At 45.3% G+C, this 288,358-nt stretch overlaps 4 protein-coding genes across 10 annotated transcripts in view; 2 read left to right on the top strand and 2 right to left on the bottom strand.

Annotated features, from left to right (window-relative positions):
- Positions 1-7,887, bottom strand: part of mst1rb (macrophage stimulating 1 receptor b) — a 152,224-nt gene extending 144,337 nt beyond the window's left edge. The window contains exon 1 of the mRNA XM_086000006.1: positions 6,396-7,887. Coding sequence (XP_085856132.1) covers positions 6,396-7,595 — 1,200 coding nt within the window. The 5' untranslated portion in view covers positions 7,596-7,887. The remainder of the gene's footprint in view (positions 1-6,395) is intronic.
- Positions 7,888-72,818: 64,931 nt separating this feature from the next.
- Positions 72,819-140,404, bottom strand: mon1a (MON1 secretory trafficking family member A). Of its 2 annotated transcripts, XM_086001994.1 has the most exons (7): positions 140,290-140,404; positions 125,178-125,289; positions 92,457-92,602; positions 84,858-85,301; positions 82,676-83,441; positions 77,257-77,404; positions 72,819-74,935 (listed from the first exon to the last, which is right to left on the bottom strand). In XM_086001994.1, exons 2-7 carry the CDS (start codon positions 125,249-125,251, stop codon positions 74,795-74,797), a joined length of 1,719 nt encoding a protein of 572 aa, XP_085858120.1. In that variant the 5' UTR covers positions 125,252-125,289; positions 140,290-140,404; the 3' UTR covers positions 72,819-74,794. The 2 variants fall into 2 exon arrangements, with proteins under 2 accessions (XP_085858120.1, XP_085858121.1); XM_086001995.1 differs by lacking the exons at positions 125,178-125,289; positions 140,290-140,404 and adding an exon at positions 108,066-108,383.
- Positions 140,405-140,474: 70 nt separating this feature from the next.
- On the top strand, positions 140,475-191,948 carry LOC147111259 (RNA-binding protein 5-like). 4 transcript variants are annotated; one of them, XM_086001991.1, is made up of 25 exons: positions 140,475-140,642; positions 145,749-145,823; positions 147,189-147,402; positions 151,404-151,559; positions 153,703-153,775; positions 158,812-158,885; positions 160,457-160,534; positions 162,768-162,828; positions 164,350-164,412; positions 165,599-165,759; positions 166,431-166,528; positions 167,411-167,498; positions 172,311-172,391; positions 173,042-173,135; positions 175,028-175,101; positions 177,559-177,637; positions 177,741-177,832; positions 179,172-179,342; positions 179,693-179,839; positions 182,067-182,153; positions 183,284-183,475; positions 184,181-184,255; positions 185,507-185,604; positions 188,243-188,372; positions 190,223-191,948. In XM_086001991.1, the coding sequence occupies exons 2-25, from the start codon at positions 145,798-145,800 to the stop codon at positions 190,346-190,348; spliced, it is 2,538 nt and encodes an 845-aa protein (XP_085858117.1). In that variant the 5' UTR covers positions 140,475-140,642; positions 145,749-145,797; the 3' UTR covers positions 190,349-191,948. The 4 variants fall into 4 exon arrangements, with proteins under 4 accessions (XP_085858117.1, XP_085858116.1, XP_085858119.1 ...); XM_086001990.1 differs by having other exon boundaries at positions 160,454-160,534; XM_086001993.1 differs by lacking the exons at positions 153,703-153,775; positions 158,812-158,885.
- Positions 191,949-202,431: 10,483 nt separating this feature from the next.
- Positions 202,432-255,998, top strand: LOC147111258 (RNA-binding protein 5-like). Of its 3 annotated transcripts, none has more exons than XM_086001987.1 (25): positions 202,432-202,535; positions 208,797-208,870; positions 211,616-211,784; positions 218,064-218,216; positions 223,425-223,497; positions 224,325-224,398; positions 229,067-229,153; positions 229,646-229,706; positions 232,664-232,729; positions 236,293-236,453; positions 238,764-238,861; positions 239,804-239,891; positions 240,760-240,846; positions 243,561-243,651; positions 245,245-245,333; positions 247,389-247,467; positions 247,654-247,745; positions 248,634-248,798; positions 250,558-250,707; positions 250,818-250,904; positions 253,064-253,258; positions 253,379-253,453; positions 253,546-253,643; positions 254,356-254,485; positions 255,496-255,998. In XM_086001987.1, the coding sequence occupies exons 2-25, from the start codon at positions 208,854-208,856 to the stop codon at positions 255,619-255,621; spliced, it is 2,511 nt and encodes an 836-aa protein (XP_085858113.1). In that variant the 5' UTR covers positions 202,432-202,535; positions 208,797-208,853; the 3' UTR covers positions 255,622-255,998. The 3 variants fall into 3 exon arrangements, with proteins under 3 accessions (XP_085858113.1, XP_085858112.1, XP_085858115.1); XM_086001986.1 differs by having other exon boundaries at positions 211,607-211,784; XM_086001989.1 differs by lacking the exons at positions 238,764-238,861; positions 239,804-239,891 and having other exon boundaries at positions 211,607-211,784.
- The last annotated feature ends 32,360 nt before the right edge of the window (positions 255,999-288,358 follow it).

Below are 288,358 nucleotides of genomic sequence, written 5' to 3'. Positions count from 1 at the left end.
AGCCGGCATTCTGAGCATATTTTCTTTACATCTCCAGTGGAAAAAGGGAGATTCCGTGATCGTACGAAATGTAGCATGCGCGTAACGCCAGGATGACACAAACCATTGTGGACATCCATGAGAGTGGAGGATGACATAGTGGAGCAGAATGCCCGTGTGAGGGTGTCCGGGGCCACATTCTCCTTGCCAGGCCGATAGAGAATGGTATAACCAAAAGAGGCCAGTTCCATCCTCCAAAGTTGTATTTTATTATTCTTAATTTTGGTTCGTTTTCGATTATCGAGCATGAAGGCGACTGATCGTTGGTCCGTGATCAATGTAAAGTGCTGGCGAGCTAGAAAATGGTTCCACTTCCGTACTGCCTCTATGATGGCTGTGGCTTCTTTCTCAACCGGAGGATAATGTAGCTCGGCACCTTGTAAGGTCCTGGACATAAATGCTACAGGACGACCTTCCTGATTCAGAGTAGCCGAGATCGCCACCTCCGAGGCATCACATTCAACCACGAAAGGGAGATTCTCATCGATGGAGTGAAGAGCCGCTTTCTCCAACTGTTTTTTGAGAAGGTTAAAGGCTGCAACAGCCGCTGTTCCCAGTGGAAATGATCTAGCATGCAGCAAGGGTTGGATTTTGTCCGAAAAATGAGGAATCCATTTAGCGTAGTATGCAAACAGACCGAGAGCCCGACGTAAAGAAGCCGGATTCTTAGGTGACGGGAGCTCTTGGAGCGGGCGAAGTCTTTCTGGGTCTGGCTTAATGATACCATTGCCTACGCAGTAGCCAAGGATGTTGATGGTCGGTTGCGACTCAACAGATTTGGATTCATTCAGGGTCAAATTACGGCGATGGAGGGCATCCCGAAATTTTTGGAGGTTGGAGTCGTGTTCCTGTTGATCGTGACCTGCAATGGTAATGTTATCAAGATAGGGAAAAGTGTCCCTTAGGTTTTCCTGCTTAACCAGGCCATCCATTGCCCGTTGAAAGACAGCCACTCCATTAGTAACCCCGAATGGGAGGCGACGAAATTGGTACAGCCGTCCATTAGCCTCAAAGGCTGTGTACTGCTTATCTGAGACCTTCAAGGGTAACTGATGATAGGCACTTTTTAAATCGTAAGTTGAGAACACTTTGTATTCGGCCAGTTTATTAACCATATCATCAATGCGTGGCAATGGGTAGGCGTCCAAGTCGGTATATTGATTGATGGTTTGCGAATAATCGATGCATAGTCGCTGTTTGTGAGGTTTTAGAGGGTTCTTGACAATGACGACTTGAGCCCGCCAGGGCGACGAACATGGTTCAATGATATCCTCTGCTAGAAGTCGAGAGATTTCAGCCGCAATAAAAGATTGGTCTTCCTGATTAAAGCGCCGCGATTTCGTTATTATCGGTTGGCATTGAGGCGGAATACTGGCAAATAATGAGGGTTCATCAAGTGAAGCTGCTGATAATGCACAAAAAGGTAATTTAGATGGTATATTAGAAATAGTAAGTCCGGGTTTGGATCCACCAAACTCAATGGTGAGTTTCTTATGCTGTTTTTGGAAGTCCAGCCCTAAGAGGAGATCACTACATAAGTCTTTGAGCACCGAAAGTCGGGTGGAGGGATACATACGACCATGAAGTGTCATATCAACAACACAAAAGCCGGAGATTCTGGTATTAAGTGATGACTGGGCCATCGCAATTGCCTGGTCCGATGGGAAGACATGTAGTTTCAATTTCGCAACAATCTGTTCCTTAATGAAACTATCAGTACTTCCTGAGTCAATTAAGGCATCTAAGGTATGCCCTTTAATTGAAATTTTTGTGGCTGCCTGAGACAGGTTCTGTGGGCAAGCAGCTGTAATTGGTGTCGTTGCACAGAGAGTGGCTAAAACTCTCGGTGTGCTTCTTCGGGAGAGAGCTCGAGAGGAAGCTTGATAGGTCCTAGCTGGAGCATCTTGATAGGCCCTAATTGGGGCAGTTCGGTAGGTCTTAGCTGGATTGGCCCTCGTAGAGGCCCTTGATAGGCAAACTTTAGCAAAGTGTCCTTTTTTCCCGCAATAACTGCAGATTGCATTGCGAGCAGGGCAGGTTTTCCTAGGGTGAAAAGCATCTCCACAAAAGAAGCATTCCTTCCTAGATTGCCAAGAGGCTGCTAAAGTGGGGTCGTCCTCCTCTTCTTCATCAGAATTATCAGAATTAGATTCCCCCATGATAGGGTTCACCTGAGACCGCTTGAATTGTCTGGTTGCAGCTACAGCAGCAGATCGAGATCTGGGCAGCTGATAGAGGTCTGCATTTCTCTTTGCCAAATCCAGTGAACAAGCTAGGTCAAAAGCTTTTTGTAGCTCAAGTGTTTTACTTTCTAGTAGACGCTGGCGTATAAATGGAGAGGCAATCCCGCAGATGAAAGCATCACGAATCATTTCTTGGCGGTACAGCTCAGCTGAGGCTGCCTGAAAGTTACAATCTACGCTGAGCCTGCGAAGTTCTTGCAGGAATTCGTCAATTGATTCCCCTGGCCCTTGTCGGGCTGTGGCCAGTAGATGTCTAGCATAGACCTCATTTGGGGTCTTCGCATACAGTTTCTTAAGTGCCCGAATCACCTCTTCGTAATTATCCCAGTCATCAACATATTCGAACACTTTTGGGGTCACATAATTGACAAGTATCTTCAATTTAGCAGGAGCATCCACTTTACATTCATCCAGAAAATTCTCAAAAGTACGATACCAATGCTTCCATACCCTGCCAGCTGCTGGTGTATTCGGGTCCAAGTCCAGACGAATAGGTCTAAGGATTTTCTCCATGATGGGTGGTTCCCTGGATCCTTAACTTCCGAGTTTGTCTGAAGGTCTAGTATTTGTCAGTGTAAATACTAAGTTACTTAAATTGATGTAAGAAAAAGGAGACTTACCATCAAGTAACTTTAAAGTAAGCTTTAAGTAACTTATAAACACACTATATACAAGAGAGGTCTTTACCATGCCTCTGGTAGAAGCCTCTTACAATACTGAACAGACCAGTATTTATACCAGTCCAACAGGAAGTGAGGTATGTACACAGTTCATAGTTCACAGGAAGTGATGACATAACTTCCCGGAAGTTAGCATTTTTATCACAGTGAACTTGTGGAATTCTCTACCACAGAAGGCAGTAGAGGCCAATTCATTAAATATATTCAAGAAGGAGTTGGATATATTTCTTAAGGCTAAAGGGATCAAGGGATATGGGGAGAAAGCAAGGACAGGGTACTGAATTTGGATGATCAGCCATGATCGCATTGAATGGCGGAGCAGGCTCGAGGGGCTGAATGGCCTACTCCTGCTCCTATCTTCTATGTTTCTATGTGAAGGAGCAAAGGGATTTGGGTGTCCATGTACACAAATCACTAAAAGCTAGTGGACAGGTAAAAAAAGTCATGAAGGCTAATAGAATGTTGGCCTTTATCTTAAGGGGGTTGGAATTCAAAAGTGATGCTTCAGTTGTATAGAGCCTTGGTCAGACCCCATCTGGAATTTTGGGCACCGCACCTCAAGAAAGATATACTGGTCTTGGAGTGGGTACAGCACAGGTTGATACTTAAAAGGGTTAAATTAGGAGGACAGGTTCCATGAACTTGATTTGTATTCCCGTGCATTTAGAAGGTTGAGGTAATTGAATCGAGGTGTTTAAAATGATAAAGGGATTTGAAAGGGTAGATACAGAGAAACGCTTTCCTCTAGTGGGGGAATCCAGAACAAGAGGGCATAATCTTAAGATTAGAGCTAAACCATTTAGGAGTGAAATCAGAAAGCACTTTTTCATGTAAAGGGTAGTGGAAATTGGAACTCCCTCTTCCCCCAAAAGACTGCGGATGCTGAGACAAAAGAAATGTTTAAGACCGAGGTCAATTGATCTTTGTCGGGCAAGAGGATCAAGGGATGTGGAATAAAGGAGGGTAAGTGGAGTCGAGGTACAGACCAGCCACAGTCTAACGGAATGGCGGAGCAGGCTCGAAAGGCCTCCTCCTGTTCCTACGTTCCCGTAATGCACCTTCCGTGGCGATGCGAGGCTGCTTCAGTTAAAAGTAAAAGGCATTTCTGTGACATCTGGTCGCTGTGTGAAAGTAGAGATTGTTGAAACAGCTGGCTAGTTGAGGCACACAATCCCAACGCGACTGGAGGCAGGGTGAGCATTTTCAACTCCTCAAACATTTTTTTTCCCCCTCAGTTTTTGAAACCAATAGGATTGAAGTCTGCCATCTTGTTGGGGACTACAAAACACTGTTTCTTAGAAAAAGGAGAAAGGGGCGTGAATGGGGTACGAGTCTCCGAGAGTGGTGGGGGCTCATCAAAAAGGTTTGGGAGCCTCCGACTTAAATATCACCCTACCTTTTCTCTTTCTTTAGACCCGAACGTTATCTCCAACATTATCTGATTTTATTTCAGAATTGCATTTTTTTTCCTTGTTTTAATCTGCGACAGTATTCCGGCCTTGTGTGAGGATTAGCAGATTATTTACGGGAGAGAGATTATTGGGAGCAACAATGGATGCAATTCACACAAGCACTGCAGGTTAAAAAAAATTTTTTCGATTCAAACACCTTCAGTTTACAAGCTTGGTAAACACGGCCTCACAAGCACAAAATTGCTCATCAGATGCCATTTATAAATACAAAATATTTTATTGGCCTTCCTCTTTCGGGTCTATGCCAATTACTTAAGTTAATAATTTATTACATGCGGCTTCCCCTTTCACCGCCTCATTAGTTAATGTACTGCAGCTCACTCGGGAAAAAATTTCCATTATTTGCCACACCCGAATGTTTGAACGGCTGCGGTATACTTGGATACATCATGCAAAGACTTGCAAACAGCATCACTGTAACACAGTTAAGCAGCCAAGTATAAAACTGGAAATGTGTGAGATTTAATGAATCTGCAATTTTGCCAGAGCACTAGGAAGCATGAAATAAGAAAGCTCAGCAGTTCTGACGCAGGGTCATCGACCTGAAACGTTAACTCTGTTTTTCTCTCTCCACAGATGTTGCCTGACCTGCTGAGTATTTCCAGCATTTTCTGTTTTTATTTGAAATAAGTAAGGGTCATTTCACCCATTACGCCCCCTTTCTGGTCATTATCACATTGCTGTTTGTGGGAGCTTGCTGTGCGCAAATTGGCTGCCACGTTTCCCACTTTACAGCAGTGACTACACTCCAAAAAAGTACTTCATTGGCTGTAAAGCGCTTTGAGACGTGGTGGTGGCTGTGAAAGGCGCTATATAAATGCAAGTCTTTTCTTTCTTCCAAGAGATCAACACAATTTGCACCAAATAGAATTCACCCCAACTTAATCAGTCTTCTGAGCACACGATAGTGTTGCAGTTATGGTGCTGGACTAGAAGACCAATAGTGCTGCAATTAATTTGATTAGTAGCCTCCTGCCCAAGCTTGCTGGCCTGCCCTTCAGGTCACCTGATGGCTATCATGAGAAACAGGAGCCCCTGCCTCTGGTGCACTTGCTGCAGTCAGATTTCGATCGACTCCTCCTCGAAGATGGGCGCTGTGCTGTTGCCAGAACTGCTCTCAGACATGTTCTTCGGTTGTTGCAACAGTATCAGCAAATACTATTCAAAAAAAAAATGCTCTTGCCCCTTTAAGCTGCTGCAGACCTTTAAGATCTGCAACAGCACATAAATGCTAGGCCCTTGTTCAATAAGCGCTGAACCGCAGGCTGTAGCCGAACTGGAATTCACCGACATTATACAAATGTGCTAAGCCCCCCCCAAAAAATACAGCCGGGTTTAGTGAGGTTCAAGTCAGGCACATGTGAACTGTGCACCACCCACCTTACACTGGGGCGAATAGCCCATATGAACATAGGTCACATTGTAGAGTTAGCTTGTTGCTAACACTGGTTACAGAAAACCAAATTAGGTCCTTGGAATGGTTGGCATCAAATTTGAAAGCAGAATAGAGAGAAAATAGATTTTCTATTCCACAACAATGATGTCCCTCATTCTGACCAGCAAAAAATATAATCCTTCTCCCCACCGTGCATTAAAAAAAAACACAATGGCCTATAAATTGGGCCGTGGCCATTTTTGGGCACACGGGGGCGGGGGGGGGGGGGGGGGGTGTAGTTCGTGCCGCACCGCCACCCCCAGCCACCCCTGCCCTCAAAAGATGAAACCCGAGGCTCTCCAGAGATGGTCAAGCCCCAAGACCATAAGACCCAAATCTGTCACTGAATGCAGCCCTTCCTCCCAGTCATATTCCCACAATCGCTGCACGCTTAATGTAAAGCCCAGCTAAAACTCCAATCTTCCTCCTGTATCAAATGGTGCTTCACAGGATATCTGAAGACTGTGCAGTGAGCTGGGGATAGAGAGGAGAAGAAAAAAATAGGAGCAAAGAATTCTGTACTCACGTCTTGAGGGCAGTACTCCATCTGCTGGAAAAATTCTAGTCCCCTTTCCGGGGGGGTCTCATGTGTTGACTGACAGCAAGCATCCATCCCTTCTTTAATTGCCACATTGATGTTTTTGACTGAGAAAGTGCATAAGGCCGACTTCCGACGCAAGACGTTGGTTTTGGGCTCACTTTCTGCAAAAACTCCAAACAACACATCATCATTCTCTGTAACTTTAAGCATCTTGGCAAGATGCCTACCCGGTTTAGCCAAATAAGCAGCTTGCAATACATTGTATATGGTGTCCCTGGCCCCGGGTGTCATCCATGGCTCATAAAAGCACTCCAGGACAAGCTCACGGTAATTTCTGACCTCGTACTCTCCAACCTTCAACCGAGCGATTCTAGTTTGATAGCTTTCTGAGGTTGTGCTTTCCTTTTGAACGGTTAGAAAGTAGACATAGTCACCAGAGCTGAAGGAATAAATGTAATCTATAGGATAGGAGTCTAGAAATTCATCCAGCACAGTTAAAGATGACTCATTATCAGAAGGGAATACAAACCCGTCCATTGTTGCCAGCAGTCTCTTCATTGATATTGACTTTGGACCATGCGTTTTTGCAACTGTGCTGTTGACTGTGGCACCAATGAACAAATAGGTGACATATGATTCTGCATGAACCTGCACTTGGGTGCCTAATGGGCTCGCCACACAGTCAGGACAAAGGCCAGGCCTATTGTTTTCCTTCTTGAATAGACAAGTCAGGTCACTGAGATTACCCTCCATGAGATGGTGCTGGTAGCAGATGCCATGTTGAGAGCTTCCACAGCTATATAGATATGGGTCGATAAGATCAAACACGAGGACCTCATTGTCATTATCTTCCATGCCAACTGTCGGCTCCCAGTCTGTCACACAACGTTTGCACATCGCACAGTCCGGGCTGCCAACTGGACCGGTCTGCAGTTCAGACGTCTTTTTGAGAGCCAAGTTTAAAGCGTACAACCGGTTCCTCACTGCTAGATAGATGCCTCGTGGCTCATAACCATACACCACTATATTCTGGATTGGTTGTTCTGCATTAAAATTGGTCAGGGTGTATTGGACATCAAAGTCAAACTGTTTAGGCTCCCTCGGGCACTCGTGAGTATCACAGGATGAAATATGTGTCAATATCCATACAGTTAGCCAGAGGAAGATTTCTGCCCCAGATGTCATCCCGTTGCCAGACGTCACTTCAATGAGGGTTGTTGGTGGGTGGGAGGTGAAGAGATCAGCAATTTCCAAATTTTCAAACAATCAAGAAAAAATTCCTTAACTTTTGAGCAGTCTTCTTCAGTCCTGCGATCATGACAAAGTACCCAAGAAACGGGGTTGTAATACGTTGATGTAGAACTACTTTTATACACTAAAGATGGGGTACGGGATCGTGCAGTTCAGACGCAAAACTCGTATCTTCTTCAGTGGAGTTTTCTTTCTGCAGCCACCTCCCAGATGTGAAGGCTGTCCTACTGCTACACCAGAAGGGGAAAAAAAAATTAAGTTAGCTCGCCGAAAACCAGGAATAGTTGCAGAATTTTCTCCCCTCGTTCAGTGTAATAACCCTTAAATAACAATTCAAAAAATAAGCACAAGGGACTTTAACAGAACATTTCATCTGCTGAAGAACTCACAACACCTTACAGTTTAAAGCACATTAACACAGAAACATAGAAGATAGGAGCAGGAGTAGGCCATTCGGCCCCTCAAGCCTGCTCCGCCATTCAATGCGATCATGGCTGATCATCCAAATTCAGTACCCTGTCCCTGCTTTCTCTCCATATCCCTTGATCCCTTTAGCCTCAAGAAATATATCCAACTCCTTCTTGAATATATTTAATGAATTGGCCTCTACTGCCTTCTGTGGTAGAGAATTCCACAGGTTCACCACTCTCTGGGTGAAGAAATTCCTCCTCATTTCTGTCCTAAATGGCTTACCCCTTATCCTTAGACTGTGACCCCTGGTTCTGGACTCCCCGACCATCGGGAACATCCTTCCTGCATCTAGTCTGTCTAGTCCTGTTAGAATTTTATAAGTTTCAATGAGATCCCCTCTCATTCTTCTAAACTCCAGCGAGTACAAGCCCAATCGACCCAATCTCTCCTCATACGTTATTCCTGCCATCCCAGGTATCAGCCTGATGAATCTTCGCTGCACTCCTTCCATGGGAAGAACATCCTTCCTCAGATAAGGCGACCAAAACTGCACACAGTACTCTAGATGTGGTCTCACCGAGGTCCTGTACAACTGCAGCAAGACATCCTTGTTCCTGTACTCAAACCCTCTCGCTACGAAGGCCAACATACCATTTGCCTTCTTAACCGCCTGCTGCACCTGCATGCTTACCTTCAGCGACTGGTGCACAAGGACGCCCAGGTCTCGTTGCACTTCTCCTTCTCCCAATCTATTGCCATTCAGATAATAATCTGCCTTCTTGTTTTTGACACCAAAGTGGATAACCTCGCATTTATCCACATTATATTGCATCTGCCATGCATCTGCCCAATCACCCAACCTGTCCAAATCATACTGGAGTTTCTCGGCATCCTCCTCAGAGCACACACGCCCACCCAGCTTTGTGTCGTCTGCAAACTTGGAGATATTACATCTAGTTCCCTCGTCCAGATCATTAAATTCTTTCATATACTGTACTCTGAAAGTTTTAAAAAGATCACCTCAGGGGAATTAAAGTCAAAGGGATTTTACCTTGTAATTGTACTCATTTCCTTCTGACCCGCTCCAAGAGTCAGAATTACAAAAATAATTCCTCACCCTTTCCTGTTTCCCTGATTGGCTGCAAAAGGGAACTCACCCCCCGGTGCCATACACGGTTTTTACCTTTAGCATTCTTTAACACTTGCATGCCGGTTTTTCCCCTCAGAAGGCCCAGTCTTTTCTAAGCTCTCTTCCATCCTGCAGGTGAGATTTCCTTATAATAGTCAATCACTCAACTTTTTTCATTTGAGTTACCATTTTTGCATTCCATCCTGGAGTTCAAAAGAACTCTGCAGTTCTCTCGCTACCCAGCATGACCAGATAATTTATATTTTTATTTGAGAAATAAATATTGGCCAAGACACTGGGGAGAACTCCCCTGCTCTTCTTTGAAATAGTGCCATGGGATCGAAATAGTGCCGTGGGATCTAAATATCCTGAGGTCAACACCACAATGCAGCACCCTTTCATGTTGTCACTGGGTATCATCTGGTTTACTGGTGCCAATCTACTACTGAAAATAACACACTAAAAGCTGACATACTATAGTGCTGTAAAAGCAGAAAATGCTGGAGAAACTCAGCAGGACAGGCAGCATCTGTACAGAGAGAAACAGAGTTAACGTTTCAGGCCGATGATCTTTCGTCAGAACTAGAAAAAGTTAGAGATGTAACAAGTTTTAAGCATGTACAGAGGCAGGGAAAGCGGGGAGGGGAGGAAAGAACAAAAGGGAAGGTCCGTGATAGGGTGGAAGGCAGGAGATTAAAAATGATAAACAGGGTGATGGTACAAGGCGAAAGGAAATGGTAATGGGATAAGTATAGAAACAAAAGATGGGTCCAGAGGAGGTGTAAATGGGAATATCAGAATCATCAGCAACAGGTGCCGTCTGAAAAAATAGGGGCAGAGGTTATGATCTGAAATTGTTGAACTTAATGTTGAGTCCAGAAGGCTGTAAAGTGCCTAATCGAAAGATGAGGTGCTGTTCCTCGAGCTTACGTTGAGATTCATTGGAACAGTGTAGGAGGCCAAGGACAGAGGTCAGAGTGGAGGGGAGAATTAAAGTGACAGGCGACTGGAAGCTGAGGGCCACGCTTGCGGACTGAATGGAGGTGTTACGCAAAGCGGTCACCCCATCTGCATTTGGTCTACCCAGTGTAGAGGAGACCGCATCGTGAGCAGCGAATACAGTACACGAAATTGAAAGAGGTACAGGTAAATCGCTGTTTCACCTGGCAGGAGTGTTTGGGGCCCTGGTCAGTGGGAAGGGAGGAGTTAAAAGTGCAGGTGATGCATCTCCTGCGCTTGCACAGAGAGGTGCCGTGGGAAGGGCCGTAATGTTGCGTCATGTTCAATTAATCACCTCAAGTCACTCCCACAATGACTACTCTCCTGTAATCGAGAGGACGTCACCCTAGCTCAGTGCACTCGCCCCAGACACAACCCAAGTTTGGAAGGACGAAGTGTGTGATCCAATCACATGTTTTTCGCAGTACAGGTATTCTCAGTTTGAGCACTTCACATCCTTCAATACACTTTATTAAAATCCTAAAGGACACATTTTTTTTTTACAAGGGAGAGAGCCTTACCACCTAACAAAATGTTTCAAAGCTGGCGTTCCTACAATTTTATTAGTGACTCACTAATTACTGCGAAAACAGGCATTTTCCACATTTTTCATTCAAAAAAGAGAATATACCACAAGTCCCTCCCCCCCATGACAATATAGGATCCTACATTATGTGACACTGCACTGAAACTGGTCAACAAACACCAATTGTGCTTTTAGTCTTAATGGCTACCAAGAATATTTTTCTCATGTAGCTTTTTACATTCAGTAACCTCTATATAATATTAGATGGCCATTATTAAGTTACAAGATGTTGTAGCGGTTCGTGTAGATCGCCACTAAATAAGAGAGTTTGACTTCGACGAACTATTAACAAGTTGTTTATTTACAGGAACAGACTAATTACATCAGGTAAGATGGCTGACTGCAGGAGCACCATGGTATAGGTCTTGTCCCAGCGGGGACTCCACGAGGACTGAGTTCGCAGTCCTGTGGGGAGCGTGATGATGTCATCACGTTGTTCGCGTTTCCCGCGCTTAGGCCGTCACGTGATGCGCGTCGTTGCGTCGCTGGCCGTTGAGGCCGAGGTTGTGAGGCCGGGCTGTGCCGGTGCTTGCCGCGGGAGCGGAAGATCGCGTCGCTCCCATCGGCTGGCCGATGCGGCCGAAGACGCGGTAGGCCGGGCTGTGCTGGCGGCCGTCATGGAAAGCTGAGTCGGGCCGGCGGCCGCCGCACGCACGTCACGTCATACGTGACGTGACGTCAACACGTTAGGGTGCATCTTAAAGGGGCAACGGCCCCAACAGGTAAGTTAAAAGGGCAACGGCCCCAACAGGCAAGTTAAAGGGAATTATGTGTCTTTATGTAAGGTACAACCGGTGGTACCGCCACAATGTATTCCAATCTCAAGATTCATCAGAACCCGAAACCATTTGTATTTTATTCTGGTGATTTATGATAACACTTGACTTAGTGAGTCACTTTGATTGCTGCGGTGTAATAAATTGAAAGACGTCCAAAATCCTCTACACATTTCCTGTACAAGCTGATGTTATCACATGCCACCACTTAGTCACTTTTTGGGCTTGGGGAGGTGAAACTAATAATAAAAAAGGAAGCAGAGGACACTATGGTCCCAGTACTCAACTACAGACCATCAGTCACTGCCAGTCTTCCCTCTGCCATTAGGGAGGTAAGCTCTCAGTGTCAGCTGTGGCTCAGTGGGCAGCACTCTCTAGGTGGGAGGGGCTAGGAGTGAGCCAGGTGTTACTGGTTGCCTAATTGCAGCTGGGTGTTGGAGGGAGTTTTGTAAAAAGTTGGTGGTGGGTTTTGTTTTCACGTTTTAGGGCCTTTTTGGCCCACAAAAAACAGCCAGATGGCTGCTGAGGGGTCCGGAGAGCCGGGCCCCTTGGAGGACAGTGTTCCCGAGAGGAACTTAATTAGGGAAGAAACTGTGGTGGGAAAGGAAAAAAGAAGGCCCAAAGATTTGGGCCGGGACCCCAGGAGGTTTGGTAAAGAAAACCCGGTGGTGGTGCAGTGTGAAGATAAGAAGATTCGAGCCTGGGATATAATCCAGGTGGTTCATGAGGACTGTGGCGAGGGAAGCTGCTTTGCCTGCCGACCAAAGCCGAATGTGGGATTTGAGGTGATGGTCAGTGGCCATGAGGAGGTGGAAAAACTGCTACTCAGTCTGAAAGTTGGTGAGAAATTCTTGGAGGTGACTCTACTATATTCAGAGGAGGTGGTGGTTTCATTTTTGAACTTGCCAGTGTACATTGAGGACGAAGTGCTGAGCAAAAAGTTGGAGTCGTGGGACATTAAAATCTGTTCTAAAATAAAGGTATTATCCGGGAACACGGGTAGCAGACGGAACCCGGTATGTAAAGGTGCGGTTCCCAGAGGGGGTGAGGTCTTTGCCGTACAGTATGAAGTTCAAGACACTGGAAGGAGTGCAGTACTTTCGTGTGCTGCACGATAACCAAGTAAAGGTGTGTTACTATTGTCTGGGACATGACCATCTCATAAGAAACTGTCCAGATTTGTATTGTTACAATTGCGGTGAGTCGGGACATATCGCTCGGAGCTGCTTGGCGGAGAGCTGTGGGGTGTGTCACAAAGGCCCCACCCGCTGTGAGTGTGTGGCAGAAGGGAGCGATATGAGTGATGAGGAGATGGGAGAAGGAGAAGGAGATGAGAGTGGAACGGCCGGAGGAGTGGTGCAGTCGGAGGACACAGCCGGTAAAATGAAGGAGAAAGGAGCACAGGAAGAGGCAGAGGATGGCGGAGCGGAGAACGGGATGGTGATGGCGGAAAACACGGTGAGTACTATGGAGGGGAACAAAGACAGCAGCGGGCAGCGAGGGTCGAGTGCAGACTCGAGCCTTAGTGCGGTTCGGCTCCCCCTGGCTGCAGGGGAAGAGGAGGCGGGAGCGGGGTGTGTGGTGGATGTGGGTGCTCCGGGGAGAGGTGGGGAGTCGGATATCTTGGTGAGCGGGAGGGGGCAGGAAGGGGAGAGGGAGCAAGAGGCAGGAGCCTTAAGGGACAGCAGGATGGGATCGGCGAGATAGAGACATCAGAAGGGAACAATTTAGGTGCGCCATTGTCCCATGGAGAGAGGGAACAGGGTGCAAGGGTCAGAGGTGGAGATGTGGTCGAAGGGAGCAGCACAGTGGGAGAAACTGCGATAGCAGGAGGACTCTCTATGGGAGATGAAGTATCTGACGGGGAGCAGGATTATGTATCGGATGGGGAGCAGACAAAGGGGGTTGCAGAAGAGCTTGGGTGTGAGGAATTAGAGGGGGACAGAGACATGGAAGTCAGGGGTGGGGTGGCATCATGTGGAAAGGGAAAGGTTAGTGACGGGCAGAAGGAGGGAGGAAGGGCAGCTCCTGGGCCCAAACTTAATGCAAGGAAGAGGCTGAAACAGCAGGGAAAGTTTAAACAGGAGGTGAAAAAGAGTCAGAGGCTGCAGGAAAAAGCAACAGCTGCCCGAGAAGTTGGGAAGGAGCAGAGATTAAATGATGGGGAGATTATCAGGCATACTTCCCTTCTTCGGAGCCATGATTACATTGGTCTCGATTAATGTGAACGGACTGAGGGGTGAGAAGAAATTGCAGCAGTTGTTGCAGGGTTTTAAAGGTACGGACTTGTTGTGTCTGCAAGAAACCTTTTGGGATGAGGATATCCTAGAAAAAGAGTTCAGAAGGTTTGGAAGGGAGAGGTGTTTGTGAGTTGTGCAAACAATAACCATAGAGGGGTGGCTGTTTTGGTGAGTTCGTCCATAAAAGAGAACATTGCCTTGATGGACAAGGACGCTGAGGGGAGATTTTTATGGCTAAGGGTAAAAATGGAGGGATTTAACTGCGATCTCTAATATCTATGCACCGAACGACCATTGCAAGCGTCGTGAGTTTTTTCGGGGGTTATTCACTGAAGCGGCAGAGGTGGAAAATCCTTGTATAGTGGGGGATTTTAATGTATTTTTATCTCGGATGGACATTTCAGCCCAGATGACCTTTTAAGGATGATAACTCCAGAGGGATGATTGTAAAAATGATGGCAAATTTAAATTTGAGAGACTTATGGAGGGACCAGAACCCCATAAAAAGGGAGTTCTCCAGATCAGTTTGGGTGGGTGATGTTTTAAAACAGAGCCGAATAGATTTTGTGTTAATGCGGGAAGGGTTAAATTCTGAGGTGATGGAGATTTATTATAAAAAAAGTATTTTTTAGTGATCACTCGGCTTTGGCCTCAGAATTAGGAACAGCAGAGTTAAGATCAGTTCAGGGGTGTGGATTTTAAACAATCAATACCTGAAAGAAATTGCTTATAAAGAAAGGATTATAAACATAAAGGATGCTTGGAAGGAACCTTTGTTCTTGAAAGAAAGAAGAGTTTGGTGGGATAATTTCAAGTATGAGGTAAAAGTTTTTTCGGTGCGTTATGGGAAAAAGGAGGGCGGCAGCTAACCGGCGTCGAGAAGAGAATATAAATAAAAGGTTTACGGATGTCTGTAAAGCAGTTGACGGAGGGGATAAGGGAGCGGAGACTAAGTTCCGGGTGCTAAAGGAAGAGTGGGAATTATTGCAAGCTGAAAAATGCTAGGGGGCCATTCTCCGTGCAAAGGCTAGAGATGCATTGGAGGGCGAAAGATGCACTAGATATTTTCTAGAGCAAGAAAAGCTGCGACAGAGATTATCGTTAATTGAAGAGTTGAAGGTTGGGGAGAAGATCATTCATGAAAGTGGGGAGATTTTAGAGGCGGCTAGCAGCTTTTATCAAGAGTTATATACTAAAGAAGGCATTTCCAATTTGGCGATGGAGAAGGTTACTGCTTTTATTGAAGAGGGTTTAAAGGATGATGAGAGAAGCATGTGTGACAAAGAAGTAGGATTAGCAGAAATAAAAGTAGCAATAAGTGGAATGAAGGGGGGGAAAAGCCCAGGGTCCGATGGACTAAGTGCAGAATTTTATAAAGAATTTTGCGAGATTTTAAGTCCATTGCTCTTAGAAGTTTTTAAGGAAATTAAAATTGAGGGCAGCCTGGCCCCATCTATGAGGAGAGGGATCATAAGCTTAGCTTATATAAAAATAAAGGGGATAGACGGGATCTGAAGAATTGGAGGCCCATCACATTATTAAATGTGGATTATAAGATCTTGGCGAGGGTTATGGCAAATCGTTTGAAGGAGGTGTTACCGCAGATAGTTTGGCCCTCTCAGTCCTATGGAGTCATAGGCCGGGACATCGCAGACTCTGTGATCTCAATCAGAGATGCGATGGAGCTCATGGAAGAGAGTGGGAGGGAGGCTTATGTATTAAAGATAGATCAAGAGAAAGCCTTTGATAGGGTCTCTCATGTGTTTTTATTGAAGGTTTTGGAAGCATTTGGTTTCAAGGAAAATTTCATTCAGTGGATAAGGATTTTTTATTCAAACATATTTAGCTGTGTTAAATGTAATGGTTTTTTATCCAAGTATTTTCCGATACAGAGATCAGTGAGACAGGGTTGTCCCCTGTCCTCATTGTTGTACACATTGGTAGTAGAACCATTAGGTTACATGATGCGAAAGAAACAAGTTGTAGTTAGGATTGGGGTCCCCAGTCCTGGGCTGGTGTCGGTGATACACCAATATGCAGATGACACAACCTTAACATTGAGAAATGGGGAGTCAGTGAGGAAAGCTATGGATGTCGTGGAGGAATATTGTAGAGCTTCAGGAGCCAGAGTGAATTATAGTAAGTCCCAATGCCTGGTTGCAGGGAGTGGTAGGGGGGGATGGTTGGGGGAATGTCCCTTTAAGGTGGTGGAGGTTTTGGAAGTTCTGGGGGTGCATGAAAGACAGGGATGAAGTGGATCGATTAAATTGGGAACCGAAGGTTATGAAAATTAAAAAGATTTTGGGAAGATGGGAAACAAGGTGGTTGAAAGTGCAAGGAAGAGCGACAGTGGTGTCTGCCCTCCTGCTATCTAAGCTATGGTACTTATTGACGGTGGAGGATATTCCTGAGTGGGCGGAAAAATCCATCCGAGAGGCTTGTGTGAGGTTTTTATGGGAAGGGAAACCAGCCTTGGTGGCTTACAATACCATCATTGGACGGAGAAATCAGGGAGGACTCAATTTCCCAGATATTGATTTGAAGAAAAAATCCTTTAGAATCAAATGGGTGAAGAGATTTCTTCAGAAGTCAAATACAAGTTTTTGGAATAGTTGTTTTGAGCATTTTTTTAAACGAAGTGGGATAGGAGGGCAGGGGGCAGGGGGCAGGGAACAGGGACAGGGGCAGGGACAGGGTCACTGGCAAGGCTTGGAAGCTAAGCAGAGCCAGGCCTGGTTAGTACCTGGAGGGGTGACCATCAGGGAAGACCAGGTGCAGAAGGTCACGGAAGGAGCCCCGAGGAGGGGCGGTTGGTGAGAAGGTCACGGAAGGAGGAGCGGCTGGTGAGCAGGCCCGGGCGTTGGGCTGAAGATTGTCGGACAGGAGGAATGGTGGAAATGGAATGGCGGCGCGCACCGACGCAGCGGCTTTGCTTCTCCCAGTCATGGGAGCTTGCAAGATCACATTTCGTTGTTCATGTACTTGTGCAATGACAATAAAGTTGAATTATTATTATAATATGTTTTTGAAATCGATTAAACTTCTCCCTAGGTTTTATAAGGGGGTTGTAGAGACTTGGGCCCAATTTGTAAAAAGTGTGCAGTTTATGCCCAAGGGGGCTGAGGAATTTTTAGAACAGCCCTTATTTTTGAACAGGTGGGTCAACATCGAAGGAGAGGTTTTATTTAATCAAGCTTTTATAAAAGCTGGGATTATATCTGTGAAAGATGTATTATACGAGGTGATTCCAGGTTGGTTGCCGGAAGCGATAGTGAGGGACATGGTGTGGGAGGAGGATCGGGAGGTAGAAGGAAAAGCAATAGGAATCATGTATGGGAAGATTGTGAGGGCAATGCCACAGGATTGGATGGAAGAAATAAATGCGGAAATCTCCAAAGGAAGTAAAATGCGTCCTGCTTTTCCAAGCTTTGTACTGGAGAAAGGGGGAGAGTTGGTTCAATTTGACAACTGTAATACTCGAGATTTCTATGAGGTATTTAGAGAATGGAGATTCAAGACACCTGCTGGTCAGGAGTTTTGGCAGAGTATATACCCATAGCTGGACTTCAACAGGATTTGGAAGGGAGTGTGGCCGAATTTTAAATGCCCAGAATGGATTGAACTGGATTTCAAATTGGCCCATAACCGGATTTTTACCATGACGATCTTGTGCAAGATTGGACGAGTGGAGGCGGCAACTTGCCCAGTGTGTGGGACATGGGCTGAGACTCTGTCCCATTTACTGGTGTTATGTCTGCAGTTAAATGACTTTAAATACTATGTTCGACAGTTGTGTGAAGCTTTTTTGCTGGGTGGGGACCGAAGAGCGAGAATGGGAATCCCGTGGGACTCAATTTTGAGATGGGGATTGCAGGAGAGTCTGCCAGAATCTAGCGGAGCAGCAATTAATTTAATGTTCAGTTTGGCTAGATTCGTGATTGTGCAAAGAAGGAATGTTCTGTTTTTTAAGGGGAGGAGAATCAATCTAAAAGAGTATTTTAAATATAAGCTAAAAGATCATAAGGCTCTGTGGATGTTTTATTCAGAAAGGAATTTAAGGACAGTATTTTACAACCAATTTTTAAAGTACAATCGATTAATATGTTACAGGTGACAAACTAAACTTTAGGTTTTGATGTTAAAATGTGGTGGCGGAATGGCTGTGCAGAGCGGTGGAATTGATTTGTATCATACAATGTAATGATCACGACATTGTAAATGTTCTTAATGTTCAATAAAGTATAATATATTTTTTAAAAAGTGGGCAGCACACTCGCCTCTGACTCAGAAGGTTGTGGGTTCAGGTCCCACTCCAGGGACTGGAGCACAAAAACCTAGGCTAACACTCCAGTGCAGTGCTGAGGGAGTGCTGCACTGTCAGAGGTGCCGTCTTTCGGTTGAGACGTTAAACCGAGGCCCAATCTGCTCTCTCAGGTTGACATAAAAGATCCCATGGCACTACTTCAAAGAGAAACAGGGGAGTTATCCCCGGTGTACTGGGGCCAATATTTATCACTCAATCAACACCACTAAAACAGATTATCTGGTCATTATCACGTTGCTGTTTGTGGGAGCAAATTGGCTGCCGCGCTTCCTACATTACAACAGTGACTACACTTCAAAAAGTACTGTCATTGGCTGTAAATCACTTTGGGATGTCCTGAGGTTGTGAAAGGCGCTATATAAATGCAAGTCTTGCTGCCCCAGAAAGCTGTGGAAGCTACATCATTAAATAAATTTAAAACAGAAATAGATAGTTTCCTAGAAGTAAAGGGAATTAAGGGTTACGGGGAGCGGGCAGGAAATTGGACATGAGTCTAGGTTCGGATCGGTCATGGCCCTGTGGGTAGTGGAGCGGGCCCAGGGGCCGTGTAGCCTGGTTCTGCTCCTACTTCTTGTGTTCTAATTCTGTGTTAGATTTCAGGAGATGGTTTTATTCCTGTTCCTGGCTGGGGTGGAGATCGCCTTTACAGAAGGTAAGTACTGTAGAAAATATAGGGACAGAGTGATCTCTTGGAAGAGTTTCGATCGCCTAGATGGGTCACAGAATCACAGAATCACAGAAACCCCACAGTGCAGATAGAGGCCATTTCGGCCCATCGAGCCTGCACCGACACATATCCCACCCGATCCCCGTAACCCCTACACCAACAGTTATCCCACCCTATCCCCGTAACCCCACGTATTTAATCCCCCTAACACTAAGGGTCAATTTATCATAGCCAATCAACCTAACCTGCACATCTTTGGACTGTGGGAGGAAACCGGAGCACCCGGAGTAAACCCACGCAAACACGGAGAGGAATTTCCCAGATTTTTTCTCCCAAATTGGCCATTGGGTTTTTTATCTGGTTTTTCGCCTCTCCCGGGAGATCACATGGGTTCGGGTGGGATGGAGAGTGATAGAAGATTTGAGGTTAGGATCAAATCAGCCATGATCTTATTGAATGGTGGAGCAGGCTCGAGGGGCCGATTGGCCTACTCCTGCTCCTATTTCTTATGTTATGTTTTTCTTTCTAAATGTGTTGTATATTAGAGAAAGATTAAGAGTTTGACTCGAATCTGGCATAACTGTTTCTCTGAGGTTTCTGCCGAAATTACCACAGGAGAGGAAGAGAAACCCTGTCGAAGTTTTAGACTTAAATGTATAAACCTTCATAATGTTTTTAAATCGCTGATGTATCCGTATCCAATGTTGCTACGGTTTAAATTCATTTTTATTAAGTGATTTCTTGTTATTTTTGTCCCCCCATCATTGGCTAATATTTCGTATTAAAAAAAATCTGGCCTTCACCATACAGAATTTGTTTTTGGTATTGTTCCAAAGGCAACATACTTCCTTAACAGAACTCTCAAGTTTCACAATTTTAGTGAACTATTAAGCACCATCACTCCTCTTAAAACATTGAGAAATTAAGACTAAATAGTCTACATGCTCTGTCGGATGACTTCTGCAGTGAAAAATGTTTAATATCTTTTACTCGTTTAAAAAATGTGCAGTAAAAAAATATTGCAAATTTAAGCACAGAATACGATACAATTCAGGGGTTGGAGAAGAATCACGTCAATATGGTAGCAGTCACTTCCAGTAAATCAGCATGGAATTGTTTGAGGGACTGCTCCAATTTACGTTAACCAGTAAAACACCGCGCTCAAATCTGATGCTTGGTTCAACTGTTAGATTTTTCACTTGGAAAAGCCGATACACTGCATTCTTAAAGCCAAGTGTGTTCACTTGGTTCACGCTCATCTCAGTCAGAAGGTTATGGATTCGAGCCGCACTGCTGCACATGAGCACACAATCTAAAGAAAGACCTGCATTTATATAGCGCCTTTCATGACCTCAGGTCATCCCAAAGTGCTTTCCAGCCAATGAAGTACTATTTGGAAGTGCAGTCACTGTTGTAATGTAGGAAACACGGCAGCCAATTTGTGCACAGCAAGCTCCCACAAACAGCAATATGATAATGACCAGATAATCTGTTTTTAGTGATGTTGATCGAGGGATAAATATTGGCCAGGACAGCGGGGATAACTCCCCTGCTCTTCTTCGAAATAGTGCCGTGGGATCTTTTACACCCACCAGAGAAGGCAGATGGGGCTGACACTCTAGTGGAGGCCTTGGAGTGGTGTATTGTTGGAGGTGTTGTGCTCTGGATGTGCTCTTAAGCCACAGTCCAGCTCAGGGACAATGAACCGAGTAGCTTCCTTCTGTGCTGTAATCACTACAACTCTTAAGATTGCTGTCCGCATGTGGTCGACGTGGGCATTACAGATCCTAAGCCACCATCTGAAGAGCAGGAGGTTCTCTTGATGACCATGCTTCTCCATGGTCTTTCATCAAACAACGCAAAAATAAAAATAGATTAGCTAGTCATTCATAGAGTCATAACGGCACAGAAGGAGGCCATTCGGCCCATCGAGTCCGTGCCGGCTCTCTGTAGAGCAATCCAGTCAGTCCCATTCCCCCGCTCTATCCCCGTAGCCCTGCAAGTTTATTTCCCTCAAGTACCTATCCAGTCTCCCCTTGAAAACATTGAGTGTCTCCGCTTCCACCACTTCCGTCGGCAGCAAATTCCAGGTTATCACCACTCGCTGCGTAAAAAAGTTTTTCCTCACGTCCCCCTTGTATCTCTTGCCCAAAACCTGAAATCTGTGTCCCCTAGTCCTTGTACCATCAACTAGTGGAAACAGCCTTTCCCCGTCTAGCCTATCCAAACCCGTCATAATCTTGTACACCTCTATCAAATCACCCCTCAACCACCTTTGCTCTAATGAAAACAAATCCAGCTTCTCCAACCTGTCCTTGTAGCTAAGATCCCCCATCCCCTGAACCATTCTGGTAAATCTCCTCTGCACCTTCTCAAGGGCATTCACATTCTTCCTAAAGTATGGTGACCATAGAGTCATAGAGTTATACAGCACAGAAAGAGGCCCTTCGGCCCATCGTGTCTGCGCCGTCCATCAAGCCCTGTCCAATCTAATCCCAATACTCCAGTTGTGGCCTAACCAGCGCTTTATAAAGGTTCAGCATAACTTCTCTACTTTTGTATTCAATACCTCTATTTATGAAGCCCAAGATCCCATATGCTTTGTTAACCACTCTCTCAATATGTCCCGCCAACTTCGGGGGCCTATGCACATTAATTCCCAGGTCCCTCTGTTCCTGCACACTCTTTAAAACTGTGCCATTAAGTTTATATTGCCTCTCGCTATTCCTTCTGCCAAAATGCATTACCTCACACTTCACTGTATTAAATTCCATCTGGCACTTGTTTGCCCATTACGCTAGCCTTTCTATATCCTGTTGCAGTCGATTGGTATCATCACTGCTTGCCACACCCCCAAGTTTGGTGTCATCGGCAAATTTAGAAATTCTACTCTGTATTCCAATATTCAGGTCATTTATATATATCAAGAAAGCAGTGGCCCCAGCACTGACCCTTGGGGAACACCACTGTCTACCATCCTCCAGTCTGAAAAGCAGCCATTTATCACAACTCGCTCTTTTCTGTCCTTAAGCCAATTCCTTATCCAAGCTGCCACTGACCCACCTATTCCTTGAGCCTCAATTTTGTTAACCAGCCTCCTATGTGGTACTTTGTCAAACGCCTTCCTAAAATCGCTGGAGTCATACCTAGCACAAAGGAAGATGGTTGTGGTGGTTGAAGGTTAATCATCACAACCCCAGGATATCGCTGCAGGAGTTCTACAGGGCAATGTCCTCGGCCCAACCATCTTCAGCTGCTTCATCAATGACCTTCCCTCCAACATAAGGTCAGAAATGGGGATGTTTGCTGATGACTGCACAGTGTTCAGCGCCATTCACAACTCCACAGATAATGAAGCAGTCCATGCCCGCATGCAACAAGACCTGGACGACGTTCAGGCTTTCGCTGATAAGTGGAAGTTAACATTCGCGCCACAGCAGTGCCAGGCAATGACTGTCTCTAACAAGCGAGAGTCTAACACCTCCCCTTGACATTCAATGGCACTGAATCCCCCACTACAGGTAGACTATCCTTTATCCAAAAACCTCGGGACCAGCCGTGTTTCGGTTTTTGGAAAATTTCGGATTTCGGAAGGTGGGTCGGCGGGGGTGTCGGCGTCGGCGGGGGTCCACGGGGGGGGGGTCGGCGGGGGTCCGCGGGGGGGGTCGGCAGAGGTCGGGGTCGGCGGGGGTCCGCGGGGGGGTCGGCGTCGGTGGGGGTCGGCGTCGGCGGGGGTCCGCAGTCGTGGCTTGTCCGTCGCTGCTAGCCTGGAATGCAATGAAGTTCCGCATTTCCACCAACAGGTCGTCGTGCTCGGTCGGAACAGGGGCCGGCACCGCCGCGGGCTCAGAGCTCTCGTTGCTTTCGAGCCATTGGAAGAGAGTCAGGTGGTTCCGCGGGGGGGTCGTGCGCACGACTTACGCTGACCCTCTGCTCAGCGTAAGTCGTGCGCCACTCTGGTCATGTCATGCGCACGACTTACGCTGACCGAAAAAACCTTCGGTTTTTAGAGGGTTTCGGTTTTCGGAAGTTCGGATAAAGGGTAGTCTACCTGTATCAACATCCTGTGGGTCACCATTGACCAGAAACTGAAGTGGACCAGCCACATAAATACTGTGGCAACAAGAGCAGGTCAGAGGCTAGGTATTCTGCGGCGAGTGTCTCGCCTTCTGACTCCCCAAAGCCTTTCCACCATCTACCAGGCACAAGTAAGGAGTGTGACGGAATACTCTCCACTTGCCTGGATGAGTGCAGCTCCAACAACACAAGAAACTCGACACCATCCAGGACAAAGCAGCCCGCTTGATTGACACCCCATCCACCACCTTAAACATTCACTCCCTCCACCACCGGCAGCCGTGGCTGCAGTGTGTACCATCTACAAGATGCACTGCAGCAACTCGCCAAGGCTTCTTCGGCAGCACATCCCAAACCCGCGACCTCTTCCACCTAGAAGGACAAAGGCAGCAGGCGCATGGGAACGCCAGCACCTCCAAGTCACACACCATCCTGACTTAGAAGTGTATCGTCGATACTTCATCATCGCTGGGTCAAAATCCTGGAACTCCCTCCCTAACAGCACTGTATGAGTACCATCACCACAAGGACTGCAGCGGTTCAAGGCGGCGGCTCACCACCACCTTCTCAAGGGCAACTAGGGATGGGCAATAAATGCTGGCATTGCCAGCGATGTCCTGATCCCATAAACAAATTTTAAAAAACCATCCATTGCATTCCCTTCATCAATCCTCCCTGTTACTTCATCCAAAAATTCAATTAGATTAGTCAAACACGATCTGTCTTTTACAAATCCGTGTTGGCTCTCCTTAATTAGCTTAAACCTCTCCAAGTGCCCGTTAATCTTTTCCTTGGTTATTGTTTCTAAAACTTTACCCACCACTGATGTTAAACTGACCGTCCCGTCCTTACACCCTTTCTTGAACAATGGTGTCACATTTGCCACTTTCCAATCCTCAGGCACCTCCCCCGCATCTAGCGAAGATTGGAAAATTAAGGCAAGCCCTTCCATTATCTCCTCCCCCAATTCCCTTAACAACCTGGGATGCAAGCCATCTGGACCAGGTGACTTGTCCACTCTAAGCATACCCAGCCTTTCTAGTACATCCTGTCATATCAATTTTCACCCCTTCCATTGCTTCTACCTTTTCCACTTCTACCGATATTTTATCAGCATCCACCTCCTTAATAAACATCGATACAAAGTATTCATTGAGTATTCCAGCCTTGCCCTGCGCCTCTAAGCATATATCACCTGCTTTGTCTCCAAAAGGCCCCACCCTGCATCTTACTACCTGCTTACTGTTTACATGCTGGCAGAAGATTTTTTGGTTCCCTTTTATGTTAACCGCCATTCTACTTTCATCTTCGCATCCCCTCTCAACTTATTGTATTTGCTCTGGTTCTCCCTTGAAGAATTCACCTGACATGCATCATACACCCTCTTTTTTTGTTTCATCATTTTCTCTGTCTCCCTCGTCACCCAAGGAGCCCTTGCTTTGGTTCCCTTACCCTTCCTTCTTGTTGGAATGTACTTAGCCTGTACTTGGAACATCTCCTCCTTAAAGATCACCCATTGTTCCATTACAGTTTTTCCTGTCAGTCTTTGTTTCCATTTTACCCTGGCTAGATCCTTTCGCATCCCATTGAAGTTAGCCCTATTCCAGTTTAGAAGATCCACTCTAGATTGTTCCTTACTCCACTCCATTGCTAATCTAAATCTTATGATACGATGATCACTCGTACCCAAGTGTTCTCCCACAGACACTTGGTCGACCTGGCCCACCTCATTCTCCAGCACCAGATCCAGCAATGCCTCCTTCCTAGTTGGGCCAAGAACATATTGGTCAAGGAAATTCTCTTGAACACATTTCAGAAATTCCTCCTGCTCCTTTCCCTTTACCCCAGCATTATCCCAATTGATATTTGGGTAATTAAAGTCCCCCAATATCACCACTCTATAGCTCTTGCATATCTCTGCGATTTCCCTGCAGATTTGCTCCTCTACCTCCCTCTCACTATTTGGAGGCCTATAGAAAACCCCCAATAGCGTGATCATATCCTTTTTGCTCCTCAACTCTAACCAAATGGATTCTGTCCTTGTCCCCTCAAGAACATCCTCCCTTTCCAACACTAAAGTCTTCCTTAATCAGCACTGCCACCCCACCTCCCTTTTTTCCTTCCCTATCTTTTTTGAACACTTTCTACCCTTGAATATTAAGTCCCCAGTCCTCACCATTTTCATGCCACGTCATATTGCCACACAACTAATTGTGCTTGCAGCTCACCAACCTTATCCACCACACTTTGTGCGTTTACGTAAATGCATTCTAAACCCATTTTTGTATTTCGTAGTCTTTCTTAGTCTGCTCCTATCTAATATGGTACTACTACCGCCTCTAGTACTATCTTCTCTAGTACTATCCAACACACTCTTTTATGCACCTTAGTCCTCTTTTCTACTCCTACATGCTGGTGCCCATCCCCCTACCAAGCTAGTTTAAACCCTTTCAACAGCACTAACAAACCTCCCCACGAGAATATTGGTTCCAGCTCAGTTGAGGTGTAACCCATCTGGCTTGTACAGGTCCCACCTTCCCCAGAAATGGTCCAAATGCCTCAGGAATCTAAAGCCCTCCCTCCTGCACCATCTCTCCAGCCACGCAGTCATCTGCTCTATCCTACTATTCCTGTACTCACTAGCACGTGGCACCGGGAGTAATCCGGAGATTACTACCTTTTGAGGTCCTGCTTTTTAATCTCTCTCGGTGGTTGACGGTGGATAGGCAATGACAAACATTTAAAGATCGCATGGATGAACTACAGAATTTGTTCATCCCCGTTTGGCATAAAAATAAAACAAAAAAGGTGACTCAACCGTGGCTAACAAGGGAAATTAGGGATAGCATAAGATCCAAGGAGAGGACATATAAATTGGCCAGAAAAAGCAGCAAACCTGAGGATTGGGAGCAGTTTAGGATTCAGCAAAGGAGGACAAATGGATTAATTAAGAGGGGGAAAATAGAATACGAGAGTAAGCTTTCAGACTGTAAAAGCTTCTATAGATATGTGAAGAAAAAAAGATTGCTGAAGTCAAGCGTAGGTCCCTTGCAGTCAGAATCAGGGGAATTTATAATGGGGAACAAAGAAATGGCTAACCAATTAAATACATACTTTGGTTCTGTCTTCACAAAGGAGGATACAAATAACCTCCCAGAGATGTCGGGGAACATAGGGTCTAATGAGAGGGAGGAACTGAATGAAATCAGTGTTTGTAGGGAAATGGCGTTAGGGAAATTGATGGGATTGAAGGCCGATAAATCCCCAGGGCCTGATAATCTACATCCTAGGCTACTTAAGGAAGTGGCCCTAGAAATAGTAGCTGCATTGCTGGTCATCTTCCAAAATTCTATAGATTCGGGCACAGTTCCCATGGATTGGAGGGTAGCTAATGTAACCCCACTATTTAAAAAAGGTGGTAGAGAGAAAATGGGGAATTATAGACCGGTAAGCCTGACATTGGTAGTGGGGAAAATGCTAGAGTCCATTATAAAAGATGTAATAGCAGAGCACTTGGAAAACAGTGACAGGATCGGACAAAGTCAACATGGATTTACAAAAGGTAAATCGTGCTTGACTAATCTACTGGAATTTTTTGAGGATGTAACTGGTAGAATAGATAAGGGAGAACCAGTGGATGTGGTGTATTTGGACTTTCAGAAGGCTTTCGATAAGGTCCCGCATAAGAGATTAGTGTGCAAAGTTAAAGCACATGGGATTGGGGGTAAGGTACTGACTTGGAGAGAGAACTGGTTGGCAGACAGGAAGCAAAGAGTTGCAATAAACGGCTCTTTTTCCGAGTGGCAGGCAGTGACTAGTGGGGTATCGCAGGGATTGGTCCTTGGACCCCAGCTATTCACAATATATATTAATGATCTAGACAAGGGAACTAGATGTAATATCTCCAAGTTTGCAGGTGACACAAAGCTGGGTGGGCGTGTGTGCTGCGAGGAGGATGCCGAGAAACTCCAGTATGATTTGGACAGGTTGGGTGATTGGGCAGATGCTTGGCAGATGCAATAGAACGTGGATAAATGCGAGGTTATCCACTTTGGTGGCAAAAACAGGAAGGCAGATTATTATCTGAACAGCAATAGATTGGGAGAAGGGGAAGTGCAACGAGACCATGGGTGCACCAGTCGCTGAAGTTAAGCATGCAGGTGCAGCAGGTGGTTGTAGTGTATGTACCTTTAAGGGGAGAACTACTTTTTACAGCTCCTGTATACTGTAGTACCGGCAGTGACCACACCTGTATATAAACCCTGAGTAGGGATCTGTACTGTTAGTTTTTAGAGTAACCCTCATCCAGTAAACACCTGTTGTTTGTTATCTGCAGTCTCTGTCTATTTATTGAAGGACACCATACATCAAGATACACGGATTTAACAGTGGTTAAGAAGGCAAATGGTATGTTGGCCTTCATAGCGAGAGGATTCGAGTACACGAGCAAGGATGTCTTGCTGCAGTTGTACAGGGCCTTGGCGAGACCACACCTTGAGTATTGTGTGCAGTTTTGGTCGCCTTATCTGAGGAAGGATGTTCTTGCCATGGAGGGAGTGCAGCGAAGATTCACCAGACTGATACCTGGGATGGCAGGAATGACGTATGAGGAGAGATTGGGTCGATTGGGCTTATATTCACTGGAGTTCAGAAGAATGAGAGGGGATCTCATTGAAACTTATAAAATTCTAACAGGACTAGACAGACTAGATGCAGAAAGGATGTTCCCGATGGTGGGGGAGTCCAGAACCAGGGGTCACAGTCTAAGGATAAGGGGTAAGCCATTTAGGACTGAGATGAGGAGGAATTTCTTCACCCAGAGAGTGGTGAACCTGTGGAATTCTCTACCACAGAAGGCAGTGGAGGCCAATTCTTTAAATATATTCAAGAAGGAATTAGATATATTTCTTAAAGCTAAAGGGATCAAGGGATATGGGGAGAAAGCAGGGACAGGGTACTGAATTTGGATGATCAGCCATGATCTCATTAAATGGCAGAGCAGGCTCGAGGTTGTAAGGTTCGAAAATTTCTGCACAACCCCAGAACACAAGGAAAGTCATTTTTAAAATGATTTTGGGAACATCACAGAAGAAATTTGTAAAAGGGGTAAAAATGTGGTTGGGCCAAACAGAAGATTTCAAAAAGAGTTGATTAAGGAAGAGACTTTTGGACTGTTTTAAAGAGTTATTGGGCAAAAGGGATTTAAAATAAAAATCCCAGGAAGTTTGGCTGGTTTAAAAGACATGTTCAGGCTTGCAAAAGGCTGGAACAACGGGGAGGCGGGGTGGGCCCCCAAGGTTTGGATATTGGACTGTCTAAGGAATGTTCAGGTCCGCCCCAGTTTTACATAAGGACAATGAAGCCTGTTTTCCCGCCGAGAATTCACAGAGCCAGGTATCGAATAAACAGGACATGTCCCCAGGAATACAAAGGAAGGAACATTAGCCCTACAAGTTACAGCAAACAAACCACAGTCCAAAGTCAATTAAAGAGATTGACAAATGTTTTGCATTTTTAAACTGGTTTCAAGGCAATCCCGAAACCAGTGAAAGCCGATTAAGTTTGGATGAGCCATCCCCGAAGCTCGTTAAAGTTTTTTTTTAAATTTAAATTAACGAACCCGCCAAATTTAACAAAGAAACCCGAGATTTGGCGGTCAGATATGCCAGGCCCCAAATTAGTATAATTGAGGCCTGCCTTTTCAGTTCAAACAGCATAAGTCGGTCAGTCAGTTCGTCAGAAGGTCAGCGAGAGCACAGTACAGCTCAAGAGAGAGATCATCATCAGAGACTCGAAGGAAGAAAGAAGAAACAGAGATCGCGGCAACGAAAGGCCTACAGAAACCAACAACCACCAATATTACCACCAACCAAGTAACATTGGGCCACCGCGACCAACAAGAAACCAACCGCCGAAAAACTCACGAACCAAAGACTTGTTTCCACTCTACAGGCTTACCCCTGGGTAAGATTTGGACACAAAAGACCCTAAAACTAGCCCTAACCAAAGAAAATTGGGTACTTACCCGATAGATCCAACAGCACGACTAACCGCATCAGCGGACAAACCCAAATTGAAGACCCAACGCAGGTGCAGTCTTCTACCATGTCCGAGGTACAGCAGGCCCCAACCTCCACAACTAAAGAGAACCCCAAAATCGCGAACCTCTACATCTGTCAAGAAAGTCATTTTGGTGAGCATTTCCTGGTCCTCTGGATTCCAGCCTAGCTAGTGTAGTGGGGTTGGGAGGTTAAGGGTTTTTGTGCATTGTAATCCTCCCTCGCTTATTTCTGAGTGTTCCCCACCCTTTTAAAATATAAGTTTTATTGTATTGTATATTTTCCTGTCTTAAAATAAAGATCTGAATTGTTTTTGACTAACCCAGGTGTCTGTTGCAAGTTTATTACAACCCCCAAATAAGTCCAAAGTCTAGAACAAAAGGGAGTGGGAGCGATTCGAACCGCTCAAAGGAGTCAGAGGTGAAGCTGACAAACAACCCACACCACCACCCCTTACAAGGGGCCGAATGGCCTACTCCTGCTCCTATCTTCTATGTTTCTATGTTTCCTAGCTCCCTAAGCTCTGCCTACAGGACCTCATCCCTCTTTCTGCCTATGTCATTGGTACCGATATGGACAACGACCTCTGGCTGCTCACCCTCCCCGCTCAGAGTGTCCTGCAGCTGCTCAGTGACATCCTTAACCCTGGCACCAGGGAGGCAACATACTATCCTGGAGTCACATCTATGGCCGCAGAAACGCCTGTCTGCTCCCCTACCACTATTGCTCTTCCACTCTTTTTCCTCCCACCTGTGCAGCTGAGCCACCCGTGGTGCCGTGGACTTGACTGTGGCTGCACTCTGCAGAGGAACCAGTGCCCTTACCAATACTCAGAACAGAATACTGGTTGGAGAGCACGACGCACTCCAGGGGACTCCTGTACTACCTGCCTGGTCCTCCTCTTCTGTCTGGCGGTCACCCATTCCCTCTCTGCCTGCACACTCTTAAGCTGTGGGGTGACCACCTCTAGAAATGTGCTATCCACGTAACTCTCAGCCTCGTGGATGCACCGCAGTGACTCCAGCCGCCACTCAAGCTCTCGAGTTGCTGTAGCTGGCGACACTTCCCACACATGTCGTTGTCCAGACTACGTGAAGCGTCCAGGACTTCCCACGTGGCACAGGATGTGCATTCCACGGGATGAGCTGCCCCGCCATGCCTCTATTTAATAGACTAAGAACTAACTTAGCAGAAATAAACTTAAAACTTAACAAAAAACACTCACCAGCTACTCACCAAACAGCTCCTTCCCTTGTGTCGATGTCATTTTTCTACTCTGACGTCACTCTCGAATCCTGCCTCGAGTTGCTGCCTCTCTCGCTCTGCTCCCGCTCTGGTCCCGCCCAGCTCCGCTGCCTCCTCCCAAATAAGTCTAGACTTATTTTATTTATTTAATTAGTCAAAGTCTTTAATCAACGATTATTTATAGTTAGTTTAACTAGTTAAGCTATAAATTTAATACAGTATTCTGTAGTTTCCCAATCCTAGTTTAAACCACTATCCTAGGTTAAGAGAGAGAAAAAAAACCTTAATACTCAGCAACCGATCACCTACCTGCTGTCCTGTGACGTCACACCTTGTTTTTTTCACTCCTGGATTTTTTTTCCTCTCTGCTCCGGTTCCCGGCTCAGTCCGCTCCTCCTCGGCAGTCCGCGGTGAGTTTAGGCTCCTCTCCGACTGCGATTTTGCTAATATGGCTGCGATTCTTGCCTACATTACAGTCACTGCACTTCGAAAGTGATTCACTCAATGTGAAGTGTTTCAATGATAGAATGCTACATAAATACAAGCCTCTCTTTCTTCAACGGGATTTGTCACTTTGTTAACAATTGGTGGTCATTGGTCAAGTGTCAGTCAGTCAGAGAATTTCTGGACAGAAGCTAAACTGAATATCTCGCATATTACATTTTTTTTGTTTTTTCTTTCTACCATTTTATCCAATACTCCACAAATTATTAACAAACCTTGTGGAAAAAGTGTAGAGATAGATTTCTATTCTCACTCATTTCAGCCCCTTTTCTGAAGGAGCTTTACAATGGGCTTCAGTGACCTTCACCAGGATTCCTCATCACTATCCAGTAGCCCCTGCAGAAAAGTATGCAGGTACAGATGCTGGGCAAGAACAGCATCGTGCTTGGCTGTAATGTCCTTGGTGGTCGAGTAACTTGCTGACGTCAGGGTTCACTTAGGAAGAACCACCACTTGGGCATGATGTTGGAGCGCTTCGATACCTGTGAATTGTAGCAGTACAAGGTGTTCGCTGTGGCTCAGTTAGTAGCACTCTTGCTTCTCAAGTCAGAAGGCTGTGGGTTCGAGCCCCACTCCAGAGACTTGAACAAAATTTAGGCAGACAATCCAGTGCGGTGCTGAGGGAGTGCTGCACTGTTGGAGGTGCTGCCTTTCGGGTAAGACTTTAAACCGAGGCCCTGTGTGCCTTCTCAGGTGGACGTAAAAGATCCCATGCTTTTGTAAGAGTGGGGGTGTCCTGGCTGACATTTATCCCTTGCTCAACATCACTAAAACAGACTATCTGGTCATTATCACACTGCTGTTTGTTGGACCTTGCTGTGTGCAAATTGGCTGCTGTGTTTCCTACATTAAAGAAAAAGAAAGACTTGCATTTATATAGCACCTTTCACGACCACCGGACATCCCAAAGCGCCAATGAAGTACTTTTGAAGTGGAGTCCCGGTTGTAATGTAGGAAAAGCAGCAGCCAATTTGTGCACAGCAAGCTCCCACAAACAGCAATGTGGTAATGACTAGATAATCTGCTTTAGTGATGTTGGTTGAGGGATAAATATTGGCCAGGACACCAGGGATAACTCCCCTGCACTTCTTCGAAATAGTGGCCATGGGATCTTTTACATCCAGCCTGAGAGAGAGCAGACGGGGTCTCAGTTTAACGTCTCATCCAAAAGACAGTGCAGCACTCCCTCGGTACTGCACTGGAGTGTCGGCCTACGTTCTTGCGGTCAAGTGTCTGGAGTGGACTTGAACCCACAACCTCCTGACTCAGAAGCGAGGGTGCTACCAACTCAGCCACTGACCGATACCTAGAACAGTGACAACACTTCAGAAGTACATCATTGGCTATAAACCACTTGGGATGTCCTTGTGAAAGGTGCTATATAAATGCAAGTCTTTCTTGTCACAACATGGGCCAGATAAAGAAAGATAATTGTGACTGTCAGGACGTACCATCAACTGTACAGAACGTAACCTGCATTGCAGAGCAGCTCATTAAAAGCTAGGGCATCTCAATTTCCATACCTGCCTTACTCTTTCCTTTAATGTATAACTGTGCATGGCTGGTTGATTGGAAGAGAGATATTATAACGTTTCATCTTTTTTTGCCGCACTTAGTAACTGCTTGCCCAGGCAACAAGCATCTCATTTTGTTGAGTTAATCACAGCCTCGGTCTATAACAGTTCTGCGGTTGAGCTATTGCGAAAATATTAAATCACCTCTCCATTCTCTGTCATTAGAAGAAGCCACATCCTAATGAGATGCCATGAATCTCCGTTTCTCCAGGCTGAAATCAAAGAGGAAAACTACCCAAATCCCAAAGATTCCAGTAGTTGCTTTCCCAAATCAACCGTGACTACCATCCACCTACTCCCATCAACAAGTCGGTGCAGGATTTGTTTTTGCAATTATAGAATCATAGAATGGTTACAGCACAGAAGGAGGCCATTCGGCCCGTCAAGCCCGTGCCGGCTCTCTGCAAAAGCACTTCAGCTAGTCCCACTCCCTCGCCCTTTTCCTGTAGCCCTGCAAAATTTTTTCCTTCAGGTACTTACCAATTCCTTTATGAAAGCCACGATTGAATCTGCCTCCACCACCCTTTCAGGGAGCGCATTCCAAATCTTAACCACTCGCTGAGTAAAAACGTTTTTCCTCATGTCGCCTTTGGTTCTTCTGCCAATCACCTTAAATCTGTGTCCTCTGGTTCTCGACCCTTCCGCCAATGGGAACAGTTTCTCTCTATCTACTCTGTCCAGACCCCTCTTCATTTTGAACACCTCTATCAAATCTCCTCTCAACCTTCTCTGCTCTAAGGAGCTTCTCCAGTCTATCCACGTAACTGAAGTCCCTCACCCCTGGAATCATTCTCATAAATCTTTTCTGCACCCTCTCCAAGGCCTTCACATCCTTCCTAAAGTGTGGTGCCCAGAATTGGACCCAATACTCCAGTTGAGGCCGAACCAGTGTTTTATAAAGGTTCATCATAACTTCCTTATCATAACTAATGAAAATGTTTTCTCCATTCCTCCCACTCTCCCACGGGCAAAGTATACGTCCAATGCAAACAATTCCGCAGTCAGAGCAACAATTTGCAGAAAGTTAGCGCATATCCGGTGGCCAGGCCAAGACTTCAATGGTCTCTGGAATCAGCAGAAATGGCAAAAAGAAAAGAATCGAAGTTGTTCAATTTTACTGCCTTACACTTCAGCCTATTTTACACCCAGGTAGAGGCCATCTGAGAAACAGCCACCGCAATCCAAAATAATAAGTTTGCCTTTCTTTAGAAATAGCATTGTGCAGATCTGCTGAGGGAGGGCAACTAAATCGCCGATGGGTAATTACAGGTAGGCGGTATATTGGAGTCAGACTTTCCAAATATCACAACACGACAGCTTAGAAATGCAAAATAAAATACATTTTTTTTTTTTTTTTTAAATCGGGGAACAATGGTAAACCCAAAATGATTGCTCAATGTTTCCCCACAAACATTTCCACACAGAATCGCACCCACTTCCCTCCATTTAACATCCCTCATTCTGAAAGAAGTGAAGTGCAAACAGGTCACGGTCATTCACATCTGCTGCATTCAAAAGAATTCAATTCTACTTGTCGAGTCAGTGCTATGTTTTGTGAATAAGTGATCGCAAGTTTTTTTTTTAAATCGGTTTTAAATGAGCGGTAAACAGAAGTGATCCAAATATTTCACAGCAAAAATGATACAAGGTGGCCTAACAGAGTACCAAATAGTACATGGAGGAGGGGCGTGGTGGGGTGGGGTGGGTGGTAGAGAAGGTCAAGCGTAAGCTGAACGCACGGTAAGAGGCATGGTCAGGAGTCACTGAATATCCACACAGGTTGGTCAAACTACATTTTTTCCACCAACTCTGCCAAAATCTGAAAGCACGAGCCTCTCGGGGAGATAAATCAATGAATCATCATACTGGTGGCACTGATGGAGTTAAGCGCTTAATGAACGGAGGGCCGATTTCCAGGGACATATTCTAAAGCAACATGCAAGTTTCAACAATAAATGATCAGTACTCAGATTTACAATGTTATGTCCGCAGTCATTTTAATTTAAAAGCAGGAGTGTCATTCCGTTAATTCACCTCGAGTGCTACCCAGTCACAACTCAAGTCATACAACTTTACAACAACTTGCATTTATGTAGCACATAGTAAAACGTCCCAAGGCGCTTCACAGGAGCGTTCTCAGACAAAAATTGACACCGAGCCACATAAGGAGACATTAGGGCAGGTGACCAAAAGCTTGGCCAAAGAGGTAGGCTTTAAGGAGCGTCTTTTGGAGGAGAGAGCGAGCGAGGGATAGATGCAGAGAAGTTTAGGGAGGGAATTCCAGAGCTCAGGGCCTACGCAGCTGAAGGCACGGCCACCAAAGGTACAGCGATTATAAATCGAGGAAGTGAAAGAGGCCAGAATTGGAGGAGCGCAGCAATCTCAGGAAGCCTCCTGTAATTGTTTGAAAAAATTATAATCAAATCAAAAAAAAACATAATTTGCCAAGTTTCAAACTTTTTTCTCTCTCTCTAGGTTTCATACGCACTATTGCCTAATCAAAGCAGCTAAACCTGCTGCCAGGCCGACTGTTGTGAATCCCAGCTAGGAAGTAAGAGCAGCCCACGGTTTGACTCAGCCTTTGATTTTTCCATCATGGCACAAGGACATGGCCTGACACACAGGGATCAGCAGACGTAGACCCACATAGTAATAACATCGCAAACAAAAAGCATAGCCACATACAACTGTTTGGTGCAAGGGAATTTTAATGCCCAGCTGTGGCAAAACCACTAAGTGACTTACATAATTGTCTGTAACCAATGTTATTACCTCTAGCATTAATTGTCTGTAACCAATGTTATTACCTTTCAAGTTGGCTCTGGTTAAACAGAGCTAGATCGACAACATCGCGATCTGACGCGATGACGTCATCACGTGGGTCACGTGACGTCCCCTTCGGCGGGAAACGTGATGACGTGATGACGTCAGAGGTAGGAGGGCGGGACCAGCGAGTCCTCGTGTGGATTGAAAGAGAAAAGACCTGTTTTGAGCTTCTCCTGTAGTTTCTTGTTTTGTAAAGTTCTTAGACAATAAATTCAGTTTGGTAACTTCCAGTAAGTTATAGATTCTTTGTTAGGAGTGCAGAGACTCCTACATTGGTGACCCCGATTCCTCGCGATCGTTTTTCGCGGTGAACGGCGAACACAGGCCAGTGATGGAGGCCAACGCAGTGGCCTTGAAGCTCCCCCAATTCTGGGAACAACAGGCAGCCTCTTGGTTTGTGCAAGCCGAGGCGCAATTTGAGCTCCGCAACATCGTTCAGGATCAGACCAGATATCTCCACGTGGTCTCCGCCCTCGAGAGCTCGACGGCGTCGAGAATCATCAGCCTGCTGGAGAGTCCTCCGACTGCTGACAAGTATGTCGCCATCAAGACACGATTGCTGCAGGTATTTGGTCTCACCAAAGCAGAGCGCGCTCGCCGTTTACTGGCTCTACAAGGGTTAGGAGACTCCAAACCCTCGGAAATGATGAGTCATATGCTGACTCTCCTGGGGTCCAAGCCCCAGTGCTTTCTGTTTCGCGAACTGTTCCTTACTCAACTTCCTGAGCAAGTACAGGCGTCCCTCGCCCGAGCAGAAACCGCAGACTGCGTCGCGCTCGCCGAAGAGGCGGATAAGATTTACGCGGTCCGGCAACAATACTGCGCCCTCGCGCAACACCCCGCCACGAAGAGCCCGGCCCCGGCTCCGACAAAGGCGCCTCCGACGACCGGTTTCTGCTACTACCGCGCTCGTTTCGGCCCGAAGGCCCGCTGCTGCCGCTCGCCGTGCACCTTCGTTACCAGACTGTCGAATAAACCGCCGCGAGTCATGCACGCCGGTCCCGGTACTTCCCCCGCTGCCGCGATGGTGATCGGTGCTTCCGGGAATCTCACCTACGTAACCGACTCCACCTCCGGCCGTCGTTTTCTATGCAACACGAGGGCGCAATGCAGCATACTGCCCGCCTCGGTCATAGACCTTCGCTCCGGCAGCCGTGGTCCCCCTCTGCAAGCGGCCAATGGGGGTTCGATCCGCACTTGCGGGAAGCGCCTCGTCCAAGTATGTTTCAGTGGACAGTTTTTCAGCTGGAATTTCATCACCGCTCAAATCTCACAGGCCCTGTTGGGTGCTGAATTTTTAGGCGCCAACGGCCTGTTGGTGGACGTGAAAAATCGACGCCTCGTTCGCGCCGCCACGCTCGACGATATTTCGGGGACGCGCAGCACGGCTGCGTCACACACGATTTCATGTGCGCGGCCGCAGCCTGCCGATTTCACCCGGCTCCTCGAGAATTTCCCCGAGCTGACGAAGCCCAACTTTTCGGCTCCAACCATCAAGCATAGGGTGGAGCACCACATTTCGACTACCGGCTCGCCCGTGTACGCCAGGGCGCGACGTTTAGAGGCCAGTAAGCTAGCGGCAGCAAAGGCGGAGTTCGCCGTGATGGAAAAAATGGGGATCATCCGTCGGTCCAGTAGCCCCTGGTCCTCCCCGCTCCACATCGTCCCCAAGCCCGGCGGGGGATGGCGGCCCTGTGGGGATTATCGCCGCCTCAACAACATAACGACGCCCGACCGCTACCCCATTCCCCATATACAGGACTTCTCAGCACATTTGGCGGGGACGTCCATCTTCTCCAAAATCGACCTCGTCCGTGGTTACCATCAGGTGCCGGTGCACCCTCAGGATGTCGAAAAGACAGCGGTAATTACCCCCTTTGGACTCTTGGAATTCCTGCGAATGCCCTTTGGGCTTAAGAACGCGGCACAGGCGTTTCAGCGCCTCATGGATTCAGTCCTGCGGGACCTTGACTTTCTGTTTGTTTATTTGGACGATATTCTGGTTGCCAGCACCTCCAAGGAGGAACACCTCGAGCAGCTTCGGGTCCTTTTCAGACGGCTTCAGCAGCACGGCCTCATCGTTAACTCGGACAAATGCCGTTTTGGCCTATCGCAACTGGATTTCCTGGGCCACCGCATAACCCCCACGGGGGCAACGCCACTTCGGGTCAAGGTGGAAGCAATTGCGGCATTCCCGAAACCAAAATCCGTGAAAGCTTTACAGGAGTTCCTGGGGATGGTTAACTTCTATCATCGTTTCATCCCCAGGGCTGCACAGCTCATGCGTCCTCTATATGAGGCCCTCAGAGGCTCGACGGGAAAGGACCCTGTGGTATGGTCACAGGACATGGATCGTGCTTTCGAGGAGACGAAAGCCGCACTCGCCAATGCGACCAGGTTAGCACACCCCCTGCCGGGAGCCACCATCACTCTCACGACGGACGCGTCAGACTACGCGGTGGGGGGCGTCCAGGAGCAGTGGGTCGATGGCGCGTGGCAACCCCTGGCCTTTGTTAGCCGCCAGCTACAACGGCATGAACGCCGGTACAGTACTTTCGATCGAGAGCTGTTGGCTTTGTTTTTGGCCATCCGCCATTTCCGTTTCCTCCTCGAAGGACGACGCTTCATCGCGTTTGTCGACCACAAGCCATTGCTGTTCGCAATGGCCAAGTCTGCGGAACCATGGTCGGCTCGGCAGCAACGGCAGCTGACGTACATATCTGAGTTCACCACCGACATCCGACATGTGGCCGGTAAGGACGTCGTCGTCGCCGATTGCCTATCCCGCGCCGCCATCCAGGCCGTCCAATTGGGCATTGACTACGCACAGATGGCGGTTGACCAAGCGGACGACCCGGAGACCCAGGGTTTTCGTTCGGTTCCAAACAGCCTCCAGCCGAGGGATGTGCTTTTCCATTCCGCAGGTACCACTCTGCTCTGCGACATTTCGCTGGGTGCACCCGGTCCGATCGTCCCGTCTAAATGGCGTCGTACAATTTTCGATGCCTTACACGGCCTATCGCACCCTGGGGTGCGGGCATCGCAAAAACTGCTGGTCTCCAAATTCGTATGGAGGGGAATACGCAAGGACGTCAGGGACTGGGCGAACACTTGTGTTGTTTGCCAACGGTCCAAGGTGCAGCGCCACGTCAGAGCCCCGCTCGCCACCTTCGAGGTCCCGGAACGGCGATTTGATCATATTCACATCGACTTAGTGGGACCACTCCCACCTTCCCGGGGCTTTACGTACCTTTTGACGTTGGTGGACCGCACCATGAGGTGGCCGGAGGCAGTTCCCCTGACGTCCACCACATCTGCGGACGTTGCTCGAGCTTTCGTTTCGTCCTGGGTAGCCCATTTTGGTGTCCCTGCGGACATTTCGTCGGATCGGGGGCCGCAATTTTCATCCGAACTGTGGAATGAGGTGATTTCCGTGTTGGGCGTTAAACTCCACCGCACTGCGGCCGATCACCCACAGGCGAACGGCTTGTGCGAGCGGTTCCACCGCTCCTTGAAGGTGTCGCTCAGGGCCAGCCTGCTGGATGCATCCTGGGTCGACAAACTACCGTGGGTGATGTTAGGACTCCGCACGGCGCCGAAGGAAGATCTCCAGTCGTCAGCGGCGGAGATGGTTTACGGGCAACCGCTTCGAGTCCCAGGTGAATTCCTGCCGTTACCTACGCGACCATGGTCCGCGGCCACACAAAGAGAGACCCTCCGGGATGCGGCCCGCTGTTTCCGCCCAGTTCCGACCTCACGACACGGTTTGTTTTCGTCCAACGTCCCGGGGGAGTTGTCGAAAGCCAAGTTCGTGTTTGTGCGCCAGGACGGCCATCGTACCCCACTTGCACCGCCGTATGCCGGACCCTTCAAGGTTTTGCAGGCAGAGGACAAGAGTTTCGTGATTGACGTCGGGGGCAAACCAGATCACATCTCTGTCAATCGCCTCAAGCCTGCACACCTGGACCTCGAATGACCGATCGAGCTGGCGCAGCCTCCGCGCCGCGGCCTGCCGCTACCAGACCTGACACCGCCGTACCGGTTCGCCGCCTGCTCAGCGTTTTCCCCTCCGGGAATTTCGGAGTCGGTCCAACAGACTTGTCCGACCTCCTCAGCGATTGATTCTTTTCGTTAAAGACAATTCTGGGGGGGCGTATGTGGCAAAACCACTAAGTGACTTACATAATTGTCTGTAACCAATGTTATTACCTCTAGCATTAATTGTCTGTAACCAATGTTATTACCTTTCAAGTTGGCTCTGGTTAAACAGAGCTAGATCGACAACATTGCGATCTGACGCGATGACATCATCACGTGGGTCACGTGACGTCCCCTTCGGCGGGAAACGTGATGACGTCAGAGGTAGAGGGCGGGACCAGCCAGTCCTCGTGTGGATTGAAAGAGAAAAGACCTGTTTTGAGCTTCTCCTGTAGTTTCTTGTTTTGTAAAGTTCTTAGACAATAAATTCAGTTTGGTAACTTCCAGTAAGTTATAGATTCTTTGTTAGGAATGCAGAGACTCCTACACAGCTACATATTTACAAATTCCAATATTCTTTTTAACTTTAGAAAATATTTATTTGTAAACTACGGCGCCCCCTCAGATGCCACATGTCCATGCAGAGACAGGAGCTAAGAAAGCCATTTAAAAAATTGAAATTTAAAGCCGGCATATCTAGGCTACCTGACGGTCTCAACAATCAGCAGCTGAAGTAAATAGGCCAGGAAGATCCCTGCTTCAGTTTGAATCTGTGCCGAGTTAGATGATCTCAGCTGGAGCAGTTGCAAAGGACACCCGGGTTATAGCAGGGAGAAAAATTGCCACATTTCCCATTCCTGATTACTAGCCAATGACCCTGTGGATATTGGGCAAGGTCAAGATCGGGTTCAAATACTCCCCTCCCTTAACCGAATAGCCTCCTAACACTCACTATCCATGCTCACAAATTAAGAATGGCCTCGAGTGAGGTACCAGTGGACAATTTCATAGGAACAGGTGTAGGCCATTCAGCCCCTTGAGGCTGCTCCGCCATTCAATTAGATCATGCATGAGCTGTACCTCAACTCCATTTACTCGCCTCCGCTCCACAACCTTTGATACCCTTACCTAACGCTTGAAAACTCCAAGTGGCCCAGCAACCACAGCCTTTTGGGGGGAATGATAGTTCCAAATTTCTCTCCTGAATGACCTAGCTCGAATTTGAAGATTATGTCCTCTCATTCTGGATTCCCCCACCAGAGGAAATACTTTCCCTGTACCTACCCGATATAAAATCCTTTTTAACATTTTAAACGCCTCAATCAGACCACCTCTCAATCTTCTCGACTCAAGGCAATACAAGCCAAGTTTATGCAACCTGTCCTCATAATTTAACCCTCCAAGGCAAAACATCCAGCCCGAGGTGCGGTGCCCAAAACTGAAGGCAGTGCTCCAGATGGGATCTGACCAAGATTCTATATAACTGAAGCATCACCTCCTCCCCTCTGTATTCCAGACCCTTTGAGATAAAGGCCAACATTCCATTAGCCTTTCTGATTGCTTTTTGTACCTGTCCACTAGCTTTTAATGATTTGTGAACTTGGACTCCCACATCTCAATGCTCATCCACAGTTCCTAGTTTCTCACCATTTTGAAAATACTCCGATTTCTCTCTCTTAGGTCCAAAGTGGATGACCTCACACTTGCCCACGTTAACCTCTATCTGCCATAGTTTTGCCCACTCACTTCATAGAATGGTTACAGCACAGAAGGAGGCCATTCAGCCCGTGCCGGCTCTCTGCAAGAGCACTTCAGTTAGTCCCACTCCCCCGCCCTTTCCCCATAGCCCTGCAGATTTTTTCTGTCAGGTACCTATCCAATTCATTTTAGGTACTTATCCAATTCCCTTTTGAAAGCTGTGATTGAGTCAGCCTCCATCACCCTTTCAGGCAGTGCATTCCAGATCCTAACCACTCGCTGCATAAAAAAGTTTTTCTTATGTCACCTTTGGTTCTTTTGCCAATCACCTTAAATCTGTGTCCTCTGGTTCTCAACCCTTCCGTCAATGGGAACAGTTTCTTTCTGTCTAGACTCATGATTTTGAATACCTCTATCAAATCTCCACTCAACCTTCTCTGCTCTAAGGAGAACAACCCCAGCTTCTCCAGTCTATCCACGTAACTGAAGTTCCTCATCCCTGGAATCATTCTCAAAAATCTTTTCTGCACCCTCTCTAAGGACTTCACATCCTTCCTAAAGTGCAGTTCCCAGAATTGGACACAATACTCCAGTTGAGGCCAAACCAGTGTTTTATAAAGGTTCATCATAACTTCCTTGCTTTTGTACTCTATGCTTCTATTTATGAAGCCCAGGATCCCGTATGCTTTTTTAACCGCTTTCTCAACCTGCCCTGCCACCTTCAACAATTTGTGCACATATACCCCCAGGTCTCTCTGTTCATGCACCCACTTTAGAATTGTACCCTTTAGTTTATATTGCCTCTCCTCATTCTTCCTACCAAAACATATCACTTTGCACTTTTCTGTGTTAAATTTCATCTGCCACGTGTCCGCCCATTCCACCAGCCTGTCTATGTCCTCTTGAAGTCTATCACTCTCCTCCTCACTGTTCACGATACCTCCAAGTTTTATGTCATCTGCAAATTTTGGAATTGTGCCCTGAGCACCCAAGTCCAAGTCATTAATTGGCTAACATTTACGATCGGAGGCTTCCTGCGGGCGGACCTACAGAACTGTCAAAAGTATGAATGAGGATCACTTAAAAAATACACCAACACATGAAATAATTTTTTTTATTTGCATATTTAAAATTAATTAAAATGTAATTTAATTAAATATTTTAAACATTTTCTGAAATAAAAAATGTAATGCTTTTTCAGGGCTAAAAATAAAACTTACCCTTTTGAAGAATATTTTTAATTTATAAATGAGTGATAACATTTTATTTTTCTGTTTTTTAAAACTCTTAAACTGGTAAAAGCAGGCCTTACACCTGCTTTTACCAGGTGTAAGAATTTGACAGGCTTTCAGCGGGCGGAAGTTGTGCAAATAGCGCAGATCTCCCGCCCGCAGTGTGACTGTCCTTGGGCATGTGGAAGATCTGTTGAGAGAATTCTTGACAGATCGCAAGTGCTGGGTTTCAGCGCATGCACGTTGCATGCCTAAACCCGGCACTTGCGCAGCCCCTACAGGTGCGTACAAACCACGTACGCACCCCTGGGGGGGGGGGGGGGGTCGCAAATTACGGCCCGATATATATCAAGAAAAGAAGTGGTCCTAGTACCGACCCCTGGGGAACACCAGTGTACCTTCCTCCAGTCCGAAAAACAACCATTCATCACTACTTTCTGTTTCCTGTCACTTAGCCAATTTCGTATCCATGCTGCCACTATCCCTTAATGTGCCTATGTTTCTTTGCAACTTCCTGCTCCCGTCTGCACTACTTACTGTCCCTCCTAACTTAGTGTCATCTGCAAATTTGGATATACAACTCTCTATTCCTTCACCCAAGTCATTAATAAATATGGTAAAAAGTTGGGGCCGCAGAACAGATCCACGGGGAACACCACTTGTCACATCCTGTAAATCTAAGTACGTACCCTTTATTCCCCACTCTCTGTCCCCTACCTCCCAATTTCTAGCCCGTCAAAAGGCTACCTCCAATTCCATGCGTTCTCATTTTTGCCAATAATCTTTTGTGTGGAACCTTATTGACTGCCTTCTGGAAGTTCATATAGAAACATAGAAAATAGGAGCAGGAGTAGGCCACTCGGCCCCTCGAGCCTGCTCCGCCATTTAATGAGATCATGGCTGATCATCCAAACTCAGTACCCTGTCCCTGCTTTCTCCCCATATCCCTTGATCCCTTTAGCCTTAAGAAATATATCCAACTCCTTCTTGAATATATTTAATGAATTGGCCTCAACTGCCTTTTATGGTAGAGAATTCCACAGGTTCACCACTCTCTGGGTGAAGAAATTCCTCCTCATCTCTGTCCTAAATGGCTTACCCCTTATCTTTACACTGTGGCCCCTGGTTCTGGACTCCCCCGCCATCAGGAACATCCTTCCTGCATCTAGTCTGTCTAGTCCTGTTAGAATTTTATAAGTTCCAATGAGACCCCTCTCATTCTTCTAAACTCCAGCAAATATAAGCCCAATCGACCCAATCTCTCCTCATACATCATTCCTGCCATCCCAGCTATCAGTCTGGTGAATCTTCGCTGCACTCCCTCCATGGCAAGAACATCCTTCCTCAGATAAGGTGACCAAAACTGCACACAATACTCAAGGTATGGTCTTACCAAAGCCCTATACAACTGCAACAAGACATCCTTGCTCCTGTACTCGAATCCTTTCGCTATGAAGGCCAACATACCATTTGCCTTCTTAACCGCCTGCTGCACCTGCATGCTTACCTTCAGCGACTGGTGCACAAGGACGCCCATGTCTCGTTGCATTTCCCCTTCTCCCAATCTATTGCTGTTCAGATAATAATCTGCCTTCCTGTTTTTGCCACCAAAGTGGATAACCTCGCATTTATCCACATTATACTGCATCTGCCAAGCATCTGCCCAATCACCCAACCTGTCCAAATCATACTGGAGTTTCTCGGCATCCTCCTCACAGCACACACACCCACCCACCCAGCTTTGTGTCGTCTGCAAACTCGGAGATATTACATCTAGTTCCCTCGTCTAGATCATATATAGTGAATAGCTGGGGTCCTAGCACCGATCCCTAGATAACATTCATAGACACTCCTTTGTCTACCTTATTAATGTTACCCTTACCTCAAAAAATGCAATTAGATTAGTCAGACATGACTTACCTTTAGTAAAGCCATGCTTGGCTCTCTCTGATCACCTCATATTTGCTCAACTGCTCAGTCACTTTATTCTTAATGACAGATTCTAGCAGCTTAAACACAACTGACGTTAAGATAAGAGTTCCACAGCTGGAAATTTAGCAAGGAATTAGCACTTTCAGGAGAGGAGGCAGGCGGGCAAGAAACCTGGCAGAAAAAGACATTTAAAAAAAAACCACATAGGCGCACCTTCTCAGCAGGCGCATACACACAAGAGCGTAAAAAATATTTAGCTGTCTCTGCAAATGCCAGTTTCAGGAATGTACAGTATCGCACAATCGCATCATTGACTTCTGTTTGTTATCCCTGGATTCCTATTAAATATAGAACTGGAACTCCCAGGAAGGGGTAAAGACACACACCGCACACCCCATAACCAACAACCACCGCTTTAAAGGGCGTTAATTATCTCAATAACTGACAGTAGCAGGAAAGAGCTTAAACTTGCAAACATTTTAATTTTAATTATAAATGTAACGCCAGAAAGTGGCTCACTCACACGGGTAACTTTTTTTTTTCAAAAAAAGCTGAAACATTGCCACACACAACCCCAGCTGCCTTTTGCAAAATATCAGCAGTTGCACAACACGATATTTCTTTAATTCTTTGCCTTATAAAGTACCTCGCACTGTGATCTCGATTTCCAGTTGTATTTTGAACATATTCCTACCGAAAAAACAACATCCTCATGAGGTTTACCCTCATCAGAGAGAGTGGGGAAAGTAATGTCCAACTGGGAGTTAATATTAACATTCGCCAGGAGAGGAGCAGAGGCATTGAAAAATAGTCACAGCTCTCAAAGGGGTCACATACAGGACAGACCAACCAACACAACGACGGGAATATACTAGCAGATCTCCCAGGACTTCACTCACAGTGAACCAGTAGATGTGCTGTTCCACAAGGTTAAGACAATAAGTATTATTCTGCCGCCTGTCCCTTTAAAGCCACAGACTCTTAACTGCTGAGATCACTATTCCAGGGAGACCCCCTTGTCAGAAGTAACCAGCATTAAATTATCTCCTTTCTGTCCTCTCCCCCCCAGTATATAATACATAGACACATACCACCCCTGGTCTGTGACAAAGCCACTGTCGGGTCCATTTCTGAATGATGTCTGACTTGAAATTTCCCTATGTCGGTTAGGGACCCGTGTTCCTGCCGCTGGTTCCCAAACCAAAGCAAAAATATTTAATGGACGGTATATATAGGTTACAACATGTGGTTAAATACTCAACAATATTCTTTCTCCCCCTCCCTTGTCCCCCCCACCCCCCAGAATTTGGAGGATAATTTTGGTCCTACATTGGGGAAGCTTTCACTTTCAGGTAAACGTTTCAATTCTTTTCTAGCTGCATGTCTTAAAGTTGGTTATTGGGCCCTGTAACTTCCCCCCTACCCTAAGGATTTGGGAATGAAGTATGAAATTCTCAGATGATTTTTTTTTAAATTAAGTATTCTTCCTGATTTTCAACCTTTGATCGTAGATCGTGGTTGCTAATTAACTTCAAGAACTTTTTTAGGATTTTGGGGGAGGGGGACTTCAAGGCTGTTGAAGGAGTCTCATTTAATTGAGTAACTTAGAGAAAGAGTTCTGGAAATATCCAGGTAACTCGCCCCAGGTAAGGTATGAAGAAGCCTCGCGGGTTACCAACCTGCCAAGTCTCTGCTGTTGAACAGTCGCCCCGAGTGCTTCTGGCTTGTGACCGGGGGCTCGGTGGACCTGTCCCTCTGCCCCTCACCTGGGCGCTGCGCTCTCTCACCTGGATCGGACGCGGCGCCTGGGCCCCGCCAGGGATAGTCCAACTCCGGCAAACGTGCGGCGTGCTGACACTGCGGTGGGCTGGGCTGGGCTGGGGAATTTCGACTTTACCCAACTTTCCGACCCAGCAATTGCTTTGACTTTTCTGTACAACTTTAGTACGAGTCTCCCTCTTGTGGCAACCACCTCTCACTCTCTACTTCACAGCAAGTATCTCCACCCACTTACATGCCTGTAAATCTTTAATTAGACATATAATTTCCTTATGGTCCTCATCTTATGTACAGATTTAACACCTCACGTGTGCGCAGGTGTGTAGTCCCTAATCTATCTATTTGGGGGTCAGCATAGCTTTTTAAAAAAGGATTTGAGAGGACATTTTGATGGTGAGGGAGGGGGAGTTCGCTTCATCTAGTTATGTGCCATAAGAACATAAGAATTAGGAGCAAGAGTAGGCCATCTGGCTCCTCGAGCCTGCTCCGCCATTCAATAAGATCATGGCTGATCTTCTACCTCAACTCCACTTTCCCAACCGATCCCCATATCCCGAGAGTCCAAAAATCTAACTGTCTCAGCCTTGAATATACTCAACGACTCAGCATCCACAGCCCTTTGGGGTAGAGAATTCCAAAGATTCACAACACGTTGAGTGAAGAAATTCCTTGCCATGATTAACCTGGACGTTGCAGGGAGGAGTCTCTCCAAGTTTATCCCGGAATTAGCCCCGTGCTCCTCAAGGATTTAACATCAATAGCAGTTGGGGAGGGGTAGTGCAAAAGTGGACATAGTGAATATTGGTGCGATAGCAAAATACTGCGGATGTTGGAAATCCGAAATAACAACAGAAAATGCTGGAAAAACTCAGCAGGTCAGGCAACATCCGTGGACAGAAATTTGAGTTGACGTTTCGGGTCAAACCCTTCTTCAAAACTGGAAAGAAAAGATAGATCGGAGGCAGGGCTGCGATCGGACAAAAGAATAAAAGAAACAAAAGAAGTAAAAAAGAGACAATAAAGGTGTTAGAAGCTAGAAGTTAGAAGCTAGACCAGAAACGCTGTTTACGGAGGTCACGGTCCATCATCAAAGACCCTACCCACCCCAGCCACAGTCTGTTCGCCCTCCTGCCATCTGGGAGATGTTACAGATGCATTCGCACCCGTACGACCAGATTTAGGAACAGCTTCTTTCCCAGGGCTGTCATCCTACTGAACTCCACAAATAAACTCTAAAGCCTGCACATCTGCCAATGCACTTTATTATGGTTATGTTTATGTTAATGTATTACAAGCCAAATGTATGTTGAATGTTTAAATGTCTTAATCTAAATGTACACTCTCGGGAGCCGCAAGCCTACATTTTGTTATACTGCACTTGTGCACTAACAATGACAATAAAAGTTGATTTGATTTTGTGTACTGGCAGGGCAAGGGATAGCTGCCAGGTGTGAGAGCGAAACAAAAGGAAAGGGGGGGGGGAAAGGAGTGGAAAAATTACAAGAAAAAATGAAATAGGGGCCGAGGTTATGATCTGAAATTGTTGAACTCGATATTGAGTCCAGAAGGCTGCAGAGTGCCTAATCGGAAGATGAGGTGCTGTTCCTCGAGTTTACGTTGAGCTTCCGTGGAACAATACAAGAGGCCAAGGACGGTGAGGTCCGAGTGGGAATGGAGCGTTGAATTAAAATGACAGGCGACTGGAAGCTCGGGGTCACCCTTACGGACTGAACGGAGGTGTTCCGCAAAGCGGTCACCCAATCTGCGTTTGGTCTCCCCAATGTAGAGGAGACCGCATCGTGAGCAGCGAATACAGTATACTAGATTGCAAGAAGTACAAGTAAATCGTTGTTTCACCTGGAAGGGGTGTTTGGGGCCCTGGACAGTGGGAAGGGGGTAGGTATAGGGGCAGGTGTTACATCTCCTCCGCTTGCACGGGAAGGTGCCAGGCGAAGGGGAAGGGCTGTTTGGGGTGATAGAGGAGTGGACTAGGGTGTCTCGGAGGGAGCGGTCCCTGCGAAATGCTGAAAGGGGAGGGGAGGGGAAGATATGTTTGGTGGTGGGATCACTTTGGAGGTAGCGGAAATGCCGGAGGATGATCCGTTGAATGTGGAGGCTGGTGGGGTGAAAGGTGAGGACAAGGGGAACCCTATCGTGGTTCCGGGAGGGAGGGGCAGGGGTGAGGGCAGAAGTGCGGGAGATAGAACTGACATGGTTGAGGGCCGTGATAGTCTTTTCTCTTCATTCATTTACGATATCACAGATAGTGGGGCTTGAGCCCATAAGATTCTATCTCCAAAGAGAGAGTACTACCAACTCGGCCAAGTTGATACTGTAAATCAAAGAAAGAACTTGCATTTATATAGCGCCTTTCATGACACCCAGACATCCCAAAGCCAATGAAGTACTTTTTGAAGTGTAGACACTGTTGTAATGTAGGAAACGCAACAGCCAATTTGCAAACAGCAAGCTCCCACAAACAGCAATAAGATAAATGACCCTGTTTTTGTGATGCCTGTTGAGGGATAACTATTGGCCAGGACTCCGGGGAGAACTCCCCTGCTCCTCTTCAAAATAACGCCACGGGACCTTTTGACTGTTTCATTAAAAAAATTAAATGAACAAAAAGGATGTAAAAAAGCACACTGAATTTACCAACATTTATATTTTAGTTCCAAGGTACAAGGCAAGAGATGTGTGTGACTTTCAATAGGATAGAGGCAGTTGGAATTTACACTTTATTTTATTACATTGTGGCAGATCGCCACCTAAACGGGCGCAAACCACTTTTCCGTCCGTGGACAATAAATCGGGCACCTTGCCTTTACGAAGCATGCTGCCTTTAAGGCATGACAAAGGAGCGGGCGTCGCCCTCAGTGTGTACACAAAAGTGCGGGCGTCGCCCTCATTCTGCTTTCGGGTTTAGCAGAGAGAAGAGCTGGGGCAGCCATCTCTCAAGAGAATAATAAAAAGCCATGTGTCCCTCGGATCGGTTCGGCCTCCATTCGTGTTCCGCGGCAGCCTCAACATTGGTGACCCCGACGCTCAGAACGTATTCCAAGCACTGCAATGGCGGACATGAACGCAGTTTCCGTGAAACTGCCGGAGTTTTGGGAAAACCAACCCGAAGCCTGGTTCCTCCAAGCTGAGTCCCGATTCCGGCTGCGACACATCACCACAGATGGGACGAAGTATGACTACCTCGTCGCATCACTCGGTAGCTCCACAGTCACGAAGGTCTGGATAGCGCTGCAGAACTCACCAGAGGAGGGCAAGTATGCACATCTTAAGGCCGCGCTCCTTAAAAAATTTACGACCTCGACATACCAGCGAAACTGCCGCCTCCTCGACCTTCCAGGCCTCGGTGACGCTTCACCGTCAGACCTCCTCTCCCACATGCTCTCACTCACCGACGAGAGCCCACCCGGGTCCCTCTTCCGCACGCTGTTCATCCGCCAGCTACCTCCCAACATCCGCCCAGCGATCGTGGCGTCCGGCCTCACGGACCTAGAAGCCCTGGCCAACGAGGCCGACAAGCTGCTGTCCGCTCACTCCAGCCGCGACGTCGCTCCGGACCTGGCAGCCACAGCCTGGGCGCGCCCCTCACTGGCCACCACGCGGCCACAAGGCCCAGCCACGGGGCCCACGGGGCCTTCGCGCCCCACAAACCTGGGCTACTATTACTACCACGCACGGTTCGGCGCCAGGGCACAACGGTGCACACCTCCCTGCTCCTTCAAGTCCGCCCCCGTACCAGCCCCCGCGATGGCCGTGGGCCACGCGGGCTCCCTGCTGTACATCACGGATGACAAAACCGGCCGCCGGTTCCTGTGCGACACTGGAGCTCAGCACAGCATCATCCCAGCCTCCGCCCTCGACATCCAAAAGGGCGAACGAGGACAGGTGCTGGCTGCCGCTAACGGCTCAGACATCCGGACGTACGGCACCCGCACAGTCACCCTCGACCTCGCTGGTCGCCGCTACCGATGGGAGGTCATCACTGCCAAGGTACTCTCCCCTCTCATCGGCGCAGATTTCCTGTGCGCCCACGGCCTACTGGTAGACATCCCTCGACACCGCCTCGTGGACATGAACACCATGTCCCCCATCCTGGGCGCCATGGCCCCCCGTCAACCCGCCGACATGGCGTCACAGTGCCACGCCCGGGCCACGGATGACTACTCGGCACTCCTGGCCGAATTCCCAGCCCTCACCAACCCGACCTTCTCCGCGGAGGTCGCCAAACACGGGGTGGAACACTTCATCCCCACCACAGGCCCCCCAGTGTACGCCCACGCCCGCAGGCTGGACCCGGCCAAACTGGAGATCGCGCGGACCGAGTTTGCCACTATGGAACAGCTCGGCATCATCCGCCGCTCCAACAGTCCCTGGGCCTCCCCACTCCACATCGCCCCCAAACCAGGCGGGGGCTGGTGCCCCTGCGGGGATTACCGCCACCTCAACGACGCCACCACCCCTGATCGGTACCCCATGCCGCACATTCAGGACTTCTCGGCTAGACTGGCCGGCCGCTCAGTCTTTTCCAAAGTCGACCTGGTGCGCGGCTACCACCAAGTCCCCATCCACCCCGCGGACGTCCCCAAGACGGCCGTAATCACCCCCTTCGGGCTTTTCGAGTTCCTGCGGATGCCCTTCGGCCTCAAAAACGCGGCCCAGGCATTCCAACGGCTCATGGACTCGGTCCTTCGGGACCTGAAGTTCCTGTTCGTCTACCTGGACGACATCCTGGTAGCCAGTTCCTCCAAGCAGGAACACCTCGAGCACCTTCGCATCCTGTTTGGGCGCCTCAGCGACCACGGGCTCATCCTCAGCCCAGCCAAGTGCTAGTTCGGCCTGGACAAGATCGACTTCCTCGGCCACCACATCACCCATGCTGGGGCCATTCCCCTGCCCACCAAGGTGCAGGCCGTCCAGCAATTTCCCGCCCCACCACCATCAAAGGACTCCAGGAGTTCCTCGGGATGGTGAATTTCTACAACCGCTTCATCCCCAAAGCGGCGTCCCTCATGAGGCCCCTGTATGAAGCCCTCCAGGGCAGGAGTGGCAAGATGGCGGTCGAATGGACGGCAGACGTATCAGCCGCCTTCAACTCCACCAAGACCGTGCTCGCCGACGCCACCCTGCTCGCGCACCCACGGCCCAATGCCAGAGTAGCGCTCACCACGGACGCCTCCAACAACGCGGTTGGCGCCGTGTACGAGCAGTGGGTCGACGGCGCCTGGCAACCACTTGCCTTCTTCAGCCGCCAACTATGCCCCCCGGAGGTCAAGTACAGCACCTTCGACCGTGAGCTCCTCGCGCTGTACCTGGCGGTCCGCCATTTTCGGTTTTTGCTGGAGGGCCACCCCTTCACTGCGTTTGTCGACCACAAACCCCTGACATTCGCAACGGCAAAGACAACCGACCCCTGGTCCGCCAGGCAGCAGCGCCAGCTCACGGCAGTGTCCGAGTTCACCACGGACATCCAACACGTCTCCGGCCGAGACAACGTGGTAGCCGACTGCCTCTCCCGCCCCGCCATCCACGCCGCACACCTGGCAGCCGACTACGCTCAACTCGCAGCAGACCAGCTCACGGACCCTGATCTGCTCTCCACACCTACCAACCTACCAGGGCTACGCCTGGCCAACGTCGCCTGCGGCCCGACCGCAGTCACAGTCAAATGCGACATATCCCTATCTCAACCTCGGCCCGTCGTCCCAGCGTCCTGGCGCTGCCGGGTATTCGAGATTCTCCACAACCTCTCCCACCCCGGCGCCCGCACATCCATCAAATTGGTAGCCAACCGCTTTGTCTGGCGCGGCCTTCGCAAGGATGTGTGTACTTGGGCCAACTCCTGCCTAGCCTGCCAACGGGCCAAGGTGCAGCAACACACGAAAGCACCCCTCGAGGAGTTCACCGTCCCTTCATGTAGATTCGACCACATCCACGTGGACATCGTCGGGCCCCTGCCGCCGTCGCAAGGCCACACGCACTTGCTGACGATCGTCGACCGCACCACGCGCTGGCCCGAGGCAATTCCACTGACCTCTACCACCACCGTTGACATTGCCAGAGCCTTCGTCAGCACCTGAGTCGCACGGTTCGACGTCCCCTCCCACATGACGTCGGACAGAGGTCCACAATTTACCTCTGAACTCTGGACCGCCATCGCACGCAATCTCGGGGTGACCATTCACCGCACCACAGCGTACCACCCCCAAGCCAACGGACTGTGTGAGCGGTTCCACAGATCCTTGAAGGCATCTCTTCGAGCCAGCCTCCAGGACGGCGCCTGGACCGACCGACTCCCGTGGGTCCTCCTCGGCCTGCGCTCCGCGGTTAAAGAAGACCTCCACGCATCGGCAGCAGAGCTCGTGTACGGCCAGCTGCTGCACGTACCCGGCGAGTTCCTGCCCACCACCACGACACCCTGGTCAGCTGACCAGCAACGCCACGACTTCGCCTCACCGGCACTACAGTTCGCCCCGGTGCCCATTGCCCGGCACGGTGAATCCACCTCACACGTCCCGCTAAGCCTGCACCAGGCACGGTTCATTTTCATCCGGCACGACACCCACCGCGGACCCCTTCAACCCCCGTACGACGGGCCCTACAAAGTGCTACAGGCTGGGGACAAATTTTTCGCCCTACAAGTGGGCGACAGGACTGAAAAAGTGTCGGTTGACCGACTCAAGCCAGCACACTCGGAGCCCGGTGAGCAGGTCCCAGTAGCTCATCCACCGCCACGCGGCCGACCTGCCCTCAAGCCAGTACACCCGGCTGCTCCACGCCCGGCCGTTCCACGTCCACCGGCGTCCTACAAGAGCCGCTCCGGCCGGCCCATCAGACCACTACACCGTCTCGTCCACACCTCCTAAGCGGATTCTGGGGGGAGCTGTGTGGCGGATCGCCACCTAAACGGGCGCAATCCACTTTTCCGTCCGTGGACAATAAATCGGGCACCTTGCCTTTAAGAAGCATGCTGCCTTTAAGGCATGACAAAGGAGCGGGCGTCGCCCTCTGTGTACACAAAAGCGCGGGCGTCGCCCTCATTCTGTTTTCGGGTTTAGCAGAGAGAAGAGCTGGGGCAGCCATCTCTCAAGAGAATGTAATAAAAAGCCATGAGTTCCTCAGATCGGTTCGGCCTCCATTCGTGTTCCGCGACAGCCTCAACAACATTGTATATTTGGCAAACTTTGTCTCATCTATTTATAAAGAATTTTTCATTAAGTTGATGCCCATTTAAATTAACTTTGTCTTGTCTTCTAATTATGAAGCAATGATTTAGTTTTCACGGGGAGAAAATGGACAGAATTGCAGAATTCAATCGCAAAACACCAATAACAATCCATGAATTCCACATAATAACTTATTCAGTCACTGTAAAACAGTGATACTGGGCATAACCAATGTTGCTAACACTTGCAAACCCATGACTGGCTTGTCTTATTTACAAGCAGAATCAGAATTCTTGTTCATCCCTGCACCTTCGTTAAGCTTGTGGCATAGCTAGGCTGACACTCCAGTGCAGTGCTGAGGGAGTGCTGCACTGTTTGAGGTGCCGTCTTTCGGATGAGACGTTAAACCGAGGCCCCGTCTGCTCTCTCAGGTGGACGTAAAAGATCATATGGCACTATTTCAAAGAAGAGCAGGGGAGTTATCCCTGGTGTCCTGGGCCAATATTTATCCCTCAACCAACATCACTAAAAACAGATTATCTGGACATTATCACATTGCTGTTTGTGGGAGTTTGCTGTGCGCAAATTGGCTGCCACATTTCCCACATTACGACAGCGACTACACTCCAAAAAGTACTTCATTGGCTGTAAAGCACTTTGATTCGTCCAGTGGTTGTGAAAGGCGCTATATAAATGCAAGTCTTTCTTGCTTGCTTGCTTTCTTTCCGATCTTAATCAATGTACTGTAAAGCCCCAGCCATGTCTTGTACTCTACTGTTCTGGTTATATAGCGCAGCATTCTGTTTGGGTATTTTGCGCATAAACGAAAGTTCTGACTCAGATCTTCAGCTCCCTCTCCAAGTCTCCTAGAACAGAATCATATACATTTCTGGAACAGAAGAAGGCCATTCGGCCCATCGTGCCTGTGCTGGCCGTAAAAGAGCTCTCCAGCCTAATCCCACTTTCTTGGTCCGTAGCCTCGCAGGTAACGGCACCTCAAGTGCATAGCCAAGTACTTTTTAAATGTGATGAGGGTTTCTGCCTCTACCACCCTTTCAGGCAGTGAGTTCCAGACCCCCACCACCCTCTGGGTGAACAATGTTCTCCTCAACTCCCCTCTAATCCTTCTACCAATTACTTTAAATCTATGCCCCCTGGTAATTGACCTCCCTGCTAAGGGAAATAGGTCCTTTCTATTCACTCTATCTAGGCCCCTCATAATTTTATACATCTCAATTAAGCCCCCCCCCTCCCCAAGCCTCCTCTGTTCCAAAGAAAACAACCCCAGCCTATCCAATCTTTCCTCATAGCTAAAATTCTCCAGTCCTATAAATCTCCTCTGCACCCTCTCTAGTGCAATCACATCTTTCCTGTAATGTGGTGACCAGAACTGCACGCAGTATTCTAGCTGTGGCCTAACTAGTGTTTTATACAGTTCAAGCATAACCTCCCTGCTCTTGTATTTTATGCTTCAGCTAATAAAGGTAAGTATCCCGTATGCCTTCTTAACCACCTTATCTACCTTTTTATTGGTTTATTAGTAATTGTAAGGTTTCATTAGTACTAGTTTACTAGCAGTAGTAAATCATATTAGGTGTTAATTAATAAAAATAAATTAATTAAGACTCAGTAAAGATGACAGGGCAGGTGATGTGTTACGACTGCAGTATGTGGGAGCTCCTGGACGCCAGTGTGGTCCAGGACGAACACATCTGCGGTAAGTCTGCGGCTTGCGGAGCTTTGGCTCAGAGTTGATGAGCTGGAGGCCGAGCTGCGGACTCTGCGATGCATTAGGGAGGGGGAAAGTAACCTGGACACTTTATTCCAGGAGGCAGTCACACCCCTTAGGATAGGGTCTTCTGATTTGGTCAGTGGTCAGGGACAGGAGGATGTGAGACAGGTATGGGGACCCAGGAGGTGGAGGAGCCTCAGCCTTTGCACTTGTCCAACAGGTTTGAGGTTCTTGCGGCCTGTATGGATGAAAGCGGTGGCTGCAGGGTGGATGAGCAAACTGACCATGGCACCGAGGTACAGGTAGCCTTTCAAGCGGGGGGAGTTAATAGGAATGTAGTGGTAATTGAGGACCAGGGTTCAGGACATCTGCTCTGGGCTGGAGAGGAACTTGCAGTGGGAGGGGGAGGAGCCAGTGGTCGTGGTCCATGTAGGTACCAACGACATAGACAGAACTAGGAAAGAGGTTCTGCTGAGAGAGTATGAGCAGCTAGGGGCTAAATTAAAAAGCAGAACCTCAAGGGTAATAATGTCTGCATTATTACCTGAGCCATGAGCAAATTGGCATAGGGTAAATAAAATTAGAGAGATGAATGCATGGTTCAAAGACTGGTGTGGGAGAAATGGGTTTCAATTACTGGGGCACTGGCACCAGACTGGGGAAAGTGGGATCTGTATCGTTGGGACGGTCTTCACCTGAACCGTGCAGGGACCAGTGTTCTGGCGAGTCGTATAACTAGGGCGGTAGAGGGGCCTTTAAACTAAATATTGGGGGCATGGGATCAAATTTGGGGAGATGTGGTAATTCAAAGATTAGAGACAAGGCAATAGAGAAAGGTATTAATATGGGAAATGATAAACAGACCGTGACAGGAAGGGATAGAGAGTACAAATCTAAGAGTAAATCAACAGATAAGGCTAGAAGTTACAAAATATTAAAAGAACAAAACTAAAGGCTCTGCATCTGAATGCATGTAGCATTCAAAACAAATCAGATGAACTGACAGGGCAAATAGAAATAAATAAATATGATCTGATAGCCATTACAGAAACATGGCTGCAGGATGACATAGATTGGGACCTGAATATTGAAGGGTACATGACATTTAGGAAGGTGGGAAAAGGTGGAGGGGTGGCTCTGTTAATTAATGATGGTATTAGCACAATAGAGAGGGATGACCTAAGTTCACGAAACCAGGATGTAGAAGCGGTTTGGGTAGAGATGAGAAATAATAAAGGCAAGAAGTCACTTGTGGGAGTGGTGTGCAGGCCCCCTAACAGTAACCACATGGTAGGATGGAGTATAAAGGAAGAAATAATGTGAGCTTGTCAGAAGGGTATGGCAATAATCATGGGGGATTTTAATCTGCATATAGACTGGAAAAATCAGATGTGCAAAGGTAGCCTAGATGAGGGGTTCATGGAATGTTTTCAGGATAGTTTCTTACAACAGCATGTTCTGGAGCCAACCAGAGAGCAGGCTATACTAGACCTGGTATTGTGAAACGAGATAGGATTAATTAATGACCTCATAGTGAAGGTGCCCCTAGGTAGCAGCGATCATAATATGATTGAGTTTTACATTCAGTTTGAGAGAGAGAAGAGTGGGTCCAAGACAAGTATTTTAAACGTAAATAAGGGCAATTATGAGGGCATGAAAGCAGAGCTAGCTAAAGTGAACTGGCAAATTAGGTCAATGGAGTTGCAGTGGCAGACATTTAAGGGGATATTTCAAAATACACAGAATATATACATTCCAACAAGAAAGAAAAATTCCAAGGGGAGGACCCACCATCCGTGGTTAGCTAAAAAAGTTAAAGATAGTATTAAACTTAAAGAAAAAGCATATAATTGCGCAAAGATGGGTGACAGGTCAGAAGATTGGACATAATATAAAAAACAGCAAAAATGACTAAAAGATTAATAAGGAGAGAAAAATTAGAGTACGAGAGAAAGCTAGCTAGAAATATATAAAACAGATAGTAAGAGTTTCTATAGATATTTAAAAAAGAAAAGAGTTAACAAAGTGAGCGTTGGTTCTATAAAAAGTGAGTCTGGGGAATTAATAATGGAAAATAAGGAGATGGCAGTTGAATTGAACAGGTATTTTGCATCAGTCTTCACTATAGAGGATACAAGTAACATCCCAGAAATAGCTGTAAATCAGGAAATGGAAGGGAGGGAGGAACTCAAGAAAATTATAATCACCAGGGAGGTGGTACTGAGCAAATTGTTGGAGCTGCGTGCTGACAAGTCCCCGGGTCCTGATGGACTTCATCCTAGGGTCTTAAAAGAAGTGGCTAGTGAAATGGTTGATGCGTTGGTTTTAATTTTCCAAAATTCCCTAGATTTGGGGAAAGTTCCATTAGATTGGAAAATAGCGAATGTAACTCCTTTATTCAAAAAGGGAGGGAGACAGAAAGCAGGAAACTACAGGCCAGTTAGCTTAACATCTGCCATGGGGAAGGTGTTAGAAGCTATTATTAAAGATGTTATAGCAGGGCACTTAGAAAAGTTCAAAGTACAGGAAACTTTGGTTTATCCGGAGGTTGTATGTCCGGAAACCTCAATCTACCGGCAGAAATCAGGAGCCGTTTTGTTAGGTTTTTTTTCTTCTCGTGGCTTTGTTTTCAACAATCGGGCTCTGGAAAGTCTCTCTGAAGCTGTTGCTAAGCTACAGAGACACTTCCAAGGTACGGGCCGACTGTTTACAAGCTGTTGCTAAGCAACAGTGTTTGTTGTCAGATACGGAGATGAAAACCTCCTTATGCTTCAACATTAACTTTGTATGTCCGGCAGTTTTGATAGATCGGCAACAGCTCGGTCCCGTCGGTGCCGGATATAACAAAGTTTCCTGTAATTAGGCAGAGTCAACATGGTTTTGTGCAAGGGAAATCATGTTTAACCAATTTATTGGAGTTCTTTGCGGAAGTAACATGTGCTGTGGATAAAGGGGAAACGGTGGATGTACTGTACTTAGATTTCCAGAAGGCATTTGATAAGGTGCCACATAGAAACATAGAAGATAGTAGCAGGAGTAGGCCATTCGGCCCCTCGAGCCTGCTCCGACACTCAATGCGATCATGGCTGATAATCCAAATTCAGTACCCTGTCCCTGCTTTCTCCCCATATCCCTTGATCCCCTTAGCCTTAAGAAATATATCTAACTCCTTCTTCAATATATTTAATGAATTGGCCTCAACTGCCTTCTGTGGTAGAGAATTCCACAGGTTCACCACTCGCTGGGTGAAGAAATTCCTCTTCATCTCAGTCCTAAATGGCTTACCCCTTATCCTTAGACTGTGACCCCTGGTTCTGGACTCCCCCGCCATCGGGAACAGCCTTCCTGCATCTAGTCTGTCTAGTCCTGTTAGAATTTTATAAGTTTCAATGAGATCCCCTCTCATTCTTCTAAACTCTAGCGAATATAAGCCTAATCGACCCAATCTCTCTTCATATGTCATTCCTGCCATCCCAGGTATCAGTCTGGTGAATCTTCGCTGCACTCCCTCCATGGCAAGAACATCCTTCCTCAGATAAGGTGACCAAAACTGTACACAATACTCAAGGTGTGGTCTCACCAAGGCCCTGTACAACTGCAGCAAGACATCCTTGCTCCTATACTCGAATCCTCTCGCTATGAAGGCCAACATACCATTTGCCTTCATACCCACCTGCTGCACCTGCATGCTTACCTTCAGCGACTGGTGCACAAGGACACCCAGGTCGCGTTGCACTTCCCCTTTTCCCAATCTATTGCCGTTCAGATAATAATCTGCCTTCCTGTTTTTGCCACCAAAGTGGATAACCTCACATTTATCCACATTATACTGCATCTGCCATGCATCTGCCCAATCACCCAACCTGTCCAAATCATACTGGAGTTTCGCTGCATCCTCCTCACAGCACACACGCCCACTCAGCTTTGTTTCATCTGCAAACTTGGAGATATTACATCTTGTTCCCTCGTCTAGATTGTGAATAACTGGGGTCCTAGCACCGATCCATGCGGTACCACACTAGTCACTGCCTGCCACTCGGAAAAAGACACGTTCATTCCAACTCTTTGCTTCCTGTCTGTCAACCAGTTCATTATCCAAGTCAGTACCTTACCCCTAATCCCATGTGCTTTAACTTTGCACGCTAATCTCTTATGCGGGACCTTATCGAAAGCCTTCTGAAAGTCCAAATATACCACATCCACTGGTTCTCCCTTATCTATTCTACCAGTTACATCCTCAAAAAATTCCAGATTAGTCAAGCATGATTTACCTTTTGCAAATCCATATTGACTTTGTCCGATCCTGTCACTGTTTTCCAAGTGCTCTGCTATTACATCTTTTATAATGGACTCTAGCATTTTCCCCACTACCGATGTCAGGCTTACCAGTCTATAATTCCCCGTTTTCTCTCTACCGCCTTTTTTAAATAGTGGGGTTACATTAGCTACCTCCAATCCATGGGAACTGTTCCAGAGTCTATAGAATTTTGGAAAATGACCAGCAATGCATCTATTATTTCTAGGGCCACTTCCTTAAGTACCCTGGGATGTAGATTATCAGGCCCTGGGGATTTATCGGCCTTCAATCCCATAAATTTCCCGAACACCATTTCCCTACAAATACTGATTTCATTCAGCTCCTCCCTCTCATTAGACCCTATGTTCACCGACATCTCTGGGAATTTATTTGTGTCCTCCTTTGTGAAGACAGAACCAAAGTATGTATTTAATTGGTCAGCCATTTCTTTGTTCCCCATTATAAATTCCCCTGATTCTGACTGCAAGGAACCTACGCTTGACTTCAGCAATCTTTTTCTCTTCACATAGCTATAGAAGCTTTTAGTCAGTTTTTATGTTCCATGCAAGCTTACTCTCATACTCTATATTCCCCCTCTTAATTAATCCCTTTGTCCTCCTTTGCTGAATCCTAAACTGCTCCCAATCCTCAGGTTTGCTGCTTTTTCTGGCCAATTTATGTCCTCTCCTTGGATCTTATGCTATCCCTAATTTCCCTTGCTAGCCACGGTTGAGTCACCTTTTTTGTTTTATTTTTATGCCAAACAGGGATGAACAAATTCTGTAGTTCAAACATGCGATCTTTAAATGTTTGCCATTGCCTATCCACCGTCAACCCTTTAAGTAACATTCCCCAATCCATCCTAGCCAACTCGCGCCTCATACCATCATAGTTTCCTTTATTTAAATTCAGTACCCTAGTCTCTGAGTCAACTACTACTTCACTCTCCATCTTAATGAAGAAATCTATCATATTATGATGGCTCCTCCTCAAGGGGCCTCACACAACAAGATTGCTAATTAATCCTTTCTCATTACATAATACCCAGTCTAAGATGGCGTGATCTCTATTTGGTTCGACATATTGGTCCAGGAAACCATCCCGTATACACTCTACGAATTCCTCTTCCACAGTATTGTTACTAATTTGGTTAGCCTAATCTATATGTAGATTAAAGTCACCCATGATAACTGCTGTGCCCTTATTGCACGCATCTCTAATTTCCCAATAAATGCCATCCCCAACAACTCCCACTAACGTTTTCTGCCCCTTGGTATTTCTCAGCTCTACCCATACAGATTCCACATCATCATTGCTAATATCCTTCCTTACTATTGTGTTAATCTCCTCTTTAACCAGCAATGCTACCCCACCTCCTTTTCCTTTTTGCCTGTCCTTCCTGAATATTGAATACCCCTGGATGTTGAATTCCCAGCCTTGGTCACCCTGGAGCCATGTCTCTGTAATCTCAATTATATCATATCAAAGGTTATTGTGGAAAATAAAAGCTCATGGTGTAGGGGGTAACATATTGGCATGGATAGAAGATTGGCTAGCTAACAGGAAACAGAGAGTAGGCATAAATGGATTATTTTCTGATTGACAAGATGTAATGAGTGGTGTGCCACAGGGATCAGTGCTGGGGCTTCAACTTTTTACAATTTATATAAATGACTTGGATGAAGGGACCGAAGGTATGGTTGCTAAATTTGCTGATGACACAAAGATAGGTAGGAAAGTAAATTGTGAAGAGGACATAAGGAGGCTACAAAGCGGTATAGCTAGGTTAAGTGAGTTGGCAAAGATCTGGGCCCAGAAATTCGGGTCTCCACGGGTGAGTACGCACGGGGTACTCACCCGTAGGCCCAATGGAAGTGCCGGTTTCCTGCATGCACGGGAAACCGGCACTTCCGTTCCCCTGAAAGAAGGGGTTGAAAGGTCGAACGCGTGCGCAGGAGAGGCAGCGCGTGCGCATCGAACTTACGTTATTTTTGCAGGTTTTCCCGGGAGGGTAAGTCTGCAGAAGTTACACATTTAAAAAGCAGGCGTAAGGCCTGCTTTTTACAAGGTAAGTGGTGAATTAATTAAAATTAAAGCATTTTTTCCACAGGTTTATTATTTTTAAATACTTTAAAGAAAGGTAAGTTTATTTTTAGCCCCGTTAGAAAATAAAATGATTTTTTTCAAAAATTTAAATTATTGTTTAAAATAGTTATTTCATGTAATTTATAGAAAAAATGTGATTTTTAAAAAAATTATTTGAAGATTTAGTGATGTTTTGGGGCTTATAGTATTTATAAGTTTGACAGCCCTTCCTGTCAAACTTATGAATGAAGCATTCCCTGCTACCATTGGCTCTCCATGGCCCACGTGATCCCAGGGGACGCATCGAACTAACTGCGCCCCTGGGATACGCAAGCACTGCGTGCCGGCGGTTGGAGGAGGCCCAGGATCAGAATTCCACGGGGGCCCACAGCTCAACGGTCGGCGCGCAAGGTAAGTGCAGGTCGGGGGCTTGCACCCGCGGGAAGCCCCCAACCCGAATTTCTGGGCCAAGGTAAATGGAGTATAATGTGGGAAAATGTGAAGTTGTCCATTTTGGCAGGAAGAATAAAAAAGCGTTTCATCTAAATGGTGAGAGATTGCAGAGCTCTGAGATGCAGAGGGATCTGGGTGTCCTAGTACATGAATCGCAAAAGGTTACTATTCAGGTACAGTAAGTAATTAGGAAAGCTAATAGAATGTTATTGTTTATTGCGAGGGGAATTGAATACAAAAGTAGGGAGGTTATGCTTCAGTTATACAGGGCATTGGTGAGACCACATCTGGAGTACTGTGTACAGTATTGGTCTCCTTATTTAAGGAAGGATGTAAATGCGTTGGAAGCAGTTCAGAGAAGGTTTGCTAGACTAATACCTGGAATGGGCGGGTTGTCTTATGAGGAAAGGTTGGACAGGCTAGGCTTGTATCTGTTGGGGTTTAGAAGAATAAGAGGTGACGATTGAAACATAAGATCCTGAGGGGCCTGGACAGGGTGGATGTGGAGAGGATGTTTCCTCTTGTGGGAGAATCTAGAACTAGGGGTCGCTGTTTAAAAATAAGGGGTCGCCCATTTAAGACAGAGATGAGGAGAAATTTTTTCTCACAGAGGGTTGTAAGTCTTTGGAACTCTCTTCCTCAGAGGGCAGTGGAAGCAGAGTCTTTGAATATTTTTAAGGCAGAGGTAGATAGATTCTAGGTGAGCAATGGGGTGAAAGGTTATCGGGGGTAGGCGGGAAAGTGGGGTAATCGGATCAGCCATGATCTTATTGAATGGCGGCGCAGGCTCGAGGGGCCGAGTGGCCGACTTCTGCTCCTAATTCGTATGTTCGTATCTACCTGTCCTGCTACCTTCAGGGATCTGTGGACATGCACTCCAAGGTCCCTGTGTTCCTCTACCCCTATCATAGGTAATGAATGGGATTGAACTGGTTGCGATGTTCAATTTTTGTGACCAATATGAGTTGGAGAGGGAAAAATATAAAGTAGCAGAGGCTGTTTTTTGTTGGATAAGTCCTTTCCCCTTTAAACAGATTTTTTGTAAAAACCTATCTGGTTCACTAATGTCCTTTAGGGAAGGAAATCTGCTGTCCTTACCCGGTCTGGCCTATATGTGATTCCAGACCCACAGCAATTGGTCGACTCTTAACTGCCCTCTGAAATGGCCTAGCAAGCCACTCAGTTGTACCAAACCGCTACAAAGAACAGCGGTTCAAGATGGCGGCTCACCGCCACCGTCTCAAGGGCAATTAGGGATGGGCAATAAATGCTGGCCTTATCAGCGACGCACATATCCCATGAGCAAATAATTTTTTTTTAAACTCTGATAATTCACTTCATTTATTATTGACAAGACATTAATCTTAAACACCCATACCGAGTAGCGCATATTAGCCTCTGAAACCTGTGTGCGTGGATTTTAATGAGGAATCGCGAAGGTGGCTTCTCCAAGCCTGTTCACACCACCGGGTCTCGAAGGTAGTGAGCGATCTCTTTCTTTCTAACTAGGTAAAAACACTATTGTTTCTTTATACCATTTTGTTTACGTTCCTCCTCCTGCTGAATGCAGCACCATCTGATGCTTTCCGACCACCCAATTGTTTGTACCGATTACCAAACCGAGAGGAGAGGCCCCATGCCTTTTCACACTGAGTCAGAAGGTTGTGGGTTCATAGTTCCACTCCAGAGATTTGAGCACAAAAATAGAAACATAGAAGATAGGAACAGGAGTAGGCCATTCGGCCCTTTGAGCCTGCTCCGCCATTCAACGAGATCATGGCTGATCATCCATCCAAACCCTAGCACCCGGTCCCTACACCGACAGCCATCCCACCCAAGCCCTATCCCCGTAACCCCACATATTTAATCCCCCCTAACACTAAGGGCCAATTTTTATCATAGCCAATCAACCTAACCCGCACATCTTTGGACTCTCCAGTGCAGTGCTGAGGGAGTGCTGCACTGTCGGAAGTGCTGTCTTTCGGATGAGACGTTAAACTGAGGCCCCGTCTGCCCTCTCAGGTGGACACAAAAGATCCCATGGCCACTATTTTGAAGAAGAGCAAGGGGAGTTTTACTAATGTCCTTTAGGGAAGGAAATCTGCCGTCCTTACCTGGTCTGGCCTATATGTGACTCCAGACCCACAGCAATGTGGTTGACTCTTAACTGCCCTCTGAAATGGCCTAACAAGACACTCAGTTCAAGGGCAATTAGGGATGGGCAATAAATGCTGGCCTTGCCAGCGACGCCCACATTCCATCAATGAATTTTTAAAAACGCCTGCTATCCAAAAGAATAGAACAGAGGAATGTAGCAGAAGAGGACAGAGGCAAAAACAAAAGTGAGAGTAACAGAGAGCAAATCATAATGACAGGGGGAAGAAACAGAAACACTAAGATGAAGACGACAGGTGCTGTGTGTGTGTGCCTACGTGTGTCCTAGCAAGCCACTCCTTTACGTCAAACTCCAGATAACTAGGGATGGGCAATAAATGCTGGCATTGCCAGTGACGTCCACATCCTGAGAATGGAAAAAAAACCAGCAAGTAAGAAATAAAAGCGCCAATAGGAATGAGCAGCCTCGGCTTCACGTTCCAGAGCAGAAAGGCCTCATGTGATTCACTGCCTGTAATTTGCTCCATTTTGTGTGTCAGCTGTGACTCAGTGGGCAGCACCCTCGCCTCTGAGTCAGAAGGTTGTGGGTTCAAGTCCCACTCCAGAGACTTGAGCACAAAAATCTAGGCTGACAGTCCCAGTGCAGTGCCGAGGGAGCGCTGCACTGTCGGAGGTGCCGTCTTTCAGATGAGATGTTAAACCAAGGCCCTGTCTGCCCTCTCGGGTGGACGTAAAAGATCCCACGGCACTATTTTGAAGAAGAGCAGGGGAGTTCTCCCCGGTGTCCTGGCCAATATTTATCCCTCAATCAACATCACTAAAAACAGATGAGCTGGTCATTATCACATTGCTGTTTGTGGGAGCGTCCTGTGTGCAAATTGGCTGCCGCGTTTCCCACATTACAACAGTGACTCCACTTCATTGTCTGTAAAGCGTCCCGAGGTCGTGAAAGGCGCTATATAAATGCAAGTCTGTCTTTCTTTTTAAAAACCTCCCTTCAACCAACACCTCCCCCCCCACCCCCACCCCCACCCTTTGGTCGGCTCCCTCAATTATTCTAACTCCTGCTCAGGTAATCGCTCTCCAATTTGTGAAAAGCCTTCGGGTATTTTGCCACGTTAAATATGTTTAATAAGTGGAAGTTGTTGTGGCGTGTGCCACAAAATAATTGAAGAGAAAATGCAGGCAACCGATTTCTTTCGAGCAATCGTTTATTTAAGTGACAAATTTTCTTCACATTTTTCATTGAAGAAAAGTAGTAATCATGAAAATTCAAGCAAAAATAGTCAATTTATTTGCATCCTCCTTAATTACAGTGATTTTCAACATAAATGTTCTCAATTTTACTGAAAAATCTAACTCTTCTGTGCCACTAGAGGGACCATTTCTCCACAGTCACCCAGGCCCTCCAGCAGCAGACACACTGTACTGCAGTTAGATTTTTTCCAGTTCTTGTATATCTTTACATTAATTAGGAGGCTAGAAAAGGAATGTACAATAACAGCATGTACTTTCATACAATTTTAATATTCTGCAGGCAAAGTGTGTCCTGGTCCCATTTTCCACTACCCCAGGTCAGTTATGCACCATTGAGTCCTCAGCAATTGTAATTGAAAATTAAAGATTCTGTTTCTTACCAACGAATCTTTGCCTTGAGCTCTCGATGCTTTTGACAGTGTTAAATCCTTCAGGCCTTCACCTGTTTAGCTTTGGAGGGAGCTGCCCATGAGAGCAGCTCTGTAATGCCAGCCATCTACACCAGGTGGTAGCAGAGAGCGATGAAACTGGAGCACTGTCTTCTGACACAGGTCAACGCTGGTACGTTTGAACTTGATCCAAGGGCCCTAACTTTTATAAAGCTATTTCTGCAGGATTCTTTACCCCCCACCCATCCCACCACCCCAAAGCCTGGGGAATGTTTCCTCTGGTTAAGAATACAAGAAATTCTAGGAAGCCATTACACACTTAAGAACAGGATTACTGCGATTCACATTAACTACTGGCTAAAGCCACGTGAGCCGAGATTGGCGTAAATCCACCCTACAAGCTGCGGGCAATTGTGGTTCCACTCAACCATTCCCATTGCCCAGAATTGGTGCACTCATGACAAGTGGCCAGAAGGCAAAGATTTCACTGCAGACTCCCAAAACAAGCACTCTACTCGGAGCTCCGACACAGCAAGAGAGCCCCAGGTGGGCAGAGGAAACGCTTCAAGGACACCCTCAAAGCCTCCTTGAAAAAGTGCAACATCCCCACCGACACAAAGTGGAGGAGAAACATCCGGGAAGGCGCTGAACACCTCAAGTCTCTTCGCCGGGAGCAAGCGGAAGCCAAGCGCAGGCAGCGCACGTCAACCCAAGCACGCCACCCACCTCAACCCAAGCACGCCACCCACCTGCCTCTTCAACCACCGTCTGCCCCACCTGTGACAGAGACTGTAGGTCCCGCATTGGACTCATCAGTCACCTGAGAACTCATTTTTAATGTGGAAGCAAGTCATCCTCGGTTCCGGGGGACTGCCTAAGAAGAAGAAAAAGGCAAAGATTTCACTGTAGTTACAAAGCTGCCAGGTGACTACTGACCCGAGCAGCCAGTGTGCGAGTCTGTGTTTCCCAGGGGAATCCTGTCGACAGGACAGAGGAGGTTGGAACTGGAAGTCTGGATCTCTTCCCAAGACCAATTTGAGCCCAGTCTCTCGAGAACAGACAAGTTTTCTATGGCTGTACTCGATGGTTTCTACATCAAGAAATGAATAGCTGGGAGAGATGCAAGATTCTCTCCAGGGTATTTTAACATTTACTAGGAATTGCCTCAGAACGGCTCAGTTGGTAGCACTCTCGCCTGAGTCAGAAGGTTGTGGGTTCAAGTCCCACTCCAGAGACTTGACCACAAAAATCTAGGCCGACGCTCCGGTGCAGTGCTGAGGGAGTGCTGCACTGTCGGAGGTGCTGTCTTTCGGGTGAGACGTTAAACCGAGGCCCCGTCTGTTCTCTCAGCTGGACGTAAAAGATCCCCTGGCACTATTTCGAAGAGGAGCAGGGATGTTATCCCTGGTGTCCTGGCCCATATTTATCCCTCAATCAACATCACTAAAACAGATTATCTGGTCATTATCACATTGCTGTTTGTGGGGGCTTGCAGTGCACAAATTGGCTGCCCTGTTTCCTACATTACAACAGCGACTACACTTCAAAAAGTACTTCATTGGCTGTAAAGTGCTTTGGGACGACCAGTGATTCTGAAAGGCGCTATAGAAATGCAAGACTTTCTTTCCTTCACTCTGCTGCTGGACGTGTGATGGAACCCCTGACATGCCGGTGGAGTGGGAGCAGCTCCAGGGAAACTCCAGCCCGTTCTGTTTAACTCGGTGACAGCAGAGGAACAATTCAACACTTTTATTGTTTGTTTAAAGCAGCACCAGGTTACAGTCGCTTTGTCTGCGAATACTGCCCATTACAGCAAGGAATTCTGTACGATTTGGGAATTCTACACTATTCAGCAACATCCATTGTCTGAAACTCAAAAACCTTAAAAGGATTCAGGTGATGGAATGAATCCTCTTCAGGAACATTTAGTCGGTTCTTAAATATACTCTCGCCTGCTGACACGTTCTCCACACCTTTCACCCACGCTGAACAGCTGTTCCTGAAACTGTGCTTACCTTTACATAAATCTCTGCTTTTATGTTCTAAGAAAAATACTTCCTATCGGTCCCAATATAACACAATGGGTGGTCGCGTTTCACACTGGCCGTAGTGGTTGGAAATTCTCCAGCCACCGTCATCACAACAGGATATAAATGTACCTGTGCATACAGTGGGTCCCATCTCCAACGTGAACCTAACGTTCAGATGCTGACTGGCCTGCTGTACTTTTCCAGCCGTTTTTTTTAAGTTTCGGATTGCCAGCATTTGCAGTGCTTTTTCTTCAATCTCTACACGTATCTCCTTGCCCTTTCCGTCACGTCATGTGACGTGACGCACCCTGCAACGCTCGCTGGAACCGAGCCAAGTGACACGGCCACTCTGCTGCCAACAGACTCGCCGTTGCGGAGGTCAGTTCTGGACTTCGCCGTCCCATGACCGCTTGCACGTGTTCAAGAAAAAAATAATCAAACTGATTTTGTTTATTACAGGAAACTCTCTTTTAACCGGCACCTAAATATCCGGAAACCTCTGTTAACCGGCAAAATTCAGGAGTAGGTTCAGGTAAGTTTTACTATATATTAGTGGCAGTGTAACTGGGGTTCCTGCACCTGCGGCCGTGTAACCGGGGTTCCTGCACCTGTGGCCGTGCATCAGGGACTCCTGGATCTGTGGCCATGTAACCGGGGTTCCTGCACCTGTGGCCGTGCAACAGGGACTCCTGGATCTGTGGCTATGTAACCGGGGTTCCTGCACCTGTGGCCGTGCAACAGGGACTCCTGGATCTGTGGCCGTGTAACCGGGGTTCCTGGATCTGTGGCCGTGTAACCGGGGTTCCTGCACCTGTGGCCGTGCAACAGGGACTCCTGGATCTGTGGCCGTGTAACCGGGACTCCTGGATCTGTGGCCATGTAACCGGGGTTCCTGCAGCTGTGGCCGTGTAACAGGGACTCCTGGATCTGTGGCCGTGTAACCGGGGTTCCTGCACCTGTGGCCGTGCAACAGGGACTCCTGAATCTGTGGCCATGTAACCGGGACTCCTGGATCTGTGGCCGTGTAACCGGGGTTCCTGCACCTGTGGCCGTGTACGGGGACTCCTGGATCTGTGACCGTGTAACCGGGACTCCTGCACAAGTGCCGTGATCCGGGGCTCCTGCACCTGTGGCCGTGTACAGGGCTCTCGTACCTTGGTAAGTATACCTCTCTGTAATCCGGACTTTTTGATCAACCGGCACCACGCCGGTCCCGTCGGTGCCAGATAAAAAAAGTTTTTCCTGTATATGAAAGAACAATTTTCTTCGGATTGCGTCACAAACTGTAACCCAATTGTGGGGGTCCGATGATGCACACAATCAGTGCAAATTGCTCACAAAGTGCGCATCCCCAGGGCTGTTTCTAACAGGTTACTTCGAGAATGAAACAGGACAGAAGGGCATGATTGATGGGCATGTACTGGTAAACATTTAGCTATCTCCCGCCATAATATTTCAGATTTAGCAACTATTCAAGAGAATTCACTTTTCCCTTTGAGACGCTATGTAATCTGCATTCCATCATCCGGTCCGCCCAGGGCCCCCTCAATCTTCTACATCAGTGTTGGCTCACATTCCTGGGACAACAGCCAGTGATCTCATACAAGCTCCAGAGGTCTTAAATCCACGGTAGCATCTTAAAAATACGGCACGTGATTTCTGGCATTGGCAGGTCGTAAAATCCACCAAACTCCCCCGTGTATGGTTCTCTGGCAGTGGGGGTCAACCGTGGCCCCTAAATGACGTACATCTGAACACATCAGTAGACAACAAAGGAAGAATTCCCGGACTGTTCTCAGCACCTCACGATAACCGCTGCTGCCGCCTCCCCAGCACCCCGCCCAAGATATCGGGAGCAACGGTACTTAGCATCTGAAAAATGATTGGGATGGTAGAGAAGCCTTTGCAGGATCGGAATGCTCCAGACATCAGACTTGCACGGACTCCCCACAGCGTTCTTCAGATATGATTTAGAATTGGACGATTAATCTATCTGACAGCCTATGTCGTTGTTTACAGTTGTGGGCATGCAGTAACTTGGTGCTCTAATACTGCTGTACTGCTCTGCCCACTCCCCCACCCCGCTCTCCCCACCCCATACCGCTCCCCCACCCCCCCTACCTCGCCCTCCTGCTCCCCCACCCCGCTCCCCCACCCCACCTACCTCGCTCCGACACCCCCCCTGCCTCGCTCCCCCACCCCGCTCCCCCACCCCCCCGCTCCCCCACCCCGCTCCCCCACCCCGCTCCCACCCCACACCGCTCCCCCACCCCGCTCTCCCACCCCATCCCGCTCCCCCAGCCCCCCTACCTCGCCCTCCTGCTCCCCCACCCCACCTACCTCGCTCCGACACCCCCCCTGCCTTGCTCCCCCACCCCGCTCCCCCACCCCCCCGCCACCCCGCTCCCCCACCCCGCTCCCCCACCCCGCCCCCGCTCCCCCACGCCGCTCCCCCACCCCACCACCCCGCTCCCCCACCCCGCTCCCGCACCCCACCCCCGCTCCCCCACGCCGCTCCCCCACCCCACCACCCCGCTCCACCCCCCCCCGCTCCCCCACCCCCCCATCGACCAACCCCCCTGCGGCAAGTTTTCAGTCTTGGCTGCGCAGATGGCAAGATAAATACGAATGAAGATCATTTGGCCCAGCCTAGCTCGCCCATCCAGAAAGAACCTACAGTCACTCCATCACACAAAGTAAAGCTGGTTCTTGTGTGATTCCAGGCATTTTGTCTCCACGACCCCAGCCATAAGTCCATTCCACTTCTGGAATTATCTCCTTCCCGTCAAGAAGGTTAAAAGATCAGCAAACGCTGAGCATCAGAGGGAGCAATTCGGAGCAGGGGGGCACTTGTGCGTGTCTTAGCTCCTTGTTTACACAGCAGCATTGGCCAGAGGCCTGGGAGTGAGCCAAGCTCAGCTCATCAGTCAAAAGAAAATGTGTGGGATGTAGAGAACTGAAGAGAGGTTAGTTGATAAACTATTTGACAAGTCTCAACCCAGTTCCTAGTGAGTGCAGTTCTATAAACACAAAGCTGCCTATAATTCAGTGCTGAGAACTTAAGAAAATATGGAATGAAATGGCCATTTGGCCCATCAAGCCTGCTTCTTCTGCAGATCATGTACAGTCTACCGTAGGGCAGCACGGTGGCATAGTGGTTAGCACAGCACCAGGGACCCGGGTTCAAATCCGGCCTCGGGTGACTGTCTGTGTGGAGTTTGCACATTCTCCCCGTGTTTGCGTGGGTTTCCTCCGGGTGCTCCGGTTTCCTCCCACAGTCCAAAGATGTGCGGGTTAGCTTGATTGGCCATGATAAAAAAAAAATTAAAAATTGGCCCTTAGTGTTAGGGGGGATTAAATACGTGGGGTTACGGGGATAGGGCTTGGGTGGGATGGCTGTCGGTGTAGGGACCGGGTGCTAGGGTTTGGATGATCAGCCATGATCTCGTTGAATGGCGGAGCAGGCTCGAAGGGCCGAATGGCCTACTCCTGCTCCTATCTTCTATGTTTCTATGACGGGCTCAACACCTAATTGATGCCTTTGTTCCATTTTGTCTCCAGGTACAATGTAAATCTCTCGGTCAACTGCTCTAGACCTCCGATAAAAGGCTGGCCTCGCCCTTAAAAGGTCAAATATACAGAAGTAAATAAGCAGGAGATACACTGGGCCAAGTCTGGCATCTTGCATCAGGGAAATCAGGAATTGTTCAAGACACACACACACACTCTGGGTGTAGAAGGGGAGTGTAAGGGATGAATAGCTCTTTCTCTAATAAATTAGGGTACGGTAGCATAGTGGTTATGTTACTGGACTAGTAATCCAGAGGCCTGGACTAATGACACAAGATCAAATCCCACCACGGCAGCCGGGAATTTAAATTCAATTAAATAAATCTGGAATAAAAAGCTAGCATCAGTAATGGTGACCATGAAATTACCGGATTGTCATAAAAACCCACTAGTGTCCTTTAGGGAAGGAAATCTACCATCCTTACTTGGTCTGGCCTATATGCGACTCCAGACCCACAGCAATGTGGTTGACTCTTAGCTGCCTAGCAAGCTGCTCAGGTGTATTCAAGAAGGCGGCTCACCACCACCACCTTCTCGAAGGCAATTAGGGATGGGCAATAAATGCTGGCCTTGCCAGCGATGCCCACATCCCGTGAATGAATTTTTTTAAAACCGAGAGAGATAGGCAAGTGAAAGCCATGTCAGATAGCCTTGGTCACTTGTAGAAAGAACGACAAACAGAGAATAGTAGTATCACGCAAACGCGCTTAGGGTAGGGAGCAGAGGCGTCATTTGGTGTAGTGGCATATCAAGCGAATGTACCCACGTACTAACCGCACGTAGATGGACTGCGCTTGCATAGTAACGTCACATTAGGGGGTTGTAATTGTCTGAATCTAGACTGGGGTCAACTGAGGCGGAAGAGAGGGTGTTGGTAAGAAATAATAAACTTTGTTTTACATTATTTCCCACATTGCAACAGTGACTCCACTTCAAAAGTACTTCATTGGCTGTAAAGCGCTTTGGGACGTCCGGTGGTCATGAAAGGCGCTATATAAATGCAAGTTTTTCTTTCTTTCTATTATAATGCTCACTGCATGTTAAAACACCAGTCTGTTCACAGTCAGAAAAACCTGATCAACGGGATTATTTCTGAACAGGAAAATCCAGTTTTCTCTCTCACACACACACATAACCCAAGTTTGCATAAAACAGACCTATTTAATTTATTTAATCAAGTTACCTTTTTATGTCCACAGACTCTTCCCCCCACCCCCCCTCACCAGCTGGCTACTTTTCAAGTCCTTTTGCCAGCACACATCCTCCCCCAGGCTAGAGAAAGAGGTGACGCGCGACAACGAATAAGCTACCATTTGAAGGATTGACTCCAGGTAAAGTGCGCAAAAAGTTATTATCCTCCAAACCCTTCCATCCTGAGCTGGCAAACAGCAGGACGCAAAAAAAAATAAATACAAACTACTCCTTCAGCAAGGGTACCTACCATTGGAGAAGATTTCCACTGTACACTAGGTGTAACAAAACCGTGCACCCGTATACGTTGAATGGATTTAGGATTACAACCCTCCGAGACATCTGCGCTCCTCTAATTCTGGCCGCCTGCACATCTCCGATTCTAATTGCTCCCTCACTGGCGGCCGTGCCTTCAGCTGCCGAGGCCCTAAGCTCTGGAATTCCCTCGCTGAACTTCTCCACCTCTCTCTCTCTCCTCCTTTAAGACGCCCCTTGAAACCTACCTCTTTGACCAAGCTTTTGGTCACCTATCCTAATATCTCCTTCTGTGGCTCGGTGTCAAATTCTGTTTGATAATCGCTCCTGTGAAGCGCCTTGGGATGTTTTACTACATTAAAGGCGCTCTATAAATGTAAGTTGTTGTTGTTGTTACAGATAACGCACGTGTTTTATTGTTCCTACAGTTCCCCCACTTCCTGCGTTCGGTTTTCCTGCCTTAGAGATACCTCATGCAAAGTCTGTCACTCAGGTCGAAGCCTACGGCTGACTTCCAATAAAGGGTTTTGTTTTCTGCAGTGCCAGCAGGGTGCAATTATTGAGGGTTTATTTTTTTTTTTAAAAAGCACGGAATCAAAATTACACTGGGAGTCGGGGATACGCAGAACAGCATTCTAAAATAAATAACCCGACAAGGGGCAGGTTTGGATTTTGTTTTCCATCACATTATCTGTATGCTCAATTCTATAGTTTTTCTGAGCCCAAGCTGCCATTAAAGTGAATTACTAACTGCAAACTTCTTCAATTCTAAACGGATAATGGGTCACATTTTAAAAGGGTTTGAAGAATTTGTTGCTCTTCCTAATGGCATGTTCCGTTCATTACTTCCGCGATGATGCCACTGATTTGAAGTTTGCTCAGAAAAATGGGTAACAGTGAACATTGTCCTGAAAACACTGGTAAAAGTGCCAGAAAATCTCATCATCTCATGTAATGAGAACAGAATTTAATTTATTCAGTCAGCGTGAGACAAACCGCTTGGTCATAGGTGACCATTTAAAATTCTCCTCGTTTTCAAATCTCTCCATGGCCTCGCCCCTCCCTATCTCTGTAATCTCCTCCAGCCTTACAACTCTCCGAGATATCTGCACTCCTCCAATTCTGGCCTCTTGAACCTCCTCAATTTTAATCGTTCCACCACTGGCGGCCGTGCCTTCAGCTGCCGAGGCCCTAAGCTCTGGAATTCCCTCCCTAAACCACTCCGCCTCTCCACCTCCTTTTAAGACGCTCCTTAAAACCTACCTCTTTGCCCTACCCTAATAGCTCCTTGCGGGGCTCGGTGTCAAATGTTGTCCGATAACGCTCCCGTGAAGCGCCTTGGGACGTTTTACGATGTTAAAGGCGCTGTATAAATGCAGGTTGTCGCTGTTGTCATAGGCTAAATCTTAGCTACATTACCTATTAGGGCAGATTTCCCTGTATTGCGCGTGGGTGGGCTCAGAGTACAGATGAAAATCGGATGGGAAAGGATCACAAACCCCTATCGGACACTGCCTGGTTTTCCATTGATTTAAATCAACAGAAACTCCAGCAGGTACAAGTGTTGCATCAAACACCGCAACAGTCCGACAACCAGTGCCATTTTGGCAATTCCTCCTTTTACTGTTGGGGTCAATACTTTGTTAACATTGCTTTTCAATAAATTGCTTTTCAATTAACCATCAGAATTGACACAGATTTACTTTAAGGTATTATTTACTGCCGCAAGTGGCCTCTTGTCAGGGAAGTCAAAGTTCAGGCTTGTGTTTTTAGTATTAGCCCACGGTTTATTAAATGGAACTTGCAATAAGACCCTCCTCTTCCAAACAAATCTCTGCACTTTAGCGACACAGGCTCGTGTGGGGCTGAATGGCCTACTCCTGTTCCTGTGTTCCATTGCCACAGGTTCCACCAACCTTGGCTTCACTCCCAATCTCGTGTTTACAGGCTAACAAGGAAATAGTTTCTGTTAAATGAGGAACAAGGTGGTTCGCTGGCCCAGTCCTCGCCGAAGTGCATTGAGCCACGAGGTTTCCTCCAGGATTAGGAAATTCACGTCAGATTTCGTGAGAAAAATTGGAGTCTTTTTTTTGTTGAATATTTGGATCAAGTTTCAGTGCAGGATTTTGTAACTACTGTACTGGTGATAATCATGGTCCTACCTGTAGTAAGGTGGGTTGTCCCAGGCACACCTGACCAATCTGGAGCAGTGACCCTTTCGTATCGGTACAGCTGATCCTATAGGATTGTTTGTTACCCCTATAAAACCACTCAACCTGCAAACATACCTCGAGACTTCAAGGCTGGATAAGATGATGGATGCTCGGTGGGGGGTGGCGGGGAATCAAACTCTTAATGGCTGAGACTATTAATTGGTGTAAAGTCTTCATAATGGAAGTAGTGTTTCTGTGAATGGGTAACGTCCCTTAAAATCTCTGTGACCAATGGTAGTGGTCTTTCAACTTTCAGTTCGCCTGCCGCGAGTTGGTCAGTTCATGTTTTTGGTAGGTGGTGAGGGAGTCAGTCGGCCGGAGCCACTGTGTCAGTACGTCACTGGGTTGAGGATGAAGAGTTTGTCTTCCTCTTTCCTGATCCACTTCATCAGTTTGGTAATGGCATTTCCTGCAGCAGCTTTCGTTCCCATTGGAGTGAAACACATGTAGAGTTCAAATCCACTCGTAACCTGCACAGCGAGCGAGAGACAGGACGGGAGTCAACAACAGAATTCAGTCACATCTATGTTTACAGTACTAACATTTTTTTGGTTTATTTCAACTTTTCTTTTTTTTGCCCCCTGCTACTCTTGGAGCAGAGGGATTTCTACACGGAGGAGCCTGGAATTTCTGCCTGGCGCCATTTTAACGCCAGTCGTAAACCCGTTTAATATAAGTGGGCTCGATAGTCTTACGCACGGTGACGACATCGGGATTTCCCAGCTGAGGTGTGGCATGGGGTGAAGGCAGCGTGAAGCTTGTGTTAAACTGTCCCACCAAACACTCTCGGGTCAAGGCGAGTAAGGATTAAACGGAAAGTAAAGCACCTTCTTCTACACTACTCCATCAAGTGCTCCAGCTGAGGCCCAGTGCAAATTAGATGCAGGATAGTGTTGTCTCCATACTGCCCACCAAGCAGTCTCTGCTCTGATGTACAAAATGGCTCACTCGGTTTCTGTAATCCCTGGGCAGGTCCAGCTCAGATTGGCTTCAGACCACTGCATTTACCCATCTCGCATTCCTAGATCAAGTGTTGCACGGGCTAGGTGCAGGGTAAATCTTGTTATACGTTGCCCCGTCAACTGCTCGTGGGCCAGCTTTAACACAGGCCAGATTCAGAGTCATGGGGCTGGATTTTGCCAATGGGGAGCTTTTGGAGGCGGGACTCCCACTTGTCGGGTTTCAGTCCCGCCTCCATCAACTTCTGGCCAACCCACGCTATTTTCCCTTGACCTTGTTAAACCCGCCCAGCGGGCTTAGCAGGCCAATTAAGGGAAAGCCGGTTACAGAGAACGTCAACGTATGACGTTTCGTGTCAAAAAATTTTGACAGATGAATTGTCATCGTTTCACAGCTCTGTGAAGCTGTCAAACACTGACAATCTCTGCAGTTTGATGAGTTCATGAATTCAAAACCTCATCAAACCTCTTTCTTTTGCAGAAATTAGATGGTTGCTGCATTGGAGAATGCAACGGCCATCTGTCATCTTTACCGCGGAGGTGCGAGACTCTCCGCATACCCACCGGCTGAAGCCTGCAGGAAGAAACAAAGGTAAGTAAACTTTTTCTAACACTTTCCACTTACCTCAGACACTCACCTCTCCACATTTGCACCCATCACTTACCTTCACAGCGCACTTTTGCACCCCTCCGACCCCCGCAGACCCACTACTCGCCTCAGTGACCCTGGCGGGGTTCGGAGCCTTTGGGAAGCCCACACTTGTGTGGGTAAAATGGGGATAATCCTCTTATCTGCCTGTTAACTGGCACTAATCCCCATCCCGCCTCCAAGGAGACGGGACCCGGCGCGGGTCGGCTACCCGCCTCCTGGCAAGATGGCACGGAGGCGGGTTGGGCACCCGCCCCCAAATTCTGCCATTTTCCTGGCAGTCCCGCCTCCATACCCACCTCCCCAGGGCTGGCAAGATCACGCCCATGGTCTCTACTCTCCCTCCACGGCCAGATTCAACACATCCTTAAAAGAGAGCGATTTACCGCGGCACAATCGCGTTTTCATTTCCCATGCACCAGCCATCCCTGGGGTCTAATTAATATTTTTAGCTTCATAACAATTGATGCCAATCTGTGGACGCTTCAATGGAAATGTTACGAGGTTGCGTTCCCAGAGCGGAACCGCATCTGCCAGGGGTGCTTGTTGGAAATTTGGGTACCGCCCCCTACCCCGTGATCATTAAGAGCTCTGGGCTGGGGGGGGGGGAAAGAGGAAGGACGGCAAAATTGCTGCGCTCCTGATAGGTGAGGCTCATAAAATTGCCCGTTTTGTGCGCTAGATCCATGCCCGTTATGAAATGCATTGATAATGTCCGGATGCATTTACACGATCAGAACATTAACTGAGAGACTTTCTTTTCCATCGGCTCCAGCCCAGAGGTGGAAGTACTGGGTTCCACCCAAAGGTGTCATCCAACTTCCCGTCGGCTTGTTCAGGTTCTCAGCACCCCCCCCGCCCCACAACCCATCATTTTATCTAAATGATCACTATTTTACCAAATTATTTGTATTATTGTTATTACTGTTAAATTAAATCCAGCAAAATGAGAGAGAGAGAGAGAGAGAGAGAGACACCAAGAGACGTCTGGTGGGGCTCATTTTCCTGTTGGGGGGGTTGGGTGGATGGGATCTCGTTAAGACTCTAGGGACCTACAGAGTGAGATGAAGAAGGGCCGGGAGGAGGCTCGTGTGGAGCATAAACACCGGCACAGACCTGTTGGGCGGAATGGCCTGTTTCTGTGCTGTGCATTCTCTGTAATGCTCCAAGCCTCGGGTCTTACCCATGCCAAAAGGTTCTCCCTCTCTCCTGCATAATAGATGTACTTCAGCGGCCGTGCGGAGTTGTGGATGCGGCTGTACAAATACTGATACAGTTCCAGTAGCCTTTCCTGCTCTTCCTCAGCTATGTAAGGAGCTTCAACTTCTGGGCTACAAAAAAAAAACACACACACACACAAAACGTTAATGTCACTGCCAGATCCAAAAATGTCAAGAGAGTTTCAGGTAAGGCACAGAAAGAATGGGCCTAACCACATTTAAAAAGTACAGGAAACTCTTTATTATCCGGCACCGACGGGACCGGCGTGGTGCCGGTTTATCAAAAAGTCCAGATTACAGAGAGGTATAATTAAAAGGTACGAGAGCTCCGTACACAGCAACAAATCCAGGCTTCCCTGTTGCTTAGCAACATGTGCAGGAACTCCGGCCACAGACCAAGCGTCCCTGTTGCTTAGCAACAAGTGCACGAACCCCAGTTACACGGTCACAGATCCAGGAATTGCCACTAATATGAAGTAAAATTTACCTGAACCTGCTCCTGAATTTTGCCGGTTAACAGAGATTTCCGGTTTTAGGTGCCGGTTAAAAGAGAGTTTTGGATGTGCACTTGGGATGCTGTAACCTGCAGGGCTACGGACCAAGAGCTGGGAAGTGGGATTAGGCTGGAGAGCTCTTTGTTGGCCGGCGCGGACACGATGGGCCGAAATGGCCTCCTTCCGTGCTGTAACTTTCTATGGTTCTATGTTTTCCCCTGTGTGAAGTTGAAGAAAAATTCTTCCACTAAACTGCCAACCACATTTTAAGAAAGAAAGACATGTATTTATATAGCGCCTTTCACGACCTCAGGACGTCTCAAAGCGTTTTACAGCCAATGACAGTACTTTTTGGAGTGTAGTCGCTGTTGTAATGTAGGCAACGCGGCAGCCAATTTGTGCACAGCAAGCTCCCACAAACAGCAATGCGGACCAGATAATCTGTTTCTGTTATGTTGATTGAGGGATAAATATTGGCCGAGACAGCGGGGATAACTCCCCTGCTCTTCTTCGAAACAGTGGCCATGGGATCTTTTACGTCCACCCGAGTGTGCAGAAGGGGCCTCGGTTTAACGTCTCATCCAAAAGACGGCACCTCCGACAGTGCAGCACTCCCTCAGTACTGCACTGGAGTGTCAGCCTAGGTTTATGTGCTCAAGTCTCTGGAGTGGGACTTGAACCCACGACCTTCTGACTCAGAGGCAAGGGTGACATTTTAGTAAAAGAACTTTTCTTTTTTTTTAAACTTTGCGCACCACCATCTCATTGTGGGGACTGGCTGTGTGCAAAATGTTTCTCTGCATAAAAGGTAATTCATTCACTATGAAATGCTTCGGGACGTTTCAGAGCGATGCAATAGGTGCTATATAAATGCACATTCCTTCTTACCAGCTGTTTAATCAAAGTTGCCCTTTGGTGTGAAGCCAAAATGTGTTATTATCTCAAAACTTCAGAAGGATGTTTCTGTTCCTTTTTGACAAATAGCAGAACATTAATATAGGAATCCCCAAAAGTGCTGGTGGATCTCCCATTGTATTGCTCACTGACTGTCAGGACAAAGCAAATTGCCCTCAAGGTATTGGTGATGCTGGAAGTACAGAGATCGGCAGCTTCCCGAGCTCCATCGAGAAGTGGGTAGCTGCAGATTGCGAGAGGAAGTTGTTTTTTTTTTTAATTCGTTCATGGGATGTGGGCGTCGCTGGCAAGGCCAGCATTTATTGAGAAGGTGGCGGTGAGCCGCCTTCTTGAACCGCTGCAGTCCTTGTGGTGAAGGTACTCCCAACAGTGCTGACTTTATCGTAGCAGTTTGGTAGAACTGAGTGGCTTGCTAGGCTATTTGAAATCACATATAGGCCAGACCGGGTAAGGATGGAAGATTTCCTTCCCTTTGGTGAACCAGATGGGGTTTTTACAACAATCCGATAGTTTCATGGTTACCATAACTAATACAGGTAGACTATCCTTTATCCGCACTTCTGAAAACCGAAAACCTCTGAAAACCGAAAGTTTTTTTGTGGAGCGTAAGTCGTGCGCACGACATAACCCGAGTGGCGCCAAACATGACCCGACGCGGCCGATGCTTTTCTGACCTGATTTGCGGGCCAGCTTAGCGTAGGAGTCAGCCGATATCCGGGTTTCCCACAACTGGTGGCGGCAGTCGAGCCCCAGACCCCCGCTAAGTCAAGGAATTCAGATACGGAGCAGGGGGAGCTGTAAACAGACTGTGAGCGGCAGCACAGAGAAGCAGGAAGGGGAATGAGACACGCAACAGCCGCAAGAGGTAGCCTGAACTTTTAAAATTTATATTAAATACAAATACTAATTACCAAATTAATTTAATGTTCAGAGTTTCCCAGTCTGAAATAATACCTTCTGAAATCCGAAAATTTCCGAAAACCGAAACACAGCTGGTCCCAAGGTTTTCGGATAAGGGATAGTCAACCTGTACTAGTTTTTTTTATTCCAAATTTTTATTTAATTAATTGAATTTAAATTAGCCCATTGCCATGGTGGGATTTAAACTCACATTTAGTCCAGGCCTCTGGATTACTAGTCCAGTAACATAACCACTACACTACCAAAGTGGCAGGAACAGCCTGCAGAATTAATCTCATAAAGAGTGGGAAACCAGTGGGCGGACAAAAGAATCAGGAAAACTTTAAAAACAACAAATATTTATATTGTGCCTTTAATGTAGTAAAACGTCCCAAGACACTTCACAGGAGTATTATAAAACAAAATTTGACACCGAGGCACATAAGGAGAGATATGGGCAGGTGGCCAAAAGCTTGATCAAAGAGGTAGGTTTTAAGGAGCGTCTTAAAGGAGGAAAGAGAGGTAGCGAGGCGGAGAGGTTTAGGCAGGGAATTCCAGAGCTTAGGACCTAGGCAGCTGAAGGCACGGCCACCGATGGTTGAGCGATTATAATCAGGGACGTTCAAGAGGGCAGAATTAGAAGAGCGCAGATATCTCGGAGTGGGGGGTGGTTGTGGGCTGGATGAGATTACAGAGATAGGGAGGGGCGAGGTCATGGAGGGATTTGAAAACAAGGATGAGAATTTTATTCGTGACAGCAAGACTTTCAGAAAAAGTAAGATACTCTGGAGGGAGGAAAGGAATGGGGAGAGAGAAGATGGCCTAATCAAACTCTGAGAGAAAACACTCAGAAAAGATTTGTGAATTAAGCAAGGGAAGAAGAAAATGGTACGTAGTTGTTCCCAATTTACCGGGAGGATAATCCAGCAAATTACTCCAACCTTGCTGATAAAATAGCAATGAAAGCAGGGTGTGCTTCAACTAACCCTGTAAAATAGTCATTACGACACCAATTGTACTCAACAGCAAATCTAGGTATACAACATTTCCATGTTCCCCGGCGTACCTTACTGGAGCAGTCCTAGCAACTTAATGGCCCAGTAATTCCGGGCACAACGCGTGAGTAAGGACGGGCTACTCACGCGTGTGCCCGGAGGAATTGCCGGTTTTCAGCATGCACAGCGCGTGTGCTGAAAACCGGCATTTCCTGTCCTCTGACCCAAGGGGTTAAGAGGCAGAGCGCGCGCGACTGCACAGGCAGCACGTGCGCAGTGAAATTCCTTTTTTTTTCTCCCAGTGTTGCGCGCGTGTAAAGGCCTCCGGTCTTTACGCGTGGAAAAAGCAGACGTAAGTATTTAGTTTTTCAGGTAAGTGGGCTTTTAGTACAATGTAGACATTTTTTTTCCCACAGGTTTGTTATTTTTAAAGAATTTACAGTAAGGTAAGTTTAGTTTTAGACCCTATTTTTAAAAAATGTATTTTTTCAAAAAATTGATTAATTGTTTAAAACATTTTTTAAAATTTACTTATAGTTAATATAATCAGTGGGATTTTTTTTAAATTTTATTTAAAGTTAAAGTAGTGTTTTGGCAGCCCATACTTTTCATGAGTTTGGCAGCTCTTACTGTCAAACTCATGAATGAGTTTCCCCTCCCCTGATTGGCTGCACAATGCTCACCTGATCCCAGCCGGCACATCGCACTAACTACGCCGCTGGATCAGGTAAGCACATCGCGCCGACATCTGAACCGGGCCTGTGACAGGAAATGCAAGCAGGCCCAGGCTTCAGATGTCGGTGCGCAGGGCGAGTGCAGATCGGGGGCTTGCACGCGCGGCAAGCCCTCGATCCTAATTTCAGGGCCCTTATTTTCTTCGACTGATAGTCAATCAGTGTTAATCTGAAGGCATTTTTTGACTAGAGAACTTGTGTTAACACAAAATTGGAATGAAAAAGAAAGACATGCATTTATATAGCGCCTTTCACAACCACCAGACATCACAAAGCGCTTTACAGCCAATGAAGTACAGGCACTGTTGTAATGTGGAAACGCAGCAACCAATTTGCGCACGGCAAGCTCCCACAAACAGAAATGTCATAATGACCAGATAATCTGTTTTTGTTATGTTGGTTGAGGGGAAAATATTGGCCAAGACACCGGGGAGAACTCCCCTGCTCTTCTTTGAAATAGTGCCGTAGGATATTTTACGTCCACCTGAGAGAGCAGACAGGGGCCTCGGTTTAACGTCTCATCTGAAAGACGGCACCTCCGACAGTGCAGCACTCCCTCAGCACTGCACGGGAGTGTCAGCCTAGCTTTATGTGCTCAAGTCCCTGGAGTGGGATTTGAACCCACAACCTTCTGCCTCAGAAGCAAGTGTGCTACCCACTGAGCCACAGCTGAGACTGCCCAAAACCCCATTTCAATTTTGGACCTTATTGCCCCATCAGACCTGAGCTGAATAAGGATCGCACACTGGGCGGGCACTACTCAAAAAAAATTTAATTTTTTTTTTTTTTAAACTTGGATAACAAAAGTATTATCCCACTTGCTTTATACTTGCTCAGTGGGTAGCACTCTCTCTCACCTCTGAGTCAGAAGATTGTGGATTCAAGCCCCACTCCATGGACTCGAGCACAAAATCTAGGCTGACACTCGCAGTGCGGTGCTGAGGGAGTGCTGCACTGTCGGAGGTGCCGACTTTCGGATGAGACGTTAAACCGAGGTCCCGTCTACTCTCTCAGGTGGACGTAAAAGATCCCACGGCACTATTTCGAAGAAGAGCAGGGGAGTTATCCCCGGTGTCCTGGGCCAATATTTATCCCTCAATCAACATCACGGAAACAGATTATCTGGTCATTATCACATTGCTGTTTGTGGGAGTTTGCTGTGCGCAATTTGGCTACCGCGTTTCCTACATTACAACAGCGACTACACTTCAAAAGTACTTAATTGGCTGTAAAGCTCTTTGTGACTTCTGAGGTCGTGAAAGAGGCTATAGAAATGCAAGTCTTTCTTTTTTATTATAATTCAGATAACTGGGTGTGTGGTGCAGAAATTAACAGGTTTCCTACCTTGTGAACAGACCCGAGCTTCTTGATTTATATATGAAGTGCCTCAGGTCCGGAATGCCCACTTGAGAAACACTGTAGGCTGGAGTCTGTAACTCTTCCAGCAACGTCTGGAAGGTATTCCGTCTCTTCATGCGCTCCAGAAATTTATTCTTACAGTTTGAGATGGTGAAGAAGTGCTCCCGGTCCGTGGAGATGAGGAGCAAACACAGACTGCTTGCCTGATCAAGGTAGGAGATGTGGGCATGAAAGAAACCGCTGGAGTTGAACTTGGGTAGGCAGATCGGCGTCCAGACCTCTCCGTCTCGGAAGGAAGTGGATGCACTGATGAGGTTGAAGAGAAGATGGAGATCGATGGGATGTAGAAATTGGTCCTTTTTCCTCACCAACGTAACCAGTTGGTTTTGGGCAACCAGAATAGAGAAGACGAGACTTTTCTCTTTGGCTTGCTGGAGGCAGCTGCTGATCACGTCTCTCATGGACGAGGCCAACGGTAGGCATCGCACGGCGCACATTAAGAAGCTGGGATCTTTGTCCATTAGATTGAGGAGATTATCCGTTATCCTCTCAGACCCCGAGAGCAGCCGGCGGAGATCATAGTTCTTTTTCTGCTCGAAGATTCTGTTGAGCTGTGTTAGAGTCAGCAGGCTGACGATCTGGTAGTAAACGTAAAGAAGTTCTTTGGCTACTTCCTGCTCTGATTGGCGGGTACGAGCGACAGCCACAAGGACCAGGGGGCTTCGGCGGATGAACACCACCTTGTAACCCTCTGCGAAAGAAAGCGTAGACTTAAGTCAATCCACTCGGTGTCATTTTGGGAAGGGCCGATCAAGGCAAGGATGGTCAGTGCTGGGCGACTGCGGAAACATTTAATTTGGAGAAAAATGACAAAAGACGGCTCAACAAACCCAAAATCCCTGCTGCGTATGTACTTGCTGTAACTAAAGCCTATGGTACTTGTGAAGAGAGGGGATGACAGTGGTGTTCATGCTGTTCTTTAGAAATACAGACAGCAGCTCCGAATGCCAATGCCTTTTCCGGTTTCTGTTTCCCTCACAGACGGTGAGTGACTCTCTGCTCCCCATTTAGAGGCTCAATTGGATACTGCTTGGCCACAATTAAAATACTGTGATAAAAACAGAAAATACTGGATATACTCAGCAGGTCAGGCAGCAGCTGTGGAGAGAGAAACAGAGTTAACGTTTCAGGTCACCTGAAACGTTAATTCGGTTTCTCTCTCCACAGATGCCGCCTGACCTGCTGAGTATTTCCAGCATTTTCTGTTTTTATTTCAGATTTCCAGCATCCGCAGTTATTTTGCTTTTGTATTAAAAATACTGTATCCGGTTCTCGATGCTTTATTTTGCGGAAGGTATCCAGGCCAGGTAGAGGGTGCAGAAGAGATTCGTCACGATGGTACCAGGGATTGAGAGGCTTTCGTTATGGGAAAGACTCGAATAACTGGAGCTCTTTTCATGAGAGGGTGAAGGAGAAATCCGACAGAGGTGTTTAAAAGTATGAGGAGTTTCGATAAGGGAAAACATCAGGCATATCGGGCTTGTTCTTGTACGCTGCCTGATGGTTGATTTATAGAAATTATTTACGGGCAGCCGGGAGCAGGTCTTCACCTGCCGAGGAAGATGTGTGGCATGAAGAAACTCAAGGGGTGTAGGGCAGTGGGGAGAAAATAGGGATTAACATCGGAAGGTTGGGGTACAGGTTTTATTCGCTGCACAGCACTGCGTTCCTGATACTCACATGGTGCCATGGGGAGATGCAGAGCAGATGTCTCTCCAAGAGAAGGCAGGGAAAACCAGGGAGAAAGAGTCATCTCCCTGGTCATTGCTGACCACTTTCTGGTGCCTGGTTGAGAGGTGTTGTTGGGTGAGTTGGAGAACAGCCCCCCTACCTTCTCAGCCCCAGACAGGTTGTGTTCCATCGAAACAACAAAAAAAGAGGGAAAATGTAAGTAGCCACTGCAATACTATTGTGCAGAGAAATAATTATTCTATCTGCATTGCAGAAGGACGGTGGTTTGGAAAAAATCATCATTTACCTATCGCTCTGGGAATGTCTTCATCACCCACTCATCCTTTCGGCTGGATCCAGTACAAGGGACAGTAAGATCTCAATTCAAATGAAACCGCGTAACCCAACAAAAGGTCATTGAAACCATCAAACGCACCTGCATGGATGGACTTGATGACGTTTTTGCTTGCCTCGATGACGGCCACAAGTGCCACCATCACCCCCATCATGGAGGAAAGAGCTTCCTCTGTCCCATAACGGGAATAGATTGGCTTCCCAGCGTCGCTGAAGACAAACATGTGCTTGCGGTGCTGCCTCCAGGAATCCGCCGTTATGTCCTCCTCCTTCTCGGATTCTCTGCGTGACCGGCCGGACGACCCCTCACCCTCGGCCTCGCCGTCTCTCATCTCCTTGTTCACGTCCATCGCCACGCCAGTCAGCTGTGTGCTTAGCTCGTTGAAGTCTTTGCTGATCTCTTCGATTTGGGATTGTTCCGTGGCAGCCTCGTCGACGCTGTCCAGACACCTCTTCACTTCATCGTCCTCAGTCAGATCTTCATACGATCTTGTGTGGACAAACATTGCACTCTCTTGTCCAGCCCCTAGACAAAGGAACATGTAAATACATGTATTCTCATACCTGCCTTGTAGCTGGCAGTAAGCAACATGAATAATGACTAACTGAGTGAGTTTCAGGCTGTCTTGTAATTCAAGGGGTTCAAAGGGTTGTTCGATGTAGAATATGAGCTACTGTAATCTTATCATGGGATTCGATGTAGGACATGAGCTACTGTAATCTTATCATGGGATTCGATGTAGAACATGAGCTACTGTAATCTTATCATGGGATTCAGGTGGTTAATGTATAGAACAATGGACACCTGGGACAAAAAACAATCATTTCAAATCGGGACCTTTTAATTATTACGTTAGTACGTCTCACATAGAGTTCACAGGCCAAGAAACAGAGGCCCAGGAGTGAGTCGGAGGCCAGGTATAAAAAGCCAGTACAGGAAAAGTTCTGATATCCGGCACCGACGGGACCGGCGTGTTGCCGATCTATCAAAACTGCCGGACATGCAAAGTCAACGTTGAAGCATACGGAGATGAAAATCTCCGTATTTGACAACAAACACTGTTGCTCAGCAACAGCTCGTAAACACTCGGCCCGTACCTTGAAGCATCTCTGAAGCTGTTGCGAAGCTCCAAAGACGCTTTCCAGAGCCTGCCTGTTAACAGAATGCTAGGAGAAGAAAAAAAAACTAACTAAAACGGCTGCTGATTTCTGCCGTTAGAGCAAAGTTTCTGGCCATACAACCTCCGGATAAACCAAAGTTTCCTGTATATATATATATATATATATATATATATATTTTTTTTTTTTTTTAATATTGAGTTATGGGCTGCAATCTAACTGAGCAGTTCAGCCAATTTAGTGAAATACTGAATATGTGGGAGGAACATGTAAGGCTACAGTACATTTCCTGTTAGACCTGGCTAGGCCACATAAAGCACTATCGGGTCCTGCTCTCTCTCATCTGCCAAAATTGCTCACTATTCCAGAATCATTCTGGATTGCAAAGATAAACCCCGGCTTCTATTCTCCACTGCCAACCGTATTCTTAAACCCCTCTCCCCTGTCTCCTCCACCCTCACCGCCGACAACAAGTGTGAGGAGCTCATCGACTTCTCTGTTTCTAAGATTGAGACCATCTGATCAGCTGTCTCTGCCACTTCCCTTCCTTCCCCTAGCCCAACGGGCCAAACTTCCTCTATGGTTTCCCCCTGCCCTATCCCTGAGCTCACATCTTTCTCCAATTTCTCTCCGATCTCCCCTCATGACCTCACTGCGCACATCTTGTCCATGAGGCCCACTTCCTGCTCCCACGACCCTATTCCCACCAAACTGCTGACCACCCAACTTCCTTTTCTGGCTCCCATGTTAGCTGACATCGTGAACGCTTCACTCTCCTCAAGTACTGTCCCCCTCTCCCTCAAATCTGCCGTCATCACCCCTCTCCTCAAAAAACCAACCCTGGCCCCTCCATCCTTCCAAACTACCGCCCTATCTCCAACCTCCTTTTCCTCTCCAAAGTCCTTGAACGGGTTGTCGCCTCCCAAATCCGTGCCTATCTTTCCCGCAATTCCATGTTTGAATCCCTCCAATCAGGTTTCCGCCCCTACCACGGTACCAAAACGGCTCTCATCAAAGTCACAAATGACATCCTTTGTGACTGTGATAAAGGTAAACTATCCCTCCTTGTCCTTCTAGACTTGTCTGCAGCCTTTGACACGGTTGACCACTCCATCCTTCTCCAACGCCTCTCCACCGTCGTCCAGCTGGGTGGGACTGCATTCGCCTGGTTCCATTCTTATCTATCGAATCATAGCCAGAGAATCATCTGCAATGGCTTCTCTTCCCGCTCTCACATCATTACCTCTGGTGTCCCCCAAGGATCTATCCTTGGCCCCCTCCTATTTCTCATCTACATGTTGTCCTTTGGCGACATCATCCGAAAACACAGCGTCAGTTTCCACATGTACGCTGAAGACACCCAGCTCTACCTCACTACCTCTTCTCCCGAGTCCTTCACAGTCTCTAAATTGGCAGACTGTTTATCCGACATCCAGTTCTGGTTGAGCAGAAATTTTCTCCAATTAAATATTGGGAAGACTAAAGCCCGCCACAAACTCTATCCACTGACTCCATCCCTCTCCCCAACATGTCTGAGGCTGAACCATACTGTTCGCAACCTTGGTGTCCTATTTAACTCTGAAATGAGCTTCCGATCACATATCCACGGCATAACAAAGACCGCCTATTTCCACCTTCGTAACATCGTTCATCTCCGCCCTTGCCTCAGCTCATCCGCTACTGATACCTTCATCCATGCCTTTGTTACCTCTGGACTTGACTATTCCAACGCACTCCTGGCTGGCCTCCCACGTTCTACCCTACGTAAACTTGAAGTCATCCAAAACTCGGCTCCCCATGTCCTAACTCGCACCAAGTCCCGTTCACTCATCTCCCCTGTGCTCGCTGACCTACATTGGCTCCCGGTTAAGCAACACCTCAATTTTAAAATTCTCATCCTTGTTTTCAAATCCCTCGATGGCCTCGCCCCTGCCTAACTCTAATCTCCTTCAGCTCCAAAAACCTCCGAGATATCTGCGCTCCTCTAATTCTGTCCTCTGGAGCATCCCTGATTTTAATCGCTCCACCATTGGTGGCCGTGCCTTCAGCTGCCCCGGCCCTCAGTTCTGGAATTCCCTCCCTAAACCTCTCTGCCTCTCGCTCCTTCCTTAAAACCTACCTCTTTGACCAAGCCCTTGGTCACTGTCCTAATATCGCCTTATGTGGCTCGGTGTCAAATTTTGTGGGAGGCAAGGCAGCTGAAAGCACGGCCACCAATGTTGGAGCGATGAAAATTGGGGATTATCACTTGATAATCTTGCAGTGATCGACAGTTGTCAGTTCTTCGGTGTGAATACCCTCACGCATCAACAACAGAAGTACATTATTCTATAAGCAACTGGCTTGAAATAAATACTTGTGCTTGCACATGCAAGGTGCACTTACAACCAGGATCTTATATGCACACACCATTTGTGTGCATTTTTTTATCATTCTTATTTTTGGTTACCCCTTGTGGTAATTAAGAGGAAGAATATCAATTCCGGGAAGTGAAACATCTTCCTCGCCTTGTACCCCGGACAAGTATAACACGGGTCAGATCCAAAGGCACCTTCACTCCGCAAGGTTCATTTTTCCATTTCCCACGATGGCTATCCCTTGTGACATCTGAGTGAGATGTGCCAGTTCAATGCCAATTTGTATTTTGGAGAGATTGGGTCAACTCGGCCTGTATTCACTAGAGTTTAGAAGAATGAGGGGGGATCTCATTGAAACGTATAAAATTCTGACAGGGCTAGACAGACTGGATGCAGGGAGGATGTTTCCCCTGGCTGGGGGGGTCTAGAACAAGGGGTCACAGTCTCAGGATACGGGGTAGGACATTTAGGACTGAGATGAGGAGAAATTTCTTCACTCAGAGGGTGGTGAACCTGTGGAATTCTCTACCACAGAAGGCTGTGGAGGCTAAGTCACTGAATATATTTAAGAAGTAGATCGATAGATTTCTGGACACAAAAGGCGTCAAGGGGTATGGGGAGAGAGCGGGAATATGGTATTGAGATAGAGGATCAGCCATGATCATATTGAATGGCGGAGCAGGCTCAAAGGGCCGAATGGCCTACTCCTGCTCCTATTTTTCTATGTTTCTATGTATTGAACTCTGAACAGTTTTTTGCTGTGGATTAGAATGTGCTGGTAATGGGATTAAGGCAGTCCAAACATGTAGAAATCCTGACACCAATCCGAGCTGAATCAATCCTGGGTCCTAGAGGCAAAAGGACATGATTCTATCCAGCAGTACCACTCGGCTCTCCCTTATTACAGAAGTGTTTCTCAACCAATAATGTCTGATTGAAGTTCAAAATCATAGGGGGCGATTTTGTTAATGTGGACGCGTTGGAGGCAGGACTGCTGCTTGGCGGGTCAATGTCCCGCCTCCATCAATTTGTGGCCAACTCACGCTATTTTCCCTTGATTGACCTTGTTGAGCCCGCCCAGTGGGCTTAGCAGGCCAATTGAGGGAAAGCCGGCTGCAGAGAACGTCAACGTATGACGTTCCATCTGTCAAAAATTTGACAGATGAATTGTCATCGTTTGACAGCTCAGTGAAGCTGTCAAACACTGACATTCTCTGTAGTTTGATGAGGTCTTGAATTCAAGACTTCTTTCTTTTACAGAAATGAGATGGTTGTTGCATTGGAGAATGCAATGGCCATCTGTCATCTCCAACACGGAGGTGCGAGACTCTCCGCATACCCACTGACTGAAGCCTGCAGGAAGAAATAAAGGGAAGTACACTTTTACGAACATTTTGCACTTACCTCAGATACTCACCTCTACACTCTTGCACCCATCACTTACCTTCACACCACACTTTTGCACCCCCCCCGACCCCCGCAGACCCAGTACTCGCCTCGCTGACCCGGCGGGTTTCGGAGCCGTTGGGAAACCCGCACTTGAGGGCAAAAAGGGGGTAATCCTATTTTCTGCCTGTTAACTACCTATTAACAGGCAGTTAATAGGCTTTAATCCCTTCCTGCCTCCAAGGAGACGGGACCCGGCGCGGGACGGCTACCTGCCTCCTGGGAAGATGGCACGGAGGTGGGTTGGGCACCCCCCCCCCCCCAAATTCTGCCATTTTCCCAGCAGTCCCGCCTCCATACCCGCCTTCCCAGGGCTGGCAAAATCGCCCCCTTAGTTCTTCTCCCGAACTACACCCGACCCCTACATGAACCAGCAACCAATGGAGGAGGGGCCTGCTTCTAGGCTTCTGTGAATTTCAGTTCATAACCAACTGCTAAAAGGTGTACAAGGTACTGCAGTCCTCCAAAGGGTTTAAAAGGTTCTCCGCCTTCTCTCATTGTTTAAAGGTTTTCAGACTTTGATGAGTCAACAGTGACTTATCTACATATTTAAGCAGGGCGATAGGAGCCAGTGTGCCTCGCCTATCTGTACTTCCTTGTACTTGCTAAGGTCTACCTGTACTTTGTCCTCTGGAGTTAGCCAGTGTTATTTGGAGCCCAGGGCGTGTACTGTTCAGTCAGTAGCCAGCCGTGCCTGCACTTTTTAAAATTCAGGGCATGAGTTTAAAATAGAATTGTGGGCACAGCTGGATGTACGGAGCCCTTCACTTGAAAGTAGAGATGACACCATTTTTGACACAATGGCCAAGATTTTCCGCTTATGTACTTGCCAGTCTGTGATATTTTCCCTTTCATTTATTTTATTGGACAGGAAAACTGGGGACTACCGATTGCAGGAGTAGGAAAACCCCCAGCCAATATTTTGTTAAACAGCTGCAGAAAGGGCAGCACTTCCATTACTTGAAGCATTTTCTGCTTTTATTCCAGATTTTCAGCATTTGTCAGGGTTTTTTTTAAAATCGATCCTCTGATAAATTAATTCCTGTCTCAACCTGCTCTGAAATCTCAAGTCAGTTTGGATGCTGGGGGAGGGGGGGGGCGGGGGGAAAACTGCACTACCTGTTGTCTAAGTGGAAATCCTCCATGCACGGGGGGAAATGGGGGTTAAAAGCCCCACATCCAGCACCTACCTCCTGCGCCCCGCACTCTTTCATTTAACATTCTGGGATATGGTATGAGAGTAATGTGGTAAGTGTAGCATGCTTTGGCGGGGGTCGGGGAGGGGGAAACAGGTGACTTTGGACCTGTGGTTGCCAAACCATTCCACCGTTGGGATTTTCCTCACGTCATGTCCAAGTCTGTTGACCCAGACTGATTGCTATCAGTCAACAACTCCATTATTGTTGTCTCATGCGACGACCAGCATGGTAGAAGGTGAACTCGAAGGACCTTTGGTCTTTTTCTCGTCTAGCAATTCTTATGTTCCTATTTAACCGGGGTGCACCTACGGGCCACCATAAATAAATTAATTTACATCTATATAGAGTTACATACAGTCTACAGCACAGAGACCGGCTATTTGGCCCAACTATGCTAGCGTTTATGCTCCACATGAGCCTCCTCCCATCCCCTTCATCTAACCCCATCATTATATCCTTCTATTCCTTTCTCCTCATGTGCTTCTCTAGCTTCCCCTTAAACGCATCGATGTTTGCCAGTAAAGGCAGAGTAGCAAAGCCACACAGACCGAGAGGGTCCCTGGTTCGATTCCCGGCGTTATTGCGTCAGCTGATCTCAGTTGGGGCAACACAACTGGCCCCGAGTGCCCCTGGGTTAGGGAAGGAGAGATTCAGTGTGTTTCTGCCCCTGACTAATCAAACAACCCCTGCTGGACGTGCGAGTGTGTGGATAGCGGGCGGGGACAGAATCGGGCTCTGGTGCCCCCGTTATTGAATAACCTCCCAACGCTCTCGAGACTCGTAAACAGAATGTCCAAATTGGGCAACATACAGGAGAGTCGGGGGGGGGGGGCGGGGGGGGGGGGGAGAAAACAGGAAGAAAGAAATTATTTGGTAACTCGCTCGCAGACAATCTCTTCAGGTTTTTACATATGATATACAGCACGGAAACAGGCCATACGGCCCAACCAGTCCATGCCGGCATTTAATCCGCTCGAGCCTCCTTACGTCTTTCCTCATCTAAATCTATCAGCATAACCCTCTATTCCCTTCTCCCTCGTATGTTTGTCCAGCCTCCCCTTAAATGAATCTATACTATTCACTTCAACCGCTCCCTGTGGTAGCGAGTTCCACATTCTCACTGCTCTTTGGGTAAAGAAGTTTCTTCTGAATTCCCGATTGGATTTCTTGGTGACTATCTTATATTGATGGCCTCTAGTTTTGCTCTTCCCCACAAGTGGAAACATTCTCTCTCTATCCACTCTATCAAAACCTTTCATAATTTTAAAGACCTCTATTACGTCACCCCTTTAGCCTTCTCTTTTCAAGAGAAAAGAGACCCAGCCTGTTCATCCTTTCCTCATATGTATACCATTGATGAGGTGTGCAACAGGAAAGCGTAAAACAAACCAACCATAAAAGAACCGTAAATGTTTACCACCTTCTTCAGTTGAAGTGTTGGAAAGTACAATTTAACTGTCGGACACAATTCACCTTCTCCGAACGAGAACCTTGAATGTTCTCCCTCTCGCTTGCTCATTTCTCTCATTCTTTTCCTTGCTCTAGATAAGCATTTCTTACCTGGCTCTGTGCCTTCCACCAGCCCGGGAGTGGGACTCTCCGATCTGTTACTGCGCTGGAGCTCAGTTGGGGCCAAAGAGCCATTGACCTCCCAAGGTACTTTCCTGTTGTGAACATCGGCCTCCATATTCTCATTCCTTGGGTGACTGCAGACAGGGAAAAGGACACCAGCTGTTAAGGGAAGAGTCCATTTATCTAATAAAAATTAATTAACAGGCCTGGAAATGTTGGGCGTTCAGGAGATAGAAAGGTCAGGATATCACATTAATGACAAGGTAGTGACAGAACTGATTGTAGTGGGTCATGTCCTACTTAAATCCCTTCAGCAGTTCATCTGTATTCCAACATTATACCACAGATTATCAGTTAACTCGGCTGAACTCCTGCATAATTGTAAATGTTACATAAAAAGAGGGACGGTCACAGCCGATTGTCTCCCGATTCTTGAGAATACTCGAGCAAAGCTTCATGGCATCGCTAGGGGGGGTGGATTTCAACACCAAGTGGTTTGTTTTTTTTTTGTTCTCGGGATGTGGGTGTCGTTGGCAAGGCCAGCATTTATTGCCCATCCCTTGAGAAGGTGGTGATGGTGAGCTGCCTTCTTGAACCGCTGCAGTCCGTGAGGTGAAGGTGCTCGCACAGTGCTGTTAGGGAGGAAGTAGTATGCTTCTTTGTAATGGTTTTGGTACAACTCTGGATTACTAGTCCAGTAACATAACCACTATGCTACCGTTTCCCATCTGCGCCCAGAACAGCCCTGAGCATCAATTTTAAAACAGGCAATGTAGCTACGATGAGAATGTGATACACATGTCCATTTTATAAACTTTTAAGATTATGTACCAATTTGAATCGGTGTAGTCCCAGTATTTTTTTTCATGGTGGACCATTCAAATTTTGCATAGAAATGCTGAAGGGTCAAGTTTCTGGAATTATTTGTGTACGGACAATGCATTTGTTCTTTTTACCTCAGTAGCGCAACATTTTTCTCCTGAATTGGGGAATCTTTCACTTACCAAGGTGGAAAGATGTAAATTTGCACATCCACGTACATCATGGGTCAAATGCAGAGTAAACTGCCCCAACAATATGTGTCAACCCCTTTTGGACCAGTTTTCAATTTCCCACACCAGACCTTTCTGAGTGAGGTCGCCAACTTAGCAGCAATCATTACCAAATTCGGGGCAATTTTGTCCCATGGTCAGTACCAACTGGATTAAACGGCCCAAACTCAGTGCACAAAGGACTCTCGTAACCACCCTTGTCAACTTTCCGAGACTTCCGGTGCTGTGGGGACATTTGCTCTACGGGCTTATGTTTATTAGGAACAAGGCTGAGGCCCAACTCACGTTAAAATCCTACAGCCCATAACAAATGGAGATTATATGAATTCTTCTTTAAAGATAAGCTGGCACAATAGTACAAGATGCTGGTGTGCCAGGGCACTTTGACCTTTTGTGTGGAATTTCCTCACAGGATGACATCTTGCTGTCAGTCAGGCTGTCGAGATTTATAGTGTAGGGGGTAGATACCTTGCAGCTCTCCCCACAGCAAATGGGTAGAAACGCCAGCACGTAGAGAGCACTGGCAGGATTTAGAAGCACGCTACTTGCCGGTTACAGGGGAACTGAATGGTGCTTTTGTGTTGCCATCACTGTTGTAACATAGGAAATTTGCACACAGCAAGGCCCCTCAAAGAGCATGGCCAGATAATCTGCTTTAGTGATTGTGATATCCGAGTGGTAAGGTCCGAAACTGAGATAAGCGAGATCTTAAGGAACAAAACCCAACTGTTTATTACACGGTGTAGCAGAGAGACATCTCTTACAGGCTGCAAGCAAAACACAATATTTCTAACTGCACGATGCCAAGATGGAGGATTCACCTCCGAGTCATACCCATAATGCAATGCCACATTACCTTAATAACTGGTGTACCAGGACATTGACTACATGACCCATTACCTTAAACACTGGTGAATGTGCTACCTTAATCTTTGGCTCCATCTGGTGGATAACTTAAACATTACATCCCAGATTACTATAGTGATGTTGGTTGAAGGATAAATGTTAGCCAGGACACCGAGGAGAACTCCCCCACGCTCTTTTTTGAAATAGTGCCGGGCAATGTTCCCGTTAAGCTGCGCAGCCTCAGTGTGGTGATCCTGCGCAGGCCGCCCCTCGGCTTTTAAATGGAAAAATCGCACACGCGCGGAAATCTGAATGGGCCGTGAAGTCCGTTAAAGGGGCCGCGCACCCCAAAAAAAAATCAGAGGGAACATTGGTGCCAGGTGATCCTTTACGTCCGCCCGAGAGGGCAGACGGGGCCTCGGTTTAGCGTCTCATCCGAAAAGACGGCACCTCTGACAGTGCAGCCCTCCCTCAGCACTGCATTGGGCGTGTCAGTCTGGATTATGTGGTCAAGCATCTGGAGTGGTGCTTGAACCCATGACCTTCTGCGTCAGAGGCAGCAGCGCTACCTGTGAGCCACGACTGACGCAACATTCATATTCATAATCCTTGTAAAATTAGCTCAGGCTTCCTATATCACACACAAAAGCACACACACATCTACGTTTCTATTGCAGACTCGTTTGCATTAGTGATGGATCCCAATCATTTTAATCTTGAAGTTCAAATTGCACCGTTTGCTGAAGCAGCAATTAGTCATGTTGGATCAACAGGGTAATTATACTAGGTAATTATACGCTTTGCGGAACACCTCCGTTCAGTCCGTAAGGGTGACCCCGAGCTTCCGGTCGCCTGTCATTTCAATTCACCGTTCCATTCCCACTCAGACCTCACCGTCCTCGGCCTCTTGCATTGTTCCACGGAAGCTCAGCGTAAGCTCGAGGAACAGCACCTCATCTTCCGATTAGGCACTTTACAGCCTTCCGGACTCAATATCGAGTTCAACAATTTCAGATCATAACCTCGGCCCCTATTATGTTTTCATATTTTTTATCCACACTTTTGGTTTGTGCCTTTTCCTTTTTTTCCTCTCTCTCCCACATGGCAGCTGTCTCACTCTGCCAGCGTATTTCACACTTCATCTAGAGCCATTGTTTGTTTCTTTACTGTCCTATTACCATCTCGTCTCACCTTGAATATCTCCTTAATGTCTCTTCCTTCATCCCCTCCCCCATTTCCCAGCCCCCAAACTGCCTTTTAATCTGTTTCATTTCCTGCCTTTTTTTCTCAGTTCTGAAGAAGGGTTTCGACCTGAAACGTTGACTCTATTTCTCTCTCCACGATTGTTGCCTGACCTGCTGAGTTTTCCCAGCATCATCTGTTATATTGTAATTATACTAGACGTCTCTTGTTTTTTTTTTTGAAGAATGATTTGTGTGGCTCAGTGAGCACCACATAGACCAGCGTCATCCCAGGTTGGATCGCTGGTCTATGTTGAGTCAGCTGACCTCAGCTGCACCTGCAGTGAGTGCACTGATCTTGATAGCCCGGGGCCAGGGAAGGGAAAAACTGAACAGCCAGCCAGGATTTCCAGTCCAAATTGTTATCAACAAGCACTGCCAAAATTGCACAGTTGTAGATATAAAGGCCGGGTCAGGTTCACTGTGATAGTCCCAGGGTCGAATAGCCAGCAGATAGTCACTCTTCAGGTGTGCGCAGCAATGGGAATTGACCAAGGAGCGAGAGGGCCACTGTGGCCTGTAGAACCATCTCCCAATTTTTTTTTAATTCGTTCATAGGATGTGGGCATCGCTGGCACAGCCAGCATTTATTGGCCATACCTAGTTGCCCTTGAGAAGGTGGTGGTGAGCCGCTTTCTTGAACCGCTGCAGTCTGCGTGGTGAAGGTACTCCCATAGTGCTGTTAGGGAGGGAGTTCCAGGATTTTGACCCAGCGACTATGAAGGAACGGTGATAAATTTCCAAATCAGGTTGGTGTGTGACTTGGAGGGGAACTTGCAGGTGGTGGTGTTCCCATGCACCTGCTGCCCTTGTCCTTCTAGGTGGTAGAGGTCGCGGGTATCAGAGGTGCTGCTGAAGAAGCCTTGGCGAGTTGCTGCAGTGCATCTTGTAGATGGTACACACTGCAGCCACGGTGCGCCGGTGGTGGAGGGAGTGAATGTTTAAGGTGGTGGATGGGGTGCCAATCAAGCAGGTTGCTTTGTCCTGGATGGTGTCGAGCTTCTTGAGTGTTGTTGGAGCTGCACTCATCCAGGCAAGTGGAGAGTATTCCATCACACTCCTGACTTGTGCCTTGTAGATGATGGAAAGGCTTTGGGGAGTCAGGAGATGAGACACTCGCCACAGAATACCCAGCCTCTGACCTGCTCAATACAAATTGTTATCCTCCAGCATGAAGGAGTAAAGGGATAAGAAAAATAAAATGTTACCATCTCCATGACACCTGTATAATGCACATAAAGGTCCAGGCTGGTGATAAATCTGCTCTTCCCGTCAGCTGAAGGTCGTTGCAGGACATTTTTACCTTTTTATAAACTGCTGGACACCGGGGGTAACATTGTGTCTGCCGCTTTTAATTGTTTTTAATCGGTGTTGTGGGTGCAAGTTCCGCTCCAGGACTTGAGCAAATAATCTAGACTGACTCTTCACTGTAGCACTGGCGGGGGGGGGGTGGGGGGGGGGGGGCTGCATTGCTGCAGGAGCTGTCCTTCAACTAAGATGTCAAACACAGGCCCTGTCTGCCTGTTCCATGGCACTGTTCAAAGACGAGCAGGAATTCGCAGGCGTCCTGGCCAACTATTTTCCCTCAAACAACACCAACCCACCCAAAAAAAAATTAAACGAGCTATTAATTTTGTTAAGTTTGTGGGATCTTGCTGTGTGCAGATTTACTGCTGCATCCACTCACACAGCAACGATAGCTCCACTTCAAAGTAATTATTTCCAATTACAGGAAACTCTTTTTTATCCAGCACCGACGGGACCGGCGTGGTGCCGGTTTATCAAAAAGTCCGGATTACAGAGAGGTATAGTAAAAGGTACGAGAGCCCCGTACACGGCCACAGATCCAGGCGTCCCTGTTGCATAGCAACAGGTGCAGGAACCCCGGTTACACGGCCACAGATCCAGGAACGGCCACTAATATGAAGTAAAACTTACCTGAAACTACTCCTGAATTTTGCTGGTAAATCGAGAGTTTCCTGTAAATAGGTTAGGGAGGACCAGGGGGTCACAAATTTAAGTTGTATAAAGGCCAAATCTAGGTTAGATGTCAGGGGGTGGTTCTTTTCCCATGAGAATAATGGACCCCTTATCACTTAAGATTTTAGACTGAGCTGGGGGTAGATTGTTAAGTAAATTACAGGGATAAAGTGGTGTTTTTTGTGGTTTGACCGGAATAGAGTTCAGAAATTCAAGCAGAAAACCCCTGCACGTCCTCTTGTAGATGTTAGGAGAAAAAAGTAAATGGATATCATAACTCGCTAAGCGCCTATTAACTAGGACATGTAAAATATAGCTCACCAATTTTAAAAAAGACTTGCACTTAAGTAGCAAAAATTCCTTCAAGCGAGAGCTGGACCTGTTTCTGGCTGGGGCGGAGATCACCTCTTACAGAAGATAGTAACCGCCGGGAATTCAGTGATCTCCTGGACTCGTTTCGATTGCCTAGATGGGTCGGAGAGGAATTTCCCAGATTTTTCTTCCCCAAATTGGCCTGGGTTTTTATCTGTTTTTTTGCCTCTCCCAGGAGATCACCTGGTTTCGGGTGGGGTGGAGAGTGTCTATATTGAGATATACACAAGGTATCGCAATTGTGTGCGACAGGCTCGACAGACCAGAGGGTCTTTACCTGTTTGTCATTGTTAGTATGTTAACTACTTTGGGACAACCTGATATATAATGAGGTGCTATATAAATACAATATCTGTCTTTATATTATACTTTTATTTGAGGCTAGAAATGATGTCGGTTATATTAGTAGACAAACACTTAACGTGTCATGTGAGATTCTTCCCTCAGCTACTTTAATGGAGTTAAATAAATGAGTTAACGTCTCAATTAAAATAGAGGACAGAGAAATTCAATACGAAGACTTTAACAATTTGTTCGATAATACCCCACAACATAGATTTTTGTGCTCAAGTCCCACTCCAGAGACATGAGCACAAACACCTAGGCTGGCACTCCAGTGCGGTACTGAGGGAGTGCTGCACTGTCGGAGGTGCCTTCTTTCGGATGAGACGTTAAACCGAGGCCCCGTCTGTCCTCTTAGGTGGATGTAAAAGATCCCACAGCACTATTTCGAAGAAGAGCAGGGGAGTGATCAGTGATTTACTTGTACTTCTTGCAATCTAGTATACTGTATTCACTGCTCACGATGCGGTCTCCTCTACATTGGGGAGACCAAACCCAGATTGGGTGACCGCTTTGCGGAACACCTACGTTCAGTCTGTAAGGGGGACCCCGAGGTTCCGGTCGCCTGTCACTTTAATTCACCGCTCCATTCCCACTCAGACCTCACCGTCCTCGGCCTCTTGCATTGTTCCACGGAAGCTCAGCGTAAGCTCGAGGAACAGCACCTCATCTATCGATTAGGCACTTTACAGCCCTCTGGACTCAACATCGAGTTCAACAATTTCAGATCATAACCTCGGCTCCTATTATATATATATATATATATATTTTATCCACACTGTCTTTTTTTCTTCTCCCCCACAGGGCAGCTGTCTTTCATTCTGCCAGCGCAATTTACACTTCATCTAGAGCCATCCTTTGTTTCTTAACCTGTCCCATTACCATCTCCTCTCGCCTTGAATATCTCTCAATGTCTCTTAACCTCTCCTGCCTTCTATCCTATCACAGACCGTCCCTTTTGTTCTTTCATCCCCTCCCCCCTTTCCCAGCCCCAACACTTGCTTAAAAATCTGTTCCATTTCCTGCTTTTTTCCAGTTCTGACGAAAGGTCACCGACCTGAAACGTTAACTCTGTTTCTCTCTTCACAGATGCTGCCTGACCTGCTGAGTGTCTCCAGCATTTTCTGTTTTTATTTCAGATTTCCAGCATCTGCAGTATTTTCTTGGAGTTCTCCCCGGTGTCCTGGCCAATATTTATCCCTCAACCAACATCACTAAAACAGATCTGGTCATTATCACATTGCTGTTTGTGGGAGCTTGCTGTGCGCAAATTGGCGGCCACGTTTCCTACATTACAACAGTGACTACACTCCAAAAGTACTTCATTGTCTGTAAAGCACTTTGGGACGTCCTGGGGCCGTGAAAGGCGCTATATAAATGCAAGTCTTTCTTTCTTTTTCATAATGTCCAGGTTCTAGTTTTTTGATTAGGACCTTATCATTTGTGACAAGTCTTGGGAATAACAGCCCACAGCACTTTCATTGTGAAACATTTAAGTCAACAGCCTCCCTTTACTTCAAAATCCCTTAGAGGCATACATTGGCTTAGAATTGGGTTCCTAATTAAAAGACTCTGCAGATACCTGTCTACGCCTTGGCATTGAAGGGGCAAGTTCCGACAACTGTTGGATGCAGTCTGCCGCAAGAAACCTTGCCATAAAGTGAGGCTGTTAAATTGGCCATTGCGGCAAATTCAAGCTGCAAATAATCTGTGAACTATTTTTGACTGAAGTTTTATTTTTCTAATATATTTGTAGCAGTAGACTCGACTGGTGGCAAATTATGTCATTGCATAACCTGTCACAATATTGTAGGGTATGGTTTAGTGGGTACGTTGCTGCCCTAGTATTGACTACTGACGATTCCAACTTGACTATTCCAACGCACTCCTGGCTGGCCTCCCACATTCCACACTACGTAAACTTGAGGTCATCCAAAACTCGGCTGCCCGTGTCCTAACTCGGACCAAGTCCCGTTCGCCCATCACCCTGTGCTCGCTGACCTACATTGGCTCCCGGTTAAGCAGCACCTCAATTTCAAAATTCTCATCCTTGTTTTCAAATCCCTCCGTGGCCTCGCCCCTCCCTATCTCTGTAATCTCCTTCAGCCCCACAACTCCGTCCCCCACCCAGAGATATCTGCGCTCCTCTAATTCTGCCCTCTTGAGCATCCAAGATTATAATCGCTCAACCTTTGGTGGCTGTGCCTTCCGTTGCCTGGGCCCTAAGCTCTGGAATTCCCTGCCTAAACCTCTCCATCTCGCTACCTCTCTTTCCTCCTTTAAGATGCCCCTTAAAGCCTACCTCTTTGACCAAGCCTTTGGTCACCTGCCCTAATTATCCTTATGTGGCTCGGTGTCAAATCTTTTGTCTTAAAATACTCCTGTGCAGCGCCTTGGGACGTTTTACTATGTTAAAGGCGCTACACAAATACAAGTTGTTGTTGTTGCCCTAGTAATCCAGAGCCTGGACTAATAATCCAGAGAATATGAGGTCAAGTTCTGCATATCACTGGATAGTGATCTGCAGCAGGAACCCTGACGGATTTCTTTCTTCCCCATCCTGAGTCCAGGAACTCTTGAGGCCAATTGTCATGCTCCTCCGCTGAAATCGGGTACAAACCAGCGATTGAGCCTGAGGAGTTCATAAGAACATAAGAAACAGGAGCAGGAGTCGGCCAATCGGCCCCTCGAGCCTGCTCCACCATTCAATAAGATCATGGCTGATCCAATCTTGGCCTCAACTCCACTTTCCCGCTCTCTCCCCAGACCCCTCGACTCCCTTGTAGTTCAAATGTCTGTCAGTCTCCGCCTTGAATATATTCAATGACTCCGCCTCCACAGCTCTCGGGGTAGAGAATTCCAAAGATTCACGACCCTGAGAAGAAATTCCTTCTCATCTCCGTCTTAAATGGGCGACCCCTTATTCTGAAATTGTGCCCCCTAGTTCTAGATACCCCCACTAGAGGAAACATCCTCTCGGTATCCACCCTGTCAATCCCCCTCAGAATCTTATATGTTTCAATAAGATCCCCTCTCATTCTTCTAAACTCCAATGAGTATCGGCCCAACCTGCTCAACCTTTCCTCATACATAAACCCCTTCATCCCAGGAATCAACCTCGTGAACCTTCTCTGCACTGCCTCCAATGCAAGTATATCCTTCCTTAAATAAGGAGACCACAACTGGACGCAGTACTCCAGGTGCCGTCTCACCAACGCCCTGTAAAGTTGCATCAAAACTTCCCTACTCTTATACTCCATCCCCCTTGCAATAAAGGCCAACATTCCATTTGCCTTCCTAATTACTTGTTGCTGTACCTGCAGGCTAACATTTTGTGTTTCATGTACTCGGACCCCCAGATCCCTTTGTACCGCAGCATTTTGTAGTCTCGCTCCATTTAAATAATAATTTGCTTTTTCATTCTTCCTTCCAAAGTGGATAACCTCACATTTTCCCACATTATACTCCATCTGCCAAATTTTTGCCCACTCACTTAACCTATCTATATCCCTTTGGAGACACTTTGTGTCCTCCTCACAACTTGCTAACCCACCTATCTTTGTATCATCAGCAAATTTGGCTACAGTACACTCGGTCCCTTCATCCAAGTCATTAATATAGATTGTAACTAGTTCCTGGTTTAATTAGCTCAGTATAACACCAAGTCGTGCACCTTGGAAAGCCAGAACTGTCTCTAGGCAATGTAGAACCACCTGGGGAAGCCCAAGATCACAATTCAAACAAGGCAGGACCACTTGCAAAAGGCAAAGCTCACAATTCACAGATTACTGTTCCATCTTCACTATTCCCAAGTTGTAAATTGTATTTATACCTGTGCTTTAGTGTGCTACAGTAACAAATCATTTTATTTTTACCTTTCAAGTTTAAAAAACTAACCAGAGACTATACTGTACACAGGTACTTAAATATGTGCTGTGGAATGGTAAGTTATAAACACATTATGGAAAAAGGGATTTAATCTGTTATTTAAGGATGTGAAAATAATAAGATTCCTTGGCTCATAGGGTACAAAGTTGTGTGGAAAAGGTGGACGTTACAAGGAGACAAGCATCACTAAAATAGACCTGCTATCCTTCAGCAACCAGACAGATGGAGGGCAAATGGCTTTTCGAGAAGTGTAATCAATACTAAAAATAGCAAAGATGATCACACAAATGAAGGGCATGTGAACAAAACACAGCTAGATGGTGCGCTAGTAAGTTAAATATAGGAGTCATCCCACTGTAGGTCAGCAATTGTCATGGCAAAAAGAACAATGGCTTGCATCAATATCAGCAGAGTATACGTCCATTGAGATAATACCGATTCCGTGACACCACTCTTCAAATATGTTCATCATTGTAAAGTTATGAAAAGACAGGGACATTGGGAAGGGATCAAAGTGTGGTACCAGGGATAGTGGGCAGTATTGCGACCTGCCACGCGGGAGACTGGGGTTCAATTCCCCCACGGGGAGAGCATTTTTTAGGTGTCAGCCGCAGCTCAGTTGGTAGCACTCCGAGGCAGAAGGTCGTGGGTTCAAGTCCCACTCCAGAGACTTGAGCACAAAAATCTAGGCTGACACTCCCAGTGCAGTACTGAGGGAGTGCTGCACTGTCAGAGGTGCCGTCTTTCAGATGAGACGTTAAACCGAGGCCCCCGTCTGCCCTCTCGGGTGGACGTAAAAGATCTTACGGCATTATTTCGAAGAAGAGCAGGGGAGTTATCCCCGGTGTCCTGGCCAATATTTATCCCTCAATCAACATCACTAAAAAACAGATTATCTGGTCATCATCACATTGCTGTTTGTGGGAGCTTGCTGTGCGCAAATTGGCCACTGCGTTTCCCACATTACAACAGTGACTACACTACAAAAAGCACTTCATTGGCTGTAAAGCGCTTTGGGACGTCCGGTGGTCATGAAAGGCGCTATATGAATGTAAGTCTTTCTTTTCCTTTTGAGTGTCAGGACCCTATCAAGACTGTGGCTGACATCACAGATGAGCCAGATCCTTACCTCACCCATCATCTACACACACGCACACCACACACACACGCACACCGCACACACTCATGCACCAACCACACCACACTCACGCACCACACACATGCACCAACCACACCAGACACACCACCACCAACCACACTCACACGCACCACCACCAACCACACTCACACGCACCAACACCAACCACACTCACACACCAACCACACACACACACACACACTTCCAGCAAGCGTCTCTATCAGCGGTCAGGAGTGGCAACCCTGGCCAGTTTTCTCTTCCCTAATGAATGGGTGCCGAGGCCAATTTCTCACCCCCCACCCCCCATTCTCACCACCACCCCTTTACACTGGGTTAAATCATGTAACTTAACAGGAAGCAAACATGTAGACGAGAGGCAATGTTAACTCTGGGCCACCCAGACATGACAGTATTTATAATGTATTCCTGGTGCTTTCCGATGAATCACAATGGATACTTTCCCTGGAATTTGTAGTATATACTAGTAAGTTGTCCGTGGCATTGCCCACGGTCAGTGGATGAAGAGGTTTTTTTTATATATATACAAAATGGCACTGGAGTGGGGAGATTCCAGAAACCTGTGCCGCAGAGCCACCTAGTGGTCAGAGTTTGCAACTACACCAAGACCACTGACAGCAAATCCAACACAAGCTAAAAACGTTGGCGGCAAAATGGGACCTAAAATTGTGACAACAGGACATAAGGTTTGTGGACCGGAAGTGTATGCCCTAAGCAAGGTTTATAATATGATGTCAATGTTTCCATAGGGTTGCGGCCTGGTGCCTTGGTGTTCCAACAACGCCGTGACCCGCCGGGTCAAGTCCCAATCTCAGTCGAGCCACCGTGCGAAGACAGCGCTGAATGGGAGGCAGCGAGTGAGGAAAACGCCGCACTTCTCCTGTGCACCTGCTGGCCACCAGCTCAAGTGTAGCAACTGCTCAGAGCCCGGGGCAAGACACCCTGCCTGCCCTCAGTAAACAGCATGTTCCAAGGCATGGTGGGGACAGAAAGTGAAAAGTGAAAGAGAAAAATACATTTTACAATGAGGGAGATGAAAATAAGAGTGACGGATTGTACAGTAATGCAAAAACTATGGAGCGACGTTCAGTTAGTTTCCAACTGATTGAGTTTTGCATCTTTAATGAGTGTTGGATTTCTACAGTTAAACAACACCTCACTGTGGTCACTGCATAATTAAATTATTGATCACATACAAAATATATTGGGGAATTCTACCACAGGTCAGCACCATTTTCCTTCTTTATCATTGCTACAGTTCTGCCGCACCTTCAGGCAAATATCCCATTATATAGTGATCTACACTACACCTGTGGTACTCATTGCATCTACACCCCACCAAATGTCATTTATCCTCAAAATAATTTGCTGTTATTTGAAATAAATGAATTTTATGTATTCAAATTGGATTCACTCTTTGCTATTCTGACTCCTAATGATGACGGTTAGATTTCAAAAATAACATCACATAGGAGGACCAGTCACCGCCTCTTTGAGTGTACGAATATGCTTCACTACAATGTGAAACTCTAGTTTCTGGGTTCATGTCCATCGTGTCACACTCTCCCCATGTGATTAGGACTGTCACCTTCATGCAGACCAAACCTGAGGGGGGAGAGGGAGTATATGGAGTTAGGTCGCAGATCAGCCGTGATCTCATTGAATGGCGGAACAGGCTCGAGGGGCAAAATGGCTCATTCCTGTTCCTATGTTTTTATGTTCCTATAAGAGAAACGGTGTACGGATATAAAAAGGTCAATTCCTGCATAAATGAACGTGGAACAAGATCTCTTGCTCTTGTACAAAGCACTTTTTTTTTTTTAAATTGCAACAATTTAATGTTCAAAATTAGGAGAGGTTTTGGTACGGTGGCATAGTGGTTAGCATTGCTGCCTCACAGCGCCAGGGACCCGGGTTCGAATCCGGCCTCGGGTGACTGTCTGTGTGGAGTTTGCACATTCTCCCCGTGTTTGCGTGGGTTTTCTCCGGGTGCTCCGGTTTCCTCCCACAGTCCAAAGATGTGCAGGTTAGGATGATTGGCTATGATAAATGGACCCTTAGTGTTAGGGGGATTAAGTACGTGGGGTTACGGGGATCGGGTGGGATATGTGTCGGTGCAGGCTCGATGGGCCGAAATGGCCTCTATCTGCACTGTGGGGTTTCTGTGATATGGAGAAACTGTTTCCACTGGCAGGAGGGTCAGTAACCAGAGGACACAGATTTAAGATAATTGGCAAAAAAAAGCCAGGAAGATGATGAGGAATTCTCTGTTTCTCAGCGAGTTATGATGAGCTGGAATGAACTGCCTGAAAGGGCGATGGAAGCAGATTCAATATTAACTTCCAAAAAGGAATTGGACATCTACATAAAAAGGAACAATTTGCAGGGCTACGGGGAAAGAGCAGGGGGAGCGGGACTAATTGGATCGCTCTGTCAAAGGGCCGGCACGGGCACGATGGGCCGAATGGCCTCCTTCTGTGCTGTACGGTTCTATGAAATGAAAAGATGATGGAGCAGATTTCCGTCTTCACTGCCCGAGTGGCAATCTGTCGGAGCAGAGCGCCCCTGCTTTGTATCAATGGGATGAATATCAGGCAGCTTTTCAGGCAGGTTACCGGCCGGGGTGGTGGGGAGGGGGGCGGTGAAGATGAAAATCTACCCCGAGGCGAGTTTCTATGTGGCCACCTCTCCAGAGCCAGCACAGGTAGTCACGTAATGGCGGCTGCTCGACATGTAATGAGTTGCTAATCTTAGCCCCAGACAGTCTCGGGTGTTGCCAAGTGGCGTTCAGGTGCTTCCGTCACAGGGAGGAAGTTGATAGATTAAAATCTAAATCGGAAGGCGAATCATCATGCACATCTATAGCTGCTAGTTACAGAGCAACATTCCACCCCCAACTACCCGTCCTTTCGGCTGGGGGATGGTATGTGGCATGAGGGAAACCTAAAAGGGGAGAGCAAACACTAAATAAATAATAGGGGTAGGAATATGGAGATCACATATTTCTGATCTTCACTCACAGGCAGCTCTGGGCTTGGCACTGAGATGCTGTCAATGAAGTATCTCAGCTCTCAGTTCCCCTTTTCAGCATGAAACTGGCAATTAAGGCCGGCACCATATGGTTTTATTATTTTGAATCAAAACTTCCAAATACACGTGGTTTAAACCCTCACTCCCCTGTCCAGATAATAACCCAACACTCATCACCATCCATGATACCAGAAGTGCGAGGGTACACCTATCAGGAAAGGATGAACAGGCTGGGTCTCTTTTCTCCTGAAAAGAGAAGGTTGAGGGGTGACCTAATACCTGGAATACTGCGTACAGTTTTGGTGTCCATACTTAAGAAAAGACATACTTGCTCTCGAGTCAGTACAAAGAAGGTTCACTCGGTTAATCCCGGGGATGAGGGGATGGACATATGAGGAGAGGTTGAGTAGATTGGGACTCTACTCATTGGAGTTCAGAAGAATGAGAGGCGATCTTATTGAAACATATAAGATTGTGAAGGGGTTGAATCGGGTGGATGCGGGGAGGATGTTCCCGATGATGGGTGAAACTAGAACTAGGGGGCATAGTCTTAGAATAAGGGGCTGCTCTTTCAAAACTGAGATGAGGAACTACTTCACTCAGAGGGTGGTAGGTCCATGGAATATGCTGCCACAAAAAGCTGTAGAAGCTACATCATTACATAAATTTAAAACAGAAATAGACAGTTTCCTAGAAGAAAAGGGAATTAAGGGTTACGGGGAGCGGGCAGGAATTTGGACATGAGTCTAGGTTCGGATCGGTCATGGCCCTGTGGGGTAGCGGAGCGGGCCCAGGGGCCGTGTAGCCTGATCCTGCTCCTGTTTCGTGTGTCTAATTCTGTTAGATTCAGGAGATAGTCCTGTGATAGTGGATTGGCGGTTAGGATCAGATCAGCCATGATCTTATTGAATGGCGGAGCAGGCTCGAGGGGCCGATTGGCCTACTCCTGCTCCTATTTCTTATGTTCAGGTCTTTAAAATTATGAAAGGTTTTGATAGAGTGGATACAGAGAGAATGTTTCCACTTGTGGGTAAGAGCATAGCGAGAGGCCATTAATATAAGATAGTCACCAAGAAATCCAATAGGGAATTCAGAAGAAACTTCTTTACCCAGAGAGTGGTGAGAATGTGGAACTCGCTACCACAGGGAGTGGTTAAAGCGAATAGTATAGATGCAGTTAAGGGGCGGTTAGATAAGCATATGAGAGAGAAGGGAACAGAGGGTTATGCTGATAAGAGTTAGATGAGGAAAGACGGGTGGGGGCTCCAGTAGAGCATAAACGCCGGCATGGACTGGTTGGGCCGAATGGCCTGTTTCTGTGGCGTGTATCCGATGTAATCCCTATGTGAGAAGGACAGTCCCAAACCATCTACTGTTGATGGGCTGGTGCACACTCGCCTTCTCTCTCTCCCGTCCCCTCCACACAGCACCCATACAAATTACAACAGGGACTTACTGTCTTCACTAATGCATGAAGATATTTAAAATGCAACATTATTTCCTTAATAGAATCGTGCTTGGAATTTGTGCCGATACGATTATGTCCTGTGTTGAATCGACAAAGGACGTGCACGAAATAACCCACTGCGATAAATATTGAAAGGAAACTTTTGCCCCTTTCCTTATCGATCATTAATTCCCGGTGATATCATTCAGTGAGACAATGCAATCGATTCCTGCTGTCACCAACCTGCTCAGTCGTCTGGCCTTTATTGCAGATCCTCGGAGGAAGGACTGAATGTTTTAAACAAATGTTGTTGCTAATTTTCTCACTCGGGCTGTAATTTTTGTTGTTTGTTTCCTCCTCCAGTTCCTCGCTGCTTTGCTTTGGTGGTTTTAGCTACTTGCAGAGCGTGCGGCTAGAGTCCAGAAGGACGTCTCACTCCTCTCGGAAACTTACTCCTTTGCATCACAAAGGTCAAAGCCAGCATCGCAATGAGGAAGCGCCTCTCTCGCTCCCTCCCACTTCTGCCGCAGCCAGCTGGGACTTGTAGTTTCCAGCCACACGCCACCGACTCAGAACAACAGCAAGAAAGACTCGCATTTATAGAGCGCCTTTCACGACCACCAGACGTCCCAAAGACAGCGCTTCTTGAGGTTGCAGTCACTGTTGTAATGTAGGAAACGTGGCGGCCAATTTGCGCACAGCAAGCTCCCTCAAACAGCATCATGGCCAGATCATCTGTTTTGGTGATGTTGATTTGAGAGATAAATATTGGCCCAGGACACCGGGGATAACTCCCCCTGCTCTTCTATCGAAATAGTGCCCGTGGGATCTTTTACAGCCACTTGAGAGCAGATGGGACATTCTTACCTGTCTAGATTGTTGGTCTCCACATTTTCAATTTATCTCTTTGCCTTTCTTCCCACAGAACACACCCGTGTTAAAATTAGAGCTAGGCTATTCAGGAGTGAAAGCAGGAAGCACTTTCTCATGCAAAGGGTGGTAGAAATTTGGAACGCTCTTCCCCCAAAAGGCTGTGGATGCTGGTTCAATTGGAGCTTTCAAGGCTGGTGGCAAAAACAGAAAGGCAGATTATTATTTGAATGGCAATAGATTGGGAGAAGGGGAAGTGCAGAGAGACCTGGGTGCTCTTGTGCACCAGTCGCTGGTGCAGCAGGCGGTTAAGAAGGCAAATGGTATGTTAGCCTTCGTAGCAAGAGGGTTCGAGTACAGGAACAAGGATGTCTTGCTACAGTTGTACAGGGCCTTGGTGAGACCGCACCTTGAGTATTGTGTGCAGTTTTGTTTGCCTTACCCGAGGCAGGACGTTCTTGCCATGGAAGGAGTTCAGCGAAGATTCACCAGGCTGATACCTGGGATGGCAGGAATGACGTATGAGGAGAGATTGTGTCGATTGGGCTTATACTCACTGGAGTTTAGAAGATTGAGAGGGGATCTCATTGAAACCTATAAAATTCTGTCTGGCCTGGACAGACTAGATGCAGGAAGGATGTTTCTGATGGCCGGGGAGTCCAGAACCAGGGGTCATAGTCTAAGGATAAGGGTTAAGCCAGTTAGGACTGAAATGAGGAGGAATTGCTTCACCCAGAGAGTGGTGAACCTGTGGAATTCTCTGCCACAGAGGGCGGTGGAGGCCAGTTCATTAAATATATTCAAGAAGGAGTTGGATATATTTCTTAAGGCTAAAGGGATCAAGGGATATGGGGAGAAAGCAGGGACAGGGTACTGAATTTGGATGATCAGCCATGATCTCATTGAATGGCGGAGCAGGCTCGAGGGGCCGAAGGGCCTACTCCTACTCCTGCTCCTATCTTCTATGTTTCTGAGATCGCTAGATTTTTTTGTTTAGCTAAGGGTATCAAGGGATATGGAGCAACGGCAGGAGAAATGGAGTTGAGACACAATTCATCCATGGCCGGCGAATGGAGTTGAGGCAGCCCAGCACCCTGCACAATACGGACAGATAATCCCACCCACTCACTTCACCCTCTGCCAACCCTCCCGTGATGATCCCAAAAATTGTACACGTTAGCCATATATCCTGTATCAAACCACGTCCCGAGAATGTAAGAACTTGCCTTTATAAAGCACTTCGCCTCACACCATCGCCAGGAATTAAGCGTGCAGTCATTGTTTTCATGTACACAATAGCGGGAGCGGTGATGGCGGTACAGATCAATCCAAACTGCTTTGAGCCAGCTTTTACCCTCCAGCTCTGAAAAAACCCGAACCCCTCAAATGGAATAAAGCCTTGTAATCATTCCTGGGATCCATTCTTTTGTGTGTAAAGCTTCTGAGCCCCTTAATTAATCTGGAGCTTACAACCGACTCCCCCAAGCTCCATTACTCTGTGTATAATTATAATACCTTGTTTTTTTTTTTAAATATTAATACTCTGTGCTTGGCTCTCAGGGTGTTTGTACGTCATGTTGTTCTGAACAATAGTTGTATTGTTTCAGCCAAGGAGTTTATTTGCATTTGTCATGGACTTGTCTATAATAAAGCAGATAAATAAATTAAAACAGCAGCCAGCGAGCACTGTTACAAAGACTGCGATGAGAAATCGTCAAATTATTGCTATGTAATGACACAAAGAACCTTTGGATTTCTGTCAACTTTTGAAAAGAGAACACTTTGGTAAGAACTGTACATTTAAATGCCGGAGATGTTGTAGAAATTCACTCTGAGCCTGTGTGAAGGGAGGAGCAGTTATTTCTATACTATTGGTTATTTTTTTCTTCTTTTAAATTCATGTTCTCTCTTTTCCTTAAGTTTTATTTTAAGGCTTCCTCTTTGACATGCTGCCTCTCTAGGCAGGATGACGGGCAGCTCCCTCCCAGGCTCCTGCTTATACCGCTCAAGGAGCGATGTTACAAGTTTAGCTATTGGGTCGTGTACACTGATGTGACATATCTCGCTGCACTGTGCCATTTTTCTCCCCGCTTATTCAAATCCTTCCATGGCCTCGCCCTTCTCTATCTCTGTAATCTCTTCCAGCCCTGGCTACAACCCTCCGCGATCTCTGCGCTCCTCCAATTCTGGCCTCTTGCACTTCCCCGATTTTCATCGCAACACTATCGGCGGCCGTGCCTTCAGCTGCCCAGGTCCTAAACTCTGGAATTCTCTCCCTAAACCTCTCCGCCTCTCTATATCTCTCTCCTCCTTTAAGACGTTCCTTAAAACCTACCTCTTTGACCAAGCTTTTGGTCACCTGTCCCAATATCTCCTTCTGTGGCTCGGTGTCAAATTTTGTTTGATAATGCTCCTGTGAAGCTCCTTGGGACGTTTTACTACGTTAAAGGAACTATATAAATGCAAGTTGTTGTTGTATGTTATCAGGAAATGTTAACATTGAGCACCTCTTCCTCAAATAGATGAAAAATTGGAGGGCAAATATTTAGCACATCGAGGTGTTCAGTTACAGAGTAAGATTGGCAGAGGCCTGGGAGCACGCCACCTGTTTGACCTTTCTGCTGCGTTATGCTTTGGGGAGAGATTGAGGGGGTTAACGGAGAGAAAAATAGAATATAACGTATAAATATCCATTTGTCACAGATTTTGCAGAACCCAAGTGACCTAGCCATAATATCGTGAGGTAACAGCCATCAGTGTTCAAAAGTCTGATAATCAAACCATGTCCAACAATCCTATTTCTGGACATGTATCGCACCCAGAGACAAAGAGCAATGCCGGCACTGGGAGCACAAATGAAGGAGAACCAGTCAAATTAAACGTACAGGGATGCATCAAAAATGTAAAGCATATCCCCTTGAAAGAAAATCCTGCTGCCCCCAATCAACTGTATGAATGTCCAAAGGACATCAGCTTACTAAAGGACAAACCCATTTCTGATGTTGTCACTACACCTGGAAGAACACAATTGCCACAGAATATGGAAAAATCTCATCTGCCAAGTAAGGATTTGGGTACAGTTTTTTGTGTTTACTGTAATCATTACTATCCGTCGTTCACTTTCATTTTCCTCGTTTCTCCTTGGGTCCCCCTGCTCTGTGCTGCACACCAAGAGGACGAGGGCAGACAAAATTCTTGCTCCTAGGCATCTGCCAGTGGCGCTTTACAACCACCTGGTATGAGCCTCGTGTGTGGCATGAGATGACTCCCCAACTGTTCTTCAGTGCCCCGCCCAGCCCATGTGGAAATGGAGGATACATCTCAGGAAACCATTGGAAAAATATTGCATTCAAGGGGTCCTCAGTGTCTTTTATTTTGACACCACAGGTAGCAACTTATATGTAAATAAAATGATTATTTGTAGAATGTCGTAAAATTTAATAAAGAATTCAAGTCTGCCATACTTAATGCGGATGAATTTGATGCAACGTCATAATGAAGCTGGTACCATGTTCTTATCCTGCTGATTTGTGTGACGAGAAGCTGGCATTATGCTCACGCCTCGGTGGTCTGTGAGACAGCAGAACTTGGCGTCCTGTTCTCATTGTGGTAAGGGTCTATATCGAGGCAGTGTTAGGCATCAAGGTCACGGTATGATGCCAGGGGCCGATTTGGGTATCTGACCCCCTCCCCAAAACCCCAGGAAAATAATGATCAACATTATCTAATAAAGAACAAGACAGTGTGATGGCGGGCGGTGCTTTTATTATTTTCCACTGGATTACTGACCAATTTTTATTTTATCCTGACAGGCTGTCTACCACCCTAGCCAGCAGGGGTCTGGCCTGTCGATTTCACCAATGCTCTGAAGTTATGAATATGAACATTTGCGTATTTATTTCTAGATCAAAGTATAGCATATTGACAGATAAGACTGTTCAGCAACCGGGATTAGATTCCTGTTCCATAGAGGTTTAGAGCCACAGGAGACAACCAATTGGCCCCTCATGTCTGCGCAGGACCTTTGCTGGAGCAATCCATAACTAATCCCACTGCCCTTCGCTCTCCCCAAATCCCTGTATTTTCCTCTGCTTCAAGTTTCACTTAAAAGACGCAATGGTCCGTGCTTCAACCACTCCATGTGGCAAAGCATTGCTCCAACAACTGTGTCAAGAAATTTCTCCTGGTCTCTCTGCTCTTTCAGTGACTATATACCATTGGTGGCCGTGCCTTCTGTTGCCTAGGCCCTAAGCTCTGGAATTCCCTCCCTAAACCTCTCTGCCTCACTTTCCTCCTTTAAGATGCTCCTTAAAAACTACCTCTTTGACTAAGCTTTTGGTCACCTGCCCTAATTTATCCTTATGTGGATCGGTGTCAAATTTTTTGTCTTAAAATACTCCTGTGCAGCGTCTTGGGACGTTTTACTACGTTAAAGGCGCTATATAAATACAAGTTGTTGTTATTTTAAGTTTTTGACCCCCTCATCGCTGACTCGCTAACCAGAGGACACAGTCTTTCCTTATTCACCCATTCCCTTATCAGAAATGTTACCTTAATTAGTGAATCACACCAGTCTGCGCTATATATAGTAATATATGTACACAATAAACTGAATGCCATTTCCCAATCAGACATATATGGGTTTCAGTCCTGAGGCTACTTGTTATTATAGGTCCTCGGATGGGATGCTCGATAGACCAGGCTGCTAGCTGTGACAGAATCATAGAAGCTTTCGGCACAGGAGGCTGCCATTCGGCCCATCGTGTCTGTGCTGGCTGAAAAAGAGCTATCCAACCTCATCCCACTTTCCAGCTCTTGGTCCGCAGCCCTGTAGGCCACTTTAAGTGCATATCCAAGTTCTTTTTAAATGCGATGAGGGTTTCTGCCTCTACCACCCCTTCAGGCAGTGCATTCCAGACCCCCAACGCCCTCTGGATGAAAAATATTCTCCTCAACTCCCCGCTAATCAGGCTGTTTCTTTTCAGAAGAGCTGCCCTGCTGAGGTCATGTAGCTAACAGCAGAAATGTTAACAATCGCACAGTGATGCCACTAATTCAACCTGACCACATTTACAACCTTAAAACTGTGTTTTTTGTGAATGTTATGGGAAATGGAATGCATCCATTTTGCCATCCAATAATCGTCAACAAGCACTATCAAACCAGGTACGGTACGTTAGATGGATCGTAATCTCGCTCTACCCAATGTGCCTCAGCCATAACTTCCGAAGAGTATTCAGCTACTGTATCATTTACTGTGACATTTTTTCACACTGTGGTTTCTCTGGGTGAGCTTGCCAACTATTGCCGAGGTTGCAAACAGTCTGGTTCAGCCTGAGACAGTGGCCAAGGGGGATGGAGTAATTGGCAAGTGCACGGAATTCGTGGCAGGGGCCAAAGATAATGACTTCAGTGTCCATATATCCCAATACGTGTGTCTCTCTTTTTCTCTCAATCTCTCTCCCCCCACCCCCAACCACCACCCCGCCCCCCCTGCACAGAGGGTGGTAAAGTGGGATGTTACTATTCCCAACCCTCATTATTTGTGCTCACTGTAAAATTCCGCTTCCGTGGGCAAACCCATGTTCCTGGGAACCACAAGGTAAACTCGTCTAAAATATCTGGGCTAGTGCGCCAGGAATAATCTTTTCCTACGCCACTGAGTAACATTGGAAATAGTACAGGACATCACTGTATACTCATGATGATCTGTGCCATAGACAGAAAAACATCACGCTGAAAGATAGTGCAGCACAGGCTAAACTACTCATTTGAATCAATTGCAAGATGTAATTTTTTACAGAAGAGCACATCGGCATATAAAAAAAATTAATACATTGGTTAACTGATCCATTCAACTATTTACTGTTCAACATAACAAATAGTTTTAAGATTCTTAGCTCCTTTTTTAGTTCCTTTAGAAATTGAGGCCTTTGATTTTTATTTTTTTTACGTAAATGCCAACCATTGCACTCAGGTAATCCCGTCTTCCTGCAGTGACCTTGTCACATTTCAGGATTTTTGGACTAATTTTTCACAGAAGGAATTTGAAAAAAAAAGTTGCATTTAAAGGTGGTGTTTGAAAGAAAAGTGTGCTCCCGCGCGTTTAAAAAGGCACTAAGGTGAAAGGTGGTTAAAATGGTAATGAGCTCGGCTTTGAGATTGTTTCCCCCAAAGACTATGAATGAGAAGCAATTTGTTAGCTTGTGTTGGTAATCAATAAACAACTCACACCCATTGAGTTGGGAGGTCACTGGTTCTGGGTATCCAGCAGTGTAGGCCATCCTTTTATGCTTATGGAAGTGGCTAGCATTGCTTGTACCCTAAGGCAAGATCCTAAACTTGTAACAGACCTGCAAGTGTGGTTGATCCCAGTGAAGTGAATCAATTGCCAGCAGCTTGACATTTTTAACCCCATCCCCACTAAACTGCTGGCAACCCAACTTCCCTTTCTAGCCCCCCTATACTAGCTGTTACCTCTCCTCAGGTATTGTACTCCTCCCTTTCAAAACCATCATCATCAGCTCCCCCTCATCTCAAAATACCCACTGACGTAATAAAGCTCACTACGCACTTGGTTCGAGTATAAAGCAAGGCTTTAATCAACTTGTTTTAAAACATGGAGGTCTAGTTATCTTTCACTAGTTCCTGTTTACAAAATGTCCTGGGCAAGCTGGGCCCACGCCCGAGTATTTATACTCCTTGGATGGCGCCACCAGCTGGCCGTCCAGTGTTATTTCATGAGTCTTTCTTCATGGATCATAAGATTCATGACACCCACCATGGATCCCATTGCAAACTAGCACATCATCTCCAACTTCACTATCCTCTCCAAAGTCCTTTAACATGTTGTCATCTCCCAAATACATGCCCATCTTTCCCGCTGTTTGAATCTGTCCAATCAGGTTTTTACCCCAACACAGCACCGTAACGGCCCTGACCAAAGTCACAAATGACATCCTGTGTGACTGTGTCCGTGGTGAATTGTTCCTCCTCATCCTCGACAGCCTTTTGACAATCATTGACCACACCATCCTCCAACGCCTCTCCTCATTGTCCAGCTCAGTGGGACTGCCCTCGCCTGGTTCCACTCTTACCTATCAAATAATAGCCAGTGCATCTTTTCCTGCCCATGCACCATTACTTTTGGATCTATCCATGGTCATCTCCTCTTCTTCATCTACACACTTCCCCTTGGTAACATCATCCGAAGACATGGCATCAGCTTCCGCATGTACATTTACAACACTCTACTTCTTCACTACCTCTCTCAACCCTTCCACTGCCTCTGTGCTGTCAGACCGCTTGTCTATCATGCAATCCTGAATGATCCACAAGTTTCTCAAGTTGAACATTGGGAAGACTGAATGCGTCGACTTCAGCCCCCGCCACTAAATCCATCCCCTTGCCATTGATTTCATCCTCCTCCCTGACCACTGTCTCAGCCTGAACCAGACGCCTAGCAACCTCGGCGTCCTACTGGACCCCAAGTTTCAGACCCAATATCCTCGTCATCTCAAAGACCTCCGAAACCTCTTCAGCCTCCGCCCCTGCCTCAACCTATTCTACTGCTGAAACACATACCATTGCATTTGTCACCTCCAGGCACGACTATTCCAATGCTCTCCTGACCAAATTCCCATCCTTCATGCTCCATAAACTTCAGCTCATCTAAAACTCTGTTGTCTATTTTCTCTAATTTAAGATTTTTATCCTTGTGTTTAAATCCCTTCATGGTCTCGTCCCTTCCCTATCTCTGTAACCTCTCCTCTCCCCCCCCACCCGACAAGAACTCTTCAATCCTCTGACTCTGGCCTCTTGTGCATCCCCCACTAACTTTGCCCTACCAATGGCGGTTGTGCTTTCAGCTGTCTGGGCCCCACACTCTGGAATTCCCTCCTTGTCCCCACCTCTCTACCTCCTTCCTTCAAGACCCTCCTTAAAAACCACCTCTTTGACCAAGCATTTGGCTACTTTTCCTACTACTTGTTTGACTCGGCGTCCATTTTCTCTCTGATTACACATCTGTAAAGTGTCTAGGGACATTTTTCTACATCTATGGTGCTATATAGGTGTGAGTTGTTGTTATTTATTCCTCGCCTGGGTGACCTATGGATACAGAGCTGTCCTTTGAGCCAGCCTTCAAAGACACAAAAGAGGCAGATTTTCCTATTCTTGTGCCTTGGCACATTGGATCGCCTTGCTGCAGCACAGAGAGAGGAAGCAGGCAGAGAGGATCCCATGCTGGTAATTCATCCTGCCCACTTTTTAGCCCATTTACACTATGGTATAGAAATTCTTACAACTTGAAACCAGATATACCTTGTTCCATCACAGAAGAACAGGGGTGGGTGGGGGGGGAGGGGAAGGGGTCTTGTGTCCATTGGCACTTTCATTGATGTGATTATGAAGAGATGCCAAAAGGGTGTCAGACCTTACCCCTCAGCAAGGGAGGAAAATTTGTAAAGTCAATCACCCAAAGCTGCTGTCACACACCTTCCAGATATCCATCACAGTGCCTAAACCTCTAGTTTTCCTTCTTTGCCAGTGATGGTGCACCGTGTGGGATAACCTCCACGGGGAGAGGGGAGAACATAGAAAATTAACTAAATGAAAATGTGTTAATAAATATTACTGTTCAATAGTGTGAAACCTCAAGTAGAAAGGATCAGTCCTAAACTTAAAGTCAGGCTTCAGTTACTGCACAATGCATTACATTCCTGTTCTTAAATAGATATTGAAGCTGCCAGCCTGTTCTCCCTTGTCCTTGAACTGTGATGCATCCTCATTTACTGGAGCCTTTGAATCCTCTTTCTTCCAGGTCTGCCAAAGCCAAGATGCATTTCAAATTCAATCAATGACGAGGGAATGAAAAGCACATCCATGCAGATTTTTAGATTTGTGAGTATCTATCTTCCTCCAATGCCACCACAAATGTAAAGAATACGTGCCCTGTTAGTCCTACGCTTCCTGCTGCGGTGTGGAGCAGATTTTATCTCCAGGCTCCTAAAATAAATATGACCTATTATATTTATGTGATTTTATTTCCTCCCCCCCACCCCACCCTCTAATTTTCTCCCATTGCTCTCCTCTTTTGACTCATGTTGGTGTACCTTCAGTGGGTGCCTGAGGTGCTAATTACTAAGGTGTCAGTCTTGGCTCAGTGGTAGCATTCTTGATTCAGAGTCAGTAGGTTGTGGGTTTAAGTCCCACTCCAGAGACTTGAGCACATAACCTAGGCTGACATATCAGTGCAGTACTGAGGGAGCGCTGCACTGTCGGAGGTCGGGTAAGTCGTTAAACCCCATCTGCCCTCTCGGGTGGACATAAAAGATCCCATAGCACTACTCGAAGAAGAGCAGGGGAGTTCTCCCTTAACCAACGTCACTAAAATTGATTATTTGGTCATTGCCACATTGCTGCTTGTGGAACCTTACTGTGCAGAAATTGGCTGCCGCATTTCCTACATTACAACACTTCAAAAGTACTTCATTGTTTGCAAAGGTGCTGTATAAATGCAAGTCTTTCTTTCTTTGCCTGGAGCTTTTCAGCCAAGTTATCCTACTTCGTGTGTGAATCAGGACAGTCGGTGTCAGTAGGCTTTACAATTGTGAGACACATCATATTAAGTCCAACTTTGTCTTCACTTGACATCCATACATTTCCCCTAGCCCAAAATCACACGAGGTCAGAGCGTCCACCACTGGGTGAGCAGAGGTTGGCTCAGGTACAACACCATGCGGCACACTCTTTTAAAATTTATTTTCAAATATATTTTCCTCTTCTTTATATTCTGCCCCCTTGCCCAAATGCAGGCATTGCACCCAACTGAGAGGCAATGTGCTTCAAGGCCTCCACTACTACCAATCCTTTTTCAAACTCAAGCCAGTGGCTGAGGATGAATTCCCTCCTTCCCTTCATGGCCTCCTCATTCTGTGCAACAGCAGGACCAAGTCTGGGAACTCGCTATATGGGAGAATCTTGCACGTGAACCTACATCCCACTATTCTGTAGCAGAGACCACGATAGATAGTAGCCCATGAGGCAGGAAGATACAAGTGAGACACTCTCCCCATTCAAGCAACCTGATCAAATTGCAGGATCTCGCCTTGTGTCAGTGGCAATCAAACTTGAAATGTGCAGATGGGCAACTTGGACACATAGCATGTGCGTGTATGTGAGGGATGTCATTTAATATTTGGAGATCTGCTTAACTGCCTACGGCTCACACCATCAAAAATGTACATCTCAGCAATCCAGAGACAATTAGATTGTAGAATTATGTCTGTCTCGAGAAACAAAAGATTTTAACATTTTTTCCACTGCTTCTTTTCCAGACACTCAATCAGCTGCTACAGAACAGAAAGAAACCTGCTGGCAAGTATTGAGGCAATTGTTACTCTTTTATTTAATGTTCCCCTCCTATGCTGATGGCACTGACTCAATTTGGGGGGTGGGGTTCCATGGGTGCCAGGCACCGTCCAAGACCTCACCCGAGATGCTATTCTTCCTGTGGAAGCCGAAATTAAACATGGAACATAAGAACATAAGAACATAAGAAATAGGAGCAAGAGTAGGCCAATCGGCCCCTCGAGCCTGCTCCACCATTCAATAAGATCATGGCTGATCTGATCCTAACCTCAAATCTTCTATCACTCTGCATCCACCCGAACCCATGTGATCTCCCGGGAGAGGCGAAAAACCAGATAAAGACCCAATGGCCAATTTGGGAGAAAAAAATCTGGGAAATTCCTCTCCGACCCATCTAGGCGATCGAAATTCTTCCAGGAGATCACTCTGTCCCTATATTTTCTACAGTACTTACCTTCTGTAAAGACGATCTCCACCCCAGCCAGGAACAGGAATAAAACCATCTCCTGAAATCTAACAGAATTAGAACACAGTAGGAGCAGAACAAGGCTACACGGCCCCTGGGCCCGCTCCACTACCCACAGGGCCATGACCATTCCGAACCCAGACTCATGTCCAATTTCCTGCCCGCTCCCCGTAACCCTTTATTCCCTTTACTTCTAGGAAACTATCTATTTCTGTTTTAAATTTATTTAATGATGTAGCTTCCACAGCTTTCTGGGGCAGCAAATTCCACAAACCTACCACCCTCTGAGTGAAGAAGTTTCTCCTCATCTCAGTTTTGAATGAGCAGCCCCTTATTTTAAGATTATGCCCCCTAGTTCTAGTTTCACCCATCATTGGGAACATCCTCACCGCATCCACCCGATCAAGCCCCTTCACAATCTTATATGTTTCAATAAGATCGCCTCTCATTCTTCTGAACTCCAATGAGTAGAGTCCCAATCTACTCAACCTCTCCTCATATGACCACCCCCTCATCCCCGGGATTAACCGAGTGAACCTTCTTTGTACTGACTCGAGAGCAAGTATGTCTTTTCTTAAGTATGGACACCAAAACTGTATGCAGTATTCCAGGTGCGGCCTCACCAATACCTTGTACAACTGCAGCAATACCTCCCTGTTTTTATATTCCAACCCCCTAGCAATAAAAGCCAACATTCCATTGGCCTTCTTAATCACTTGCTGCACCTGCATACTAACTTTTTGAGTTTCGTGCACCAGGACCCCCAGATCCCTTTGTACTACAGTACTTTCCAGTTTCTTGCCATTAAGATAATAACTTGCTCTATGATTTTTCCTGCCAAAGTGCATAACCTCACACTTTCCAGTATTGTATTCCATCTGCCAAATCTCTGCCCACTTACTTAGCCTGTCTATGTCCCTTTGCAGGTTTTTTATGTCCTCCTCACTCACTACTTTCCCTCCCATCTTTGTATCATCTGCAAACTTTGATATGTTACACTCGGTCCCCTCCTCCAAATCGTTAATATAGATTGTAAAGAGTTGGGGACCCAGCACTGACCCCTGCGGAACACCACTAGTTACTGGTTGCCAATCTGAGAACGAACCATTTATCCCAACTCTCTGCTTTCTGTTAGAGAGCCAATCCTCCACCCACGCCAGAATATTACCCCCAATCCCGTGATTTTTTAACTTGAGCAATAATCTTTTGTGTGGCACCTTGTCAAATGCCTTTTGGAAGTCTAAATACACTACGTCCACTGGTTCCCCTTTATCCACCCTGTATGTTACTTCCTCAAAAAACTCAAGCAAATTTGTTAAACATGACTTCCCCTTCATGAAACCATGCTGAGTTTGCCCTATTAAATTATGTTTATCCAAATGTCCCGTTACTGTCTCCTTAATAATGGACTCTAACATTTTACCAACCACAGATGTTAGGCTAACAGGTCTATAGTTTCCAGCCTTCTGCCTACTACCCTTTTTAAATAAGGGTGTTACATTAGCAGTTTTCCAATCTGCCGGGACCTTTGCTGAGTCCAGTGAGTTTTGGAAAATTATTACCAATGCATCCACAATCCCTACCGCTACTTCCCTCAAGACCCTGGGATGCAAGCCATCAGGTCCCGGGGATTTATCCGCCTTGAGTCCCATTATTTTACCAAGTACCACTTCCTTAGTGATTTTAATCGTATTTAGTTCCTCCCCCCCTAGAGCCCCCTGTTTGTCCAGTGTTGGGATATTCTTAGTGTCCTCTACTGTAAAGACTGATACAAAATAATTGTTCAGTGTTTTTGCCATCCCCATGTTTCCCACCATTAATTTCCCGGTCTCATCCTCTAAGGGACCAACATTTACTTTAGCCACCCTTTTTCTTTTTATATAACTATAGAAACTTTTACTGTCTGTTTTTATATTTTTTGCTAATTTACTTTCATAATCTATCTTCCCTTTCTTAATCAATCTTTTTGTTATTTTTTGCTGTTAGATCATATGAGGGGATCACAGCCAAATCTGATCCTGTCCTCACTTGAGGTCCACACATACGCTCTTCAGCGCATGGATAACCATGGGGTTTTTTCCTACTCCAGGGACACCGAGGCCAATTGCAGCTCCGCATCTGCCTAAAATCAGCATAGTTTACAACTGTCCTGCTCTATGTAACTGAGTATCACTTCAGGTGTCACAGGTCAACAGCGAGGGGGCAGCCCGCAGCACTGACTGAGTGGGAGGGGGCTCTGCACTCTCCCTGTTGGCCTGTCCTTTCTCTCTCCAGAGCTGGTGGACCCCACTGTACTTTGCCACCATCTTCTGTTTCAATTTCAACCCTGATGCCCAGGTTTTCTGTATTGCATCCCCTCTATTTCCTCACCTTTTCCTTCGACCTCCCACTGCCTCAGCTATCCCTTTAATTCTTCTTTCCATTACTTGACGGATATGAGCTGTTGCATCATCCAACAATTTATTCCACTGATACTTCCTCTCTGTGTTTGTCTGTTTATTCCACCACCCCCACCATCGCCATTTAATTCTATTAACGAAGCTTGCTCAACTCTTCTTTTTCAGTTTTGAAGAAGGATATGAGCCTGAAACATAGACTTTCTGTTCTCTCAACAGATGAGTAATTGATGTGCTGTGTTTCCAGCCTTATCTGCTTTCACTTCAGATGTCATATTTTGTTTCTTTTTTTAAAATGGAAATTGTGTAATATCCCACTGCAATATTTTCAATGAATTAAATGATACAAGGTAAGCCACTTCAGAATATCAAAGCACAGGGTGCAGGGCTACATTGCAGCATTTGCTCCTCAATCAATGTTCCATCTACTTTGAAACAATAAACTGTTTCCCAACACGCAATAAAAATGGCCTTGGAAGCAAACGTCATGCTTTTTTTATTTTTAATTTACAGGAAACTCTTTTTTTATCCGGCACCGACGGGACGGGCGTGGTGCCGGTTTATCAAAAAGTCCAGATTACAGAGAGGTATAGTAAAAGGTCTGAGAGCCCCGTACACGGCCACAGATCCAGGCGTCCCTGTTGCATGGCAACAGGTGCAGGAACCCCGGCCACAGATCCAGGCGTCCCTGTTGCATAGCAACAGGTGCAGGAACCCCGGTTACACAGCCACAGATCCAGGCACGGCCACTAATATGAAGTAAAACTTACCTGAACCTACTCCTGAATTTTGCCGGTTAATAGAGATTTCCGGTTATTTAGGTGCCAGTAAATTGAGAGTTTCCTGTAACTAGTCTTCAGTCAAAAAAGTATTAGGCCTAGAAATTGGGTTGGGGCGCCAAAGTGGCGCAAAAGTCGGCGGAGCGCAGGATTTAGCGCAGCGATCGGAGTGATACCGATCGCCAGAAATTCAGTTTCAGTGCCCCTCGAGGGACACGGGGCGAGGCTCGAGGCGCTCCGCGTCCCTCTTAGGGCGCCGAAACTGATTATCGCAGCGCAACGTGCCGCAGCGCCACATGCTGCGGCACGGCACGCTGCGGTACTGCAGGCCTTCCTCCCACTGTTAAGGGGGAGGTGCCTGCAACAGCGCAATCCCCGATCGCGAGTGCCGGCAAATGAGCCCGGCACTAAGGAGAAATGCCGGGCTCTCGGGAAACAGCCGGCAATGCTGCAGGGGGGGGGGGCGGTTAGGAGGCCGGGGACGGAGGTGCTGGCAGGCGACCGGCGAAAAAGCGGCCGCCCCACACCTCCACCTTAACTTGCGCCGCTGCCGGCACAGTAAGGCCCCCGTGAACCGGGCGCAGGTAGCGAGTGGCGCAACTTCGGCGTTCGCTACCAAATATCGCGAACGGGGCACTGCGCACACTGATGACGTCATCGGTGGCGGCGCAACGCAAATGCCTAACGCCACCATTAGCGCCCCTACTGAATATCGCCGCAGACGCAGCCAGTGGCGCTACAGCCACTGACTGCCTCTTTAGGCGCTAACAGCTAGCACTACTCACCCAATTTCTCCCCCTAAATCTTTAAAGAAAATGTCATCCAAATCTGATTCCTGGGTTGTACTGCTCGCTGATCTCTGCTTGGGCAGCAGTGGGGGTGCTACAATACGCCCGGGGTTCAAAGGGGATGATGAAAATCGGCCAAAGTTCCAGCTCCTGATGATGATTTGTGGATCCCCTGCTGCAAAGTGCTCCTGATTGGAGACAGGGCTGAGCAAAAAGTAGGCTCAGCTTTTATATCCTCCACATTTGAACAGAATGTCATACGGAGAATGGTCACTTGGGTTTAGTTAGCCATGGTGCCATACCTTAGCACGAGCCTGTGGAGGGATGGCGGGGGGCAGAAACAGGGCAAGGAAGGAGTTTTTGAAGCAATAAAATCTGTATCAAAACCACAGAATTATATTTTTTAAAACAGATATATATTCGTTTATTTTTTTTTCCAATTCTTTCGCAGAATTTAATCAACGTGTTCCAAAGCCAAAAGGCCCACGACCTCCACCAGCAGCATGGGGCAAACTAGCAAACTGAGCACCAGGCCTGGACTAAAACTAGACTACAGATGAGCATCGATTATAGTAAATCATAAGACGTTTTATAAGTACTGTAAGCATTTACTGATCTGGGTTGACCATTTGTCCATCCTTGCCCTTGGCTGACCTCTTGCTCCTGTGCTCATACTGGGTTTCTGATATCTAGTGCGCTCTCAAGGTAAAGTAACTGAATGTTTCACCAGTACTCTCCTGATTCTGATCTAACACTCCTCCCTCTGTCGTGAAGAAGTGCTACAGGACTTTAAATTGTAACATTTATTAAGCATCTCACTCCTCTCAATTTTCTCTCCCTTTTCCCAAAAGTGCTGAATCATGCTGGGGTTCAGTTCCGTTGGTGCTGGTCACTCTCACGTACCTTGGGGATATTTTGCACGTGTGACCCTAGCCTGTGAGTGTCAACAGGCTATTCAACTGTACAGCTGAGCCGAGTCCTGTCCTCAACTGACATCCCCACATATGCACTTTCGGGCAGGTCACTGGGTAGCAATAAAAAGCTACCTGATTTTTCCCATTTCGAGCCAAAGGATTTTAAACTATGCTGCCCTGCTGAGGTCTACTAATTCAGGACACATCAAGGGCCAAACATGCAACCTTCCTACTCAGTACAGCTCAACCCCGCAACTGCTCAGCAGCGTTTGCAGGACTCCCTAATGTCCTATGGGCCAATGTTATAAGCATGCAAGAGAGAGAAATGGAAATATCAGGTTCAATATGCTTTGATTAAAGCTACATATCCGTTAGTGTTAATGGACTCTCATAAGTAACTATTTGCTTTTTCACATAGGGTAAAATTGCTCTGTGCACTAGAATTAGTGCATTTACCATATGTACGCTGATGTGTAGCAATGTGTTTTTGTTATTAATGGAATGGTTGCTAAATTTTGCTTGTGCTCCAGTAATTACTCCTTGTGTAATGCATATTAACACACCGAACCTGCATAAACTGTGTTTTTGCCCCCAAAGGAGCAATTGAAGGGTTTCTGTCTAAATTCCTAAGGCTTGACTTTCAGGGGAAAAAGGCAGATATGGTGTTTGTTCCGAGCTAACGTTAGACCAATGAAAAGAATATGGAAGTGCCCAAAGTCACCCGAGTCAAAAACCAGCCAGTGGAACATAGGGAAGCTGAGGCAAAAATACCTTGAAGGAAGGATCTCCAGATGCAGCAAAGATTCCTCATATGATCCGAATGTTACCATTACTGTTGAGGCCATTTCTGCGACACAATAAAACTGCACCTGAGATGGCAGAGCTGAAGAAAAAAAAGACTTGCATTTATATAGCGCCTTTCATGAATACTTGCCTTTATTAGCCGAGGCATAGAATACATAGAAACATAGAAGATAGGAGCAGGATTAGGCCATTCGGCCCCTCGAGCCTGCTCCGCCATTCAATGCAATCATGGCTGATCATCCAAATTCAGTACCCGGTCCCTGCTTTCTCCCCATACCCCTTGATCCCTTTAGCCTTAAGAAATATATCCAACTCCTTCTTGAATATATTTAATGTATTGGCCTCTACTGCCTTCTGTGGTAGAGAATTCCACAGGTTCACCACTCTCTGGGTGAAGAAATTCCTCCTCATTTCTGTCGTAAAAGGCCTACCCCCTTATCCTTAGACTGTGACCCCTGGTTCTGGACTCCCCGACCATCGGGAACATCCTCCCTGCATCTAGTCTGTCCAGTCCTGCCAGAATTTTATAAGTTTCAATGAGATCCCCTCTCATTCTTCTAAACTCCAGCGAGTACAAGCCCAATCGTCCCAATCTCTCCTCATACATCATTCCTGCCATCCCAGGTATCAGCCTGGTGAATCTTCGCTGAACCCCTTCCATGGCAAGAACGTCCTTCCTCAGATAAGGCGACCAAAACTGTACACAATACTCAAGGTGTGGTCTCACCAAGGCCCTGTACAACTGCAGCAAGACATCCTTGTTCCTGTACTCAAACCCTCTCGCTATGAAGGCCAACATACCATTTGCCTTCTTAACCGCCTGCTGCACCTGCATGCTTACCTTCAGCGACTGGTGCACAAGGACACCCAGGTCTTGTTGCAGTTCCCCTTCTCCCAATCTATTGCCATTCAGATAATAATCTGCCTTTCTGTTTTTGACACCAAAGTGGATAACCTCACATTTATCCACGTTATATTGCATCTGCCATGCTTCTGCCCAATCACCCAACCTGTCCAAATCATCCTGTAGTTTCTCGGCATCCTCCTCACAGCACACACGCCCACCCAGCTTTGTGTCGTCTGCAAATGTGGAGATATTACATCTAGTTCCCTTGTCTAGATCATTAATATATATTGTGAATAGCTGGGGTCCAAAGACCGATCCCTGCGGTACCCCACTAGTCACTGCCTGCCACTCGGAAAAAGACCCGTTTATTCCAACTCTTTGCTTTCTATCTGCCAACCAGTTCTCTATCCAAGTCAATACCTTGCCCCCAATCCCATGTGCCTTAACTTTACACACTAATCTCTTATGCGGGACCTTATTAAAAGCCTTCTGAAAGTCCAAATACACCACATCCACTGGTTCTCCCTTATCTATTTTACTAGTTACATCCTCAAAAAATTCCAGTAGATTAGTCAAGCACGATTTACCTTTTGTAAATCCATGTTGACTTTGTCCGATCCTGTCACTGTTTTCCAAGTGCTCTGCTATTACATCTTTTATAATGGACTCTAGCATTTTCCCCACTACCGATGTCAGGCTTACCGGTCTGTAATTCCCTGTTTTCTCTCTACCACCTTTTTTGAATAGTGGGGTAACATTAGCTACCCTCCAGTCCATGGGTACTGTTTCAGATTCCATCCAATACAAGAGCAGGGAGGTTATGCTTGAACTGTATAAAACACTAGTTAGGCCACAGCGAGAGTACTGCGTGCAGTTCTGGTCACCACATTACAGGAAAGATGTGATTGCACTAGAGAGGGTACAGAGGAGATTTACGAGGATGTTGTCTGGACTGGAGAATTTTAGCTACAAGGAAAGATTGGATAGACTGGGTTTGTTTTCTTTGGAACAGAGGAGGCTGAGGGGAGACCTAATTGAGGTGTATAAAATTATGAGGGGCATAGATAAAGTGGATAGGAAGGACCTATTTCCCTGTAATTGGTAGGAGGTTTAGAGGGGATTTGAGGGGAAATTTCTTCACCCAGAGGGTTGTGGGGTCTGGAACTCACTGCCTGAAAGGGTGGGAGAGGCAGAAACCCTAACCACATTTAAAAAGTGCTTGGATATGCACTTGAAGTGCCGTAACCTACAGGGCTACGGACCAAGAGCTGGAAAGTGGGACTGGGCTGTAAATTTCTATGACACAGAAGACTAATACAGTTTTCTGTTAAAACATTACAGAACAGAACTCCAACATTCTGTTAAAATGTTAACTTTCTATTGCGAGCGATCATGTACACAGGACAGCATGTCGCCGATTGCCAAAATTTACTACATTTACTGACAAACTTGACTGATGAGAGCAAAATAATAACTTTACAAATACCACGATTATGTTCCCAAGCACGCAAATTTAATACTGCGGGCACTATTTAAATAGCACATATCTCAAGTTGAGGCATGTTACACGATTTCATCGTGACAGTTTTGAAAGTTCTGAGAGTTGGTGTACAAGTGAGATACATGTTCTTGGTTAACGTCTCAACCATCATCTCATTTCTAATAATACAGCATCTCCTCAGAACTGCACTGAAGTATTAATTTAGACGAGTTGAAATTCCTGGCATGGGGCTCAATCTACAAATTCCTGACCCACAGGCGAGAGTGCCACCAACTGAGTCAGGGTGTGTGGATTCTTCACACCCTTTATTGTGTAATAATAATTGTGTGTTTATTGTAAAATAATCCACGTCAGGTTTAGCAGCAACTCCAGCTGACCTTTAGTCTTAAAGTTAGGAGTAGTGAGAACACCGGCCATGTTTTCTGATTAGGGTACATATAGATCCTGTTTTATTTTAAGAATAGGATTTACTACAAGCACCCTCTAGGACAGCTTGGCGCTTTCATGAGTATTGACATGGGTAGGGGATTGTTTAGGAGGTAGGAGACAAAGAGTAGCGATAATGGGTATTTACTCAAATTGATAGGATATGGCGAGTGGTGTCCCCCAGGGATCTGTACTGGGGCCGCAGCTTTTCGCTATAGAGTCATAAGGCTAAAAATTGAGTAGCGCCCCAATTGAGGCGCTAACTTCACCGGGACGCTAAAAGTAGCGCCCTGGAAACATTAGCGCCCCCCACGCCGGAAATTGAGTGGTTGCGCCCCGCCTCCCACTTGGGGCGCTGCGAGTGAATATCGTGGCGCTATGTGCCGCAGCGTCGCGCCGCGGTATTGCTGGCCTTCCTCTCATTCTTAAAAGGGGGGGGGGGTCTTCTGCAGTGCGACCTGGGGCCCAGCTGGGCCCCCGGGGATCGGGAGTGCAGGCAAAAGAGCCCAGCACCCAAGAGAAGTGCCGGGCTCTTGGAGCGCAGCCAGCACTCCGCGGGGTGGGGAGGGGGGGGGGGGCGGTTTCAGGAGGTCTGGGATGGGAGCACAGGCAGGTGCTGGCAGGCGGCCAGCAACAAAAATGGTGGCCCGCACCTCGCCTTTAAATTGCGCCTCCCCGGTCGCAGGTACGCCCCCCTGACCCTGTCGGACAGTGTCCGGCGGTAAGTCAGGGGGCGCTCCCGAAGGTCGTGGCCGGGGCGTGAGCGGGGCGCTGTGCACACCAATGACGTCATCACCAGCGGCGCAGCGCTACCAGTTAGCGTCACCACTAACCTCCCGCTGAATTTTGCGGGAGGCGTGGGCAGTGCCGCGCCCGGGTGCTAGTTGGTTTGCGCCCCACTTAGCGCCCTCTTAAGGCGCTAACAACTGAATTTTTCCCCCATAGAGTTATACAGCACAGAAAGAGGCCCTTCGGCCCATCGTGTCCGCGCCGGCCATCAAGCCCTATCTATTCTAATCCCATTTTCCAGCATTTGGTCCGTAGCCTTGTATGCTATGGCATTTCAAGTGCTCATCTAAATGCTTCTTGAATGTTGTGAGGGTTCCTGCCTCTACCATCCTTTCAGGCAGTGAGTTCCAGATTCCAACCACCCTCTGGGTGAAAAAGTTTTTCCTCAAATCCCCTCTAAACCTCCTGCCCCTTACCTTGAAACTATGCCCCCTGGTTATTGAGTCCTCTACTAAGGGAAAAGTTCCTTTCTATCTACCCTATCTATGCCCCTCATAATTTTGTACACCTCAATCAGGTCCCCCCTCAGCCTTCTCTGCTCGAAGGAAAACAACCCCAGAATGTCCAGTCTCTCTTCATAGCTGAAGCGCTCCAGCCCAGGTAACATCTTGGTGAATCTCCTCTGCACCCTCTCCAATGCAGTCACATCCCTCCTATAGTGTGGTGACCAGAACTGCACACAGTACTCCAGCTGTGGCCTAACTAGCATTTTGTACAGCTCCATCATAACCTCCCTGTTCTTATATTCTATGCCTCGGCTAATGAAGGCAAGTATCCCATATGCCTTTCTAACCACCTTATCCACCTGTCCTGCTGTCTTCAGGGATCTATGTACATGCACACCAAGGTCCCTCTGATCCTCTGTCCTTCCTAGGGTCCTACCATTCATTGTGTATTCCCTTGCCTTGTTAGTCCTCCCAAAATGCATCACCTCATACTTTTCAGGGTTAAATTCCATTTGCCACTGTTCTGCCCATCTAACCATCCCATCTATATCGTCCTGTAGCCTGAGGCTTCCCTCCTCGCTATTTACCACTCCACCAATTTTCATGTCATCTGCGAACTTACTGATCATACCGCCTACATTCATATCTAAATCATTAATGTACACTACAAACAGCAAAGGACCCAGCACCGATCCCTGCGGTACACCACTGGACACAGGCTTCCAGTCACAAAAACCTTCGACCATCACCCTCTGCCTCCTGCCACTAAACCAACTTTGGATCCAATGTGTCAAATTGCCCTGGATCCCAAGGGCTCTTACCTTCTTGACCAGTCTCCCATGCGGGACTTTGTCAAAAGCCTTACTGAAGTCCATGTAGACTACATCAACTGCACTACCCTCATCCACACACCTAGTCACCCCCTCGAAAAATGCAATCAAATTGGTCAGACATGATCTCCCCCTGACAAAGCCATGCTGACTATCCCTGATTAATCCCTGCCTCTCCAATTTATAAATGATTTGAATAAAGGAACAGAGAGCCGTATATCCGAGTTTGCTGACGACACCAAGTTAGGCGGCACAGTAAATAGTGGAGATGGGAGCAAAAAGTTGCAAAGGGACATTGATAGATTACGTGAGTGGGCAAAACTGTGGCAGATGGAGTTCAATGTGGGAAAGTGCAAGGTCATCCGCTTTGGACCTAGGAAAGATCAAAGTATTTTCTAAATGGTGAGAAGCTCGGAACTGTGAAGGAGCAGAGAGAGTTAGGGTTCCAAGTACAGAAATCACTAAAAGCTAGTGGACAGGTACAAAAATAATTTAAAAGGCTAATGGAATGTTGGTCTTTATCTCAAGGAGGCTGGAATAGAAAGTTATGTTACAGTCATATGAAGCTCTGGTTAGACTTCATTTAGAGTACTGCATTCAGCTCTGGGCACCACATCTCTGGAAGGATGTCCATCTCTGGAACGATGTCCATCTCTGGAACGATGTCCATCTCTGGAACGATGTCCATCTCTGGAACGATGTCCATCTCTGGAACGATGTGTTAGCCTTGGAGGGGGTGCAGTGCAGGGTCATCAGAATCACCAGTGGTAGAGGCAGAAACCCTCACTGCATTTAAAAAGTACTTGGATGTGCACTTGAAGCGCTGTAACCCACAGGGCTGCGGACCAAGAGCTGGAAAGTGGGATTAGGCTGGAGAGCTCTTTTTCAGTCGGCACAGACATGATGGCCGAATGGCCTCCTTCTGTGCCGTAAACTTCTATGATTCTAATGATTCCGGGGCTAAAATGGTTAAATTATGAGGACAGGTTACATAGACTAGGCTTGTAGTCCCTTGAGTTTAGAAGATTAAGGGGTGATCTAATTGAGGTGTTTTAAGACGATTAAAGGATTTGATAGGATAGATAGAAACTATTGCCTCTGGTGGGAGAGTCCAGAACAAGGGGGCATAATCTGACAATTAAACCTAGGTCGTTCAGGGATGATGTCAGGGAGCACTTTGTCACACAAAGGGTAGTGGAAATCTGGAACACTCTCCCCTGAAAAGCTGTTGAATTGAAAAAGTCAATTGAAAATGTCAAAACTGAGATTGATAGATTTTTGTTCGGCAAGGGTCATAGAAACATAGAAGATAGGAGCAGGAGTAGGCCATTCGGCCCTTCGAGCCTGCTCCGCCATTCAACGAGATCATGGCTGATCATCCAAACCCTAGCACCCGGTCCCTACACCGACAGCCATCCCACCCAAGCCCTATCCCCATAACCCCACGTATTTAATCCCCCCTAACACTAAGGGCCAATTTTTATCATGACCAATCAACCTAACCCGCACATCTTTGGACTGTGGGAGGAAACCGGAGCACCCGGAGGAAACCCACGCAAACACGGGGAGAATGTGCAAACTCCACACAGACAGTCACCCGAGGCCGGATTTGAACCCGGGTCCCTGGCGCTGTGAGGCAACAGTGCTAACCACTATGCCACCGTGCTGCCTAAGGGTCCTAAGGGATACAGAACCAAGGTGGGTAGATGGAGTTAAGATACAGATCAGCCATGATCTAACTGAATGGCACAACAAGCTTGAGCGGCTGGACGGCCTACTACTGTTCCTATGCCTTTGCAACTCAATATCCACCCCTTCCATCATCAGCATTCTATCGGTGAAGTATGCACCATCTGTAGGATGCACTGCAGCAACTCCCTCCCCTATGACCTCTACCACCAGGAAAAACAAGCAATGTCATGGGAACATCACCGTCAAGGTCCCCTTCCAGTCACACACCATCCTGACATGGCCAAATATCGCTGTTCCTTCACCATCGCCGGCGGCACCATCAGCCAACAAGGACTGCAATAAGGCGGCCCACCACCAGGTTCACAGAGGAACCCGGGATAAACAATAAATGTGGCCTTGCCCATGTCACCCACATCTTGGGAACAAATAAAATCAGTGGAGACATCACGGTAGAACCAAGTCCTGTCACCAGCTGATGTCCAAAACACATGTATTTTTCATCAAGGGTCACTTACAGTGACCAGTAAGAAGAATCATGGCCATATTTTGCCTTCCATCGGCCAACAACACCATATAAAGAAAGAAAAACTTGCATTTATATAGCGCCTTTCATGACCACCGGATGTCCCAAAGCGCTTTACAGCCAATGAAGTACTTTTTAAAGTGTAGCCACTGTTGTAATGTAGGAAACACAGCAGCCAATTTGCACACAGCAAGCTCCCACAAACAGCAATGTGATAATCAGTTTGTGCAGTTGATTGAGGGAAAATATTGACCAGAACACCGGGGATAACTCCGCTGCTCTTTATCGAAGTAGTGCCATGGGATCTTTTATGTCCACCTGAGAGAGCAGACGGGGGCCTCAGTTTAACATCTCATCCGAGAGATGGCACCTCCGGCAATGCATAACTCCCTCAGTGCTGCACCGGAGTGTCAGCCTAGCTTTATGTGCTCAAGTCCCTGGAGTGGGACTTGAACCCACAACCTCTGACTCAGGCGAGGGTACCACCAACTGAGCCACTGGCTGACACATATAGTGACTCCACCAAAACCCTGAGTGCCATCATTTCTTTTTAAAGTTTATTTTCTTCCATCTTTCCTGTATTCTAGCCATATCAAATCAAATCAAATCAAATCAACCTTTATTGTCATTGTTAGTGCACAAGTGCAGTACAACGAAATGTAGGCTTGCGGCTCCCGAGTGTACAATTTGGATTAGGACACTTAAACATTTCAACATACATTTGTACATATATATTAGCATAAATATGACCATAATAAAGTGCATCGGCAGATGTGCAGGCTTTAGTGTTTATTTGTGGAGTTCAGTAGGATGACAGCCCTGGGAAAGAAGCTGTTCCTAAATCTGGTCGTACGGGTGCGAATGCATCTGTAGCGTCTTCCAGATGGTAGGAGGGCGAACAGACTGTGGCTGGGGTGGGTAGGGTCTTTGATGATGGACCATGCCCTCCGTAGGCAGCGTTTCTGATATATATGTTCTATGGTCGGTAGCCGGGTGCCGGTGATGCGTTGGGCAGTTTTGACTACCCGCTGCAGGGCTTTCCGGGCATGGGAGCTACAGCTGCTGTACCATACCGTGATACAGTTTGTCAGGATGCTCTCTATAGTGCAGCGGTAGAAGTTAGAGAGGATCAGGGGTGACAGATTACACCCCTTCAGCCTCCTCAAGAAATATAGGCGCTGCTGGGCCTTCTTCACCAGAGAGGAGGTGTTGAGGGACCAGGAGAGGTCTTCCGTGATGTGGACTCCGAGGAACTTAAAGCTGGCCACCCTTTCCACCTCCGCCCCATTGATGTGGATGGGGGTGTGACTTCCGTCTTTGGACTTCCTGAAGTCCGCGATTATTTCCTTTGTTTTCTTGGTGTTAAGGGCCAGGTTGTTGTCGGCGCACCACTTCACGAGATGCTGGACCTCCTCCCTGTAGGCTGACTCATCATTGTTGGTGATCTGGCCTACTACCGTGGTGTCATCTGCAAACTTGATGATGGTGTTGGAACCATTAACAGCCACACAGTCGTGGGTGAAGAGGGAGTAGAGGAGGGGGCTCAGCACACATCCTTGTGGGGCCCCCGTGTTCAGGGTCGGGGGGCGGGGAGGTGTGGTTACCTAATTTGACAGACTGGGGTCTGTTTGTTAGGAAGTCCAGGGTCCAGTTGCAGAGGGAAGTGTTCAGGCCAAGAGTTTGGAGTTTGGTGGCCAGCTTGTTGGGGACAATAGTGTTGAATGCTGAGCTGTAGTCTATAAACAACATTCTGATGTAGGTCTCCTTACCATCTAGGTGATTCAGTGCCGAGTGTAGAGCAGTTGTGATTGCATCCTCCGTTGATCTGTTTGCCCGATAGGCAAACTGGTGTTGGTCAAGGGAGGCAGGAACACTGGCTTTGATCGCCATATCATCATTCGCTAGTCTGATTATGCCTCTGTGAAGCACCTTGGGGTGCATTGGCAGGATCTTGCGGAGGCAGCGTTGGTGGTACCTCTCCAGTGCTTTGAGGTGCCTGCTGTACATGGTCCATGTCTCTGAGGCATACAGCAGGGCAGGTATCACTGCTGCCCTGTAGACCATGAGCTTAGTGCCGGGTTTGAGGTCCTGGTCTTCAAACACTCTCTTCCTCAGGGAACCGAAGGCTGCACTGGCACACTGAAGGCGGTGTTGGACTTCGCCATTGACACCTGCCCTTGTTGACAGTAGGCTCCCGAGGTATGGAAAGTGGTCCACGATGTCCAAGGCCTTGTCATGGATTTTGATAATCGGGGAGCAGTACTGTGTGGCGGGGGCAGGTTGGTAGAGGACCTTTGTCTTATGGATGTTTAGTGTAAGGCCCGTGCTCTCGTACGCTTCGGTGAAGGTGTTGACGATGGTTTGGAGTTCAACCTCCGAGAGGCAGGATAGGCGCACCAACGTCAGTGTTCTTGCTCAGGCCAACACCCCCAGTGTAGTAACCTGGGAGGTTATGTGTAACCTGATCCACCAGGTGGTGCTGTGGCAATTGCTCTCCTGAGTTAAGTCTGATCTGTACTGTTGTACTCTTTGTTTTGGCTGCCTCATGGCAGAAGCTTTTATGTGCAAGAGTTGATTAAACCATGTTATGAAGTTAACCTGTGTCTGTCTCCATCTATGGCCCGCTCAAGATACCACATATGGCGACGAGAATAAAGGACGGAAAAGTTTTGGAGTATTCGGAAGAGGTGCTCGGGTTGGTTAGCAAACTAGTCAGAAAAGCACGAGGCTAGGCCGCGGGAGTCGAAACGGAGTTTGATTTTTTGGCTGAAGTGACCGGACTCCAAGGATGGCAGGAACGGTAGGCTCCGTGGCACCTTTTGACAGCAAGTCGCAGTCTTGGGAGGAGTATTGTGAAATACTGAGCCATTTCTTTATGGCAAACGAGGTGGACAGTGCTGAAAAGAAAAGGGCCATTTTACTGAGTTGTGTGGGAGCGCAAACCTATACACAGATGAGGAATCTGCTGAGCCCGGAGCGGCCAGGAGAAAAATCTTTTGACGAGTTGGTGAGTCTACTAAAGAATCATTTCAATCCGAAACCTAGTGAAATAGTACAGAGATGGAAATTCAATTCGAGGATTAGGAGGCCGGAAGAAAGCATTACTGAGTATGTGGAGGAGCTTCGGAAGCTCGCACAGGACTGTAATTTTGGAAATACGCTCACAGTCATGTTAAGGGACAGACTAGTATGCGGAGTTAACGACAACAGTATACAGCAAAGGTTGCTGTCAGAAGAAGGATTAACGTTTGAGACGGCACTTAAAAAAGCACAAGCCATGGAGACGGCTAACAAGGACATTAAGGACTTAAACAGTATGAGCAAGGAGAAATGGAGTAAACCAGTGGGAGGAGCTGTTTTCAAGATGGAAGCTGGCGCGAAAAGTCCACCAGTCGGGGTTGGGGATTGCTACCGATGTGGCGGGACGAGCCATTATGCAAAGGACTGCAGGTTTGCAAAGGCAAAGTGCCACAATTGTGGAAAAATAGGGCACTTAAAGAAAGTCTGTAAAAGGGCAGTGAGTGAGAGAAGCAGTGCTAAAGGGGCAAAGCATGCTAAAGGGGGGAGGGAGAAGTACACAAAGCGGGCAAATTACATACAAGAGGAAGAGTCTAGTGAGTCGGTTTTCACTATATACAGTATAGACACTTCAAGGCCCAACGTACCCCCTCTCACTCAGTATTTGATAGTGAACGGAGGTCAAGTAAAGTTTGAGATTGACACCGGATGTAGTGTAACCATAATGTCGCAGACTGAGTACGCCAAGCTATGGGGGGAAGCAAAAGTACCAGAGCTAGGTACATGCCCCATTAGTCTCAAAACCTACACGGGACAGAAGGTGGACATTTTGGGGGCGGCCGAAGTACAAGTGGAACACAAAGGAGTCACCAAAGAGCTTACGGTGGTAGTGGTAGCAGGGTCAGGGCCAAACCTGTTAGGGCGAGGGTGGATCAGTGAGTTGAGTGTGTACTGGCAGGCAATGAATAAAATGGAGGACAGTACAGAGGCACTGCAAGAAGTGCTGATGAAGCATGAGTTAGTGTTCAAGGACGAACTGGGCACCTTAAGGGGAGCCACAGCCAAGAGTCATGTAGCCAGTGATGCCACGCCTCGTTTCTTTAAACCAAGGTCGGTACCTTTTGCAATGAAAACCAAGGTGGAGGCGGAACTAGATCGCCTGCTAAAGGACAAAGTAATAGAACCAGTGAAATTTTCAGACTGGGCGGCACCAATAGTCCCGGTATTGAAGCCCGACGGTAACATAAGGGTGTGTGGTGACTATAAATTAACAGTGAACAGAGTATCATCACTGGAACAGTACCCCATTCCGAGAATGGAGGACATGTTAACATCGCTCGCTGGGGGACAAAGATTCAGCAAACTGGACATGAGTCATGCGTATCAGCAGATATTGCTAGATGAAGAATCAAAAAAGTTTGTCACGGTGAACACGCACAAGGGGCTGTTCACGTATGCCAGGTTACCATTAGGTGTCAGTTCTAGCCCAGCAATATTCCAACGGACTATGGAGGGCATTCTGCAGGGCATTCCAAAGGTGGCCGTGTACTTAGATGATATTCTGCTAACAGGAAGTGACGATCAGGATCACTTAAAAACACTGGACAAAGTGCTACAGCGGCTGGAAGAGGCGGGGCTATGCCTGAAACGGAGTAAGTGTAGTTTCATGGAGAAGGAAGTTACATTCCTGGGACATCGGGTGGATGCCACAGGCCTCCATCCATTACCAGGGAAAGTGCGGGCAGTGCAGGATGCACCTGCACCCACCTCAGTGACTGAACTGAAAGCCTATCTAGGGCTCCTGAATTATTATAACCGGTTTCTTCCAAACTTATCGATGCTGCTGGCACCCCTGCACAAACTGCTGAGAAAGGAGGAGCCATGGCGTTGGGGGCCAGAGCAAGCGAAAGCGTTTCAGCAGTCAAAGGAGCTACTTCAGTCCAGCAGGGTGTTAGTGCATTATGACGAGAAGAAGGAGCTGATAATGTCCTGCGACGCATCACCCTATGGAGTGGGGGCAATGTTGGCCCACCGCATGCCAGATGGAGCGGAAAGGCCCATCGGGTTTGTTTCACGCACGCTCACAGCTGCGGAAAAGAACTAATCACAGCTTGATAAAGAGGGGTTGGCCATTATATTTGGAGTAAAGAAATTCCATAAGTACATATATGGGAGGAAGTTTGTAATCAGTACTGACCACAAGCCTCTTATTAGCTTACTGAATGAGATGAAAGCGGTGCCTCAAATGGCATCACAGAGAATAATGAGATGGGCAGTAATACTAAGAGCCTATGAATATGTGATCACGTACAGAGCCGGCAAGGAAAATGGGAACGCGGATGCTCTCAGCCGCCTGCCCTTCTCAAAATCTCCTCGCAGTACTTCCCCTGAGGAGCACGTCCTGATGCTGGATCAGGAGATCAGTCCCCTGATGACTTCAGCGCAAATCCAGGGCTGGACAGCCAAGGACCCCGTTCTGTCAAGGGTCCGTGAGTATGTGTTGAAAGGCTGGCCAGATCACCGTGAAGGACCGGAGTTCGCGCCGTACAGACAGAGACAGCACGAGCTCAGTGTCCAAAATGGATGTGTGCTATGGGGAGCACGCATCATAGTCCCAGAGCGGGGACGCTCTACTTTGATGGAACAGTTGCATCAATCGCACCCAGGAATGACTAGAATGAAAGGACTGGCTAGGAGCTACCTGTGGTGGCCTAACTTGGATGCTGAAATTGAGTCAAAGGTAAAGTCATGCACTATATGTCAGGAACGGAGGAAAGCACCTGCCGGGGCACCACTCCATCCCTGGGAGTGGCCCAGCAAACCCTGGCGGAGAATTCACATAGACTATGCGGGACCTTTTAGGGGCAAAATGTTTTTGGTGCTGGTAGACGCTCACTCAAAGTGGATCGACGTTTATCCAGTGAGCTCTGCAACGACTGATGCCACACTGAATTGTCTCAGGAACAGCTTCAGCACACATGGTATTCCAGAAATGATTGTATCCGACAATGCACAGTGTTTTGTTAGTGAAGGGAGCAAAGAATTCATGGTAAGGAATGGAATCACACGTCACCTCGGCTCCATATCATTCAGCCTCAAATGGGTTAGCTGAGCGAGCCGTGCAGACTTTTAAGGAGCTCATGAGGAAGAGCTCAGGTGACACCCTGGAGACCAAGCTCAATAGAGCCTTGTTTAGTTATCGTATAACACCCCAAGCTACCACGGGGCTTTCTCCGGCTGAGTTGATGATGGGGAGAAAGTTGCGGTGCACGTTAGACCTGATACACCCAGATCTCAAAAGCAAGGTTGAGACAAAACAAACAAGCCAAAAAGCGTACCATGACAAACATACTAAAGCTCGCCATTTCGCCATAGGGGACTCTGTGTACACCCGGAACTTCGGTTATGGACCTAAATGGATACCAGGACTAATCCAGGACATTACAGGACCTGTGTCGTACTCCGTGTTACTAGGGGATGGTCGAGGGGTTCGTCGGCATGTGGATCAGCTTTTCAGCCGGCAGCAGGGGGAACTGCCTCAGATGGAACAAAGGGCAGTAGAGGAGGCTGTTCCAGGACCCAGCACGGCTTATAAGGTACCAGTGGACACTGGTACTGCCAGGCCACAGCGGGACAGAGTAAAACCAACATCAGAGACTACTCCAATCTCAAGTGCGAATGAATCCGAGAATCCACCACAAGTGAAATTAAGACATTCACAAAGGATTCGCAAGCAACCAGAAAGACTTATACAAACCTGTTAAATTAGTCAGGGGTTAACCATGGTTAGAGCATACTGGTTAGTTAAAACGTAGTACCTAGTAAGGGTTATTGTTTAAGAATTGCATACGGCAATCTTAAGGGGGGAGGAGTGTAGTAACCTGGGAGGTTATGTGTAACCTGATCCACCAGGTGGTGCTGTGGCAATTGCTCTCCTGAGTTAAGTCTGATCTGTACTGTTGTACTCTTTGTTTTGGCTGCCTCATGGCAGAAGCTTTTATTTGCAAGAGTTGATTAAACCATGTTATGAAGTTAACCTGTGTCTGTCTCCATCTATGGCCCGCTCAAGATACCACACCCAGCATCGAAGCTTTGACCACGCTCGATCAGCTCCGATGGACGGGCCACATCACCCGCATGCCTGATACGAGACTCCCAAAACAAGCGCTCTACTCGGAGCTCCGACACGGCAAGAGAGCCCCAGGTGGGCAGAGGAAACGCTTCAAGGACACCCTCAAAGCCTCCTTGAAAACGTGCAACATCCCCACCGACACCTGGGAATCCCTGGCCCAGGACCGCACAAAGTGGAGGAGAAGAATCCGGGAAGGCGCCGAACACCTCGAGTCTCTTCGCCGGGAGCAAGCGGAAGCCAAGCGCAGGCAGCGCAAGGAGCGCACATCAACCCAAGCACCCCACCCGCCCCTTCAACCACCGTCTGCCCCACCTGTGACAGAGACTGTAGGTCCCACATTGGACTCATCAGTCACCTGAGAAATCATTTTTAATGTGGAAGGTTCAGAGGGACTGCCTAAGAGAAGAATGTCAATCTCCCTCAAAATCTTATATGTTTCAATGAGATCACCTCTCATTCTTCTAAACCCGAGAGAGTACAGGCAAGAAAGCCATTAATCGGTCCAGGCAGCGGGCGGTCGAGGGGGTCGTCTGGCCTGATTGCCTCCCGCCCTTCCGCGGCCATGTTCGCGCCCGGGTGGCCCTGGAGATGGAGCACGCGGTCTCCGCCGGCACGCTCGAGCAATTTCGTGACCGGTGGGCGCCGCGGGGACTGGAGTGCATAATTAGTTCAAATAATCAAATTTTAATTTGAGGGGTTAAGGTTTATTTAAGGGGTTATTGGTTTTTAGTTACAATTTATTTGTTAATTTGGTTTCACACAAGAGGAGAGAGTACAGGCCCAATCTGCTCAATAAGTGGAAGAGCCAGAATGACGTCCCTCAAACACAGGACTACAACTCCCACCAGATTGACCCAAAGTATTTCCGGCCGAACCTTCTTTCACGGCGGCGTCCTCCTCGGCGCGGATTGCAGGCTGGAGGCGATGGGCGGACCTTCTTTCTCCTGGCGTGCCGCGCAGCGTCCTCCTCCTCCTTCCACGTACGTTGAAGTCGATGGGCGGACCTTCTTCCTCCCGGCGTGCCGCGCGCTCGCCTTGTCTCCGACCCGACGAGCGCCGGCGCCATTTTGTCGCTGTGAGCTGCGAAGCGGGAGGTTGAGGCGCTTTCTTCTGCACCGGGCGAGTCACCGGCCATTTGCGGCGACCGCTTGTGTTGGCCCCAGCGTCGGTGGGTTAAAGAGTATCGCGGGGGAAGAGGAGGAAAACAAAAAGCGAGCGTTTAAACGAGGTAAAGAACTCGACAGCAGAACGGGCGGGGGGTGTAACGTTGGGAGGATGCAGCCATTGAAAACCAGGCCAACACAGAAAGCCACAGCCACTGGGCACTGCCACACACACACCATCTTGCACCATACAATAGTGCAGTGTCATCTCGGCTAGCTGACTAGCTTGGATTAAAATCTACTTTTATTTCCTGAAAAGGGATTATTAAAAATTTCACTTGCATTGTGTACCTTTTTTAAAAGTACTAATTTATCATGATTTTGCAATCAGATTCTGTTTAGAGCTGGCTGGGAGCTGATTTATGTTAAATATTTTTTTGTTGAAAGCTGGATCATTTTACTTGCATATGTGTTTTGCTTGGCTAAATTTTAATAAGGCTAGATATACGATCGAGAGTTGTGTCTGCCCTCTTATTTAAATGAGTTTTATTCCAAAAGATGATCTCTCTCCAAATCCCTGTCACTGTAGAATTGGGAATTGTATAGAGTCTACAGCACAGAAACAGGTCGTTCGGCCCAACTGGACTGTACCAGAGTTTATACTCCACATGAGCCTCCTCCCGCTCTTAATTATTTCTGCCCATTTGTCTCGGTGTATCTTTTTTTGATGTACATATCAATACCACTCTGTGTGGCACCGAGTTCCATATTTTCACCACTCTCTAAATACATTCTTCCTAAATTCTTTATTTGATATGTTAATGTTTATCTTTTATTTATAACCCCTTGTTCTGGACTCGCCCACAAGTGGAAATAGTCTTCACATCCACCCTGTTGACCCTCTTCATAATTTTAACTATCTGTATTTGGTCTCCTCTAGTCTCTTTTTCCAGAGAAAGAGCTCCAGCCAACTCAGTCTTTCCTGGTAGTTGCATCCTCTCAATTCTGGTAAGATCCTGGTAAATCTTTTCTGCACTTTCTCCAGTACTTCAATATCGTTTTGTAGTATGGAGACTGGAACTGTGCACAGTATTCCAGGTGTAGGCTCCTGGTTAGAAATGCCTTGATTTCAAAATTCTCATCCTTGTTTTCAAATCCCTCCGTGGCCTTCCATTTCGATGTTGATTGAGGGATAAATATTGGCCAGGACACCGGGGATAACTCCCCTGCTCTTCTTCGAAATAGTGCCATGGGATCTTTTATGTCCACCCAAGAGAGCAAACAGGGCCTTGGTTTAATGTCCTAGGCAGCTGAAGGCATAGCCACCAATGATTGAGCGATTAAAATCAAGGATACTTGAGGGCCGAATTAGAGGAGCGCAGATATCTTTTGGGAGGGGGCAGGGAGGTGTGTGGGGCTGGAGGAGATTGCAGAACAAAGGAGGGGCGAGGCCATGGAGGGATTTGAAAAGGATGAGAATTTTAAAATCGAAGCGAGCCAATGTAGGTCAGCGAGCGCGGGGATGGTGGGCGACCGGGACTTGGTGCGAGTCAGACACGAGCAGCAGAGTTTTGGATGACCTCAAGTTTACGGGAGGTAGAACGCGAGAGGCCAGCCAGGAATGCGTTGGAATAGTCAAGTCTAGCGGTAACAAAGGCATGGATGAGGGTTTCAGCAGCGAATGAGCTGAGGCAGAGGCAGGCAATGTTGTGGAGGTGAAAATAGGCGGTCTTAGTTATGGCGCAAATGTGTGGTCAGAAGCTCATTTCAGGGTCAAATATGGCATCAATGTTGCGAACAGTCTGGCTCAGTATCAGACAGATGCTCGGGAGAAGGATGGAGTTGGTGGCTAGGGAACTGAGTTGGTGGCGGGGACTGAAGACAATAGCTTCGGTCTTCCAAATATTTAATTGGAGAAAAAATTCTGCTCCTCCAGTACTGGATGTCTGACAATTTAGAGACTGTGGAGGGGTCGAGAGAGGTGGTGGTGAGGTAGAGCTGGGTGTCGTCAGCATACATGTGGAAACTGACGCTGTCGGATGATGTCGCCAAGGGGCAGCATGTAGATGAGAAATAGGAAGGGGCCAAGGATAGATCCTTGGGGGACACCAGAGGTAACAATACGGGAACAGGAAGAGAAGCCATTGTAGGTGATTGGCTACGATTCGATGGATAAGAATGGAACCAGGCGAGTGCAGTCCCACGTCTGGAATTCTCTCCCTGCACCTCTCTACGCCTCTTTCCTCCTTTTAAGATGCTCCTTAAAACCTACTTCCCTAATTTTGCCTTATGTGGCTCGGTGTCAAAATTTTGTCTGCTAACTCCTGTGATGCGCCTTGGGACGTTTTACTATGTTTTTGGCGCTATATATATCCATGCTGACTTTATTATATTCTGCATCTCTAAATGGTCTGTTATGTAATCTCTTGGCAAATGTTAAATATATTCAAGAAGGAGTTCAATATATTTCTTAAGGCTAAAGGGATCAAGGGATATGGGGAGAAAGCAGGGACAGGGTACTGAATTTGGATGATCAGCCATGATCGCATTAAATGGCGGAGCAGGCTCGAGGGGCCGAATGGCCTACTCCTGCTCCTATCTTCTATGTTTCTGTGTTCTAGTATCTTTCCTGTCACCAGTATTAAGCTAACTGCACTGCCGTTCCCTTGATTAGTTCTATCTCCCTTTTTGAAGATGGGAATTAAGTTTGCTGTTCACCAGTCCTCTTCAATTTTCTCACCTTACATGGGTGTCCCACTGCCTTTGCTGTTCACTGGTTCATTATTTCTTTAATCCTTCCTTCCATTACTTGACTGAGATGGTCTGCTATATCGTCCAACAGTCATTTTGCTTGTACCACCTCTTTTTGTTTTCCCCTCCGCTCCATTTTTTCTGATTCTATTACGTAATATGCTTCCCTGAAGAAAGATATGAACCTGGAACATTATCTCTTCTCTCCACAGATAATGCTATGGATATACTTTTGAGGAGGGCACATTGTTGGGCCATAGTATGGGGAGCTCCGTATCCAATCTTGCTCGGCGAAAATGCAAAGTGTTTCATTTTCCAATGCGCGCACACTTCACCTCGAGCACAGGATTCACACAAAAAGAAGCCGAACAGTTATTATTGAACTCTTGCAGACTAATTAGATAAAACAATACCTACGATATGCGTGTGGATATTTTTCACTTGAGTAATTTTGTGTTAAAGTACCGAGGGTTCCTCGAAAATGTCAGTTAGCGACAAGCTGAGGTACATTCTAATTATTTCTATGGTTGTCTGCAAAAGTGCATCACAGAATCTAACAAGCCATCTTAAACAAATATTTTTAATGCTGTGGATGACCTGGAAGCATAATTTGGGAAGTAAATGGTGTTCAAGGAGTTTGAGGAGAGATAGTTCATTTGGTTTGGGTCAATGCATATTATGATTGTGCCTTGGGATGAAGGGGTGAACTGGGGCTGAAGTAAATTACTGAGAATATCTGTATATAAGTCTTATGCCTGCATGTACTTCCTGCATGATAAATTCTTATGTTCACATTTATAACGAAAGCTTGTTGAGCTGCAATTACTTCGCCCCAGTGGAAGCGTTGCAGTGCCACTACTGGTGGGAGGATATAATTACAGTAGCGTTTCCATTATGAGTGTGAATGTTGGAATTTATCATGAAAATATAAAAATAAGGACCAAATGTATGACTTTAAAAGGGGGGCTTAATTATGCCTGTGTGCTCTGGTCCAGTTATCCCTTGACTTCTACCCTTGCTTCACCTGAAAACACTTGCTTTTGACTCCCTATGTGCAAAGCCATGGGAGATTGACGAGTGCGTATTGTACTTGATAAAGTTAGTCTTTAATGTTGAAGAACTGGTTAAGGAATAACACTTGTACAAACATGCATAGCATTAGATTCATAGCTCACGACTGGATGTGCTGTGGAAGAATTTTAATTTAGTACATTGAATCTGCTGGATTAAATCATGGTGTGGAGATGCCGGTGTTGGACTGGGGTGGACAAATGTGAGAAGTCACACAACACCAGGTTATAGTCCAACAGCTTTATTTGAAATCACAAGCTTTCGGAGTGCTGCTCCTTCGCCTGACGAAGGAGCAGCGCTCCGAAAGCTTGTGATTTCAAATAAAGCTGTTGGACTATAACCTGGGATTAAATCATGTAGTTGCTGGGCCTTCAACTGAGAATAACTAAAGTTGCCGGTCTCTAAACCTAAGTGTGGGGGATTTACTGAGTGAAGTACAAACCGCTGCATGGATTGCTACCTTGTCTTGCTCCTGTAATTAAGCGTACCTGGGTTTGTTGAAAATTATCCATTTTTGCTCGCTCCCTCCCTCTTGTGTAGTCACCACATGCTGGAGACCTCATGGGCTTGCAGCTCTATTTAAGTGGTTACTCGGAGGTGGACAATAACTATCCTGGGTGACAGGCCTGCTTGTTGCTTCTAGAAGTGGCACAGGTTAGGAACTTACTGTGGGAAGTGAGCGGTGGTTGAGGGGGAATGGCAAGCCTAAGCCTGCATTGTATCATTCGATTTAACTCAATGCACTGGAGTTGCAGAGTGCTCTTTTGAATATAATGTCTCATTCGAATTCTGGAGCAGTCTAGCATTTATTCTTCGTCACCTCTCAAGATTGCACAAATAATAATTTTATGTTGGATAATACTCTCTCCAACTTTTTTTATGTGGTGATCCTGAATTTGTAGCTGTTAAAAGGTGGGCCCAGGTTGCTCGATAACTACGTTAATTATTATGGACCACCAAATCATTTTCTGCAGAAAATACATAGCGAGAGTAATGGGTATTTTGTTTAGGGCAGTAACCCAATCACATGATTCTACTGACACCTTATAGAGAATGAACCCAGATTAGTTTACATTCCTCATTTGAAGCCTAGAATTTGACTATTGTCTGGCATCCCTTTGGGGCAGTTGTGACCCATACTACATGTTGTTTCTCTTCCCATCGTGGAGGGGGGGGAGGTTTGCTGATCTTTTGAAGATTGAGGTATTGTTCTGCAACAATGGACAAAGGGTGGTGCCAATATTGTGACATAAGATCTGAAGCTACAGTGGATCGTGAGTTGTGTTTTAACTGCTTTTTAGAGAGTGGGAGTGCAGAAGTGGGTTGCTGTAGGTCATGAGGAAATTCAGTTTCCTGCTTCTTTTATCACCATGCTCTTGTGTTCAGGATATTTTTCTTTTTAACTGTAGATTGCTACTCAAAGCTTTGGAAGAACTGAGTTCACCATAACCAGTAACAATGGGCTATGACAAATATGATAAACGGTAAGAATTTCTTCATTCTATTCAGTTATTTCCTTCACCTGTTCATGTACTGTGTGCAATCTATTTCCACCCTTTACCCCCACCTGTGGTCCTCAATAGGTGATGGGGTTTTGAGGCCTTTACCGTCAAAGTTGTGCATAATTTTGTAACGGAAAGGACTTGCTTGCCCTTGTAACAAGGCTGTTAAAACATTTATTAATAACCCATCTTTAAAACATTCATCCCTCTAAGATCTGGAATCATTGTGGTCTTCTGCAAGCATTTATGGAAGAGGAGAATCGTACTGTTGTGCCATTATGTTTGCTGATCTGAAAAAAATTACCACAGGCCTCATTTGTAATGCATCAAGAGTTTTGGCTCAGTGCTTAATTATCCTATTCTGGTTATTTTGCCGCTTAGTATTAAATTGCTATTAGTTTACTTAGTTAAAGCATTCTCAGACAAAATTATGAGAAGGATATGCTTGGCAGGTATTTAATTGAAGTGTCTCATTTTAGAGATTAAATCCCATAATAAAAAGTGTACAGTTTTAATTTTAAATGACTCTTTAACATTTTCCAAATTAGCCCTCTGAAAATATTGTCAGCTAATGTTTTTTTGAGAGAATTCAATGGACACAGTCTAATAGTCCTTGGTTCACATGCTCTGTGAGGTATATGAAATGGATTTTAGTTAGACCCTAGAGTATCATGTAATTGAACTTAATTGTAAGGTAAGTGTGTTTTTCTTAATTAAAATTAACCTTGGAGTAATGCGTGTATGCTTGCACATTTGAGGCAATCAAAATAAATGTTCCTATAAAAAAAATTCTGTTGGTCCCTTACAGATGACTAGAGTTGCTAATATTAGAAGTTGCATTGAAAGTGTTTCCTGCAATAGTGGCCAGTGCACCACCTAAGCCAAAGTGACCAGACCATAGGTGTCTGCACCTGCACAATTTCTAGCAGGGGTCACTGTTGCGACAGGGAGCTCGGAACCTATTTTCACCCTACTCAACCTAGGGCCCCTAACTAACCTAGGGATGCCAAGATCAGGTGCCTCTATACCACCTCTACAACTGAAATCGGCTAATGGCAGAGTGGGGTTTGAACCTGAGACTTTTCTTGCCAGTGTGCCTCAATCACTCGCTGATTAAACTGGGGAAGCCTCTTGTGTCTCAATAGTGCAGCTGCATTTTCCTAGAAAGAGGAATATTGTAGTGATTTAGAGACATATTAACAAGTTGGTTACACGTTTATGGGGAATAATGAGGATAACATGGGACCTACAATTTCATCATGCAATATACTGGTCTATCTAGACGTATAAATTGTTTGAATTAATTTTCTGGCAAAACGAATGCATTCTTTTATATTTTTTTTGCAGTGAAACCAGTCGAAGTGAACGGAGTGGCCGTTATGGCTCTGAATGGAACAGAGATGAGCATCGAGAGTCGCGAGGTAGACGAGACTATGACTATAAGGATGTTGATTATCGTGCTCCACCAAATCACAACAGGGACTACGACCGTGATAGACGCCGCAATGACTATCGGAATAATGACCGCCATCAAGACTACAGGAACTATGAGAATTCTGAGGTATGCACCCCTGCTTATGTCGGAATAGTAGTTGGCATTACTCCCATGTTGCTGAAGCGCTTCCTGTTTTAGGTTTCCTTCTGTAGCCCAAAGGGCATGTGGATGGCCTTTTCCCAATCTCTTGTCAGTGCAGTTTTTGATATCAGTGTCAGGTCAGGGAGCCAAGCCTTCAGTGACCACGCATTTCTTTTTAGAAACATAGAAGATAGGAGCAGGAGTAGGCCATTCGGCCCCTCGAGCCTGCTCTGTCAGTCAATGCGATCATGGCTGATCATCCAAATTCAGTACCCTGTCCCTGCTTTCTCCCCATATCCCTTGATCCCTTTAGCCTTAAGAAATATATCCAAATCCTTCTTGAATATACTTAATGAATTGGCCTCTACTGCCTTCTGTGGTAGAGAATTCCACAGGTTCACCACTCTGGGTGAAGAAATTCCTCCTCATTTCTGTCCTAAATGGATTACCCCTTATCCTTAGACTGTGACCCCTGGTTCTGGACTCCCCGACCATCGGGAACATCCTTCCTGCATCTAGTCTGTCCAGGCCTGACAGAATTTTATAAGTTTCAATGAGATCCCCTCTCATTCTTCTAAACTGCAGCGAATATAAACCCAATCGACCCAATCTCTCCTCATACGTCATTCCTGCCATCCCAGGTATCAGCCTGGTGAATCTTCGCTGAACTCCTTCCATGGCAAGAACATCCTTCCTCAGATAAGGCGACCAAAACTGCACACAATACTCGAGATGTGGTCTCACCAAGGCCCTGTATAACTGCAGCAAGAATGTGTACTTGGAATGTGGGTGGAGATGTTGACGGTCACTGGGGAGTGCTGAGCCTTCTCTTATTTGAGATGGTCATTCTCATGCTTGGGTGGTGTGAATGTTACCTGCCATTTCAGCATAAAAGTCTAGATGTTGTCCAAGTCCTTTAGGCTAACATGGGCAGCTTTATTGTAAGAAGGGTTGGAAATGGAACTGAACACTGGCAAATAAATGCATTCCTACCCTTATGACTGGAGGGAAAGCCATTGATGAAGCAGCTGAAGATGGTTGGTCCAAGGATGTTTCCAGGAGGAACTCCCACAGCACTGTTGTGGGGCTGCATTGATTGGCCTCCAGCAACCACCCATCTTCCTTTGTTCCTTGTGTTGGCCACTGGAGGGTTTTCCCTTTGATCAGCATTGACCTCAGTTTCGCTAGGGTTCCTTGGTGCTATGCTCTGTTGAATGCTATCTCAATATCAAGGTCAGTTACTGTAACCTCTACATTGGCATTCACCTCTTGCATCCATGTCTGAGGTCTGGCGCTTCGTGTTTCTGCTAGAACCCAAATTGAGTGTCTGAGCAGTCATTGGTAAGCAGATTTTGGTTGACACGAGTGACACCTTCCATCACTTTACTGATGATTCGGAGGAGTCTGATGGGACAGTAATTGGCGGGCTTAGCTGTTCTTACTTTTTATTTGTTTATGGGATGTGGGCGTCGCTGGCAAGGCCAGCATTTATTGCCCAACCCTAATTGCCCTTGAAGGTGGTGGTGAGCCGCCTCCTTGAACCATCACACTCCTTACTTGTGCCTTGTAGATGGTGGACAGGCTTTGGGGAGTCAGGAGGTGAGACACTCACTGCAGAATACCCAGCCTCTGACCTGCTCTTGTTGCCACGGTATTTATGTGGCTGGTCCAGTTAAGTTTCTGGTCAATGGTGACCCCCAGGATGTTGATAGGGGATTCGGCGATGGTAATGCGGTTGAATGTCATGGGGAGGTGGTTAGACTCTCGCTTGTTGGAGATAGTCATTGCCTGGCATGTCTGTGGCGTGAATGTTACCTGCCACTTATCAGCCCAAGCCTGAACGTCGTCCAGGTCTTGTTGCATGGGGGCATGGACTGCTTCATTATCTGAGGAGATGTGAATGGCACTGTACTGTTCTGTGGGTAATCGTATGGCTTTTACCCAATGCCTCCCTGTGACATGAATTCAAAGTAGCATCCTCCTACATTGTGCTTCAAGGTGTATTATTGGGGCATCAGCATGGTATCCTGTGAGTTAGTAGAAAATATGGCTTCCTCCTTGTCTTTTGTACCAGTCCTGGATTGAGGATTGGTTAACGGACAGAAAACCGAGAGTGGGAATAAACGGGTCATTTTCGGGTTGGCAGGCTGTAACTAGTGGGGTACCGCAAGGATCAGTGCTTGGGCCTCAGCTACTCACAATCTATATCAATGATTTGGATGAGGGGACCAAATGTAATATATCCAAGTTTGCTGAGGAGGATGCAGAGGCTTCAAGGGGATATAGACAGGCTAAGTGAGTGGGCAAGAACATGACAAATGGAATATAATGTGAAGTTATCCACTTTGGTTGGAAAAATAGAAAGAGTTTTTTTAAATGGTGAGAGATTGAGAAATGTTGGTGTTTCGAGGGACCTGGGTGTCCTTGTACACATCGCTGAATGTTAACATGCAGGTACAGCAAGCAATTACAAAAACAAATGGTATGTTGGCCTTCATTACAAGAAGATTTGAGTACAAGAGTAAAGACGTCTTGCTGCAATGACATAGGGCCCTGGTGAGACCACACCTGGAATATTGTGTACAGTTTTGGTCTCCTTACCCAAGGAAGGATATACTTGCCATAGAGGGAGTGCAACAAAGGTTCACTAGACTGGTTCCTGGGATGGGGGGATTGACTAGACTAGGCCTATATTCTCTAGCGTTTAGAAGAATGCGAGGTGATCTCATTGTAACATACACAATTCTTACAGGGTAGATGCAGGGAGGATGTTTCCCCTGGCTGGGGAGGCTAGATCCGGGGGGTCACAGTCTCAATAAGGGGTCGGCCATTTAGGACTGAGATGAGAAATATCTTCACTCAGAGGGTGGTGAATCTTTGGAATTCTCTACCCCAGAGGGCTGTGGAGACTGTTAAGTATATTCAAGGCAGAGATCAATAGATTTTCAGATATTAAGGGACTCAAGGGAGTGGGTATAGTGCATGAAAGTGGAGTTGAGGTAGAAGATCAGCCATGATCTTATTGAATGGTGGAGAAGGGTCGAATGGCCTACTCCTCCTATTTCTTATGTTCTTAAAGTGCAGATGGAGTCAGCCTGTTCAGCCTTCTCATCCTATTCTGCTACATCATTTACTGTGTATGTGTTAATTATTTTATTCCTGTATTTCCCAATCAATTCTTGGCCAGTCTACTGTACTTGTACCCAGAGACTTGGTGTTCAATCTGATGTCGCTGTGTAGCATGCTAAAGGTTATTTAATGAACAGGTTTTGTGATGTTTGGGTGTATATTCAAATAGTTTCAAAACGGGTATTTCATGGTAATAAGACTTGTATGACTGTGTTAAGCCATCATTGTGGTTGTCATGCCTCATTTACACAGGGCATTGGCCTTGACTGTCAATGTCTGCCAAAAAAAAGTTGGCAAATGAAATCAAACTGGCCCTGGAATTCTTTGCTTTATTTACTACGTGGAAGAGATTTGACAGCCATGATCTAATTGGGTTCAGGTGGCAGTTATAAATAGTTTGGGCTTTAATCCAGTAGCTTACAGCATCAGCTAAACTCATGAGATTCCTCTTTGTTAATCACTCTTGGGTGTGTCACTGTATTATCTGTTTAGCCCCAATTTTAATCGGTTAATATTGTAGGTAGGCTTAGAGTGCATTGGCACCAATATGCTATAAGTAAAAAAAAAAAAAAAAATCAAATTTAACTCTATGCTTAAAACTCGTGCCCTATACTTTTGTGATCTTCTTGATTCACCTCATTGTTTTCTGCTTCACCTGAGTGTTATGCACTGAAAATATTTTTCCAGACACAAACCAAATTTGGGCGGAAACCCTTTGTAATTGTGCTGCTTAATGCTTTTCGCCATTCAAATGGACATTACAGCAAAATTTCACACGCCCACCATTATGCTTTACTGGAATTCTAGTGCTGATAGAGTAAACTACACGGTGAACAAAAAATGTCCCTTGCTTTCAGAATTGTGAAGACGACGGCAGATTCGAAAGACCTGAGGGAAGCCAGTACTGTGATGGTGACTACAAGGACCATGATTACAGAAACGATGGAGCTGAAGAGAGGGAGAACAAAACAATTATGTTAAGAGGTCTTCTGCCGTCAACAACCAGGGAGGATGTGTGTACATTTTTTTTAAGGACTTTTTAACTAAAATTTGGGTTTATTTTGTTTCTAGGAGTATTGGAGGGAAGGGTTCTCAACAGTTTTTTTTTAAAGTATGTACTTGAGGATTAAAATGTCTACAAATGTGGTGTTTTAGAGAAGGACAACGTATACTAGAACAATTTGTTCATATTTTGAAGAGGGGTGGGGAAACAAAGTACAGGAAACTCTCGATTTACCGGCACCTAAATAACCGGAAATCTCTGTTAACCGGCAAAATTCAGGAGTAGGTTCAGGTACGTTTTACTTCATATTAGTGGCCGTTCCTGGATCTGTGGCTGTGTAACCGGGGTTCCTGCACCTGTTGCTGAGCAACGGGGACGCCTGGATCTGTTGCTGTGTCAGGGGTTCTTGTACCTTTTACTATACCTCTCTGTAATCCGGACTTTTTGATAAACCGGCGCCACGCCGGTCCCGGATAAGAGTTTCCTGTACATGTTTGGAATCCAGATACAGTATGTGGAATTACTTAAGCTAGCTGCAACTTTGATGATTAGTAACAAAGAATTTTCTGCTGTGAAATGGTCCTCCAGCAAACAGTTTGATTTGGAATTATTATATGTAGATACATTAGTGATTCACCACTAATGACATCCTCCACTTCAAGAGCTATTCCTTTAGTCTTTTGCTTTCTGGGATATTACCAGAGTAAAAGACAGCAAGCAGTATCCTGTTGCAAGCTATGTGGGGACCTAGCAGCAAAATGCCACATTTGTTGCAAAATTCAGGAACTTGGCCGGAGCTGCCAAGTGTGGCATGCTTACAGGACTTTTGTGGAAAGAGTGGATGTTTGGGTATGAAGTCCTAATAATTGAGGGCAGTGTTGAAGTTTAATGCTGCAGATCATGTGATCACCTGTGGCTTCCTAAAAAGACAATGTCTTTTCTGGCCAAATAACTCAATTGTCCTAAGTCGGTATTTGCAGTATTAAACTGCAGTCCTTTAAATGTATTACCTTCAAAGGAACCAAGAAAGGTCCAGTTTGCTCTTTCTGAACGGATCATACTCGTGTCTCACACAGCCTGTATTCTTCCATTCTCCTTTTCGTTCTTCCCACTGGCACTAACATTCCACTAAACAGCTGCACAGATACCGTATAGTGGGAGTTACAGGAAACTTTGTGCTATCCGGCACCGACGGGACCGAGCTGCTGCCATTCCCTCAAAACTGCCGGACACTCCAGAGTTAATGTTGAAAGATACAGAGTTTCTCATCTCCATATCTGACAACAAACACTGTTGCTTAGCAACAGCTTCTAAACAGTTGGCTGCAGCTGCAAGCATCTGTAGCTGAAGCTGTTGCTATAGCTACAGACCTTGCAGCGCTTGACTGGGGGAGAAAAAAAGCAAAGAAAACAAACGAAAAGAATAAAAAACGGCTCCTGATTTTTGCCGGTGGCTCCAGCTTGCCGGATGGTTTGCCTCCGGATAACTCAAAGTTTCCTGTACATGGGAAAGCATGCATTGTACATTTAAATTTACAAACTAAACGAAGTTTTTTTAATCACGTCTAATTTCTAGCTTCCTGAGCTCTTGCTGCACCAGTGTGGCATTTCCATTTTTCAGAACAACTGTTCCCGTGGGCTCTGCTGAACTATAAGCAATTTTGTGGAGTGGATTTGCACTCACAGTGGGGGGGGCGGGGGGTGCTAGGTCCTGACTGCCTTGCAAAGTTTGCTGTAACTCGCTGTATTATAGTCCAAAGTATTATTTTCTCCTCAAATCTTCATTGCTGAGTTAACCAGTTGTGTTCCAGTATCTGGCCATTATTTGTGTGTGTGAGCTTTTAACAGTGAGTGTCAGCAGACTATTTAGCCTCAGGAGGCATCAAAGCTGATCCCATATTCTCCCGCTATCCAGCCATGAGTTTCCAGCAGGAGTCTCTGAATAGAAGTTGAGAGTAGAAGCCCTTGTTGACGAACGCCATTGTAATGTCCTCATCTGCCACCTTGACAGAGTGCAACTTTCCCATATCTACATGTCAAAACTACCTTTTTAATAACTAATGTAAAAAATATAAATGCAGATATTTTCAATTACATAACTCTTGAAATCACCACCATGAAAATAAAGCAATGGATTTTAAAATTTCATTTCAGATTCTTGAAATATTTCAGGATAGTGATGAATTTCAGCCCAAAGACGTGCGAGTGATGAAGTGTAAAGTATCAGGTGAGATTTTGGCTGCTCTTGCAGGTGTTCCCAAAGAGAGCAAAATATCCCACTTCCTGTTCCCATTCAGGAAAGACCCACAGACCTTTGCCATGGCTGAGGAACATGTTACTGTGTAAACAAGTTAAAAGTGAACTTGTCTTTGATCTGTAATGGATAGGTTGGAGGGACTTTCATAATTAATAGATTGCCCAACAAGTCGAAGACACTTGAACAAAAAACTCTTATATTTTGAAAGAAAAATGAAGAGAAAAGATACTTGCATTTATATAGTGCCTTTCACGACCACCGGACGTCTCGAAGCGCTTTACAGCCAATGAAAGTACTTTTTGGAGAGTAGTCACTCTTGTAATGTAGGAAACGTGGCAGCCAATTTGCACACAGCAAACTCTCACAAACAGCAATGTGATAATGACCAGATAATCTGTTTTAGTGATGTTGATTGAGGGATAAATATTGGCCCAGGACACCGGGGATAACTCCCCTGCTCCTCTTAGAAATAGTGCCGCGGGATCTTTTACGTCCACCTGAGAGAGCAGACGGGGCCTCGGCTTAACGACACCTCCGACAATGCAGCACTCCCTCGGCACTGCACTGGCGTGTTAGCCTAGATTTTTGTGCTCAAGTCTCTGGAGTGGGACTTGAACCCACAACCTTCTCTCTCTCAGAGGAGAGAGTGCTGCCCACTGAGCCACAGCTGACACATGAAAGTAATATGTGTGTTCATAAAACAACTGTTAAGTTATTTCTGTGCACCACGTGCAGCCCCTTGAAGCACTTGGATTGCCAGAACTACTTCCTCATATGCACCCATAATATTGCAATTTTTGGATGATACAAAGCATTAGGAAAATATATGGGGAGTTTATATATTTACTACTTGAACACTGAGATTCTGTTAGTGCCAGTGACTCCCTCTTGCTTGTCATGCACACTTTATTCATCGAGTGGATTTAATCTTTCTACTGTTGTTTTTGAGCCCTTTTAATGTAATTCCATACCTTTTAAACTATTAACGGTTAAGCTGTTTCGTTTCTGGGAAATTTTGTCAGCTTGAACCTGTTGACCTTCGTGTTTCACTTCAAAACACAATTTCATATTACATTTTAAAGGGGAATGAATACACGCTATTCCCAAGAAAATATCAAATCTATTAAGTGATTGATTGGTTTCTGTTTATAATCCCACAAGTCTATAAATAGGGTCTTTTCTCTGCAGCGCCATTTTTAGTTAGCATCGGGATTACTTTTACCAGTTCCTAGGACTGGTTTTGGGACAAGAGCATATCCTTCTGCTTCCTCACTGGTTAGAGTCTGCGGGGGACCAACAGATGGGCTTGTGTGTGGATGGGGTAACACACTTCATAACTGGTGGGGCGGTTGGGAAGTATTTAAGACTATTATGGGAGTTGTCACCAAAATGTGGCCCAGCAAACCCTCCCGTTGCCACACCACATCGGTTTATATTCGAGCAAATTTTTGGTCTTCCAACCTAAATTAGGCAGGAGAAATTTTTAGTGATTCGGAAGATGGAGGGAAACTACTGGGTACAATTTGAGAAATTTGGAGGGTATAGTGTCCACAATAGGCAACAAGGATTTTTTAAAACCGTATTTTCACTATCTTTTATAATAAAGCTGTGTATTTTATCAGCAATCAGTTTGCTACCCACACAAAATTATTAAAAACTCTAATGTTGAAGCAAATCTTTCCATTTACTGGTGAGTCTTGATTAACTGGCTGTTTTAGGGAGTAGATCTCATCTTTTTATTCCCTGTTAATATAAGAATGCAACTTGCAAACTACAGTACATGGGGAAAACTGGGAATATTACACAGGGCACTTTTATGGTTTTTTTTTAATTTCCAAGAGGAACCAATTTAAACTGAGTGACAAGTTTGTGCCCTGTACATTCTCTAAAAAAGGGTGACAAAGGGTTGGTAATCTCTCCTAAAGCAGTGAATTGCTGCTTTGATTTATGTGAAAGATTCCCTCTTTGAAACTTGTTTTTACTGTGTGCATGTAATTATTTATGGGACCTAGATATAGGGAAATATTATATGTAGTGTGACTGTAGCCTAGAGTTTTCCTTTCAAAAGTGAAGACGTAGTTGCCTGGGTCTGGTGTTAGAGTTTCGTAAAGTTCCATTTCTACGGGAATACGAGCTGAAGCAGCTTTCATCTTAACTCCCAATGCAGCTGGGCAGTTTTCAGCTAGTTTGCTGTGGCCTCCTTCCCCATTCCTGACCAGGATATTAAAACCAGCTCAAAACGGGCATTGCTGTGTGAGTCTGCAATTTTTAAAAATATTTGTTTTATTTGTGTTCTAATATGAGGGAAATTAAATGTAATAATTGTATTTTTGAGTTGCATACACATTAAATGCTCAGCAAGCAGGAATCATGGGAAAACCAGAATTCCAGAAATATCTCATTCTAAATGGCTGCTCGCAATAGCAGATTTTTTCAACAACAAAAATTACTAAACATTTCTCATCTGGAATGAAGGTAATAAATTACATCCATTATACTTAAATTTTTCAAAGTCATCTCAATAAAGGTCTCTGGTTACATCAGTAAATTAAAATTATGGTCAAAATATACAAATTAAAAAGCTGCAATTTATTGTATCCTTGTCCCTTTTTCAGTTGGAATTTATCTTTGAGATTGCTGATAAAATATTAGCAGTTATGAACTTCTGTGCGGGTATCGTGGGTTTATAAATATTTATGCAAGCAGAAATAATCTGAACGTTCATAAGGCTTCAGTTGGGCACATAAAGAAATAACTGCATTGATACTTGAAATTGTCCCATAGTGGCTCTAGTCAGTGAAATAGCCAATTTCCTTGAGTCTGGATTGTGGGGTCTGCTATTTAAAGGCTTAGAACCACTATCCTTTACACATTTTTGGATATTAAAAAGCCAACTAAGTCTTCCTTTCGTGCAGTTATGGTGAGATGTGCTTGCTGAAATGCTTTTGCTTATGGGATTCTGTCATGGGGAGAGCAACCTTCTGACTCTTCACCTTGAAAGTGAGATGGTCCCAGAGATTGTGCCATTTGGACCATGGGAAGATTATTGACCCTTTAAGCACTGCATTTACATGAACGCTTGCACATGGCAAGGGTTTTCGTCCTATAACAGCTGTGGCTGTTACATTAGGGAGTGGTGAGGATTGTCTTCATCAATGTTTGGAAACAAACCATCTCTTTTAGTAGTTTATGGGGCAGTAGTGTCTTCTTCTGCCTTGCTATTTGTTGCATTCTAAAACTGGAGGCAGCTGGAACAGGATTGTTGTTGTGATTTTATAAATAGGAAAGGTGGACTGTGAACAGTCCTTCCCATTTCTGTGACCAGACTGAGCTTTCATGATCCAGTTAAGGTTTAGGAAGAATATTACATAAAATATCTTGAGTCTAGACTATTTAAAACATAAAGGCCTAGAAATTGAGTGGGCTTAGCGCCCATTTTGCGGCGCTAGAGGGCATTGCGCTGGACTTGCAGCCGGTTTTGAAATTGACTAGGGCCCAACATCGGCGTTACACCGGTAGCGCTGCGCCGGCACCGATGACGTCATCGGTGTGCGCAGCGTCCCGGTTGCCGTGGTGACGGGCCCCAGCGCCGAAATTCAGTTGCGGCCGCCTCGCCCGTGGCAGCCGCAACTAAGACTCTGGCAACAGAGTCTTACACGACTTTGCGCCGGCGCATAAAGGTGGAGCGGCGGCCGGCCGCTTTCCCGCCGGCCGCCTGCCCGCACCTCCCTCCCCGGACTCCCCCCACCCCCCGCGGAACAGATGCTTCTCGGCTGCGAGCCCGGCACTTCCCCGAGGTGCCGGGCTCATTTCTGTGGCGATTTAACCGGCCAGCGGGCGGGTGCAGGCAGCTCCTCCTTAACTGAAGGAGGAGGCCTGCCGCACCGCATCGGGCGCCGCAATGCGGCGCGTAGCGCCAGTTTTCAGGCGCAAACAGCCTTCAGTAGCGCCGGCAGCCGTTTGGGCGCGGCGCTACTGAATTTTTGGCGCGCACAGCGCGACTTAGCACCGGCGCTAAATTTCCGGCGTTAAGCCCCGGCGCAGCGCAAACTCAATTTCTAGGCCAAGGCATTGTGACAAGTGAGAGATTAATTGTACTGGTATTTCCTTTCTAATTAAGTTTATGGGACAGTTCAGTGAAAGAAAGTTCTTTAAGTTGGGATTGACACTGATAGCATTTTAGGGAGATTTTGTGTCGAACGAATGCAACGGTCCTTCACTGATACTGAAAACGGGCTAGTGTGTAATCCCAGACTGCTAAAAGTAAACAGTATGACAGGATTCTGCCTCTATTTGTGTCTTACTGACCGCCCTCATGCAAAGGTGTTACATGAGATGGTCTAACAGTCCTAATGCCAGATCTGTGTGACTTCACATATTTTATAAAGTACAATTAATTTTCTGGCATGACATGGGCTCATCGCTCATGGGGAGTTCCTGATGTTGAGACATCCTGGGGCTAGGACCTTAGATACCATCCTGTAGGGATGGGAAATTTGTAACCAAGTCCCTGGCTACTGTTGCACATTTCCCAGTGGTGCTTCTTTCAACCATGGAATAGTGTGTGTTACTAAGAGCCTTAATAGTGGTATGGAGTGGGAGCAGTGTTACAAGAATACACTGGGGAACAACTAGGTATTGGAAACCACCTACAATACTTGAAGGGTTCAAATGTTTTAATGCAGGTAGGTTACAACTGATTCTAGGAGTGTCCATTTTTGGCGCTATAAATCATTGCAGCTACTTTTACTGTAAACTTGGAAGAGGATAGGGTGATACTGATGCTTGTGTTACAAATGCTACAAAGAATGTGTAAAATTTTAAGTGCATTTTTGAAAATTAGTTTAAATTATTCTGTTCCCTTCCATGGCAAAAAAAAGACAATAAGGCCTCTTTATCATGCCACACAAATAGACATTTGTTCATAACACGTGGCGACAGAATGAATGGCTGCTTTAAACACGCTGACTAACACAATCCCGTCTATATCTGAATGCTGTCTCTAGGTCAAAGCCGTGGTTTCGCCTTCGTGGAGTTTAATCACTTGCAGGACGCAACGAGATGGATGGAAGCCAACCAGGTTGCTTCATCACAGCCTAGATTTATTGGAGGGGGGAAGGATCAAGTGTTTTACGCTGCAGAAAAGATCCCGAGGGACCAAATATTACCCTTGCCCTCAAACACCAGTACTTCTCAATTACATTTATGGAACAAACACAAGTTATTATGAGTGTTTGTTTGTATTTTATTTGCTTTTGTGGCCATGAACCCGATAACTGCTTGCAGTAAAAAAAAAACTAATGGTGGTTACGTGCTCATTTTAATGGCCTCTGTCATGTGGCACCTTCCCAAGTACATTTTAAGGATGCCCGTGTAATGCAACATTGCACCATTTACTGTTACGGAGAGGGCCTTTTACATGTGCAAAAGTTGTTGATGTACACCATGAGTGCCTGCTTTTTGGGTCTTTCCCTCTTCCACCTGCAAAAGAACTCCAGTGATGCACAGGCTCTCTGGTGCAATGTCCTATTTTAAATTGCAGTAATTTGCAGTCTGTGCTGACTTAGCTGATCTAATTTTCAGGGATCTGACTTCTAGTTTCTGTCAGATTTCTAAATTGGGAGGGAGGAGAAAGCTCCGTGCCATGATCGTAATTCTTTTGGTCCGTTCAAGACAGCTGTTGTGCTTAAGGGGAGATACTGATTTGCTATTGCTAGATGTTGCTAGTGTGCTATGTAAATACTTCAAACTATAAACTTATTTACAAATTCCACTTGAGCATGTGGGCAGCACAAATGACCTACATGGGTTGTGTTAATGGTTGTCTAAGATGTCTTCGCGAACCTCAGCTTACTTAAAGAACAAATCCAATTAGCTAGGGCGTCTGATCAGTTGAGTGGATGTGTTGAAGACTTGTTGGCTGCTACTCAAATGGAGCTTTACGCATGCGCTGATGTCTTGGGATTAGGCTGTAAACATTGTAACTTGTGACTTGACTTGAAAGATGGACTGTAATTGCCAACTTATTTGCAGATACAGTATCTTTGTCAAGTGAAACGTCTCAGTTCCGTCTTTTAAACGAGAAGCTGAAGGTTTTTTGTGGGAATGCTCACATCCCTGATTTTTACATGTGGTAAAACTATATATATTTTTTAAAAACTTAACGTCCCTCTGGAAGGTGGGCTGTAAAACAGTGCAGTACTTGGACATGCCCAATATTGAGATTATGTTAACTCAGACCTCCTGTTATTTTCTGAGGTAATAACCTCAGGATTAAGGTTATTCTTGCAGAATAAGTGAGAAGAATATGGGAGGCAAGCAAAAGCCAGCAAGTAATGTTTCATATAGCAGTGAAGAATCAGCTGTTTATCAATTATACCAGGCTTGCTTAGATTTGCATCTTGGTAGAAAAGACATCATCTGTATCCCTCATCTTCCAAGAGTCGAGACCCACTTTCATCTTTGAAGTAAAATCATGATTTGATTACCTAGGTGACGAAATCGTTTGCATCCAGGAGACTTTTTAAATTTATTTTTTGAGAGTAGTTTCCATCCCTTGTTCGGAGCCGGTGTGATCTGTGTAGACAAATTTAAAATGAATCTACTGTGCTACATCGTGCAGGTCCTGACTTAACCTCTTGTTTTCAGCAGCGTTGCCTTACAATTCTTGGAAAGTCCGTCTCGATGCATTACAGCACAAAGCCTTTTGAAGACTGGAGTTGCAACAAGGTACAGTAGTGAAAATAAACTTCTCACTGCAGCCAATCTCTTACGCTTGCCATTGAATGTTTACCTCCTGGGTTAATGTGTGGAAATTGTACTGGCTCAGTAATGAGGTTTGATTTTTGGAGGCAAGTTTCTCAAACATTCAAAACTGTTAGGATGTTGTGCATTGGATACTAGTGCACTGTACCTTAGATTAATGGGGCACAGGTTCCAGAACTCGATTTCAGCACTGCTGCCTTAGGGGACCAAAATCGTTCCCAAAGGCTCTAAACAGTTGGAGAAACTTACCCGGGAGCTTTTTCTAAGCATTTGTTGAGCACATTCTAGTGGCAGATCATAAGCTCGGCCCCCATTTCATTTTCTCTTGTAATTGTTCCACTCCTTTTCCCCCCCCCCCCCCCCCCCCCTTCCCTTTTGTTTCTCTCTCACACCTGGCATCTATCTTTTGCCCTGCCAGTACACTTTACACCTAATCCCAGCCTATTACCATCTCGTCTAGCTTCTAATCTCTTTTACTTCTTTTGTTTCTTTTATTCTTTTGTCCGATCGCAGCCCTGCCTCCGATCTAGTTTCTTTTCTTTCCAGTTTTGAAGAAGGGTCCAACCCGAAACGTCAACTCAAATTTCTCTCCACGGATGTTGCCTGACCTGCTGAGTTTTTCCAGCATTTTCTGTTGTTATTTCGGATTTCCAACATCTGCAGTATTTTGCTATCGTACTAGTGGCAGTGAGCGTCATTGGAGGAGGCAGGTTGCTTATGTTTCTCTTTCCTGTCACCCTTGGGCTTCAGGTGGTGTATGGTCTGTGGAGAAAAATAGATTTTACTTGGAACAAAAATAGATTTTACTGGGGGGGGGGGGGATATTTTGGGAGCAGACTTCGATTGAGGTTTGAGTTTCCACGGGGACCCCATTTTTGACTGCCTTCCCATTTTGTATTTCTTTGCGTATGGAAGATTGAGGAGTGATCAGCTCGAGGTGTTTAAAATGTTAAAAGGATTCGATAGGATAGAGAAACTATTTCCTTTGATGGGGGAATCAAGAACGAGGGAACAATCTTAAAATCTGCGCTCCTCCATTTAGGAGGGAAATCAGGAAGCACTTTTTCACACAAAGGGTAGTAGAAATCTGGAGTTATCTGCTCTAAAAGGCTGTGGATGCTGGGATAACTGGCGCTTTCAAGACTGAGACTGATTTGTTAGGTAAGGGTATCGAGGGAGGTGTGTCTAGGGCGAGTAAATGGAGTTGAGGTTTCAGATCCACCATGACTTAATTGAATGGTAGAACAGCTCAAGGGGCTGAATGGCCTACTCCTGTTCCTAATTGCAAACTTATCCCTTAGCTTTTGTCATTTCTGAACAGCCCACCGGTGTGTGCACAAGATTAGTCCCTTTCTTGGATTTGGAATGTGCTTCATCAAGATTGGAAAGTCACTGTGGTGAAAACCCACAGTAAGGAGCATTACAGCGATTAACCTTGGCTACATGTTTATACCTTGCTATGATTTCCCTGTGGGCAGGTTGGTGTGAGGTGTGGCATTGAGCTAAGTTGCTCAGAGGACCAGTGTTTTAATTAGGCAGAGTTACAAGAGATCATCTATGCTATGATTGGGGGAAGACAGAAATGTTTTTGTTTAGAACTCAAAAGTTGACTGCAACTGAGCGGCACTAATAATTCTATTTTGGTGAATCTTGTGCTTGTGGGGTTGAGGGATATTGACGTCAGGAATGTAGCATTTTCCACATTTTGAACCCAGCACCTGGATTGAACACTCAATCCTGGGTTGGATACAGTGGTCTTGCACCACATACAGTGCCTTGGCAATATGTATTAACCCCCAACTTAAAGAATATTCTTTTACATCATTGTAACATTTTCAGGCTGTCCCTTGAATGATTTTACAATCTCTGCCCACTAGAATCTGAGTTGAGACTGCTCACATTCCTGTCACTTGCAGGCAGCAGAAAGAGACTTTAAACTTGTTTTGAGCTGGATTCAAATCCAGATCACAGATTTAAACAGGCCATGTTTTAACCTATTAAGTTAATCCACCCTCTGACACTACGATTTTAAGTTGTATATTTGTATTTCACAAATTTGGAATCTAGATGCCATTCTCTTAAAGCGTTCTACTTTTAGAAATGATTTTGTTTGCAAGCTATCTTTTCTGTGGTGAGGTAATAAGAATATTTTTTGTCATATATTCCAGTGCTATAAGCCTTTCCCTTTTTTTTGTAGTGTGGAGTAACCAACTTCAAGCGACGAGAGAGATGCTTTAAATGTGATGCTCAGAAGCCTGGTAAGTAGTGTGGAGGGTTTTCTACACTGGTGTACGGGGAGACAGTCGTATAGCTCAGCTGCTTGCTGTGTCACATGGTAGTAGGCTGAAGGGTTGTGTCTGCTTTTTCATTGCAGTTCCCATCTCGGCTATAGAGAAACTCTCGGTGGGAAAATCAGAGTTGTGATCACTCATTCGCATACCTCTCTCTAGATATTTTTTTGTTATATAAATGACCTGGATATTGGAATACAGAGTAGAATTTCTAAATTTGCTGATGACACCAAACTTGGGGGGGTGTGGCAAACAGTGAGGATGATATCAATCGACTGCAACAAGACAAAGGCTAGCAGAATGGGCAGGCAAGTGGCAGATGGAATTTAATACAGAGAAGTGTGAGGTGATTCATTTTGGCATAAGGAACAGGGAGAGGCAGTATACACTTAATGGCGCAGTTTTAAAGAGTGTGCAGGGACAGAGGGACCTGGGAGTTAATGTGCATAGGTCCCTGAAGGTGGCGGGACATATTGAGAGAGTGGTTAACAAAGCATATGGGATCTTAGACTTCATTAAATAGAGGTATTGAGTACAAAAGTAGAGAAGTTATGCTGAACCTTTATAAAGTGCTGGTTAGGCCACAACTGGAATGTTGCATCCAGTTCTGGTCACCACACTTTAGGAAGGATGTGAAGGCCCTTGAGAGGGTGCAGAGGAGATTTACCAGAATGGTTCTGGGGATGGGGGATCTTAGCTACAAGGACAGGTTGGAGAAGCTGGATTTGTTTTCATCAGAGCAAAGGTGGTTGAGGGATGATTTAATAGAGGTGTACAAGATTATGACGGTTTTGGATAGGCTAGATGGGGAACGGCTGTTTCCACTAGTTGATGGTACAAAGACTAGGGGACACAGAGTTAAGGTTTTAGGCAAGAGATACAAGGGGGACGTGAGGAAAAACACTTTTACGTGGTGAGGACCTGGAATTCACTGCTGACGGAAGTGGTGGAAGCGGAGACACTCAATGTTCTCAAGGGGAGACTGGATAGGCACTTGAGGGAAATAAACTTGGAAGGCTACGGGGATAGAGCGGGGGAATGGGACTGACTGGATTGCTCTGCAGAGAGCCGGTGCGGACTCGATGGGCCGAATGGCCTCCTGTGCCGTTATGACTCTGGCTGTGAAGTGATGCTGATTGCTGGGGATTAGATGTCCGGGCCATAATCTTGGGTCAGGGAAAATGGAGGGAACAAATGATAACCTAGTTTTCTCAAATTGATGAATGCTGCAAGATTCTCGGGCCATCCACAGAAACTTGTGAGTATTCAATATCTTTTCAGTTAAAATGTTTGGAATTGCAGATCATTCACAGTTTAATAATTTCCACAAACAAACACATTTTAACTTTGTTTTTGGCATGAAAGGGTACCTCAATCCTCAAGAGTTAGCACCTGCCATTGGTTCTAGCTCTCTTCCTCCTCCCCCCCCCCGCCCTCAGATTTTTTTCACGATTTCTGTGATGAGTTTTATTTCTCAATTTCTTCCAGAAACTGAAGAAGAGCAAGTTCGTGTGCAAGGTGAACCTTTTATGTCCGACTATGCAAACGACAGTAAGTTCTTCTGAGTTCTGAAAGCACTTCGATTTCTTTGGTACCTTGTAGTAGGTTTTTTTGGCCATTTTTGACCTTTGTTTCTCTCCAAGGTGTATCTAATGTGCCTGCTTGATCCGATTGGCACCTGAGCCAATCTTGGTTTGGTCGAGTGGGAAAGGGTTTTAAATCCGTGTCGTTTTTCCATATATGCGCTCAACCAGATATGAGTGACAAATTGTCCCCTCGAGTGCGCATGTTAAAATGTACTAGATTTCAAACTCAAGTCTTCAGGGTTCAGTGTTCCATGTAGCGTTGGGTTCATCCACAGCTCAGAAATTCGTTTTTTAAGTTTGATTGCCAATTTCTCTTACGAAATTTAAAATAGACGCTTGTCAGAAACATGAAAGTCACTTAGACCTGTGAATGAAGCTCCTGTTTCTGTTAAATGACCTTTTGGGACATTTTTCTACAATGAAGGTGCTACATAAATGCAGGTTGTTGCTGTTGAAACCAAGATATAAATGTTCTGCTAGGCACTGAGTGCATCTCAACATTGCAAATTATGTGTGAACTGTGGGCAGCAGTTGGAATCAAATGTAAGTTATGACTGAGAGAAAACCAGAAAAAAAACTTGTACAGTTGACTATTTAGAACGGGAGGGGTTGGGGGTGGGGGGGGGGCTGGCGGGAGGAAATGTGTGGGACAACAATCACTTTCATTTTAAAATGAGAACTGTGCCCATCTTTTAGTTTTGGTTGCTCAAGCTGAGGTGTATTGATAGTATGTAATGTTTTCCACTTTGGGCACCTGTTGCCTGCATCGAGCACTCCCAGTTGGGTGTTGCACAGAGTAGAGTTGCTGCTGCACTGTAGTAGCCATGTAACCTCACTTCAATCTCAGCAGAATATCCACTGCTGCACTAGTGTGACATTTCCATTTCTCCACAAGCCATTTCTGAGTCCCTTGGAATGTCCGTGTCAAATATGGGAAGTTTTGGGCTCTGAGCCCGTGCTAACTGGCTGCCGCCCTGTTTCTTTTTCTGCCTAGCGCCCTACTCTAGTTTTATTTCTTCACCAATATTCTGTAGATGATCAACTTTAAACTTAAATTATCGGTATGGAGCAACAATGAAACCATATTCACTTGACCTTGCATTTAAAAGCTGCCATTGTATTCTAATTAAAATCGTTTTAATTGTCAACAGCCATTATTTTAAGAAACATAGGCCCACATACGCCAATGGAATCTATCCTGAGTGCATTGGCTCCATATGCTGTGCTGTCCACTGCAAATGTCAGGTTGATCAAGGACAAACAGACCCAATTAAACAGGGGGTTCGCCTTTGTTCAGCTGGATTCGTCTTTTGTAAGTTTTGTTTTCCCTTTTATGTAATGACTAATAGCATAATGTGATCATGTTTCCACAGGGTAATTTTGGCTGAGATATTGCAGCAATTAATGCTCTAAGAAAGCATTGTAACCAGCTTTATGAATGTTTTATAATATATATATATTTAAAACTAGCAAGAACTGAGGAGATCAAGACGATATAACTCACTTTTAACTTTGACCAATAAATATGGCGTTGCTCCCAGTGAACGGTTATGCTGTTACTAGTGGGGTGGAGGAGTTTGGGAGGGTAAGTGGCCTCAGAGGATTTGGGAATAAGTTTGTAGAGCAGGTACTCTGAAATTGCAGTAAGTTTTTTGATAGTTCCTTTTGATCACATGCAAAATGCAACACTTTATCTATCTACCTATTCATTGGTGCCTTGCTCCGCATTAGCAAGAGCCATTGAGTGTACTACCACCATGAATTGAAAGGCTGCTGTAGAATATTTGGTTGGTTAACTAGTTCCACTGTGTCCAATGGACGTATAGTGATAGAACCCGCCAGGTGTATCAGATGTGTGTCATTCGTTCAGTTCTTGTAAGTTGTGTTTCAGAAGCTGTACACTCTCCAGTACTGAGCCAGGAAATATTTTAAAAGGCTGCTTCAGAATGCACTCTTAAAAATTGTAATTTTTTTCCTTTACAGGAAGCTTCCCATCTTATTCAGATACTGCTTGCGCTACAGCCTCCATTAAACATTGATGGTCGGACTATTAATGTTGATTTTGCCAAATCTTTAAAGAAGTAGGTTGTCTCCAAATGTGAACACATTTTAAGTATGGCTGCACTATTGTGATCGAGATAGCCTCTAGGCTTTAAAAAATAATCTTGCACAATAATACAAATAATTTTTAAAAAATTAACTTGTGCAATCCAAGCATGCATCATTCCTCAGCTGATTGAGTATGTGGTGAGCTACTCCAAGCCCTTCCTCCAATGCCACTTTGAACTGACTGGCTAGGTATGTGGTGAGCTACTCCAAGCCCTTCCTCCAATGCCACTTTGAACTGACTGGCTGGGTATGTGGTGAGCTACTCCAAGCCCTTCCTCCAATGCCACTTTGAACTGACTGGCGATGCATCAGTGGCACAAGGACAGCTCTCTAATTTTGTTTTCCCCTTTCCCATATTGTTTTATAACCTATGATGATTGAAGAGTGACTCTCTCCATGTGCACTGTACATAACGAGTGAAAGGTTTCTTCTGGATAAACTAGTTGGCACCAGCCTGGAACAATGTGGCTACGGTGGGGAACTCAGCTGGCTGGGGGGGAGATATCACATCACCACTTCGTGATACCACGTGGTGCTCCGCTGTGCTGTGCTTCCTTGTTTTGATTGAACGCCCCCTTGCAGGTATTGACTGTTACTTCCTCCCTGGTGATGATGGTGTCCATTTTTTGATTCGTGCAACAGTCACTGAAGGGAGATTTTTGACGGAGTCCTGAGAGCTACAAGTTTCCAGGGTAATGGGAGTTTTCGAATGTAAAAGGGCACAAGCGCCACTGTTGCACCCTGAAAGATTAGCTGTAGGCCTTGTTGCACAGGCTTTTCCATCTTTCTAAGTTGAGCATAAACTAACTGCTCCTGCACTCATTCTGATGCCTTAATCAATCTTTTTATCTTAGGGACCATATCCTTTCTGATGGTAATAAGATCAGTTCATCAACTGTTGCGATCACAGCTATAGCTGCAGCCCAGTGGTCGTCAAGCCAGGTAACAACTCCTTATAATGGTTTTACTACATGATGTGCAAACTACACTGCTTTATTTAGTAATTTAATGTGATGACAGCAGCTCATTTAGTGTGATCTACACTAGCTCACTTAGTGTGCCCTTGGTCTGCTTATAATTCATATTTATGTCTTGTGTTATGTGGCTGGAATTTGCCTAACTTAATGTTTACAGTTTTATCTGCAGTTCTCCTCCTGCAACTTCTGACCCTAACTAGGGTTTCGGTTCCAAGGGCACAGTGCCTTTCCGCTGTCTTGGCCACCTGGTTCTCCAGGTGTGAGCTTCGCCACTGGGTGCCATCAGGCTATTCATCTGTGATGCGCTATCAATTACTCATAAAAGACTGAGAGTTAGAAGAGTAACTAAAGGCTTTTATTAACAACAGAATGGAGGTCTGCCTCGAGTGGTCGACCGGTCCAGGATACAAGGGCTGGGGAGCAGTCACCTTTATACTAGGGCCTGTGGGAGGAGTCAGCCGAGGCATGTCCAGGCATGTACACAGTGGAATACAAACAGGAATACAAACAGTGGTTTACCACATTCACCCCTTGTTTAAAATTGAGTCCGGCGGGGTGAAGTGTATTAAAAGTTAGTGTATTGGAGTCTCTCCGGAGGTCTTGTCTGCTGCTGTGATCGGCGTGGCGACGGCAGGGGTAGTGAAGCTTCCGGCGTCGAGTCCAGCGTAGGCTGTGGCACAGGCGTGTCGTCCTCGTAGATGTCGAGCGGGTCGCGGGGCCCAGGCCTGCCGTCTGCTGGGGCTGGATATCGGATCGTGGGGGGGGGTGGTAGTGGGTAGTGGGTTACTGTGGTCCCCGAGGGTGCAAGGTCTCTTATGGAGACTGTGTCCTCCCGCCCGTCCGGGTATGCGATGTAAGCATACTGGGGGTTGGCGTGGAGGAGGTCGACCCTCTCGACCAGGGGGTCCGTTTTATGGGTCCTCACGTGTCTTCTCAGTAGGACCGGCCCTGGGGACGTCAGCCATGGCGGTAGCGAAGTCCCTGATGTGGCCTTCCTTGGGAAGACAAACATTTTCTCATGAGGGGTGGCGTTAGTGGCAGTGCAGAGCAGTGACCGAATAGAGTGGAGCGCATCGGGGAGCACATCCTGCCAGCGGGAGGTTGGAAGGCCCCTAGACTTTAATGCTAGCAGGACGGCCTTCCAAACTGTCGCATTTTCTCTTTCCACCTGTCCGTTCCCCCGGGGGTTGTAACTGGTGGTCCTGCTTGTGGCAATACCCCTAGTTAGCAGGTACTGACGGAGTTCGTCGCTCATAAACGATGAGCCCCGGTCGCTATGGATATAGCTGGGGAAGCCGAAGAGGTTGTTCAGACATTTAATGACCGTGGCACTGGTCATGTCCGGGCAGGGGAAGGCGAACGGGAAACGGGAGTACTCATCAATAATATTGAGGAAGTACACATTGCGGTCGGAGGAGGGGAGAGGCCCTTTAAAATCAACGCTCAGGCGCTCGAAGGGGCGAGTGGCTTTTATCAGGTGGGCCCTGTCTGGTCTATAAAAGTGTGGTTTGCACTCAGCGCAGACTTGGCAGTTCCTGGTCATGGTCCTGACCTCCTCAATAGAGTAAGGCAGGTTGCGGGCCTTGATGAGGTGGAAGAACCTGGTGACCCCCGGGTGGCAGAGGTCATTGTGGAGGACCCGTAGTCTATCGATCTGCGCGCTGGCGCAGGTGCCACGCGATAGCGCATCCAGGGGTTCATTTAGCTTCCCTGGCCGGTACAAGATCTCGTAGTTGTAGGTGGAAAGTTCGATTCTCCACCTCAAGATCTTGTCATTTTTGATTTTGCCCCTCTGCTTGTTGTTAAACATAAAAGCAACTGAACGCTGGTCAGTGAGCAGGGTAAATCGTTTTCCGGCCAGGTAGTGCCTCCAATGACGCACAGCCTCCACAATCGCCTGGGCCTCCTTCTCAACAGCGGAGTGTCTGGTCTCCGGGCCTTGGAGGGTTCGTGAAAAGAAGGCCACGGGTCTCCCCGCCTGATTGAGGGTAGCGGCCAGGGCAAAGTCGGACGCGTCGCTTTCCACCTGGAAGGGGATGGATTCGTCCACTGCGTGCATGGTGGCTTTGGCAATGTCCTCCTTGATACGGTGGAAGGCTAAGCGGGCCTCTGCCGTCAAGGGAAAAGAGGTGGACTTGATCAGCGGACGGGCCTTGTCCGCATAGTAGGGGACCCACTGGGCGTAATAGGAGAAAAACCCTAGGCACCTCTTCAGGGCCTTGAGGCAGTGGGGCAGTGGAAGTTCCATAAGGGGACGCATCCGGTCGGGGTCGGGGCCGATGACTCCGTGTTCCACAACACAGCCAAGGATGGCGAGGCGGTTTGTGCGGAATATGCACTTCTCCTTGTTATATGTCAGGTTTAGGAGTTGGGCGGTGCGGAGGAATTTTTCGAGGTTTGCGTCATGGTCCTGCAAGTCACGGCCGCAGATGGTCACATTGTCCAGATATGGGAAAGTGGCCTGCAACGCATTTTGATCTACCATCCGGTCCATCTCCCTTTGGAAGATGGAGACCCCGTTGGTGACGCCAAAGGGAACCCTAAGGAAGTGATAGAGGCGGCCGTTTGCCTCAAAGGCAGTGTACTGGCGGTCCTCAGGGCGGATGGGGAGCTGGTGGTACGCTGATTTCAGGTCAATGGTCGAGAAGACGCGGTACTGCGCGATCTGGTTGACCATATCAGCTATACGGGGGAGTGGGTAGGCGTCCAGCAGGGTGTAGCGATTTATTGTCTGGCTGTAGTCGATGACCAGGCGCTGCTTCTCGCTGGTCTTAACGACCACAACCTGGGCTCGCCAGGGGCTGGTGCTGCCCTCAATAATCCCTTCTTTCAGGAGCCGCTCCACTTCGGCTTTAATGAAAACCCTGTCCCCGGCACTGTATCGCCTGCTCTTTGTGGCGATGGGCTTACAGTCGGGGGTGAGGTTAGCAAACAGTGGTGGGGGGGTGACTCTGAGTGTGGAGAGGTTGCACCTGGTGCGCGGCGGGCAATTTGGAAGCTGCTGGCTGCGGACTGTGAGTGGGGGTAGGGGTCCACCGTACGCCATCGTAACACTTTTAAGGTGGCACTGAAAATCTAACCCCAGCAGGACGGCAGCGCAGAGGTCAGGCAGGACCAGAAGTTTAAAATGATCGTACACGGTCCCGTCTACTATGAGTGTCACCACGCAGTAGCCGCCGATGTCCGCCGACTGGGACTCGGAGGCCATAGAAATCCGCTGTTGCACAGGCAGGACTGGGAGAGAGCAACGCCGCACCGTGTCGGGGTGGATGAAGCTCTCCGTGCTCCCAGAGTCAAAAAGGCAGATTGTATCGTGACCATTTACCTTAATGTCCATTGTGGAACTGGCCAGTTGGTGCGGTCTCGCTTGGTCCAGTGTAACGGATGCCAGCGTAGGGGTCGGTGTGTCGCTGCGGGTATCAGATGAGGCGGTGTCGGGGGCCTGCTGCGTCCCGGCTGTCGTCCAAGATGGCGGCGTCCATGATCCCCATGTGGCTGGAGGCGTCCAAAATGGCTGCTGTACCGGTGATTCGCACACGGCCGGGGAGGTCCAAAATGGCGGCCCGCATGGCCCACACGCGGCGCTGCTGGGGTTCGGGGTGGCTTTGGCCCTGCAGATGCTAGCGTAGTGTCCCTTCTTCCCGCAGCCCGAGCAGATCGCGTTTTTCGCCGGGCAGCGCGCTCTGGGGTGTTTTGCCTGGCCACAGAAGTAGCATTTCTGGCCTTGGGGCACTGCTGTCTGGCCTTGGGACACTGCTGCGGTAGTTGGGCCGTTGTTGGGGTGTGGCTGGGGTGGCACGGCGCTATGAGGCGGTCCTACCGTGTCCCAGGCTGTCATTCCCCGCGGCGTCCACGGTGCAGAGGAGTAGGCATCCATGCCCTGGTAGGCTGCATCCAACGATAGTGCGAGTTCAGAGGCCTTGTTGAGGTCGAGGTTACTCTGCTCCAACAGTCGCTGTCATGTGTAATTGGATCTGTGGCCCGCTACAAAAGCGTCCCGGATAAGTTCCTCTGTGTACACGGCGGCCTTTACATCCTTACAACCACAGGCCCGGCCAAGCACAGACAGTGCCTGAAGGTATTCCACGGTCGATTCCCCAGGTTGTTGTTTACGACTCCCCAGGAGGTGCCTGGCGTACACTTCGTTCACTGGGCGCGTGTACTGGTCCTTGAGGAGCTTGATAGCATCCGCGTACGAGGTCGCGTCTTGGATGACCGAGTACACTCGGTGGTTCACTTTGGAGGTCAGGACATCCAGTTTGTCCTCGTCCGATTTGATTGCTTCGGAGGCGGTCAGGAATTTTTCGAAACACTTAAGCCAGTGAGTAAACTTGGTGGATGAGTCCGCCTCCCGATGATCTAAGTCCAGGCATGCTGGTGTGAGGATCGTCTCCATTATAAAAATGTTGTTAATAAAATTGATGCGCTATCAATTACTCATAAAAGACTGAGAGTTAGAAGAGTAACTAAAGGCTTTTATTAACAACAGAATGGAGGTCTGCCTCGAGTGGTCGACCGGTCCAGGATACAAGGGCTGGGGAGCAGTCACCTTTATACTAGGACCTGTGGGAGGAGTCAGCCGAGGCATGTCCAGGCATGTACACAGTGGAATACAAACAGGACAAACAGGAATACAAACAGTGGTTTACCACAATCTGTGGAAGGTTATTTCAGCTGAACCTGATCCACCTCATCTTGTGTCTGCAGGGGACTGGATAGTGAATGGGATTATTGGCTGTTTATTTTTCACCCAAAGATTTTTAATTAATTGTTGCAGGTGCAGCAAGGATCAGAAGATGGAAATATTGACTACAATTACTTCCAGCCAGGACAGGATGGTTACAATCAATATGAACAAGTATGTAGAAGAAACTAGGAAACATTGACGTGTCTATAGGCTTTTTTGTGACTAATGTAAAATTGATGTATGGCCTTGATAGTGGTACACACCGATCTATTGTCAAAAAGGTTAGAAAGATAGTGTGTCCTTTTGAAAGTGAAAACATTAAAAGACCTGTATTTATACAGCATTTTACGTCTCGTGTCTCAAAATGCTTCACATGCAATGGACAAAAACCTCAGGGAGCCATCATTTTCATTTTCTCCTGGTGTGTACTACACTGGTACTAAGGACTGCTGTCGCAATCAAAACTAACGATTGTTTGGGTCAATTGCATGACTGCTGTGAAAATGTACATGCTGTTTGTGTAGATTTCCCTGGTTCTACATAATCATTGTCTCTGGAAACTTAAACCAAATGTTTATGCAACATAAAAAGTAAATGGTTTGACATTTGTAAACCTAGTTTGTCATGAAAGGGACAAATTGGGAAGTATCACAAGAGTTGGCGTTTCAGTGAACCCCAGCCAGTCACTCTTTTTAGCCTTGGATGTTTTTCTGTGAAAGGTGCTATATAAATGCAAGTTGTTGCTGCACTGTGATGGGTGAGATCAGTAATGTTCAATCCAATCAAAAGCTATGCTGGTTTTACTTTTGTATCTGCTTTAGATGTCCTATTCACAAGATTATGGGCACCAAAGTGGCTCTGTGGATTCCACTCAACAAGGAATGACGACCTACCAGGCACCCGCAGTAATCACAGGTGGGACTTCTGTTTTCCCTTTGTGTAGAATCTTTTAATAGTTTTCTGCTTATCTGTGGTCTGCGCAGACTGACAGTTTGTTTATATCTTTTATAGAAACATAGAAGATAGGAGCAGGAGTAGGCCATTCGGCCCCTCGAGCCTGCTCCGCCATTCAATGCGATCATGGCTGATCATCCAATTTCAGTACCCGGTCCCTGCTTTCTCCCCATACCCCTTGATCCCTTTAGCCGTAAGAAATATATCCAACTCCTTCTTGAATATATTTAATGAATTCTGTGGTAGAGAATTCCACAGGTTCACCACACTCTGGGTGAAGAAATTCCTCCTCATTTCTGTCCTAAATGGCTTACCCCTTATCCTTAGACTGTGACCCCTGGTTCTGGACTCCCCGACCATCGGGAACATCCTTCCTGCATCTAGTCTGTCCAGTCCTGTCAGAATTTTATAAGTTTCAATGAGATCCCCTCTCATTCTTCTAAACTCCAGCGAGTACAAGCCCAATCGTCCCAATCTCTCCTCATACGTCATTCCTGCCATCCCAGGTATCAGCCTGGTGAATCTTCGCTGAACTCCCTCCATGGCAAGAACATCCTTCCTCAGATAAGGCGACCAAAACTGCACACAATACTCCAGATGTGGTCTCACCAAGGCCCTGTACAACTGCAGCAAGACATCCTTGTTCCTGTACTCAAACCCTCTCGCTACGAAGGCCAACATACCATTTGCCTTCTTAACCGCCTGCTGCACCTGCATGCTTACCTTCAGCGACTGGTGCACAAGGACACTCAGGTCTCGTTGCACTTCCCCCTCTCCCAATCTATTGCCATTCAGATAATCTGCCTTCCTGTTTTTGACACCAAAGTGGATAACCTCACATTTATCCACGTTCTATTGCATCTGCCATGCTTCTGCCCAATCACCCAACCTGTCCAAATCATCCTGGAGTTTCTCGGCATCCTCCTCACAGCACACATGCCCACCCAGCTTTGTGTCGTCTGCAAATTTGGTTTGGAGATATTACATCTAGTTCCCTTGTCTAGATCATTAATATATATTGTGAATAGCTGGGGTCCAAGGACCGATCCCTGCGGTACCCCACTAGTCGCTGCCTGCCACTTATTTGTCCTTGAATATGTACTGGAGCAGCATGGAGCAACTCTTGCTCTCAATTTCCCTCCCTCCTTTTGAGAAATTGCCTGGTCTCCACTTAATGCTTCTCCACACTGAAATTGGGCAACAGTTTGGTTAAGTGTGGGTAGGAACTTGACTCTTACCACTTGGTGGATAGTACATTGGTACTCCAATGTGCTGCCCCACCCATTGAAATTGGGGTTGTTGCAGAGTGGAATGGATGTTGTTTCGCATTTACTATTTATCTTGCTATATTCCTCTTGCCCTCTTTCTCGTTAGACCGTCTCGCAATTTATTCTTCATTCAGTGTGTGTTCACTTTTTCTCCCACCTTCTGTATCCATGCAGTATTTCTTGGTGTCGTTGTTTTAATTATCTCCATCTCTACCACTCCTTCAGTTTCATTATTGAGCTCCCTCTCCCATTATGGAGAGTTTTGTTTCTCACTAACGGAGACTGTGCTCATGGACAGAGCGATTAAGTTACAAAGCTGTTTGCCGCTCACTAAGCATATGGGTAAATTTTACCTCCATTAGAATGAAACTGACTTATCCTGAAATGGTTGGGGAAGAGGCCTGGATAATCAGGTACTCGCATCACTAAACCATATTGGGTCACGTGTGATGTTGACGAGCTTTTCTGACTCAATATGCTAATGATAACATGAGTTTTTGACCTATATAATTATGTTGATACACTTGTGCAACTTATCACCCCCTCCCTCAATATGTTTCTAAGTTCACTTTTTCTTCTTGACAGCTCCTCCTACAGTTACTAAATCTGCAACAATTTCCCAGGAGGGTCAGTCCTACCGGTCACAGAATCAATCCGAGGTATGTTGGGACCTTTCTGTATTCTCACGTTTTATGGGTTTTTGAAGTTACTATACATCAGGTAATAGAAAAATACTCTTCGGTTCACTCTCCGTGAATCATAGAAAGATAGGAGCAGGAGTAGGCCCTTCGAGCCTGCTCCGCCATTCAACGAGATCATGGCTGATCATCCAAACCCTAACACCCGGTCCCTACACCGACAGCCATCCCACCCAAGCCCTATCCCCGTAACCCCACGTATTTAATCCCCCCTAACACTAAGGGTCAATTTTTATCATGGCCAATCAACCTAACCCGCACATCTTTGGACTGTGGGAGGAAACCGGAGGAAACCCACGCAAACGCGGGGAGAATGTGCAAACTCCACACAGACAGTCACCCGAGGCCGGATTTGAACCCGGGTCCTTGGCGCTGTGAGGCAACAGTGCTAACCACTATGCCACCGTGCTGCCCTAAATATCTTAAATAATTGTTTTCTCTCAATCCTGCAGAACAAAACAAAAAATCTTGAGTAAGACAGACTTAATATAGCAGCAGCCCGTTCTGTTAAATGTCCAAACTGAACATGCCGGCCAAATCCAAGAACAAGAAAACAATGTGTTCGGCCCAACAAGCTTGTCCCATTCTGTAGCTCTGAATTCCATCTTCTGACTCGCACCAAGCCAATAGCATTGATACTTTTAAAAACAAACTCTAATTCATAGTAACTGATTCATGGCAGAGGCTGGAAAATGTATGGAATGAGCCGCCAGCAGAGGCAGTGGGGACTGATTGTATAATCAAACTGAAGAGCTAGTTGGATAAGTACCTCGAGAGAAAAGAATTGACAATCTACTGCTCCTTGCCTCTACCTCATGGCTTGGCAGTAACCCACATTTTACCACTCCTGACTGGGACATTAGAACACAATCACTAACAATGTTATCTTTAATTAGTTGTTGCATTTCTTTAAACTGTGGACCAATAACTGCTGTATTATGTAGGTAATTTGGTCTACACCTTCCAGTTTGACATACGTATACTCTGTACTCCGTGTATCATCTGCAGTATATTTCATCAGGCATTGCTGCACATAAGTTGTTTCTCCTACAGAATTGGTACATGTGTGCATGAGAGATCAAACTGAGTGTAGCTTTTCTGCTGTTAATGGACTTTGAGTTTTAACATACTCGATGTGACACTGGACTTCGGTACGCTGATCTGCCATAGAATTTTATTCATTCATGGGATGTGGCATCACTGGCAAGGCCAGCATTTATTGCCCATCCCTAGTTGCCCTTGAGAAGGTGGTAGTGAGTCGCCTTCTTGAACCGCTGCAGTCCGTGTGGTGAGGGTACTCCCACAGTGCTGTTAGGGAGGGAGTTCCAGGACTTGACCCAGCGACGATGAAGGCACGCCGATTTACTTTCAAGTCAGGATGGAGGGGAACTTGGATGTGGTGGTGCTCCTATGCGCTTGCTGCCCTTGTCCTTCTAGGTGGAAGAGGTTGCTGGTTTGAGAGGTGCTGCCGAAGCAGTCTTGGCAAGTTGCTGCAGTGCATCTTGTAGATGGTACACACTGCAGCCACGGTATGCCGGTGGTGGAGGGAGTGAATGTTTAAGGTGGTGGATGGGGTGCCAGTCAAGTGGGGTGCTTTGTCCTGGATGATGTCGAGCTTCTTGAGTGTTGTTGGAGCTGCACTCATCCAGGCAAGCGGAGAGTATTCCATCACACTCCTGACTTGTGCCTTGTAGATGGTGGAAAGGCTTTGGGGAGTCAGGAGGTGAGACACTCGCTGCAGAATACCTAGCCTCTGACCTGCTCTTGTTGCCACAGTATTTATCTGGCTGGTCCAGTTAAGTTCCTGGTCAGTGGTGAGCCTCAGGATGTTGATGGGGTTTTGGCAATGGTAATGAATGTCATGGGGCTGTGGTTATACTCTCGCTTGTTGGAGATAGTCATTGCCTGGCACTTGATGTGGCGCGAATGCTACCTGCCACTTATCAGCCGAAGCCTGAATGTCATCCAGGTCTTGCTGCATGCGGACACAGACTGCTTCATTATCTGAGGAGTTGCGAATGGCACTGAACACTGTGCAGTCATCAGCGAACATCCCCATTTCTGACCTTATGTTGGAGGGAAGGTCACTGATGAAGCAGCTGAAGATGGTTGGGCCTAGGACACTGCCCTGAGAAACTCCTGCAGTGATGTCCTGGGGCTGTGATTGACCTTCAATCACCACAACCATCTTCCTTTGTGCTAGGTATGACTCCAGCCAGTGGAGAGTTTTTCCCCCCGATTCCCATTGACTTCAGTTTTACTGGGGCTCCTTGATGCCACACTTATTTATGCATGAGGGCGTGGATGAGACTCTGGGAAGTTGGCTGACGTACTCGCCGTTCACATTGTGGACAGTGTTAATAGTAATGCTATAATTTTCTTCTGAATGCTTTTAAAACAAGATAACTTTTTTTGCAGGCACTGCAAGCTGGCCAGTCCCAGCATACAGATACCACCCCACCTCATGGTTCTTCAGACTCTAAGGATTCAAGCTACCGTGAGTACTTTTCCCACATTGGTGCCTTTTACTCAGTACTTTGGGTTTATTTAAGTACTCTTTATTTAGCTGCTACTGAGAAGTCACTTTTTTCCTGTTCCAGCTGTACCAGATGTGTCCACTTACCAATATGATGAGTCGTCTGGATTTTACTATGACGCACAGACTGGATTCTACTATGACCCAAATTCCCAGGTACACACACAGATTTAGCAAAGCAGCATACAGTGCAAGAACGGTTCTGTCCTGATTCATTGTAATTAGCATTTAGACAACTTCTGATGATTGGATGTGTCTGTTGAGCACCACAAAGACCATTCGGTGCTTAGTGTGTTAAACTAAATTACCAATGACAGGCTTCTGAATGTTGAGATATTTAAAAAATCTTTGTCTTGCTTCTATTAAATTGACTGTTCTGTTAAGATGAAGTTAAACCTACTTACCGTCAGCAATGCCAGTTAATCCCAGACAACTAAAACACCTGCTGCTGGCCTTTTTTTCCTCCACTCCCTTCTGGTTTTTTAAAAAACTTTTAACGTAACCTATTTTAACTTTTCCCCCTAAGCCATCTTCAGACATTTGTGTTTTTTCTTTGGTCCCATGATGCATTTCTCAGATGGCATAAAAATAGAAGACAGCTGGTTGAGTTTAAGGTCCTTTTTAAACCATTGATGCCTAAAGTGCAAAGATTGCCATGGTTATGTCATAGACGTGAGTACGTCAACTTTTGAAATTATTTTAAGCAGCGCTTACTGCTAGGTAAATAACTCTCGGCAGCAAATGGAACATTTTGGAATCTAAACTTAAAATATGGATTCGGTATTTTGAACTTTGGAACAATAGGTTCAATAGCTGAATTTATAAACAATTTGAGTCCGGGATTAACGTTCAGATGTTATGCTATCGCCTACACAGGTATAAAGATAAAACTTTTTCTTTCAAAGTGCACAGCAGCATGTCTGATCTCCAGGAAGAAAGAATCCGAGAACTGTTGCTGTGCCCTGGACCAGTACATTCTAGTGCTGTTTTCTGAGCAGAATTGACCTGAGGCCTCCAAAGTAGCTAGCTCTTGCTCTTTCACATGGATGTTACATTGTGTGGAGAGAAACATGCATTAAAGGGGGATGTCATCTTCAACTTAAAATAAATTACATTGTCAAAACCTTGGTCGGTGATGAAAAACCATGCACCACTCTGATATACATCTGATGGATACATTGGAACAAAACTGAGACTGAAGGCCAAGACAGCTAAGAATGAACTGATCAGTGGAGTCATTCAGCTGCTCCATAACTTTTTTTCCTCGTATAAAATCCATGTCAAGTGACGCTACCAACTCCTAACTGATTATCTCCATGTATACTTGAGTTATAGACCTTGGTCACATGTCTGGTGTTAGTGAGCAATATAAAACAGCTAAGGCCATTCATTTATATGTGAAGTGCATTGGGACGTTTTACTACATTAAAGGCGTTTATATACAAATACAAGTTGTACGACAGTAATACATTTTTCTAAAATATTTTTGTTCCAGTACTATTACAATGCACAGACTCAGCAGTATATGTATTGGGACGGAGAGAAACAGACTTATTTGCCTGCCCCAGATCAAACTGCACAGCCAAACATTAAAGGAGCTGCTGGGGCAAAAAACAAAGAGGGGAAAGAGAAGAAGGAAAAACCAAAGAGCAGGACAGCACAACAGGTGAGAATTTCGTGATGCGGTTAGCAACACCAATGGTTTGGGGTTTTCCCCCCCCCCCCCCCGATTATGCAGCATTGCAGGTGAGACATGTAGGTGAATTGCTCTCAAGCCAGTGGAAATGTTACTGTGGCCTATTGGAAGTCCACCACCAGAATGACGCTTGCTCTCCTTGTGGCGAAGTCCTTGTCCTCTGCTTCGTGTTAAACTTATGTTGAGCAATTATGTGCATGCTAGTCCAACATTAAAAACCTGCCCCTTGGGCAGTGACTGTACCACCCTGTGTATTTGATGGGTACATGGAAACTAAAGGCGGCACATCTGTGAACAATCTTTTTTCCTTTTACATGTAGATTGCCAAAGACATGGAGCGATGGGCTAAGAGTCTGAATAAACAGAAAGATAATGTCAAAAGCACCTTGCAGATGATTGCATCTAAAGAAGAGGAGCGGAGAGAGTCTGCAGCCGCTGATGCAGGATTTGCTTTGTTTGAGAAAAGGGTATGTTGGTGGGATTTAAACGCTGCAAGTATCTTTGCTGTGGGGCTGGGGTGACGAAGGTTGCACAAAATAGCTGAATAACTTGAGGCATGTGATGTAAATTGGGAGCTGGAGTAATTTTATGCTCAAGTGGAGGGAAGCTACTCTGCAAATGAGGCAAAGCAGTTGAGAAGGATAAGGAAAGTGACGAGGGTGAATGAGGGCAGAATCGCCAATGTTTTTAAAAAACTAAAGTTTTCTGCAAATATAGTAAAAATGGGAACTACTAAATGTGAGGTGGGACCCCTGAGAGAAGAGTGAGTGAGAGGATAAACTCAAGTCTCAAGTATGTTGCTTCTGTGTTTACAAAAGAGAAGGATATTGTGGAGGAGATGAATCCTGACTTGGCTAAAAATGAGATGAGATGTTATAATAAATAAAAGGAAGATATTGAAGTTAAAGGTGGTCAAAGTGCTGGGACCTTAACAGGATATATACGAAGATCTTCAAGTAAATGAGGGAAGTAACAGCGGAAGCACTAGAAATTATATTTCCGGGTTCTATTTTAAATGATTGTGTGCTGGAGAGTGACTTGTAATACCCATTTTCAAAGAGACCATGCTAAACTGGGTAATTACAGGCCAGTTAGTTTTTAAAGGTTACAAAATTTCCCCAACCATAGATGCTAAAGATGAATGTACTAATGATTCAGATGAAGAGAAAATAGTTAGAAGCGGCCAACACTGATTTCAAATCAAATCAAATCAACTTTTATTGTCATTGTTAGTGCACAAGTCAGACAGGGCAGTCGTGCTCGAGAGGCCCAATAGTTCTTTGAGGAGCTAATAGATATGGTGGATGGGTGTGTTGACTTTCGGAAAGCCTTTGACAAGGTACCATATAGGAGAATATTAAGGGGTATGGAATTAGGGAAAGGGTGGTAAAATTTGCAGTGTTGGTAGGGGTGTCCCACAAGGTTCTTGTCTGGGACTGCTTCTGTTCACTCTGTGCGTCAATGATTTGGGTGTTGATCTAGAGGCAGCGGCGTCCAGATTTGAAGATGGTAAATAGGAGGCATAGTAACTAATACTGAAGACCAAAGGAAGCGGCAAGGGGATGGATGTTAAGACGGCTGGAATGGGCAAACAAGTGATAAATGTAGTTCAATTTAGGTAAATGTGAGGTGCTGCATTTTCATTTATATAACAAGATAGCAATTATACTTAGAATGGGGTAAGGCTTGATGATGTGGAAGAACAGAGTGATTTGAGGATTCAGGTTCACAAGTCATTAAAAGCAGTACCTCGTGGATAAGGCCATAAAAAGATAATGGAATACTTTGTTTTACAGCAAGATGTATAGAATATAAAATTTGAGATGCAATAGTGAATCTATATAAAATCTTAGTACAGTTGGAGGACTGTGTGCCATTTTGGGCTCCGCACTATAGGAAGAATGTTGAAACAATGGAGAGAATGCAGTATAGATTCACTTGGATGTTGCCTGTTATGGGAAAAACTGTCTAGAACAGAAGACATTACGGGCGATTTGATAGAGGCGTTTTAAAATTACGGAGAGATGTAACCATAGATAGAAACAGATTTTCATTGGTTGAGGGATCTAAAATGAGGGAACATAAATAAGGTTAAATGTGAGCGATTTAGGTTTGAGAGTAGGAGAAATGGCCTGTTGTAATTTCTGTGCAATTCTTTGCAGTCCACTGAGGGTCTCTAGTGGCTGATGTCAAGTACTACAGCTTGCAGTACAAGGCCTGAAGGTCTAAACTTTTTTGCACACAGATTCTGTTCTAGAATGTCCGTAGTTCCTGTCTTCAGTCCCCTCTCCACAAATACAGGAAACTTTCTGCTATCCGGCACGGACGGGACCGACGCGTTGCCGGTTCATCATCAATTCTGGATAACTGAACACTATAGTAAAAGATACGGAGCTCAGAGCTCCGTATAAAGCAACAAACCCAGCAACAAACCCTGCAACAGCTTCAAAACAATCGGCACAAGTTGCAAGCGTCTCTGTAGCTTAGCAACAGCTTCAGCTACACCCTTGCACAGCAACAAATGGAGTAAAAAAAGTAACACAGTAAAAAAAAAAGTTACCTGAACCGACTCCTGAATTTTGCCGGTGGATAGAGCGTTCCGGTTATTTAGGGGCCGGTTAATCGAAAGTTTCCTGTACTCTGCTTTCTTTGAAGCTACAATAGTTTAACTGATATTAAATGCATCTGTTGCAGGGGATGATAGAACGGCAGCCAATGGTACTTGAACCTTTCAGCGGCCTAGTGGAACAACTACGAGATGATGATGAAAGTCCATTAAAGGTTTGGATATCTTCCTTTCAAGCCTCAATTTTGTTTTTCTCCTTTTTATTCCTCAAGTTTCCATTTATCTGAGGTGACTGGTTAAAGAACTTCTCACAGCCCTCTAGTATTGGCAGTCTATAGGCACTGCTTAGTGGTGCATTTGTTTGGAGCAGGGAACTTCACTCTGGTTTTCATTCTTTCTGTGATGGTGAACATGGCCTTTCCTTGGTCATGGCGAGGTATCAGAAATGTCAACACAGTGTGGAGAACAGCGGGCTTCATCCTGCAGCTCGGTGACCGACCTGCATGGAAAGGTTTTTATCCAGTGTGCACTATTGACAATGAAAACTGACCTCTTTGGTTTGTCATGATAAACCATGCACCACTCTGATGTGTCTAGCTGATGCATTTGAAGCCAGTTGAAATTTGAGATTGCGACGGGGGGGGTAGAACTGGAAAGGAAATTGTATAAAGCAGCAGTTTGAAAGATCATTATTTTTCCTTTGTATATCTTGGCATACTGCAGTGATAGCTTTCTCATTTTGTTTGAGATTCTTTTGACCAGTAACCTCCACATGAGCGATTAAAACCAATTCCACTTTCTCGTTGCATGTGGGGAGTATACAAAACCTTAAGAGTGAAATTATATGCCAAAGTTAAAGAAAGTCATTTTTTTTTTTAATTTTTTTTTTTTTTTTTTTAAGTGCAAGGGGATTTGATTAACAAAACAGTCATTTTGGCTTATGCAATTGAGAGTTTGGAGTGATCTCTAGAGCAGCTTCTGCTGGATCAGGTTTTGTGTACACTGGAACTGAACCGGTTGACACTTCAATTATCCACCAGACATTTTGTTGGAGAAAGCCTCGAGTGAGACATGGAAACTACATAATGTTTCTTTCATTGTTTCTACTTCAGCCTCTTTTTCTTGATGAACATTACATAGTACTTTTCTATCGTTCTTGTCTTCATTTCCATGCCTGGTGTAGTTTCTGTGCGCTTGTGTGTAAAGCCATAATTCGGGGGCACTCGATTTATCTTGCCAGTTTTATGATCCGCTCAGTGAGTAATGGAGGTTTCACTGAAAAGGTGAAACTCCTTCGCCAGAAATGTGCATCTTTTAAAACCGAACCTTGCTATCTATCTTGTAGAGAAAGTCAAGTCCGCTGCAGGGACTTGTGGCATCATACAGTGGAGAGAGTGATGACGAAGAGCAAGAGACAATTCAAGACCTTGAAGAAAAGCTGACAGATTGGAGCAAAATAGCCTGTCTGCTGTGCAGAAGACAGTTTCCCAACAGAGAGGCACTTACTCGGCATCAGCAACTCTCTGACCTGCACAGGGTAACTACAGTAACACTAATAGTCTTTGTAAAATCATGTGAAAGTGCAGTGTGTATCCATGCGACAAAACATAAAGCAGCAGCAATACCTTCGTTGGCTGAATTCCCATCTCAATATTTCTTGATCTCGGTCTTCATTGTGCCACCTTGATACTGAGTCTATTACAATAATTTTACTTGAGTTAATCAAAGCTGATCCTTTGGTCTATGATGAAAAATCATGCACCACTCTGATAAACATCTGAAAAGATACATTGAAATGAAACTGAGACCAAAGGATAAAGGGAAACGGTTATATTCTTCAGGGATGGTTTGAGAGGCGAGGGGAGAAATCAAGATGCAGAGAATCCTGCAATGGGTTGTCTGTCTGCAACTTTAAATTTGCAACGGTGTGAAGCCATAGGCTTAAAGTCTACGCAAAATGTAAGCCATCGACAAAACTAGTTATTCTTGTATGTACCCTGTAGCAATTAGGTGGTTCAGTAGATTTACAAAGCTTTCCTTTCAGTTCAAATCCAGTACACATTGCTGGGAAGTCGGTTTCTTCGCTGCTAGTTCCAACAAATCTAATTAAAATAACATTTAGGCTTGCCTTCCATCTCTGGTGAGAATGGTCTGTAAGGACTTAGAATGAGAGCAATAATGTTCATATTGCAGCTGGTTTTTAAATATCTTAGTCATAACTACACTCTGTTTACATTTACAGCAAAATTTAGAGATCCGTAGAAGGTCGCGAATGTCTGACCGAGAACTCGAGGCGTTAGAAAAAACAGAAAATGAGGTAAATTCACTTATAATCTAAGCAACAAAAGTGAAGAGCTTGTGGTAAGTGATATGGCCCCTCCTATTTCTCATCCACATGCTGCCCCTTGGCGACAGCATCCAAAAACCCATCAGATTCTACATGTATGCTGACGACACCCAGCTCTACTTCACCATCACCTCTCTTGCCCCTCCACTGCCTCTGATTTGTCACGCTGCTTGTCCAACATCCAGTATCGGGTGAGCAGAAATTTCATCCGATTTAAATATCAGGAAGACCAAAACCATTGTCTGTAATCCCCGCCACATACTTCATTCCCCTCCCTGGCCACTTTCTGAAGCTGAATCAGAATGTTCGCAACCTCCTACGTCCTGTTTGACCCTGAACTGAGCTTCCGTCGCATATCCTCTCCGTCACCAAGACTGCCTACTTCCACCATCATAATATGACACGTCTCAGCCCCTGCTTCAACTCATTGGCTGCTGAAACCCTCGTCCATGCCATTGTTGCCTCCAGACTCGCCTATTCCAATGCTCTTTGGCCAGCCTCTCGCCTTCCATCCTCCATAAACTTCACCTCATCCAAAACTCTGCTGCCCATATCCTAACTCGCACCAAGTACCATTCACCCATCACTGTGCTCGGTGACCTACGTTGGCTGGCAACACCTCAAATTTAAAATTCTCAACCTTACATAGGATGTACAGCAACCTTGTCTCATACCTCCATGGCCTCGCCCCTCCCTATCTCTGTAATTTCCTCCAGCCCTACAACCCTCTGAGATTCTCTGCGCTCCTCCAATTCTGGCCTCTTGTGTATCCCTAATTTCCATCGCCACACCGTTGGCGAGCGTGCCTTCAGCTACTAGGCTAAGCTCTCAAATTCCCTCCCTAAACCCCTCTGCGCCTCTCTTCTCCCTTAAGACGCTCCTTAAAACCTACCTCTCCGGCCAACCTGTCCTAATATCTCTGGCGCTGTCAAATATTTGTTAACGTTCCTGTGAGGCGCCTTGGGATGTTTTACTACGCTAAAGGCGCTATATAAATACAAGTTGTTACTGCAGTAACTGGATCCGAGTTGCTTGTCATTCCAAACATCTCGGAGCTGAAAAGGGTAGAATCTGTTTTGTGTGATAGTACTGCAAATTAATGCATGAGGGATTTTGTAACCATTAGCTTTGTATTGAATTACTTTATTTTAACATTTAAAATAGCATTAAATGACTTGGTACCATAACATTCCTTTAATCACTCCCTTTTCCCCCTTGTAGATGAAGTATAGAGACAGGGCAGCAGAAAGGAGGGAAAAGTATGGAATCCCGGAGCCTCCAGAGCCCAAGAGGAAGAGGTTTAATAATGCTGCCGTAATGTAAGTGCAATCAGTGTCCGTGTTCTCAATTGTCTTAAAATAGCTAACTAATTATAGCAGATCCCGATCAAAGCTAGAAATGAACTTGTGACCAGAGTCTGAACTCTCTTTCCCCTATTCTGAGTCCTCAGTTACCCTTTTAGCAGTTTATTATCTTTCAGAACATTTTCTGACAGGATTTTAGTTCTAAATTGTTGTCCGTTCCTCTGAACTGAACTCTTCCTAGCTTTGCATCTAATGTATTAAAATATCAAAGCAAGCCTGTCTTTTGAATGTAGCTGAGTTGTGAGGGGAAAAAAATGCAGCAGGGCCGAGTTGAATAGGAAGCTGCAAGCAGTCAACAGTTAAATCTGAGAATAGTATCAGAAGTGAAACCCATGTTGATGTACTGTCCACTCCTGATAATTCTTCAGTTGCTTAATTTGAATTACTGGACAATTTGAATCTTTTAATGCAAAAAATAACTTTTGAATAAAACGTACTTATAATTCAAAGATGTTTGGGCCAAAATCTCTCAAGTTTAATATGGGGATACACCTAAAGGGGGGACCAAACTCGACATAGCAGATTTCTCCATATCAAACAACTGAAGCTAAAATACACTTTTGAATAACAACAACAACAACTTGCCTTCATTAGCCGAGGCATAGAATATAAGAGCAGGGAGGTTATGATGGAGCTGTACAAAATGCTAGTTAGGCCACAGCTGGAATACTGTGTGCAGTTCTGGTCGCAACACTATAGGGGGGATGTGATTGCTTTGGAGAGGGTGCAGAGGAGATTCACCAGGATGTTACCTGGGCTGGAGCGTTTCAGCTATGAAGGGAGACTGGACAGGCTGGAGTTGTTTTCCTTAGAGCAGAGAAGGCTGAGGGGGGACCTGATTGAGGTGTACAAAATTGAGGGGCATAGATGGGGTAGATAGGAACTTTTCCCTTAGTAGAGGGGTCAATAACCAGGGGGCATAGTTTCAAGGTAAGGGGCAGGAGGTTTAGAGGGGATTTGAGGAAAAACTTTTTCACCCAGAGGGTGGTTGGAATCTGGAACTCACTGCCTGAAAGGGTGGTAGAGGCAGGAACCCTCACAACATTCAAGAAGCATTTAGATGAGCACTTGAAACGCCATAGCATACAAGGCTACGGACCAAGTGCTGGAAAATGGGATTAGAATAGACAGGGTTTGATGGCCGGCGCAGACACGATGGGCCGAAGGGCCTCTTCCTGTGCTGTATAACTCTATGACTCTAACTTGTATTTATATAGCACATTAGCGTAGTAAACCGTCCCAAGGTGCTTCATGGGCATTATTTGACACCGAGCCACATGAGATATTAGGGCAGAAGGAGGTAGGTTTTATGGAGGAAAGCGAGTTAGAGAGGTTTAGGGAGGGAATACTGCTAAAAGTTACACATTTGAACTTGATTTGGCATTTCTCAAGTGTTAAGATTTCTTGGCTTTTTTTTTGCCCACGGGATTTATGAAAGCTACAAAAGACCCTCATAAACTAGTTGAGTTCGTAGTTGAATAATTTTGATTCGACCCAGCCAACCTGTGATCTCGTCTAGTTCACTGCTATTGTAAGTTGCTGCTGTTAAACCTATGAAACATAATAAAAGCAACCCATTGTTAATCTAAATGACGAATAATTGCAGCAGCCTTTTCCAGCAGATGTGCAATGAGGAAATCTTGCCGACATTATCCCAGCAAATCTGCTGTTGCAACTTGGGAAGTGATCATATTCCATGGAGCAATGCAATCAATTGTCAGATACAGGAAACTTTGTGATATCCGGCACCGACGGGACCGGCGTGTTGCCAATCTATCAAAACTGCCGGACATACAAAGTTAATGTTGAAGCATACGGAGGTTTTCATCTCCGTATCTGACAACAAACACTGTTGCTTAGCAACAGCTTCTAAAGAGTCGGCTGCAGCTGCAAGCGTCTCTAGCTGAAGCTGTTGCTATAGCTACAGACCTTGCAGTGCCTGACTGGGGGGGGAAAAAAGAACGAGAACTAAAAAAAAACTTATAGAAAACGGCTCCTGATTTTTGCCGTTAGATCGAGTATTCCGGACATACAACCTCCGGATAAACCAAAGTTTCCTGTATCTAATATTAATTGATAATAACTTTGGTCCCGTGATGGTAAGAATTAATCTGACCCTACACATCGTACTTCCCATTTTTCCATTGCCAATTTTCTGCTTTCCTGAAGGTGTTTGCTCCTTGACACAAACTGTAGCAGTACATGTATTTTCTCAACACAATAGCAATGTATTTTCTCATTGTGCCAGCAAACGCTGTTGCTTTTGACTCATTTCGGTCTGGCACCAGACTGGATCGGATTAAGGTGAAGTTAGATTATTGCTGTGGAATGCTCTGGATCCGATTGGTACCTGGAGCATCTTTAATGGTAGGAAGTATTGTGGCAAATCGCTTACCCGGGTATCAAATTGAGTTTCCTGAACAGGGTTTTAAAAAAAATTGTGTGGAAATCCTGCTACACGATGAACATAATTTTCTCATTGGCAAATCGCACTTGCTTTCTGACAGCACTGTCCATTGCACAGATAAGTGTAATTGAGTTTTCTGAATGTTTAATCACAATCCGAAATCAAAATATATTTCTGTTACAACAGCGACTTTGAGCAACCAACAAAAAATGGTATTAACAGTGACAATATTGGGAGTCGGATGCTACAGGCTATGGGTTGGAAAGAAGGCTCTGGGTTAGGTCGAAATCAGCAAGGTATTATAGCGCCGATACAGGTATGGTGTTTTATATTTATCTGCCATTCTCTATTTTTCAACTGTCTTGTCACTTGTCGATGCAATTCACATTTATTATGAGGGATTGTCTGATTCGGTGTTAATGACTTGATGCCAATAAAATCTTTTGTTGCTCCCTCAGTGAATAGATTCACCATTTTAAGCCATACAAGCCAGCAAAGTTCTCGGATTGATCCCTGGTACAAAGCCAGTCTTGGCCAGGGTAGCATTTTTGGGAATGTCACAATTATACATCCTGAGCCAAAAAAGGGGTACAAGAGTTCAGAGTTCCTACTTCAAAGCATGTGGTCACTGGACCACGAGCAGAAGTGTGTTCTGATGAAGATGGGATAGAAGTTAGCTATGATACCCTCACTATCTGTTAAGGCTAAAGGGATCAAGGGCTATGGGGAGAAAGCAGGGACAGGGTACTGAATTTGGATGATCAGCCATGATCTCATTGAATGGCGGAACAGGCTCGAGGGGCCGAATGGCCTACTCGTGCTCCTATCTTCTATGTTTCTATCGAGTCACAAGATGCTTGCTGTCCAGGCCTCAGCACGGGGCGTAATGTTGCTTGTAGAACTGTATTATAATTAATCACCACCATCAAGAAAGGAGTAAGGGAAGAAACTTGAAAATGTTTTTTTTCCTGGAAATGTTCTGGTTTGAGAATAGATGTAAAGTTTTTTCAAGGTCCCGTCATCAGAACCACTGAAATGAGTGCATTAGTATAGTTCCATTTACAATTAAAGTTCATTTTGATTTTACTTTGTGTTGTGTAGAGTTAGGCATAGAGCATGGGATATTATCTGCACCCACTCATTACTGATAACTTAAATACTTGTGGTATCTGCTCACTTGGTTTCTCCTGCATCATCTTCAACTGATGCGACAAAATATGCCGCTCAATGAAATGGTATATGCAGGTTCCTGATTGTGAAGAGGAGTTTAGTGAAGACTAACTACATTCCTCATCATTGCCAAGTGAAGAGCGGCATTTGAAGAGGCCAGGGAGCCAATAGCCTGAATCAGCCTGGGTTACGCAAGATGTTCTGAGAACATACCTTGCAAAAAAATGATTCAAGATTGGGGCAGGGGGTGGGATGAAAAGAGAAAAAGATGTAGATAAATGGAAAAAATACCCATGACTACAAGTAAATGGCCCTGTTTGCGCAATTAAATTTTGGGGCCAGTTGTTTTCTAAACTTTTATTCTGGAAAATTTATTCTTGACTTCCTGCTTTGATACTACTGTGAAATAATTGTGTGATTTCACAAAAAGGGTTTATTTTTCACTAAGCATTCTCGTTTGTCAAACATCAAGTAGTTTAGTCCCTTTTCATTTGTAACAGTTTATTTCAATACATGTATTCTTGCTAGACGTAATTGTGACTGGATACTTCTGTACAAATTACAGTTTAGTTCATGAGGAAGGAGACCCAGGATTCTGCTTGTAGTTTTGGTGGATGTTTGACTAAACTTTTATTGCATTTCTATGATGCAGACATAAAATTGTAATCAAAATATGGCCTGGTATAAGCATTGGGACTGAAGCTGAAAGCAGTCTTAACCAATGCTAGCTGTCGATTTTTATAAGGCATCAATTTTTGTTCTGGTTGGGGAGTCGGGAAAGCCAGTAGTTCTACCTATCCCACTGAACTGTCTCTATTGGGTGAATGAACCCAGGAGCTATATTGATTATTAATTCCATAACAATCAGTGCTGGGAATATGCTGCACCATCATTTTGTTTGGTGGGGATGGGAAAATGCATGGAGAACATTTTAGCACTTGAACCAGCATGATCCCTACACAGTTCAGTGTCGTAACAATTGATTTTTAATTTCAGGCTCAAACGAGGATGAAGGGTGCTGGTTTGGGAATACGAGGAAGTTCGTATGGTGTTACTACTTCAGATTCCTACAAAGACGCTGTTAAAAAAGCTATGTTTACAAGATTTAATGAACTGGAGTAAATTGAGAGTGGTTGTAAATATGTAAATACTTTTTCCTAATTTTTGCTACTGGGTATGTACTTAAGTAAACAGTGCAATTTGTCTGTAGGAAATGTAATTTTTTTGATGCTTTGGTTAAATCTTATTTATGTTAAATGTACAATGTACATTTTGTATTGTCTATCAAGTGTATAATAATGTATCTACTGTTTCCTTTTGCAGAATAAATTTTGAAAAGAATCCAAGTATTTTTCTTTGTAGACAGCTTGCAGTTTACAAGGATATAATTTTCAGAACTTAAGGATCAAAGGCTTTCTGTTACTGTATAATAGATAATCCATTCAAAACAAGACCCAAGGGATTGCATCGAGAAGATGTGACGGGGCAGCTGAGACGGCAGTGGTTTTATTTTGTGTAAAGCACATTTCAATTTTTAATGTGAATATAGAACATTACCTATTTTCTATAGTTTTGTGGGACTTGCCAGTCTGTGCAGTTAATCTTGAGTGCTGTGGGGAAGTGATCATCGGCTAAATATGGATAAACCCAAATGTCACTTACAGGAAACTTTCTGGTATCCGGCACTGACGGGACCGAGCTGGTGCCGTCCCATCAAAACTGCCGTATAAACCAGCGCTAATGTTAAAACATACGGAGCTTCTCCGCTCCATGTGAATCAACAAACAGTCGGCCGCAGCTTAAAAGCGTCTCTGTAGCTAAGCAACAGCTTCAGCTAGACGCTTGGGAGCCACGACTGGGGGAAAAAAAAAGCAATGAGAAGTAAAAAAAAAAAACTTAGAGGAAACGGCTCCTGAATTTTGCCGGTAGATAGAGCTTTCTGGACATTTAACCTCCGGTTAAACGAAAGTTTCCTGTAATTCTTGCATTCTGTTTTTTAATTTCACAATTGATGCATCCTTTTTAATCTAAAAATGATAACTTTTCATGGGGAGTACGCCCCCTGACTTTACTAGAAATGTATGAGCCAGCGAACATAGGGGCACCATTTGGAAAATGTTCAATTTTAAATTTGCTGCCTACACCTCTGCAAACAAATATCTGCAGCTGAGGCTTCTGCACATCCAATTGGTGGAGTCAGCATTCAGTGGGATGTGGCGTCTCTATGCTGTGGTTAGAAGGGTAACGATGTATTTACATTTCTGGTGTATTTAACTGGTTAAACTCCAACTGTGCCTTGGCACACTTAAGATCTTGTAGCTGTGTTGAACTTTGCCCAAGATTTCTGGACTTAACCAAGTGTGGTGTGTTCTTGTGGGGAGAAGCGACACCCCTTAACTGCAGGTGTAGATTTTGCAGTAGCTTGGTTCAGTGACTCTTAAACATGGTGACTGGTTTAAACATCATCAGGCACTCAGCTGACCAAAAATAGCTTGTCTTTGTCTTGTTTTGTACCACTGAAATTATTTTTATTTTTAAAGGGGGAATTTGGTATGGATATAGTATTTCGTATACCATGACTTTATACATATGGTAGATCTGCAATAATTTTCAGTTAAAATAGAATTTTAAAAAAGAATGGAACATTAACTTCACTGTACCTTCAATCTTTTTCTTAAATTTGTAAATGTTTGAAAATCTGAAATAAAATTCTGCAAATTCACAGGTCTGTCAGCTGAATGGATTGGTTGACATTTTGGGGTGAGACCCTTTGGGCAGGTATTACCTGTACCTGGAAAAACACAAACCTGACCTTTTTTCAAATAAATGTTTTAAATTAATTAGAATTTACTGCACAAACAGGCCGTTTGCCCCAACTGATCTGTGCCGGAGTTTATGCTCCACACCAGTCTCCTCCCACCCTATTTCATCTAACCCTGTCACCATAACCTTCTATGCCTTTCTCCCTTATGTACTTTATCTAGCTGCCCCTTAAATGCATCTTTGCTATTTGCATTAACTACTCCATGTGCTCGCAAGTTCCAAATTTTAACCACTCTGGAATAAAGAAGTTTCTCCTGAATTCCTTATTGGATTTATTAGTGACTGTATTTATGACACCTAGTTTTGGGTTCCTAGTTTCTCTGTCTGCCCTATCAAACCCCCTTCATAATTTTACAGACCTCGATCAGGTCTTCTCTTTTCGAGAGGAGAGAGCCCCAGCCAATTCAGTCTTTCCTGATGGTTATAACCTCTCCATTCTGGTATCATCTTTGTAAATCTTTTTTGCACCTTCTCCAGTGCCTCGTGGAACATTTTGTTTTGAAATACAATTTTAGACTGAAAATGGAAAAAGTAATTTCAAATCGTTTTTCATTGCACAGCCATAAATGCATTCACTGAGCTCTGTTGAGAGCAAGGAGCCCTTTCAGGACGAGCTGCATTCCACCAATAGTTGGACAGGGCACTTTCTACGCATGCATCAAAAATCACCTCAGGCTAAGCTAACATCTGCAGATAATCTTTGGAATTGTTTTAATCTATTGCCATTGTCAACAATTAGGTTTTGGGCACCATAAAAGCCAATGGTTTGCACCACTGCATGCTGTGGTGACTACTGTTTGTTGTAATGCAGGAGTCATGTTTTATAAAACTGTGACCACACTTCAAAAAAATACCTCATTGGCTGTAAAGCACTTTGGGCCGTCTGGTGATCGTGAAAGGCGTTAAATAAATGACTGAATGGGCTGGGGCTCTTTAGAAAAGGCTGACAAGTCTTTAGAATTCTGATAGGGTAGATGTAGAGAAGGTACTTCCACTTGTGGGCGAATCCAAAACTAAATGTAAGCTAGTCACTTAGCAATCTACTAGGGCATTCAGGAGAAACTTCTTCAGCCAGAGAGTGGTGAGAATGTGGAACCACATGAGTGCCATGCATTTAAGAGGAAGCTAGATAAAACACCAGGGAGAAAGGAATAGGATATACTGGTAGGGTGGGAGGAGGCTCATGTGGAGCAATAGCAGTGGCATAGACCAGTTGGGCTGAATGGCCTGTTTCTGTGCTGTAAAATTCCATGTAAATGTAAATCTTTGTTCCATGCCGTAACAAATCGCTAAAATGGAGGCGGTCACATCTCACGCAATTGGATCAATAACTGAATGGCAGCGTTTTTGCCGAACGCAACAGCACTGCACAGTTAATGAATGCTTGAAACCACTCCACCTTTAAACGTGTTTATTTGCACCTGGTCTGATTGGGGCCAAATTGCCGCCAGCACCGCACGTGCGCAGTTCTGCTGAGCAGCGTTGTCCGCGAGAGAACACATGCAGCCCAACTGAGTCTGTGCAAAGGAAGCCTTCCACCAGCAAGTGGGCAAAGAACTGGGGGAGGAGGAGAGCCACATGATTCTCAACCAACCAGATGTCACAAAGTGCCTTCAATTTGATGGCTTCCCACAAGAATTGTGCAGCTTTCCTTTTCAGTGCTGCAGAGCTTCATGGCCAAACTCGTGATAATGATAACTTGCACTTAAAGACAGACTTGCTTTTATATTTCTTTCTTTAACTTGCATTTATATAGTACCTTTAACGTTGAAAAACATTCCTTGATGCTTCACAAAGGCCGTGAGGATCATAACCACTTGCGTATAAAGGGTTTTCCTCGTGTTGCCTTTGGATCTTCTGTCAATCACCTTAAATCTGTGTCGTCTGCTTTTCGACCCCTCTGCCAATGGGAGAAGTTTCTCTACTCTGGACCCCTCATGATTTTGAACACCTCTATCAAATCTCTCAACCTTCTCTCCCCAGCCTCTCCACGTAACTGAAGTCCCTCATCCCGAGAACCATTCTTGTAAATCAAAATTTTCATCCTTGTTTTCAAATCCCTCCATGGCCTTGCCCCTCATAATCATAATCAACTTTATTGTCAGTGTTAGTGCACAAGTGCAGTACAACGAAATGTAGGCTTGCGGCTCCTGAGAGTGTACATTTAGATTAAGACATTTAAACATTCAACATTCATTTGGCTTGTAGTATATTAACATAAACATAACCATAATAAAGTGCATTGGCAGATGTGCAGGCTTTAGAGTTTATTTGTGGAGTTCAGTAGGATGACAGCCCTGGGAAAGAAGCTGTTCCTAAATCTGGTCGTTCAGGTGCGAATGCATCTGTAACAGGGCGAATAGACTGTGGCTGGGGTGGGTAGGGTCTTTGATGATGGTCCGTGACCTCCGTAAACAGCGTCTCTGGTATATGTGCTTGCGGCTCCTGAGAGTGTACATTTAGATTAAGACATTTAAACATTCAACATTCATTTGGCTTGTAATACATTAACATAAACATAACCATAATAAAGTGCATTGGCAGATGTGCAGGCTTTAGAGTTTATTTGTGGAGTTCAGTAGGATGACAGCCCTGGGAAAGAAGCTGTTCCTAAATCTGGTCGTTCAGGTGCGAATGCATCTGTAACAGGGCGAATAGACTGTGGCTGGGGTGGGTAGGGTCTTTGATGATGGTCCGTGACCTCCGTAAACAGCGTCTCTGGTATATGTGCTCTATGGTCGGTAGCCGGGTGCCGGTAATGCATTCGGCAAACTCTCTAATCTCCTCTAGCCCCACAACCCCTCAAGATATCTACGCTCCTCTAATTCTGCCCTCTTGAGCATCCCTGATTATAATCGCTCAACCTTTGGTGGCTGTGCCTTCTGTTGCCTAAAGCCTAAGCTCTGGAAATCCCTGCCTAAATCTCTACCTCACTACCTCTCTCCTCCTTTAAGATGCTCCTTAAAACCTACCTCTTTGACCAAGCTTTTGGTCACCTGCCCTAATTTCTCCTCCTGTGGCTCGGTGTCAAATTTTTAGTTTTATAATACTCCTGTTAAGCACCTTGGGATGTTTTACTACATAAAGGTGCTATATAAATACAAGTTGTTGTTTTCTGCACCCTCTCCAAAGCCTTCACATTCTTCCTAAAGTGCGGTGCCCAGAATTGGACACAATATTCCAGTTGTGGCTGAACCAGTACACCTAAGTCCAAATCATTAATATATATCAAGAAAAGCAGTGGTCCTAAAACTGACCCCTGGGGAACACCACTGTATATCTTTCTTCAGTCTGAAAAACAACCGTTCACCAATACTCTGTTTCCTGTCATAGAGTCATAATGGCACAGAAGGAGGCCATTCGGCCCATCGAGTCCGTGCCGGCTCTCTAGCAGCCCCATTCCCCTGTTCTATCCCCGTAGCCCTGCAAGTTTAATTCCCTCAAGTGCCTATCCAGTCTCCCTTTTGAAAGCATTGCGTGTCTCCGCTTCCACCAATTTAGTCACTTAGCCAATTTTGTATCCATGCTGTCTCTTTTATTCCACAGGCTTCAACTTTGCTGGCAAGCCTTATTATGTGGCACTTTATCAAACGCATTGCCCTCATAAACCCTCTCTGTTACCTCATCAGAAAATTCAATCAACTTAATGCTGCATTTCTAAAAGCAATGTATGTTCATAGAGGAAAGGTGGTTAATGTGCTAAATGGCTGTGAAAGATATCCCAAATATAACCAATGACTTCACTATATATGAGATGGAAGTTCTAGATAGACTAAATGGGCTCGAAACAAATAAATCCCTAGGAATATATGGCATTTATTTTAAAGTGAGACGAGGGAGGAAATTTTTGAACCATCGACAATTATTTTGAGGGAGCCAATGAACACTGGAGAAGTTCCAGTAGACTGGAAGTGGGCTAGTGTGATGCCCATATTCAAAATAGGTGGCAGAATCGACACACATAACTACAGTCTCGTTAGTCCTACTTCTATTCCAAGTAAAATATTGGAATCAATTAGAAGTAAGCTTGAGAATTTTCTGTACAATACCCTAGTTAACAGCAGCCAGCATAGATTCAGATGGGAAAGACCCTGCCTGACCAGCCTCCACAACTTCTTTGAGGAAGTGACAACCCAAGTAGACTGAGGGATGCCTTATAACATGATGTACCTCAACTTCCACAAGGCTTTTGATAGTGTTTCACATGAAAGGCTATTAGTTAAACTGAAAGTTGTGGGGATTTAGAGTAAACTGGAATGGTTAAGAAACTAGCTGATGGGTGGGAAACAATAAGTGCTTGTTAGAGGAGTTGTAGGAGAGCGGGGGAAGTACTGAGTGGGATACCTCGGGGCTTGGTGCTGGGACCACTACTGTTTCTAATTTATATAAGTGATCTGGATTCAGGAAGTTAAATCAACAGTGGTTAAATTTGGAGATGATACCAAACTAAGAGACGCCGTTGAATCAGTGGAGGCAGCTCAGAAAAGAGTTTGACAAAATGTGCGCGGGCAGAACATGGCAGATAAAATTTAATGCAGACAAGTGTACAGTGCTACACATGGGAAGGAAAAATAGACAACATACATGCTTCACAAATGGTGTTGAAATAGATAAGAATGAAGTTGATAGAGAACTGGGAGTCTTAGTAGACTTGATGCTAAATATGTCCAACCAATGCAGAGCAGCAATTAACAAAACTAATAGGATGTTGAACTACGTAGTCAAAACGGTAGAATATAAGTTAGAAGAGGTAAAAATCAAACTGTATGGTACTTTGGTCAGATGGCACCTTGAATACTGAGTCCAAGGAACAAGGGAGACACTCAAGCCCTGGAGGCAGTGCAGAGAAGACCCGCAAGGTTGATCATCAGAGTCGGGGGTCTGAATCATGAGGAAAGACTGGATAGACTGGAGCTTTTCAGCTTGAAAAGGAGGCAGCTGAGAGGTGATCTTATTGATTTTTAAAGGTATAGAAAGCTCATTGGGAATATAATTTTAAATTAAGCTGCAGCAGTCGAATGAGGAGACACAAGTTCAAATTAGTAAAAGGTAATTTTAGGACTTCGATCAAGAAATCAAAGAGTGATCAACATGGGGAATAAACATCCAGATAGAGCAGTGGAGGCAAAAACCCTAGAATCATTTAAGAAATAATTGGATGCAACATTGGGAAAAATGTTTGGATCTTTGGATAGATGAATTAAGATGACCTAAATGGTGCTCCTCATCTGTAACTATCCTGTGAGAGACAGGAGACTGCAGGGAGAGGAGGTTCTGCCCTGGGTGCGGGACAGAATGCAGAGGAGTTATTCTGTTTAAGTTAAGTAAGACAACCCATTGAAATGGGGTAGTGCAATGTATTGATTATTTTTCCATCATTATGCAAAGATAAATTCAAGGGATTATATTTTCAACTAAAACGATTTGTTAGCACCCAAAAATCGGTTCAAACTTCTTCATGATGCCATTTTGTCATTATTGTGTCATCCCTTGTGGAAATATATTTTAATAGCATTTATCCAAATGAATGTTACACATATATAAAGTATATTTGGGAGATTGGGTATGACACATGCACACATGATGACCAGATAACTGATTAGCAACGGTTATCAGTAAAGAAAGAGCTTGTATTTATATAGCGCCTTTCATGGCTTTAGGACATCCTAAAGTGCTTCACAGCCAACAATGTGCAGTCATTGTTATGTAGGCAAATTTGGCAGCCAATTTGCACACAGCAAGATCCCACAAACAACAGTGAGATAAATGACCAGTTCATCTGTATTTTGGTGGTGTTAGTTGAGGGATAAATGTCCAGGAGACCAAAAGTACTCCTTTCCCTTCTTTAAACAGTGCCATGGGATCTTTTATGTTCATCTAAGCAGGTAGGAGGTCCTCGCGTTAACGTTTTATCTGAAATGCAGCACTTCAGCACTCCCTTGGTACTGTGCTGAAGTCTCAGCCTATATTATGTGCTCAAGTGCACCGCGATTTTGTGATCTGCGTTTGCGGTAGTCTAGGTACCTCACCATTGGCGAGAACTCGACAAATCTACCCAATATTTCTAGATATAATCCTTGTTGCAAGTGTTCAGTTACAAAACTGGAACTGTGAATTCTACTGTAATTTTTCTACACCAAGAAAATCAGGTGAACCTGCTTTATGATGTCATTTTGCATTGTGATATCTTCTCTGTTGAAATTCCTGGCCCCCGGCAGTGCAAAGTCACTGTTATCTGAGATAGGAACTTGGGGTGAAACCTTGTTATGCTGGATCTTTTATTGTCTCTTTCTCTGCTTTTGTTTCTTTTACTTCTTTTGTCAGATCGCAGATTTTCTTTCCAGTTTTGAAGACGGGTTCGACCCGAAACGTCAACTCAAATTTCTCTCCACGGATGTTGCCTGACCTGCTGAGTTTTTCCAGCATTTTCTGTTGTTATTTATGCTGGATCTAAGCTCCTTTTGTGTGTGCTCCTAAATTCCATGGGAAGTCGGGCAGGTTGCATCTGTTCCCCAACCTCCCCCCACCCCCCATCCCGCCATGCGGTTATCACTGAAAAAGGTAGGACTGGTGGAATGTCATTATTTGTGAATGCCAGTTTGGCTTAGTGGTAGCACACTTGTCCCTGAGTCAGAAGTTTGTGGGTTCGGGCACCACATTAGGGAACTAAAGAACCATAATCTAGGCTCATGCTTCAGTGCAGTACTGAGGGAGTGCTGCATTGTCGGAGATGTTAAACCAAGGCCCTGTCTGCCATGTCAGGTGGATGTAAAACTTCCCGTGACACTATTTGAAGAACAGGGAGTTCTTCTTGTCAACATTTATTATTCAATCAACACTTCCCCAAAAAAACAGATTAACTGATATTTTCATTGCTGTTTGTGTGCAATTTGGCTGCAGTGTTTGTCTACAAGTACAACAGTTACTTCTAAAGTACTTAATTAACTGTAAAGTGCTTTAGGTCATTAGAAAGGCACTATACAGATGCAAGCACTCTCTTCCTTTATCAATGTAACTTATTTCTTATCTGCCAGAATTCCCACCAGTTCAGCCTTAGTAGGCCCTAACGCTAAGTATGCTTTGCATGAAACAGGTGTACACAGTGTACCAAGATCAGATCCTGGTGGAAGTGGGGCTGCAAGTGTGTAAAATGTTGGTTATTTAATGACAATTGATAGCAGAGCAAATATGTTTAAGTTTATCCAGTTTTTTAAAACCTCTTCCTCTGTCACAGCAGCCCCACCTCCACAGCGATAACCCTCCCCCCACTGAGGCATCGACTCCAGTACTGCTGATCACTTTATCTACTGCTTCTCTTTCTCTCCTCTTTTGCTTCTCTTTTCACTGCTTCTTTTTATCCTTTTGGGTGATGTCTGATTCACTGGGGAGGGATCCAGCCAGGGTTGCAGACTGCGCTTCTGGTCATGGTTGGTGGGTCACTGGTTACATGAAGGTTCCAGCCAAGGGCTACACACTGGCTTTTGGGTTGTGGGTAGGGCAGGAATTTGGACATGGCTGCAATGACAGCTTTCGGGCGGCGAGAGGGATCTGGGAAGAGCCACAGCACAACATCTAGGATCATGAGCGAATGTGGCCTTAGCCGAAAGAAAACATGAAATTTGTGTCACTGCGGCTGGGTAGACAGAAAGTAGGGTTGCCAGCATTCCAGGATTATCCTGGAGTCTCCAAAATGTAATGATTGATCTCCTGGACAATGCCCTGAGCAACCCAGGAGAAAAATCATAGAGTCATTAAAAAAAGTTATTTTTTTCATTTTATTAGTTATAAAAATATTGCACAGATGGGATAAAAAGCTGTTTGACTGGGTAGGACGGTTAGAGGTGGGAGGTCACGTGAGGAAACCACCAGGAACATGTCCAACCAGAGTTGACAACCCTAAATAAAAGGCAGGAATATGGTAAAAAAAACAGAAATGTAAATGTGGCAGCCAAGCGTGAGAGAACTAACATGATGTAACACTTTCCTGAAGCATGTGTGTGCATACACCAGAGACTTTAATTATATTCATAGCTAAATATCATACAAAAGTAGGGTGACCATACATTTTCCGGGCACAGTCCCTGGATGAGGAACTGTGTCGCCGGGCAAACTGTGTCCTTGGAAGAGTCCCCGGTTCACGAAACTCGTCCCCGAACAGACCAGAGCCATATTCATTGGAATAGATGCACATCAAACTGTTAGACCTAATCACACTTTCAGGTCAATGCACTGAACAGTGTTATTGTATTATATATAAATGGTGTCTGAATAGTGTGATGTCACCTCCGGCATAATTATATGCACATTTGTTTTGCATTTGTAGTGTATATGCTGCTAAAAACTTTTGCCTCGCTACACCGCACAACCTGCATTTTCCATCCTGGCCACTTTGCTCTGCTCCCGCCCTGTGTGTCCCTGGATTCAGTTTAGAAAATATGGTCAAAAAAACACTTGCATTTATATAGCTCCTTTCACGTCCACCGGACGTCCCAAAGCGCTTTACAGCCAATGAAGTACTTTTTGAAGTGTAGTCACTGTTGTAATGTAGGAAACCTGGCAGCCAATTGGCGCACAGCAAAATCCCACAAACAGCAATGTGATAATGACCAGATAATCTGTTTTAGTGATATTGATTGAAGGATAAATATTGGCCAGGACACCGGGGACAGATCCCCTGCTCTTCTTCAAAATAGTGCCATGTGATCTTTTACGTCCACTTGAGGGTAGACAGGGCCTCGGTTAAACATCTCATCTGAAAGATGGCTCATCCTATAATACACAGTTCAAGAATAAAACAGACTTGGGGATTTAAATTTGGAAAAAAAAGTGAGATTTTGAATAGCATAATAATTAATTGTTCCTGTGAAGCACCATAGGGACATTTCACTACTATATAAATGCAAGTTGCAGTTGCTGCTTCCAGCTGTGGCTCAGTTGGTAGCACCCTTCACCTCTGAGTTAGGAGAGGGTTGTGGGTTCAAGGACTCACTCCAGAGACTTAAGCACAAAAATCTAGGCTGACACTCCCAGTGCGCTACTGAGGGAGTGCTGCACTGTTGGAGATGCTGTCTTTCGGATGAGACGTTAAACCGAGGCCCCGTCTGCCCTCTCAGGTGGATGTAAAAGATCCCCTGGCACTATTTTGAAGAAGAGCAGGAGAGTTATCCCCAGTGTCCTGGGCCAATATTTATCCCTCAATCAACATCACTAAAACAGATTATCTGGTCATTAACACACTGCTGTTTGTGGGAGCTTGCTGTGCGCAAATTGGCTGCCGCGTTTCCTACATTACAACAGTGACTACACTTTAAAAGTACAAAAGCAAAATACTGCGGATGTTGGAAATCTGAACTACAAACAGAAAATGCTGGAACTACTCAGCAGGTCAGGCAGCATCTGTGGAGAGAGAAACAGAATCAACGTTTCAGGTCGACGACCTTTCGTCAGAACTGGCAAAGGGTCATCGACCTGAAACGTTAACTGTTTCTCCTTGACCACATAAAGCTAGGCTGACACTCCAGTGCAGTGCTGAGGGAGTGCTGCACTGTCAGAGGTGCCGTCTTTCGGATGAGACGTAAAATCGAGGCCCCCGTCTGCTCTCCCAGGTGGACGTAAAAGATCCCACGGGCACTATTTTGAAGAAGAGCGGGGGAGTTATCCCCGGTGTCCTGGGCCAATATTTATCCCTCAACCAACATTAACAAAAACAGATTATCTGGTCATTATCACATTGCTGTTCGTGGGAGTTTGCTGTGCGCAAATTGGCTGCCGCGTTTCCCACATTACAACAGTGACTACACTTCAAAAAGTGCTGTCACCTGACGAAGGAGCAGCGCTCCGAAAGCTTGTGATTTCAAATAAAGCTGTTGGACTATAACCTGGTGTTGTGTGCCTTCTTACAAATTGGCTATAAAGCACTTTGAGACGTCTAGTGGTCGTGAAAGGTGCTGTATAAATGCAAGTCTTTCTTTTTTAACAGATGCTGCCTAACCTGCTGAGTATTTCCAGCACACTTTAAAAGTACTTCATTGGCTGTAAAGTGTTCTGGGGTCGTGATGGACGCTGTGTAAATTCGAGATACCAACAGAAAACGCTGGAAACACTTAGCAGGCCAGGCAACATCCGTGGAGAGAGAAACAGAGTTAATGTTTCAGGTCGAAACCCTTCTTCAAAACTGAGAAAAAAAGCAGGAAATGAAACAGATTAAAAGGCCAGTTTGGGGGCTGGGCAATGGGGGAGGGGGATGAAAGAACAAAAGCGCCATTTTGTTTTCACCACTCAGGGGGAGAGAGAAAAACGACAATTCCCAGAATGCAAAGGGGATTGTACTTTTCACCAATCACAAGCGCGCGTGGTGTTGCGGTGCACGCTGGGTAGCTTTGCAGCCAGGCGCCATCTTGTGTGTGTGATGGCGATTGGGTTGTGAGAGGCAGAGTGATCGGGCGGACGGCTGTGATATTTCGGCCACCAGCACCACCGGCGGACGGTAGGTGCGGCGCTATCGGAATAAAAAAGTGCGACGTTGCCTCGGCCGGCGCTGAGTCGGAACGATTGTCTACAGTGTCCCACAGAAATCGGTGGCCCGGTCATGGAGCGGCCCGGAAAGTTTCAGCAATCAGCCGAAAATCCGGGGCAGGCCTGCACTGGCAGGCGGAGAGGGAGGAAGAAGGAAGGGGGCCTTCTTCTGCAAGTTTTCAGTGCAATTGTTTTATGCTGAAGGAAAAGAAAAGACTTGCCTTTCACGTCTTATAGGATGTCCCAAAGCGCTTTACAGCCAGTGAAGTACTTTTGTTTATTAAGTGTGGTTACTGTTGTGATGCAGGAAGCGCCCACAAACAGCAATGTGATAATGACCAGATAATCTGCTTTTAGTCATGTCGATTGAGGGATAAATATTGGCCCAGGACTCCCCTGCTCTTCTTTGAAATAGTGCTAGGGGATTTTTTTTTTACGTCCACCCGAGAGGGCAGACGGGGCCTCGGTTTAACACCTCATCTGAAAGACGGCACCTCTGACAGTGCAGCACTCCCCCTCGGCACCGCACTGGGAGTGTCAGCCTCGTGTGCTGAAGTCTCGAGTGGGACTTGAGAGGTGACTCAGAGGCAAGGCTGCTGCCAACTGAGCCTCAGCTGAAGGGGCCTGAGTTTGCAGCGGGAAGTATCCATACTCGTTTATTCTGCCATTAGCATTAGGATTCCCCGTGACTGGGTTGCTTACTTAAAAAAACAATGAGTTTAACCAGTCACCTCAGTTTTAAATTTTCACTTGCATATTTTCTGCCACTTCCTTGTTTTGGTTATAAAAACTTTTATTCTTGTTTAGATTCAACTATACATATTGCAAAAAATCCCCTCCTTGAGATGTTCAACTTGCTGTTATTTTTTTAACCACAGCAACTTGCATTTATATAAGCACCTATAATGTGGTAAAACATCCCAAGGTGCTTCACGGGAGTGTCATCAGACAAAAATATACACCAAGTCAGAGAAAGAGACATTAGAACAGGTGAAAAAAGGGGTGGGTTTTACAGTGTGTATTAAAGGAGGGGGAGAGGGGTTTAGGGTAGTAATTCCAGAGGTTAGGCTGAAGGCCACCAATGGTGAGATGAAGGAAGTGGGTGATGTACCAGAAAAAGAAAAAAGACTTGGATTTATATACACCTTTTACGATCTCAGGACATTCTAAAGTGCATTACAGCCAATTAAATAATTTTGAAGTGTAGTCACTGTTGTAATGTAGGAAAGAGGGCAGAGTTGGAGGAACACTGAGTTCTCAGAGGGTTGTAAGGCTGGAGGAGGTTAGAGATAGAAAGGGACGAGGCCATGGAGGGTTTTGAACGGGAGGATGACATTAAAAAAATCTAGGCATTGGCCCAGGATCTAATGTAAGTGTGATCACGAGGGTGATGGGTGAACAGGGCTTTGATCTAGTGAAGTTGCATCTTATGAAGGTGTAAACATAATTTTATCAAGAAAAAATGCATTTCTGTAACTTGTGCCATGATGTGCCAATGTGTATATGATCAATTAAATAGTTTTTGAAGTGATATTTTTGTTATGTAGGCAAATGTAGCAACCAATTTGTGTAAAACAAGGTCCCACAAATAGCAAATGAAAGTCATTACCAGCTAATCTTTTTTTCGGGTGTTGGTTCAGGGAGGAATGTTGGCCAGAACACACACCACTTCCTGCGACTCTTTGAAAAGTGCCATAGGATCTTTTACATTGATTTGAACAATAGAATTGTTTAATGCATTCTTAAGAATTACCTGAAAGATGACACCTCTGACAGTGGTGCAGTGCGGTGTTGTCTAGATCAGGGGTTCTCGGCCTTTTTGTTTCTGCGGACCTCCTCCTGTGTTATAAAAATTCCACAGACCCCCTTGTAACACAGCACACATTTTCTGTATATAAAAAAAAAATACAACCAGCCTGAAATAAACTTGGAACGCACTGGAAAACGGGCGCCCTCCTGTGCACGACTGAATGCAAAGCACCAATTGTTTCTCTAGTAACTCCTGCACCTTTCCAGGCATTGCTGCCTTGTTCTTGTAAACATGAAGGGTTTGTGGAAGGTGCTCCAGTGTTTTAACATATCCCAGACCTCAGTGTGACAACAGCACCTGACAGGTGCTCGATTGCTCACAGCATGCCTCTGTGCAATGTCATAAAACGATGCCTGTTCTGATTTGACAATGTTACTGTCTGTCAAAGGGAAGGTCGGACCTTTCAGCCCCAGCCCTTTTCTATTTAGGCTCGGGGTTTTTTTTTGCATTGGGTCTGTTTATATGTAAAACCGCTTTAGTGTCATTTTAATTTCACTCGAAGCCCGTTCTCGATGTGTTATTTTTAAACCTCTCCGCCGCCAGCCACAGCAGGAGGGGCCGCTGTTGGTGATGTCCCGCCGGCGCTGCACCCCCGCCCAGCACCTGACACGAGCTGGGAAGGGTGGGTGAGGGACGGAGGGAGGCGCAGAGCAGGCTGGCCCCCCTCACCACCGTGTGGCTCGGCTTCAGCGGATCATTGCGGATAGAAGCCCAGGCTAAAGCGGTGTCGCTGTCGCGGAGGAGGAGGCAGTCTGGATCCAGCGAGTGGAGCGTTTGTAAACGGCGTTGGGGCGGTGACTGCTCCTGCTCTCCCTCCCCTCCCGCCCTATTGCGGACCCTCCGTTGAGAACCTCTCGTCTAAATGATGTGCTGAAGTACTGGAGTGGGGCTTAACTCGAGCACAATCTGACTCAAATGTTAGTGTGTTACTGACTGAACCAAGCTGACAGATGGTTCATGACTTGTGCTGAAGTACGTACAGTTCATTCATATTATCTTAATGGCAAGAAACTGGAAAGTACTGAAGTACAAAGGGATCTGGGGGTCCTGGTGCACGAAACTCAAAAGGTTAGTATGCAGGTGCAGCAAGTGATTAAGAAGGCCAATGGAATGTTGGCTTTCATTGCTAGGGGGATAGAATATAAAAATAGGGAGGTATTGCTTCAGTTGTACAAGGTATTGGTGAGACCGCACCTGGAATACTGCGTACAGTTTTGGTATCCATACTTAAGAAAGGACATACTTGCTCTCGAGTCAGTACAAAGAAGGTTCACTCGGTTAATCCCGGGGATGAGGGGATGGACATATGAGGAGAGGTTGAGTAGATTGGGACTCTACTCATTGGAGTTCAGAAGAATGAGAGGCGATCTTATTGAAACATATAAGATTGTGAAGGGGTTGGATCGGGTGGATGCAGGGAAGATGTTCCCGATGATGGGTGAAACTAGAACTAGGGGGCATAGTCTTAGAATAAGGGGCTGCTCTTTCAAAACTGAGATGAGGAGGAACTACTTCACTCAGAGGGTGGTAGGTCCATGGAATATGCTGCCCCAAAAAGCTGTAGAAGCTACATCATTACATAAATTTAAAACAGAAATAGACAGTTTCCTAGAAGTAAAGGGAATTAAGGGTTACGGGGAGCGGGCAGGAATTTGGACATGAGTCTAGGTTCGGATCGGTCATGGCCCTGTGGGTAGCGGAGCGGGCCCAGGGGCCGTGTAGCCTGATCCTGCTCCTATTTCATGTGTCTAATTCTGTTAGATTCAGGAGATGGTTCTGTGATAGTGGATTGGCGGTTAGGATCAGATCAGCCATGATCTTATTGAATGGCGGAACAGGCTCGAGGGGCCGATTGGCCTACTCCTGCTCCTATTTCTTATGTTCTTATAGCCTGTAGCTATTCAGAATGTGAGAGTGTTGGGATTTCTGATTCCAGGGAAACTTGATCTTGTCTTCACCCAACATGGATCACTGGGATGCTGGGTAGTAATCAGCTTTGGGCACCTGGTTGTTTTGCCTTTCTTCCCAACTTCTGTTTTTAATTTCAGACCTGATCTTCTTTCATCACCTCCTCAGGTTGCCTCTCACTGCCTTGATGATTCACATGTTCTTTGTTTCTCTCATGTCCTTGATTGCTTTAATGCTTCTTTCTATTTGATGTAAAGATCGTCTCGCCCATCTATGGAGCTTCTGTTAAAGTTAACACAGTGTGGGTCAGAAATAATACCTAGACCTTCCTGGTTTCTGGTTCAGTACCACATGGTACACTTATTTAATCATTTGAGGGCAGGGGTACACCTAAATTATTCTGTCGTAACTTTATTTACATTCGGAAGTGCTTTGACCCACGTGGCAGTGGCCTTTATGGAACTTCTAGTCATTCCACAACTCGAGCAAGGATGTGGAAAGTGTGAGGTGTTTATAAGGTTTTTGAAAAGTGTTGAAATGCCATGAGAAAGGCAAGTTAGTTACCATAATAATTCTGTTATCCAAAGAATAATTTCCTAGTTAGATACAGTTAAAATTCAGCATGTGTGATTTGAACCTCTGAGGGCAAAAAAGGTATTCTGAGCCAGGCATTGCAGTTTACGATCTACATTCCTTCCCATCTCACCTAGTCTGAACAGAATAGACTGCATAGCTGTCTATGAATTTTTATAATCTGTTAAAGTCCTAATCTCCGATTTGCAACCATACTTACCTGGGTGAGAGGTTGCAGTTGACGACAGCGTGATCATCTTATTTCCTCAGCATTAGTATTGATGGATGGACATCATGACATTTATAAGTAAAATGCATGTGGGTAGACTTATGGAGCTTGATTCTCTTGGACTGTGTAGGCTTGCCTTTTTGTTTGGCCTTTTTTTTTGGTTTTGCTTCAAGATGAACAAGGGTGGGATGTTCCAATTTAGTTTTCTGACTTGGGTTATCTTTAACCTAAATAGGTCAAATCCTGCTGAAGGTTAGGTATCGGTGATGTCACTCTTGCCTCTCGGTCAGAAGGTTGTGGTGTCAAGCCCCACTGCAGAGACTTGGGCACGTAATCTAGGCTGATACTTCAGCGTAGTGCTGAGCGAGTGCTGTGTTAGTCTGGGCAGTCTTTCAGATGAGATGCTGAACTGAGGCTCTGTTTGCCCTTTCAGATGAGTGCAAAAGATTACATTGTGCTATTCAAAGGGCATGCGAGTTCTTTATTTGCCCTGGTCAACATTTATCCCTCAACCAACATCATTTAAAAAAAAAAAGCGCAGATCATCTGGCCATGTATCTCAATACTGTTTCTGGGACCTTGCTGTGTGGAAATTAGCAGCTGCATTTGAATACATTGAAGCTGTGACTATCAAAAGTAATTTATTGGCGGTGAAGTATTTTAGGATATCTGAGGTCATGAAAGGCACTTTATAAATGCTGGTTCTATGTTAAAGGTGCTGTATAAATGCAAGTTGTTTATTTCTACCAGAAACAAGGTTTCTGGCAGTTGGGTGTGCTTGTCTGCAGTTGGCACTGTCACCATTGCGTAGGCTAATCTAACCTGGGGATTGTTTTCCCAGATTGTGTGCAGTGTGCCCCATTATTTACTCTCCAGGCTGTACCTCAAAATGTGACTGTACATTGAAGAGGTTTGTTCTGTGATGCATGATTTTTTGGATTAGATGTTCTGTGATGCATGGCTTTTGTAATATCTGCAAAAGTTCCTGAATCATGAACTGACCATCAGCACAGACAAAATGTTTGTAGCCACTTTATCAGCCTTTTCCACATTGGTGGATTGGGGTCCATTCCCTGATATCCTGTCTCGTGAAAGGGCTTGGCATATCAAATCCCACTGAAACCTCTTGACTGAATTTGTTTCTGTATGGTGCTGAATAATATCGTGCTGCCTTTTTGGAGCAGAATAAACCTTGAGCTGTGGCATGGCAGACAGGTTTGACGTACGGAAAATTGTATTTTAGTTTAAGAATGTCCCAACACATGGTCTGCAGGCCAGATCTGTGCCCGTAACTTTCTTATGTTAGCGTCAGCTGCTTGAGTTTTCTCGACCTGGAGGGTTGGAATAGATTACTCACTCCATGGTAGATTTAGTCTGCCTAAGGCAACCTTTTTCCATCAATTGTGGAGCAACCTTTACTAATTCTCTGAACTCAGAAAATTGGATAAACTAGGGAAGCTCTATTCATAATTGCTGCAGAAATACTGTTCTCCGATTGGTGGGTTCAGATGCCTAGTCTTCGCAGGGACAGGAATTTTAAAGAGCTATGGTTGAGCAGAAAACACTCAAAGGTGAAAGGAAATTCAGTGGCTTCTTGGATGGGGTAAAAGGAGCTTGTGCGCTGTGTTGTAAAGCAGTAAAGTGTTTTTTATGTTAATGAACTTGATTTGCCTTATTGTATTATGTCAGTGCTGATCTGTCTTATTTACCAGATTACAAACACAGGTCATCGTTGTGAAGCTGTTCTCACGAGTGAGTCCTATTGAACGATGGGTTCCAATAAGAGGTGAGTATCCTGAATCCATATTCTTGATGGTTTATGGAGGAAATGAAACATTGCAGTGGTGTGGTGGAGGTTGTTCTTGAGGTTTGGGGTGAAAGAACATTGTTGGTGCACAGTTTGAGGCTACGAGCCCTGGGAGTGCTTAATGTTAACACTGGGTGTCAAATGGAGACACACTCCCGATTTCCAGCACACAGATTCTGCACCTTGAAAAGCATGAATTTGATTTTAAAATGGTGTGGAGATGCCGGTGTTGGACTGGGGTGGACAAATGTAAGAAGTCACACAACACCAGGTTATAGTCCAACAGTTTTATTTGAAATCACAAGCTTTCGGAGCGCTGCTCCTTCATCACCTGACGAAGGAGCAGCGCTCCGAAAGCTTGTGATTTCAAATAAAACTGTTGGACTATAACCTGGTGTTGTGTGACTTCTTACATTTGATTTAAAAAATAAGTTTTGTTTTATATAGCCTGATCAGAATCTTCAAACTTTGAGATTTTATGTCATGGTATTGATATCGTGCAGCATTTTGACTGGTGAAGCTGATGTTTGGAAATCCAGGAGCCATAATCTTATTCTGTCTTCCTGGCAGGTGGAGCAAAAAAGAGTCATGAATGTAGCTGCAAGTTTAAACAGTTTTCAAAACAGTTTTTTTTACAAATCACTAGCCATTTTGTGTGGCCATGATGATTGTAACCAACAGATAGCTTAATATTTTTAAAATTGCATTTGCACGCACTTCCTGTCTACAAAACCTTAGTCCCCTGTTGTCATACTTTTGTCATATTTCACCATTATAAATTCCTATGTCTACATTTTATAATGGACATTGCCCATGTAAATGTGTTGTATTTACACACTCCTGCAAGTGGTGGTAGTGTTGTGCCTTTTTTTTTATCTCCCAGCTTCTCGGTCTGTACTGAGAAGCCCCTAAACAACCAACCAACTCTGCTTCCCAAATTCCAGTAAGTTTAGCTACTATTAACTTCTTATTTGTGAATGCATAAGTGGTACATTAAAGATTGGGATAAAGTTCAAAATAAAACCAGAGTAGGGAGATAAATTGTCACAAGTGTCAAGGGGCTTAGGTAGAGATCATGCATGTTTTAGCCATTCCGTAGCCTTGAGGTCAGTATTGTAGAGTTTGATGTGCCCTCCTGGTAGACCAGCATGAAACGAGCAGCAATTCAGTAGATGGGTGGCATCCTCAACTACAGAGGGGTGTTCCTGAGTCCCCAGATTTGGTCATTTGCTGTAACGCTGAGCACCAAACATTTAAAACAATTGGGTTTGCACCGGAGATGGTGTGGCCGTGCGAAACCATGCAGTCTCGTCAGGCTGGTAAGGATGATGGAGTTTCGTAGTGAGCTGTACGTTCCCATTCTGTTTGCCATTTCCCTTAGCAGAGAGGCTAATAACTAGGGGCATAGGTTTAAAGTAATTGGTAGAAGGATTAGAGGAGAGTTGATACAAAGTTTTCACCCAGTAGGTGGTGGGGGTCTGGAACTCACTGCTTGAAAGGGTGGTAGAGGCAGAAATACCTCATCGCATTTTAAAAAGTACTTGGATATGCTGTAACTACAAGGCTATGGACCAAGGACTGGAAGGTGGGTTTAGGCTGAATTGCTCTTTTTCAGCCAGCACATACACAGTGGGCTGAATGGCCTCCTTCTGTGCCGTAAACTTCTATGATAATGAGGCAACATGCATTGTGGAGGTGGTTGGTAGCATAGTCCAGATTCGTCTTCTGCTGATGAGCCGGTGGAGAGCCGTCTCCCATATATCTTGGAAAAGTGGCAGTTGTGGTACCTCCTGGATTTCCTAGAGCTTCTTTGCAGCAATAGGACGCCTGATGTTCGGTGGCCATACATTTGAGAGGACTGGTAGCCATTTGGTGTTTGAGTCACTGTTGTTGTGTGATTTAAGTGTACGTCAGCTAGTTTTGTGTGGGAAAGTTTCACCACGCAGAAGCATAATATTCTCCCAACTGATTAGCACAGCTAACACGAAGCTGCACAATGTTTGTGCAGTAGCTTCCCAAGTTAAATCTGCAAGTTTATTTCGAAGGCCATCTTCTCAGTTACCTTGACATGGCGGTTCTTGCATGCCCTGACTTACTGTGCGCAGCACCAGAGTATACATGTGAAACTGGTATATTAAATCTGTATTTGGCACCTTTTTATTAATTAAAAAAAAACCACCTTCCCATCCTCTTCCAAAGGCGTTAACTCCAGCTTGGGGTACAGTTCCAAGGGCACTCCCGAGTACCTCACCCAGATGGTCATTCTGTAAGTGTCATCCCAAGAGTGGGTTGGAAATTTTTTAGTGGGGACTTTACAGCCTAGCCTGGTGTTTCTTTGTGCACTTTCTAACAGGGCTAACCAGATAGTGAGCAAAAATAATTCGATACTGATCAGGTGCAGAATTCCCTCCCCCTACAAGCCAAGGGCTTTAAGGCCAATTTTAGCACTCCTCCTGGTAACATGGGTAGGATCAACTAACTTGAGAGGCTGGGAAAAGAACCTTGGACCTCTGATTTGTATAGCTCCGCTACATATGAGCTTTACAAATTATACTTTGTATGCATAATTTTTTTAATATACCATTGTAACTTTCCTTTTGCTTGTTTTTCTTCTGCCTAATTGTTCCTATGTGTCCAGTTGTTGCAGAGTTTGCAGTGGATTTCCATTATGTGTACGCACGTGCTTTTCTCTCATAGCGTTCTCTGTCTCTGCAGAGTAAGTAGAACTGAACGCAATGGCAGATATGGATCCGATCAGATCAAAGACCGAGTTGATCGGAGAGACCGGAGCTCGAGGGGCACCGATCGGGACTATGATCACCGAGGTTCTAGTGATGATCGCCGTAATCGTCGACATCAAGACCACCGGAACTCTGAGAATTCTGAAGCTGGTGTAAGTGAAAATTTATTGGAATTTGACACTTTGTGACTGATGTATCTGTTCAGAGAAAATGATGGCAGGGTCGTTGTACAGCACAGTACAGGAAACTTTTTTTATCCCGGACCGGCGTGGTGCCGGTTTATCAAAAAGTCCGGATTACAGAGAGGTATAGTAAAAGGTACGAGAGCCCCGTACACGGCCACAGATCCAGGTGTCCCTGTTGCATGGCAACAGGTGCAGGAACCCCAGCCACAGATCCAGGGCCTAGAAATTGAGTTGACGCCGCGCCAGGGCTTTAGCGGCAGAAATTTAGCGCCGGCGCTAATTCCCTTGCGCGCGCCAAAAATTCAGTAGCGCCGCGCCCAGACGGCTACCGGCGCTACTGGCGGGCGTGAGTGCCTCCCAATGGGCGCTGAGTGCCGCATTGCGGCGCTAATCCGGCGCTGTGGCACCCGGTGCGGCAGGCTGGGGAAGTGCAGGCCTCCTCCTCCCGTTAAGGAGGCGCTGCCTTCACCCGATCGCTGGCCGTTTGATTTTTTCAAAAATGAGCCCGGCACCTCTGACAAGTGCCGGGCTTGCAGGCCAGACGCATCTGTTCCGCGGCGGGGGGGTGGAGGAGTCCGGGGAGGGAGGTGCGGGCAGGCGGCCGGTGGGAAAGCGGCCGGCCGCCGCGCGACCTTAATGCGCCGGCGCTAACTTGTGTAAGACTCGGTTGCCAGAGTCTTAGTTGCGGCTGCCACGGGCGAGGCGGCCGCAACTGAATTTCGGCGTTCGGGCGCGTTGCCACGGCAACCGGGACGCTGCGCACACCGATGACGTCATCGGTGCCGGCGCAGCGCAACCGGCTAACGCCGATGGCAGTGCCGAAGTGAATTTCAGAAACGGCTATCATTGCGGCGCTAGGCCCTCTAGCGCCGCAAAATGGGCGCTAACCCTACTGAATTTTCAGCCGCGGGTGTCCCTGTTGCATAGCAACAGGTGCAGGAACCCCGGTTACATGGCCACAGATCCAGGAACGGCCACTAATATGAAGTAAAACTTACCTGAACCTACTCCTGAATTTTGCCGGTTAACGGAGATTTCCGGTTATTTAGGTGCCGGTAAATCGAGAGTTTCCTGTACTTGATCAATTAGATTTTATTTGTGCTTTCTAAAAAATTCTTTAAACGTATGCATTCTTGTATAGTAGATTCATCAGGTGGGAGCACCTTGCTTAGAGCTACTTCACTAACAAATTGAGTATAGCATTCTCTTTGACTGATATGTTTGAGCTCCAGATACTTAGTTTGCACTTAATTGTAAATGACAACAGGCAGAGAAGTAATTGGTGTTAAAGGTGTTCCACTTTAACTGCTGAGTTACCACATAGTTTGTTTGGTTTGACTTTCCTCTATTTAATGTTACTTTTGTTGAACTAAGGTCCACACCCTCCTTGAATTTTAATGGTCTCTTTCCCTGCAAGATGAGGTACCTGATAATGCATCCACAAACCCACGCAAAAAGCGCACAGCTAAACAAAGATCGGAATATCAAAACATTGGGCCATATTCAAAAGTGTGAAATTTAATAGACGATCAAGTGCATATGTAGCCGCTATCCATCTAATAAAGTGGGCACTTTGCATGATTTGTTACATAGGAACAGGAGTAGGCCATTCAGCCCCTTAGCTCTGTTCCGCCATTCAGTTAGATCATGGCTGATCTGTACATCGACTCCTTTTCTCCATATCCCTTCATTCCCTCACCTAACAAAAATCTATCTTGAAAATTTTAATTGATCCCGCATCCACAGCCTTTTGGCGAAGAGAGTTCCATATTTCCACTACCCTTTGTGTGAAAAGGTGCCTCTTGACTTCACAACTAAATGGCCTGACTCTAATTTTCATGCCCCCTTTGTCTGGATTTCTTCGCCATAGGTAATAGTTTCTCTGTATTTATCCAATTGAATCTCTTTTATCATTTTAAGACTTCAATTAGATCATCCCCACAAAGATCTAAACTCAAGGGAATACAAGCCAAGCTTATGCAGCATGTGCTCATATTTAACTCCTTAAGCCCTGGTATAATTCTGATAAAAGAGGTGAGGTGAGAGTGACTGCCCTTGACATCAAGGCAGCATTTGACCGAGTCTGGCATCAAGGAGCCCTAGTAAAACTGAAGTCAATGGGAATCGGGGGGGGGGGGAACGCTCCACTGGCTGGAGTCATACCTAGCACAAAGGAAGATGGTTGTGGTGGTTGAAGGTCAATCATCACAGCCCCAGGACATCGCTGCAGGAGTTCCTCAGGGCAGTGTCCTAGGCCCAACCATCTTCAGCTGCTTCATCAATGACCTTCCCTCCAAAATAAGGTCAGAAATGGGGATGTTCGCTGATGACTGCACAGTGTTCAGTGCCATTCACAACTCCTCAGATAATGAAGCAGTCCATGCCTGCATGCAACAAGACCTGGATGACGTTCAGGCTTGGGCTGATAAGTGGCAGGCAACATTCGCGCCACAGAAGTGCCAGACAATGACTATCTCCAACAAGCGAGAGTCTAACCACCTCCCCTTGACATTCAACGGCATTACCATCACTGAATTCCCCACTATCAACATCCTGGGGGGTCACCATTAACCAGAAACTTAACTGGACCAGCCACATAAATATTGTGGCTAGGTATTCTGTGGCGAGTGTCTCACCTCCTGACTCCCCAAAACCTTTCCACCATCTACAAGGCACAAGTAAGGAGTGTGATGGAATACTCTCCACTTGCCTGGATGAGTGCAGCTTCAACAACACTCAAGTAGCTCGACACCATCCAGGACAAAGCAGCCCGCTTGATTGGCACTCCATCCACCACCTTAAACATTCACAATATCTGCACTGTACTCCACCCAAGGCAAAGATACCTTTCCTGAGATGTCAAAATCTGAATGCATTAATCACTATAGGGTTTGACCAAGGCTTTGTACAACTGAAGTATCAGTTCCTCATTTTTGTATTCCAAACCCTTTGAGATAAAGGCCAACATTCCATTAGTGTTTTTGTATTTTTTTTATTCGTTCCTGGGATGTGGGCGTTGCTGGCAAGTCCAGCACTATTGCCCGTCCCTAATTGCCCTTGAGAAGGTGGTGGTGAGCCACCTTCTTAAACTGCTGCAGTCCTTGTGGTGAAGGTACTCCCACAGTGCTGTTAGGGCGGGAGTTCCAGGATTTTGACCCAGCGACGATGAAGGAAGGACGATATATTTCCGTGTCAGGATGGTACGTACCTTGCAGGTGCTGGTGTTCCCATGTGCCTGCTGCCCTTGTCCTTCTAGGTGGTTGAGGTCGTGGGTTTGGGAGGTGCTGCCAAAGCAGCCTTGGCGAGTTGCTGCAGTGCATCTTGTAGAGGGTACACACTGCAGCCACGGTACGCCGGTGGTGGAGGGAGTGAATGTTTAAGGTGGTGGATGGGGTGCCAATCAAGCGGGCTGCTTTGTCCTGGATGCTGTCGAGCTTCTTGAGTGTTGTTGGAGCTGCACTCATCCAGGCAAGTGGAGAGTATTCCATCACACTCCCGACTTGTGCCTTGTAGAAGGTGGAAAGGCTTTGGAGAGTCAGGAGGTGAGACACTCACCGCAGAATACCCAGCCTCTGACCTGCTCTTGTAGCCACAGTATTTATGTGGCTGGTCCAGTTCAGTTTCTGGTCAATGATGACCCAAACCCAGGATATTGAAGGTGGGGGATTTGGCGATGGTGATGCTGTTGAATATCATGAGGCGGTGGTTAGACTCGCTTGTTGGCGATAGTCATTGCCTGGCACTTTTGTGGCCCGAATGTTGCTTGCCACTTATCAGCCCACACCTGAATGTCATCCAGGTCTTGCTGCACTCGGGCATGGACTGCTTCATTATCTGAGGAGTTGCTAATGGAACTTAACATTTACTTTTTTTCAAATCAAATCAAATCAACTTTTATTGTCATTGTTAGTGCACAAGTGCAGTACAACGAAATGTAGGCTTGCGGCTCCCGAGAGTGTACAATTTGGATTAGGACACTTAAACATTTCAACATACATTTGTACATATATATTAGCATAAATATGACCAGAATAAAGTGCATCGGCAGATGTGCAGGCTTTAGTGTTTATTTGTGGAGTTCAGTAGGATGACAGCCCTGGGAAAGAAGCTGTTCCTAAATCTGGTCGTACGGGTGCGAATGCATCTGTAGCGTCTTCCAGATGGTAGGAGGGCGAACAGACTGTGGCTGGGGTGCCTGTGCACTAGTTTTTAGTGATCTGTGCACATGACCACTCAAATTACTTTGCTCCTCCACAGCTCCTAGTCTCCCACCATTAAGAAAATATTCTGATTTGTCTTTCTCTGATCCAAAGTGGATGACCTCACACTTCCCCATATTAAAGTCCATCTGCCATAGTTTTGCCCCCTCGCTTAGTCTGTCTATGTCCCTTTGTAACTTCCTCTTCCCATCTACACAACTTACTGCACCTCCTAACTTCATAGAAACATAGAAGATAGGAGCAGGAGTAGGCCATTCGGCCCCTCGAGCCTGCTCCGCCATTCAATGAGATCATGGCTGATCATCCAAATTCAGTACCCTGTCCCTGCCTTCTCCCCATATCCCTTGATCCCTTTAGCCTTAAGAAATATATCTAACTCATTCTTGAATATATTTAATGAATTGGCCTCCACTGCCTTCTGTGGTAGAGAATTCCACAGGTTCACCACTCTCTGGGTGAAGAAATTCCTCCTCATCTCTGTCCTAAATGGCTTACCCCTTATCCTTAGACTGTGACACCTGGTTCTGGACTCCCCCGCCATCGGGAACATCCTTCCTGCATCTAGTCTGTCTAGCCCTGTTAGAATTTTATACGTTTCAATGAGATTCCCCTCTCATTCTTCTAAACTCCAGCGAGTAAAAGCCCAATCGACCCAATCTCTCCCCATACGTCATTCCTGCCATCCCAGGTATCGGTCTGGTGAATCTTTGCTGCACTCCCTCCATGGCAAGAACATCCTTCCTCAGATAACTTCATCTGCATCGAAGTCATTAATACATGGTGACAAGCTGAGGCTCCAATACGGATTCCTAGGGAACACTACTTGTCACATCCTGCCGATCAAATTGTTCCCTTTGCCCCTACCTGCCAACCAACTACCAACACATATCACGAGATAACAACAGAAATTGCTGCAAACACTCAGATCAGGCAGCATCCGTGGAGAGAGAATCAGAGTCAACATTTTAGGTCTGGGACCCTTCGTCAACACATAGCACGAGGTTACCTCCAATTCTGTGCACTTCCATTTTTGCCATTAATCTTGTGTGGAACCGTATTAAATGCCTTCCAGCAGTCCATATAGACAGCATCCATAGACACTCCCCTGGCCATCATGCTAGTGACCCCACAAAAAAAAACTAGATTAATCAGACATAACCAACCAATCACAAATCCAGAAAATGCTGGAAACACTCAGCAGGTCAGGCAGCATCTGTGGAGAAAGAATTAACGTTTCAAGTAGACGACCTTTCGTCAGAACTGGAGCTATATATAGAGATATAGCAGGTTGTAGGCAAGTGCAGGGAAATGGGGGAGGGGAGGAAAGAACAAAAGGGAAGGGCCTGTGATGGGTTGGAGGGCAAGAGTGATTAAATGACAAAAGGGGTGAAGGTGCAAGGCAAAAGGGGGTGCTACTTTTAATCTGGTGGACATGAGTGTGTTAAAAGACCCATTGAAAGAAACCAAATCAAGCACAACTAAAGTCAGCCATGTAATCTGTCGACTACTGTGTTGGACACTGAGCCTAACTTAATTTTCTCCTCCTGTCATCCATCTGTCTTGGTATCTGCAATTCGAGTGTCTTGAATTGGAATTCATTCAAATTAATAAGGGTCTGTGATTTCATAACCTCGCCTCAGCTGTGTGCTTCTCCACAGATAGGAAAGGAGAATCTGCAAGCAATATTCCGTTTAAGCTGCGTGGCCACGCAGCTCCCGCACAGCCGGCTCACCGGCTTTTAAATAGGAAAACCCGCGCATGCGTGGTATTTTGAATGGGGCACGCCAACCCTTAAAGGGGCTGCGCACCTAAAAAAAAATTACGGGGTACATTGTCTACAAGGTCCATTTTTGCCCCTTTCCTATCATTTGGCTGATCAAATCTGTGTTCTCTTACTTGGTACTATGCACTTGTACCCCCAATGTGCCTTGCCAATCTCTCACTTGTCAGAATTTTTAAAACCTTTGCTCTGAGGTTTTCTTCAGCTTTGTTATGCTCATGTTCTTGGTTCAAATTTTCCTTTTAGAGACATCAGGAGAGAAGAAACAGTGACCGGTCAGATGGCGGTTACCATTCAGATGGCGACTACAAGGATCCAGACCGGAATGACCTGAACAATGAAAAAGAAAGCAAAACTATTATGTTACGAGGGCTTCCCTCGTCCACGACAGAGGATGATGTAGGTCTTTTTCCTCCTCCAGTGTTCGTACTGTAGTTACGATAGTGATGATTCGCCCTAGAAACAAAAGGAGGCAGAAAAAGTAGAAATGATAGTTTGGTAGGAGAATGAAAAAATTACAAGTAATAGTTTTCTAGGAGGAAGGAGTGAAAGTGTGTTAGCTTTTCTTTTCAACTATGTTGCTTTAGTAAAAGACCTTGCATGGCTTTTTGTCATATTTTGTGTTTTTGAAGGCATGGTAGCATTTCTCCTCTTAATGTGAGCTGCGTTTAGAATGTATACTGTGCGGCAGAGAATATTCTGTTTCAGAGCCAGTATCAGATATTCAGAAGTGAGTGACGCCAGTCAGCCCGACACTGTCTTCATTCAAAGGCCATACACGAGCACTTTTCAGCCGGCGTCACCAGTAAAGTGATCCCTGGCTTTTTTTTCCCCTCTTGCAGTTTTGTTGCTTTTGTTAAACTCGTGTTTCCCAACTCCCTGCTGCCCCGGTACGAGAGAAAGTGACGTGCTTACTGCAACATGTTGGCTGCATAAAAAAAAATTTAAATTGTGATATTGTCTATTTTCTCCCAAGAATTCTGAACTGTGAACTTGCTATTGTGTTGGGAAGTCCTTGGCAATTGGCTGTTTTTGGGATTCCAGGGTGGCTTCTGGAAAATGGGGATGCATGTGGAGATGGGAGCTCTGTTCTGCAACGACAAGTTCATTAGATAACATTTGATCACAGTGCACTGATTTAAATTGGAAAGTGTAGTGCCATGGAGTTCCAGTAGGTAGCACTGCGATTTTTTTGTTGTTGAAGTTAACGCATGCTAACCAGGAGTCCTGGCAAACAAATGTAGGTCCCTTACAGTCAGAAACGGGAGAATTTATAATGGGGAACAAGGAAACGGCTGAGCAATTAAACACATACTTTGGTTCTGTCTTCACGGAAGAGGACACAAATAACTTCCCAGAAATGCTAGGGAACCAAGGGTCTAGTGAGAAGGAGGAATTAAAGGAAATTAGTATTAGTATAAAAAAAAAATAGAGCTTGAGAAATTAATGAGACTGAAAGCTGATAAATCCCCAGGGCCTGATAATCTGCATCCCAGAGCACTAAAAGAGGAAATAGTGGATGCATTGGTTGTCATCTTCCATAATCTATAGATTATGGAACAGTTCCTGCAGATTGGAGGGTGGCAAATGTAACCCCACTATTTAAAAAAGGAGGGAGAGAGAAAATGGGGAACCGGTTAGCCTAACATCTGTAGTAGGGAAAATGCTAGAGTATTATAAAGGATGTGATAACAGGACACTTAGAAAATATCAATGCGATTAGACAAAGTCAACAGGGATTTATGAAAGGGAAATAGTGTTTGACAAACCTACTGGAGTTTTTTGAGGATGTAACTGGTGGAATAGATAAGGGAGAACCAGTGGATGTGGTGTATTTGGATTTTCGGAAGGCTTTTGATAAAGTTCCACATAAGAGGTTAGTGTGCAAAATTAAAGCACATGGGATTGGGGGTAATATACTGGCATGGATTGAAAATTGGTCAGACAGGAAACGAGTAGGAATAAATGGGTCTTTTTCAGGGTGGCAGGCGGTGACTAGTTGGGTACCGCAGGGATCAGTGCTTGGGCCCCAGCTATTCACAATATATATCAATAATTTGAATGAGGGAACCAAATGTAATATTTCCAAGTTTGCTGACGAGACAAAACTAGGTGGGGTTGTGAGGAGGACGCAAAGAGGCTTCAAGGCGATTTAGACAAGTTGAGTGAGTGGGCAAATACTTGGCAGATGCAGCATAACATGGATAAATGTGAAGTTATCCACTTCAGTAGGAAAAACAGAAAGGTAGAGTATTCTTTAAATGGTGATAGATTGGGAAATGCTGATGTACAAAGGGACCTTGGTACACCAGTCACTGAAAGCAAACATGCAGGTGCAGCAAGCAGTTAGGAAGGCAAATGGTATGCTGGCCTTCATTGCAAGAGGATTTGAGTACAGGAGCAAGGATGTCTTACTACAGTTGTACAGGGCCTTGGTGAGACCACACCTGCAGTACTGTGCAGTTTTGGTCTCCTTACCTAAGAAAGGATATACTTGCCATAGAGGGAGTGCAGCGAAGGTTCACCAGACTGATTCCTGGGATGGCAGGACTGTTGTATGAGGAGAGATTGGGTCGACTAGGCCTGTATTTAGAAGAATGAGGGAAGTCACACAACACCAGGTTATAGTCCAACAGCTTTATTTGAAATCACAAGCTTTTGGAGAGCTGCTCCTTCGTCAGGCGAAGTGGAGAGAAGCATACAGGCACAGCATATATAGCCGGCGAAAACTGCCAGATAATTACGGGTAATCTTTCTAACTGCCCTTTATCACACCTCGGCAGAGAGATAATTACAGCAATCAAAGGTGTGAATGGTGTCCAAACAGATCAGTCAGGGAAACATTACATCAAAGAACAATGAGGTGGGGTCACAAGGGGTCAAATGTTGCAGATGCTGGGGTCTGTATGAAAAACAGGAAAAAAAACCCAAAAAACTTTGCTGGCAATCACAGCAGGTCCGGCCGCATCTGTGCAGAGAGAACAAGCCAACGACGACTCGAGTCTGGATGACTCTACGTCAGGTGGGGTTACATGTAGCGTGACGTGAACCCAAGATCCCGGTTGAGGCCGTCCTCATGAGTGCGGAACTTGGCTATCAGTTTCTGCTCGACGATTTTGCGTTGTCGTGTGTCTCGAAGGCTGTCTTGGAGAATGCTTACCCGAAGATCGGGGGCTGAATGTCCTTGACTGCTGAAGTGTTCCCTGACTGGGAGGGAACACTCCTCCTGGCGATTGTTGTGCAGTGTCCGTTCATCCGTTGTCGCAGTGTCTGCATGGTCTCGCCGATGTACCATGCTCCGGGGCATCCTTTCCTGCAACGTGTGAGGTAGACAACGTTGGCCGAGTCACATGAGTATGTACCATGTACCTGGTGGGTGGTGTCCTCACGTGTGATGATGGTATCTGTGTTGATGATCTGGCATGTCTTGCAGAGGTTGCCGTGGCAGGGTTGTGTGGTGGCGTGGTCGCTGTTCTCCTGAAAGCTGGGTAATTTGCTGCGAACGATGGTCTGTTTGAGGTTAGGTGGCTGTTTGAAGGCGAGTAGTGGAGGCGTGGGGATGGCCTTAGTGAGGTGTTCGTCGTCGTCGTCTGACACGTTGAAGGCTGCGGAGAACATGGCGTAGTTTCTCCGCTCCGGGGAAATACTGGACGACGAAGGGCACTCTTGGTTGTGTCCCGTGTTTGTCTTCTGAGGAGGTCTATGCGATTATTCGCTGTGGCCCGTCGGAACTGTCGATCGACGAGTCGCGCGTCATATCCCGTTCTTACGAGGGCGTCTTTCAGCGTCTGTAGGTGTCCATTGCGTTCCTCCTCGTCTCAGCAGATCCTGTGTATTCGCAGGGCTTGTCCATAGGGGATGGCTTCTTTAACGTGGTTAGGGTGGAAGCTGGAGAAGTGGAGCATCGTGAGGTTGTCCGTGGGCTTGCGGTAGAGTGAAGTGCTGAGGTGTCCGTCTTTGATGGAGATTCGTGTGTCCGTGGAGATTTCTGTTTCTATTTATTCCTCAACCAATACCACTAAATACAGATTATCTTATTGATGTTTGTGGGAAGTACTTTATTGGCAGTGAAGTATTTTAGGATGTTCCACGGTCATTAAAGGCCTATATAAATGCAAATGTGTCTTTATTTAATGGCACTGTAGCTGTTTGTGAATCATAGCATGTTACAGCACAGAAAAGTTTGATCTAGTGTTCAGTTATCTACTCAACACGAGTATCAAAGCATTGTAGATCTGAGTTCTGAAGACTGGGAACTGAAGTGTCAGTAACAGACTCAGTAATTATTATTTTGGTGTGTAAAAATGTTATTTAGGTTCATGGGTTTTGTTTGTGTTAGTATCAGTTATGATTTTAGAAAACAATTTACATAGAAACATAGAAGATAGGAGCAGGAGTAGGCCATTCGGCCCCTCGAGCCTGCTCCGCCATTCAATGCGATCATGGCTGATCATCCAAGTTCAGTACCCGGTACCTGCTTTCTCCCCATACCCCTTGATCCCTTTAGCCTTAAGAAACATATCCAACTCCTTCTTGAATATATTTAATGAATTGGCCTCTACTGCCTCCTTGGTAGAGAATTCCACAGGTTCATCACTCTCTGGGTGAAGAAATTCCTCCTCATTTCTGTCCTAAAAGGCCTACCCCTTATCCTTAGACTGTGACTCCTGGTTCTGGACTCCCCGACCATCGGGAACATCCTTCCTGCATCTAGTCTGTCCAGTTCTGTCAGAATTTTATAAGTTTCAATGAGATCCCCCCTCATTCTTCTAAACTCCAGCGAGTACAAGCCCAGTCGACCCAATCTCTCCTCATACGTCACTCCTGCCATCCCAGGTATCAGTGTGGTGAATCTTCGCTGAACTCCTTCCATGGCAAGAATATCCTTCCTCAGATAAGGCGACCAAAACTGCACACAGTACTCAAGATGTGGTCTCACCAAGGCCCTGTACAACTGTAGCAAGCATTTGGGGAGGAGGTGGAATATTAATTGAGTTGTTAGATGGCAGTGGTTTAATCGTGGCTGAAAAAAGTCACATCGCAAACATCTGATTGTGAAAGTGGGGGAGGGGGTGGGAGGCACAGAAGTGAATTGGGGTTCCAGCTAACACATCCTAGCATGACCAGAAGTGAAAGGTGTTGCTGCAGTCAAGAATACCTCAAATTGCCTCCTCTTGTTTCTGTTGAAGTTTGCTGTGATTAATTGTGGCACAATTGTTTAAGTAAGTTTATAAAGGATAATAGAAGCATCTATCTGTCTATATTGGATTTGTTGCGTTAAACAAAATCTTAAACTATTTTTGCCTTTGTTTTTAAAAAATAAAATTCCAGTCCTGCTTTTTGCGTTTTTATTTTTTCCATGTGGAGAGCAGCCTGGTGCCTTTTTTGTGTTGACGGTGAACCCGAACAATAGGAGCAAAGCTGTATTCTACTATTCCTCGGCGCAGTGTGTTGGAACGCTGATATTCTATCTTTCTCACATTCCGTGCAGATAGAACCGCCGATCCACGTTTAGTGTTTTTGAGCAGTTCAGTTCATGCGTTTGATCCGGATTGAATTGTGATCGAGTGTTTTGAGTTGGCTTAGTAAATACTATTTTCTTTCTAGATTCGAACTGTTTTAGAGCCTTATGATGGAGTTCAGCCAAGAGATGTGCGACTAATGAGGAGCAAAATGTCAGGTGAGATTTCTGTTCCTGCTCCAGGTTTCTCCCCATCCTCCCTCCCTCCGCCACCCCCCCCCCCCCCCCCCCCCCAAACAAAAAAAAACCACATTTGGTTTACCCAGTAGCTGAGAGTTCAGCATTAGAACACAAGAATTTGCCATGGCTGAGGAACGTGAAAAGTATCATTGAATTGTTGAAAGCAAGATGTAACTTCTCTCTTAATTATGCAGTGGCAACAGTAGTCACTGTAACTTTTTCCTTTTGTAAGTTACAGACAAAGGGTTATAGCCCAGGATTTAAGAGGTCCCATCATTTAAGGGCTGGGGTCAGGAATGTTGCTTTGCCTTTCCCAAAATATCAGTTCCCATTTTTTTCTTTCTGGTATTTTTATTTTTCTGTCTTTCTCCTTCCCTTTTCTTCAATATTATCTCCACTGCACTCCCTTCATGTGTTCTGCACAGGGGTGGTGGTGGTAACAGCAGAAAATGTAATCCCAGTGAAAACTGGGTTGCAGGTGGGTACCACATATGGAATCTGTTGTTTGAGGTCAATTTGTCATGGCCTGCATGAAAGATGCCTTTTTCCTCTCTCCCATGCAACTTTAAAAAAAAATCTTTTTGTAGAAGTATTGTTATCCCTAGATATTGACATTTTGCACTGTTCAATTCCTTGCCATGGCAAAGAAAAGGAAAAATGAGATCACACAGAGAAACACTGCTTCACAAAATTGTAAATGGAGACGCTTTGAAGCAGGAGGGTGACTTGAGAGATTCATCTGAGAATGGCTGCTTTAAAACCCATTGACTAACACAATCCCGTCTATATCTGAATGCTGTCTCTAGGTCAAAGCCGTGGCTTCGCCTTCGTGGAGTTTAATCACTTGCAGGACGCAACAAGATGGATGGAAGCCAATCAGGTTGCTTCATCACAAGTCTAGATTTCTTGGAGGAAAAAAATAAAAAGGATCAAATTGTCTGTATTGAAAACTGATGTAATGAGACACAAGGGCCTTTTTCCAAAACGAGTGAATTAGTTTCTGTTTTTCTGTAGAATTCTGTATAAATTGCAAACTCCGTAGGACTGATTGCAAGTACAACCTTTTTATAAATAAGTATAAACCACAGCTGGCGCAATGATTCAGGTTACATAAGGCAGCAAAGACAATGGTGAAAATAAGGGGATAGGGCAGAAACTACACCTACATTTATAGTTGGCCTTTAGTGGATGCTACAAAGCTATTTTGTTCACACTGAAGAAACTGTTAATTTGGTTCAGTGAGACCTTTTTTGAATGGCCCTAACATAACATCCAGTGTAGCATTCATTCAGCCTTCTATTAGCTGAGAACAAGCTAATTTCTCCCCATGACAGGAGCAAAGGCAGCAACGTCAGATATCGGACTGCAGCAGATCAAGAAGGCGGCTCACCACCACCTTCTCGAGGGCAATTAGGGAAGGGCAATAAATGCTGGCCTTGCCAGCAATGCCCACATCCCAGGAACAAATTTTTAAAAAAATGAAACTTTGCTTAGTGGTATGTAGGTGAGTTAAGTTGAGCACAGTAAAGGCGGTGTGATGCATATGAGAGTAGCAATGATAATTGTGTATTGCCCTTAACTTTACATACTGTTTCCCAATCAAGGGATCAGGAAGTCAAGTGACCTGATCCGAGGTGTCTGGTGCTCGAGGCCTATTTACTGAAAGGTATGCTGCAGCAGCAGCACTGATTGACTTACCCTTGAACTTGGACTTAATACAGTTTAGTTTTCCCTGCTTGTTGGCTTGACTGATGATGTAAGCACACTATGAGGAACAGCAAGCACAAACCTGCACCCTGATATGAGGTGTTAGTACACTAATGTAGTATGACACTCCATAACCAAACTGGTCCTAGGTTCTCCCTGGTCAAGGATAAGAAAAGCAAGCTGAAGCGAAACAATTTTTGTTAAAAGCCTAATATGTTACTTTGTATTTAGCCAGTTCTAAATTACTTACTACATTTTGTGCTTGTTATCAGCTATGTGTATTTGTGCTTTATACAGAACAATGACAGTGTGTCAAAGGCATTTTTATTAAAATACAAGTTGAATTTTATGATACACTCAAGGTCACGAGCAGCCTAAAAAAAACATAAATATCAAGCGAGTTGCTGCTGAACATCAGAATGTCAGGAACAAGCTTTGGTAGTAATCGATGAAAAGTGATAAACCTGTAATTCAAAATGAGTGATTTTTAGACTCTCTTTCACCAGTTTCTGTTTCTTTCAACATGCACATCGTACAGGAAACTTTCTGGTATCCGGCACTGACGGGACCGAGCTGGTGCCGTTAGATCAAAACTGCCGTATAAAACAACTCCAATGTTAAAACATAGAGCTTTTCAGCTCTGTGTGAATCAACAAACCCTGTTGCTTAGCAACAGCTTCAAAACAGTCGGCTGCAGCTGCAAGCGTCTCTAGCTGAAGCTGTTGCTTAGCTACAGACCTTGCAGAGCCTGACTGGGGGGAAAAAAAAAGCAACGAGAAGTAAAAAAACTTATAGAAAACGGCTCCTGAATTTTGCCGGTAGATAGAGCTTTCCGGACTTTTAACCTCCGGTTAAACGAAAGTTTCCTGTACCACTGTTTGAGGCAACTGAGCCATCTGCTCCCAGGCCTCACTCACCTGCTTTGAAATCCGCTACTATGATGTGTGTGAGATCAGTTTTGGGATGACTTGAAAATTTTCATTGCTACCTGAATTTGTATTTTAACAAGAATCCTGACGCGACTGGGTAGTATATTTTGTTTTAACACTGTCCTTTCACATCTGTGACTTGGATTTAAATCTGGCCCAGCATTTTTGGGTGAAAGACTCTTCTAAAACAGCTGTAAGAATCTTGCCGTAAGTGTGTTTTGGCAGTCTGAATCCAGTACTAAATGGACGAGTTCCTAACACCAAATTTCCCATAATTTAGGAGTGATTGAGATGGTACAAGGATAGACGTTGTAAGAAATGCCATATTGGTGCAGTAGGAGATACACGATTGGGATTAGGGCACATTATGGGGATGGAGTTTAGAGGTAACTAGCCAGAGTCTAACTGTAATGCTGCGACAGTGGAGGGAGTGTGTGTCCCTCAATATTGATGTGTTAAATTAATAAAAATTTACTTAATTTAAAAAAAAATTGCAATTGTTTGATATGTTACGTCATAGTATGCAGTGTTCTAGGCATAGTATAAACGGTATGTTGTAGTTGTGAGTAAGCTTTATCGAGCAGCTTGGGTTATGGGTAGCCTGAAGACTGATTCCAGAGGGTGCCAACTGTAATAATAACATACTGCTGTCTTTGCATTCTGCGTTGGTACCTGGTGGGTTTTCATTTTATCACCAGACTTTTGACAGCTGCTCTGTCCATGTAGGGTGGTGTTGCTGAAGTGCCAACTGGCTGCTGGCAGGGGTCAGTTTTCAGAGTTTCCCCTGCTTCAAGCACAAAGTGCAACCCCAGTGGAATACATTGATGAGTTGCAGGTTAGAGGAAACCCAAGATCTTCCTAGCCTGGATTGCCATTGAGGGAGGATTGCCATTGAGGGAGTGATATAGGAAGGCGTCCCAGCTCTGCTTCTGCTTGATGATCTTTTGGATGTTGTGCAGCATCTTTGCCAGTTGGGCTGGATCTTTGGGCGTGATCAGAAAATATAAAGCATTGTGCCCTCTCCACCATAGCCTGTTCTTTTATCTCATTGAATTTCCCACAAAATTGAAGCTAGTCACTCCCACTCTTTTACACCAATTCATATACTTTATGGTGTGCGAGAGTGTAGTGCTGGGAGAGGGGTCGACAGCAAAACCAATCTCTTTCACCTGGAGATGGTGCAGTGCACAGAAGTGGAGAATTGAACATTGCCCAATGTAAACATCAAACATACCAAGTTTGGAAATATCCTTTTATGCTATGGAACTGGGTTGAGATAACTTGCCCATTTCATTAAGGCCGTTGCAGCCTGTGGGGGGAGAGAACTTTCATCAGAGGTGAAAAGACAGTGTGTTAACCCACTTTGCCTCCCAGTCTTTTTCATAATTCTTATTAAAAAAATTAGAAATATCAGACCTTCCCTTGAAGATTGAAATCTGTGAGCACACAGGCATATTAGGAATCTCTTCAGAAATTAGGTAGGCAGTGTAGCTTCTCGCACGTCTGATTTGAAAAATAAAAACGTGTCTGGATTTTTTTAAAAATTAGAGTTTTGCTAGGTGTGGCTTGGAGCAGAGATTTGTTATGATATCTCTGCGGAGTAAAACCAAAAATAGAGAGCTGTCTGGTGCTTAAAGTTAGTATTCTGATTCCTACTGTTGACTTGACGCCCTGACATGTTTCAGAAATTATGACATGTTTCCATGGAACTTTAAATCGTAAGGTCCATTGTTCGGCCAACAGAAAAAATTCATAGTTTTGCCGACACTAGTTTTGAAAATATATAGGCATACAAGTTTGAATTGAAATTGGAGAGCATAGGATTTTTGATGGCATGAAATTTAATCAGCAATAGTGCATTTTTCACTTCTGTGTTGCAATAGTTGGCTGGTTTGTGGATAAATATCTTATCCACTAGGTTCCTGGGATACATTATCTGCTAGGATTAGCTCAGCAGTAGCAGCTGATGAGAGTACTTGCTGTTCCTGACTCTGATTAAATGACTTGGACAGATCCTGAAAGTACATTGTAAACTATTGTCTTTCTGTAAGTCCACAGTTCAAAACTTGTGTTTTAATATAAAATTTGTAAACCCTTTGCACATCTAATTAATAATAATTCTATGCTTGTGGTGTTTCTACTCAGTAACATCGGCTTTCAGTAATAGCAACAAACTTTTACTAAATGTAGGGTTTGTTTTCCTTCCGTTGTACTGCCAAGAACAAAACATGCAATGCCACTTTTACTGTGTTCCATATTTGAATTTATAAGCTTCAAAGTACAGGAGACGCCTCAAAAATAAGGGGGTGCATGTTGATTTCTAAAAAGATGCAATAAGGATCGCTAGTAAATAGGATGAAGTACGTGGGCCAGATCCAGGTAGCAACAGATTTGTCACGAGGGATCTTGCAACACCTTCCACATAATGCTGCTTGAGCTTTGTTCAACCAGCCCAATGGGTCGGAAAGATTTTAGATGATGCAGCAGATTCTGCCAAGCTTAGTGGTTGATAGGTTATAAATGGGAAAGAATTACTTTTCATTTCGTTAAAGCAAAGCTGACTTAAAATAAATCTGTCTCTTTAGAATTTTAAAGCATAATTTTAATTTTTTTTTCTGCAAGCATTAACACAATAGAGCTGTCTCACTCCAGACCGCTTGTGATCACGCTCTTCTAGCTGGACCTTTTGTGACTTGGCCTGCTTCCATCTTACTGAAGACTAATAAGGATGGGCTAAGTGTAGGTAACCTAGTGCCCTGAGCTCCCTGTCCCCAGTACATACATAAATGCATATACATACATTCACGCACTAATTTGGGAGAAATAACTCCCCTCCTATACGTGTGCACTGCCATGGGAATATTGACACCTTTTTCTTGAAATGGTACTAAATGATCATTTATTTTTTACAGAAATACCTGACTATACAGGGGAAGTATGTCACCATGCACTACAGCAATCCACGACCAAAGGCTTATGAAGATTGGCTTTGTGGCAAGGTATTTTGATTACACCACCTATATAAGTTTAACTGGGGATCTATATGAATGTCTGTCTTTAAAATGTTGATGGGTTAGCATATGCCATGATTTTTTTTAAGGATGGGTAATGTTAGATCTACAAGATTACTTTTCAAACAATTAGTTATTCAAAAAACATTTTTCGTGAATTACATATCCATGGTGTTGAGTGCTGTCTCTTTACTGCACTAGAACCAATAATACTTTCACAGTGTCTAATCTCAGTAAATGTTTTTAAAGTTTATTTGTAAAGGGAAAACGTGAAGCATTTTATTAATTCCTGACATCGTAAAATAAATTGTCATTGTAAAATATTCACTACATATTTCGTCTTGCATATTGGAGTATAATTCTACACTACTATAATTTTTTTTAACTAGTAACAGTAAAATAGAGACTTCTGGATTCCATGTAAAAGTCAGTTTCTGATATTTTGCTGATATTTATAACATTTTATAAACTTAAATACAGTGCGGCATATATAACTTCAAGAGGCGAGAAAAATGTTTCAAGTGTGGGGCTTCAAAATCTGGTAAGTAGACATCAACTGATATAAACTTCAAGCCTTATCCAGAAGGCTTTCTTTGCAGTGCATTGAATTGCAGTTTGTCATCTGCATGGTTCACCGTTGCCAAGTTCTAGTTTTAATTCCATTTAAAGGAGCTCCGCTTCTAAATTGGAGTTGTCCACGTTGACCTTCTTGATCATCTCCTTTTCATTATTTACATACCATCCTAACGTTATTATACTTATATTTAAGAAGGGTGATAGAACATATCCAGGGAGCTATAGACCAGTCAGCTTAACATCAGTAGTAGGAAAAATAATGGAATCCCTACAAAAGGAGAAAATAGAAAAAATCTAGACAACAAAAATATAATAATGAATAGTCAACATGGATTTCAAAAGGGAAAGTCTTGTTTGACCAACCTCATTGAATTCTTCAAAGAGGTAACAGAGAGAGTAGACTAGGGTAATGTAGTAGAATTAATATATTTAGATTTCTAAAAGGCCTTCGATATGGTACCACATAATAGACTAATGAATAAGGTCAGAGCTTGCCGAGTCAGGACAAGTAGCAGAATGGATAGCTGGCTGGCTTCAAGACCGAAAGCAGAGAGTAGGGGTAAAGGGTAGCTATTCAGAGTGACAAAAGGTAGGAAGTGGGGTCCCACAAGGATCAGTGCTGGGGCCACTGTTGTTCACAATTTATGTCAACGATTTAGACTTTGGAATCAAAAACATAATGTCTAAATTTGCAGACAACACCAAATTAGGAGGGCTAGTCAACACTGAGGAGGACTGCAACAAATTACAAGAAGACATTAATTAACTTACAGAATAGGCATATAATTAGCAAATGAATTCCAACATTGATAAGTGTGAGGTATTACATTTTGGTAAGAACAATAAGGAGGTCACATATTACTTGGAAAATAAGAATCTAAAGGGGGTAGAGGAGCAAAGGGATCTATGAGTGCAAATACACAGAAGTTGCAACGCAGGTCACTAAGGCCATAACAAAAGCAAATCAAGCACTAGGGTTTATTTCTAGAGGGAATGAATTGAAAAATAGAGAACTTATACTAAACCTATATTGAACCTTGGTTAGACCACACTCTGAGTACTGTGTGCAGTTCTGGTCGCCATATTGTAAAAAGGATATAGAGGCACTGGAGAGGGTGCAGAGAAGATTTACAAGGATGATACCAGAAATGTGAGGGTATACCTATCAGGAAAGGATGAACAGGCTGGGTCTCTTTTCTCTTGAAAAGAGAAGGCTGAGGGGTGACCTAATAGAGGTCTTTAAAATTATGAAAGGTTTTGATAGAGTAGATACAGGGAGAATGTTTCCATTTGTGGGGAAGAGCAAAACTAGAGGCCATCAATATAAGATAGTCACCAAGAAATCCAATAGGGAATTCAGGAGAAGCTTCTTTACCCAGAGAGTGGTGAGAATGTGGAACTTGCTATCACAGGGAGTGGTTAAAGCAAATAGTATAAATGCATTTAAGGAGCGGTTAGATTATCATATGAGGGAGAAGGGAATAGAGGGTTACGCTGATAGATGAGGCAAGACTGGAGGCAGCTCGAGTGGAGCATAAACGCCAGCATGGACTGAATTGGCCGAATGGCCTGTTTCTGTGCTGTATATTATGTAATCCCTTGGCAACGTTGGCTAGCTTCCACATGTGCAGATAACACTGAACTCTAATTTCTGGATGGGTTGAAATTTCCTTTGGCCCAACTTCAAAACCAAAGCCACTCTTTACGGCTTCTCCCAGCATCTATATGTTTCTGGCTCTAACTTCTTCCACCAACCTGGTTTCCCCCTCAGGCTACTTCTGGAAGTAGCACAATTTACGCATTCGATCCATTGTCAAAACTGCTTCTTTTAGCTTCTAAAACATTGGATGCTTATACTCCCACGACTCGTCCAGTGCTGCTGAAGCCCTAATCAGCATCTTCATTCCCTTAGAATGAATGCTCTCCTCGTTGACCCTTTTATCCCTACCCTCATGCTTCAGTTAATTTGCGTCTTCTACATAGAAACATAGAAGATAGGAGCAGGAGTAGGCCATTCGGCCCTTCGAGCCTGCTCCGCCATTCAACGAGATCATGGCTGATCATCCAAACCCTAGCACCCGTAACCCCACGTATTTAATTCCCCCTAACACTAAGGGCCAATTTTTATCATGGCCAATCAACCTAACCCGCACATCTTTGGACTGTGGGAGGAAACCGGAGCACCCGGAGGAAACCCACGCAAACACGGGGAGAATGTGCAAACTCCACACACAGTCACCCGAGGCCGGATTTGAACCCGGGTCCCTGGCACTGTGAGGCAACAGTGCTAACCACTATGCCACCGTGCTTCTCCTACACAAAGTCCTGCACATCCAAGTTCCACTGGTTTCCTCTGCCCCAACAGCTGACTTCAACTCCTGATCCTAGTTTTCAAATCTAGGATTGCCCTCATTTCACCTGGTGTGAGCAATAATCATCAACTAATCATTCCTGCAATATTTTTTTTTTTTAAAAGCTGAATGTGAGCAGGCTGATTGAATTTGCATACATTCTCACCTGAGCTCTGATCTTATTTTCCCAGACAGTTTATAAGTAACGGAGCTTATGCCGTGGAAGCCTCACTCCAGCTGATGCTGGGGGAGTCGACACTGGCTTAGTTTAGGGAAGTAACCCAGCTATATTAAAGGGCAGTTTCAATGTGAAGTATTTCATTTGTTGTATCAGTTATTTTAATAAAACTTCATGAAGGATTGCATTTGACACTGTAGAGTTACTCGGCTAATATCAGTGGTGGGCACTGCTGACTAGAAATTTGTGTGTATGTGGAGAAAATCAACAATTTTGTTCCATAAAACATTGACAATACCTTTTGTACTGTTGAATGATTTCCAGTTTATAAAAAAAAATCACCAGTCTCTTCATTTTGTGATGGAACTTAGTACCTATTTTTCTTTTGCTCAGAGTCAGAACAGGATCAGCACCCTGCATCAGCAGAAATTCAACAGTCGCTTGATTACTATAGTGATAGTAAGTTAAAATGTTTTTCTTTGCATTTCCACTCTGTTTACTTACTGTGGTCTTATCAACATTTCTATGTTCCACTACAATGTGTTTTCTGATGTATATTAGCTGCAGAATTCCTTGGTAATCATTGCAAATTGCTCTTTCAATAATTTTCCAGTACTGTCATAATTAATCTTGCACTGTGCATTAATGTCAGTGAGAAGTTCACTATATATTTTAAAGTCTTAGAATGATTTTCAACCACCTTTAAATCATAGAGATTTCTTGAAGTTTTTTCTCTGCTGTAATTGCAGCCTGCATTCAGTCCCACTTCTTCATTATCCATCGTGCAATACCTTTTGTATTGCATCCAGTTTAGGATGAGCTGTAATGGTGGGAAGACTAAAGCCGCTGGCCGAGAAATTCATTGGCACCGTGGTTATTTTTATTGCGCAAAATGGGCACTTAAGTACCCACTATGATGGGCGGCGCCTCAGCACTTACATGGCTCTTTGTGAGAATGGAGTGGAGGAGTGATGTGACATTTTGGAAGCCCCTCTCGAAACTGTCCTAACTCGCAAGAAGGCCAGTCCCACCCATCACCATTGAGCTCATTGACCTACAGTGGCGCCCTGTCCAACAACGCCTTGAATTTAAAATTCTCATCCTTGTGTTCAAATCCCTTCATGACCTCACTCCTCCCTATCTTTTTAACCTTCTCCAGCCCTACCTCCAAGAACTCTGCATTCCTGCAATTCTGGCCATTTGTGCATCCAAGATTTCCTTCGCCCTACCATTGGTGGCCGTGCTTTCAACTGTCTAGGCTCTAAGCTCTGGAATTCCTTCCCTAATACTCTCAGCCCCTCTCTCTTCTTTAATCACCTGCAACGGCTTCTCTTCCCGCTCCCGCATCGTTACCTCTAGTGTCCCTCAAGGATCTATCCTTGGCCCCCTCCTATTTCCCATCTACATGTTGCCCCTTGGTGACATCATCCGAAAACACAGCGTCAGTTTCCACATGTACGCTGATGACACCCAGTTCTACTCACCACCACTTCTCTCGACCTCTCCACGGTGTCTAAATTGTCAGACTGCTTGTCCGACATACAGTTCTGGCTGAGCAAAAATTTTCTCCAATTAAATATTGGGAAGACCGAAGCCATTGTTTTCAGTCCCCGCCACAAACTCTGTTCCCTAGCCACTGACTCCATCCCTCTCCCTAACATCTGTCTGAGGCTGAACCACACTGTTCACAACCTTGGTGTCATATATGACCCTGAAATGAGCTTCCGACCACACATCCGCAGCAGAACAAAGACCGCCTACTTCCACCTCAGTAACATCGCCCGTCTCTGTCCTCGCCTCAGCTCATCCACTGCAGAAACCCTCATCCATGCCTTTGTTACCTCTAGACTTGACTATTCCAATGCACTCCGGGCTGGCCTCCCACATTCCACCCTACGTAAACTTGAGGTCATCCAAAACTCGGCTGCCCGTGTCCTAACTCGGACCAAGTCCCGTTCGCCCATCACCCCTGTGCTCGCTGACCTACATTGACTCCTGGTTAAGCAGCACCTCGATTTCAAAATTCTCATCCTTGTTTTCAAATCCCTCCATGGCCTCGCCCCTCCCTATCTCTGTAATCTCCTTCAGCCCCACAACCCCCCCCCCCCCCCCCCCCCGAGATATCTGCGCTCCTCTAATTCTGCCCTCTTGAGCATCCCTGATTATAATCGCTCGACCTCTGGTGGCCGTACCTTCTGTTGCCTAGGCCCTAAACTCTGGAATTCCCTGCCTAAACCTCTCCGCCTCGCTACCTCTCTTTCCTCCTTTAAGACGCTCCTTAAATCCTACCTCTTTGACCAAGCTTTTGGTCACCTGCCCCAATTTATCCTTATGTGGCTCGGTGTCAATTTTTTGTCTTATAATACTCCTGCGCAGCGCCTTGGGACGTTTTACTACGTTAAAGGCGCTATATAAATACAAGTTGTTGTTAAGACGCTCCTTAGAACCTACCTCTTCGACCTCACCTCCTAATATCTCCCCCTGTGGCTCGATGCTAAAGTTTGTCTGAGAACGCTCCTGTGAAGCACTGTGGGATGTTTCACTGCATTAAGGGTGCTATATACATGGAAACTGTTGTGGGTGCCCTCTCTGTACTTCCAGCCATTCCTCTGTTCAGAAGTACTTCCCTGTTGTCTGCAGCCAGAACGTACCTCCCCTTTAAGAGATGCTGGCTGCCATTAAGTGGTGTCAGTGAAGCCCGATGTGCCACCTCACCCCCCCCCCCCCCCCCCACCTCGCTACTTATCCGCTCCAGCACCTAGTGTCAAGTACACTCGTGGGCTAGATGTTGAGTGAAGTTCCATCTACTTCCATCAGCTAAGTCCCTTAACAACTCTAGAAGAGCACATTCTGTTGCCTCAGCATAAATTTTCCTGTTCCGACACCAGTTTTTCTTGTTTTGTTTTGGTTGGAATTGACTATCCCATTCTGTTGTTGAAACAATTGAAAATTATTTTATATGGTAGACTGGCCACTTTTATTGTGTTGGGTTGTGCATTCAGCCCCAGAGGCAAATGGGATGTTTTTTTTTTTCAAAGCTCTTAGCTCTTGAATGTGTTTGATTCCTAGGTTCCGTGAGTGCCAGTTTGTCAGCTGGCTTGTCCAGGTGGCCATTTATGTGATGAATCTGGTCAGCAGGCTATTTTGTCACAACTGATCCCAACCTAACCACACCTGATTATACTCATCTATGCACTTGCAGCAGAAGTTGCCAAATAGTGATCAGGAGTGGAGAAGCCTACTTTCATTCTTTCGCTCTCCTCCCCCCGCCCCCTCACCCAAATGATCCTGCAGCGGTGGAGTCAATTTAGAGTCCCCTCTGCTATTCTGGCTGAGACCAGTTAACCAGATGCAGGCCAGAGTCCTTTCTACTGTCGGTGGCTGTGCTACTCATTGGACAAGCTGGACTATCAGGAGACAGTGAGACTTTGGTAAAAAAAAGAAAGACTTGTATTTATATAGTGCCTTTCATGATCACCGGTCGTCCCAAAGCGCTTTACAGCCAGTGAAGTACTTTTGGAGTGTAGTCACTGTTGTAATGTAGGAAATGCGGCAGCCAATTTGTGCACAGCAAGATCCCACAATCAGCAATGTGATGGTGACCAGATAATCTGGTTTTGTTGTGTTGATTGGGGCATAAATATTGGCCCAGGACACCGGGGATAACTCCCCTGCTCCTCTTCGAAATAGTGTCATGGGATCTTTTACGTCCACCTGAGAGTGCAAACGGGTCCTCGGTTTAACACGTCATCTGAAAGACGGCACCTCCGACCATGTAACACTCCCTCGGCACTGCACTGGAGTGTCAGTTTAGATTTTTGTACTCGAGTCTCTGGAGTGGGACTTGAACCCACAACCTTCTGACTCGGGTGCGGATGCTACCAACTGAGCCATGGCTGACATTTAGTTTTAATCAACTATAGCAAACAGATTTCTGAGGTTAATTTGACCCTAAATAAGTGTGGAAGTGTGCTATGTTAATGTCTTGCAGATTTACATAAATCTTTATTTCCCTTAAACAGCTGTCATTTTAAGAAATATTAGCTCCCACACCTCGGTGGAGTCCATCTTAAGTGCTCTTTCTCCGTATGCTGCATTGTCTCTCTCCAATATTCGGCTGATTAAGGACAAGCAGACCCAACTGAACAGGGGCTTTGCTTTTGTGCAGCTAGCTTCTATTGTGGTGAGTTTTGGTCGTTAAGCATTTTATTGGTACAACATTAGTGATAAGGCGTGTGGTTTTTGAGTTCAGTAATTTCTTCCTCCTTGGATTGCTCACCGTACAGTTTCTTAAGCTGAGAGGGTGGTAGGCATCTGCTCAGAGAAACATGCACTGCTGATCTGTAACAGACTATACTTGGAACAAAACAACCCAGTAATCTCAGTCTTTGGGGAGATTTATGAATTGTGTCTTCTGTTAACTATATTCTGTTTTGGTTTTTGCTGAATTTTATGCTATCTAATTGAGGGATGTTCAGACGGAGAAATGAGTGCTCCTAGGTCAGCCCAATGATATGATGTAGCCACATACCTAGAACACCCCACTACACATGTGTCATTTTCCATCTCCCATACCAGCGGTCCCATGGCCTTCCCAAATAAAAGTGGAAAATAATTTTCCACTCAACACTTTTAGTGAACGAGATTTTCATCCCATCACTGAGAGAACAATTCAATCTCTGGTTCCCAAAGGTGAAAAACCAGAGTACCACCAAAGTCCATAATTATATTTAAATGCCCATTTTGTTACTGGCCTAAATGTACCTGTTACAGCATTGGCTTTCCTAACCAGTGCTGCTGGTACTTGGGATGAAAGCTTGCAACACTACAATCTGCATATTTTATGTATTTAAAAAAAAAAGCAGAGTTGTGTTTTTTTTAAAGAAACACTTAAATGGACACCCATAAGGTTTATTTAATGCCTTCTGTTCAGACAAGCAATTCTTTAGTCTGGAGACTGTCAGATCACTGCATCCCAGAAGCTACATTTTGTACTGACTTATAAAGGGTGCCTTATCGTAACATGCTTTATGTAGGCTCTTAAGTAATGCGACAGCTTCCTGTGTTGCTCTCTGTTCCAAATGAATCTAATTCGTTGAGAGTATAGATTTACAGGAATCTTTTTTTTATCCGGCACGGACGGGACCGACGTGGTGCCGGTTCATCAAAAATTCCAGATAACTGAAAGCTATAGTTAAAAGATACGGAGCTGCTCCGTATAAAGCAACAAACCCTGTTGCTTAGCAACAAGTTCAGAACAATGGCCACAAGTTCCAAACGTCTCTGTAGCTTAGCAACAGCTGCAGCCACACCCTTGCACAGCAACAGATGGAGGAAGGCAAGTAATAAAAGTTACCTGAACCTACTCCTGAATTTTGCCGGTTAACTGAGATTTCCGGTTATTTAGGTGCCGATAAATCGAAAGTTTCCTGTACTACTTTCGGAGCCCCACTTTCCTGTTGTTCCGTCTCCCTCCCCCAAAAAAGGCCTGTTCTGAATAAATGACTTTGTGCAGTTCATTAAGTTGATTGTTTTTGAATGCATTAAATAATTGCATGTCTTACAATTCATAATGGTCACTGCACTTAATTTGTGTGACGTGCTTTGAGACATTAGGTGCTATGCAAATGCATGCCTTCCTTCTGTACTGTGTGTAAGGGAATGGGGACTTTCGCTGTTAATATACCCATGTCGGGGGAATGACTTGCTTTGCAACAGTGTAGTCTAAAAACTATTGGTATTTTCCAATTTTTTTTTTAAGTTTGCTTAAATTTTGGACTGCTTTTAGTCAGATAGAATCCTGCACCTTGATGCTAGCTGTTGAAGGTGTGTAGTAGTTGCAGAATTAGCCAAATATTAGTTGGGGCAGCTGGAGAAACCACAACTTATTTTTATTGAAGCATTATGATGAACAATGCTGTGCACTAAAACCAAATGTACAACTATTGCTAATACAGGTTGAGCGTCCCAAATCCGGAGTGCTGGAATGATCCGGACTCCGGGACGATTGGTGGCAGGGGTCCGGAATCCGTAAAATGTTCCGGAATCCAGACACCCTGGGAGAGGCTTGCCAAAAAACGGAAATAGCGCAACCTGGGCCCAGGCATTTCCGGACTCTGCACGTGTTTCTGATGTCCGAAGTCCGGAAATATTGCAACCTGGGCTTGGGCGTTTCCGGACTTCGGCCATCAGAAATCCGTTCCGAAGTCCGGGAAAACCCAAAAACCAGCTCGGCCTCGGTCCCAAGGTTGCCGGATTCGGGACGCTCAAGTACTGAAACAAAAGTGAACAACTTCAAAATCTTAAAAGAATACCAAGGTGAAAACCAGTAAATCCACCAAAAAGAAATATGGGTGAACTGGAATCTTGCCCGCCAACCCACACCCTCCTCGGAAACCATGGATACTGCATCTGATGACCCTCTCAAGCGAAATCATCTTTAATGCAATTAAATTGACCACTCGCTGTCTTCCTCTCCTTCTGTAATTTACAGGAGGCTTCTCAGCTTCTTCAGATACTGCAGTCCTTACAGCCACCACTGAGCGTTGATGGTAAAACTATTGGTGTTGATTTTGCAAAGAGTGCAAGGAAGTAAGTAACTGACCTCCAAAGCTAAACAGATTTAGTTTTAAGACTGGCACTGGTACCATTACATCACACAATTTTCCTTCAGCTAAACATTAATTTTTGGGGTGGGGAAACCTGTTCCCAGACTTCTGCCAGTATTACTCTGGACCAACTATTAGTTTGAGAACCCAGGTGACTGAGGAGTTTAAGATAATGGTTTGAAACCAACCCTGTAAGTACTCTCTCCCTGAAATCTCACCCCTGTGCCATACACTGAAATGATACTGAAAATCTACATTGAAGCTGCATGCCTGAGTGCTGGAGGTATGCAAGAGTAGCAATGGAACGATGGACACTGATCTCCCCTGCCTCTTTGTGAGAAACGTTTGGCCTCTGCTTCATGCTTTCCCATGACTGAACATTTGAGATTTGAAAATTCACTGGGAAATTCTAGATTCAATCTGCCACTTCATGTGCAGTGTGTTGGAGCTGCATTTAACTCCTATAGATATTTTGTGTTTGCTTTTTAAAGAAAAATCTTCTGTTAAAAGGCAGGTTGGATAAGGGCACAAGAATAGCACAAGTTGAGTTCTTTCTCCTGTCTTTCCTCTTCCCTTTTCATAGGAAGTTTGTTCTGTGCTTTTTTGCCATCACCCAACAATCCAACTGAAATCAATAACTTGTGTGTGGAAAATGATGGGTCCTAGCATTCTGATGTGTTACACGCTGTTCTACTGTGCCATTCAGAAGTAGCATTAAGTTCCATCTGCATGGTCACTTGGTCATGCTGCCAGATTTAGCACGATTGGACAGACTCTTAACAATTCACATAATTGTCAGATAGATGCCTGACCATGTTTAATCAGTTATGGGGCCTGGATTTGTTCATTATTGGCTTTGGTCAAACTCAACCATGACCATGTAGTTTGATCGTTTTATAAATGTTCAACTTGCTTTCCTGTTCAGGGATCTCTTCCTTGGTGATGGAAATCGGATCAGTGCCATGACTGTTGCAAGTACAGCCATTGCTGCAGCTCAGTGGTCATCAAGCCAGGTAGTACCTTGTGGCTAAAAGTATACATTTTGCATCACAAAGTTTAATTGTTTAAAGATTTTCTTCAGTTAATTTACTAAAAGTATGATGGGAACCATAAAAAATATCACAATTCAGTAATGTACCATGAAATGGGAATATTGCATTCCATTTGATGGTAAATTACTGACTTTGCCATATTTCTGCTGGTGTGTGAGCAAAGGCAGACTTCCTACAGCAGGTTGCACTACCACAGCTCAATGTCTGTAACCAAGTACCTGCAAATAGTTTTATTGCTTTTAGATTAACTAGGGTATCTTGAATACATTAATGCACTTCAACCGTCTTTCCATCCCACATGGAAGTATGGGAGAGTAAATCATGCCAAATTGTTTTTGCACATTCTAATGGTTTAATTTGGAGCATCATACTCCATCCATCCAAAGTACATAAAGCTATTCTATGCCAGATTGTCTGGTATATACAGTCACTAATCTGGTGTTCCATTGTTTTGTGGCTTATGATCTTAAGCTCACAGACTGGCTGTCGGTGAATGTTGTGTATGTTTTGTCTCTTAGTGAGACATTCTAAATGTACTTTGAGCTATACTCTCTCCAGAGTACCGAGTGGCAGAATATGCTTTACGAAATGTCTGCCACTAGCTTATGTTACAACACAAATCCATAGGTAGGAGGGAGCACCAATAACTATTGCTCTTTGATATGGGTATACAGTATTTTGATTTACCGTTTCCAAAGTTGAGCAAATCCGTGCATGCTTACGTAATATGGCTGCAAATAGTAATTGTAATTTTAGGTGTTTTTTCTCTCAATTCTTTAAAAATATTTTCCACTTTTGACTTGTCCCATTTTATGACATTTCTTTTAAGGCTCAGCAGGGTTCAGATCCAATGAACCTGGATTACAATTACCTCCCACCATCTGGACTGGATAGCTATGGCCAGCATTATGCACAGGTTGGTAGTGGATCCAGGGGCAATAAGTACAACCTATAAGAAAACTTTATACCAACCATGGGAGCAAGGGAAAGGGAGATATCCATTACTCCAGGATAGTGCAAGGAGCTAAGCTCTGCACTGTACAGACTCAAATGGCAGAGAGGAACATAAAACCACTTCTTAGTGCATGCTGCATAAGAGTGAGTGTCTCATTAAGCACACATTCAAGAACAGAGTTGAGATATCCATTAACCACTAATACAGTAACAGTTGAGATCACATCCTTTTTAAGGTTAGTTATTTTGCATTATCTCTGAGGGAATGAAGTTATTTTAATTTTTTTAAATTTGGAAATGAGCTCCCCTCTGTTTAAGTTGCCTAGAGATTCAAAGCTTCTTTTCAAATGCTTTGAATGTAATATCAGATAATTATCCATTTGTTCCTACTTTTAAATCATTCTGGGTCCAATTAACTGTTGCAGGAATTTTCAGTCGTCACCTCTGAATCAGTAAAGTTGCAGGTATTGAAGCTCGGGATCTGAAAAAAATGCAATATTTATGATGGCCACCAAAAAATCTTCCTCCCATCTTCCGCTCGAAAATAAAATCGAGCAAATCCTACCGGCCGTTGACTTGCTGTATAACTGGAGAGTTGTAAGAGTCTGATCTGAGTTCTCTCTTCCAGTCGCTTAGCACTTGCTTAGCATGTCAATGTCCCACCCTTCCAGTCTGCTTGTCTATCTGAGTAAGGCTGTGGAGGGAGGGATTGAGTGGAGAATGGATGCCACTCAAACACACTCGAGGGGCAAATTACAGAGAGTATTAGTAGACTTGGGAGCAGGTTGTCTGCGCACCTTCTTGGCAGAGAACTAAGTTGAGTTAGCAAATATTTATATAAATGTTAAATATTGCTGTAGTAACATCACTAGAATGGTGGTCAAAAATTGTTGATCAGCAATCTGACCTTTTTCTTTGGAGTTGATTTTTTATATAGAAATTTGCTCTTGTGTATTCAGATACGCCAGCATTCTTGCCATTATCAAAGCTTTCCTGAACTCGATGAAATGTTGCAATCCTGCAAGAATTCAAATGCTTCCTGTGTCACCATGTTTACCTACTCCCAGGCTCTTCAAGCAGCCAGCCTGGCTCTAACTGGCTGCTAAGATCTGTCCTGGTGATGCTATTTTTTTTTCCTTCTTCGTGTGCCATAATGACGTGGTTAAGATAGGAATCCCTTGCTTGGGGGACCGGCCCTATCTCCTAACCACCCATGAGAAAATGATATAGAAAACCAGTATGCTGTGGTACAGCATCATCCAATAAGCATATTTCTAAACATGCACTAAATATTTAGCAAAAGCTTGCAAGTTTAGTCTGTTTCCTGCGAAGTGAATGATTACGAGCAGTGATATGTGCTATGCAATTTATTTTTATATAGTTCTACAATAATAGTTATATTTATGTGCTCCATGATATATAACCAGACTGTGCTATTTCCTGTTTCAATGTTCATGAATTCAACCTCATTTGCAAAACAGCATGTAATGCTGGCACTGTTAGAGGTACTCTGGAGCTGGGGCCTTGTCGGGTGTGAGCTCTGTGCAGCGGGTGATGTGCTATTCCTGACCTAGGAATTAATTTTGGCATTTTCTTTGTGTTCAAAGTGAGGAATATTAGTGGAGGGGGAATTTTCCACTTTGGGCTCTTGCTGTTATTAACCTGCCCTGCCAGATCACGTTTAGTAAAGGCCAGCTGCAGAGTTTGAGTCAGGCTTCTAACTTCCTGCCAGTTTCTAGGTTATCCTGTGCTTTGGGCCCACACCCATTGGAAGGGGGTTGATGCTGCCCAGACTCATTTTACTTAACCTTACAGCCAACAGCGGGGATGTTTTCATCCCACCCTGGGCTACAGTGAGCCCAGATTTTAGCACTAGTGTGCCAACCTGCTACAGAGCTCCGTGCCCTCGATTTTAAAAATGCAAAATGCTCCACTTCTCAGCATATTGTTATAATGCATCTTCAGTGAGCCCACATGCATATGAATAGCAACATTTGCTACCAAAATGCATGGACATGCTACTGTGTGTACGGTCAGCATTGCCTGTTCCCCAATGTTGATGAAAATTAAAATGTGAGTATCAGACCAATGTGATAAATTGAATAGTCCAGGGGATTCTGATGTCTTGAACTGCCAAAGCAAAACTTGAATGGTTTATGAAGGTCTTCTTGAGTATTTCTGTTCTTTATAATGCAGACAATATAGTGTTAACCAGACGTATGCATTTTCAAAAAGTCTCAACAATTAAAAGCGATTCAGAATGAGTTTTTGCTAACAGTGGGGGTGGGTGATGGAGCGGTTGTTGGTGGAAACTAAGCACTTCCTTGCAAAAAAAAAAAAAAGGATTGGAAAATTAAAGGAAGAGTCACATCAGGACCATTCTCGTGGGCTCTGTTGCCAGTTACAGAGCAACACTGACAAAAACCTGGGAACAGGTTGTTGTCCGGTCTTCTCGTCCAAGGAATGGTAGCTGGCAAAGGTAGCCCTGAAAAAGGAGAAGGGAAGAGGACAGGAAAAAAATCCCATCTGTACCACGACAGTTCGCGTTTTATTTCACTGGGAAACGCAGGACAGTGCCTTGTATGTATTTTATATACGGATATTCTAAAGTGCAGTCTTAATTAGAGTTCTTCTATGTGCACCACACTAACTATGAAATGTGTGCAATCGGCACAGTACTCGCAGGAATACCAGTACTTTCAACAAGGCTCTGTGGACCCCAGTCAACAACCACCTGTCACATACCAGGCAGCAGCTACTCTCACAGGTAGGGTGTCAGCGTTCTCTTTCAGAGTGAAAGACTGAATTGAGAGGTTGGTGCAATGTTATTCCTTTACTAAACCATTAAATCAGGTTTAGCCGAAGAAGAAATTACACGCGTGTTGGTAATTGAGCCCTGAGAAATGCATAAATAATTCAGATTTTTTGTAAACTGCAGATTAAAAATAGCCAACTTGTCAGTCTCTGTTCACCTACAGCAATTCAATCTTCTCGCAATATCAACACAAACCTATTTAACAAAATTTACTTTAGGTTACCACATTGGTATGTTTGGTAATGGAGTAGTGAATGCATTCCAATGCCATTATGTACTCACCACACAGTCCTGTTTGTGTTTAGATGTTCTCGAAACTGCCTTCAACAAACACGCATGTGTAGGTAGTTTATTTTCTGTTATGTTGCCGATTGCAGCAATGTCATTAGGATTTCGGGAAATGTAATGGTGGATGTGTGTAATTGTTGTACTGTGTCCACTTGTACCGTAGAAAAACACCCAGCAGAACAATTAGAGAGTTTGTACTTGCAAACTTGGGTTATGTTTGGAAAAAGGTGTAGTTCAGCATATCATACAAAAAGTATCTTTAACATAAAGCATAGTAGCTCAAGTATCCCATAGCATATATAATTGTAGTACCATTGGATTAGTAGTTCAGTAACCTTAATTTTGAGCCATGCTTTTAAAATAATCTGCTACTTCTAAATGAAGTTTAGGATTAAATTGATTGTTAACTAGAGGTTGTGTACAAAGAACAGGCAGTGGCTTGGTCCACCCAGTTTCAAAAGTTGAATACATTGCGATACTGTATGTTGCGAACTGCTTTGAGCCATTGGAATACTGCGTAGTTGGAAATGGTTGGAGTCTCATTCATGTTAACTGGTTAGATGTACTAGATTTGAACACAGTGCAAGTCGATTGGGAAGTGCTTTCATATCTCCGAATTCTGTGCTACGTTGTGTAGTTGAAGTTGACTGCAGAAGTATGTGCTAGGTTTGATATTCTAATTGTTTCCCTTTTGAGGATCAGTGTTTACTTGCTTTCCCAAGCGTTCAAAAAGAAAAACAACATTAACATTCAGTGGCAGTAACTTCCGCACAGTGGCACTGTAAAATCTTGAATAATTTTAGGCATTACTGTGTAAGTTATTGTGTAGCTGATTCCTAATTAAAACAATGTTCCCGTCTGGATGTTTACTAAATGGATTTAGTTAGCGACAGTAATGAGTTTGCCATGTGTACTTTTTCTTCTGCTGCATAGCATCTCCAGATATCTGTATGACAACTGTTGGGGAAGAATAGGAGAAACATTCTTGAACTGTGCTTGCTTTCTAAAAAAAAATCAGATAGGCAACAGGTGGAAGATTGGATGGGATACGGAATGAAAATTATACAACGGCTAGCTGCATACGTAATCATGGTCTGTTTTAAATATCAAAAATATGCTGCTTTGAATTCAGCAATCTCGAGTATTTTATGTGGAGCTGATGTTTGTATCTGTTTTAATCTGCATTGTACAATGTAGTAAGTTGGTTTGCTGTTAGTGTGTGGCTTTTTTAAAAAAAACTTGTGTTTTTTTGTGCAGGTCCTGCTGTTAGCACTTCTACAAACACACCTGTATCACAGGTTCAGGTATATTCCAGTCGCACACAAAGCTACCAGCAAAGTACTCAGGTAAGATCATTTTAGCTGGGAACTGAAGCTTTTCTTCAAAGGTTGCCTTGCTCTTGCCTCTGCTGTCCCATCTTCAGATGTAATGATATGCATCAGCATTATGTTAAGAACCTAAAGGAGACTGGACTTTCAAAGGCACTTTTACATCTGGTGTATCTCTAGTTTGGGTAATGGGAAAGCCATATCCATGCATTGCTCCTAGTGTTTGCAACTATGGGGTTGATTTTCAGTGTGCCGTGAGGCAGGCTTTTAGGCGTGCGGGGGGCTAAAATCCCGAATTCGGGGGTCCCGACACCATCCCGCCCAAAACCCGCCTCCATGTAAGTTTCAAAGGAGGGGGGTACCCGCCCCGCACTGGGACCCGCCGACCCGAGGCGGGAAGGGATTAGTGCCAATTAACTGCCTGTTAACAGGCAGTTTTTAGCCTAATCCCTATTTTGAAGGTTGTCATGTGGGATTCCCAACGGCTCCAAACCACGCCAAGTTAGAGAAGTCGGGTTGAAGGACTTGGAGGGGTCGAGATGTCAGTGTTCAGGTGAGTGATGGGTGCATGAGTGCAAAGGTAAGTGTGTTTGGTGTGTCTAAAGTAGTTTAAATTACCTGTACTTACCTTTACAGCCTTCCTTCCTCTAGGCTTCGGGAGTCCATCATCCAGCCGGCACAGAAAGCAGAATGGCCGCGAGCTGTCAAAAGTGACAGCCTGCAGCTTTCAGTGTCGGTGAGAGTTCTAACTGAGTCTGTGTAGAAGGACTCAGGTTAGAAGTAAGACTGTCAGTGTTTGACAGCTTCAAACAGCTGTGAAACACTGATATTTCATCTGCCAACACGTCTTGACAGATGAAATTTCAGTCTGTGACGTCACCTGTTGCCGGGTGGCCCTTAATTGGCCTGCTGAGCCCGCTGGGCGGGCTCAACAAGTCAATCAAGTGAAAATCGCGTGGATTGGCCGCATCTCGATGGAGGCGGGACTACAACCCCGCAAGTTGTAGTCCCACCTCCTTCCCGACTTCTGAATGAAAATCCAGCCCTATAACTGACTCCTTTATCCTGATTGCAAGATTTCAGACACATGGGTCAATGATTCTGCTGTTCAGATACGGGAATCAGCTTTAGGGAGCAGTGCACAGACATCGTTCTCCCATGATCCATACTAAAAAGGCATTTTAGGTACCAAACGTGCCTCAAGAAATATTGTTGTTTCTCCTCTCCTTTCTCCCCTTCCAGAAAATAAGGATTGTTGAAGTGGAGAGGAAGCTGTTTCTTTTCAAATCACAAACTTTTTAACGTAATCCCTAATTGCAGCTTTTTCTGGGAGATATTTTGTGCATTGCCTAGATGCTCATGAATCAGTGATCCTCTGTCCCTTTATTATTGGATATATATCTGCAATGGAAAGCTGAGATGATAGGCATTTTTGTGTTTTGAGACTGAGAAATTGTTTTTGAAAAGCAATTTTACTTCCTTTCCCCTTACTAGGCTACCTGTCCAATGTCATATACAGGAAACTTTCTGGTATCCGGCACTGACGGGACCGAGCTGGTGCCGTTAGATCAAAACTGTCGTATAATCCAGCCCTAATGTTAAAACATACAGAGCTTTTCAGCTCCGTGTGAATCAACAAACCCTGTTGCTTAGCAACAGCTTCAAAACAGCCGGTTGCAGCTGCAAGCGTCTCTAGCTGAAGCTGTTGCTTAGCTACAGATCTTGCAGAGCCTGACTGGGGGGAAAAAAAAAGCAACGAGAAGTAAAAAAAACTTACAGAAAACGGCTCCTGAATTTTGCCGGTAGATAGAACTTTCTGGACTTTTAACCTCCGGTTAAACGAAAGTTTCCTGTACAGGGATGAAGGAGTGGGTTTGAACTGGTCCCAGGTGCCTCCCCACGTTCCTCGATCCCCAATGCCCTGAGATATCCCTTTGCATTATTAACTATTGAAATGTTTTGTGAATATATCTTTTGAACTGGGTGCCTATTAAAGGACTACTTCTTATGTGAAGATTACTAAAGTATGAAAATTCTGGAGCAATTGATGTGGGTTTGTTTTGTACTCGGCAGGGAGACGTTGGACATCCATCGACACCTGTCGGTCAACAGGCTACTGGTCCAGGTGCTGCTACTTCAGACTCCAAATTCCGTAAGTAAAGGATTTAAATTAATTTATTTTTAAATAAAGTGTCCACGCACAGCTTCCAATTCTGCAAGTGCTTTTAGACACTCAATTGGTTGACACTTTAAAATCCAGTAAGTTGAGTTCCTTTTACACATCTGTTAATGGGTCTCGTGGATTTTGCCCCTTAATTTATTTTTGCTTGTTTTACAGCTGCACCTGACGTTTCCAGTTACCAGTATGATGATTCATCTGGATTTTACTATGATCAACAGACTGGATTTTACTATGATCCCAACTCACAGGTAAAAGCTCCCTTTATTGAAACTCTTAATGATGTGAATATGTCTGTACAATAAGAAAGAACTTGCATTTCTACAATGCTTTTCAAATGATCAGGTTGTCCCAAAGCATTTCACTAAAAGTACTTTTGAAATGTAGTCACTTCAGTAATACAAGCAAACGCAGTAGCCAATTTGCACACAGCAAGGTCCCACAAATATCAATGTGATAAATGACCAAATAGCCTGTTTTAGTTTTAGTGGTGTTCGTTGAGGAATAATTGTTGTCCCTGCTCCTCTTCGAATAGTGTCATGCAATCATTTGCGTCCACTTGGTTTTAACATCTCATCCAAAAGGCACAACCTCCAATGATACAGCACTCCTTCAGTATTGCACTGAAGAGGCAGCCTAGATTAAGTGCTCCAGTCTCTGGAGTGGAGCTTGGAGCCATGGCTGACCCTTCAAAGTATAATGTACAAAATGTTTTGTGTGAAGATGTGGTTCAAATAATCTTCCCTGGGTTTTATGGTGGTGCACTGTCATCTTTTCAATAGCCTACTGGTTATGATTCCTTCTATAATGGAGAAGCATATAAAAGGCCCTTTCTATAATCACCGATTTATTGAATGTAGCTTATGATGGAGGAACTCAAACAGAAAACTATATAGAGCACAGTATGATGTCTTTCAGCCTTCCCACAGTGTTATTTCTTGATTGATTGTTTCTCTCTTTTAAAAAAAAAAAAATCCACTCCTTCCCTTCCTTGAGTCTTATGCTACAAACTCTTGTGGTTCTAGATGGCAAGTTTCTGCCATTGTTGCTTCAAAAACAATCACTCGAAGGTGTTTGGGAGCAGCAGAAGATGCTGATTGATCGTGGATTTATGCTAACTATCTGTTGCCTTGTTTCAGTACTACTACAATGCACAAACTCAACAGTATTTGTACTGGGATGGAGCAAAGCAAAAGTACCTGCCTGCATCAGAATATACTGCACAGCAGAATGCTGCTGCTGGTGCAGCTAATAAAGATGGTAAAGAGAAGAAAGAGAAACCAAAGAGCAAAACTGCACAGCAGGTAAAAATAAAAATTGCACATAGCAAATATCCATAATGTACAGAGCACGATTTAAAACTTTTTGGATCTGCCTTTAGATATCCTCTTGAGTAGTGTCGCTGGTTTCCCATAAGTGGTCCCACGTTGCCTACAATAGGGAGTTTTCTTCTGATAGCCAGCGTCTAAATGTACGCTCTGTGACATCGAGACCCCCCGGTTACACGAGCAGGGTATTGTGATCCTCGCATGTGCACTTCTCCAGTCTTCAGAATGGAAAACTGAATTAACGCTTAAGATGAGCTATTTTATTTTGGTCATTAAGAGAATGTACAGTTATAGAAAATCACAATTCAACTTAACCTCCACCTCATCTCGTTAAAAAAAAAAAAAAAATCACGTCAACCTGTCCTGGTGAACCAGATAAATACACTTGCTTTTGGTCAGGTTTGGTATCAAATTCTAGAACGGTTACAGCACAGTAGGAGGCCATTTGGCTCGTCGAGCCCATGCCGGCTCTCTGCGAGAGCACTTCAGCTAGTCCCACTCCCTGACCTTTCTCCGTAGCCCTGCAAAATGTTTTCCTTCAAGTACTTATCTAATTCCCTTTTGAAAGCCGCGATTGAATCTGCCTCCACCACCCTTTCAGGCAGTGCATTCCAGATCATAACCACTCGCTGTGTAAAAATGTTTTTCTTCATGCCACCTTTTAATCTTCTGCTGCTCACCTTAAATCTGTGTCCTCTGGTTCTCGACCCTTCCGCCAATGGGAACAGTTTCTCTCTACTCTGTCTAGACCCCTCATGATTTTGAACACCTCTATCAAATCTCCTCTCAGTCTTCTCTGCTCTAAGGAGAACAACCCCAGATTCTCCAGTCTATCCACATAACTGAAGTCCCTCATCCCTGGAACCATTTTTGTAAGTCTTTTCTGCACCCTCTCTAAAGCCTTCGCATCCTTCCTAAAGTGCGGTGCCCAGAATTGGACACAATACTCCAGTTGTGTTTGATAAAGGTTCATCATAGCTCCTTTGCTTTTTGTACTCTTCAAGACTCTGTTTTTACGATAAACTGCCTCGGGTTTCATTACCCCCCTCTCATTGACTTAACCAACTGCCTTCAAACATGTGGATCTTAGCTCTTCTGTGTCCAAAGCATGTGGGAGGGAGCTCAAGTTCCTAAATCTGAAGTGAGATAACAAAATTACCTGTTGTTCCCTGTCATTATGGATAACTGTTTCAATGGCCAGCTCATTAACCTACCGATTCCCTCTTTGCCCTAGTGGCTTCAGCATTTCCGTGTTTAAAAACAACCGGTGGAGAGGAGGCTGTATCTTTGTGAATTAACCCTTAAAGTTCCCGAACATGAGTTCCTATCAGAAGCATGTGCCCTAAAACAAAATTCTCAATTCGCCAATGATCCCAAATTGTGACAACCACCAGCTGTGGATCTCTTGGTCTTTCCTCTCTCAAATTGACAAGAACAAGCCCACTTCACCTTCGCTTTATGGTGCAGGTGAATACATCAAGTTGACACACCCATCAATATTTTTCTTCTACTCTCCCATTGCCTTTTGCTGATAGAGAGTTTCTGTCGAATAGAGGAGGTAGAAGTACAAAAAATAAATTGAGTGTTCCGCACTCTAATGGATCAGTTCACTGCACAGTTGGGATCACAGGCTAATCCTTTTGCCTATTGCTCTCCTATTTGTGCATGTTTCAGTTCAATATGTTGCTGCTTTTTTTTGCCGATAAGAGACGATTATTTAATAATGCCTTTTTAGATTGCCAAAGACATGGAGCGATGGGCTAAGAGTTTGAACAAACAGAAAGAAAATTTCAAAACCAGCTTCCAGCTCATTGGGGGTCTTAGAGAGGATGAGCGGAAGGAATCTGCAGCGGCAGATGCTGGCTTTGCCTTGTTTGAGAAAAAGGTGGGAATTTTACTTGACTTTTGAAGTGTGCGCTTAGTTTTTTCAGTAGAACTTGCACCAGAAGTATTTGTCACTTGTTGTAAATGTTTTTTTTATTGTCTTATTTACAGCAGGGTACTTCAGCAGAGAGATCACCAACAACAATAGAAGCCATAAAGAGGTCTGTTGCTCCTGATGAAGAGGACTACATGCTAAAGGTTAGACTGCGTAAACTTCTTGTTTAGTGTTGTGTGAATGGGGTTCTGACAGCTGGGACTGGCACCTAGCTTTTGCAGCCTCCTTATTGAAACACAGTCTGCATTGGAAATTAATTGAGTCTTGTAGGGGGCATCCTTTACCTGGTTTACGGTAATTTACCTGGTCAGCAGCCTTTTTCCACTGCACTGTGACCAGTTCCAATCAGCGGTTTCGAATCGCTAAACCCCTCCTTCCAGTTCTGACTGGAGGAACTTATAATTAATGATATATTAAAACGGACAAAAGGTCTGGGTGCAAGAAAGTCAAATTTTATTAAAACTAAGAAACTACACCACACGATCAAAGTAATCACGGTAAAATTGCTTAAATAGGGGAGGAAAAACGGACACAACGAGGGAAATCGACTAAAATACAATTCTAACGAAATCCCCACTTTACTCCCACCCCTAAGCCTATCCTAAGTCGCCTTGTGGAAGGCCAGAAAAATATATGCTCACCACTGCAATGCCAGCTCCGTGTCCCACGAGATCTTCACTGCCCTGAAGTAAAGAAACACCCCAGTGTTTTAAAAGTAAACTGCTGGTGTTTTACTTCTTCAGACAGACTCCACGCTGTAGAGGGCACATGGAGGCAAGCCAGAGAGAGAGATGCCCCTGAGAAGATATCTCTTATACCCCAATTTTGGGGCCGAAATGTTCCCGCCCAGATCCGGAAGTTTCTGGGCTAAAACAAAAGGGATCCAACTGTCCCCATTGTCCAGTAATGGGTGATTCAAACCCATTCAATTTTAAACTGTTCCTTTTCTCAATTTGAGTGTCTCTTTTCAAATGTCTGTGCTGAGCCTTCGAACCATCTCCATTCACCCTGATGGGTTTTGAATGGAGTTGTATTACTATGTTAACAGAAACCCATTATCTTGTGGTCACTGAAACCACAGTCAAGTGGTTTAATCCCTTGTGCAAACATCCTTGTAGCAGTTTCTGTAAACAAATCGATTGCCTCTGCAGGGAGGGAACTTCCCTTTGATTGACAGATTTGACTGCCATCTTTGATCCTCCCCTTTTCACAGACATACACGAGCTGCTTCCAAGTCCTTTGTCCTTGGCCAGGCTTTCTGACGGCCATTTTTATCCCTGGGCAATTTAAACCATTCAAAACTCAAGAGTACATCCTTTAATAAAATGTACAATCTTAAAGTGTGCGATTTTCACAAAGTTCTTTGATTCCAGTGTCCAAGCGCTGCCCAGCCCACGAGCTTTTAACGCAGCCTTTTTCTGCGGTTCTGGGTATGTTTTAAAACATTGTCCAACCCAGAGACAATTTAAATCACACAAGTCTTCGTCCACGATGTGGATTAATATTTCCCGATCTTCGGGGGCTGAGGGGATTTTGCGAACCCCTACATTCTGATCATTGGAAGAGAAGTTCTGTTCAAGTAGAGCGACAGCACCAGTATTCAGTATAGGAATGTATAAGTGCTGAATGTTTTAAGGCCCTGTGTTTTTCTGAGGGATAGGTGTCATTAGAGTACGTTATGTCATTAGAGTACATGATCATTCCAAAACCTCTTAAGACAAATGCATTTTGTTCAAATAGTGATGTGTTTTACGTTCTCCAGTATATCTGATCTTCGAGTGGAGTAGTTGTAGTCAGCCACTTGTGATTGGATTCCAGCACAATTAGACGAGCACAACAACTGGTGGAAGCCAGGGTTTTTAAAATGGAATGATAAACGCCTGGGACTGCATTACAGGCGGTAGTCAGTGTATGGATACCTGGAGGTCAGAGGAATGCGTTGCCTTGGTTCCTTTTAATGCGCACTGAAGTCAAGGGCAGTGTTTTATTTCATTGAGGATTTTTTTTGCCACTTTATCGGTGACTGGTATAGCAGACACCAACCATCAAGTGAGTTATTAGTGATGTTCGCTCTGAACGATACAATTGCAAGTGATTTGAGTGATAATTGAATGTTGATTATTGCAAGCTGACTGTATAAAAGAACATAAGATGTGAAACTGCAGAAAGTTATTTGAGCACTTCTGCCCGTGAATTACCATTTTAATAAAAGTTGACTGTGTTTGCAAGGATCCTGTGCAGTACTTTTCTCTCCTGTACTTGTGTGGTGCATGAACAAACTTTTGCTTGTACTTTAATTCAGAAAAAAGCAAGCCCACAGCAAGGTCTTGTGGCAGCTTACAGCGGGGAAAGTGATACGGAAGAAGAACAGGAAAAGACCGAGGATGGAGAGGAGAAACTGACAGATTGGAAGAAAATGGCCTGCCTTTTGTGTAGAAGACAGTTTCCCAGTAAAGAGACACTCATCAGACACCAGCAACTCTCTGAACTGCACAAGGTATATAGATCTTGCAAAGAAAAAATTTGAGTTGGTGAGTTAGATCTTTCAAAAGAATCCTCCAAAATTATACAATTGCTTATTTTTTTGTTCCACCCCCTGCCCCCCAACCAAAAACAGCAAAATCTAGAGATCCACAGACGAGCAAGAATGACTGATCCAGAACTTGAAGCTTTGGAGAAGACTGAAAGAGAGGTATGATCACCTGCGCTCACAATGAAAAGGACAAGCCTATAGTGTTCCATTGAAAGTAATTTAATGTCCCTGCATCTTAACCTTTTCCACAGATGAAGTACAGAGACAGGGCAGCAGAAAGGAGGGAGAAGTATGGAATCCCGGAGCCTCCAGAGCCCAAGAGGAAGAAGTTCTTTACACCCCAGGTTGTGTAAGTAACATTTCTCCCCGTTCTATATTACACCATTTTGTTTCCTTTCCCGGTCACCTAAGTTGTATACATCATTACCCAGCTCAAGAGTGACGTGCTAGTGACTTGCTTTCACACTTGGCCAGATGCTGCTTTTCTATGTAAACTACTGGGCAAAGAGGATATCTGCTGCAGGCTTTAGTTGACTTTCTTCCCCCCCCCCCCAACCCTCCATGTATGTCAGGAGATCCCACTCCCTGCCTTCAATCGTGTTGAGGGGTTGGGTCATTTACTTGCCCCATCTCCTGTGCAGTTAGGAGAAGCAAAACACCATCTCCAGAATGACAGGATGATTTCTTGCTCCTCACTTTACTGCCAGTATAAAAGGTGTTGGTAGACAACTCCAATTACACTCTCGAGGTCTCCACTGTTCCATCAGAGATGGGGAACCTGATGCTATGGGAATCAAACCTGCATCCTCTCCCCTGTGGCACTAGGTGTTGCTGCACCAACACGCTGCGTACCTGCACTGCTGCCTTTTTCTCTCTCATTCTTCCTTCACTGTGAGGAATCACCTCTGCTTCCCACAGATGCCTGGTATCAACATCTTGCTGTTTCCTGAACTGTCCCCATGCCAAATTTAAACAGGCAGTATTGATACTTGAAAGCTTTCTCCATATAAGCAGTGTTAAAAGAGTTTTCTTGCCTTACAAGTATCTCCATCTTTTTGCAGTGATTTTGAGCAGCCAACTAAAGATGGCATTGGTAGTGATAATATTGGAAGCCGAATGTTACAAGCCATGGGCTGGAAAGAAGGTTCAGGACTCGGTCGAAACCAACAAGGCATTACTGCTCCAATTGAGGTATGTTATTCAACTGTTACTGAATACTCCCAGGTGGGAATTTGAAATTCAGCAGAACATACTAGGGCACAGGGGCCAGTGAGCCCTGCTGTATTTATTTGTCATGGATCATTTTGTAAAATACACCAGCTCTGTAGGGCTCCTGCAGTTTGGTCTGCAGAATCTAAATCATTCCAAGTGGCAGTTGAGGTGGCACAACGCCTTGCGTTTACCCCTGGTCAGTGAACTGGGAACTGATGGGATGCAGGTTTGCAAATATTCTTCACATGGCTAGCTGCCAATCTTGAATGCGATTGGGTGAGGAGGAGAAGGGATGTGAGTCATTGAGAGTTTGCAAGGCCATTTCTCACCACTTTCCTGTGGCTGCTTTTCCATGCTTCTTAGTTGGCCTGCTATGCAGGCAAAGAACTATAGATCAACTGTTCTTCCAGTGGGGATTGTTCGATGGCAGGGAAAGCACAGCAGACATGAGAATAATTAAAAAGCTAAGCATTTAGCTGTGGCTTGATTTTAAAATTCTCCTCCTTGTTTTCAGATCCCTCCATGGCCTCACCCCTCCCGGTCTCTCTCATCTCCTCCAGCCCCGCAACCCTCTGAGAAATCTGCACTCCTCTAATTCTGGCCTCTTGAGCATCCCCGATTTTAATCACTACCATTAGCGGCCGTGCCTTCAGCTGCCAAGGCCCTAAGCTCTGGAATTCTCTTCCCTAAACCTCTCCGCGCTTCTACCTCTCTCTCCTCCTTTTAAGACGCTCCTTAAAACCTACCTCTTTGACCAAGCATTTCCCCATATGTCTCCTTATGTGGCTCGGTGTCAAATTTTGTTTTGGCAACGCTCCTGTGAAGCACCTTGGGACGTTTTACTACGCTAAAGGCGCTGGATAAATACTTGTTGCTGTGGTTAATACAAGAATATCTGGTGTTAATTTTTCAGGTACCTGTACGGAATGTAAATTTGTGTTCATCTTGAGCTGCACTGTACTAAGAGTGACTTTGACCCTTTTTAACAGGCACAGTTGAGAATGAAAGGAGCTGGACTTGGAACACGTGGAGGCTCTTACGGTGTCAGCACTGCAGATACCTATAAAGATGCTGTCCGAAAAGCCATGTTTGCCAGATTCTCGGAAATGGAGTAATATTTCTTTGTGTTGTAAATATTGTAAATAATATTACTATGATTGTTTTGTCGTGCCAAGAAAGAATGTTTGTGCGTCAGCTTTTTTTCACTTTTCCTGCTTTGGTTAACTTTGTACGTTTCACAAAACAACTACATTTTAGTCTTTTAACTTATATGACCTTGTAAAACTGGAGGTTATGGAATGCTGGCAGGCATGTGATACAAGCGGAAGATTTGTTGTGTATGAATTTTGCTACAAAACCAGCAACGTGTACATTCTGTATTATAGCCAACGCCCTTTGTACAGATTCTAGGGTAGGAGTTGCAAACCTGATTTATTTTCAACTCCTTTCTCCTCCCGTTCCCTAAATACACAAACTCCTCAGTGCTAATAAACTTGTGGATTATTTGAAGGCGATGGACGTGAGCGCAACAGAAAAGTCTATAAAATTGCAGGAGATTGATTTCTCTGCTCAAAAGTCATTTAATTGACTTGAGTAACCTAAGCAAGAGGGTTCGAGTACAGGAACAAGGATGTCTTGCTACAGTTGTACTTGGTGAGACCGCACCTTGAGTATTGTGTGCAGTTTTGGTCACCTTACCTGAGGAAGGATGTTCTTGCCATGGAGGGAGTGCAGCGAAGATTCACCAGGCTGATACCTGGGATGGCAGGAATGACTTATGAGGAGAGATTGTGTCGATTGGGTTTATACTCACTGGAGTTTAGAAGATTGAGAGGGGATCTCATCGAAACCTATAAAATTCTGTCAGGTCTGGTCAGACTAAATGCAGGAAGGATGTTTCTGATGGCCGGGGAGTCCAGAACCAGGGGTCATAGTCTAAGGATAAGGGGTAAGCCATTTAGGACTGAAATGAGGAATTTCTTCACCCAGAGAGTGGTGAACCTGTGGAATTCTCTGCCACAGAGGGCGGTGGAGGCCAGTTCATTAAATATATTCAAGAAAGAGTTGGATATGGGGCGAAGGCAGGGACAGGGTACTGAATTTGGATGATCAGCCATGATCTCATTGAATGGCGGAGCAGGCTCGAGGGGCCAAATGGCCTACTGCTCCTATCTTCTATGTTTCTATGTGAAGGGATGGGTCAAAAGAGTATAGTGGGAGCTGGAAAAAGATGCAAATCTAAAATGTGACGGTATCAAACTTCTTTCAGTACTGTAACAAAATACAATCAGAGGAAACAGCACTACAAGATGTGAACTGGGTTGAAAATGAGGATGAGCACAAGATAATGTGCTAAATGATTACATCCTCCCAAGTACAGTATTAGGGGAGACATGAGTGATGAGCCTTCCCTAAATAGCAGTAATCCAAGTAAAATTAATAATTCTAAATAAAGGAGATGGAAGTCATAGGCTAAAAGGGTTCAAAACAAATCGCATGGGATATACAGTCGTGCGATTTCCCACAGTACAGAGACACAAGGGAGAAGGTTATGGGGGAGTTGAAGATGATCAGTGAGGTCCCAGATTGGAAACAGGCTAGCTTGATAGCCATTTTCAAAAAGGTGTTGAATGAACCTGGCTGCTGCAAAGTAGCAATCAATTAAGCTAATAGAATGCTGGTCTATAGAGGTTATACTGTACAATTTTGAGAACCAACAGCAAAATACTGCAGATGCTGGAAATTAAATAAAAACTGTTCTGGAAACACAACAGGTCAGGCAGCATCTGCAGAGAGACAGTTTACGTTTCACTTTGGAAGAAGTTAGAGATTTAACTTTAAAAGCAAATACAGAGGCAGGGTAAAGTGGGTGAGGCAGGGGGAGGAAAGGAAAGAAAAATGATAGGGTGGAAGGCGGGAGTGGGATGGAGAATTAAAATGGCAAGCAACCGGAATCTCATGGTTACACTTGCAGACTGAACGCAGTGGTTCAGCAAAGCGATCGCTCAATTTGCATTTGGTCTCCCTGCAGCAAATACAGTACTAAGTTGAAAAGTACAGGTAAATTGCTGTTTCAACTGGAAAAGGAGTGTTTGGGACGCTGGACAGTGGGAAGAGAGGAGGTGAAAGGGCAGGTGTTTCATCTCTCGCACTTGCATGGGAAGGGGAGTAGGTGATGGAAGAATGGACCAGGGTGTCGCGGAGGGAATGGTCCTTTTGGAATGCTGAGAGGGGTGGGGAAGATCTGTTTTAGGGATGGCATTGTGCTGGAAATGGTGGAGGATGTGGAAGCCAGTGGAGTGGAAGGTGAGGGCAAGGGGACCTTATCGTGGTTCTGGGAGGGGGTGAGGGCGGAAGTATGGGAAATGGAATGGATGCAGTTGAGGGCCCTGTCAATCACAGTGGAGGGAAATCTTCCATTGAGGACAAAGGAAAACATTGGAAGCCCTGGTATGGAAGGTGGCATAGTCAGAACAGGTGTGATAGCATAGTTCAGCTTTCTAGGCTGTAAATATTTTAACAAAATAATATGGATGTCCATTCTCATTGGAATCGTGTGTTCCCACTGTAATTGTATATTCATTGAGGCAGAGCGGACCTTGAATGTAGAACTGAAGTAGGGAGCATACATGGCCATAAGAATATTTAGGAATTAGAATAGCCTATTAGCTCTAACTAGCCCCTCCCTCTTTTACAGGCTACCCTTACCTGTCCACCTCGCTATACCTTTCTTGGGTCCAAAGTGGATGACCTCCCACTTGCCTACATTGAACTCCATTTGCCACAGTTTTGCCCACTCATTTAACCTGTCTATGTCCCTTTGCAACTTTCTGCTCCCATCTGCACTACCTACTGTCCCTCCTAACATTGTCATCTGCAAACTTGGATACACAACTCTCTATTCCTTCATCCATTAATAAATATGCTGAAAAGTTGAGGTCCCTGAACCGATCCCTGGGGAACGCCACTTGCCACATTCTGTCAATTAGAGTATGTACCCTTTTATCCCTACTCCCTGTCTCTTACCTCCCAATCAATTTCCATCCCAAGTCAACAGGTCACCTCTAATTCTGTACCCTCTCATTTTTGCCAGTAATCTCTTGTGTGGAACCTTAGTGAATGCCTTTTGGAAGACTAGATAACATTCATAGACACCCCCTTATCTACCTTATTAGTGACATCAAAAAATTCAAGTAATTTAGTCCGACTCATGGGTTGGGACCCTGATCTCAGCAAGCATAGTAATTAAGTGCTCGTCCCTCCTACCCCTCACCCCCCTAATCCAAACAATGAGAGAAGAAAGAATTCTGGCTTTTTAGCTCACATTGCGGTGCTTTCTGATGGCAGTTCTGACAATAACTATACAGATACAAGGTCGTCTGGAAGACAGCTGGCAGCGTCGGCAACATGGCAAGTTTGTCTAATGAATTTGCTCATTTTAAAGGCTGGAGTGGCCTCATGCTCAGTAATGACAGGTAAGCAGATAATCTGTAGTGGGCAACGTCTCTTGCTAAAAGATTGCAGTTTGATAGGTTGGCCTAGCACAGTGAACATTTGACATGAAAATACACTGCAGCTGGAAAAATACAGAACATTTAATACAGTATGGAGATTATAATATATTGTCCAGCAGTGGGTTTTTAGCCTCATTGGGGAAGTGGCACTGTGTGGCAGCAGCTTGTAACTCCACTCGACATGTCAATGGATGTCGGCTGCAGCTTCCACAAGAAGCTACCCAGTGTGCAGTAAGCACTCACTTTAAATTCAGCGTCGGGTTGATTTCAAGGGTTTGAGGACTTCAGCCTGATAAGGGCTTCCAGTTATTTTCACAGCGATCTGACTACAGCTGCGCTGCCATCTGCTATTATGGGAAACCATAGTTAATAGGGATCTCCTTCTCTCCCCTGACCTGCCGGTGTGTCAAAAAAAGGAGCAATTTGTGCTTACCAGCATCGAAAAGAAAGAGCAGAAGAAAGTGGCAGCGTGAGCTATGCTGGACTGGCCAAAGTCCTTCACGTTACGCCAACAGGCCTGCCTCTCCGCACACTGCTGCGAGAGAGAGTCTCTTAATTTCTCCACTCGTGCATTTTCTTTCCCCTCATTACATTCCTCCTGTTCCAAGCGCTTTGGGGAAGTCCTGAGGTTGTGAAAGGCACGCGATATAAATGGAAGTTTTTCTTTTTGAGAGAGGTGAGGCGTTCCAAATATTTTGAAGAAAGAAAGACTTGCATTTATATAGCGCCTTTCACAACCACCGGACGTCCCAAAGCACTTTACAGCCAATGAAGTACTTTTTGAAGTGCAGTCTCTGTTGTAATGTAGGGAAACGCGGCAGCCAATTTGCGCACAGCAAGGTCCCACAAACAGCAATGTGCTAATGACCAGATAATCTGTTTTTTGTTATGTTGGTTGAGGGATAAATATTGGCCCAGGACACCGGGGATAACTCCCCTACTCTTCTTCGAAATAGTGCCACAGGATCTTTTACGTCCACCTGAGAGAGCAGACGGGGCCTCGGTTTAACGTCTCATCCGAAAGACGGCACCTCCGACAGTGCAGCACTCCCTCAGTACAGCACTGGAGTGTCAGCCTAGCACTGTGAAAGAATGAATTAGGTTGGTTGGGGGGGGGGGGAGGGCAGTAACATAAGTCTTCATTTTAGTGCAGTGAGGATGCAACATAATAGTGATACAGATAGCATGCTTAAAAAATTGTTTCTGCAGCGGTACTGGTATTAACAAGTTTAGTAAATGCTATTTTATTTCCAAGACGTGGTAGACACAGAATTTGGCAGCACAGAAGGAGGCCATTCGGCCCATTGTGCCTGCGCCAGCTCTGTGAAAAAGCTATCCACTTAAGTCCCACTCCCCTGCCCCTTCGCCATACCCTTTAAAAAAATATATTTTTCACATGTTTATCCACGTCACTTTAAAAACTATTACAGATTCAGCTGTTGCTGGCAGTGCATTCCATGTCCAAACACAAAAGCAAAATACTGCGGATGCCTGAAATCTAAACTTAAAAACAGAAAATGTTGGAATTACTCAGTGGGTCAGGCAGTGGAGGGAGGAACAGGGTCAACGTTTCAGGTCCTTGGCCTTTCGTCAGAACTGGAAGAAGTTAGAGATTTAACAGTTTTTAAGCCAGTACAGAGGGAGGGAAAGAACAAAAGGGGTCGGCCTGTGATACGGTGGAAGGCAGGAGTGATTAAATGACAAACGGGATGATGGTGCAAGGCAAGAGGTGGTAGTAATGAGATAAGTAAAGAAACAAAAAGATGGGTCCAGAGGAGCTGTCAATGGCAACAGTAGAACCATTACCAGCACCTGCTGTCCGTAAAAATGGGTGGAGCAGTTATGATCTGAAGTTATTGAAATCAATCACTTCCATGTCGTAACAACCTTCTACACAAAAAAATCTGCCTATCCTCTCCCAGCATTCTTTTGGTGATGCCTTCTAGTTCCTGACTCACACACTGGGTTTTCTTGATTCAATTTAGCAAATCACCTCATAGTTTTGAACACCTTTATCTGTCCTCCCCTTAATCTTCATGAATATATTTAAGGGAAGAGCATCAATGTTGCATCAAGAACTTGACCAAGATTGATAGTCAAACCTGCTGACCCTCTAAAGATGAACTTCGACTTCACTTACCTGGGTTGTCATAAGCTGTATTTTACAATGGCTTTGAGTAAAAATCAGCCATGAAACCTGTCCTAACAATAAAATATGTCTTTCCTGGGCTTTTCCGATGGCTTATTGACTTACATGCATTATCTGTTGTGCTACTAAGCTAGAGAAATCAGGAAGCCTTTCAGGTTTAATTTCTGGTGCTCCTTTAGTTACCCTCAGCCAGGGCAGCTGTGGGAGCTCTTTTGAAGGTCTCAGGGTCTGTTGGCAAATAAGAGGAAAATAAAACAGTCCCAGTCCTTGCTCCTGACCATCATCCAGGGACCTCCGTGGTGAACATCGGGTGAAGACGGGATTGGGTCGAGGGCGGGGTGGGGGGGGGAAGTCAGCTGTGATATTCCATGTGGTCAAATAACTTGCAAGTGCTCATGAAGAATGGCCACTTGGGTGAGATACTGAAAAGTGAGCAGTGCCTGTGGGATTAATCACAGAATCACAGAAACCCCACAGTGCAGATAGAGGCCATTTCGGCCCATCGAGCCTGCACCGACACATATCCCACCCGATCCCCGTAACCCCTACACCAACACATATCCCACCCTATCCCTGTAACCCCACGTATTTAATCCCCCTAACACTAAGGGTCAATTTATCATAGCCAATCAACCTAACCTGCACATCTTTGGACTGTGGGAGGAAACCGGAGCACCTGGAGGAAACCCACGCAAACACGGGGAGAACACGGGGGCATAGTGGTTAGCACTATTGCCTCACAGCACCAGGGACCCGGGTTCAAATCTGGCCTCGGGCGACTGTCTGTGTGGAGTTTGCACATTCTCCCTGTGTCTGCGTGGGTTTCCCCCGGGTGCTCCGGTTTCCTCCCACAGTCCAAAGATGTGCAGGTAAGGTTGATTTGGCTATGATAAATTGACCCTTAGTGTTAGGGGATTAAATACGTGGGGTTACGGGGATAGGGTGGGATATGTGTCGGTGCAGGCTCGATGGGCCGAAATGGCCTCTATCTGCACTGTAGATTCTGTGAATGTGCAAACTCCACACAGACAGTCGCCCGAGGCCGGATTCGAACCCGGGTCCCTGGCGCTGTGAGGCAACAGTGCTAACCACTATGCCACCGTATCCTAGCATGAGTCACCACTTTTAGGAGAAGAAGGGAATAAAGGGGAGAACATTTTAAAAACACACAGCTGTATCCATCCCACCTTCCCTGGAGGAGGACAATATTGAGTTGAAAATCGGGTTACATAAAGAGGAAGGGAATTATGACCTTAAATACAGTTAAAATAAACACAACATTCCTTGTCTCCACAATTTGGCAGAATAATATCTTTAATAAATCCTGCTCTGAATAATTAGTTCATACATTTCAACATCCTGTCAAAAATTCCATTGCCACACTAAATTCACTGGCACATCCTTGAGGTATCCACGTGCTTCCTGAGGAATGGTGTCACTGTGAATGCGTGTCTATATGTAGGTTCCAAGTGCTAATAGATGAAAGTTTGATTATTGCCTCTGGCCCTTATTAGTATTCATGAGGTGGGTCTGACACCGTTGCTGGTGGGTTGAAGTCGGCAGTGATAATTAGATTAATCCTCTCATTGCAGTTTATACAACAAAAAATCTCAATATCTGGGTTCTATTTATAGTACGGACGATTGAAGAATGAAGTGTGAATGAGAAATAGTGTACTGGGTTATTGGATTGTGCCGAGGTTTGGCACTGAGAGCAAAGCACAAACCTTTCAGAGCGTCTGAAGTTCTGTGCTAACAATGAGACGACATTGAGCTATTACAAAAAAAAAAAAAAAAAAAAAAATTTTGCCCCAAGAAGAGGAATTCCAGTGCTAGGGAAGGCAATACTTTTCTACACCTGGTGTCTATGTTAAATACACCTATTTGAGGCACAGCACAGATTAAATTCGCCAACCATTGATTATGCATGGATGGAAAATCAAGCCTGCAGCGCAGAGCTCCCCCACTGCACTGCGTTACTGAGCCCCAAACCCAGAGAACCATCCCTTACTCAGTCAGTGTGACTTCCATTTTCACACCAGCTATCTTTGTGCCTTCTAAGTCAGAGGTTCCCAAAACTTTACTTATTGCGTAGCCGCTTCCAGATCCGCCAGCTGCCCGCGGACCCCTACCAGCGTACTGGTTTTAGACTGGACAGGCGCTGGGCAACTGAAACCACGCTGCAGTGTACGGTGATTGGAGGTGAGGGCTCTGTATATCATTGTCTCTGTGTGCCTGTGTTCTCACTGGTACGTCTTGAAGTAAAGTCCTGAAGTATAACAAATTCCTGCAGAGTTTTAAAGCTTCGTCTGAGTAGCCTATTACAAAAATGCAAAAAAATAAAACAATAAAATAATTAATGAATAAAATCCACCACTTCTGGCACAGACACGATGGGCCGAATGGCCTCCTTCTGTGCTGTAAATTTCTATGATTCGACAATTTCTCCACGTACCCCCCCAGAGGTGTCTTGCGTGCCACAGTTTGGGAACCCCTTCTCTAAGTGCTGGGCAATGTTGATGCCAATTAGAAACAGGAACTGAGGAATGAAAGCATCTCTGCCAGGTGTAAGGGTCCTAAGTGAATTGAATTGTGGACAGTGCTCAACCTAAAGAACACGAATCCCCAGTGCATTATTGCCCATAATTATTGCCACCTTTATTACCTACATTTGCCGTTCCTGTGGGTCACACTCCAGCCGCTTACTTTTACCGTTAGGGGAGGCCGGTGGTGCTGGGTGTTCATGTGGAGTGCAGCAGATAGAAAGAAAGAAAGAAAGACTTGCATTTATATAGCGCCTTTCACGACCACCGGACATCCCAAAGTGCTTTACAGCCAATGAAGTAATTTCTGGTGTGTAGTCACTGTTGTAATGTGGGAAACGTGGCAGCCAATTTGCACACAGCAAGCTCCCACAAACAGCAATGTGATAATGACCAGATAACCTGTTTTTAGTGGTGTTGATTGAGGGATAAATATTGGCCCCAGGACACCGGGGATAACTCCCCCGCTCTTCTTCGAAATAGTGCCGTGGGATCTTTTACGTCCACCTGAGAAGACAGACGGGATCTTGTTTTACATACAGCACAGAAACAGGCCATTCAGCCCAACCAATCCATGCTGGCGTTTATGCTCCACTCGAGCCTCCTTTTGTCTTTCCTCAGCTATCAGTATAACCCTCTATTCCCTTCTCCCTCATATGCTTGTCTAGCCTCCCCTTAAATGCATCTATACTGTTCGCTTCAACCACTCCCTGTGGTAGCGAGTTCCACATTCTCACCACTCTCTGGGTAAAGAAGCATCTTCTGAATTCCCTATTGGATTTCTTGGTGACTATCTTATATTGATGGGCTCTAGTTTTGCTCTTCCCCACAAGTGGAAACATTCTCTCTGTATCCACTCTGTCAAAACCTTTCATAATTTTAAAGACCTCTATTAGGTCACCCCTCAGCCTTCTCCTTTCAAGAGAAAAGAGACCCAGCCTGTTCATCCTTTCCTGATATGTATACCCTCGCATTTCTGGTATCATCCTTGTAAATCTTCTCTGCGCCCTCTCCAGTGCCTCTATATCTTTTTTATAATATGGCTACCAGAACTGCACACAATACTCCAAGTGTGGTCGAACCAAGGTTTGATACAAGTTTAGCATAAGTTCTCTACTATTCAATTCTATCCCTCCAGAAATAAACCCTTATTGATCTGTGACGCAACTTTTGTGTACAGGGATCCCTCCCCAACCACGGGGGATACGTTCCTGAAAACCCCCGTGGTTAGTAAAACCGCGGTTGCCAAATTCAGTATAAATGTGTATAAACACAATAAAAAAGAATATAAAAAGCATAAAAATCATGTTATTTACCTTATTCCTCAATTAAAAACCGCGGATACGCGAATTTCACTGCCGCGGTTGGCAAAAATTGTCGCAGAGTGGAAACCATGTATACGTGAAATCCGCATATGGCAAAACCGCAGTTGGGGCAGGATTCCTGTATTTGCACTCACAGATCCCTTTGCTCCTCTACCCCCTTTAGATTCTTATTTTCCAAGTAATATGTGACCTCCTTATTGTTCTTACCAAAATGTAATACCTCACACTTATCAATGTTGGAATTGATTTGCCAATTATATGCCTTTTCTCTAAGTTAATTAATGTCTTCTTGTAATTTGTTGCAGTCCTCCTCAGTGATGACTATCCCTCCAAATTCGGTGTTGTCCGCAAATTTAGAGATTGTGATTTTGATTCCAAAGTCTAAATTGTTGATATAAATTGTGAACAACAGTGGTCCTAGTACTGATCCTTGTGGGACCCCACTTCCTACCTTTTGTCACTCTGAATAGCTACCCTTTACCCCTACTCTCTGCTTTCTGTCTTGAAGCCAGCCAGCTATCCATTCTGCTACTTGTCCTGACTCGGCAAGCTCTGACCTTATTCATTAGTCTATTATGTGGTACCATATCAAAGGCCTTTTGGAAATCTAAATATATTAATTCTACTACATTACCCTAGTCTACTCTCTCTGTTACCTCTTCAAAGAATTCAATGAGGTTGGTCAAACAAGATTTTCCCTTTTGAAATCCATGTTGACTATTCATTATTATATTTTTGTTTTCTAGATTTTTTCTATTTTCTCCTTTTGTAGGGATTCCATTATTTTTCCTACTACTGATGTTAAGCTGACTGGTCTATAGTTCCCTGGATATGTTCTATCACCCTTCTTAAATAGAAGTATAATGTTAGGATGGTATGTAAATAATGAAAAGGAGATGATCAAGAAGGTCAACGTGGACAACTCCAATTTAGAAGCGGAGCTCCTTTAAATGGAATTAAAACTAGAACTTGGCAACAGTGAACCATTGCTGATGACAAACTGCAATTCAATGCACTGCAAAGAAAGCCTTCTGGATAAGGCTTGAAGTTGATATCAGTTGATATCTATTAACTCTTATGTTCATTAATAAATAGACATTCTTATTATGAACACAGCTAGCTTTTGCTAGACACTTTTATTGAGCACATGTGGACTAGGTACAGTATCTGTAGAGGCTTCCATCTTGACTGCTGCCTTGTGGGTAGCCTAGTGCCTCATGGGTAATGTAGTCTTAATATACATACAGCTGGGTAGTGTAGTCTTATACATACAGATATATACAGCTCTACGGCTCCACCTAGTGTCCACTATAGAATGACATGTTATTGATCATTACATCCCCCTTTCTTTGAGGTTTAACAAAATCAATATCAATCAACTTTCAAGAAAACAATAAAGATAATATCAGTAACACTTTTGTTAGTGCTCTATAAACATAAACATTTTCAAAACAGTCAACACATTTTCAAAGCTTTACATTGTACTCAAAGATTAAGTCTATCAGGCTTTTTTACTTCATGTGTGGATCTTCTCCACATGGGTAAGTCTGATGTGTCTTCATGAGATTGTTCTGGCGGTGAATGACAAGATGCAGTTGCGGCATTGTCATCAACCTGGTCTTGAATAGTCTCTTGTGTTTTTAGGAGGGAACGGCGGTTCCTCCTGAGAATCTGTCCTTCCTCAGTTCTAACAGTGTATGACCTTGGTCCTACTTCCTCAAGAACTGTAGCTTTCCTGTTCCATGCATCTGGACCCTCAATCCTGACAACATCATCCCTTGTCAATGGTTTTAGAGTTTTGGATGACTTGTCATAGTATGATTTCTGTTTCAGCTTTAACAGTTGAAGTCTCTGTCTCAGTTCCTCACTTTGCTGTTCTTTTGCACAGCAGGGTAGCGTGGTGCGCAACTTGCGACCCATTAGTAGTTCAGCAGGTGAAGAACCACAGTCTAAAGGTGAGGCTCGGTAGTTCAGCAGGGCGAGATAAGGATCAGACTTGCTTTCTGTCGCTTTCTTCAGTAGCTGCTTGAGAACTTGAACACCTTTCTCTGCCTTACCATTTGACTGAGCATACAAAGGACTGGATGTGATGTGCTGAAAGTCATAATGTGCTGCAAACTGTTGCCACTCCTTACAGTTGAAGCACGGACCATTGTCGCTAATGGCAATCCTGGGAATTCCATGTCTGGCGAAGATGGATTTCCCATGCATTATGACACTGCTTGCTGTGGTGCTTGAGAGCAGCGCCATCTCCGGATAGTTAGAATAGTAGTCAATCACTATTAGATAGTCTTTACCATTTAAATGAAAAAGGTCCATACCAACCTTTTGCCATGGTGCTGTTGGTATGTCAGCTACTATCATTGGTTCCTTTGCTTGTTTGTTTTGGTGTTTCTGACATGTCTCACATTTGCCGATCATGTTCTCAATGTCCTTATTTATGCCAGGCCAATAAACAGTGTCTCTTGCTCTCCTTTTGCATTTTTCAATTCCGAGGTGTCCCTCATGAATCCTTTTGAGCATGTCTTGACGTAGAGCCTGTGGAATGACTATTCTGTTCTGTTTTAGTAATAGTCCACTTGCGACACTCAATTCTGACCTTATGTGAAAATATTTTGGACAGGAACCTTTTGGCCAACCATGATGAATGTTCTCTATTACTGTTTGTAATACTGTATCTTTTACTGTTTCTTCTGCTATTTGCTTTGATTTTGTGTCTGACACAGGCAGCGCAGCAGTGACCATACTCACATGAACATCCACGTCTTCTTCAGTAGAGCTCACATGACTCATTGTGGGTGCTCGGGATAGTGCATCTGCTAACACTATGTATTTGCCTGGTGTGTAGATCAGTTCAAAGTCATATCTTTGCAGCTTCATCATGAGTCGTTGAATCCTTGGAGACATCTCATTCAGGTTTTTTTTTTATGATGGCAACCAGAGGGCTGTGGTCTGTCTCAACTGTGAAGGTGGGAAGTCCATATATGTAGCCATGAAACTTTTCTAGTCCAACTACCAAGCCTAGACATTCCTTTTCAATCTGGGCGTATCGACACTCAGTATCAGTCATAGACCTGGAGGCATAGGCAACAGGCTTCCAATCTTCACCCTCTGCTTGTAGCAAGACCGCACCTAGGCCATCTTTTGATGCATCCGTTGACACTTTGATTCTTTTTGTTGGGTCAAAGAAGGTGAGTACAGGTGTGGTTGTCAGCACTGTTTTGAGGTTTATCCACTCTTGTTCATGTCTTTCTGTCCATGCGAACTCATTTGTTTTATGTAGCAGGTCTCGCAGACAGGCTGTCTTGGCTGACAAGTTAGGAATGAACTTTCCAATGAAGTTTATCATCCCCATGATGCGTAGCACTCCTTTTTTGTCAGTGGGTCGGGGCATTTTGAGTATGGCATTTACTTTTTCCATATCTGGCTCTATTCCTTTACCAGATAGATTATCTCCTAGGAAAGTGACTTCCTGGACGCCAAACTGACACTTGGCTTTGTTGAGCTTCAGTCCATTCCGGCGTATGCTCTGTAGCACTTTAGTCAGTCTCTCATTGTGTTCTTTCAGTGTGGAGCCCCAGATGATGATGTCATCAACATAGACCCGAACTCCTTCCAGACCTTCAATTATGTGTTCCATCGCTCTATGAAAGATTTCAGATGCAGATATTATCCCGAAAGGCATTCTGAGGAAGCAATACCTGCCAAATGGTGTGTTGAAGGTACAGTATTTGGTGCTCTCTTCATCCAGTTTTAGTTGCCAAAATCCTTGTGAGGCATCGAGCTTTGTAAAGTATCTGGCACCTGACATTTCACTGGTGATTTCTTCTTGCTTGGGAATCTGGTAGTGTTCACGTTTTATGTTTGCATTTAAGTCCTTTGGATCCATGCATATTCTTAGATCATTGTTCTTTTTCTTTACACATACCATGGAGTTAACCCAGTCTGTTGGCTCTTCGACTTTCCTGATGACTCCTAGTGTGGTCATTCTGTCCAGTTCATTCTTGAGCCGGTCACGCAGGGGTGCTGGAACTCTTCGTGGAGCATGTACCACTGGCTGAGCATCCTCCTTTAGCTGGATCTTGTAAGTGAATGGTAGAACTCCAAATCCTTTGAACACATCCTGGAAATTATTCACTACAGAATCCACCGAGTCATCTGGTCTGCTTATGGCACAGTTTATACGGTAGACTCTCTTGACCAGTTCTAAGTCCTCACAAGCTTTGTCACCCAGTAGTGAATCAAGCCTTTCAGCCACAACAGAAAACATGAGATGATGCACTTTGTCTTTGACTGTCACTTTAAGTCTGCATACACCTAAGCTATCTATTTTCTGTCCATTATAGTCCCTCAGTAGTACTGACTTTTTCTGTATTTTGGGCTTTCCTTTCATATTGTTAATGTCACTCATACTGATTAAGTTTGCTTTTGCCCCAGTGTCTAGTTTCAAGGTAACTAATGCTCCATTTACCTGCAGTGGGATCATCCATTTGTCCTCTTTTACTGCATTAACTTTATGTTCAGCATTGTCCATTTCTGAGGGCTGCACATTTTCTGTATCCTTTTTGATATTGTCACATGACACCATTCCTACAAAAAATGTCTCACTTACATCAGTGTCCTCAATTACATTAACTCGTTGCCCTTTCTTAGTTTGTACTTTTGAAAAGCATTGTTTGGCTAAGTGATTCTTTCCATTACACTTTGTGCACATTTTTCCAAACGCTGGGCATTGTCTTAACTGGTGTTTGTAACCACAGCATTTACAATTAAAAGTTTCATCCTCCAATTGCGTTTCATTTCTGTTCTGCCCACGTTTCTTTCCCTTGTAGGACACAGCACCGACAGCAGCATTATCACTCATTACAATCGCATCATTATTGATTTCACTGAAAGTCTTCGCGTGCTTTCGAGCTAGCTCGCTGGCTTGCCATATTTTCACTGCATTTTCCAAATTTAGTTTGGTTTCTCTCAACAGACGTTCCCTGACTTTTTTTATCATGAATACCAAACACAATCTGGTCACGAATCATGGATGATTTCAGCTCAGAGAAATTACATGTGTGTGCTTTCAGTTTCAGATCAGTTATAAAGCTATCAAAAGTCTCATTTTGCTGCTGTGTCCTTGAACAGAACATGTATCTTTCATAGGTCTCATTCTTTTTGGGAGAGCAATGTGCATCAAATTTTTTTAGCACATCTTCTAATTTTTCTCTGTTCTCCTCTGGATTAAATACAAATGTATTAAATACCTCTATCGCCTGTGAGCCTGCAACCGTAAGCAGCAATGCTATCTTCCTTGCGTCTGGCTTCGTACTGAATCCGATGGCTGCAATGTAGAGTTCGAATTGTTGTTTAAGAGTCTGCCAATTGTAGTCGATATTTCCTGTGAGTTTCAAACGCTCTGGTGGCTTCAAATTCTCCATGTCGCTTTTCACAATTTTCAGCAGATCTTCACCATCCTGGTACCATCTTATGTTAATTAATAAATAGACATTCTTATTATGAACACAGCTAGCTTTTGCTAGACACTTTTATTGAGCACATGTGGACTAGGTACAGTATCTGTAGAGGCATCCATCTTGACTGCTGCCTTGTGGGTAGCCTAGTGCCTCATGGGTAATGTAGTCTTAATATACATACAGCTGGGTAGTGTAGTCTTATACATACAGCTATATACAGCTCTACACAGCTCTACGGCTCCACCTAGTGTCCACTATAGAATGACATGTTATTGATCATTACACTTACCAGATTTTGAAGCCCCACACTTGAAACATTTTTCTCGCCTCTTGAAGTTATATATGCTGCACTGTATTTAAGTTTATAAAATGTTATAAATATCAGCAAAATATCAGAAACTGACTTTTACATGGAATCCAGAAGTCTCTATTTTACTGTTACTAGTTAAACAAATTATAGTAGTGTAGAATTACACTCCAATATGCAAGACAAAATATGTAGTGAATATTTTACAATGACAATTTATTTTTTTAAGATGTCAGGAATTAACAAAACGCTTCACCTTTTCCCTTTACAAATAAACTTTAAAAACATTTACTGAGATTAGACACTGTGAAAGTATTATTGGTTCTAGTGCAGTAGAGACAGCACTCAACATCATGGATATGTAATTCACTAAAAACGTTTTTTGAATAACTAATTGTTTGAAAAGTAATCTTGTAGATCTAACATTACCCATCCTCCAAAAAAATCATGGCATGTTCTAATCCATCAACATTTAAAAAAGACATTCATATAGATCCCCAGCTAAACTTATATAGGTGCTGCAATCAAAATACCTTGCCACAAAGCCAATCTTCATAAGTCTTTGGTCGTGGATTGCTGTAGTGCATGGTGACATACTTCCCCTGTAGAGTCAGGTATTTCTGTCATTTTTCCCCTCATTAGGTTTAACATCTGATCCGAAAGACAGCACCTCCGACAGTGCAGCACTCCCTCAGCACTGCACTGGGAGTGTCAGCCTAGATTTTTGTTTTCAAGTCTCTGGAGCGGGACCTGAACCCACAACCTTCTGACTCTGAGGCGAGAGTGCTACTCACTTTAAAAAAAATATATTATACTTTATTGAACATTTACAACATCGTGATTATTACATTGTATGATACAAATCAATTCCACCACTCTGCACAGCCATTCCGCCACCACATTTTAACATCAAAACCTGAAGTTTAATTTGTCACCTGTAACATATATTAATCGATTGTACTTTAAAAATTGGTTGTAAAATACTGTCCTTAAATTCCTTTCTGAATAAAACATCCACAGAGCCTCATAATGATCTTTTAGCTTATATTTAAAATACTCTTTTAGATTGATTCTCCTCCCCTTAAAAAACAGAGCATTCCTTCTTTGCACAATCACAAATCTAGCCAAACTGAACATTAAATTAATTGCCGCTCCGCTAGACTCTGGCAGACTCTCCTGCAATCCCCAACTCAAAATTGAGTCCCACGGGATTCCCATTCTCGCTCTTCGGTCCCCACCCAGCAAAAAAGCTTCACACAACTGTCGAACATAGTACTTAAAGTCATTTAACTGCAGACATAACACCAGTAAATGGGACAGAGTCTCATCCCGTGTCCCACACATTGGACAAGTTGCTGCCTCCACTTGTCCAATCTTGCACAAGACCGTCATGGTAAAAATCAGGTTATGAGCCAATTTGAAATCCAGTTCAATCCATTCTGGGCATTTAAAATTCGCCCACACTCCCTTCCAAATCCTGTTGAAGTCCAGCTGTGGGTATTGAAATAAAGAGTAGATTGCCTTTCAAAAGCTAGGCTTTATTAACCTTAAAAAACCAGCAAGTACATGTTGAGCACCCCGTCTCAACCACTGTAGAAAACTGAATTTAAGATGGCCACCACAGGTCACATGGAATCAACTAACCAATAAGTTTACAGCATATATCTCAAGGCAGGAAAACAGGCAACCAATTACAATGCTTCTTATAAAACAAGAATAATCACCACATTCACCCCTCCTTTTAAAATATACTTCAACCTAGGTAGCCTTTACAGTTTACAATTAGTTACTTATGACTAGACCAATACATGTATAATGCCTTCAACAATTTTAAAATTTTACTATTAATTTATTAATTATTTTAAAAGTCCATTTTTAATCGGTCGACCGGATATCTTGTTCGTGTCGACCTTCTTAGCCTTGATGGAGTTCCTTGCCCTCCCACACCAGGAGACACAGAAATATCTTCTGCAGGGAGGCTATCAATATCCCGATTATCAACGGTTTCCGGATTGGAAGTCCCATTAGAAGGTAGACTGGGAGGGTCATGAACATCCATCGGGGGCAGACTAAGAGAATTGTAAGTGTCTGCAATAGGATTGGAAATGTTCGTAGTATCTGTGACGACATCAACATTATCTGAATTATGGCTATTGTTAATGTCCTCAGGAGAGGGCTGGCCACCACAAGGAGCTAAGTCTTTAACTGAAACCGTACTTTCTTTCCCATCTTGGAATCGAATGTGAGCATATTGGGAATTTGCCTCCAATAGCTCCACCTCCTCCACTAAAGGATCATACTTTGACAGTCTAACATGGCGTCGGAGCAGCACAGGTCCCTGCATAGTAAGCCATGAAGGTACCGAATATCCCATAGTGGATCTCCGCGGATAGTTGAAGAGCCTTTCATGGGGGGTCACATTAGTAGCCGTTGAAAGCAATGATCTAATGGAATGCAGGGCATCAGGCAGTACCATTTCCCACTGTGTATTCTTAAGGTTCCGGGATGTCAAAGCCAACATAACTGCCTTCCAGATCACCCCATTGTATCATTCACACTGTCCATTACCCTGGGGATTATACGGGGTAGTTCTGCTAGTAGAAATTCCCCGACTCTGGAGGTATTCCTTCAACTGGGAAGACATAAAAGAACTTCCCTGATCCGAATGGATATACGCAGGCATCCCAAAGATGACAAAAAGTTGCGTCAGACATTTAATAACTGTAGCAGCTGATACATCTGCACAAGGAAAAGCAAAAGGGAACCTTGAAAACTCATCCACAACAGTAAATATATATCGATTCTGAGTCGTTGAAGGAAGAGGCCCCTTAAAATCAACGCTCAGGCGTTCAAAGGGAGAAGTAGCCTTTATAAGATGAGCTCGTTGAGGCTTAAAGAAATTCGGTTTACACCGGGCGCAGACAGAGCATGACGAAGTCATCCGCTTGACGTCTTCAACTGAAAAGGGCAAATTCTTACTGCGTACGAAGTGTATCATCCTCGTAACACCAGGATGGCACAAAGCATTATGAAGATTAATAAGCGTATCTCCGTGAAGCACAGAACAATAAGCCCTCGACAGCGCATCAGCGGCAACATTATCCTTCCCCGGACGATAGACTATATCGAAATGATAGCATGCCAACTCGATCCTCCACCTCATTATTTTATCATTCTTAATCTTTCCGAAATGTTTGACATCAAACATGAAGGACACAGATTTTTGGTCAGTTACTAACGTAAAATGTCGCCCAGATAAATAATGTCTCCATTTACGCAGTGCTTCTACTATTGCGTACGCCTCTTTCTCTATTGATGAATGCCTCTGCTCACTATTGCTCAGAGTACATGAGAAAAAGGCCACAGGTCTTCCATTTTGGTTCAGGGTAGCCCCAATTGCAAAATCGGAAGCGTCCGTCTCAATCACAACGGGAACCTGCTCATCAATAGAATGCACATCTGCTCCAAGGATATCCTTTTTAAGATTATCAAAACACACCCTGGCCTCCCATGATAGAGGATATGTCGTAACCCGAATAAGGGGCCGGATCTTCTGCGAGAAGTTTGCAATCCAATTAGAATAATAAGAAAACAGTCCAACAACTCGTTGCAAGGCCTTAGAATTAGTAGGGCAAGGTAACTCAATCAGTGGTCGCAGCCGTTCTGGATCTGGTTTAATCTTGTTTCCCGAGATAATATACCCCAGTAAATTTACCTCGGTGGTCGAAAAGATACACTTCTCTTTATTGAAAGTTAAGCCAACTTTTTCCGCAACTTGAAGGAATCTTTCTAGATTAAAATCGTGCTCCACCCTTGATTTGCCACGCACCGTGATGTCATCTAAATATGAGAAGGTGTCAGAGAGAGAGTTATCACTTATAAAAGCATCCATTGCCCGTTGAAAACAGGCGACACCGTTAGTAACACCGAATGGTACTCGGCAAAACTGGTACAGCTTTCCGCCAGCTTCAAAGGCCGTATATGGTTTGTCCCTCTTAGCGATAGGAATCTGATGATAAGCACTCTTTAGGTCAATAGTGCTAAAAACCTTATATTGAGATACTTTATTGATAAGCTCATCAATCTTAGGCAGGGGGTACGCATCTAATTGAGTATACCTGTTAATAGTTTGAGAGCAGTCTATCATCATTCGCTTCTTATGTCTCTCATTAGTGGTGACAACTACCTGTGCCCGCCAGGGCGAAAAACTAGGTTCAACGATTCCTTCCGATAAAAGACGTTGAACTTCAGAATTAATAAATTCTTTATCCTGACTGCTATACCTTCTTGACTTGGTAGCAATTGGCTTACAGTCTGGCATCAAATTGGAAAAAAGTGATAATGGAGAAATGAATAAAGAAGTTAATCCACAAATAGACAAAGGTGGCTTGGTTCCTCCGAAAGAAAGACTGAGGGACTCATGTAATTGAAGCACATCATGACCAATCAAAATGTCCGCACAGAGATTAGGCAGAATGGATAGGCGTATATCAGTATACGTATTACCTAGGAGAATTAATTTCACAAGGCAGCAACCAGCTACTTGTGAGGTGAGAGTCGTCTGAGCCATACACACCTGATAGGAAACAGGCGAAATTTTCAAACGCTTCTCCCTCACAAACTGAAGACTTATAAAGCTCTCAGTGCTGCCTGTATCTATAAGGGCCTTCACTTCTAACCCATTAACTTGAGCCATAACTATAGCTTTGTTTAGGCCATGGGAAAAGGCGGCAGAAACTGATGCAATAAACACCCTATCTAAAGGCTGAATGGTCGCAGAGGAGGCAACCAATTTGCAAACACGTGCATAATGACTTCCCTTGCCGCATTTACTACACACAGCCTCCCGGGCAGGGCACTTCAGACGGGGGTGCCGGGCGTTCCCGCAAAAATAACACTTCTGAATCCTAGAGGCAACAGCTGCCGAAGTAGAAACTGTTTCGGAATCTGGTAAACCACTCCTATTAAATCCACGTAACTCCCTTTCATCCGGAACTGCCGAAACCACGGTCGCAGGCCGATCAAAAAGAGCATAAGAATCCGAACTTCTCTGAGCCAAATCCAATGTAGAGGCTTGCTCAAAAGCACTCTTAAGATCCAAAGTCTTATTTTCTAATAACCGCTGACGAATTGATCTAGACAGTAATCCATTAATAAATGCATCCCGTACCGACTCTTCCTTATGTTCTTCTGCAGACACGGCCTTATAATTACAGTTAGCACCAAGGCGCCGGAGTGCTTGTAAATAAGCATCCAAGGATTCTCCCGCCTGCTGACTACGGGCAGATAAAAGGTGACGTGCAAATACCTCATTTTTGGGTTTAACAAATTTTTTTTCCAATGTAGCAATAGCCAATTCATAAGTTTCACAGTCCAAAATATACTTATACACATCCGGAGCAATGTAGTTGATTAGTATATCCAACTTATTCAGAGATTGCTGATCCAACACACCCAAAAAGTTTTTAAATGTACGATACCAATGTTTCCATTGATCATCCACTCCTGCAGAATTAGGGTCAGCATTAAATCGTTCCGGTCGAAGATATCGTTCCATTATAGCAAAAGGTTAATAAATTGAAATAAAGAGTAGATTGCCTTTCAAAAACTAGGCTTTATTAACCTTAAAAAACCAGCAAGTACATGTTGAGCACCCCGTCTCAACCACTGTAGAAAACTGAATTTAAGATGGCCACCACAGGTCACATGGAATCAACTAACCAATAAGTTTACAGCATATATCTCAAGGCAGGAAAACAGGCAACCAATTACAATGCTTCTTATAAAACAAGAATAATCACCACAGGTATATACTCTGCCAAAACTCCTGACCAGCAGGTGCCTTGAATCTCCATTCTCTGAATACCTCATAGAAATCTCGAGTATTACAGTTGTCAAATTGGACCAACTCTCCCCCTTTCTCCAGTACAAAGCTTGGAAAAGCAGGACGCATTTTACTTCCTTTGGAGATTTCCGCATTTATTTCTTCCATCCAATCCTGTGGCATTGCCCTCACAATCTTCTCATACATGATTCCTATTGCTTTTCCTTCTACCTCCTGATCCTCCTCCCACACCATGTCCCTCACTATCGCTTCCGGCAACCAACCTGGAATTACCTCGTATAATACATCTTTCAAAGCTTGATTAAATAAAACCTCTCCTTCAATGTTGACCCACCTGTTCAAAAATAAGGGCTGTTCTAAAAATTCCTCAGCCCCCTTGGGCATAAACTGCACGCTTTTTAAAAATTGGGCCCAAGTCTCTACAACCCCCTTATAAAACCTAGGGAGAAGTTTAATCGATTTCAAAAACATATTATTGTATTCCATATACAATATCGCCTGCACTCCTATCCCACTTCGTTTTAAAAAATGCTCAAAACTCTTCCAAAAACTTGTATTTGACTTCTGAAGAAATCTCTTCACCCATTTGATTCTAAAGGATTTCTTCTTCAAATCAATATCTGGAAAATTGAGTCCTCCCTGATTTCTACGTCCAATGATGGTATTGTATGCCACCAAGGCTGGTTTCCCTTCCCACAAAAACCTCACACAAGCCTCTCGGACGGACTTTTCCGCCCACTCAGGAATATCCTCCACTGTCAATAAGTACCATAGCTTAGATAGCAGGAGAGCAGACACCACTGTCGCTCTTCCTTGCACTTTCAACCACCTTCTTTCCCATCTTCCCAAAATCTTTTTTATTTTCATAACCTTTGGTTCCCAATTTAATCGATCCACTTCATCCCTGTCTTTTTTGCACCCCATATGCACCCCCAGAACTTCCAAAACCTCCACCACCTTAAAGGGACATTCCCCCAACCATTCCCCCCTACCCCTCCCTGCAACCAGGCATTGGGACTTACTATAATTCACTCTGGCTCCTGAAGCTCTACAATATTCCTCCACTACCTCCATAGCTTTCCTCACTGACTCCCCATTTCTCAATGTTAAGGTTGTGTCATCTGCATATTGGTGTATCACCGACACCAGCCCAGAACTGGGTACCACAACCCCAACTACACCTTATTTCTTTCGCATCATGTAACCTAATGGTTCTGCTACCAATGTGTACAACAATGGGGACAGGGGACAACCCTGTCTCACTGATCTCTGTATCGGAAAATACTTGGATAAAAAACCATTACATTTAACGCAGCTAAATATGTTTGAATAAAAAATCCTTATCCACTGAATGAAATTTTCCTTGAAACCAAATGCTTACAAAACCTTCAATAAAAACTCATGAGAGACCCTATCAAAGGCTTTCTCTTGATCTATCTTTAATACATAAGCCTCCCTCCCACTCTCTTCCATGAGCTCTATTGCATCTCGGATTGAGACCACAGAGTCTGCGATGTCCCGGCCTATGACTCCATAGGACTGAGAGGGCCAAACTATCTCCGGTAACACCTCCTTCAAACAATTTGCCATAACCCTCGCCAAGATCTTATAATCCACATTTAATAATGTGATGGGCCTCCAATTCTTCAGATCCCGTCTATCCCCTTTATTTTTATATAAGCTAAGCTTATGATACCTCTCCTCATAGATGGGGCCAGGCTTCCCTCAATTTTAATTTCCTTAAAAACTTCTAAGAGCAATGGACTTAAAATCTCGAAAAATTCTTTATAAAATTGTGCACTTAGTCCAGCGGAACCTGGGCATTTCCCCCCCTTCATTCCACTTATTGCTACTTTTATTTCCGCTAATCCTACTTCTTTGTCACACATGCTTCTCTCATCCTCCTTTAAACCCTCTTCAATAAAAGCAGTAACCTTCTCCATCGCCAAATTGGAAATGTCTTCTTTTGTATATAACTCTTGATAAAAGCTGCTAGCTGCCTCTAAAATCTCCCCACTTTCATGAATGATCTTCTCCCCAACCTTCAACTCTTCAATTAATGATAATCTCTGTCGCAGCTTCTCTTGCTCTAGAAAATATCTAGTGCATCTTTCGCCCTCCAATGCATCTCTAGCCTTTGCACGGAGAATGGCCCCCTTGCATTTTTCAGCTTGCAATAATTCCCACTCTTCCTTTAGCACCCGGAACTTAGTCTCAGCTCCCTTAGCCCCTCCGTCAACTGCTTTACAGACACCTGTAAACCTTTTGTTTATATTCTCTTCTCGATGCCGGTTAGCTGCCGCCCTCTTTTTCCCATAACGTACCGAAAAAACTTTTACCTCATATTTGAAATTGTCCCACCAAACTCTTCTTTCTTTCAAGAACAAAGGTTCCTTCCGAGCATTCTTTATTATATTTATAATCCCTTCTTTATAAGCAATTTCTTTCAGGTATTGATTGTTTAAAATTCACACCCCTGAACCGATCTTAACTCTGCTGTTCCTAATTCTAAGAACCAAAGCCGAGTGATCACTAAAAAATACTTTTTTACAATAAATCTCCATCACCTCCAAACTTAACCCTTCCCGCATTAACACAAAATCTATTCGGCTCTGTTTTAAAACATCACCCACCCAACCTGCTCTGGAGAACTCCCTTTTTATGGGGTTCTGGTCCCTCCATAAGTCTCTCAAATTTAAATTTGCCATCATTTTTACAATCATCCCTCTGGAGTTATCATCTTTAAAGGTCATCTGGGCTGAAATGTCCATCCGAGATAAAAATACATTAAAATCCCCCACTATACAAGGATTTTCCACCTCTGCTGCTTCAAGTGAATAACCCCTGAAAAAACTCGCGACGCTTGCAATGGTCGTTTGGTGCATAGATATTAAAGAGATCGCAATTAATTCTCTCCATTTTTACCCTTAGCCGTAAAAATCTCCCCTCAGTGTTCTTGTCCACCAAGGCAACGTTCTCTTTTATGGACGGACTCACCAAAACAGCCACCCCTCTACAGTTATTGTTTGCAGAACTTGCAAACACCTCTCCCTTCCACACCTTCTGAACTCTTTCTAGAATATCCTCATCCCAAAAGGTTTCTTGTAGACACAACATGTCCGAACCTTTAAAGCCCTGCAACAACTGCTGCAATTTCTTCTCACCCCTCAGTCCGTTCACATTAATCGAGACCAATGTAATCATGGCTCCGAAGAAGGGAAGTGTTAAGTCTGTGTGTTCTAGTTGTAATTACTAACACAGACTACAAGATTAAAGTTCAACAGGTCTTTACTGGTTGGAGGTCAGGACTATACTAAAATACAATATTACTACACAGTGCTTATATACCGGTGGTCACCACCGGTATTACGTATACAGCAGCCAGAGAAAGTAGTACATCTCTTAAGGTGGAACAGGCTTAAGTTCTCTTAAGGTGGAACAGGTTACATACACCACAATCCTCCCTTTTTAGCTTAACAGTCATATCCCCATTTAACATAACATAATAACATATATAACTTCAGGTATAAACAGTTCAAAGGTTCAGTCTCTCAGGAGGCCTTCTGATTCGGTTTGGATAACGCCTTTCAGTGGTCTCTGATTCCTGTTGCTGAGGTGACTCCTCTAGTTGGTCTCCCATGCATTGTGTGTTATCATCATCAGGTACATTCCCTGCCGAGGTAGATGCTTCAGGTTCATTAACGTCTTCCACAGTTGTCTCTGTCGCAACCATGGGTTCGACCCATGCTCTCGATTCTACCAGTTGATCCGCATGACACCTTATCACATTGTTACCAATATCTACTGTGTACATCAGAGGTCCTTGTCTGGCCCGAATTGTTCCGGACTGCCATTTTTCGTTTCCATAGCCCCTTGCCAACACTGGTTGTCCTACGTCGAAACTTCGAGTGGTCTTGTTATTAATATGCCGGAACTGTTTGTTTTCCACTTCCCTCTGCACATTTGGTTTTAACAAGTCCAACCTGGACCGCAACCTCCTGTTATAAAACATCATGGCAGGACTTTGGTTAGTCACTGCATGAGCGGCGTTTCGATATGCCATTAGGAAATTGTCCACCTTGTGCTGTAGCGGAATCTGATCATCGTTCATGGCCTTTATTGCCTTTTTGAATGTTTGGACAAATCTCTCGGCCAACCCGTTTGTCGCCGGATGATATGGGGCAGAGGTATAATGTTTCACCCCATTCTTCTTTAAGAATTTTTGGAATTCTTCCGACATGAACTGTGGTCCGTTGTCCGAACATATCTGTTCTGGCAATCCGTTCCTTGCGAATATTGTTCTTAACACCGCAATTGTCTTTTCTGAAGTAGTGGTATTCATCTTGATCACTTCTGGCCATTTGGAATGTGCGTCCACCGCAATTAGGAACATGGAGTCCATGAATGGACCAGCAAAGTCAATATGTACGCGTTGCCATGGGGCTGAAGGCCATTCCCATGGGTGTAGTGGTGCGATCGGAGGTGCATTTTGCACTTTTTGGCACCCAGCGCAGCTTTTCGTCAACTCCTCTATCTGTTGGTCAATACCCGGCCACCATACATAAGCCCTAGCAAGGCTTTTCATCTTAACTCCCCCCAGATGACCTTCATGCAGTTCTTTTAGAACTCTTTCCCTTAACTTGGGAGAAATAATCACTCTTGTCCCGTACATCAAAGTACCATGGCAGACGGACAGCTGGTCTCGCCTTGCCGAGAATGCCGGTAACAGAGGATCACCACGTGTTGGCCATCCTTTCACTGTCACCTCGTAGACTCTGGACAGTGTCGGGTCGTTCCTGGTTTCTCTTTCAATACTTGCATTGGTGACTGGTAAACACTCGATGATGGTCGAATGAAATAACTCAACAGGGTCAACTTTCGTCGTTTCTTCTTCTTCAGGTAGTGGCAGGCGCGATAGCCCATCAGCATTGCCATGCTGCTTCGTACCTTTGAATTCTATTTGATATTGATGTGCCCCTAGGAAAAGGGACCATCTCTGGAGACGCTGTGCTGTCATCACTGAAACACCCTTCTTAGGGTTAAAAATGGATACCAACGGCTGATGGTCTGTCAGAAGTGTGAATTTTTGGCCCTGCAGGTAATGATTAAACTTCTTCACTCCCCATACAAGGCTGAGAGCCTCCCTATCGATCTGCGCATAGTTGCGCTCAGCGGAGGTCAATGATCTGGATGCAAACGCGACTGGCCTTTCCGTGCCATTTGGCAACTTGTGTGAGAGTACTGCCCCAATACCATATGGAGAAGCATCACAAGCCAACCGAATAGGCAGTGTCGGGTTGAAGTGAGCCAACACTTCCTCTGAGGTGATCAATTCTTTGCTTTTGCGAAATGCCTTCTTACAGTTTTCGCTCCATTCCCATGGTACCCCCTTCTGTAAAAGAGCATTTAGCGGGTGCAGTACCGTGGATAGATTTGGTAGAAATTTATGGTAATAGTTAATCAATCCTAGAAACGACCTCAACTGAGAGACATTATCCGGAGCGGGAGCCTTTACAACTGCCTCTATCTTGTCAGGAGACTTATGAAGCCCCTCCTGGTCAATGACATGACCACAGTACGAGATCCGCTTCTGGAAGAACTCACATTTCTGCCGATTAACTCTAAGTCCATACTCTTTCGGTCTGTTGAGCACCAGTTCCAAGTTTGCGAGGTGTTCTTCATCACCATCACCTGTAATCAGAATATCGTCCAGGTAACATTGTGTGCCTGGAATTCCCTGTAATACCTGCTCCATGGCCCTCTGCCAAATTGCTGGAGCTGATGCCACTCCAAAAACCAGCCTATTGTACCGGTACAAACCTCGATGCGTGTTGATCGTGAGGTATTGGCGTGACTCTTCTTCAACCTCCATCTGCAAGTACGCCTGCGCCAGGTCTATCTTGGTGAAGTGTTTCCCGCCAGACAACGAAGCAAAAATACCCTCAATCCGCGGAAGCGGATACTGCACCGTGTGAAGCACCGGATTAACGGTGATTTTGAAATCTCCACAGATGCGAACCTTCCCTGGTTCTCCTGGCTTGTTGCTCGAGGGATGTTTCATAACGGGAACAATGGGCGTAGCCCACTCACTCCAATCTACCTTAGACAGTACACCTGAACGTTCTAGTGCTTCCAGTTCCGCTTCTACAGTAGGTCGTATTGCATAGGGTACCGGTCTGGCTTTAAAAAAATTTGGGTGTGCATGTTCATCAATCTTGATGTTTGCCGTAATTCCTCTCAGTGTTCCCAGTCCCTGCTGGAACACCTCTTTAGCATCATCCAATATTTTGGACAATCGTTTAGGTTTGACATCTGTTTCCCCGGAATCTACCGTTAGTGCCTTCAAGGAGTGCCAGTCCATATTCATTTTCCTAATCCACTCCCATCCCAGTAGTGGTGGACCTCCTTCAGGTAGCACATATAAGTCCATTACTTGGCTTTCTTCGCCCTTGTGGACCACTTTTACCTCTATCTTTCCGATGGGGTACACTCTTTGCCCCGTGTATGTTTTCAATATAATCTCCGTATCCCGTAGGGGAATATGTTGGAATAACCTTTTGTAATCTTTCGTATTCATGACTGTCAATGCCGATCCAGTGTCCAATTCCATCTTTACTTGGACTCCTGAAGGGTGACCCAAATTGTCTGGAGATCTGCATCCTTACCAACGTTGTGTACTCTTAAGCTACCCAGTTCATTACTGCTAGCGTCTGAATCTGACTTCTGTTCGGTCGAACTATTCTTTGTCACCTTGTGTACCTTTATGTATTTTCCTTGCGGTGACTTTTTGTTGCTGGTCTTCTTTCCTGACCGGCATACTTTAGCTATGTGGCCAAGCCTGCCACACGTTCTGCATTCTTGGTTTTTAAACCAACACTGGTTCTGATCGTGCGTTGTCTTTCCACAACGATAACATTTTACAGTACTCAAACCCAATTTATTTGTACTGAGTTCCGGTGACCGTAGCTGCATTACTGCCGTGCCTCTTGCTGCGGCTTCGTGTGCTGCTGCCATAGTGACCGCTTTCTCAAGCATCAGCTCATTCTCCTCGAGCAGTCGCTTTTGTGTATCTTCTTTTAATAAACCACACACAAATTTATCTCGTAGCGCCTCTGTCAGTCTTGTTCCAAACTGACAGTACTTTGCTAGCTTACGCAATTCCATTAAATATTCAGCATTGCTTTCATCCTTCAGCTGCCTTCTGCTGTAAAATTTAAATCGTTCCGCTAGCATCAGCGGCGTGGGGTTTAGATGATTTTTCAGGACAGTAACAATCTCCTCGAACGTCTTATCCGCCGGTTCATCTGGTGATAAAAGGTGTTTCAATTGCCCGTATGTCTTCGCACCCATTAAGTTTAATAATGTTAGTGCTTTCTCTTCATCTGGGATTTTATTTGCTTTACAATAATTTTGTATGCGTTCTACATACATGGCCCAATCTTCGATGTCGCTATCAAAGGTATTAATGTTCCCATGTTTAGGCATCGTTGCAATTTAATTTATTTTAATTTTTATCCAAGATGGTGGCTTCCCGCTCTTGTCTTCGTCCTCCGCCTACAAAATGGCGGTTTTCCCGCGCTTGGCGGTCTTCACCCGTCCCTCGACGCTGTCTCCGCTTCACCGCGGCTCTCGCGCCTTCAGTTGCCCCAGACGCTGCGCCTTTTTAGCCCGAATGCGGCCCGGCCCTTATCACCAGCCGCGATCGATGTCCCCGCGCTGCGCCTTTCGGCCTGAATGCGGCCCGGCCCTTATCTCCGGTCGCGATCGATCTCACCGCCCTTATTCCTCCGTCTTCCCTCCCCGTCTGTACAGCCAACGCGGCCGACTTTCTGGTCGCGTCGCTGCCCGGCTTACCCACCACCGAGGTAGAAAGAAGATAGTTGACAGCCGCTGATGGAGGCTTCGAGTTCAGGATGTCTTCTGCACTCTGGTTTCTCGATGTCTGCCGCGCGACGTGTCTTCCAGCAGGGTGATGAGGGTGGAAGCCTCTCTTCGACGTCCGTTCTGTGGACGAAGCCGCCGTGGATATAAACTGCCGCAGGGTAAGAATCGGACTCGTCGCCACTGTTAAGTCTGTGTGTTCTAGTTGTAATTACTAACACAGACTACAAGATTAAAGTTCAACAGGTCTTTACTGGTTGGAGGTCAGGACTATACTAAAATACAATATTACTACACAGTGCTTATATACCGGTGGTCACCACCGGTATTACGTATACAGCAGCCAGAGAAAGTAGTACATCTCTTAAGGTGGAACAGGCTTAAGTTCTCTTAAGGTGGAACAGGTTACATACACCACAGGAAGTATGCCCAATAATCTCCCCATCATTTAATCTCTGGCTCTTCCCTCCTCTCATGCTCCTTCTCAACTTTTCGGGCAGCTGTTGCTTTTTCCTGTAGCCTCCGGCTCTTTTTCACCTCCTGTTTGACCCCTCCCTGCTGTTTCAGCCTCTTCCTTGCATTAAGTTTGAGCCCAGGAGCTGCCCTTTCTCCCTCCTTCTGCCCCTCACTAACCTTTCCCTTTCCACATGATGCCACCCCACCCCCGACTTCCATGTCTCTGTCCCCCTCTAATTCCTCCCACTCAAGCTCTTCTGCAACCCCCTGTGCCTCCTCACGACCACTGACCATCACCTCGAACCCCACATTTGGATTTGGTCGGCAGGCAAAGCAGCTTCCCTCGCCACAGTCCTCATGAACCGCATGGATAATATCCCAAGCTCGAATCTTCTTATCCTCACACTGCACCACCACCGTGTTTTCTTTACCAAACCTCCTGGGGTCCCGGCCCAAATTTTTGGGCCTTTTTTTCCCTTTCCCACCACAGTTTCTTCCCTAATTAAATTCCTCTTGGGAACAATGTCCTCTGAGGGGCCCGGCACTCCGGACCCCTCAGCAGCCATCTGGCTGTTTTTGTGGGCCAAAAAGGCCCTTAAACCTGAAAACAAAACCCCAAAACCCACCACCAACTTTTTACAAAACTCCCTCCAACTCCCAGCTGCAATCAGGCAACCAGTAACACCTGCTCACTCCTAGCCCCTCCCACCTAGAGAGTGCTGCCCACTGAGCCACAGCTGACACTGATACCCCCATTGTTGTATCAGTGGAAAGGAAGGAAGGGGGTGGGTTCCCCATGTTTACTTTCAAGAAAGCAGCTCCTATAATCCATATGGTAGATCCATAGACCCACCTTTTCATGGTTCCCTAAGCATGGAGACATTGGGCTGGATTTTATCAACGGAGGCGTGTAGGAGGCGGGACTACAACTTTTGGGGGTGTAGTCCCACCTCCATCGAGTTGTGGCCAACCCACTCGATTTTCCCTTGATTGACCTTCGGGCTCAGCAGGCCAATTAAGGGCCACCTGGCAACAGGTGACGTCACAGATTGTCATTTCATCTGTCAAGAGCTTTTGACAGATGAAATATCAGCGTTTGACAGCTCTTTGAAGCTGTCAAATACTGACAATCTGTACTCTAAGTTAATTCCTTCCTCTCAGGCCGATTTAGAGATCCCCCCAGAACAGAAAGCAGAGGCTGCAGATTTTGACAGCTCGCGGCCATTCTGCTTCCTATCCTGGTGAGATGAGGGACTCCCGAGACCTGAAGGAAGGAAGGCTGCATTAGTAAGAAAAGGTAAGTAAAACTTCTTTAAACACTTTGCACACACCAAACACACTTACCTCTGCACTCATGCACCCATCACTCACCTGAACACCGGACATCTCGAACTCTCCAAGTCCTTCAGCCCGACGGTCCGCCTCGCTAACTTGGCATGGTTTGGAGCCGTCGGGAAGCCCACACTTCAGGGATAAAAATAGGGATTAGGCTAAAAACTGCCTGTTAGCTACCTGTTAACAGGCAGTTAATTGGCACTAATCCCCTTCCCGCCTCGGGGAGGCGGCTCCCAGCACAGGTCGGGTACCCGACTCCTGTGAAACGGGCATGGAGGCGGGTTGGGGGCGGGATGGGTTTGTGCCCCCCCGATTTCGCGATTTTACCCCCCCCACACGCCTCCAATCCCGCCTCAACGGCCCGATGAAATTCGAGCCCATTGATACTGTTAGAGTGCAGCCAACAGAGAGAGACTCAGATGAGTCCTTGTAGCGGCACTCCAGCAATACAATACAGCCTCGTGTCAGATCTGGCATCAGGGTGGAAGGAATGAAGATATCATAATAGTGGAGTAGGGAGTGACCGCCTGTGTTTGCACTTAAGGAACACTGGGGAAGGTTTACCCAAAGTTATGATTTTTCTACAAATAGCAAACAGAGAGACTCGTTCCCCCATTGATGGGGGAGTGTAGAGGAAGTTTTATATCTGCATCTATCGCCTGCTGTTCCTGATGTTGGAGTGCTCTGTATCGACACTGTGTGTGTGCCAGAAATGTTCCTCTGTCAGCATTGACACCACTTGACCTCGACAAGCACAAAATGAGTTGATAAGAATGTAATGTTTAAAAACAGGCGGCGGATGAACTAACTTCGGCAGATATGCAATCAGGGATGGGAGGATACAGTTTATTGCCAACATCAGGAAGACGGTTATATTAAAGGAGAACTCCGTCTGTTTAAATGACCTGTTTCTGGACTGTTTGCCCTGTGTTGTGGAGAAATCCATCTGGGAAATGGGTGTAGTAGTAAACCATTATCCCCCTTGCAGCCCAAGTGCAGACACCAACCTTGTACACAGTGCCTTATTTGATGCTTCCTATTCTGTGGATTCGCATACGAAAAATTGGTGCTGCTCAAATGACATTCCAAATCCCTCTCCAGTGTAACAATGCTGAATTGCCCACAATAGTGCATCAGGTAAGCCTTTTCACGATCTCCAACAAGGTATCGAGGGGAATCAGTCATTCAGCGATAATCTGCTTTAGTGATGTTGCTTGACGGATGAATATCGGCCAAGACACCGGGGAGAACTGCCCCGCTCATAGAAGAATCATAGAATGCTACAGTACAGAAGGAACCATTCTGCCCATCGTGCCTGCGCTGGTGTTAAGTCTGTGGGTTGTATTGCAAATAATACACAGACTCCAAGATTAACAAATAAAACAGGTCTTTACTATTCAGAGGTTCGGGCGAATCTGCCCCAGGAGTAATAGCACAACACTTATATACTGGTGTGGTCACTCTCAGTATTACAGTATACAGGAGCCAACAAATAGTGCCACACCTAAAGTAGTTCTCTTAAAGGCGAACGGTTACATTGTATAGTTCCCTTAAAGGTAAACGGGTACATACACTACAATCCTCCCTTTTTAGCTTTTTACTTACAGAATCCCGTTAACATACAATCTTCAACTTTATATCAACAGTTTGCAGATATACTCTCGATGGAGTCAACGTCATATAACAGTTTACAAACATACTCTCAGTGGAAACAGTTTACAGGTTCAGTCTCTGTGGGAACAGTTCATAAATTCAGTCTCTGATCTTAATTCGTTCCAGACAGCATCTTTTTGGTGTAGCCGGTTCACATGGTAAACGTGACTCCTCCATAACCTTTTTAACAGCTTGTACTTTCGTCCTGTTGCACCAGCAGTGCGGACTTATACAACCCACTGGCTGTCTTGATAATGTCCCCGGATTTTTATTTTACTAATTTAGCACCTTTCGTAGTGTTCAGCCTGAGGTAGAAGTAATAATATTTTAAACAGTTATTATCTTCGGCTTCTTCTTTTTCTTTTCTGCCTTTTTACAACTCT

This window comes from Somniosus microcephalus, chromosome 11 (assembly GCF_052327205.1).
Source record: "Somniosus microcephalus isolate GS21.2 chromosome 11, FLI_Smic_1.0, whole genome shotgun sequence".
NCBI classification, from domain to species: Eukaryota; Metazoa; Chordata; class Chondrichthyes; order Squaliformes; family Somniosidae; genus Somniosus; species Somniosus microcephalus.
Note: the sequence above shows the minus strand (reverse complement) of the source record. Positions and strands in the feature narration are given on the sequence as shown.

What these genes read in the sequence shown, in the direction of transcription:
- mon1a (XM_086001994.1), bottom strand. Translation starts at nt 125,251, where the DNA reads ATGGCCTCAACAGTAATGGTAACATTCGGATCATATGAGGAATCTTTG. An exon ending in CATCAAGTCCATCCATGCAG is followed by an intron (nt 83,442 to 84,857) that starts GTGCGTTTGATG and finishes TTTCTTTCGCAG; the next exon opens with AGGGTTACAAGGTGGTGTTC. An exon ending in GGGAGAACCTTTTGGCATGG is followed by an intron (nt 74,936 to 77,256) that starts GTAAGACCCGAG and finishes CTCGCTGTGCAG; the next exon opens with GTTACGAGTGGATTTGAACT.
- LOC147111258 (XM_086001986.1), top strand. An exon ending in GCTTGATTACTATAGTGATA is followed by an intron (nt 232,730 to 236,292) that starts GTAAGTTAAAAT and finishes TCCCTTAAACAG; the next exon opens with CTGTCATTTTAAGAAATATT. An exon ending in TACTTCAGACTCCAAATTCC is followed by an intron (nt 247,468 to 247,653) that starts GTAAGTAAAGGA and finishes CTTGTTTTACAG; the next exon opens with CTGCACCTGACGTTTCCAGT.
- LOC147111259 (XM_086001990.1), top strand. Translation starts at nt 145,798, where the DNA reads ATGGGCTATGACAAATATGATAAACG. An exon ending in TTCAGCTGGATTCGTCTTTT is followed by an intron (nt 165,760 to 166,430) that starts GTAAGTTTTGTT and finishes TTTCCTTTACAG; the next exon opens with GAAGCTTCCCATCTTATTCA. An exon ending in ACTATGACCCAAATTCCCAG is followed by an intron (nt 177,833 to 179,171) that starts GTACACACACAG and finishes TTTTTGTTCCAG; the next exon opens with TACTATTACAATGCACAGAC.